Consider the following 288,358-nt stretch of genomic DNA (forward strand, 5'->3'; position numbering starts at 1 on the left):
AAATCAGGAAATAAATCTCTCATGAAAGGTGCTCTCCCTGCATCTGGAGGTAGAAGGACACCCTTATCACCAAAGATAGGGAATTGGGGCCAAGAAACCTATATATACAAACTACCCCAAGCCCAAACTCTGTTTAGAGTTTTCACTAATAAGGTACCCAAACCTAAGTTTCTTGGTCCTGTCAATTCCTCACAATTGTATTCTTTTCTTTTCTAAAAAGTATAAAAGCTGCCTACTTTGGCCACTTCTGAGGTTCCAAATGGGCCCTCCATATGCATGAATTAAAATTTGTTTTGCCTTGCATCAATTTTACTGTTAGTCCAGCCACAAGAACTCAAGAGAGGGAAGGGGGAAATTTCCTCCCTGACAGATCCCAGAGATGGGTTTGACTGTAGTTTGAGGACGAAAAGCCCTTTTCCGGCAGAGCATGGGAAAAAGGGTGATTTGCAAAGCAACATTAAGGATTGAAGCTGAGATTAAGAACCAAACAGACAGTAGACTAGAAACATTAATCCAAAAGGACTGTGGAGAGAGTCATTAACTAGTGAAAGTTGACTAGATAAACACATGGTAGGTCAGGGGAGAACAATCAGGTGCAGAACAGAGTGTGCTAGGCATTCTCTGGAAATATTGCTAGGCAAACTTGCAAATTTACATGGAGTTCACTGGTATTTCCCATATATGGGCCACTGACTCAAAGAGAATCAGTTTGGTTCATATACCACACATTAAAAATACACAGTAGTTTAACTGTATATTTTCCCTTCTAGACTGTGAACTCCATGAGGAAAGAGACAGCTTGTCTTATTTGCTGCTAAACATCCATTAGGAGGCACATGGCTTGACAATTAGAAGAAAACAAAAATGTTTGAAGGACAGAATTAACGTGCCTATGTTTTCTCATTTAATAATGGCTATTTATAAGGGGGAGGTGGCATTATCCCTATGTTATGGTTGAGGATGTAAGACTGAAAGTTGAGATAACTTACACATCCTACAGCTCTTTATCCACTTAATAAGTAGCAGTGCCATCATTTGAACGCAGGTCTGCTTTAAGTAAAAGCCCATTAAGCAACACTGTCTCCTTACCAAGCAAACATTTACAGACTAGGCACAGGGCACTGATTGCAATGTTAGATATTGGAGATACTGCAGAGAAAAGTAAGATGTGGTCCTCAGCTTCCCAAACAGAAAAGCAGAGGGTCATACAAAAGTAAAACACAGAGCTTTTTTAAAGATCTAAAGATACGAAAAAATCACAATAGATGACAGCACAAACATTTAACCCTCATGAGAGAGGATCAGAAGTTTTTGATGAGATGCTTACAAGATAGACATTAGAAGAATTTAAGGAATCTGATAGCTCATGTGGACATGGGAGGTGTGGTAGGCAGAATTTTGGCCCCTGTGGCCTTCTCTCTCTCTTCTTTCTCAGTAATATGTTGAATTGCAGGCCAAAATGGACTTTGCAGATGTAATTAACATTCTTATCAGTGACTTTAAAATAGGGAATTTATCCTGGATCATCTGGCCAGGCCCAGTAATAAGTATATGAGCTCACTTTTTGATCTCCATTTTGTTTACTGCATTTTGTTTTTCTGATTATGTTAGCTATATTGGTGAGTAATGCATAAATATATTTCTTATTTGTCTTTACAAAGAATCAGCTTTCGTTTTGTTAATTCTCTCATATTTTGTTTTCTGTCTCATTTGCTTTGCCCTTAATTGTATTTTAAACCTTTTCAGATTTGTTCTGTGATATTTTTTTCAAGCTGAATTAGTTGAATGGTTTTTTAATTTTTTCCACATAGTCTAATAAAAATATTCAAAACTGTAAATTTCTCTGTAAGTTGTGCTTTAGATATATTCCACAGTTTTGACAGATACTACTTCTATTGTTCTTAAGGTCAAAGGATCTCATCATGTACATTAGAATTTATTAGTTAATGCGTGGTTTATTTGGTGTATTTTTCCTCAAGACACAAGATTTTTATCACGCCTTTATTATTATTCTAAGAATTTTTTTTGTTTTAGTTATGTATTGCTACATAAGACAACCATTTTTATTATGTTGAAGATTGCTGTGGGACATCAATTTAGACAAGTCACAGGAGGAATGGTTTGTCTTTGCTCCACAATATTTGAGGCCTCAGATTGGAAGACTCAATGACTGGGGCTGGGACGGTAGACTGTAGTGACTACACATGGGCTCTCTATTTGGCTTAGGCTTCTCACATCATGATAGCTGGGTTCCAAGAGGAAGTATCCAGAGAGCAAGTATTCTAAGGGACCTAGAGACTCAGAATCTGCTTGACTTTTTTATGACTCAGTCGAAAGGCACACAGAGTGGCATCTGTGAGACTCTTTGCTGAAGCCATCCCAATCTAGCCCAGATTCAAGGAGAGGGGAAATAGCACTCACCTCTCGAATGAAGGAGTCCCTAATAATCTGTGGTCATGTTTAAAACCTGCCTCAGTCGTACCATGTTCAAAGAACTTGTTTCTGTGTACTGTTAAATCTTATGGTTTATATGTGCCTCATTTATTTCCCCATACGTTTATTTACAACAGTTTTCTATTTTTAAGTATATCTTTTAAAAAGCAGGATATCTTTGGTATTTTTTGTTTATTCAATATTAGAGACTCTTTTGATTGCCCCACATTAATATAGCAGGTACAGATCCATGTGTCCAGGTTTGAACACTCTTTGGGTTGTGCTTTTATTTATTTCATTGCTTTTTCCATATGTATTTTGTTTTATGAGGGCTCTGAGTGGTCTCAGACTAGTGCCAGGACAGTAACTAGACATCTAGGTTTGTAAGTGCAATTGAGAGGTGCCTCCCAGCTCCAAGTCTGACTTAGCCCACCTTGATCACATCGATATCTTGGGGCTCTCCAGGACAGTGTGAAGGAAATTAGTGGCTACAAAGAGAATCATCTACCCCAGCTTATCCCCCTGCCTTGGGTTCTTCACCCTCCAATTTCCATTAGTCATTTCCCCTCCATTCTTAGACCCAAACACTTTCTATATGTCTCTAAGGATTTCTCACACTTTTGTTTCAGGTGTGGAGTGTAGGATCGTGTTCTGTCAATATCTTGACTTCTTCGTTGCCTCTGGTTGGGTTTGGAGAGGAAACCCATGTTAGTTTGACATCTTGTCTCAAAGTTTTTGGTTTCGTAAAAGTATATTCATCTGATGTTTTAAAAACATACATAAATGCAATGGTGTATTACACATTTGCTCTTCAGCTTAGAAAATCTAGTCATTATAAATGAGGGGAACTCTCCCTTGTGCATAGCACTTCGTGGATTTTATAGCATCATCATCTTCATTATTTCAATGCTCAGAACAACACTATGACATAGTTGTAGACGAATAAACTGAGAAGTTAAGTGACTTGCCTATAAATGTAGCTAATAAGAAACATTGATGAAGTTCAAATTCAGATCCTCTGACTCCACAAATTTCTTTCTACTATACCCTCTCAATACTAAGTTTAAGATCATTTCTCTGAGTCACAAAAACAGAGGCACAGATAGATTGCATGTTGAGTGAAGACATTTTTTAAAATAATTTTTAAAATATTTAATGTAAGTATAGCTATTATGCGTGACAGAAAAGACCAGCTTAAAATGATGGATTGACTATGTAGGTTTAGAAAACCAATGACAAAATAGGCATCCATCTGGTGTGCACATTTATTTTTTAAATTGAGATTTTTTGTTCAACTTTATTTTTACACAATTTCAAATTTATGGAAAGTTGCAAGTATAGTACTAGGAATTTCCTTTATTCTTCACCAAATTCACCAATATTTCATCACATTTTCTTGCTTTCACTCATTCATTCGTTTTCTTTCTCTCTCTCCCTCTGTGTAAATAATACATATAGTATGTAAATATATAGTATTTATTCCCCCAAAACCATTTAAGGGATAAGTCACACATATTATGAATCATTGACCTAAATCCCTAAATACCTTAGGATGTATTTCCCAGAACAATAAACCACAGTAATACCAAAATTGGGAGATTTAACTTTGATATAATAATATTCTCTAATTTAGGAATCTGCAAACCTTAGGTCTCAGGTCAAACATGGACAACTGCTGCTTGTTGTGAATAAACTTTACCGGAACACAACCACATTTTGTCTATGACTGTTTCTGGGCTACAACAATACAATTGAATAGTTACAACAGGTACCATGTGACCCACAAGTCTACAAATATTTAATATTTGATCCTTTACAGAAAAAATTTTCTGATCCTTCTAGAATCCATAGTCAAATTTGACCTTGTCTAAATAATAACCTTCGTAGTTGCATTTCCTCATTCACGACCCACCTAAGATCATTCATTGTATTTAGTTACGTTTCTTTAATCTGCTTCAGTCTACAACAGTTCCTCGTCCTTTCTTTGTATTTAATGACGTTGAAATTTTTGAAGAATAAAGACCACTTATTTTGTAGAATATCTCTTTATATTGGTTTATCTGATATTTCCTCACGATAGATTTAAGTTGTACATTTGTGACAGGAATAACACTGAAAAGATGCTGTGTTCTTCTTAGTGCACCTTATCAGTAGGTATATTAGATGTCAATTTCTCTTTTGTTAGTGATATTCATCTTAATCACTTAAGTTGGTGTTTGCTAAGTTCTTCCAACATGAAGTTACTATTTTGCCATATTGACATATAATTTTTTGGAGCATCAGCTGAGACTTTATAAATATCTCGTTCTGAACGAATTATCACTATGATGGTTAAAAAGTGATTTTTAAAAGTCCCATATGCATATTTTAATATCTTGGTAGGATGATGAAGCTCAGGCCTGTGCCCACAAAGTGCAGGAGAAATGTTTAAGGCCAATACTCACTAGAAGCCAGGATTCACACAGAATGCTGAGCCTTATCTTCAGTGCCTTTTTGAGTCTGAATAATGGATGTGGTATTGAAAACAGGGAACATTGTTTGGCTGACAGAATATTTATGGAGTAAAGTACTACAGGAGTGCTCAGGATAAGTTCTGAATAATATTCTTTCAGAAAATGCAGTATAGAGATTCAAATGTAAAACTATAAGATGAATAAGAAATTTCCATCAATTCAAAATGGTTCAATATAAGGCATAACTGTCTGCATGCCAGAAAGAAACAGGCCACAACATACAGGTTTGGGTGACAGTGATTTGTGGCAGCTGTCCACAGCCAAATATTTCACTTGTGTGTGGCTGTGAGAAACAAGTCCATTGGGCTGAGCTTAGACACAGTCTCCATGCCCTCGGTTAAGGGCAATCACTTAGACTGCCACTTTCAAAATGACTTTCTCAGGTAGTGGTAGCTGACATACCAAATGTATGAAACTTCTGATTTGACTCGAGATAAAGTCAAAACGAAGGTCATATCATCATCCTCAAAGTCAGACTTTGTTCAGGAAGTAATTAGAAGAAGGATGATTAGGGAAGCAGGAACAGAACATTTTCTTCCAAGTGTTATTGCCTTAGCATTGATTGATGTTTCTGTTCTGTCCACTCTGATTTTAAAAAAAGGATGAGTTGAAGGACTGATTTTGAGTATATTCATTTTCAATTTCCGTTCAGTGTTGGCTTGGAATAGAGCAAATAGTGAAATGATAATGGTAAAGACAAAGAAGGGTAGCAAATGTTTTTCTAGATGGTACCAGAGGGATTTCCCAATACAGCACAAAGGAAGTAGTAGGAAAGAAATCTCACAACATATTTTATGTGATTGAAGTATCAATCTCTAGGTCTCCCCATTTAGACATTTACATAAAACGTTGCAAATAGTCTTGTAAATACTGGTTTTTAGGCAATCCTATGTGTAATTTTAAGAAATTTTATTTTTAGAGTATGTCAGGAAGCTATAATTTTGGGGTAGTAATAATGATAGAATAAGTTGGCTTCAGTTATAGTATCCTAAAAAGGCATCGAATAATCACACTCTCATTATAATGTACAAATACAAGCCCTCTAAGAGAACAAAGATTAAGTGAAAGAAAAGAAAAATTATACCAGTGTTGAACCTTACCATATCTTGTCATACACATATGAAGATAAGAGCTAATGTTTGCTGAGTTGTTACTCACATTCAACTGAATCCCATGTGTGAACTGATTTATAAATCTGTACATTCCATGGTAGGTTCTCTTCTACTGCTATTCACCACAAAAATCTTCGTTTAGCTTCTCTGCAAAGTTGTTGATGTTTTGAAGGATATATTACCTATATACATCTGGATCATTAGCTTCGTAATTCTCCAAGATGGAGATTTGTTAGGAAGTTAATTTTAAGTGGCAAAATGTCTAAATTATTTTAAGATTGGAAATATCTCTCCACTTCCAATCATTGAAAGTTTGCTTTTCACAATGCAATAATATATTCATTCAAAATATGTTTGAGAGCTTACTGTGGAACAGAAATTTTTCTTAAAAGCTGGGGAATATATTGTATGTATTGAGGGTATTCAGGGAAGGTTTTAGGGTCACATAGTCTGAAGTGAGAAGTGGCGAGAAAGGAAGGTTTTAAAACTAATTCAACAACTGCTATTTGGTATTAAGATTTCCATGAAAAAGCTACTTATGATGACACTTTAAAAGAAATAGTCTTCCTGTGGAAAAATAGTTAGGTTTCCAAAATGTAGATATTAATAGTTTATGAAGACTCAAGGGTATTGTATATTGCTATTTATCTTGATTTGTACCAGGATGACATAAATAGGCACCAAGTCCCAGCCAGAATTTTCTGTGGGAAAAGGGAAACACAGGAAGTGCTATAGATTATTTTTTAAATTATGGTGATTTGAAGGACTGTATCTGCAGACAGATTGCCTGAATTCCAATCCTGGCTCTGCCATCCACTACTTGTGTGATCTTGGGTAAATATGAGAAAACGTAAAACCTCTCTGCAGTTTCCTACTCAATAAGGTTACTGGAGGATTAAATAAATGTATGTAAAATATCGGGTTGGCCAAACCCGAACAAACTTTTGGCCAACCCAATATTTATAAAAGTGGCACATAGTAAGTACTTAGGTACTAATATTACTATTAAATAAGCGAAAACTGTACATATGAGAAAATCCAGACTAAAGAATTTTCATCATTAAAGAAGAATGAATGAAAATAAGTGAAGATGCAATTCAAAAAGTTAAAAATACAAACAGAACAAAAGGAACCATGAGAAATGAATTGTTAAATTTAGCAACATAAATTATTGGATTGAAAATATAGATTAAAATCAATCCAAGCCTTGGCACATGGTAAAGATAATCAAAATGGACAATTTGTTTATGAATCAGAGAAAACACAAGATATGCTATCAGAAATTTGGAAGGGAATAAAATTATTCATAATGGTGGTGATAACTGATAACAAAAAATTATCTTGTCAGTTGCTTCTGGAAAAAGTAGTTTCTTTGTTAGGAGACCAAAACCAAGTAAAAAGACCAAGTCATGTAGTTGAATCATGGTTGCCGTGTATTTCTCTGAGGGGATGGTGATGTGAGCAGCCGGCTGACACTTGGTGAAGAAGATGGCAAAGAGGGGCTTCCCTGGTGGCGCAGTGGTTGAGAGTCCGCCTGCCGATGCAGGGGACACGGGTTCGTGCCCCGGTCCAGGAAGATCCCACGTGCCGCGGAGCGGCTGGGCCCGTGAGCCATGGCCGCTGAGCCTGTGCGTCCGGAGCCTGTGCTCTGCAACGGGAGAGGCCACAACAGTGAGAGGCCTGCGTACAGCAAAAAAAAAAAAAAAAAAAAAAAAGATGGCAAAGAGGTGAGGGAATAGGAAGCAAAGTTTAAGTGACAGTACTTGGAATAGAAACTTGAACTTGCCAAGCTTGGCAAGTTTTTGCTTCCTAACATATTCTTATGTATTTTCTCCCTGAATTCTGAAAAAAAAACATATTACTTTTCAAAATGCCAGCCTGGCTCAGCTAGATTAAGGGAAAAAAGGAATAGGGTTGCACCAGAGATTGAGGGGCAGAATCACTCTTCTGGGAAATGGATATGATGGCAGAGCCCTTGTGTACTGTTGGTAGGACTATAAATTAGTGCAGCCAATATGGAAAACAATATGAAGGTTTCTCAAAAAATTAACAATAGAATTACTATATGATCCAGCAATTCTATTTCAGGATATATACACAAAAGGGTCTGTAATCAGAGTCTTGAAGATACATTTGTATACCCATGCTCATAGCAGCAGTATTCACAATAGGCAAATGATGGAACCACCCAAGTATTTGTTGATAGATAAATGGTTAAAAATCTGGCCTATACATGCAATGGGATATTATTTAGCCTTAAAAAAAGGAAGGAAATTCTGACACATTCTTACAGCATGGGTGAACCTTGAGGGCATTATACTAAATGAATAAGTCAGTCACAAAAAGACAAATACTGTATGATTCCATTTATATGAGGTAGCTGGAGTTGCTAAATTCATAGACAGAAAGTTGAATGGAGGCAGGGGGATTGAGGAGTTGTTTAATGGGTATAGAGTTTCAGTTTTACAAGATGAAAACAGTTTTTTGAGATTGCTTGCATAAATGGATTTAATATTACTGAAATGCACACTTAAAATGGTTAAGATGACAAATTTTGTTACGTGTATTTTACCACAATTAAAAATAAAAAGCAGGAATGACTATATTAGTATCTGGTAAAGTAGACATCATAGCAAAGAGAGCTACTAAGGGCAAAGAGGAATATTACATTATTATAAAAGCATCAATCCACCACAAAGATATAACTGTCCTGAATATGTATCAACCAAACAGCAGAGTTTCCAAATACACAAAGCAAAAACTGACAGAACTGAAAGAAGACATTGACTAAGCCACAGTTATACTTGGACTTCAAACACCTAACACTCAGCAACTGATAGAACCACTAGGCAGAAAGTCAGCAAAGATTGAATAACTGAACAAAACAGTGACCAACAGGATCTAATTTATATATAGAAGAGTCAACAACAACAGAGTACACACTTGTTTCAAGAGTCCTCAGAGCATATATTGATACCAAGATAATGTACATCCTGGGCCATAAAATGAGCCTCAACAAATTTAAGAGATTGAAATACTACAGAACATATTTTCTGAGCATAACGGAATCAAACTAGAAATATGTAAATATGAAAGACAACAGGAAAATCTCTAAACAATTGGAAATTAAACACACTTATAAATAATCCATGGGTCAAGGACAAAGTCGCAAGGAAAATTTTTTTAAAAAGACATTGAGCTGAATGAAAATGAAAAGACATATCAAAATATGTGGAATGCAGCTAACGTACCACTAAGAGAGCAATTTATAGCATTAAATGCTTACATTAGAAAGAAGGAAAGGTCTCAAATCAGAGACCTAAGTTCTTACTTAAAGAAGATAGGAAAAAAAGAAAATAAACCCAAAGCAAGGAAGTAAATAAAGAGCAGAAATCAACAAAATTGAAAGGAAGAATAAAATAGTTTTTCCCCATTGATTTTCTCTATTCAAAACAATCAATGAAATTGACAAAACTTTGGAAAGACTGACAGAGAAAATTAGAGAAAACAACGACAAATATCAGGGATGAAACAGGGACTGTCATCACAGATCCTGCAGTCAGTTAAATGGATAATAAGTGGATATTCTTGTTAACTCATAAATGTGAAAAATTACAAGAAATGAATCAATTCTTTGAAATACCACAAATTACCACCCCCCCAAAAGGTTATATAGGCAATGTAATTAGTCCTATAACCAATAAAGAGATTGAATTTGTAGTTTAAGTTCTGAAAAAGAAATACCCATGTCCCCATGATTTCACTGGAAAATTCTACCAAACAGAGATTATACATTGACATTTACTCTTTATCACAAAATCAAAGAGGGTGAGGACATTTCACATCTCATTTTATGAAGCCAGGATTACCCTGATATCAAAACTACAAAGAGAGTACAAGAAGAAAGTGGAAAGAGTCACCATACCTGGTATTAAGGTTTACTATGCAGTCACAATAATGAAGACAGCATGGTGTTTGCTGAGGGATGACACATATATCAATGGAACAGAATAAAGAACCCAGAAATAGACTCAAACCAATATTCCTAACTATTTTAGACAAAAATGAAAAAGCAATTCAAGGAGTAAGAGTACCCTTTTTAACAAATTGTCCTGGAGCAATCGGACATCCATAGTTTAAAAACAAAACAAAACAACAACAAAAAAACCTTGGCCCAAATCTCATACCTTATACAGAAATGAAAAAATATCACACATTGAAATGTAAAACTATATAATCTTAGAGAAGATGTTTGGTACCTAAGACCAGGTGAAAAGTCCTTAGACACCAAAAGCATGATCCATAAAAGGAAAAAATTGATAAACTGGACCTCATGAAAATTATGACTTTTGCTTTGTGAAACATGCTATAATGATGATGAAGCATAAGCTACAGACTGGGAAAAAATATAAATCACATTACCTGACAAAGGACTTGTATCTGAAACATATAAAGAGCTCTTGACATTCAACAGTGAAAAAATTTAAAAATCCAATTAGAAAATGGGCTATAGCAGTGGCCCACGATAAGCAGATGGGTTGGACCTATATGGCTCCTTTATTCCTGGGGTTATCATTTCATTGCTAAAAATGACGTAAACAGAAACCAGACCGAAAAACTCCTAATAAGAGTACAAGAACTGAAGAAGGAGATGCAATGGCTTAAAAAGGAACAGGCCAACAACAACAAGAATTCAAATATTAGAGAAAATTCTTCAGGAACTGGAAGTGCTAAGTGTGCTCTTTTTTTTTTTTTTTTTTTTTTTTTTTTTAAATTTCAGTGCTCATGGCCAAAGACATGCAGCCCTAACATTAGTCTGTCTGGTCTGGACTAGGGATACCAAGGCTTTGCCAGTCAGGAGAACACAATACAACTGAACAGAAACTGAGGCTTAACCAAGACTAGACTAGGAGAAAACAGGCAGACCTCCAACCCTCACTGATGTGGGTGAACAAACAAAGACATTAAATGATTTTGGACAGGTGATTTCTCTTGACCTTTGATTTTACTTTCCAAGGGGCAGGGATTCAGAGGATTTTAATTTGAAAGGGGTCAACGATGCTGCTAAAGAGATTCATTATGCCCACATTTCCAATCAGGTGCTCCCTCCAGACTTCTCTCTACTGGCCTGGGCCCCTGTAGAACCCAGCTTCAGTGCTAGGTTCAGCTATCATGAGCAGACTTACTGCCATTTTCCCTTTGTGCTGATTTAGATATTGTAACCATGAATTATACAGCTCAGAAATATGACGACACATAAGATTTTAGGAACTTGTGTAAAATACATGTAGCCAACAGAGTGATTAATTTTCAGTGGACTACTCTCTCTGCTCAAGTACAGCTAGGAGTCCAGAGCCTGGGTGAGGGGAAAGGACAAGAACCTTTCTAGTTATGTCAATGTGAAGTGAGTGGCCAGGTGTTCCTTTATCGTCAAGTCTGCTGTACGATGGCTGTCTTTTTCTGATTGCCAAAGGAATGGAGAAGCCAGAGATTATTGATAAATCTGCTGAACATAGAGAAATATCCCCAGAAACCTCACTATGGTATGGCTGTAGAATTTTCTCTTGTCTTATATGACTTTAAGTTTGAAAATATCAACTGGATCTAGGATTGGGAGGTTCAGGAGTTCAGTGCTACCCACCACCGACAGCTATAGGCTAAATACACTGTTAAAACTTACATGTTGTATAGTATACTAGAAGGACTGGACTCTGTTGCCATACCCTGTGGGAAAGGACCAAAAATGGATGGAGTGATAGAATAAAGAAAAGTTAATAACTCTGTCATAAGGCAGACCATTGCATTTGTAGTAGGAGTGGAAATGTACATTATAAGCCCCTAATAGATCATCCTAAATGTCAAGTATAGGAATCCTGATCCAGCATCTTGTAAGTAGGGGATGCATCGAGCATCCACGTTTATTTCATGAAGAGTAAACAAAAGCCTAAAGGGACTGTAATGACACACAGAGGAAGAAAATATTATATATAGAAGACAACAAAGAGGCTCTGTGTTTATACAGAAACTAAAACATCATTTAACCACAGAAAAACTCACCAGGGTCTAGGAGGCAACAACCAGCTAGTGGTAGGTGGGTGTAGAAAGGAAATAATATACATGCTATATATATAATTGCAAGAAGTCCTAGAAATTCAGATGATCAGCTATTAACAAAAGCCCATAAGGTCATAGTAAGGAAGGTCTTGCTGCTTAAATAAGCAACAATTTGTTCTTTTATCCCTATCATAAAAGATTGAGATTTTTAATAAGCAGTCGTAAAATGGAGATGTATTTCTGTGCACCTGGAAACCTGTGCCTTGTGTTCAAATTCATGAAAGCCTGATTTTGTCAGTGTTAAAAAAAATAGGCTATATAGACACGAATAGAAATCTTAGTGAAGAGGATATACAGATGGCAAATGAGCACATAAAAAGATGTTCAACATTTACCATCAGGGAATTGCAAATGAAAAGTTCAATGAGATATCACTATACATGAACCAGAATCACTTAAAACAATTTTTTAAATGATAACACCAAATGCTGGTGAGAGTGCAAAAGACCTGGTGGGACTGTAAACTAGTATAGCCACTCTGGAGAGAAGTATGGAACTTTTTTACAAAACTGAATATGCCATTACCATATGACCCAGCAATTGTACTCGTGGGCATTTATCTCAGAGAAATGAAAACTTTAAGTTCATAGAAAAACTTATACAGGAACGATCATATCAGCCTTATTCGTAATAGTCAAAAAATAAAAACAACGAAAATGTCCTTCAATAAATGAATGGTTAAACTGTGGTACATCCATACCATAGAATACTACTCACCAGTAAAGAAAGCAAAAAAAAAAAATTGATACACACAACCACTTGAATATATGTCAAGGGATTTATGCTGAATGTAAAAAGCCAATCACAAAAGGTTATATGTTGAATGATTCTATTTATTTAACATTCTAATGGCAGCATTATAGACATGAAGAACAAACTACTGATTCCAGGGGTCATGGAGAGAGGGAGATAGTTGTGATTATAAATGAGTAGCATGACAGATCCTTGTGATGGAAACTTTCTGTATCTTGACTGTAGTGGTGATAATCACAGGAAATTACACAGGTGATAAAATTGCATAGAACCATACACACACGCACACAGACTTGTGCATGTAAAACTGGAAAAATTGAATATGGTAAACGGATCAAAACAATTTCAGTTTCCTGATTGTGATATTGTCCTATAGATATGCAACATGTTACCACTGAGAGAAACTAGGTTAAGGGTATAAGGTATCTTACTATTTCTTATGACTGCACATGGCTTGACAATGATCTTAATTTTTAAATAAAATTAAAGCAAGTTTGTGGCATCATTTAAATGCTACTAAACTCTCAACAAAATAACAATCATAATATTAAAAAGAAATGTAATATTGATGTACACAAGAACATTGACTCTCTATGCTGAGTAACAGAAGCTGGATAAAAATGAGTACATACTGATTCCATTTATATAAAATGCCAGAACATGTAATCTATGGAGACAGCAAGCAAATCAGTGGTTATCTGAGGATGGGGGTGCAGAGAGGGACAAGAGGAAGCAATTGTCAGGGGGTAAGGGGAGACTTATGGGGGTGATGGGTATTTTCACACTTATAATTGTGGTAATGGTTTAACAAGTATACACATATGACCAAACTCATTCAGTGGTCACTTTAAGCATGTGCAATTTATTATATGTCAATTATACTTCAATAAAACCACTTAAAAGGATCGTCTCTTCAGAGAAAAAACAACAACAACTTTGGAAGGAATAGAGATAAAAGATGTTTGGAGGGGAGATGATGTTGTTTTAGAATTCTTTGTAGACAGTTGCCTGTACTGAGAGCAGACAGCTCTTACTTCCCTGCCCTTGGGAAGCCACTGCTCCACCTTAAGTTTCTTTAGAAAGTGGGCTGATCAGTGTTGAGTTTGTGGCTTCCATTCACCATTATTTTAGTCCTCAGGGTGCTTTCAATAACTTTTAGTAGGGTGAGATTTTTGGCCCTCTGGAGGACCTTTAGTCGCTGGCATCGTAGGGTGAGATGTAGCAAACACTTGTATGACGTAGGTGGCCTGGAAGTGATTTGTCTATTTCTTGGGATGATACTGCCACCTACACACCTCAAACCACATAGGTTCTGGCAATGTACACTTTGTCGTGCCCCTCGTCCAGCCCCCTACCCCAAAGACAGAAACGCCAAGCCCCTTTCCACCTTGCCTGTGGGTTCAAGTGTTAAGTAGGAAATTTATCTTCAGCACTCAGTCCTGACCCATTCCTTATCCCCACTGTCTGGTTAACTGTGATTCTGCCAGTGTCCCCCCCAACCTTGCAGGACTCAATGTCCCTCCCTCCTCACACACCTGCCTCTTCCCTTCCTTCCCTGCTCCCACCATGAGAGAACTGGCAGAAACACACAGAAATTTTCACAAGTTGATTTTTATTTAATTAGCATCCGTGTACCCTGATGCTATAAAATTCCGTGTCTACACAGTTGGCCATTTCTCAGACCTCAGACTTGGCAGATATTTCTGAGGTCTCTGGCCTCCCCCTGAGCTTTACTGGCTCACCATCTCTTCGCTTGGAGGGGTGTTGCTGCACGGCACTTGGTTCTGTGTGGCCTCTTGGTTCTGCTCGGCCTCTTGGTTCTGCTCTGCATTATTTTGATGTTGATTCAGCGTCTCATCCAGCCTGTGAGAACAGCTGGAGAGTGTTTGTCTTGTAGCTTTCTTCTGCTGTTTTGTGGGGTGGACAGCTTTCGTAGAGGCTTTTTTATTCAGACTCCTTTGACGGGGTTTCGTCACGGTCCTGGCTGTCTTCAGCACCTGGAAGGACAACAGAGTGAGGTCAAAAGGACATTGGATTAGGGAGAAGAAGATGGGCTATTGATGGAAAGGGAGACTTCATGAGAAGGGGTCAGGGCTGAGGAGGGGGTTTGTGCCAGGCAGGGAGAGGGTAGGATTCTTGGGGGAGAGGGAATCCATGAAGAAAACAGCTTGGGTAGGGTCATCTTACGTGGCCACCACGTCTAGGTCTGAGGTTATAGGGAGCCTCATCCACCCTCCTCCGTCTGGCTCTCGAGGGTTTTCGATCCATGTCTGTATCAGGCTCTCGTAGTCTTCGGCACACCTCAGCTGTATTGAAGCCTACCAGTGGTCTACTCCGGGCCTACTGACCACGCTATATATACAGCTCCCCAGGACGATGAAGGGTCCGTACCCTTAGCCAATGGTGGCTAAGGAGGGACTTAGCCATCACAAAGCAGCCCTTGTGACACGTCTGTTGATGTAGCTCAGACATTTCAAAGAACCATTCCTGACACCTGGGGCGGGGTGGGGGGGGGGATGATGATGAGGCCAGGATGGCTCGGTTAGAGAGAAGAGTCTTCCCAAGCCGAACTGCCACCCCTCCTCATATCCCTATGTTCAGTTGTGGTGGTGCACATGGTAGAGAACAAACCTTTCCTCCAAGCTATTCTCCAAGGCCACCCCTACTCAGTGGTTTATTCTGAGATCTCCCACCCTTAGTTACCAGCTAGTGTTTTGGATATCTTACTTAAAATCCCTCCAAAAGCTGTATGGCTGAATTTAAATATTGGTGGAGATATGAATCATCTTACAAACTAACAAAAAGACAGCTCCCATGAATAAACATCTCCCTACCTAGAGCATCTGGCATTAAAGCCTGCTGATTTTGATTAAATTATCTTCTGCCCGCTTTGCAACTTAAAGGCAGGGATTAGAATTAACTGCCCACTCATGAAGGTTGCTTTTATTTTTTCTTTTATTCTGTTCTTGGACTCTGGCCATATTGTCATCATTGAGTTTGACAAGGTTCTTTCTCCTACAGTTTTTCTATTTTTCTTTCATCCTAGAGTCCAACACTCATTTCCTTCCCACAATTAGGCACCTACTCGGATGTGTTTGAATCATGCCCTCGTATATGTTTGTACTCTTGCGAAACATATAGCCTTATGAAATATGTGTGTGTGTGAATATGGTGCATTGTGCCATAGACCTCGTTCTGTTTCTTACCTTATGCTTTTAAGTTCAACTTATGTAGCTATATGTATCTCTAGCTAATTGTTTCTAATGCTGCATCATATTCCATTAGAACGAATATCCCAAGTATAACTTGTCCATTCCTTCCTCTTTTGAGGGACATCTATGTTGGCTCTCCACTCCACTGCCAGAAACATTGCTATGAGGAGCATTCTCATTCATGTCTCCCTATGGACTTCTGCATATATTTTTCTGTAATATACGCTCAGGAATAGAATTTCTAGGTCATAGATATCCTTAGTCCGTTTGAGCTGCTAGAACAGAATACCATAGACTGGTGGCTTAAGCAACAAACATTTACTCCTCACAGTTCTGGTGGCTGAAGGGCCAAGATTAGGATGCCAGCATGGTTGGGTTCTGGTGAGGGCCCTCTTCCTGCTTATGTCCTCACATGGCCTAGCTCAGTGTGTACACACAAAGAGAGAGACAGCTATCTCCTGTGTCTTCCTCTTTTTCTAAGGGCATTAATGCCATCATAAGGCCCCCATCCTCATGACCTAATCCAACTTTAATTTTCTCCCAAAAGCCCCACCTCCAAATACCATCACATCTAGAGGGCTAGGGTTTCAGCATATGGATTTTGGAGGGACACAAACATTGTCTATAAGCAATATTTTTTTCTAAATACTTCCAGGTTGCTCTCCAGAGTGACAGTACCAGTCTATTTTCCCGATAGAATTATATTATTACTTGTTTCCCTGCATACTCATCAATACACAGTGTGGAAGCAGCTTCTGATATGACTCCCAATAATCCCAGCCTCCTGATGTTCACATGCTTGTGTAATCCACTCTCCTTGAGTGTGGGCTGTACCTAGTGTCCTGCTTCTAATGAGTTGAATCAATAGAAGCCAGCAAAAGTCATAGGATGTGATCAACATGATTAAGTTTCCTCTTGCTAGAACTTTGTTGCTGACGGTCTCTCTTGCCCCCTTGTTTTCTCATTCTGATGAAAGCATATTGTGTGGTGCTCAGTGAAGAGACTCGCATATCAAGGAACAGCTCCTGAGGACCTGAGGTTTTTAGTGCAACGACCCACAAGGAGCTGCGTGCTACCAACACCCAATTAGGGAAGCAGATCCTTCCCAACTGAGACTTGAGATGAGGTAGCCTTAGAAGATATGCAGAGCCAGAGGACTAGCTAAGCTGCACCCATATTCTTGATCCATAGAAACTCTGAGATAATAGATTCAAGCCACTAAGTTTTGGGGTAAGTTTTTACACAGCAAGTGATAACAAAGACACTTAGTATTACCCGACTTTTTATTTAAAAAAAGTCTGATTGGTAAATAGTGTAATCTCCTTTCACTTCTGTGATTACTAGTGATTCAGCTATTTAGATTTTCTATTCTTTAAATTGTTTCTTGATTAATAATGTTTCTCATTCTATTGGATTTCTTCTCTTTTTCATGTTGGTTTTACCATTCCTTTGTATTTTATGGATACTAATTCTTTGTTAGTGAACTTTGATATGCTTTGGGTAATGTTCAATACTTGTGTTATCCTCCACATAGAGTTCCTGCACCATGTGGTATGTGGTGATATCTTTATCATATACCTTTTATTTTGAAGGGGTATTATTTCATTGATCATGGCCTCTAGTACTAGGTTGAATGTAGAGACAGTATCAGACATGGATATCCTGAAATTTATGTGCCTAATGTGTTATAGTAATTAGGAGAAGGTTTTCTGGGTTTTATTTTGTTTTATTTGCTACAGAGACTACATCATGTTAAAGAAGTTTCCTGCTATTCTTAGGTTTTGGAAAGCACTTTGTAAAAACTCATGTGTCTTTACCAAATGCTTTTGATCTCCCCATTGAGATGATTATTTAAATTAAATGTTTTCCTTATCTTCTTAGGGTGGGGGATCACACAGACGTATTTTCCTATCTTAAATCAGTCTTCTCTTCCTAAGACAAATCTTACTTGATTATGATGCATTATCCTATGATCATATATTATTTTCCAGTTTTGTATCTATGTTCATAAGGGAGATAGCCTTTACATTTCATTGTATGATCCATTCTATCTCAGCTATGAAACCAAGGTTTACACGAGCCTTATAAGACGGGTTGGTAAGGTTTCTCTCATTTTTTATCTTCTGAAACAGCTTGTGTGAGAGGTGGAATTATCTGTTCCTTGAACATTTTGTACAATATATCTCTAAAGCTATATAGATCTAGGGCTTTCCTGTATGTGGAGCAGTGGACAAGGGTGAGTCTGATGACTGTTTTATTTCTGTAATAGTTACAGGCATTTGGATTTGTGAGATGGGCTAATTAATAATACCCATTTCTTCCCTTTCCGAGTTTGGAACCTATTGGTAGATACGTATGCATCAGAGAGACATAGATAAAGCTGACTGCAAGTTGTGACTTTAGATCTCTAGCCAAGCCGACTTGCTAACAATTCACCCCTGAATTTGCTCCACTCCTTACTACGTGGCAGATCAGAATTCATCATTCAGCTGGTAGGTTGATCCTGTGAAAAGTGAGTGGATCCGAAGGGGCTGGGTGAAGCATGCCCCACTGCTGCTTACAATTTTACCAAAGAAATCCCTGTCTCTTCCTGGCGAGAAGTGAGTGAGGCTAAATGTGTTTAAAAGTTAGACCAGAGAGAATTCCCTGGTGGTCCAGTGGTTAGGACTCCATGCTTCCACTGCAGGGGGCACGGGTTCAGTCCCTGGTTGGGGAACTAAGATCCTACATGCCACACAGCGCTGCCAAAAATAAAGTAAAATAAAATAAAAAGTTATACTAGAACAAGTGAGAGTCTCCCAAACAATTGGCCTTTTCAGGTTTTTCTCTGCAAAATTTAGCCATTTATATTATTTCCCCCAGCAGTATGCTCATTCTTCTTGGGCTTCAAGCTTATTGGCATACACTAATTCATAATATTATTTCGTTACTTTTTAAATTGCTATAGTATTTTTACTTTTCTCATTCATATTTTGCTTTAGTCTTGGCTCTTTTTTTTTCCTGATGTCTCCCATGGTTTATCTTGTAAATCTTTTAAAGTAATCATTTCTTGATTTTATAATTATTCTTTATTTCTGGTCTGTATTTCCTCATTTGTTTGTTTATATCTATTTCCTCCTTTATGGTTTCTTTCACATTTAGTCTGTTGCCCTTCATTCTAGCTTGTTAAATTGAACACAAAGCTTATTTGTCTTCAATATACTTTTTTGAATTCTGATAAACGTATTCAGAGCAGCAATTTTCTCACAGAGTTCTGTGTTAGCTACAAGTCACAAATCTTCTCCTGCTAATTCATGTTAGGAGTATCTCATTTTTATTATTTCTCCTTTCATCCAAGGATTATTAGGTAGTATGATTTTAGTTTCTAAGCATGTTAGGTGTTTAAGCTATCCTTTAAAAGACCTAATTTTATTATAGTCAAACAACACAGTCTGTAGGATATTAACTCATGAAAGTTTTCTGAGACTTTCTTTGTAAACTTGTACATGGTAAACTTTTGAGACTATTCCTTGAGTGCTTGAAAATAATGTGTATCCTCTACTTGTGGAGGGTAAGTTTTCTCTATACCAGTTTGTGCTTATTAATTCTATTAGTCAGATCCTCTATCTTTGCTTTTTCTCTCCTTCTCCTTTGGTTTCTTGTTGCCTGGCATAATGATTTCCATCTCTTCCCCTTCACCCACCATAATTCTGATGAGGACCACACTTGGTCAGCAGTCAGTACCTCCTCCGCTGACTAATCTAGTTGGACAGTTGCCTGAGCCTAAAAACTTTTCCAGGTGTCCATCTGATGGCCCTAGGCTGAACCTTCACTGCGAAGTCCCGGAACATCTGCAAGAATTAGAAAAATGTATAGGTCTCTGGACCCCTAGTGAGTGGAGGGGAAATCCCCCTACATTTGTGCTTGTGGGGAGTAGAACTGAAACATTTGAGACTTCCCCCAGCTCGGAAATTTTTAATCACAGTTGATTCTGATCTTTCACACCTTTACTTTTATTATTATAATGTGAGATTTTAGTGAACAGAAAGTGGGAGGCTTTGCTCTCTATTCAGGCAGTGGACATGTAACAACGGCTCAGTAAATGCTTGGATGAGTGAGTGAATGATCACATGAATAAACAACTAGGCACCCGTGAGAATACTGCTACTGGGAAGCACTAAATGTCAACTTTCACATCATCATCTATGATTATTGTGTTGAATAATCCTCATGTTGTTTAAATAAGCATTTCATTAAGACTAATACATATTTATACATGCCAGTAAGCCATTGGTGTTTCTTTCCTCTGATGTCCTTATTCATGTCCCTTTCCTTGGGCCTCTTTGTCCTTAATTTCTCTATCTGTATAAAGTAATTACTCTTTAATTGTGTGAAGGTCATACTGTATTATGTAAAATTACCTTTTGTTTGTCAAATGGATCTGTCTAAAATGGTACCCAGATTCCCATTTGTCTTTTGAGAAATGTGTTCATCATCTTTCTGGCATATAGACATCCTTAATTTTTTTCTAGTAAGCTGTATTTTTTTCTTTATGGCTTATAGTTGATATGGTTTTTTAAACATATTATTGTTTGGCGCAAGTATTAGAGATTGGAAGGCACTGAGGCTTATTGTTCTCTCTTGTAAAATCTTTAGCAAGCTCTTCTGGTATTTCTGATATCTTTAAGTGCCTTTTGTCTTACATACATGTCTTTTATGACATTTTTCACAAGTTTTAATAGTTTATTGTTAGTGTCTGTCTTTCATGCTAAAAATAGGTAGGGAAATGACATTTCTACAACCACCATAATGCATATATGAAAGCATAGCTAATTGATGGTGCCGTAATTTTCTGCTGCGGCCTCAGAATCCACTTAAAAACTGCAAAAACCTTAAAACAAAGGAGGAATATTTTTAAATGTTTAAATGTTGATCTTTACGTAACTCAATGTTTATAATTAGGTCTTTCTGGAACCTGAACTAACTTTTCAAGCCCAGAAGAACTTCTAATAGTAAAATATTAATGAGTAAATTATCCTTTTTGCATGGAGTACCAAGAAATAGTCAATATAGGACTGGACTGTCAGTAATGACCTGATTAATATTTCTTATTACTGGTAAAAAATATATATATATATGCTCTCCCCCTGATAAAGCAATTTCAGGATATGAGAAATCTATCTTTCTAAATATAAATCCAGGGCTGACAAACAATTTTTAAAATATATTTTTAAAAAATCAAATGTTTTCTGTAATATTGTACTTCCACATTTTATCTTATTTGCATCACAGTTAAATCATTTGGGGGTTGTATTGATGAGCCAGATTGTCAGAGCTTTGCCTTTCCGTTATAAACAACCTTTAGAATGAAATCTCCTTTATTATATTTTTAATAAGGACCAAATGAGACTTATAGAATACATTTAATAATTTTATAGTTGGGTCGGTTATTCTGCTTTTCTTTCCTTTTTTTGAAATTTAATATGTGAAAATTGGTATTTTATAATCTTAAGGAAATCGATCGGACTGCATTTTTCAAACCTATTATCTTAGCGTTGCTTATAGTAATCCTTCACTTTAAAATCTCTTTTATGGGTATTTAATATGTTGGGATATTTTACATTCTTGCTTGAGTTCTTTCTCGATGGCAGTTATTGAAAAAAACAAATATATATATATAGTCACTGTGATTTAGGGGCCAGAAAACCAGTGTCCATGTGGGGGTAAATATAGACCACAGCTGCTTATTTTTACAAATAAAACTTTGTTGGAACATAGCTGTACACTTTTACTTACATAGTGTCTGTGGTTGCTTTTGTGCTAACACAACAGAAACCTATATTGCCTACAAAGCCTAAAGTATTTACTACCTGACCCCTTACAGAAAATGTTTACTGACCCAGTATTTTATAGATCAGAACAGTGAATCTCAGAGAAGTCCAGTAACCTGCCCAAATTCACACTAATATGTAACTGACAGAGCTGAGACTTAGATCCAGTCTCCCAGATTCTAGGACCCCTGCTTATAATGTATATATCATAATTCCTCATTATCTTATTGGGCTATTATTATATTATTACTCTCCTATTCTCACCAGTGGTCACAGCTTTTATCTTTTTCCCCCCAAATATGGGATATTTCATTTTATTTTCACTTTTTATAAGTCAAATCTCCAGTCAACACAACTGGTATTTGCAAACCTGTGCAACTTTTAGTTAGTTGCCACATGAAGTCTTAACAAAAATCTTCTAGATTTACCATAAAAAAGGAGCCTGCTGAGAAGATTGGCAATAGCAGAAACCAGAGTATATGAAGGCTCTGTCCTACGTGCATTTTTAAAATATGGCATTACCTAGAGTTTTTTAATATATATTTATAGCTAGAGTTTTAATGACGTGTACAGTAGGAAAATAAATGAACACATAAAATGCTGTTAGAGAAATTTGAATCTCCCATTGAAAAATCGATTCCATTTTACAAAAACTAGCTCTTCCCACAAGACATTGTGGTTTACAGAGGCTAAATTTTAAAATCTGCTGTCTATATCCATAAATCTATGTATCTATCCAGTGATATATATGCATCTTGGCATGGATGTCCATGGAGTGATCTGAAGAGTAAATGAGCTGCATAATGATGTGCATAGTGTGTTCTAATGTTTATAGGAAAATAAAATAAACACCCCATACAGGGCATTATAGTGGAATTTCTCTCCCTCCCCCGCCGACCCCCTCCTTCCTCTCCCTCTCCCTCTTTCTCCTTTCCTCTCTCTTTCTCTCTCTCTTTCTTTGTATATGACAGATATACTTCAGTGAAACCCATGAGGTAGATACTGGGGGTTAAAATGGGATGTAAAGAGAAAATTATGTAGTGGGAGATTATTGTTGCATTATATGCCTTACAAACCACTACTGCATATCAACGCTTAAGCTATGATATATTACTTTATATATAAAAATTTCAATAGAAAAATATATTTTCCAAATCACTTTCTTGGGGGTAATAGCAAGTCTTTCAGGTTCTGCAAATCCTAAATTTCTCCACACATGGAAATGTGATAAATAGAACCTAATCTTATCTCTTTGGTTATTGTAATGATAGAGTGTTTTGAAATTTTCTTTTCCCACTGCAGTCTCTGTTGCTCCAGTATCTTTTTTTTTTCCGCTTGTTTCTGTATTATTCTTCGTTTTTATTGCTTGATGTTTTCCTCAGATGCATGGTAATCCTTGATTGCTTATGATTAAAGATGTGGGAATAAAATGATGTTGGAAGTTCTGAGTGTATGGGTGTAATTGGTTGACTGAATTTTACTGTAGAATTATCTGCATGCAATTTTTAAATCAAGGAATGCCACATATTTGTATCTTTATGTCATTCTTTTGTGTCTGATGAAGTTTAACTGAAAAGAGACTTCTAATCTGCTGTCTAGATGGTAAAAATCTGGCTGCCAGCGATTTGGGAGCAACACTCAATGAGAATGGAGGAAGGAGAGCCTGGAATTCTCAGCATTCAATATGCACATGGTCCATGGTCACTTACCATGCCTGTTTTTTAGGACCCATACCCGCAACTGTGCCAGGTATTTCCAGAGAATAAATCTCCAGGTATCTGCTGGAGTAGGAGAAAGAGTTCCCTAGAGCATAGACTAAATAAGGAGATCTAGAAATGTGACTGTTTTACCCTACCCCTTATTTGAGCCTCTCCCTTTTATGCCGAATTTCTTAAGTACCTGGAGCTAATATTTCCTGAATCTTTGAGGATTCTGTAATATACATCTGGTTGGTTCTCAGCTTTTCCTAAGTGCTGTTTGAAATTCAGTTTTCTTAGTTCTGCTAAGTTAATTATCACTGGTTCATTTGCTTTCCAACTTCCAGAATGCTGTTGCTGTTTTATTCGCTCCTGTTCTCTCTGTCCTTGTGGATCTTAGTGGAGTTTTCAGAGCAAGTGAAATTTGATGTATATATTCAGTCTACCATCTTATTTTCTTATGCCTCTGAAGTAAAGCACTAGGGATTTATACATTTGTGAAACCTGGAGTAGTCTTCATGGCAGAGGTTCAGATATATAAACTACATTTAATTTGGAAATGAGCTACATCTGAATTCTTCAAGGAATTAAATCAAAATATATATGCAATGAAAGAAAATAGTTTTTTATTGTTCCCAGTTTGTCATTTAGCCTTCATTGAAATTGTGAAGGCTAAAAATATTTATTTTAGGGCTTCCCTGGTGGTGCAGTGGTTAAGAATCCACCTGCCAGTGCAGGGGGCATGGGTTCGAGTCCTGGTCTGGGAAGATCCCACATGCTGCAGAGCAACTAAGCCTGTGCACCACAACTACTGAGCCTGCGCTCTAGAGCCCGCAAGCCACAACTACTAAAGCCTGCAAGCCACAACTACTGAAGCCCGCACGCCTAGAGCCCGTGCTCCACAACAAGACAAGCCACCACATTGAGAAGCCCACGCACCACAACGAAGAGTAGCCCCCGCTCGCCGCAACTAATGAAAGCCCACACACAGCAATGAAGACCCAACACAGCCAAAACCCCCCCAAAAATACCACATTTATTTTATATAGGCTCTATTCTTCTGATAGCAAGTAAACAGCCTGGCTTCCTATTTATTAGGTTTGAAAAACAGTTTAAAAACTTTTAGTCCCTTTTCTGGCAATAGGCTTGTCACTTGGAACAGTTCCAAGTGTGGTAGGTATGATGGTTACTTGGTAATAATGTCATGTCTTGCCATAAATTGAGTTTATTAGCATAGTTTGAAACCAAGAGAAGAACGAAGTTAAAGGGGCCTGGCTGTACAGTGTGACTGAACAGGACAAGGGGCACAAGTGTACAATATCAAAAGGAAATTGTGTTCTGTTGGAATGAAATGAGATGGAAAATACATTCTGAACTGCAAGGGAGTAATGACAGAGTTTTTGCCATCATTGTGCTTGTTTTCTCCAGTAACACACTGCTGTTGGACTGATGCTAGTATTTAGGTATCAAAATGATATTTCAACCTGTCACAGGCTTTTAACAAATTACATTTAACACAACATTAGAAATTAATGAAATTACTTTTCAGAATGGGTATTCCATCCCTAAAGTCCACAAAAGATATGTGCCTACTGTATGGAGAGCAGTTCTTTAGAAGAAATAGAAATAAAACTAGAAGCTAAAATTAAAGTTCCTAATCTGAAAGAGCTTAAAATATAGGTCAGGTCCTAGAGACACAGCCTATATCCATATATGTATATCATTTCAATGTGAGAGAAAACCATGAGGAAGCATATAGGAAAATTAAAGTCAGTAGAAGGATAGTGGATCAATTTTTAAATGACGGCTATAAATTGGCCTTATGTTTTGCAATTTTATTCATTCATTTACCAGTGTTGTTCATGCTGGATTCTCTGCTTGGTGGCTGGAATATAGACCTGAAAATATTAATCATTACTACTGTCTACTGAATGCTTACTATGCAACAGGACTTGTGGTAGGCAGACTATTAATATGCCCTTTCTTATTTATTCCTCACAAGAACTTTGAGTGACAGTCATTATTATCCCTGATGACTTTTCTAATATTTATCAGTTAGGGTCTCCATAAGAAACAAAGAACCTATTCAGATTAGGATCATTTGTGGAGGAGGGTAGGTTTTTATAAAGGAACTGATTATAAAGGTGTGGGTAGGATAAAGAGGAAGCTCAAAGAATACTGCAGGAAGCGGTTAGTAGTGGCAAAATTGTTACCACCCCCAGTGTGAAAGGACCTGGGCAGGGTAGGGGACTGTGTAAAGCTGGACTCCTGAAGAGGAACAGTGACAGTCTGTCTAGGGACACAACCAGTCTGGTATTAGCCACCTAGCTGAAAGGTCACCAGGGGAATAAATGCTTTGATTTCACTGCCCTCCCTCCTTCAGTCTCCTCCTTGGGGTTTTTTGTTGATCAAATTCAACCCCAAACTAGGTGAGCCTGTTTATGCATTTCCTATCAGTCAGCCCACTGTGAAGAAAGTTGGATGGAGGAGGGTGGAAAATAGTTATGGAGGGATGCACATATCCAGTACATAAGGCCACACAATAAATAACAGTTACAGAATTTGAACCCAGGTATAAATGGTTCCATTGTCCATGGGTTTTTCATGAAGCATTTCAATCTTACACAGTTCTGCCTTGATAAGATCATAATTTGGTGGGAGAGGCATTCTTGTTAACTACAATACTCCCACAAATGAAATAAGCTAGGTTACGAAGATAAATTAGTGATTTTAAGACACACCTACCTCTAGCTTATAAAATTCCAAAAGTTTACATTTTGCTGTGACTCTAGATTTTGCCAGGATCCTGGAGTCTACTTTAGTCTGAAGCTTCTAGAGCACTGTGACCCAGAGATAAATTAGACATCTCAAAGAGCTCAGTTTAGTATGATATATATATATGTCATATGTCTATATATACATATATACATACATATACACATACACATACATATGATATATGAGTATTATATATATATGCATATATATGTATGTATATATATGTGTGTATAAACACACACACACAAACACCTAACTACAACACAAGTGTCCCTATCTCTAGAAATTGCAAGAACAATGCCCTGTGTATCACGGAGGAGGAAACTATTAGAATATGACTGAAGGCTGGAGAAATAAGGAAAGGTTTTATAGAAGTGACATTAAAATAGGAACAAGAGAATCAGGAAGTACTCAAGGTTAACTAAATCTGAAATTCTAGAACCTTTATCAGGAAAGGTCAACTCCCAGGGCATGACTAACCTATCTTTTACCTTGCAAATCTGGGACTAAAGTCTGATCTCCAAGAATTTGGTCTACTGGGGAGGGGGGCCCAGGTGGAAGAATACGGAGAATTGACTATGCATCAGGCCTATTCTAAGGTAAAGCAAAATTCTAGTGGGGGCTTTTACTGCTTTTGGCAACATTTTCTCATCTTTCATTGAAAGTATTAATATGTTTTTCTTCTGGCAAAGCCTATTTGTCATCAAGATAAAGTTTTTTTCCCCTAAAACATATTTTAGTGAACTTTATGAAACTAAAATGAAAGTAGAGGTGGAAATGCAATCTTCATTCAAGGCAGAGTACAATCTTTATCACCACATTTCATTATTCATACAAAATCTTACTTTAATTTTCCTTCAATATGTTCTTGGAATTCATCCAAAAGGTGAGAGTTTAATACAGATATTAGCAGCATCAATACTTATGAATCAAACGGAAAAGGAATTCTTCTTTGATTCACTTCTAAGTCTTTGGCTAACTTATTAGCATCTCTTAATTATGGCAGAGCAAAACCGAAAGCATATAAGCAAAATACATGCTAAAAATTCTAAGCTCTGTCACTCAATGAATACGTCATTTAATTGTTCTCTGGGAATACGTTTACTTTCTTTTTTTTTAAACATCTTTATTGGAGTATAATTGCTTTACAATGGTGTGTCAGTTTCTGCTTTATAACAAAGTGAATCAGTTATACATATACATATGTTGCCATATCTCTTCCCTCTTGCGTCTCCCTCCCTCCCACCCTCCCTATCCCACCCCTCTAGGTGGTCACAAAGCACCGAGCTGATCTCCCTGTGCTATGCGGCTGCTTCCCACTAGCTGTACATTCTACGTTTGGTCTATGGTGTTAGGGAGTGTTCTAATGTCATTCTTTTACAGGTAGCTGTCCAGTTTTCCCAGCACCACCTATTGAAGAGGCTCTCTTTTCTCCATGGTATATTCTTGCCTCCTCTATCAAAGATAAGGTGACCATATGTGTGTGGGTTTCCCTCTGGGCTTTCTATCCTGTTCCATTGATCTATATTGCTGTTTTTGTGCCAGTACCATACTGTCTCGATTACTGTAGCTTTGTAGTATAGTCTGAAGTCAGGAAACCTGATTCCTCCAGCTCCATTTTTTCTTTCTCAAGATTGCTTTGGCTATTTGGGGTCTTTTGTGTTTCTATACAAATTGTGAAATTTTTTGTTCTAGTTCTGTGAAAAATGCCATTGGTAATTTGATAGGGATTGCCTTGAATCTGTAGATTGCTCTGGGTAGTATAGTCATTTTCACAATGTTGATTCTTCTAATCCAAGAAAATGGTATACCTCTCCATCTGTTTGTATCGTCTTTAATTTCTTTCATCAGTGTCTTATAGTTTTCTGCATAAGGTCTTTTGTCTGCTTAGGTAGGTTTATTCCTAGGTATTTTATTCTTTTTGTTGCAATGGTAAATGGGAGTGTTTCCTTAATTTCTCTGTCACATTTTTCATCGTTAGTGTATAGGAATGCCAGAGATTTCTGTGCATTAATTTTGTGTCCTGCAACCTTACCAAATTCATTGATTAGCTCTAGTAGTTTTCTGGTAGCATCTTTAGGATTCTCTATGTATAGTATCATGTCATCTGCAAACAGTGACAGCTTTACTTCTTCTTTTCTGATTTGGATTCCTTTTATTTCTTTTTCTTCTCTAATTGCTGTGGCTAAAACTTCCAAAACTATGTTGAATAATAGTGGTGAGAGTGGGCAACCTTGTCTTCCTCCCTATCTTAGTGGAAATGGTTTCAGTTTTTCACCACTGAGGATGATGTTGGCTGTGGGTTTGTCATATATGGCCTTTATTATGTTGAGGTAAGTTCCCTCTATGCCTACATTCTGGAGGGTTTTTATCATAAATGGGTATTGAATTTTGTTGAAAGCTGTTCCTGCATCTATTGAGATGATCATATAGTTTTTATCCTTCAATTTGTTAATGTGGTGTATCACATTGATTAATTTGTGTATATTGAAGAACCCTTGCATTCCTGGGATAAACCCCATGTGATCATGGTGTGTGATCCTTTTAATGTGCTGTTGGATTCTGTTTGCTAGTATTTTGTTGAGGATTCTTGCATCTATGTTCATCAGTGATATTGGCCTGTAGTTTTCTTTCTTTGTGACACCTTTGTCAGGTTTTGCTATCAGGGTGATGGTGGTCTCATAGAATGAGTTTGGATGGTTCCTCTTTCTGCTCTATTTTGGAAGAGTTTGAGAAGGATAGGTGTTAGCTCGTCTCTAAATGTTTGATCGAATTCGCCTGTGAAGCCATCTGGTCCTGGGCTTTTGTTTGTTGGAAGAGTTTTAATCACAGTCTCAATTTCAGTGCTTGTGATTGGTCTATTTATGTTTTCTATATCTTCCTGGTTCAGTCTCAGAAGGCTGTGCTTTTCCCAGAGTTTGTCCGTTTCTTCCAGGTTGCCGATATTATTGGCATATAGTTGCTTGTAGTAATCTCTCATAATCCTTTGTATTTCTGTAGTGTCAGTTGTTACTTCTGATTTTTCATTTCTAATTCTATTTGTTGAGTCTTCTCCCTTTTTTTTTTTGATGAGTCTGGTAATGGTTTATCAATTTTCTTTATCTTCTCAAAGAACCAGCTTTTTAGTTTTATTGATCTTTGCTATTGTTTCCTTCATTTCTTTTTCATTTATTTCTGATCTGCTCTTTACGATTTCTTTCCTTCTGCTAACTTTGGGGATTTTTTGTTCTTCTTTCTCTAATTGCTTTAGGTGTAAGTTTAGGTTGTTTATTTGTGATGTTTCTTTGTTTCTTATTTCTTGAGGTAGGATTGTATTGCTGTAAACTTCCCTATTAGAACTGCTTTTGCTGCATCCCATAGTTGTTGTGTCAGCATGTTTTCATTGTCATTTGTGTCTAGGTATTTTTTGATTTCCTCTTTGATTTCTTCAGTAATCTCTTGGTTATTAAGCAGTGTATTGTTTAGCCTCCATGTGTTTGTATTTTTTTACAGATTTTTCCCTGTAATTGATATCTAGTCTCCTAGCGTTGTGGTCGGAAAAGATACTTGATACGATTTCAATTTTCTAAAATTTACCAAGGCTTGTTTTGTGACCCATGATATGTTCTATCATGATGAACGTTCCATGAGCACATGGGAAGAAAGTTTATTCTGTTTTCCTGGGATGGAATGTCATATAAGTATCAATTAAGTCCATCTTCTTTAATGTATCATTTAAAGCTTGTGTTTTCCTATTTATTTTCATTTTGGATGATCTGTCCATTGGTGAAAGTGGGGTGTTAAAGTCCCCTAGTATGATTGTGTTACTGTCGATTTCCTGTTCATGGCTGTTAGCATTTGCCTTATGTATTGTGCCCCTATGTTGACTGCATAAATATTTACAATTGTTATATCTTCTTCTTGGATTGATCCCTTGATTATTATGTAGTGTCCTTCTTTGTCTCTTGTAATAGTCTTTATTTAAAGTCTATTTTATGTGATATGAGAATTGCTACTCCAGCATTCTTTTGATTTCCATTTGCATGGAATATCTTTTTCCATCCCCCCACTTTCAGTCTGTATGTGTCCCCAGGTCTGAAGTGGATCTCTTGTAGACAGCATATATATGGGTCTTGTTTTTGGATCCATTCAGCTAGTGTATGTCTTTTGGTTGGAACGTTTAATTCATTTAATTTAAGGTAATTATTGATATGTATGTTCCTATTACCATTTTCTTAATTGTTTTGGGCTTGGTATTGTAAGTCTTTTCCTTCTCTTGTGTTTCCTGCCTAGAGAAGTTCTTTTAGCATTTGTTGTAAAGCTGGTTTGGTAGTGTTGAATTCTCTTAGCTTTCTCTTGTCTGTAAAGCTTTTAATTTCTCTGTCGAATCTGAATGAGATCATTGCTGGGTAGAGTAACCTTGATTATAGGTTTTCCCCTTTCATCACTTTAAATATGTTCTGCCACTCCCTTCTGGCTTGCAGAGTTTCTGCTGAAAGATCAGCTGTTAACCTTACGGGAATTCCCTCATATTATTTGTTGTCTTTCCCTTGCTGCTTTTAATATTTTTTCTTTGTATTTAATGTTTGATAGTTTGATTAATATGTGTCTTGGCGTGTTTCTCCTTGGATTTATCCTGTATGGGACTCTGTGCACTTCCTGGACTTGATATATATTTCCTTCCCCATATTAGGGAAGTTTTCAACTATAATCTCTTCAAATATTTTCTCAGTCCCTTTCTTTTTCTCTTTTTCTTCTGGGATCCCTGTAATTCGAATGTTGGTGCATTTAATGTTGTTCCAGTGGTCTCTGAGACTTTCCTCAATTCTTTTCATTCTCTTTTCTTTATTCTTCTCTGCAGTAATTGTTTCCACTATTTTATCTTCCAGGTCACTTATCCATTCTTCTGCCTCAGGTATTCTGTTATTGATTCCTTCTAGAGAATTTTTAATTTCCTTTATTTTGTTTTTCATCATTGTTTGCTCTTTAGTTCTTCTAGTTCCTTGTTAAACATTTCTAGTATTTTCTCCATTCTATTTCCAAGATTTTGGATCATCTTTACTATCATTACTCTGAATTGTTTTTCAGGTAGACTGCCTTAGGAATAGGTTTTAAATAATGAGAATATTTCTCTCCCAGTCCTTTCCAATATTACTGTACTTAACAATAGCAGAAACCAACCTGCAGCCTTAGTAGTAGTATCTAAATAAATATGAAAGCTTCTGGAAACTTACTAGGAAAATAGACTCAAATTATTTTCCATGTACCTTTACAGTGGGCACAATTTTTAAGATGACTAGTTCAATACTTAACCACTTACTGTTGGGTAACTGAACCTCTGTGAAGGGAAGTGACTTTACCAAGATCATCTTGTTTGTTTTGTTGCCCTTTATTTCCAGAATTTAATATAGTGATCTGTCTAACCATCCTGGTTCATAGTTATGCAACCAGCTTAAATTCCTCCTTCTAAAACAAATCTACTCTGCCACCTCCATAGCAGGATGTATTGATTCCACATGAGGAATGTGCGTTAAATTCAGTGCCTCATTGCCTTTCCCTCTATTACTGCTCTAGTTCAAGCTACCATCATGTCTTTTTATACAATTTTGATGAATCCCTTTCAGCTACCAGGAAGGGTCAACATTTAAAAATATAAAGCACAAAGATAATATTAATTCAATCTCAACTATCCAAGCTCCTCTTTAACTGCTCACTTAACACCCAATCCAACCAGCCAATCCAACTATACATCCAACTGTCTAGCAAAATGTAGTTCTCTTTCTTCCCCAAACCTGCAAATCTTACACACTTTCAAAACATACTGTTCTCTCTACCTAGGAGGCTTTTACTCTTTCTTGCCTACTGAATATCTGTTCCATCTTTTGAGATGCTGCTCATATGTAATTTCTTCTTCAAAATCCTCTCTGCTACCCAGAGCAATGAAGCCCTGCCTTCTCTGTTTGCTCACAGCATTATGCACAAAGTTGTACCATAAGCCTTTTCTTTTGTTGCAATATCCTTGAAGGCAGGGGATGTGTATTACTCAACTTTATATTTCTCATGTCTACTGCCATGACTGGAACATAATAGAAGCTTTGATATTTGCAGAATGAATCATTTAATGAATTAATTACAGTCAAGGTCTAGTTGTCAAGGTCAACCTATATGAATATATTAATAAGTGGTAGCTCTCTGTTGCCATTTCCATCAGTATTAACGTCTGATACAAATGGATTAATTGGCCCTGGGGGAGTTTGGTCTTTAGGTTGCAGCTTTGGGGGGCATCCCTTCATTTAACAGTCTCTCATAGGGAGTTGCCAATTGATAGTAGCCAATGGAGTAAGAGAATAATAAATGTCTTTCCAGTAAAATGAATTTTGATGTGCAAGGCATACAGGTGTCAACAAATTGCAGACTTACCACATTATTGCATACCTCACCTTTGGATAATGTAAGGAGGATCTGGGGAGTCTCTTCTGGGCTCACCTGAGGCTGCTTATCTTGGTCTTTCAATCCGAGAGATATTAAGGGTAAAAACCTCATTCTCAAGGTGTGCTTTCTGACCTTTTAAGCATTTCCCTGTCATAATGTCCAGGGAGTTAGGGAGGGCAATATTTGAGACTCAGGATTAGCTGTAGGTCTTGCCATCTGTACATAATGATTTTTGGATAAATTTTTTCATGACTCAATTCTGTAATGAATGGAAAAGTTTACTAGATATATTAAACCATATTGTGACACCCACTTACTGCTTTCTTCTTCAAATGTGACTGAATAGAAAGGACTAAATAAATATTGTTTTATTCAAAATTTGTACATTCAGTTATTGCTGGAGCATGGCGAGGTCATTCCTTCACTCACTGCTGATTTATTAATATTTTGAACCCCTACAGTATACCAAATGTTGGACCTGCACTGGATATACAGTGATGTACAGGACTGACTGTTGGTCCCTCCCATCCTAGAACTTACAGTCTATTGAGAAAAGCAATACATGTTTATTAGGCATCCATTATGTGCCCAGAACTCCTCTTAGCAATCGGGGTAATTTTTTAAAAAAATGAAGAGGTACAAAGCATACTATAATGCCTTCAAGGAGCTTGCAGTTTGGAAGGAAAAGTGAGTTAAGACACTGATCTTCATTGGTTAAATAAAGAACCATTTTATATATGCTGTGCTTCCCGAAACAGCCTCAGCCATTGTGTCAACTTTTGTGTGTCTCCCTAGATTCCTGGTACCCGTAAAAATCCATTTCTGTTCACTAAATAGAATGTTTCTTTGTGTTGCTACTCCTCACATGAAGCTGTATCTGGTATCTATTAGGGCTTGTCTTCAGACTGTACTATGAACAACATCATGTCTGAATCATGATGGTAATATAGGGGATGAGAAATATGTCTTAAAATTCTGTTTATAATTAAATAATCTTGATTAGAACAAGAAAGGATACAGCAGGCATCAGCCTCTGAATTCAGGATTTTCTTATTCTGAATATTGTCATTTTCTCTCCCTTTTAAAAAGAAAAATGCAGGCTGTCTAATGTTCAGAACTTGGAGAATGAAAATATTTGATTTAAAATAGATTGGATATCATTTTGCTTGGGTAAGCACTAACTGGCCAAATAAATGCTTGATGTCTGACCTTGCCATATCTTGTTTTCCCAAGTAAACTAAATGAATTAGACAATGAAATATGAGTTTCCCATTTCTGCTGCACTTGAACCTTTGAGGGGAGGTACCAGTGAGAAGATAGCCTTCCCCTGTCTTCTGGATGGGATGGCACGATGAAGAGGGCCATATTTTACTACTTCAGGTGATGCTTCAAGTTTCATTTTCACTCTGTCTCGTATTCTCCTATACAAAGAAGCAAATAAACAAAATTCGGGGGCCCAGCCGTGAAATGTTGGCCTAGGAGAGGTCACCAATGTAATATCCATTCTCTGACACATGAGCTCTGAGGAAGTTTACAGTTTATGAAAATCTTCTATTTTGAGATCAGAGTAGCAATTAGGAGGATGGAGAGTTGGTACCATTTGCCTTTTCTTTTGGTTTATTATTATTATTATTCTTGCACCTTATAAATAAGTTTTCCCAGATTTATTTTTTAGTGAATGAGGTCAAAAGTATTTACGGTTGAACTGTGGATGGACTTAGGGAAATTGAAATAGATAGCTGTAAATTAGGTGATATCTGGAAGCAATCCAAACAGGATAGATACCTGTCAACTCCCTCAATTTTCTTCTGGAAGATATTCACGAGAGTGGCATCTTTGAAATTTGCAGCATTTCTGAATTATAGTGCAGGCACATTTCATTATCATAGCTTTGTCTAGAAAATTTCACTCTAGAGAAAATAGCCAGATTTTTTGTGTGTGAGGAGTGTTCCTCTGTCAATACATTTTTCCAGTCGATAGTGCCAAAAATCAGCAAAGGGAAAATCCTTGGCTTCTGTGTATTTAACTAGAGCTGTTGTGTTCATCCATTTGGTGCAGCTCCCCTATTCAGGAAAACAGCATTTACCTACCTCTCCCCAGTCTCTAAAACCTTTGGCTCTGGTTGGTTTTTGACGCAGAGGAGCTCTGGAAAGCGGGCTAGCCTTTTCCTGTTCCGCAGACCCCACCATGTGCTCGCCTCTCCTACAGATTTCCAGACCCTTCACCATTTGTCTTGTAACTAAGAGTATGATGGGTTCGCTGGGCGGGGGGAAAAAAGAGGATCTCAATATCTCCCAAATTACTTTTGGGTTGACTTTATGATATACCAGTTTGGACTAAATAGAAAGTTGTGATGTCAATTTAACAAGGAAAACTAAATTTTGCTTCAATCCGGATAATATCAGTGAATAACAAATTGCTTTTTTTGCCTTTCAAATGCCTTATACAAAACAAAACAATTTGTTTTTGTAACATTAGAATCTACATAGGAGGGCAGTGTCATCTTTAGTGTGTAAATATCATGACTTTGTTCAGTTGAAGTGCTTTATGAAGGAATACATTTGTTACTTCATTGACCAAAAAGATTTTTATTTTTACTTGTAGTATTAATTTGGGGTTAGGGATCGAGAATTAAAATTCTCTTACGGATTTTGTTAACTTCCTGAGCACACATCAAAATATGGCATTAGGCAGAATTTATAGATACATAGTTTATAAAACATTTCCAGAGAGAAGAAAAGTTTTCCTAAATAAAACAGAGCACTTTAATTATGAGAGATTGGCATCGATTTTAATAACTGAAAGATGTTGATGCTCAATTGAAAATATTAGTAAAGAAATTTTTACTTGGTTCAGCTTGGGTACAAAAAATTGTCATGTAGCAATTAAGAGTGATGGTAACAAAGTCTTTGAAAGGGAAGGGTTTATGTATTTTAATAAATGATACACAATTATACCCATACTTGGAGGCTATAAAATTTCTCTAATAAAAGATTACAGGTATGGTGGTAGAAATTTTGGACTCCTCATTTTGCCAGCTGTGGTCTTTCACTTAATTACTTTTTATTAATTTAAAATAAAATGAACTTATTCATGAGTATGTAACTATCCAGAAACAGTTTTTGTTACCAATTATGTATGAAAGAGCTATCAGAACTTCTTTTTAATCTCATATAACATTTAGTGATGCAAGAAACATTCCATTAGGGAATAATGAAATCGTACCTGGATCCTCTAACTTCCTTACTAACACTATACTTGTAAGAAGATACACACAATTTGTCATGTATGACAAAGGAGCAATTTGGTTTTAAAACACATTGATCAAAACAAAAAAAAATCAAAGAGAATGTATATGAGGCTTAGAGAGTTTTCTGAAGACTTAAAAATCGTGCTCATATCTTTAAAACTAGAAGGTAGAATGACCCTGAAAACTTCAGATTTTTCCATTCTATTCATATCCCTGGAAATGTACCTGAAAAAATTACTAGTATGTTTCTATGGTTAATTAGCAGGCACTGAATGGGGGTCCAAGGAGCACTCAAACATGACCACAATATCCTCAGCCTTCTTGCATGTTCTAGATTAAACAAATAAATGTCAAGGCCTGCCATGCAGTGAAACTATCTAATAAAATGAACATATATAAGTGGCAGGATTTAGAAATGGATAAAGTCTAATCTACCTCGTTTTGAACATGAGGAAACAGCCCAGAGAATTGAAGATGGGGTTTGCTCAAGGTCACCCAGTGAGTCAGTATCAAATCTGAAGCTAATCCAGGTTTACTGACTGCCCAAACTGGGGTCTTGGCAAGAGCACATGTTCTGCTTCAGGTGATGTTTTTGTAGCCAATGTTGCCTGGCTGCTTGCTGCGATGCTGCTTGTTTTCTATTCAGATTTTCATCATTCACCTTGATAAGGTACCTCAGATGTCTCACTGTGCAATTAGCAAACAGTGGTCCACAGCCTGACTATGAATCCATAGTATTGCTTGTGCACAGAGAGTCTCACCTTGGCATCAAGAAATAACTTTCCCTTAATCGTGCATGATGTTAACTTGATTAGTTTGGCTCAACACACAACTATTTTCCCCATGCCATTTTCCATGGCCTTCACTTAACCTGCACTCCAGACATGCTGGCCGACTTGACAGTTCTTGGGCTGCCATTTTCATGCCATTGTGTCATTGCTCCAGCAGTTCTCAAGCCGTAATGTCTTCTCCACAATCACTTTTCTGTATTCCCGAATTCTTTCTCACTGAAAATAAGGGAAAACAACACAAATGACCCAGCAACAATATGCACAAAAAACATGAACAGTTCATTTATAGAAGAGGAAATGCAACTTGTCAATAAACATAAAAATGTTCAACCTCATTAATACCAAAGTGCAAAGGAAAATGAAATGCCATTTCTCATCTTGGAGATCAGCAAAAATATGTTTGCTAATCACTATTAATGAAAAGGGGGGGGAATAAGCACCCCCATGAACTGTTGGTAAGTGTGTATATTTATATATCCTCTCTGGGTGAGCAATTTGGCATTATTTGTCAAAATGAAAAATGCATGAACTATTTAAATCTAGCAAAGACAATTCTAGAACTCAGAAATATTCCCGTGTACATTAGAGCATTGTGCTTATGTGTATATACGTGTGTGTATTCATGCAAAAATGTATACATGCGTGTGGCTTAGGTCAGTTAAGTATTAACTACACACAGGATAATTCAAACTTTATGTGGAAATATCAGTTCCTCGCACTTAGGTGGTACTTTATAGAATCCAAAACACGTTCTTATTTATTTTCTCATTGGAAACTCAGGAAATGGTATCTTCTAGGCATTTTTAAAACAAAGTAAGTTTATATTCTGTTACATTCACGTGAAGTGATTTTTAGGAAAGGGAGCTGGTTAGGAGGACCCAAAGAAATACTGCTTGCGCAACTGGCTGTCTAAACCTTCACGTGGGTGGTGGGGGTGAGGGAGGATGGAAGAGGATGCAAGATGGTGGAACAGGCTAGAAGACAAGGGCTGTGAATGAACAAGACAGGAAATAGACAAAAGCAGTCCCTTAGGATCACCCACTTCTTTGTCAGACATTTCCTCTCATTCATAAAGAAATTTCCCAGCTGCCTGTTTTGTTTTGAAAATGATTACCTCCCAGGTACCCTTCCTCAGACCCAAGGAGCTAGACATCTGCAGAGAACCTTAAAATCAGTACCCATTCCAAAGACAGCATGGCCTGTATTTATTCTGAATGATTCTGTACATTACATGTGAACGTGTGTCATTTAATTTAATTTAATTTCATTTCATTTTTGTCTATCTCCAACTGATTAAAGGAAAGCAACATCCAGGGAATGAGCTAAATTTGAACGTTTATGCTTGATAAAATATTCAATATGCCAGTAGCTGAAGTTTTCTTTTTTCCTGAACTCAGAACAGTGCTGTGAAATCATCCTTCCATCTTTTCTAAATATCTTATTGCAAAGAAACTCTTGCCAAAACACACAACCACCAACTTTCCTCTAATTAGCCCTGACGGAATTGTTTTTAAAGTTTTAATTTCCAGGACACAGATGTAAGCTTAAGTTCTAATAATGAAAGACATGGGTTTCTTTTTTAACTTTTTATTTCCTTTGCTGACAAATGGGAAAACCCACTGTTTTCTTCAAGGATAATTTTCCAAAGGCAGAGGAGGGGTTGGAAAGCAATTGAGTTCTTCTCATGAATGGAGATCGTAAAACACAAAGACAAAACATTTAGGCCTGCCTCAGAAAATAATGCCAGGTTTATGCATGAGCTCAGAGCAGTCAGAATCACCTGCATACATGTACATGTATGTGCACCTATGTGAGCACATACATTTAACACCAGTGGTGAATAGAAGAGAGGATAAAAAAATCTGTGCTAACAAGAGGCAAGTGGCTCAGTACTATAGTGTTGATAACATACCAAACACAAAGTAGGAACTGCAGAATTGGAGGATTCTGGCAGAGCACTTACTTTTTGAGAGACAGAAAGAGGAAGAGAGAAATTAGCAGTCAGGGTTATAAGATCCAGATGCCAGCTTCAGGCTGAACCTTAGATACGGGCAGAGATTCTTAATTGTCTATCCAATAAACTTTCTCTTCTGATTCCGTATTATGCCACAATTTTATTTTGGATAGCAACATGACCAACTAAAAAATATTTTCCATTCTCTTTGCAAGAAGTTGTCATGTGACAGTTCTGGCAAATGAAATAGCAGTCAAAGTCATTGGGTAGCGTTTCTGAACAAAACCGTCAAAGGGATCTGAGTCTGCTGGCACACAGATTTTTGCCCCTCCCCACTCTTTCTTCCCCCTTTCTTTCCAAAGGGAAACAAGATGGTTATAGCTGCAGTAACCATCAATGAGATCGTGAGCTGACCTTGTGGATAGGGGACCAACTATGGGAAGCAGACCAGAAAGAAAGCAGCAGCCTAGGACATTGACTTTACAGAGCTGCTGCACGAGCCCCAGACTGCCTACCTGTAGACTTTGGAAAAAGAAAAATAACATACCATTTGTTTAATCCTCTGTGTTTCAGTTTTCTGTTATTAGCAACTGAATGCAATCCCCAGCTGATTCAGAGAGATGTTTGAACCAGATAAGGTTTGCTAATTGAAGACTCTTCCAATTCTGAGAATGTGGGGCGCTGAAAGTGTCCCTCTACTTCCACTAAAACCCACTAAGTAACACCAATCAAAATTCAGGGAGGCAGGCAAATCACCCATGTACACCAGAAGAAAGTCAACAACAGCCATACCCAACAGTAATACTTCCCAGAAAGAAATGGCCATGTACGCATGCCAGCAACCTTCGGTACTCAGAATTTTCCAGGACAAAATAATTTCTTTGAACCTATATTTACCAGACCAGTTTCCAAATGGATGAAATTGATGTGGAATAAACTGTTCCAGGATTGCTCTGAACAGTAGCACAGAGAAATGATGGCAAAGCAGAAATCAAAATTAACTCAAAGCTAGTTAGTCCTCAAATGAACTTGCCCCTGGCCTTGGTTGGTTCTTGCCCCTACACATCTCTACAGCCTAAATTTCATCATACCCTCTTCCCCCTTCCCTCCCAACACACCTTTGTCTTTAGCCACGTGAAGCTACATGTAATTAATAAAACCTCATGCTATTTATCACCTCTATCTTTTCACACAAGCAGTTTCTCTGCTAGCCTGCCCTTTCCCTCTTTGCCCCCCTCTTCCATATAACTCATATTTGCTTTTCCGGACTCAGCTCTTATTCTGCTTCTTCCTGAAAGCCTTCTGTTTCTATCCTTCACATCCTATCTTCACATATAGTGGATGCTGTGTCTCCTTCATTTGCTACCCAGGCTTACCACTCTCACAGGCCTTAGCACAGTGAGCCATCACTGTCTCCTTATTTCTTCTCAAGTTGCTGGGAGCATGAACTATGGATGACCCATTTCTGATTACTAAGCCTTAACACAATACCTAGTCCTTAGTACTCATTCAATATTTGTTGAATAAATGGATGTCATAAAATATTTTAAAATGCTTTTGATATTTTCCCACATTCACAGTGCTTGTCTAGAATTGATGTTCAGTAAAATATGTCCTTAGGATAATTTGTAAAATATGTCCTTAGGGTAATTTGCTGACATAAAGCCAGGAACTAACCAAGCTTCACCATGATGCTGGATAAACTCTAAGATGATTTAGGGTTGAACACATAGAGGGATAATAATTTAATGTAGACCTTTCTTCTACATTCTAATATTTATGGCAAATTATTCTGGCGGTTTATAAATTCCCCCTATTTATTTTTCACATGTGTTTCTGTATTTCAGGCCAAGCAGGCTTTGTGGTGTGAACAAATTTATCATTAGGGATTGGAAGAAGATGCCAGTTAAAGAGTTGAGCATACACATATTTATTCATTTATAGTGCATTGAGGAGGCTGGTCTTCTTGCAGGAAATTGGCAGATTCAGTGTAACACTCTAGAGGGATGAGAAAAGAGTACCTGACATTAGCCCAACAGCACACATGGTGGACTTAACTAACTTGTCACAGCACTCTTTTACACAGAACCTATGTGTTCCCTCAGAATCTTTCCTAACATAAATCTTCAATCAGTCATTAACAATTAGAGTCAGCCTGTAGAATAAAAGCTCTTTGTTACATTTGGGTTAAATAAGGGATTATGGGGTTTGGGAATCAAGAGAATTATTAACCTGTAGATATGAATGGTATGTCTTTATCATGGCACACTTAAGTGTGTAAAAATTAAGTAGAATGAGACAAGGTAGACCACAGATTGGTCCTGAGAGATATAATTCACAGGTTTCTCTGTGTCAGCTAGAGGCATCTGTTTTCAGAATTAGGTGTGCATCAGAATCACTGGGAGGGCTTATTAAACCACAGATTGCTGTTACATCCCCAGAGTTTTTGATTTAGTAGGTCTGGGGTGGAGACTAAGAATTTGCATTTATAACAAATTTCCAGGGGTTGATGACCCTGCTCCTACAGAGAACAAGCTTTGAGAACCACTACCATTGGTATTTCAGTTAAGGTGATTCCAGTCCGTATTTGGAAAAAGTTTAGGAGATTGCAGAAAGAAGTGAATACCCTGCAAGGCTAAACTCTGTGCTCAGCCTAGGGACAATATAAAGACATAGAAGGCATGTCCCCTCTCCTCAAAGAATGAAGTGTCTTTAGACATCTAAGACAGACTCTCCCTGGGTGATTTCATTCACACCCATAGCCTGACTGCCATTTCTGTACTGAATATTGGCAAATACGTATTTCTACTTTGGTTCACCCTCCTGAAAATCAGACTCATGTATCTAAATGCTCACTGACTTTCCCATCTGGATTGTTCGGTATATATCTTCCAAATCAGAGATGGCAAATAGGTTTATCTCCTGTGCCAACCAAAATTGATAGTAGCTGTGCTGAATTGAGAAGGATCCTGAAACCAGGTGAAGAATAAAAAAAAAACAAAAACAAAAACACTGATTAATTTGTTTGACTGCCAGGGACATAGGAGCATTTGGTGTTGTCATCTGAGTAGGAAACTATAAACATCCCCTGACCCAAATCCTCCCGTCCTCCTTTTCCTCTTTCTCTTCCATCCATGAATTCAGTGAAGAGATTGGAAGGTGCCTTTTGTTCCCTTTAGGGCTAGAACCACAGCAAGTATATTCCTGGGCAAACAGACTCACTCTTACATAGTATTTAATGCAAACCATCTTGCTTTAGAATTCCTCATTCCCATCTCCTTTTACTGCTGTTTTTTTTGTTTGTTTGTTTTTCAAAAGTATCTGCTCTCTCTGGGTTATGTCAAAAGGGTATTTATGAGCTTTTTAATAGTGAATTCTGATATCAACTCTGGATACATCTTTATAGTCTTGCCTTCAAATTAATAACCAGTGATGAATTCTGAAAACCCATGATTTTCATCTCTACTAAATAAGCTCTGCATTGTATGAGCATAATATTCTCTGATAATGGTACCACATCAACCAAGAAACTTACTCCTTCCTTTCTCTTTCTCACCAAATCAGGTTGCAGGCTTCAGTAATGTTTATTACCTATCTTCTCCATTTCTGCCACCATCATATTATATCACTGACTTTCTTGGTCCTTCTTGGCTACAGTCTCTTTCTCAACCAAAAATATGATCATCGATGCTCACTCCCAACCTATTTAAAACTCTTAAATTACTGTCCATTGCCTACAGTACTTCTTAAAAGGCCTATAATTCTGTAGAACATATGACACTTATTCTGGCTCATTAGGGGTGAGTTTCCTAGGCATGGAAGATGAAATATTTTATTCTAGGCCAAGTAAACTTGATGAGGTTGGGTAGGGGAAAATACTCACGTGTCTAATAAAATGGTACTACTGTAAGGGCAATGGTGCCCTTGTCTCCACTTCAACCAGAGTTGATTCTTTGATCTATTTCATATATTGGATCCTGCATAAGTTTCCCCTTGGGAAGAAACACTCTTAAGAAATTCTGTAAATCTTTGGGGTATAAGACAAATCTCCAAATATATTAGGTAGTCAAGACTGTCCATGATCTAGTCCCCACCTACCTTTTCAGCATCTTATCTTACTATATTGTCTCATGTTCCTTTTAAAATAAATATAAATCCTTTCCAACACCCTTTTCCCCATGTCTTCACCTCTGTACATGTCGTTCTTTCTACCTAGAACACCATTTTTCATCTGTTATGGCCCAGAGCAAGTATCAACTTCTAGGTTAAGTCAGACACAACTTAGATCATCTGTGCTCCTATGGTGCTTTGCAAATGCTGCAAACACTCCCTTGACTCAGACACTTAAATCTCCTGGAGGTGGCAGCATCTTTGATTGCCCCAAGTCCCACCACCTTACCTGACATAGGGTAGCTGCTGCTCAGTACATGCATTAAAATGAATGAACATGAAAATAAAATTTTATTAAGCATGTAATAAACAATGCTGATTTACATTCATATCATTTGATGTTTGATACATTATATTTCAGTGCCATGCAGTGGTAGAGGTGGTACCAAACTAACGGGCATTACATCCTGGCTATACACTTCATTGGCTTTATAGCTTTGGGCAAGTTCCATAACCTCTCCATACTGCAGTTTCTTCATTAATAAGCAGATAGTAGCTACCTCAAAGGAATGAACTCTTTGACACATGTAAATCACTTAGCAGAGCACCCAGCTCATCATAAGCACTCAGTATGTTAGCTAATACTATTATCTAATTTGATTGTTACATTGACTTAACATTCATTAAGTATATTTTAGTCTCTCATTTCAACAATTGAGAATCTTCAGGACTTATCCAAGTCTCTCAGCTTTTTATACAATCCTATGTTAATCAAGAAAATAGCCAATGAAATGAATAGATTTTTATGCTATATTTAGAATTTTTGAGTGATGAAGATATTTTCAAAAATAATTCCGGTTACTAAGGCTATGTTTATTGTGTTCTATATTGCAGCTCATGGACATTTGTTTAAAAATCCAGTATAGAAGAAAAAGTCATTATACCTAGTCACTCATTTCAGTTTTTGAATTGCCTCCTAATTGCCTGTTTAAGCTTGATTTTAATTAGGGTATACCTTGCAACCAATAAAAATGGATAAGTGTTCAGTACAATGACTTGACAAGTTTTTGAACCCCTGTAACTACATTGCAAAGGATGGTTTCTAAGACCTTGAGAAAGACAGACTGAGTTGCAGGAGATACATCCACATCTCAGAGGGACAGAGGAAGGGTTCCAGTTGTAAGCTCTTTGTGGTGAATGCTCTAAGAAAGAGGGGCTGGGTTGAGGCCTATTGTCTGGCTTGGGCTGGAGCAGACAGAAAATTCTTTTGACAGCCCTGAGTTTTTTACAAAAAAGGAACCCAGAGAGAGGGGTTTGGGTCACCCAGGGAAGGAGCCTTAGGCTGCTGGAAGCCATGTTAGGGTTGGTCATGTCTCTTAGTGCAGGGGTGCTGAGAGTTCTTTTGTACTTCTGACTTGCCTCTTAGTGTTCCTAATGGTATCTTTTGATGAAAATATACTTTTAATTTTTATGAAGTCCAGTAATACTCTTTTTCTTTTCTGTTTGAGGGGTGTGTGCATGTTCGTGTGTGTTCCTGTCTTAGGTATCTTTGCCTACCCTAAGGTTACAAAATATCCTCAAATATTTTCTTCTGGGAGATTTATACTTCTGGGTTTAACATTCAGGTCTATGATCCATGTCAAATTTATTTTTGTGTACGGATTGAGATTGCTGTTCTGGTGCATATTTTTCCCATGTAAACATACAATTCCCCAGTACCATTATTTTAAAACAGACATACCTTCCCCCCATTGAATTATCTTGACATCTTGGTATAAAGTCACTTGGCTATATGTGTGTGAGTCTATTTCTGAACTATTATGTTCCATTGATCTGTTATTTATCGTTAATCCAATACCACACTGTCTTAATTGCTGCAGCTTTAGAGTAAGCCTTGAAATCTAGTAGGTTGAATCTTCTATATTTTTCAACATCATTTTGGACCTGTTAGCTCTTTTGCATTCTCAGATATTATTTTTTAAAAATTCATCCCAAAATTTTGACAAGGGTTGCATCACAGGCAAATTTTGGAAGAATGATATCCTGTTAATACTGAGACTTTCACTACATGTAAGTTTTCCATATTTATTTCACTATTCTTTAATATCTCTTAACGATGTTTGTAGTTTCCAGTGTACTGTTGTTACACATCTTCTTTAGCCAATTTCTTAAATATTTGATATCTTTTGGTGTTATTAAAAATGGTAATTTCATTTTTATTTTCCAATTGTTTGTTAAAGTACATAGAACTAAAATAGAAATAAAATAGAAATTTTATGTTGACTTCATATCAGCTGCTTTGCTAAATGAGCTCTGTACAGGTGTTTTAATTTTTAAATTTTGATTATTGAAAAATCTTTTAGACTCCATAAAATTTTTATACATAACAAATTTTCTATGAATAACAAGAATTTTACAACCATTTTTCCAATCCTTAATTCTTTTAATTCTTGTTTTGCCTTATTGCACTGGAGAGAAGCCTAGTATAATGTTGCATAAAAATGGTGAGAGCAAACTTCTGTGCTGTGTTCCCGATCTTAGGGGAAAAGGGCTTAATTTTTTACAGTTAAATTTTTAATTACAATTTATAATGCAAAATTTAATGTTCATTGTAGATTTTTCATAGATGACATAAAATTGAGGAATTTTATTCTGTTCATTGTCTGCATGGCCTGTAGTGTTGTTCCCAATTTAATTTCCAAATTGCATAATTTGTGTCTTTTTTTTCTTAATGTGACTAGAGATTTATCAATTTTATTGAGTCTCTCAAAAAATCAGCTTTAATTTCATTGGTTCTCACTCTATTTTTTTATTTTCAATTTGTTGATCTCTGCTCTTCATTACATCCGTTTGCTTTCTTTAAATTTAAGTTTCTTATATTTTCTACTGTTTTAATGTGAAAGCTATGGTCATTGATTTGAGACATTTCTTACTTTCTAATACGAGTATTTACACCTCAAATTCCATTTAAGACGTTCTTTAGCTGCATTCACATAGTTTGATATACATTGTTTTGATTTTATTCAAGTCTAAATATTTTCTGTTTTCTCTTGTAATTTCTTCTTTGACCCTGGGTTATTTATTAATATTACAATATTTTAGTATTTGCCATGTATCATTCTGTAATTTCTTTCTAGGTTAATTCTACTTTGGTCAGAGAAAGTTTATATTATTCAGTTATTTCACATTTGTTAATGTTTCTTTTATGTGAAATGAATGTCTTAAAGATTTCTTTTTCTTTTTTTTCAGCAGTTTGTTGTGTCTTGGTGTGGTTAGTTTTGGTATTTGTCTTGCTTGGTGTTCCCTCAATTTCTTGGATACATGGATTGGTTTCTTTCATTAATTTTGGAAAATTCTCAGACATTTTCCCTTTTATGTAAAATTGACCCTTGAACAATGCAGGGGTTAGGGGCACTGACCCAAGCAGTATGATCTTGAGTCCAAGCTCATACTGCTTGCTGCACAAAAGGGCAATTAATTGCGAGATAAGTTGTTGGGGTGAGGAATAACGACTTTATTCAGAAAGCCAGCAGACCAAGAAGATGGTGGACTAGTGCCCCAAAGAACTACATTGCTGGGGTTTGGATGCTAGTTTCTTTAATAGAACAAAGAGGGGAAAGTGAGGAGGTAAGTGAAAAAGGTAATAAATTGTTGCAGATATTTCCTGGTTTCAGCCAGACTCCTGGAGAGGATGTGTTAATGTCTTTTTTCCTGCAGCCGTTCACAGGCATGGTCAGGATATTTCCTGTGAACTAAACAAAGGTATTTTAGCTTAAAGCTCAGGCATGGGGAGGCAGGGTTCCTGGAGATGGACCATTATGTATACTTTAAATTACAGGCAACATCCCTTTAGCGATTACCTTGTAGCAAAAGCAATAGAAAACAAAGGTTAAAGTAAAAGAAACAGATCCAATATGGAGTCAGATTTGCTCTTCCCTATTACACATGCAGTTGAAAATCCATATGTAACTTTACAGTCAGCTCTCATATCTGCAGTTACTCCATATCCGCAGTTCCGCATTCGAGGATTCAACCGACCATAGATCGAGTAGTACTGGTTTTCAATAGTACTATAGTACTATTGAAAAAATCTGCATATAAGTGGACCTGCACAGTTCAAATCATGTTGTTCAAGGGTCAACTGTAATTATTCTACCCCATACCATTTTTCTTTTCTCCTTCTGTAATTCCAATTACACATATTTCAGAGTATTTAATATTGTCCCACAGCTTTTGGATACTTTTTCCGTCCCCCCACAACACTCTTTTTTTCCCTTTTTTTTTTTTGTTTTACCATCTTTATTGGACTATAATTGTTTTACAGTGTTGTGTTAGTTTCTAATTTATAACAGAGTGAATCAGCTCTATGTATACATATATCCCCATATCCCCTCCCTCTTGTGTCTCCATCCCAACCTCCGTATCCCGCCCCGCTAGGTGGACACAAAGCACTGAGCTGATCTCCCTGTGCTATGCGGCTGCTTCCCACTAGCTATCTATTTTACATTTGGTAGTGTATATATGACCATGCCACTCTCTCACTTTGTCCCAGCTTACCCATGCCCCTACCCAAGTCCTCAACTCCATTCTCTAGTACGTCTGCATTTTATTCCTGTCCTGCCCCTAGGTTCTTCATGACCTTTTTTTTTTTTTGATTCCATATATATGTGTTAGCTTATGGTATTTGTTTTTCTCTTTCGGACTTAACTTCACTCTGTATGACAGATTCTAGGTCCATCCACCTCACTACAAATAACTCAATTACGTTTCCTTTTATGGCTGAGTAATATTCCATTGTATGTATGTGCCACATCTTCTTTATCCATTCAACTGTCGATGGACACTTAGGTTGCTTCCATGTCCTGGCTATTGTAAATAGAGCTGCATTGAACAGTGTGGTACATGACTCTTTTTTTTTTTTTTAAACATCTTTATTGGGGTATAATTGCTTTACAATGGTGTGTTAGTTTCTGCTTTATAACAAAGTGAATCAGTCATACACATGACTCTTTTTGAATTATGGTTTTCTCAGGGTATATGCCCAGTAGTGGGATTGCTGGGTCGTATGGTAGTTCTATTTTTAGTTTTTTAAGGAACCCTCATACTGTTCTCCATAGTGGCGGTATGAATTTACATTCCCACCAACAGTGCAAGAGGGTTCCCTTTTCTCCACACCCTCTCCAGCATTTATTGTTTGTAGATTTTTGATGATGGCCATTCTGACTGGTGTGAGGTGATACCTCATTGTAGTTTTGATTTGCATTTCTCTAATGATTAGTGATGTTGAGCATTCTTTCACGTGTTTGTTGGCGATCTGTATATCTTCTTTGGAAAAATGTCTATTTAGGTCTTCTGCCCATTTTTGGATTGGGTTGTTTGTTTTTTTGATATTGAGCTGCATGAGCTCCTTGTAAATTTTGGAGAATAATCCTTTGTCAGTTGCTTCATTTTCTCCCATTCTGAGTGTTCTCTTTTGGTCTTGTTTATGTTTTCCTTTGCTGTGCAAAAGCTTTTAAGTTTCATTAGGTCCCATTTGTTTATTTTTGTTTTTATTTCCATTTCTCTAGGAGGTGGGTCAGAAAGGATCTTGCTGTGGTTTATGTCAGAGTGCTCTGCCTATGTTTTCCTCTGAGAGTTTTATAGTGTCTGGCCTTACATTTATGTCTTTAATTCATTTTGAGTTTATTTTTGTGTATGGTATTAGGGAGTGTTCTAATTTCATTCTTTTACATGCAGCTGTCCAGTTTACCCAGCACCACTTACTGAAGAGGCTGGCTTTTCTCCACTGTATATTCTTGTCTCCTTTATCAAAGATAAGGTGACCATTTGTGCATGGCTTTATCTCTGGGCTTTCTGTCCTGTTCCATTGATCTACATTTCTGTGTTTTTGCGAGTATCATACTATCTTGATTACTGTAGCTTTGTAGCATAGTCTGAAGACAGGGAGCATGTTTCCTCCAGCTCCATTTTTTGTTCTCAAGATTGCTTTGGCTATTCGGGGTCTTTTGTGTTTCCATATAAATTCTGCAATTTCTTGTTCTAGTTCTGTGAAAAATGCCACTGGTAGTTTGATAGAGATTGCATTGAATCTGTAGACTGCTTTGGATAGTATGGACATTATCACAATATTGATTCTTCCAATCCAAGAACATTGTATATCTCTCCATCTATTTGTATCATCTTTAATTTCTTTCCTCAGTGTCATATAATTTTCTGCACACAGGTTATTTGTCTCATTAGGTAGGTTTATTCCTAGATATTTTATTCTTTTAGATGCAGTGGTAAATGGGAGTGTTTTCTTAATTTCATTTTGAGATTTATCATCATTACTGTATAGGAATGCAAGAGATTTCTGTGCATTAATTTTGTACCCTCCTACTTTACCAAATTCATTGATTAGCTCTAGTAGTTTTCTGCTAGCATCTTTAGGATTCTCTATGTATAGTATCATGTCATCTGCAAACAGTGACAGCTTTACTTCTTCTTTTCTGATTTGGATTCCTTTTATTTCTTTTTCTTCTCTGATTGCTGTGGCTAAAACTTCCAAATCTATGTTGAATAATAGTGATGAGAGTGGGTAACCTTGCCTTGTTCCTGATCTTAGTGGAAATGGTTCCAGTTTTTCACCATTGAGGACGATGTTGGCTGTGGGTTTGTCATATATGGCCTTCATTATGTTGAGGAAAGTTCCTTCTGTTCGTACTTTCTGCAGGGTTTTTATCATAAATGGGTGTTGAATTTTTTCGAAAGCTTTTTCTGCATCTATTGAGATGATTATATGGTTTTTCTCCTTCAGTTTGTTAATATGGTGTATCACATTGATTGATTTGCGTATATTGAAAAATCCTTGCATTCCTGGAATAAACCCCACTTGATCATGGTGTATGATCCTTTTAATGTGCTGTTGGATTCTGTTTGCTAGTATTTTGTTGAGGATTTTTGCATCTATGTTCATCAGTGATATTGGCCTGTAGTTTTCTTTCTTTGTGACATCTTTGTCTGGTTTTGGAATCAGGGTGATGTTGGCCTCGTAGAATGAGTTTGGGAGTGTTCCTCTTTCTGCACTACTTTGGAAGAGTTTGAGTAGGAAAGGTGTTAGCTCGTCTCTAAATGTTTGATAGAATTCACCTGTGAAGCCATCTGGACCTGGGCTTTTGTTTGTTGGAAGATTTTAAATCACAGTTTCAATTTCAGTGCTTGTGATTGGTCTGTTCATATTTTCTATTTCTTCCTGGTTCATTCTCAGAAGGTCATGCATTTCTAAGAATTCTTCCATTTCTTCCAGGTTGTCCATTTTATTGGCATAGAGTTGTGTGTAGTAATCTCTTATGATCCTTTGTATTTCTGCAGTGTCAGTTGTTACTTCACTGTTTTTCACTTCTGTTGATTTGAGTCTTCTCCCTCTTTTTCTTGATGAGTCTGGCTAATGGTTTATCAATTTTGTTTATCTTCTCAAATAACCAGCTTTTAGTTTTGTTGATGTTTGCTGTCATTTCCTTCATTTCTTTTTCCTTTATTTCTAATCTGATCTTTATGATTTCTTTCCTTCTGGTAACTTCGGGGTTTTTTTGTTCTTCTTTCTCTAATTGCTTTAGGTGTAAGGTTAGGTTTTTTATTTGAGATGTTTCTTGTTTCTTAAGGTAGGATTGTATTGCTATAAACTTCCCTCGTAGAATTGCTTTTGCTGCATCCCTTAGGTTTTGGGTTGTTGTGTTTTCATTGTCATTTTTTTCTAGATATATTTTGATTTCATCTCTGATTTCTTCAGCGATCTCTTGGATACTAATTAGTGTGTTGTTTAGCCTCCATGTGTTTGTATTTTTACATATTTTTTCCTGTCATTGATATCTAGTCTCATAGCGTTGTAGTCGGAAAAGTTACTTCATACGATTTCAGTTTTCTTAAAATTACTAAGGCTTGATTTGTGACCCAAGATATGATCTATCCTGGAGAATGTTCCATGAGCACTTGAGAAGAATGTGTATTCTGTTGTTTTTGGATGCAGTGTCCTATAAATATCAATTAAGTCCATCATGTTTAATGTATCATTTAAAGCTTGTGTTTCCTTATTTATTTTCATTTTGGATGATTTGTCCATTGGTGAAAGTGGGGTGTTAAAGTCCCCTACTATGAATGTGTTACTGTCGATTTCCCCTTTTATGGGTGTTACTATTTGCTTTATGTATTGAGGTGCTCCTATGTTGGGTGCGTAAATATTTACAATAGTTATATCTTCTTCTTGGATCGATCCCTTGATCATTATGTAGTGTCCTTCTTTGTCTCTTCTAATAGTTTTTATTTTAAAGTCTATTTTGTCTGATATGATAATTGCTACTCCAGCTTTCTTTTGATTTCCATTTGCATGAAATAGGTTTTTCCATCCCCTCCCTTTCAGTCTGTATGTGTCCCTAGGTCTGAAGTGGGTCTCCTGTAGACAGTATATATATATATGGGTCTTGTTTTTGTCTCCATTCAGCCAGTCTATGTCTTTTGGTTGGAGCATTTTATCCATTTACATTTAAGGTAATTATCGATATGTACATTCCTATTACTTTTTTTTTTTTTTTTTTTTTTTTGCGGTACGTGGGCCTCTCACTGTTGTGGCCTCTCCTGTTGCGGAGCACAGGCTACGGACATGCAGGCTCAGCGGCCATGGCTCATGGGCCTAGCCGCTCCGCGGCACGTGAGGTCTTCCCTGACTGGGGCACGAAGCTGTATCCCCTGCATCGGCAGGCGGACTCTCAACTACTGTGCCACCAGGGAAGCCCCCTATTACCATTTTTTAAATTGTTTTGTGTTTGTTATTGTAGGTCTTTTCCGTCTTTTGTGTTTCCTGCCTAGAGAAGTTCCTTTAGCATTTGTTGGAAAGCTTTTTTGGTTGTGCTGAATTCTCTTAGCTTTTGCTTGTCTGTAAAGGTTTTAATTTCTCCTTCAAATCTGAATGAGATCCTTGCTGAGTAGTGTAATCTTGGTTATAGGATTTTCTCCTTCATCACTTTAAATATGTGCTGCCACTCCCTTCTGGTTTGTAGTTTCTGCTGAAAGATCAGCTGTTAACTGTATGGGGATTCCCTTGTGTGTTATTTATTGTTTTTTCCTTTCTGCTTTTAATATTTTTTCTTGTATTTAATTTTTGATAGTTTGATTAATATGTGTCTTGGTGTGTTTTTCCTTGGATTTATCCAGTATGGGACTCTCTGAGCTTCCTGGACTTACTTCCTTTCCCATATTAGGGTAGTTTTCAACTATAATCTCATCAAATATTTTCTCAGTCCCTTTCTTTTTCTATTCTTCGTCTGGGACCCCTATAATTCGAATGTTGGTGTGTTTAATGTTGTCCCAGAGGTCTCTGAGACTGCCCTCAATTCTTTTCATTCTTTTATCTTTATTCTGCTCTGCAGTAGTTATTTCTACTGTCTTATGTTCCAGGTCACATATCCGTTCTTCTGCCTCAGTTATTCTGCTATTGATCCCATCTAGAGTATTTTTAATTTCATTTATTGTGTTGTTCATCACTGTTTGTTTGCTCTTTAGTTCTTCTACGTCCTTGTTTAACTTTTCTTGTATTTTCTCCATTCTATTTCCAGGATTTTGGATCATCTTTACTATCATTTTTTTGAATTCTTTTTCAGGTAGACTGCCTATTTCCTATTCATTTTTTAGGTGTGGTGGGTTTTTGCCTTGGTCGGTCATCTGCTTTGTGTTTCTCTGTCTTCTCATTTTGCTTAAATTACTGAGTTTGGTGTCTCCTTTTTGCAGGCTGCAGGTTCATAGTTCCTGTTGTTTTTGGTGTCTGTTCCCAGTGGCTACGGTTGGTTCAGTGGGCTGTGTAGGCTTCCTGGTGGAGGGGAGTAGTGACTGTGTTCTGGTGGATGCGGCTGGGTCTTGTCTTTCTGGTGGGCTGGTCTACATCTGGTGGTGTGTTTTGGGGTGTCTGTGGCCTTATTATGATTTTAGGCAGCCTCTCTGCTAATGGATGGGGTTGTGTTTCTGTCTTGCTTGTTGTTTGGCATAGCGTGTCCAGCACTGTATCTTCCTGATCATTGAGTGGAGCTGGGTGTTGGTGTGGAGATGGAGATCTCTGGGAGATTTTCACCGTTTGACATTACATGGATCTGGGAGGTCTCTTGTGGACCCGTGTCCTGAACTTGGCTCTCCCACCTCAGAGGCACAGCCCTGACACCTTGTTGGAGCACCAAGAGCCTGTCTTCCACAAGGCTCAGAATAAAAGGGAGAAGAAAAAGAAAGAAAGAAAGAAGAAGATAAAATAAAATAAAATAAAGTACCATGTAATAAAGTAAAGTTATTAAAATAAAAAATAATTATTAAAAAAATTTTTTAAGTAATAAAAAAAGAAAGAAAGAAGAGAGCAACCAAACCAATAAACAAATCTACCAATTATAACAAGTGCTAAAAACTATACTAAAAAAAATTGGACAGACAGAACTGTAGGACAAATGGTAAAAGCAAAGATATACAGACAACATCACACACAGAAGCATACACATACACACTCACAAAACGAGAAAAAGGGAAAAAAATATATGTATCGTTGCTCCCAAAATCCACCTCCTTACTTTGGGATGATATGTTGTGTATTCAGGTATTCCTCAGATGCAGGGTACGTACATCACGTTGATTATGGAGGTTTAATCCGCTGCTCCTGAGGCTGCTGGGAGTGATTTCCCTTTCTCTTCTTTGTTCGCACAGCTCCTGGGGTTCACCTTTGGATTTGGCCCCGCCTCTGCGTGAAGGTCGCCTGAGGGGGTCTGTTCTTTGCTCAGACAGGACGGGGTTAAAGGAGCCGCTGATTCGGGGGCTCTGGCTCACTCAGGCCGGGAGGAGGGAGGGGCACGGAGTGCAGGGTGGGCCTGCGGCGGCAGAGGCCAGCATGACGTTACACCTGCCTGAGGCGTGCCGTGCGTTCACCCAGGGAAGTTGTCCCTGGATCCCGGGACCCTGGCAGTGGCGGGCTGCACAGGCTCCCGGGAGGGGAGGTGTGGAGAGTGACCTGTGCTCGCACACAGGTTTCTTGTTGACGACAGCAGCAGCCTTACCGTCTCATGCCTGTCTCTGGGGTCCACGCTGTTAGCCGCGGCTCGCCCCCGTTTCTGGAGCTCCTTTAAGCAGCGCTCTTAATCCCCTCTCCTCGCGCACCAGGAAATAAAGAGGTAAGAAAAAGTCTCTTGTCCGTTTGGCAGGTCCAGACTTTTCCCGGACTCCCTCCTGGCTAGCCGGGGGCGGGTGAGCAGACAAGGCTCTCGGGCTGGTGAGTGCTGGTCGGCCCCGATCCTCTGTGCGGGAATCTCTCCGCTTTGCCCCCCGCACCCCTGTTGCTGTGCTCTCCAACGCAGCTCCGAAGCTTCTCCCCTCCGCCACCTGCAGTCTCCACCCGCGAAGGGGCTTCTAGTGTGTGGAAACCTTTCCTCCTTCACAGCTCCCTCCCACTGGTGCAGGCCCTGCCCCTATTCTTTTTTCTCTGTTTTTTTTTTTTTTTCCTTTGCCCTACCCAGTTACGTGGGGAGTGTATTGCCTTTTGGGAGGTCTGAGGTCTTCTGCCAGTGTTCAGTAGGTGTTCTGTAGGAGTTTTTCCACATGTAGATGTATTTCTGATGTATTTGTTGGGAGGAAGGTGATCTCCACGTCTTACTCTTCCACCATCTTGAAGCTCCTCCCCTTTTTTCCCTTTTTGTGTGTACTTTTTTGTAATTTCTGTTGACCTGTCTTCAAGTTCACCAAGTCTTTAATTGGCTGCATTAAGTCTCCTGATGAGACTGACAAAGGAGTTTTTCATCTACCTGTTTGTGTTTTTTATTCTCCATTTCCACTTGATCATTTATTATAGTTTCCATATTCCTATTGAAATTTTCCATATAATCATGCATATAGTTTACCTTTTCAGTTAGGGACTTGCTAATCAAAGTTGTTTTTTGTTTTAATTTTCTAGTTTGGTAGACCGAACAACTGAATCATATCTGGTTCTGGTTCTGTTGATTGCTTAGTTGATAATGTTTTCACTTGCTGCTTTGTTTCATAATTTTTTGTTAAATGTTGTGCATTTTATTTAGGACAGTTGGAAATAACATTTATATTATGTATGCCCAGAAATGAGCATGTCTCTCTTTTGCTTGCTCTTCAGTGTGGAAGACTATCTGTATACTAAGTCATTGACCTGAGTAGGGGTTTATTGTTGCTATGATGACCTTCAGTGCACCATAGTCTTCAAATTCTTCCAGTGTTACTTCATATTTAGAGTACAAGCTGGGTTTCCAGAGGATTTCCTTAATGTCTGCTCCTCCTTCTGCTGAAGGTCTTTCATGTATGCCTCAAAGAAAGTCCCTTTTAACACTCTCTCAGCAGAAGATTGTTGTTGCTCAAAGCTCGCTAACCTGATGATAGAGGGTGGAGGATGTTCTCTGATATTCTGGCTCAATCTCAGTTGCCGGCAGGTTATCTGTCTCCTTTAGTCTCATTGTGAGACCTTCTCATTGATCCTATTCCTTCCTCTGCAGTAGGGTGTCTCTATTGTTCTGAGACAAGGGTGTGTTCCTGTCCTTCCTCTAGGTATAGAGAGATTTTTCTGTTTCTTTCTCCCAGATAAAATTGGTCTTCACTTATACCTGAGAGTGACAGGGCTTATTGTCATTTCCCCAGTGAATTAAGACTTGTATTCCATACGGGCAATAGAGGAGGATGATTCCTACGGAGCTCCATAACTATTATCTCCTTTTTCTTGGTCTGATGACAAAGGAGGATTTCTCATCCTGTGCCCTGCCTCCAGTCTTTCTCATGAGAAATCTGAGACAAGAATCTGCAAATGTCTTTTCTTTGACTTACTTATGAAGGATATGTTTGCTGAAGACAGCCTAGGTTAAGTTTATTTCTGCCTGTACTTTAAACATATTTACCCATTGTCCTCTGTCGTCCGTTATTTATGTTGAAAAGTCAACTGTCATTTGTATCCCTGTTCCCATGTCTGTAATCTCTGGCCACTCTTAAGAGTTGTAGTTTGCAACTCATTTTCAGTAGTTTCTCCTTTGTGGAAAATCTTGCCAGTGTCAGTAAGGTAGGAAAGAAAAGATACAATTGCAGCAATAAATTGTCATTCCCAAAATCTCTGCGATGATAGCAGGGACCTTTCACCTATGTGATGGTAGGGTTTCCTGAGGATGATTCATCTTTCTCCTCACACAACGTCCCCTTTCTCTGAGAGAATGATTCATTTGCTGAGAGCAGTATGCCTTGTCCCACCCTTCCTAGTATATTTCTCTACCCCTAACCCTTACACATTGCCCTCACTCTGGCCACAGAAGAGGCCCCTTCTTGACCTTTTTAATCATGGTCCTAGATTGAAAATGCGAAAAGCTCAAACATAAATCTGCAACATATACCATCATAGTGTTACTTCTATCAGAAAACTGGCCACATATCACACTTAGAAACCAGGACAGGAATACGTTTATGCAGTACATTTTTTTTCACCTCATATGATAATTTCTCTTTTAACGTACAGGATTACTTGCAACTCATAAGGTCTGGTGGTTCCTTAGTCACAATTTAACATGAAACAACTGGGCAGATTTTCCTTAATAGTCCAGGGCAAGAGCAGTAGTGAGTGATTGTATGCTTTCCTTAGGTTGACGTTGATGTGAAATGAATTGCTGTCTCCAGAGAATACGTATATGCCGGTTGAATGGGGCCCAGGTCCTCAACTCTTACAAATACCAGACTGTATTGAAGGGAAGAAGGCCCCAGTAGTTTATTCTCACCCAACCCGTTTGGATCCCAGTCCTCTGTCTATATCAGGGTTCAGGGAGTTCCTCGAGTTTCCTTGCTCCCGCCCAGGCAGGGTGGGGCTTGTGTCCAGTTGAGGGTTCTCCCTCCACTGGGCGGGGGTCTGCGCTTGTATGGCCAGGGCATGGTATGCAGTGCATTTTTTAAAATGATTTTTGGAAATAACAATTTTGGTGTGCCTACTCTTTCCAACCTAACATTTATTTTGGAACAACCTATTCAATGACTTCACTTCCACAGTAAATTCACGCTTACCTGAGTAGCATTAACTCCATGACCTGGCACACCTCTGGAAAGGCTCCAACTAGCATCAAGCCCACAGCTGCATTTCAGCACGGCTGCCTGCTGGTCTAAGGGGGAGCAGCCCACTCCACGATGCCTGGGGCCCCATGCTTGAGGCTACAGAACTAAACTCTCATTTTGCCTTTCATGTTCCTCTATGAAAGTTGCAGAGCACAACTTGTTGACCCCCTGATATTAGGGAAGTGAAAAATAGTGAAAAATTTTCTAAGTGAAAGGCATCTGAGGATAAAAAAAAAAAAGCCCTGTTACAACAGTAGACTAGTATTTTGATTGCAAAGGCCAGAGGCCCTGCCACATTCTAATTGACACACTCTCAAATTAGACGTCTTTGCTGGATTATATAACTGCATTAATTCACCACTTCATCTTAAAATGAGTTCATTTTTGGTGAAAGATTCATGAAGGGATTAAATAGAAGTGACAACACAAAACTAAGCAAACCTTACAGTCCCAATTGCAATGCTCAAAACTAGGCCAAAGGGGAAAATACCATATGTTTAATACCATCAAAAGACTCCCTTAATTGACCAGAGGTTTTGTTTATTTTGTTTCATTTTGGTTTCTTTGGTAAAAGTAACTTTCTGAGTTTGTCTAGATGCTCACCTTTTCTTCTGCTCTTCTAGGAGATTTAGGAGGAAGTAAACAAGGATTAGGGGCCTTAGTACATTTTAAATATCTCAGGAGACATCTTCTACCTATGGTTCAGTCTGGAAAAGTTAGAAACCAGGAAATTAAAAGGGGTTTTTGAGAAATCCTTTTATTGTCCCTCTTAAACATTATCTCCAAATGCATCTTCCTTAAGTCCCTGATAAGGCAAGGTGGTTTTTCTGCACTTACTGGACAAAGTGGGTATGGCTGAAATTAAGAGCAGGGGAAGGAAATACATCAAGCTTAAAACGTACAGGAAGGAAACAGGGCAAGGCTTTTGGTAAATACTTGAAAAGATTGTCCCTCAGTTTGAGCTTTAATTTAAGCAGAAGTTCAAATTCAGTGAGGGTTCCTTGACCCATATTTGTGAAGGAACTGGTAGAGACTCATACAGACCTACAAGAAGAAAAATTCTCATGAAATGTTGGCAACAGTATCCTCTGCTGCCATCAACTTCTGTGTGCACTGCTGGGTTGACAGCAAAAAGGCAGTGAAAAGATAATTTGCTTTTTGCCACTCTTATTTGAGGTACATATGACTTAAGGTACCTGTATTTTTCATCAATATTTGTGGTCCTCATATCTTTTACTGCTATCTGAAACCAATTACAGAGCTGAGAATGGTTTTGTGTTTAGTTGCAGCATTCTAAAAGAGGTAACGCCACTCATACTGTTTTACCATCTCAATTTAAAATACTCTAGTGATAGTGTCAGTAGTAAATATTTCTCCTTGGAAAAATGGCTTGAAAATGAATTTTCAGTAAAACTTTCAGAGTTAGGAGAAAAGCTTAATGTAAATGTGTAAATTTAAAATGGTCAAGCAGCTGGTGATGATCAACCAATTATTCTTTAGATATGCAATTACTAGTCCTTCCACTTAGAGTTAAGCATTAAAAGATTATAGTCCCTGGGCTTCCCTGGTGGTGCAGTGGTTGAGAGTCCGCCTGCCAATGCAGGGGACACGGGCTCGTGCCCCGGTCTGGGAAGATCCCACATGCCGCGGAGTGGCTGGGCCCGTGAGCCATGGCCGCTGAGCCTGCGCGTCCAGAGCCTGTGCTCCGCAGCGGGAGAGGCCACAACAATGAGAGGCCCGCATACCGCAAAAAAAAAAAAAAAAAAAAAAAGATTATAGTCCCACCTTCTACTTAGAAGAGATGGTTTTATGATCCTATGAAAATGGAAAATCCTTAGTAGAGCAAAACTAAATAAAACAAAATTAAAATGGGCTTGGAAAAAATGATTGGAGTTTAGAATTTCGAATATATATATAAGGGACTTCAAAAGTTGAAGAAAAGTGGTCTCAAATGAAATTTGTCTCAAATGTTTTGGCTTTCAGAAAAATAAAACTTTTGAATTGGTCTTTATCTTAATTAAATATCAGTTACTATAAATAGCTAGTTGAACTTTAAAAAATTTCCTTCAAACAAATTTATAAATTAATATTTCATAAGGTTATTTAAAAATTTTAAACATTCAGGTCTGTATTAATCTTCCATGTACATTTGCAAATGTATATAAATTCTCTTAAAGGGTTTATCCCTGAATGCGGAAAAATAGCTTAACTCCAATTTAAATGTTACAGCAGGTTTAAAAAAATCAATAGCTCATAGGAACATTTTCTAAATTAAAAACTGTAAGTCTCTTTGAAAGTATAAAATCTTATATTCTAAATATTACTTGGTCTGATTCTTATTCTGTGCCCTGAATCAAGGCTTTATCCAGGGAACACAATGCAAATAGGAATGAGTTTGCAATTTTGATATGCTTTAAAAATGAATGAAATCTGGATAAGGTTAAAAAAATGAGTGTATTTTAGGTTCTAAAATGTTGAGGTCAAATAGCAGTTTTCTGAATTAAATTCAAATTGCATTCAGTGGCCCTTCTGAGCTGCAGCCCTTCCACCTGCTTCCCACATTCCAGTTACAATCAATTCATTTCTTTCTGTTCTGTGAAGCAGTTCCTCCTAGTGTCTTCCTAGGACAGAACATCCTTTCAGTGTAGGAAGCCCTTGTCAAGAAGCATTCCCAAATTAACGCCATTTCTCCCATTTAGATCCTTCTTCTCCGTTGACTCAATTTGCTTCAAAATGGCTTCCTGTAACAACAATTTACTTGGTGCCAATTATGTGCAATATTTTTATAACTACACTATGAGATCACAAGAAATAATCCTATCTTTCCACTATATCCAAGTGCCACATCCTCCATAAAGCTTTCTCTGTTCATCTATTTAGAATTACATCCTGCATTTTTTTTTCATTCTCATAGTTACTTTGCACCTCTTGTTAATGTATATTTAATTCTGCTGTGTGTTATGGTTGTTTGCATGTGTGACCCAAGTGTTTTGGGGGTTATATTTATGAAGTCAAAGTAACAAGAGTAAGCTATATTTTGCTGGTTTGTCCTTTTTTTAACCTACTGATTTCAATTCCAGACCTCTACAAATATCCTTCCCTCGATTATATCTGAAAGGATCGATGAAGTAGTTTATGGGTGCTTATAAACGAGACCTCTGTTTCTATATGATAGCTACCATATGACTTCCTCTTCCTCTCTGGCTTTTCTGCCGTCAATCACCACTGCTGCTGACATGTTACAGGCTGCTCCATGTTTTCCAGAGTCCTCATTATTCTTGCGTTTTCATGTTCATAGCTTCTTCAGTTTCTTCTTGTAGCCTCCTCTAACCCAGAGCTCAGAAATGAATTTACTGAAATAGGCTAGAGAGTCAGCATGGAGACAAGCACTCTGCTATCATTGTGTATGTAGAGTTCTGGAATTCTGTTCCAACTAGACTGAAATTCAAGCCCAGCCATGTCTAAATTCAGGAAATAGTATGGCTTATACAGAAACTGGGACCGCTAATACACAACCTTATCCCCCATAGCCTTTGAACTTTATGAGAGAGAGGACACTGTCTTCTGCATCTCCACATTCACCAGCAACCAGCACAGTATTTGGCATACTGTGCATGTTCAATAAATCTAGGTTGAATAAATGCATTCTCTCTGATAATACCTAATGTAAAATTATACATACAATAGATTCCTATTACGTATCTTTAATTAACACATAGATATAATAGTCACACCATACAATATGATGCCTTTTAGTTAAGAAATTAATATTTTAAGACAGAAAATTATAGTTTTGTTATAAATGCTGGAGATATTGTCTCCATACTGCAGTTTTGAAACCCACATCATTCTTAAGTTATTATATTTTTTCTTCACTTTCCAAGAGTTTTGACTAGAAAGCAAAGTGATCTACATTTTCTTTCTCTGTCCTCACATCTTATCCACTCTAAAGCCCACTGTAATTTGACTTGTGCCTTAACTATAACATGAAAATTGTGCTTGCCAAGGCCACCAAAATTATTCTAGTTGCTAATCCTAACAAGGCTTCATCCCTTGCCTTATTTGAACCCTTAACGGGAGTTGGCTAAGTTAACAACAATCTGTTCTTAAAAACTTGTTTCTTGGCATGAAGGATTCTACATTCTCCTATTGTTTGTTTCCTATTCTTCTAGTCTCTTTCTATCTCCTTCTTTGCCCATCTTTAAATATTAACACTTTTGTCTCAGGTCCTTTTCATCTTTCCAAATATTCTTCTGGTTTCTATTACCATGCATATACTGAAAAATACAAAATTTCCCACTCAGTTCTCTCTTCTGTATTTCAGACGTGATGGTCCAAATGCTACTGGCACTTCAGGCATACCACATTTCTTTAAGCTGCTCAAATATGCCATACTCTCTCTCCTACTAATTTTGCACATGATGTTTCTTAAGCCTGAGATGTGCTTACCCAGATAACTTTCCACCTCCTTTCTGTCTTAGTTTGCTACCAAATAATCTGTCAGCTTTTAGCTTAGATGACACTATCCCCATAAGATTGTGAATTACTTTCAGTTCACAATATATGCCATGTTCTCCCTTGCTTTGGGGTCTTGTAATATATATGAGGTATGAAATGAATTGTACCAACTTTTTGGAGCAAAAATGCATTTTTTAAGTTTTCTAATTCAAATTAAGTCTGATTTCAAAACCTGTCCTGGCTACTAGGAAATTCATTGTCAGTCATTACTTGAGCCCCTTTCCGTGGGGTTTAAAATAATGCCAGGTTTACTTTGTGCTGAAAAACCATGAGAGGGACCCTGTTTTTAGCTACTGTGGTCATCCTACAAATGCTCATTATCTAAATTCATATGGCCCATTTCATATGGAAAGCACCAATATTTCTATGACAAGAACAGGTAAAGGGATCTTCACCGTAGCTGTCAAGGCCAAGGGGCTAGTGATCATTCCTGACTACGTGCTATGCCACCCGAACTCCATCCATGTATGCGTATACCACTTAATCAGAGGTTCCATCACCTCTCAGGGGTGCTGTATTGGGGAGAGATATCAGTCCCCTAGCATTTATACAAACCCTAATCTCTGGTTCTATCCAATGTTTCTAAGAAAAGTAACCATCTCCCTGGATTAAGGCTGTTTACTATTCCTTCACTCAAAGAACTAGCCTCCATCCTCTCCTGCTCTGAAAACATTCATCATAATCCCTGTTGGAAGGCTTGACTGGAGAAATGTATAGAGATGCAGTGAGCTCACTTGTGTATAAACAGATATGGGCCCTGTTCTTCCAGAGCTGGGGGAAGGAGGAGTTTTATTTTTCACTTGTCCTGATATGTCCACAGGAGCCAAGAAATCAGGATGCCAATCACTCCCTACCCCCATGTACACACCTAATTATTCACACTGCTAGACCGGCTGACTTCTACTGATCCTTCAGGCCCCAGTTTAAATGTCTCTTTTTTCCAATAATCCTTCCAGGATCTACAAAAGTTTGGTTTCCTTCCTATGAGCTTCCATAATCCCCTGTACATCCTACATTATATACTGTATATACGCCTCTGTATTGGAACTGCCTTTTTGGTTGTCTGTCTGTCCCATTAGAGTGTGAGTTCCATGAGGGCAGGAGGTATTTTTGGTTCCCTAATTATCCTCATGCTACCAAAACATATAGCATATTAATCAAATATTTGACAAATTTCTCAGATGATATGTTACTGAATCACCTTCATGTGGAGTCCATAATGAAGCCCTTGTCAGTAACTTTTGACCAAGTGCAATTTTAGATTTATATAAATAGGGGAGATCCACTTTTCATTCACCTACTTTCTCAGTGTATCTATTAATATCTACTTTTCTCTCTGTTGTGGTTTCTCTGGCTTTGATTATCCTCATTCTATCTTTTTTTTCTTTAGACAGAGCCCTAGATTTTATACAAGGTCTCCAGAGGAATTGGGAGAAGTTTTAGGGTTCACAACTCAACTTGACCCCTTTTCAACCAGGGTGCAGTTGAGGAAACACATTTTTCTTCACCAGGTACTTTTAACAGGTCCCAGACCCCATTATCCACCAATGACATGTCCTCACTCCACTTACTTCCTAGAGAAATGCCACTTTCAAAATGCGTTCCACAGTCCTTTCAAGAATCTGCAGAATTGATACAAATAAAATCAAGCCACTAAATATCTTGTGCTTAACCATTTTCCTGAGCTCTAAACTTAGAGTGGACAAGTAGTTGGTTCTCCCCTGATAAGCTATTAACCAGCTGTGACCTTTAGCAAAGTCATCTCAAATCCTTGATGCTCAGTTTTCTCCTCTACGAAATGGGATAATAATAGTCCATACCCCATAGGGTTGCTATGAGGACTTAATGAGATTACAACTAAAATCGAGCACTTAGCGTAGACCTGGTACACAGTAAAAGGCCAGTGCGTTGTAATTATGTAGTAATGATTTGCTCCAACTTTTCATTTCAGAGATAAAGCCTGTAAGTTCCTTTTGAAGATGCCCATGGTGAGAACTCAGTGACTGAGGCATTTAAAAAGTACCATAATTTACCCTTAGAGGAGTGACAGCAAATTCTCCAAAACATTTTCCCAGGAACTGGGATCTGAGAAGGGGAGGCCCATGTCATTCTTTCTGGCCCAATAATAGCTTGAATCAATTATCTGCAATGCTAAGAATGTATTTTTACTCTAAGTGTTTTTACCTTAAATTCATGTCAATGCACAATAACTTGAATATATAATTCAGCACAGTATCCAAGAAATAAGGAAATGTATCCAGTGAGTGATTCCAACTGGACTGGTCTTACAGTGAGACATGGGGGCAGGGGGACAGGAATCATAAGTATCTTTAAGAAGAATCAATATATAGGGCTCTACAGTCAATCATCTCAATTACATGATTCCAGTGTTTGCAAATACACCTTTACTGTAGTTTATCGGCCTTTGATCTTATGTGATATTCTTACAGATTCTCAAACAATTGCCAAATATCAAGGGCCATCCATGGAAGGTGATCAAGAGGCTTAGTCAATAACCAGTATTGATTTTAATAATGTTATTTACAATGACTATCTTTTACGGAGTGACTTTTATGAGCCAAGTTTGGTAATCAGTTTTGTATGGCCATTACATCTAATCTTTATAATAATTTCATGATGTAGCTATAATCATCACCATTTTACAGATGAGGAAAGAGAGGTTCAAAGAGGTTCATAAGTTTCCCACAGTCATATAGCATGTAAGGGTCTAAGCCTTAACTCAAGTCTGTCACTGTAGCCATGCTCTTTCTAGCAGTGCACATTGTTTCTTGTTTTGGGACCAAGCAGGCCTTAGTTGATGGTCGCTGAAACTGCTCTGCCCAATGCAATCAAACTCTGATGTAAAAACAAAACAAAAAACCAACAAGAAAAGTACAAATGAGAATATTCAGAATATCCCAAAATTATATGTTTATGCCAGAATTTTCTTTTGCCTTTTTTTTGCTTTGCAAATACATTATTCAACAGTGCTACCTTTTAAGATTTGTTATGCAGTCTCCTCAGGAGTATTTAAGGATTTTTTGAACAGGAGCTTTATCCACGTTGTCATCATTGTATCTCAGTCCCCTCAAGCAAATGGTCACATTGAAAGGATGGTACAGATGACTAAAGATGCCCTGCAGCAAACTGCTGGAGGAGCCTGACCAAGGGGACTCTGCCAGGCTTCTGATCTCTGCACATCAATGGTAGAAACAGTCTGAAAATCTTGTTAATCAAGAGGCATCCCAATACTTGTTTCATACATTATGAAGGAGACTTAGATGAGAACTTAAAACACAAACATGAATGTTCCCTGGCTTGTGCTCTGATTGCACTTATTCCTTCATTTCAACCAGAACAGCTGATTTTGGGGTTGGGGGAGGGACTAAATACCTTATCTCAGGTATTCCCAGCTTCAGCCCCTCAGAGAGGCTATACATGAAGTACACAGCCTCCTCATTTAAAATAGTCCTCTCCTCCTCTAGTAAGCCATCACATCAACTGGGTTCATTTTCATGAAAGAATAATTGCTAGCAGAAAATTGGGGGGGGGCGTGTTTCTGTTCATTTTAATTTTACTTTATATTGCTTGGCTCTCCCTAATCAAACGCTAGCTGCATCAGAACGATACCTTATTTGTATGTCTCTTCACTGTCTCCCTAGTTCCTAAGGAGTTGCCTGGAACACAGTGGGAGTGTAATAAGGAAGTACTGATGAAAGGGAAGCCTGCAGAAGTTCAAGCGTGTGCTGTAAGGTACAGAGTAGAGGAGCTGGGTATGGGTGGCATTCCCAGGTTGGATAGTTATCAAGGTCTTCATTCCAGAAAGGACTTGATCTAAGCAAAACCATCAGAAGTGTATCCTCTACAGCCACCTGGATTTAATTTTTCAGACACATCTAAAGTCTACCCATGGCCACTAAGTGAAGAAAGTTCTCTGTTCAAAGAAGCCCTAGAACTTGCACTCTCACTTTTAGAACACAAAGGAAGGCTTCCAGAAGGTTTAAGAGATTGTTAGCCAAGGGGGAGAAGATTCTACATTTCTAAAGAGGCACAGTCCATAATTAATTTAATATTTCATCAAAAACAGTGTTTACCATAACTCAGACAATATTTTATGTGCCAAAGTGTCTAGGTTTGCATCAGTGATGACTAAAAACTGACAAAACTGAAAGCTCAAAGCTCTCCAATGGATCTCCAGTACACCTCTTACCCTGGCATTTAAAGCCCTAGATGATCTGGCTCCTTCATGCCTCTCTGACCTGATCTCCTATGATCCCTTCTCACTCACTCCACTCCATATACACTGGCTTCCTTCTTACCACTGAAAACACCAAGGTCTTTCCCAATCTAAGGAAGTTGTGCTTTCTTTTTTCTCTGCCTGGGAAGTACTCCCTTTGTCTCTACCCCACACCACTCATATTTTTGCATGGCCGATTCCTTCTCCATAATTAAGGCCTCCATTCAAACATTACATCACTGTACCTAACTGGCACAGTTTAATAACTCAATGTTAAGTAGCCATCCAATAATTCTCTATTATATTTCCATCCTCTATTTCTCTGCAAAATGTGTTGCTATTTGATATTTTTCTTATTTATGTATTTACTTGTTTATTGTTATCCTTACCTACTAGAATGTGAGCTCTGTGAGGGAAGGGCCCTTATTGGTCTGCCAGGGATCATTTCTGACTTTCCTGCTGTATCCTCAATATCTAAAATACGGCTTGGTACATAGTAGGTTCTCAACATATATTTGTTAAGTGCTGAATGAATAGACATTTATCAAATTATGAAACCAGTGAGTATATAATTACATATGTGCTGAGAAGTGCTATGAAGGAGAAACTTAGGGAGATAAAGAAAAATGCTGGTAATGCAAGATAGAAGGAGGTGACTTTAGGTAGAGGAGTTACTCAAGTGCTCTCTATGGAAGTGATGTAATAAGTTCAAATCTAGCAGATGAGAAGGATGAGACATAAGGCATGTGGTGGGAAGAGTTTTTGATATTTTTCTATTTCTTTTGTTGTATAATTATTTTTTGCTTTTTGGTTTTAAATAATTATAGCTTTGCAGAAAGTTGCCAAGATTCTAAAGAGATTTCCTGTGTATCCTTCATTCAGTTTTCCCCAATGATTGCATGGGGAAACTGGACCTAACTAGGAAAATAACAATGGTACAATGTTGACGTATAGTCCTACACAATTTCATCACATGTATAGATTTGTGTAACCACTACCACAATCAAAATACAGAACGATTTCATCATCACAAATATCTCCCTTTAGTTTTGCTTGTCACTTTGATTTCTTACAGTCGTGTGCTTTGGTGATTTAGGGTAAGGTCACTACAAAATTGTTTCTGTCCCATAAAGGACTGTGAAGAAAATGTATCCATTCATCCCTTGTTCAACTACTTCCAATAAGGCAGGATTTGCCAGGGGATTTTGAAAGCAAGTTATTCCCTTGGGTCAGACAAACTGTGGCTTGAATCATTTAGAAGATGTTCAAAATAGCATGGGTTAGAGTAATAATTCTATGGTTCACCTTCAATTCTTGCTGCCCTAAAATCAGCGGAGTCTTTCTTTACTACAAGGTCAGATGCAAATTGTTTCTCTTTTGTGTGAAACAAATAGATTTCATAAAACCTAACCTGAAAGTGTGCTAAGAGAATTAATTCCATTTAGAATAGCTTCTGCCTTCAGATCACCTGGATTTTTCCATTTGTTTTATTATTTTTTTCTTTTTCTATCATAGTCTCATTTGGGGACTGCATTTTAAAAAGACTTTAGAAAAACCTGACTTTTCTTTCTTGATCTACACTGATCACCTCATTACCATTATTTTTTTTTCCTCAATAACAAGGCTTGTAATTCTACTAAGCATGGGAACTAAAACCAGCAAAGGAACATTTTCCATGAGACAGTTATTTACCTGACAATTCTGACCAACTGTCAGCCCACACTGCCTCCTTGTCCCTAGAGAAAATGTAAGCAAAGTGCCCCATGCACAATGCTTCCCAAGCTATGGGCAGATGCTCTCTTTCAGAGACTCTAAAAAACATCTTGAAATTATGTCACCAAAAGCAGTTCAATTGCCAGTGGACCAGCTGCCGTTTTGTGTAGACAAATTTATCAGAGGGTTGAATGCTGAGAATAACCTCAAGGATGGGGACATTGTAATTATGAATTCGAAATGGAAGAATTCACAACTAAATATATCATCATAACAGAATGCATTTTGAATCTGTGTCCTCTGCTCCCCTAGGATTAAATACCACTATAACCCAAATAGGCAATTTATCTGCAGTGTCAGCCTCTAAAATAATTGTGTTGAGTATCCTTGATTTTTCCTAAGTTAAAACTCAGGGGCACGCACATACACTTCTAGAATTTGAGGACAGATGCAAAGTGGACATAGGCAAAAATTTCTCACCCTAAAGATTCAAAAATCACTTCTCTGACCATTTTCACTTATATATTGCACATTATTAGCAAGTGTTCTAAAATTCTGTGTATTGGTGAGATTTCCAGTTGTCATTCGGAAGGCTGGATTAAATAAGGATTAGCACACAAAACATCAACAATGATAAGTCATTGAAGTTCCAATGGAAAGATCCAATGTTCTACTGCATTTTTGGCAGAATTAGCAACCTTTACATCTGACATTAAAAATTCATCAGCTCGGGCTTCCCTGGTGGCGCAGTGGTTGAGAGTCCGCCTGCCGATGCAGGGGACACGGGTTCATGCCCCGGTCCGGGAAGATCCCACATGCCGCGGAGCGGCTGGGCCCGTGAGCCATGGCCGCTGGACCTGTGCGTCCGGAGCCTGTGCTCCGCAATGGGAGAGGCCACAACAGTGAGAGGCCCGCGTACTGCAAAAAAAAAAAAAATATATATATATATATATATATATATATCAGCTTTCACAGTTAAATAGGAATAATTTGATCATTTAAAGCTGTCTGCACCATATGACACTGTCTTTTATAATCATCTTTCTAAGAATAAGAGACTTTCAATGAAAAACAAGTCATATGTGTCAGCTGAATTATGCTCTTTCTTTGTTGGTATATTCTCACAGTTTTATTTTCTAGTTCCTTTTTACATAAACTTCCACCAATGTTCAGTTATTAGCTATATCCTTTCTTCTCTTCTCATCCCTGAGATATTTCATCCATTGCTGTGTGTTAAGTACCATGTATGTGGTGATGATTCTGAAATATTCACTTCTAGCCCTGCTCATTTCCCTGAATCCCAGACCCAAACACTGAACTACCAGCTGCACTTTTTAATTCATATATCCAGCGATCATCAAAACTTGTCTCCAAACCTTAATTCATCCCCGAACCACCCCTTTCCCAACCACTAAGCTCCTTAGCACCATAAATGTTATTATCAAAACAGATTATAACCTTCTCATCCTTCATTCTACATACACATGCAGTTAGCAAATAAATCCTTTTGGGTTGTCTTGATCTCCACTTCTTTTTTTTTTTTTTTCCCCAAAGCCACTTCTCAAAATCAGACTCTACTCCTTTCCTGGCAGGTTGCAGTAGTCTCGTAACTTTCTAATTTTAGTCTCTAAGCTATCATTCTTTACACAGCTTTTTGATTTATCTTCTTAAAACACAGATCTCATCAGGCTGCAGTTCTGTTCTTTTATTTATGCTCCTTAGTGCACATGTTCTAATGCAAAACCTCATGTAGTCTTATCTGTCTTACAAACCACAATTCAACTGTTTTTTCCTCCATAAAGTCTTCCCATATCCCACAACAATACATAATCTCTCACTCTCTTTCATGTGATACTTTTAAACTTGGTTAAACTTTTTATTAATTCTTGTAAAACATGAAGAAGTTTCCTGACTTAGTGTTATGTGTGAGGCAAGAGGGTTGCCCTGGTGAACAATGCAGATTAGCTTCTTACTCCTTCAAAGTCTGGCATTCTACTGGTGAGATAAATAAACAAAGGAGCCCACTTTGGAAGATCCTACAATGTTGTAAAGTGCTATGACTGGGGTAAGAGCAGGGGGGCAACTTTATTTATTTATTTATTTATAATTGAAGTATAGTTGATTTACAATGTTGTGTTAGTTTCACAGCAAAGTGATTCAGTTATATATATACACACACACACACACACACACACACACACATTCTTTTTCATATTCTTTTCCTTTATCGTTTATCACAGGATATTGAATATAGTTCCCTGTGCTATATAGTAGGTCCTTGTTGGTTATCTATTTTATACATAGTGGTATATATCTGTTAATCCCAAACTCCTAAATTTATCCCTTCCCCACCCCCTTTCCCCTTTCATAACCATAGGTTTGTTTTCTATGTCTGAGAGTCCACTTGTTTCACAAATATGTTCATTTGTGTCATATTTTAGGTTCCACATATAAGTGATATCATGTGGCATTTGTCTTTCTGACTTACTTCATTTAGCACGATCATCTCTAGTTCCAACGTTGTTGCTGCAAATGGTATTATTTCATTCTTTTTCATGGCTAAGTAGTATTCTATTGTATATATGTACCACATCTTCTTTATCCATTCCTCTGTCAATGGACATTTAGGTTGCTTCCATGTCTTGGCTATTGTAAATAGTGCTGCTATGAACATTGTGGTGCATGTATCTTTTCAAATTAGACCTTTCTCTGGATATATGCCCAGAAGTAGGATTGCTAGATCATATGGCAACTCTATTTTTAGTATTTAAAGGAACCTCCATACTGTTCTCCATAGTGGCTGCACCGATTTACATTCCCACCAACAGTGTAGGAGGGTTCCCTTTTCTACACACTGTCTCCGGCATTTATTGTTTGTAGACTTTTTGATGATGGCCATTCTGACTGCTGAGGTGATACCTCATTGTAGTTTTGATTTACATTTCTCTAATAACTAGCGATGTTGAGCATCTTTTCATGTACCTTTTGGCCAACTTTAGATCAGATCATCAGGAAAAGCCTTTGTGAGGAAGTAACATCTGAGCTGAGACCTGAATGATAAGCAGAAGCTGGCCATGTGAAAGTAGGAATAAAAAGCATTTCAGATAGAGACAACAGCAAGTAAAACTCCCTGAAGGTGAGGAAAAATATTTGAGGGCCAGCAAAGGACTACATACCCGAAGTGCAGTGAGTTGATATTTGGATACTTACCCAACATTTACTATGTGCAAAGTGCTGAACAAAACAAATGTTTCTTGCTCTCAAGGGGGTGTCAGTGTAATGGACCAGACTTACACCGGCCCAACAATAACACAAATATATACTAACATTGTGATGACTGCTATAGAGGAGATGTAAAGGGGGGCACTCTAAGGTGCTTGTGAGGTAACAAAATGGAGATTTTTCATTAAATTATCACATCTGTGGAGGTCAGAGGAGAGGCCTGGGCTGAAGATATTAGTCGGTCCTCAACATATAGGCAAGTAATTGAAGTTTTGGTTAAAGAAAGGGCTCAAGGCTAAGGGCTGAGGAAATCCAACATTATCAGTTAGATTATAAATCTAACATTAATATTAAACATTAATAATCAGATAAAACCAACAAAGAACACCCAAAAAGGGGAAGCCAGGGAGCTTGGAGGAGAACCAGAGTAGCAGAAGCTGATAGAAATAAGAGCTCCAACAAAGAGAGAGTTAAGAACTGGCCAGTGCTCTTGAGCAGTCAACTCACAGAAGATCTGAAAAAGTAGCTACGGATTGTGCAACAAGGAAGTCATTGGTAAAGCTTTGAGAAATCAGTATTGGTGTAGTGGTGGGGACAAAAGAGAAACTAGGGTGAGTTAAGGAGTAATGGGAGGCAATGAAGGGGACACATGATTTATAGATACTTCCTCCAGTAGCTTGACTTTAAGTAGCGGTAGAGTTTGGCAATTAAAAAAGCCTTAGGGCTTCCCTGGTGGCGCAGTGGTTGAGAGTCCGCCTGCTGATGCAGGGGACACGGGTTCGTGTGCCGGTCCGGGAAGGTCCCACATGCCGCGGAGCGGCTGGACCCGTGAGCCATGGCCGCTGAGACTGAGCGTCCGGAGCCTGTGCTCCACGACGGGAGAGGCCACAACAGTGAGAGGCCCGCGTACCGCCAAAAAAAAAAAAAAAAAAGAAAAAAGCCTTAATTAAAGTGATCCCAATATCGTTTGGGTAGTTATGGATTTAAACCTCTTTTTCCTTCTCTTAATTATGTGTTGTTAGATTGCCACCATTATTTTTATTTTCAACTACTATAAAACAGGTGGGTTAGACTCAATACATTTTTAAAGGCCTTGAGTTACTATTCAAAGTGTCTGGGTTAGGCTTAGTGGCATGTTGAGTATACTCCGTGCTACCTCTGGTAGAAACCTGCATTCTAAATCTGTTCTGAACGTATAAAGAGGTAGGCGATCTGGAAGGGAATTGTCCACCAACCTCTCAGTGAATGTTAACTTTGGCTTTAGGAGAAATTCCTAGATTTTGCAGTGATTTCAAATGAGACCCAGCAGACTCCTGAAGGCAATCACCTGAAGACACCTGCTCTCAAGCACAGATCTTCACCAATAGCCCCGCACCCAGGGCTTTTATTATCATCAGTTACACAGATGCACATAATGTGTTGGAGATGTAAATAATTATATTTCCCTCAGGAATTTACTTTGTGATACACACATGTTCACATTCAAATATACAGTTTTGAAAAATTATAACAATAAGTTATCCATAATCACATTTGTAATAGTCTCTGGTGCGCTAAGTCCACTATAGCAAAAACATCTGTGCATCCTTACCTCACAGAATGGAAGAGATGGAATAGACCACAGAGATCTCGCTGTCCTTTAAAGATGCTGAATCATTTTGCCTGGATCCATGGTAGAAGACATATTACCGTAAAATACTTAAAATTTTTCTACTTATTAGATGAGGAAACTACTGTGGATTGTTCTTTTCCATAAAGAATGTCTGGAAGTAACCCCTAAGTCTTTTTCCCAGTTCCTGGACATTATATCAGTATCATGGAATCTATATCATTGTCTGTAGCCCTACTATACACACAATTTGGATAAGTTCTCCGAAGTAATTTCATAATACTTATTTGGAAACATATTCCCATTTCTAAGTACTTTTAGGAAATTATGACGAAAAATGCTTTAATCAGAAAGTTATACAAAACCTTAAACAGAAAGCAAGACATCAATCAGGTTAAACTTTGGATAGCCTGTATATAGACACCAAGAAGTAAAATGGTGATATTTGTCTGAGAAACCCATTTAACTTACCATCTTTACCATTTAATTCCTATTTGAGTGTGAGTATGCAGCCACTTCCTGAGACTTTCATATTCTACTGAAGGCCCCTTTTCTGCTGCGTTCATATTCTGAGTATTCCCTGGACTTCACTATGTGCACCAAGCCTTAGACATGGCTAGACACTTTCTCTCTCAGCTCCACTTCAGTCAGTCCATCATCTATCCTCTCTATCGCGACCAGTGTCACTAGCTCAGTCCTTATTTATGGCTAGTCAAACACAAAGGTATACATCAGCTCTCCTGAGTTCTGAAAGCGTGGCTTCTGAATACTAAAGGGAAAATCCACTGGGAAAAGATAACGTTAATTGTAATTGTGTACATTGTGCTGAATAAGTCACAAGGCAAACAGCACAGTAGCTCCTTCTCCACTGGCGTTTATAGTCTAGGATACAGAGTACACATACACACACATATATATAAATATCAATGTGTATGTATATATAAATGTGTATAAATATAAAATCTTATATGGTAACACAAATCAGAACTGGAGAATAACACTAAAACCTGATGCATGTAAAGGCGAAGTGTAATACGATTTGAAGATCAAATGGAAAGAAACAATGAGTAGAGAATTCATTCACAAAAGAGAAGTGAGACTGCTTGAAAAATAACGGGCTTCCCTGGTGGTGCAGTGGTTAATAATCCGCCTGCCAATGCAGGGGACACGGGTTTGATCCCTGGTCCGGGAAGATCCCACATGCCGCGGAGCAAGTAAGCCCGTGCACCACAACTACTGAGCCTGTGCTCTAGAGCCCACGAGCCACAACTACTGAAGCCCGCACACCTAGAGCCCGTGCTCTGCAAGAAGAGAAGCCGCTGTGATGAGAAGCCCGCGCACCGCAACGAAGAGTAGCCCCTGTTCACCGCAACTAGAGAAAGCCGCGTGTAGCAACGAAGACCAAACACAGCCAAAATAAATAAAGAAAGAAAGAAATAGAAAAAAAAAATTTTAAGTAAAAATAAGATGCACACTTTACTCCTTTTTAAAATCAATATATTATGTTTTTAGAAAAGTTTGATATTTACCCCAAAAAATTAAGCAGATAGCACAGGGATTTCCCATATCCCCTCTTTTCCTCTATTATTAACGTGTTGCATTAGTGTGGTACATTTTGAACAATTAATGAAAACATAATACCCGATACACTTTTATTAACAAAAGTCCATGGTTTATATTGGGGTTGTCTTTTCCTGTTTTACATTCTATGTGTTTTGACAAATGCATAATGTCATGCATCCACCATTGTATCAGATATAATAGTTTCACCACCTCAAAAAAATCCCTTTTGTTTCACCTATTCATCTCCATTTCACTCTTAAAACTATCACTAGTATATTAATTATTGTTTCAAGTTCAAATGAGATCAGTGTTTCAAGCCAATTGAATTTGTTGATGCAAAGCAAAATTATAACATCGATGCATTTTCTTCCGTATTTTAATATATTTAAAAGGGTGTAAAATAAGTTTTAAATAAGTAATATTTTTAAGAGTATACAGAAGGCACACAAAAATGAGAGAGAATTTCAGTTAATCACTAGATATATAAGACAAATTTATTTTTCTGAGTTGCTATGACTAACAACCCACAGAAACACGTTTTGCAGGTATTCTATGCAGACACCATCTAAGGTCTCTCTTTGATATTTCTGCCTTATTTTCAAAAATCATTAGCATACTAGAATTCATTAAGTTAGAAGGATTACTGAAGTAATTAACACATATCGTAAATCTAAAATATTAAATTATCACGTTTATCATCCGTTTTTGAGAGGATGGTTTAGACTCAATTGAATTGTGAATTTCTTGAGCAGGTGATCTAGTTGTATTCTCTCTCTTTTTCAGGTTAAACATTTGTAGCAACAAGTCTAACTAGAATTTCAAGACAATTCACTTTGCTATTAAATTCATATGACCAAACTTTGTTGTATTAGGCATAACTCAATTCACAGTAGCGTATTTTGCATCTTTGATATAAGTGAGGATCTTTGATTTATATGAAACATGAAGCAGAAAGAGCAATTTATTAGCAGCTTCTGATGAAAATTTAGAAAATGTATTTCATTCTTTCCAATGGAAACATATTTTTTCAGTCAATATTAGAAATCCTCCAATGGCTGAATGATTGTGAATTCAATAACTGCACTCGTACACATACCGCACAGGACAAATTTGGAGTAAAGAAATAAAATGACCTACAGAATCATCTTTGTAACCCACCTCCAAGTTCTGCCAAATGTATTCTGACAACAGCTTGATAATGTTTTCAATTTGCCCAGATGTACAGGCAGTTCAATTTAAACTATTCAATTTTACCAATTCAACTGACTATTTTGTACTCAATACAGTTTTTTTTATGCCAAGAGGGAAAACAGATGTACAATGACAATGTGCAGTTTAAGATATAGGACTTCCTTTAGGTTTTAAGTTTTTAATTTTATTATTTTTGTATCTCCTCTAGAAAAATTTATTGAAGTCTAGTTGATTTACAGTGTTGTGTTAGTTTCAGGTGTACAGCAAAGTGATTCAGTTATACACATATATATCTATTATTTTTCAGATTCTTTTCCCTTATAGGTTATTACAAGATATTGAATATGGTTCCCTGTGCTATACAGTAGGCCCTTGTTGCTTATCTATTTTATGTATAGTAGTGTGTATCTGTTAATCCCAAACTCCTAATTTATCCCTCCCCCAACTGACCCCTTTGGTAACCGTAAGTTTGTTTTCTATGTCTGTGAGTCTATTTCTGTTTTGTATATAAGTTCATTTATATCATTTGTTTAGGTTTTAAGTTTTTTAAAGTGACGGTAAGAAATGAATACAAAACCATGTCTTAAAAGAGTTGAATTATACCTATCTTTTATAGTTTAAAAATGTTTACCCCCTTATAGTCATAAGTGAAGCATGAGAATGGGAATTATCATTCATGCAAATAATGACACATATCATTTCATCCAAGGGCAAGGAAGTGTTGTTTTCTTAAGAATACAAAAATCCCCTCCTAGCTTTTGAGAGGGGCAGAGTTTCTGTGTCAAGTTTGATTTTGAATTGCTCCCTTTTTTCAGAACATGAATGTTTAAGGAACACCCAACCACTGTATTGGCAAAACTAGGAAATACCTCTTTTCATTTTTGGACCTCCTCCTAGTGCCAGTTTTTTTTTTTTTTTAAATCTCATATAAGTAATGCCACTGATGTCATGAAGAAAAAATATAAGGTTTTCCATCATAAGCCTTTCATGCTTGTTCCTTCTCCCCACTCCCCTCCCTCCCTCCCTCTCTCTCTTTCTCTGACACACCCAAACACACACATATTTATGGCCACCCTGAAGAATCAGATGTTAAGATTAGCCATCAGACATTTTCAAAATTACCCACAGATGTTTGACTTGGGTGCACTGGGGACTTTACTGAAAAATGTAATCTATCCCTCTATGCTTCAGAACAAAAATATGGTCCAAATTTCACTAAGGTGGAAAAGTGATTCAGTGTTTTTTTTGTGCGGGTGCTCTCAAATATCCCATACCAAGTACTGTACTGGCTTCAAGTCTTTCAATGTGAACATCTCTGCTATATTTCTCCTATGTTAGAAATAAATATATATGTCTATAAGTTTTATATTTCAGCAGATTTTCTTGAATTTCTATCCATTAATTATTCATTAATCCAAATAGTTGAGTATCTACTATTTGCCAGGCTCTGTGAATGTGGTAGTGATACACAATTAAATATGACATTGGCCCTCCCCTTATGGAGAAAACAATCAAGTGAAGAAGAAAGACACATAAGCAAATAACTGCCCTACAATGTGACACTCAAAACATCACCACTGTGCAGTTCCCTCAGTACTCGTGGCAGCCTTGGGAATCAAAAAAATACTGTGTTTAGGGCGAAGACTAGTCTGATTTGTAGACAAAGGGAATGTTCTGTTGGATGAATAACAGGCTGAGAATTTACAGTGATAGCCGAAGCCACTCTGATATCTCATATAACCTTTTCCTTCTAAACCAATTTTAACAATAATTATAATGTCAACCTGTATCTCATTACAAGCAGTTGAAACACTGAAAAATGGCTCAGTGCTCCTTTTGTGTGTGCTGAAATATCCATACCATGTCTAAGTATCAGAGGCAGCCCAGGAGTCTTGTCAGGCTTAGAAATATTTTGGCAGTAAACCCCAGTGTCTATGAGAAATGTTTGGGTATTTTGTCAATTTTGTATGAGTACAGAAGGGAGAAAAATTTCACACTGCCTGGAGGAATCTGGTACATTCACAGAGGAAGGGACTGTTCAGTTATCAATTCAACAAATGTTTATTGAATACCTACTATGAACAAAGCAGAGAGAGAGAGTTAGTTATACAAAGATGAATCAGAGAGAAACTGAAAACAAAGGGAAAATCGAAAACAATAACATGATATTCCCAATACAATTGCATCAATGACCATATTAAATTTTAATGGAATAAACTCACAAATTAAAAGGCAGAGATTGTCAAAATCAATACAATAGCAGAACACAACTATGAGCTATCTACAAGAGACACACTTTAAATAGAAAGATACAGGAAGGTTGAAAATAAATGGATATAAAAAGATATGCCACACAAATTGTAACCCCATGAAGGATGCAGTGGCTATATTAGTATCAGATTTCAAGGAAAAAAGTATTTCCAGGATGAAAAGAAGCAACGAAACATAATGGCCTCAAGCTAACCATGCTATGATTTCTTCAATGCCAGAGCTGCCATTTCCCAAAGCATATTCTGAGCAACACTACCCCATTAAGACAATCAGGAAAGAAAGGGTTTCCTGCTCAAGTAATTTTGGGACACACTTGCTTTTTATTTTGCTCCCATCCTCTTTGGACATTTATGATAAATAAGAATGAGATGTCAAGTGAATTAAGGACTCTGAGATATTCTATAGCCAAGAAAATTAATTACCTCTGTTTAACCTGCCTTTTTCCAAACCTATGTAACCACGGAAACTTTTGTTAATTTATTTTCACGTAACACCTATTAACATCCCCTAGAATAAAACTTGGGGGAAAAATAAGTTTCTTGAGAGATCTGCATCCACATCACTCAGCATAGTGCCTGGAATATTCTGAACTATCAATGAATATTTGGTGAACAAATGTACTGATACACACAGAGATAAATAGAGACAGTGTTTTATAGAATTGTAGTTACCATTGCTTCGAGATTTTATTTTATTTTATTTTTTTTTATTTATTTATTTTTGCGGTACGCGGGCCTCTCACTGTTGTGGCCTCTCCCGTTACGGAGCACAGGCTCTGGACACACAGGCTCAGCGGCCATGGCTCACGGGCCCAGCCGCTCCACGGCATGTGGAATCTTCCCAGACCGGGGCACAAACCCGTGTCCCCTGCATTGGCAGGCGGACTCTCAACCACTGTGCCAACAGGGAAGCCCATCTTGAGATTTTAAAAAGCCCAATGAGTGTCCCAAAGGTTCTGTAGTGTATACAGCTCATTGACAAGATAAAAGGAAGACAGCATTGCTATATTTTTTTTGAATTTATTTTATAGAAGTATAATTGATTTACAATGTTGTGTTAATTTCTGCTGTACAGCAAAGTTATTCAGTTATACATATATATACACATTCTTTTTCATATGCTTTTCCATTATGGTTTATCACAGGATATTGAATATAGTTCCCTGTGCTCTACAGTAGGACCCTGTTGTTTATCCATTCTATAGATAATAGTTTGCATCTGCTAATCCCAAACTCCCAATCCATCCCTCCCCCATCCCCCCCTTGGTAACCACAAGTCTGTTCTCTGTGTCTGTGGGTCTGTTTCATAGATAAGTTCATTTGTGTCATATTTCAGATTCCACGTATAAGTGATATCATTTGTCTTTCTGACTTACTTCACTTAGTATGATAATCTCTAGGTCCACCCATGTTGCTGCAAAGGACAGTATTTCATTCTTTTTAATGGCTGAGTAGTATTCCATTGTATATATGTATACTACATCTTCTTTATCCATTCATCTGTCAATGGACATGTAGGTCTCCACATCTTGGCTATTGTGAATAGTGGACAGCATTGCTGTATTGAACCCCCTTCCCTGCTAAGGGAAGCTGACCATCCTATCCTACAAGACCAAGATAAGACTTGTGATTAAGGCATCTTCTCTCTTTGACATATCCCAGAAAGTCAATCAAACAAGGTCATTAACCAAGGAGACTGAAAAAGGTGAAGCCCATTTTACCAACTGCTGTGATAATTTGGGTTTTCTCAGAGACTACTAAATATGAATCTGGGTGCAGGTGTCCAATGCTAAACAAGAGAAATGTATCAAATAGTTCATAAGAGCAAATTTTTAAAAATACAGTCCTTGGAGATTGAAGAGTCAAGAAGAGAGCAAAGGAAAAGAGTGAACCTGAACAGATTCCAGCAACAAAGGGCCAAACCGGTTTATAGCTGAGTGCTTGTGTGTGGGCACAGTTAAAATAAGTCATTTAAATGCACCAAGGTGGGGTGTGGAATAAACATAAGGCTTCTTACACCATAACATATTAGATTATAATAAAATATTTTTGAAGAAAGGTGTTAACCACAGAGACTGTATGGAACCTCACTTCTGGAGAAAACTGGCTGTATGAAATCTAAGTACACTTTAAAAAGTCCCTCTAGGTTATGCCTAATGGGAGAACTTTTAATGGAGAGCATGTGAGCTTTGAAAACTGTCTTTTTAAGATGGAAGGCCAACTACAATAAGAATAAATCTCTGATTAGGAATTATGGGCCAAAAGTAACAGTACTTAACAAGCTTGTCCTTCCTGACCACAGTAGCGATGATTAATAATAGGCAGAGGACATCAACAATTAAATTACTGTCAGTGAGGTAAAGACAGTTTCACCATTACAAAATGCAACAAGGGCAAAGGATAGTAGTGGGTTTCTGGCTTACCAAAAAGGAAAAAAAAAATCTAAATGCAATCAGGTCCAGGCTTTGGGAGGAAGAAAGCAGGGATTGATCCCTTCACGCCACTGTGGGAGTTAAGAAGAGGATTTGTTAGGCAGGTGAGGAAGAAGTTCTTGTTACCTTTTGCTGTATATCAAAGAGAAACACCTTTTGGTGTAGGTTTGTCACTGAGCCTCAGAGCACAAGCAAAGATGAGGGGCTTTCCCTTTTATATTCCCCTTACCATCCTGAAGTCAGTTCTGCACAAGCTACTAGAGATAGAGGTGCATTCAGATGCCTTTCACTTGTTCATCTTTTCTCCTCGAGAACATGCTTTCAATGATAACCAATTAATGTGTTCAAGAGACTCTGTCCTTACTGCATTTCCCACCAGGGGGAAAACTATAAGTATTTATTGAGCACCTACTCTGTGACCAAGACTATTTGGGAATAGACTTAAGGCGTTATTTTATAATGATCTCCCACCTTTCTTAAAGATCTACACATGGTGATTGTTGCCGTTCAAAGGAGTGGGAAGGGAAATCTTGAATGAGACAGCTCACAACAGTGAATGTTTTGGAGCCTTTCTCGATGAACATCCAAGATAAGTAAATCATGGATAGATCTAATTCTCCACATTGTGGCTATTCACCTTTGTCATTATTAAGTTCAGAGCCAGGTGATGCAGATACTACAGGATCTTTAGATTTGGCTAATAGATGTCAACTCTTACAATAACAACAGCAATATTAATAGACAATCATTATGCCCTATTTTACTTATTTGTTGAGGGAGTAAAAATGTGTTTGCTAACAGCTGAAACTTAACTAATGTATTTCAGAAACTTTTTTAGAAAGACAACTAGATTTGGGAGGAAATGAAATTCTGTTAACCTTTAATGAAAGACAGAATTACTGGACACAGATCTCCTTATTCAGAGAAAATTGTAGCTCAGTGAAGTTCCACGACTTCTTAACAATAAAGATAGCATAGCAGGAACTCCAGAAGTGGCATATACAAGACCTACAATGCTGATAGAAACTTTGGTCAGCTCAGGAAAAGAATATGGAAGGTATTTTTGGAAGGCTTTATTTTGGAGCTATAGAGATGAATCACACACACGTCATATGGACCAAAAAAAAGGGCAAATTGCAGAACACATACAATTGGATACTGTTTTTTATGGAGTTTAAAAACATACAAAACAATGTGATGTATTTCTTAGGAATAAATAAATCTGTAGTAAAAGTACAGAGTAAAAAGACAATAATAAACACCAAAATCCATATAGTGGTCATTTTTGTAGGGGGTGGAGGTAACTGGTGCAGGGAATTTAACTGAATTGGCTTTTGTTTCCTAAACGGACTTTGGATTCATGGGTATTTATTGTGTTCATGGCTTTATATCATCAAATGGGCTCATACATGAGTTATTTTCAAATGTATACAAAAGTAGAGGCGCTAGTAAAATGAACTCCTGTATACTTATCTTGTGTATTCAACAGTTATCAAAATTTTGCCATATTTGCTTCATCTTTGTTCTTTTCTAAAATGTATTTTAAAGAAAATCCCAAACAACATGTCACTTTATTTCTATATGTTGCAGTATACATATTGACAAAATATGAGCTTTTAAAAAACGTAACAATGCCATCACTACTTTTACCCAAAATAATTCCTTAGTATCATGTATACCAAAAGACTATAAAGATACTTCCCCTAATTGTCTCAAAAATTCCTTTTTACAGTTAAGTTATTCAAGTCAAGATGCACTTAAGGTCCACATGTGATATTTAGTTGTTAGATCTCTCGTCTCTTTTAATCTAGGACGTTCTTCCCTGCCATTTATCTTTTCATGCTATTGACTTGTTGCTGTAACTGGGTCAGTTCCTCCATGCTGTTTACTCTTCACTGTTTTTTGTATGTCTTGAATATTGTATGCTTTTAAAAATATTTAAGATGCTATTATGTTGAAAAGGTTAAGTATGGCATTCCCACAGTTGTTGGTCTTTTGAGATGATAGAAATGGAGAAAAGTTGATTGTCTGGCACTATGCACTGTGTCTGTTTCAGAAGATGTGCCTGGATCTTCTCTGGCGAGGGAAAACACTGTGCCGTGAGTGGGCATATACTTAGATATTAGTAGATGAAAGATGCCTTTCCCAGAAGCACCAAATAGTCGGAATTTGGAAGAAATAGCACTTTGTGAATAGCAGATCCTCTACCTGTCCTTTTTCTAATGATAACTAATCTTTTGATATTGACAGAAAGAAAAGAATTATTTAAATTCACCAAATATTGCTTAACACCTAATATATGACAGGCAGTATTATATATGGGGGGTGGGATATTAATAGGATGATGATTATTTATTAATAATTAATAATCATAGCTGATATTTATATGAAAAATTAACTATATATCATTATTTAATCTAATCCTCCAAACAACCATATGAGGCACCGCTGCATTTCCTATTATACAAATGAGGCTCAGAGAGGTTAAGCAATCTGCCCAGTGTCTCACAGCTGGGAAGTGGTTGAAAAAGAATTATACCTGAAATCTATTTGGTTTGAACTCAGTCTATCTAATTCCAAAATAGAGACTTTTACACACTATACTATACTGTACTGCCTCAAATACAAGTGCAACTCCCATGTTGACTACAACAACTAGGACCCTCTACTTCATAGCGACCGTCTTAATTTGGCCCAAACTTCAATTTAATGCCTAGTACCACAAAAAAGCTCATTCTCTCCTTCTTGCGATTTTGCTTGACTTATTTCCACATGCTTCCCTGACTGAGATTCTCTGATATTTGCAGTTTTAATCAGCTATATTTGAATAACTGTGTATCTTTCAGCATTTCATCTTTCTGCTTAGGTCTTGTATACAGTTTTGTTCCTATGCCTACTCTGTCCCTCTTAACTTTGGGAATGAATAGCTACAAATACAGATGATATAGATATGGACATAGATATTGATATATATGTAAGCATTTTCCATTGTGTTCCTATCATTGGGTTTCCTTTTTGTCAGAAATAAGTAAGCTTGGCCAGTGTAAGGAGGTAGGGTTTATAGAGGGGAAAACACTTGGAGTCAGAAGCCCGGGCCTTTAGTCCTGGACCTGCCAATGTATATCTGGGAGACCTTGGAAACTTCACCTCTCTGAGTGCTGGGTTCTTTATGAATAAAGTAGGAAAATGAGAATTCCTGCAAAGGCTGTTGTGAGGTCTCTGAGGAGACAGACTTCATAGAATTCTAAGCTGTAAAGTGTTGCATAATTTTGAAGCCAGTGAAAAGAAGGGAGCTTAACCACTCTAATTAGACTTCCAGCAACTCTGCATTCACATGTCTCACTTTGATCCGTGGAGGCTCACCTCTACTTCATACAAACTGGAAACAGTAAATCAATACTATTTCTCACTGCTTTGACTAAGAAGAGTGAAATTTCTGCTTTAAGAGAGCTAGAAGTAGGATTATCATGTAAATACTATTAGCTGACAGCACCTCTTATTAACTTCCATACTAGGAATGGTGTATGTCTCACATTATACATTAATTTCCCCAACTAATTTATTTATACTTCCTTGAAAATATTGGTGCAAGCACGGAATGAGTGTGTGTGTGTGTGTGTGTAAATCTGGTAAATTGAGAAAATGTCAACTTGGAAAATAGACGCACAAGGAAAGCTTTATTAATGGCATTTACAAGGCTTTTTTCCTTATCAGTGTCAGTTTCTCAATCATAGGCAATAGAAGGTACTGTCATTTTAATCTTAAATTGCCTGTAAATAAAGCCATTTCAAATCTTAGGCTTTAAATAAACAGTATTGTACTAATACATTTTTTCTATATCAATTTCCTTGATACGTAATTTATGTAAAATACAGTACACCCATTTTAAGTGTACACTGTGAAGGAATTTGTCAAATACACCTGCATAATCACTACCACAATCAAGATATAGAATACTTCTTTCAGCTAAAAAGTTCCTTCCTGGGCCTTTGTGGTCAATTCCATCTCTTGACCAATGGCCCAGGCAACCAGTGATCTGCTTTCTGTCACTACAGATTAATTTTGCCTTTTCAAATTTTATATAAATAGTCATACTGTATGTCAAATTCTGTGACTGGCTTTATGCATTTAGCGTGACATTTTTGAGATTCATTCATATTGTTACATCAGTAGTTTACTTCTTTACTACTGTATTGTGTTGTTTGCATACATCATGAGTAGTTTTTCTATTCACCTATTGATAGTTCTTGAGTTGTTTCCATTTATTACCTATTATGAGTAAAGCTGACATGACATTGATTTACAGGGCTCTGCATGGATATACATTTCAAGTCTCCTGGATAAATACTTAGGAGTGAGATTGTATGTGTACAAGTATGAAGTATGTGTAGTCTTTTAAGAAAATGCCAGACTTTAAAAAAGTGGTTATACCACTTTATGCCCCCACCAACAAGGTATGAGAATTCTCATCACTCTATATCTTCAGTGATAACTACCATTTTTAGTGTTTTTAATTTTAGCCTAGTTCTAGTGGGTTTGTAATGGTATCCCATCATGGTTTTTAATGAATTTCTCTAATGACAAATGAACGTCTTTTCATATGCTTAGAAGCCATTCATATATATTCTTTTATGAAATATCTGCTTAAATAATTACTATTTTAACTTGGTTCCTTGCCTGCTTATTATTGAATTCTGTTTTTTAATATATTCTGTATATCAGTATACTGTTTAGGTATAAGTGTTTTACTTTTGTTTCATATTAAATAATCATCTACTTCAAGGTAGAATTTTATAGTTTTTGATTTTATGCTTTGGTATATCATCCGTTTCTAGTTGAGTTTTGTGTATATTGTGATGTGTAAGGGTCAAATTACAGTTTTTCATACGGGTCTCAAGTTGTTCCAGCACCATTTATTGAAAAGGCTACCATTTCCCACTGGCAACTTGGTTGAAAATCAGTTGAACATGTACATGTGGGTTTATTTCTAAACTTTCTATTCTGTTCATTTGAACTACTTAGCCATCCTTACACCAATAATATACCATCTTGATGATGGGAGCTTAACAGTAATTCTTGCATTCAGGCAGAATAGTACTCCAATTTGGTCCTCCCTTTGAAATGTTGTTTAGCAATTCTAGGTCCTTCAAATTTTCATATTAATTTTAGAGTCAGCTTGCACATTTCTACAAAAGTATTCTTTTTCTGGACATTGTAACAATTCATGTAGAGTAATCAACAAACCTCCAGTCTCCTTAGGAACACCTTAGGTAATGCGAAGGCCAATGGCTACTGAGTACTTTTCTAGCTTACAAATACTTATGATGACTTTAATCTCTACTAAGTATTTTGCAAGAGTTTTGAAATGATAACTGGGAGATTGGGTATGAAATATTTTTAAAACAGCCAAGTGTTTTGTGTGTATGTATGTGTATATGTGTGTGTATATGTATACACCACATACAAAGACAGGGAGAGAGTCAGACAGAGAGAAAGAGAGAATCAATCTTTTCAAAGAGTACATGTGAATATACTGCTGAAAGACCAGTCCTGTAGAATTTGTACCAGTTAACAAAGGGCCCATAGAAAATACACTGAAATGATGGGCATTCAAGTTTAGTAACACTTGATGGTAAGGGAAACTGTTATGCCTTTGGGCCAAATCTGTATCTCCGTGTGTGACATTGAGTTCAATTTCTCTGTGCTTCATCCTTCAGGAAAAATCACCTTAACTTACTTATGAATTCTTCTTGAAGGAATCCTAAAATTAAAAGAAATCCTATCATATTAATATGAACTGTTTCACATGTTCCGATTTTGTTCAATTTTCTTTATGTATAAATCACTAGTATTTCTTAGAGTTTAGGTTTAAGTACCCACTGTTATATGTCTTTATTCTCTCTCCTATAGGCCCCCTCCACTTACAAATTAGCCAAGAAAATTCCCATTTGTATTTTTTATGGTTCAGGTTCTGTTGGGATATGCCGTAATATCCTATTAGACACAAGTGGTGCAGTGACAAGGAAGATAAAGAGGTTCTGCTCTGTGCTTTGAATGCTGCTCTTTTTATTAAGAATGTGACAGTTCAGGCTTCCCTGGTGGCGCAGTGGTTGAGAGTCCGCCTGCCGATGCAGGGGACACGGGTTCGTGCCCTGGTCTGGGAAGATCCCACATGCCGCGGAGCGGCTAGGCCCGTGAGCCATGGCCGCTGAGCCTGTGCGTCCGGAGCCTGTGCTCCACAACGGGAGAGGCCACAACAGTGAGAGGCCCAGTTCGATGGACCTCTGAAACGTGAAAAGCCACTTCTAAAATCCTTTGCTTGCCCATTCTCTCTGATGTAAGATATATGTGTATGTTTTGGCTCTGAGCCAAAAGACTTAGCGCTGTCACGAAGTAAACTGACATTTCCATAGCCATCACCATATTGAAATGTATCGATGTAAATTTTTAAGCGAAGCTTCTGTAACCCTATCTATCTTGTCATTCTTTAGTAGAAGAGTCTTGTTCCTAAAGGATGATGTTAAGTTCTACACAGCAGATGGAGTTCATGAGCAAACTCGCTCTTGTGAGGACCAAGGCTAAGGCCCTACTTTATTGTGTGAAATTAGCCATTTGACAAAGTAGAGTGCATGCAGAGTGTATCACAATCTCAGAGGTCTGTGCACTGTTTGGTGAGGAACTGTAGAGATAACCGGGAACATTCAGCTTAGAGACGACCTGTAGATAACATGATGATGGTCTTTACAAACTGTATGCGCGTCCATGTGGGAGAATGATTTGGAAATCAAAGGAGTTTATTTTCAGATACGACTAAAAGTTTTTTTGGTAATAATTAGAATAAAGCAAGGAGTTAGAATGCCATTATTAATGGACTGAGTATGGGATTTGTAGTCAGATAAAGAACCCGTATTATATCCAGGTCCCATCACTTACTAACTTTGTGACTTAAGACAAGTTACTTAAAATGTTTGAGCTTCAGATTCCTTGTCTGTAAAATGGCCTAACTGCTAGAGTTGTATTGTGAAAAGCATGTGACATAGTGTATGTGAAGCACCTGGAATGGTGCTCAGCTGATGGGACCTTCTTCCCTCTCTGTCACTGAAGGATTTCCAACTGAGTCAAATGCTCATGTGGGGAACTGAGGCAGGAACTTTCCCAGGCCTCATAAGAAACTGGACCAGATTATCTCTAAGGTTTCTTCCAACTCTGTAATTCAAATCAGTCAGTGTGAAATAATAATATGGTGTATATTTCTGTGCAAAAATATTCACCTCAGAATATTTGATGATCATTAAAATGGGTAACTATAGAATGTCACAAAAATATACTCACAAACTCAGATGATTAACAACACTAAAATCCGATCACGTTTCCTCTGTATATTTATTTTAATAATTTACGCTTGACTTGTGAGTTTAGGGTGAATGCCAGAATCCATTGGTATTCAGCACTTGCAGTCAGTCTCCAGCTTCAGGAAGTCATAAAGTTTAAGGCACACAGTATTAGGTCTGCTCAATTGTCCATCTGACTATTCTGACAGCAGCAAAAAGATTTGGTATGTGAAGAAATGCAAGTTGCCTTCATAAGGTTAGGAACCAAGTTTGACTCTCCTTATTCAGCTATTTTATATCTTACATCAGTGAATTGATCTAAACTTTTGCTGATCCTTTCTACACTTTTAGTCTATAAAACATTTTCATGACCAATGTCTCCAGTGCAAAGTAGTACTTTCCTTTTTTATCTACAAAAATGGCCTGCTTTCAGAATGTCCCTGGTCCTGATATTAGATTAATATGTGGATTTTAGTGGAAAACACCTCTATATTTTTTTTCGATCAAAATCAATCCTTATAGATTTCTGTTTGACATTCCAGACAGAAGATTCCAAACCATTTCCAATCAGGCTGTGTTTCTGCATCTTCATGCAACATATGCTGTGTGGATAGTCATGATTTTTTTCAAGATTAAGTTTCTCTTCTTTTTTTGGCCTCTGGATTTCCTGACACTGTTTAGTATTTTTGTGGCTTCTTTGGCTGCCCCTATTTCCAATCGTTTATCAAACATCTCTGCTGGGATGCCCTGTAGGAACCTCAGTGGTCAAATTCAGCACACCCAAGCTGAGTTCGTCTCTCTGATCTGCCTAAACCTGCTCCTCCCTCTGTATTCCCTTTCCATCGTCCTTATGACAGAATCCTAGGATCATCTGCAACTACTCCACATATTTACCCACATAGTTCTCATTTCTGCTGCTCTTCATTCCTTTCTATAGATTCAAGTTACCATCCAGCATCATTTCACATTTTGTGTAAGACAGATCTGGTAGCAATGAACTTGATTCTTTCTTTGCCATCTCAAATCTGCTATTGAGACCATATAGTGAACTTTTCTTTTCTGTTATTGCTCCTTTTAACTATGTCTCCTTTGGACCAAGTGTTATTTTTTTAAATTAAAATGACTGAATTTTTAATAACTCCATTTTAAATTTATTTATTTTTTTTGTTGGTTCATGATTTCTTACATTTTTAATGGTTGCTGTCCCTTTCCTTTATCTCTTTGGACATTCTAAAAATACTTAGAGATAATTTTGAGATTCTTCTATTATTTGCACCCTATTGACAGTGAATTTATTTGACAATTAAGTCTGTTACCATCTTTCTTAGAGTGTTCTTTGTGTCCTTTGGAATTTTCATTTTCAGACACATTTTCAGTAGCTTTTCTTTTGCCCACCCCATCCCTCTGTTTAACCATCCTTATCTAAGCAGCTTTGTGGTTGCCTCCCCCTGGGCTCTGACTACCCAGGGGTCACGGCTCTTCCATCTCAGAGAGAGAATGGGGAATTGGCAGGTACTGTCACTAAAACAATGAGATATGTGCCCCCTTTCTTAGACCCTGAGGATTTCTTTGTTTCCTCCAACCACATGTGTACAAGCTTTATATAAAATCAAAGAATTAAGCACTGGCTACAGCCTTTTTCAGCCTCCTTTCACAGGAAGTTCACTCTGCCAGGGACCCTGATTTCATTCAGTGAACTTGACTGAGATTTCTAGCAGCATATTCAATGTTCTCCTTCCTGTTCCCCTGTAGGCACTTAACTCCCAGCTTCCTTGATCTGCTTGAAGACCTATAGCTAGCTCAGCAGGGCCAGGGTTTCAAGACTACATAGCATTATATGTGTTTGTAATGTTTCTGGTTCACAGATATTTTTATATTATTTTTCAGCGTGCTATTTTAAATTCTATGTATTTATTTTTTCAAATCTAACTTGAACTTGGACTGAAATCACAAAATGGTCATACCATAGAAGTGTCTTTCAAATCTGACCCCTTCTCTCCATATCCACTGCTACATCACATCTCAACAGTGCTATTGTAGCTGCCTTCCAACTGCTCTCCCTGTACGTAAATATCTTCTATTCCCACCTAACCTCCAAGAGCTACTTGGAGTATTCTTTCTAAAACACAGTGTTTTGCTGCCTTAAACATACTTGTAAGAAAAATCCAAATGTGTTAGCATGGACTACAAGTACCTTCACTTTCTTGCCTTGGTTCTTCACTGTCTTATCTTAGTTTCACTTCCAGTGAAACCTTCCTCTAGCTCCATAAAATATTTGTTGCCCCCACTGAAATTTTTACTGTCCACAGCTCTTACATAATTCCTTTACCCCTGTGACACTGTGTTGATCTGAAATCCTCCAGGATTTTTCCAACTGAAATCCTTCCTCCAGTTGGAAAAATGCCTCATCCTGGCTAAATATAACTCATTTCATAAAATTTTCTCTAAACACCTCAAGCAATGTTAAGTGTTTCTTTTTCTCCATTCATAGTATTTTTCATACCTTTAACATGATACTTGGCACACTGCATTCTAATTATCCTTTTACATATTTGCCTCCTGTAACATCTTTGCAAAGCAAATACGATTTTTCTTAACATGATGGAAAGTTTTAAATGAACAACAAATTTCTTTCCTCATAAATTTGATAAGGAAGTAAGTAGTCAGTTATTTTTACCTCCATGTTTACCTAGAAACCATTATAACTCAAAACACGGTGGAAAAGATTATTCTTTACTTTTGTAATGATGTCATAATTGAGAGTTGCATGCATGATCAAGAACTTGGCACCCAGGGACTTTCCTGTAGGTCCAACCACCAAGTTAGGTGGTTAAGATTTCGCCTTCCAATGCAGGGCAATGATCATTGGGCAACGATCTCTGGTTGGGGAGCTAAGATCCCACATGCCCCACGGCCAAAAGACCAAAACATAAAACAGAAACAATATTGTAACAAATTCAATAAAGACTTTAAAAATAGTCGACATCAAAAAAAGTCTTAAAAAAAAAAACTTGGTACTCAATAGTCAGAGCAATAACTATCATTATGTCCTGAATGTAAAAGTAGAGCTATAAGCTTTCATGTGTGTATCAAATGGTAAAATCACACTCTAAGTTTTATTAGACAGGCATCAGCATACAGCTAAAGTTGACTATACAAGGAGGCCCAGCACACCATAAAGGTTTATTCAATACATAAAATTTACAACTCTACTTTGGTCATTTATTTGAACAATATTTATAGGTAAGCTATGATAAACCTAACCTAAGCATTTAATTAAGAATTATATTATTTTCTGCCTTAGAATTTAAAAGCTATCAAAGGATAACCAACTCATTGATCTTTACAGAATGTCTTCTGTCTCCATAGTTAAATTTACCAGAGACTCAAAAGAATACAGTCAGTCATTCCATCTTTTGGAGCAATACTCCAAGTAGTTGGTAAGATAAGATGTGTTCTCAGTGATGATAATGGTTATTCATTGAGTAATTCATTTATTTATTTAGCAAATACTTATTGAATGTTTAGTGCATGCCATAAAGTGCCCTAGGTTCTGGGGTAGGACAGTAAACAGAAGAGTTACAAACAAATCCCTGCCATCGTGGAGCTGACCCTCTAGTGGAGGAGGGGAGGTGGCAAATGATGAATGAATAAATGGTTATGTTACTACACAACAAAAAAATAATAAGATGGTGATGAGCACTGTAGAGAAAAGTATAGCAAAGAAGTAGGTAAGGCAAGTCACAGAGGATTGGGGGGGATGATTTGGCATTTTAAATAGAAATGCCAGGAAGACCCTTACTGAGAAGGTGACATTATAGCAAAGTTGGAAGTCTTGGAGGGAACCAGTTATATGGATTTCTGGGGTAAGAGTGTCCAACAAAGGGAAGAGCAGTACAAAGACCTGCTTTATTTTAATTTTTCTAGCAATTATTACGACCTAATATACTGTACTTTTCTTATTTATCTTATTATCTCCTTTCTCCACTAGAATAAAAATTCCATAGAGGCAGAAAATTGAATCTGTTGTTTCTTTTTCACTGCTACATCCCTAACATCTAAAACAGTGCCTGGTATATGGCAGGCACATAGTAAACACATGATAACTATTTATTGAATGAATGAACTGTGATATGTGTTATAATATCTGCTATGTTCTCTATTTGATAAAACCTTAAATTTTTCTCATTTTCTCTTGATGCATCTCTTCTCCCTCACACTGCATCCAGAAAGGGTCTTGGGTATTAGTCCTTGAACTCGTTCTTTTCTTCTCGGCACTTACTCCCTAAGTAATCTCATCCAGTCCCATTATCTTAGAAGCATGTATATATTCTTGACTCCCAATATGTATCTTCGGCTCCAGTCTCTCCCCCAGACTCCTAATTCATGTATCTAATCAACTACTTGACATTTTCATTTGGATGGCTAACAAACATCCCCAAGTTAGGATATCTATAATCAAACTCTTGATTCTTCTCACACACGATTCTCTACCAGTAAAAAGGACCTCCTTTTCTCAGGTTTCCCCCAGCCAAATTGGCATCATCCTTGACTCCTCTTTCTTTCCTACCTTGCATCCAACCTAACAGCACATAATGTTGCCTCTAATTCTAATCCAAGAAAACATAATCCCATGTGAGGGCCAGGGAAGGAGTAGTCCATTTGAAAATGGACGAAAGGTCAAAAGTGCTTCTTCTTGAAGACATGTACAAGCTTTCACTAGGATTTAAAAGATTTCCAATGAAATTTCATAGAGAACACAAATACTAAGCAGAGGCTTGTGGAAGATGACAGTGTAAAATATGTCTTAACACCAAGGGCTGGAGCCATGGCTCATGGACTTGTTGCTTGTTTACATTTGCTAGGCGGCCCACACTTGCTTTGAATTTGTACCTGAGACGTATCGAAAGTATTAAGTGATTGGATCAGAATTCTACCCTGGATCACAATTCCACTGTCTCTGTGTTGAATGTCCAAACCAGACTCTGTTTCCTTTATGTTAATCTTTCTGTCCATCTAGTGATCTGTTCTTCCATCCAACCATCCTCTATCTAGCTACTATTTAGTTAATGTTTACTGGTGCAATCAGATACAGAGAAGCTCAGTGTAGTGAGGACACACTATATAGACAGATATTTACCAGATCTTGGGGATACCAAGGTGAACAAGGCATAGAATTGGTGAATAAAATAGACACTATTCTTATACTCAAGGCACTCAGAATCTAAAGAAGAAAGCAGACTAATAAACAAGCACTTAAAGTTCAATGTGGTAAGTGCTGATGATAAACATAGGGTGTTATGGGAGCACAAAGACAGGTCTCCTAACCCAGTCTGGAGATACAGGAAAGACGTTTGAGAAGTAGGATGGCTAGAAATTGGAAGTTAGCCAGGGTGGAGACAGATATTGCAGCAAGTAGAAGAAATCTATAAAGACCTAGAGTTAAGAGAGAATATATTGGGGAAATAAAAGTAGTCCACTGGAAAGAATGCTGACACTTCCTTTGTTAAGGGTTTGGGGTTTGTCAAAAAATCAAAAACATGGGCAAAATAGTGAGAATTAAAACTAAACTAGGCAGGTACTGTAAGTGGAGGTCTACTGCAATGACTTGGAAGGCAGTTGCCATGCTCAATGTTTTAGCTTTGTTTCAATAGTTTCTTATGAGCTATTTTGAAATGAGTTCATATTTAGGGCTTACTAAACATCTGAGGTCATGCTAACATTTTGTCCTTAGCTCAAAGCAAAAGGTACCTAGAGAAGAACTTACCCTTTAGATTTGAAACTGAGAGGCATTATAAAAGGAATTTAATCTGTGTTTCTCATATATTTACTCTTAGTCAAAATGTTGTTTAATAAAAGCTGTTTAATTCTCCAGAAGACTTACTAGCTGCTGGTAGGCTTTTTAGAGAAGACTCACTGATTTTGTAGGATCATGCAAGATTCAGTCAGGGATTTGCAGCTTTTTCCTGATTCTACCACTGACTCACTTCAGGCCTATCTTTAAACCTTCGTCCTGTATGAGGTCAAAATCTTTTTTCTTACAAAGAGAACAAAATTTGGAGCTTCTAGAAGTGACTGCTCCGTTGATACAGGTATCAGTAATTTATTCAGAAAGTTGGACGTTCAGATTGCTCATGAATAGAGGTGACTTACAGAGTACGAGCTAAGTTCTAACCTGGAAAACTGAGCTAGCAGTAAAGGAACTCTCCAAAAATTCAGCCAGCCCTAGGAGACGCATGTTGTAATCTGACAAACAGATAAATTAGATAGTAGTTGGCCCTGGAATTTGTAATTGTTTGGCAGTTTTGACATCCAAGATTTCAAACCATAGTGAAAAGTCCCTGAGTACTGGGCTGGGGGCACAGTCTAAGGCTCAGTCGTGAAATCACAACAGGGGAACAGCAAAGACCAAACAAAATTCCAGCCTTAAGGAATGAGGCAAAACTGGGAATGAGGAAAGTTGGTGAGAGCAGTGATTTGGTAACAACATGGACATATACTAATATCCTCTAAAGAAACCAGATCCAAAGATTATTTATCAGTGAGGAAGATTTGGAGAGCAAAATTAGAAATCAATCGTGGTAAGTGGGCAACCAGTTCCCAGGTCTGCTAATTTCTGATTCTGGGGCAGTATATTAGTCAGGGTTCTCCAGAGAAAGAGAAACAACAGGCTATGTGTGTGGATGTATATGTGTGTGTGTATACACATACATATGTGCATATATATGTATGTGTGTGTGTGTGTGTATAGAGAGACAGAGACACAGGGAAGAGCTGCAAGAGTCTGCTGATGTAAATGTTAATCTCATCTAAAAAACACTTCCCAGAAACATCCAGAATTATGGTTAACCAACTATATGGGCACAATAGCCCAGTCAAATTGACACACAAAATTAATCATCATAGGCAGTGACTTAGATTTTAAGGGCCTTCTAAATAGTTAATGGGGACGAGGATAAAAACTTTAGAATCCATCTAATTGATTTTAAGGAAAGTACCTTACCTTTCTAGTTGATGTAGCTTTATTATCAATAGACATAACAGGAATCATTTTGAAAAACCCCTGTGTATCACTCCCTAGTTCTAATCAACCACTAGTACACTTTCTATCTCTCTCTATATTCCTATTGTGGATTTTCATATGAATTTAATCATATAATATGTGGTCTTTTGTGACTGGCTTCTTTCGCTTAGCATTATGTTTCAGGGTTCATCAGAGTTGTAGCATATATCATTACTGCAGTCCTTTTTATGGCCAAATAATATTCCATTGTATGGATATACCAATTTTTGTTTATCCATTTGTCTGTTGATAGGCATTTGGGTTGTTTCTAAATTTGGTCATTATAAATAATGCTGTCATAAACATTTGTGTATAAGTTTTTGCATGGACATGTTTTCATTCCTCTTGGGTCTATACCTAGGAGTAGAATTCCTGGGTTATACGGTAACTCTACATTTAATCATTTCAGGAGTTGCTAGACCATTTTTCAGTTTTTGCACCATTTTACATTCCCACCTACAGTGTATGAGGGCTCCAGTTGCTCAGCAACATAACATTGCTATACTTATTACTTTACCATCTGTCATCATTTCCTTAGCCCATTACAGCTTTATTCCCATCCACTTCTTTGTAGTGTTTTTGGTAAACATATTACACATATATTGCATTTCTATATGTAATAGGCCCAACAATATGCTATATGCATATTATTTTATACAATTGCTTTAAAATCAATTAAGATAAGAGAGGAGAAAAATATGCATTTACATTGTCTTTTATAATTACGTGGTTATATTTACCAGTGCACTTTGTTTGTTCCTATGGATTTCAATTGTCATCTGGGATCATTTGTTTTCAAACTAAAGAATTTTCTTTATAATTACTTGTAAGGCAAGTCTGCTAGCAACATATTCAACATTTTTTTCCGTTATTTTGTTTTTATTTGTGATTAGTAACTTTGTTGGTTATAGGATTCTTGGTTGGCAGAGTTTTTTCTTTGAGCACTTATCCCACTGCCTGTTGGCCTATGTTGTTTCTGCTTAGAATTCAGCTGTTAATCTTATTGGGGTTCCCTTGTAAGTGACATGTCATTTATCTCCTGATTCTTTCAAGATATTTTCCTTGTCTTTGACTTTCAGCACTTTTACTATGATGTGTCTGTTTGTGGGTCTGTTTGTGTTTATACTACTTAGAAGTTGTTAAGCTTCCTAAATGTGTAGATTACTGTTTTTCAGTAAATCTGGGACAGGTTCAGCCATCAGTTCTTTTCAGTAGTATTTCTTCTTGCTCTCTTTCCTCTTCTTTTGGTAATCCCATTATGTGTGTGCTGGTATGTTTAATGATGTCTGACACTTCTCTTAGTGCCTGTTCATTTTTCTTCCTCCATTTTTCCTCCCTATTTTTTGGCTTCCATAATCTCTATTGATCTATATTCATGTCTAATAATTCTCTCTTCTGCCAGTTCAAATCTACTGGTGAGACCCTCTAGTGGATTTTTATTTCAATTATTGTAATACTTTTCAACTCCAAAATTTCCATTGGTTCTATTTTTAAATTTCTATCCCTTTATTGATAGTCTCTATTTGATTTGCCATCTCATCATACCTTCTTCCTTCACTCCTTTAATCATGTTTATTTTTAGTTCAGTGAGCATATGTATAATGGCTGCATTGACATTTTTCTGTTTAATCTGACATCTAGTAACTCTCACAGACAGTTTTTGTTGCCTCCTTTTCCCCCAGTGTCTGAGTCATACTTTACTATTTCTTTGCATGCCTTGTAAATTTTGTTGGAAACTGGACATTTTAGATAATGTTGTAATTGGTCCCCCACTCTGGGAAATACTATTGTTACTTGTTTGTATAGTCATGGAATGTGTTATTTTAGAGAGATCTATTCTCCTCACTCCCACACACACAGTGTTAAGCCTCTACTATTGCTTCTCTGAGTGTCACAGCTTTGACTATGCCCACAGTAACCCTGTAATGACAGCAGTATGGGTAGGGCCCTCATACCGTCTTTCCTTAAACACACTTAGCTATTAAACTTTACTAATTACAGGCTAAGGTTGCTGCATTGTTTTCAACAACACCCTGGAGCATAACTTAACACACACACACACACACACAAACATTGTGAAACAATAACCACAAAAAAACTAATTCAAAATTTTACAATATTGAATATATCAAAGGACAAGATATAATTCACCTGTGCTTTTGTAATGCTGTTTAAACCCTCCAGACCCTGCATTCATCACAGAGAAATGTGTAGGCAAATAGATTACAGCAAAGATTACTTAGATCCATACCTTCTAATGAAAAAAAAAACCACTGAGAAACCTATGTACTATACAATGAATAACAACTTGCTATTCTCCATCCAGTGCCTAACAATAATTTCTCTCCATTCCTCCTTTTACTGTTGCTGTTCTTCATGACCATTATTGCTACTTCTTGTGACCTATATGCTGCGTCCTACACCCTAACTTTCCTGGTAATTAGAATTGGAAACCGGAGAACATCATATAAGTGATGTTTGACCCAGGAGAACACCAGGGCCATTTCATCACTTAGTGCATTAAGTGTATAGCCTGAAGGAGTCGTCATGGGAATCCATCTTTCACATTCAGAATACTCTCAAACAGAAAAGAAAATTTTACCGGCAAATATTAGTTAATCCCTGAAGTGATCCCATTGCAGGAGGAGACTGCAGATGATGGTGCTGTGTGCAGCTGTTTTACATGTACTCCTTTATCCTGTCTCTACATCCCAGGTATAGAGAATCTTTAGATTCTTCCTTCTCTCTGTCAACTGAATTCAGTCTCTAGTTGCAGCCCCACTGCTTCCTATCTGCTTCTTTTCCTCATTTGTTTGAATTAACTGTCCCTCAACACCTGTTTTGCCCTGGAATGTTGTGCTTCAGGTTTTACTTAGCTTCATGTGAATACTATCAGTCTCTGATAATAGTAGTAATTGCAACTAATATTTATTAAGCTCATATTATCATACTGAATCCTGCTTCTAACACTGTGTCGTAGGAACTATTATTACCTCATTTTCACATAAGGAAATGGAGGCTTATAAAGCTTAAATCACTTCTCCAGTGTCACGGACTGTCAAGTGACAAAGTAGGAATTTGAAGACAGGTCTATATAACCTGAGAGCCTCATTCTCTTAACAAATATTAATGCTTAATCTAGTGATTCCACCTTCTCACCTGTTCCTACTTTCAGGTCTTAAAGCATCAACCCAGGTTGCAATCCTCTGCCTTCCACCATCTTTCTCTCCCCACTTATTTATGATTGACATTCAGAAGAATAGTTTTCAAAAACTTGACTAGGAGTCAAATAAAGGAATATGCAGTGCCTGGAGGAGGAAGTGGAATGTAGAAGGATTTTCTTCAATTCTTCTAATATGTTTCCAAGCTGAGGAAAGAGTACCAGGATAGTGGGGAGAGACTGAAGATATAGGAAGAGTATAATTGATGGAGCAAGTTACCTCTTCCTACAAAAATTATAATTCTGTGGTTCTGGGAATGACTAGAGAGTTCTTGTTTGAGCTGTTCCAATATGAAACCAGCTGCAGGCCCATTAGCATGGCATTTTGATGAAACAAATTTATAAGAAAAAATATATAAAGCAAGCTATTTAAAGATGGCTTATTTGAAATGATGCCAACATTAACTTAATAGCAATTTTAAATGGTAAAAAAGTGAAAGATTTTAAGGAGTTTTAGAACTATTATTGTACTTACTATAATATATCGCTTTGCCAAAAATATTCTTGAAACTGAGCAATTTAAGAAGCTGTTTTGGAAACTAATGGCAAGGATTTTCTATTAAAAGTTTCATTTTCATTTTTTTTCCATTAAAATCTCAAGTAAATACATAGCCAAACATAGAATATTACTTATCAGAAGACACATCTCACAGTATAATAAAACCTTAGATGAGACTTTGGCACACAAAGTGAATTTAATTCCATTATTGAGGATTCTTTCATTTCTTTCTTTAAAGTAAGATCTCAAATCTCATTCATTTAGTGAATAACATTCAACTGACAGCCACAAAGCTGTCCATTCACTAGAATAACAGATCAGATATTTTTCTTTGGTCTTTCAAATCAGTCAGATAGCTAGTTAACCTTTTAACCTCCTTTTTCTTTATTGAACAAAGCAAATCCAACAGCCATTCATGTCACATAGTGTCAGGAGTTATACCGGGAACTATTACCTTCTCCATATCTTTTGTTCCCTCCTCTTCATCTTTAACCAGTCAGCAGTTCACAATTGCATTTTCTTGCAAGCTAATGGTCCTGTCACACTCAAGGACTAGATTTTCTGGGGACAATAAAAATAAAAAGTAGCTTTAGATTATCTTTCAGGAAAAATAGAGAATACATAAATACAGTATTTTGCATATAATTTCAAGGGGATAAAAATCTATCTGCAGTTTATCCATGAATCTTCAATGAGTAATTTAAGAATTCTCTATAGCCCCTTTTATGTTGACAGTCCAGAATGAGAAAACAGAGGAAAAAAAGGAAGGCAATTAACAATGATAAAATAACATATTTCTGATAACTGAAGGATATGAGCTCCTAGAGTGAAAGGGGCAATTAATGTCAAGCAAAAGGAAGGAAAATGCCTGAAACTAGGAGACATCATCAAGAAATTTCAGGGTACTAAGGAAAAAGGGAAAACTGTAAAAGCTTCCTCTAGCAGTCAGTATGCTTTGAACCAGAGGAGAAAAATTCTCACTCAAACCTGCTTAAATAATAAGCAAACTAACTCTCTTACTAAATAAAAGATTGAGGATTGTATAGAAGTAGAGTGGGTTCTAGTAATAGTATCAAAAGTTTGATTGAAGTCGTGAAGGACCCCAGTTCCATCTGCCTCCTCCTTCTTCCTTCGGATCTCCCTAAATTTGGTTTCCTTAATGTTCACAAGATAGTTGACAGTAGCAATGAAGGCTACAAATTTTATAGTTCACATTCAGAAGGAGAGTGAGAACCCTCTCTACCAATATACTCTAAGTCCTTTCCTTCAGTTTGCTGAGGTTATTAATGTCACATGCCCATTTCTGGGCCTATATTGGCAGACAGAGAATACCATTTGCTGATTGTCTTAAACTAACCAGGATACTCTTATGAAACTGGGGATGGGATAAATACCTGAACAAATTTTGGGTGAATGATGTTGGATAGGCAGCAACATCTATTGCAATTTCAGGTGAAAAAAGAGGTAACATTAGAGGGTGAGGAGTCTGAATGGTTTTGGATTTCTCAACAAGAACAGTGAAAGATAAAACAGACTAGAAGAGTACTTTCAAAATGGTTAAAAAATAATTTATCGTGTAAAATTCTATCCTCATTCTATCTTGGTTGAAAAAGCTATGATACAATATATAATTTTTCAATATTTGAAGTCTGAAAAGTTTATCTCCTAGGTATTATTTTCAGAAAAATTTTAAAGAATGAACTCCACCAAAGTAAAAGGTACACCAAGAATGAGGGAGAAATGAGATTCAAGAAACAGTGAATCCATATCAAAATATCAGAGGCATTTTTACAGAACCAGAACAAAGAATTTCAAAATTTGTATGGGAACAAAAAAGTCCCCAAATAGCTAAAACAATCTGGAGAAAGAAAAACAGAGCTGGAGGAATCATGCAGCTCAACTTCAGACTATACTACAAAGCTACAGTAAACAAAACAGTATGGTATTGGCACAAAACCAGAAATATAGATCAATGGAACAGGAGAGAAAGCCCAGAAATAAACCCATGCACCTATGGTCACCTAATCTATGACAAAGGAGGCAAGAATATACAGTGGAGAAAAGACAGTCTCTTCAATGACTGTTGCTGGGAAAACTGAACAGCTACAAGTAAAAGAATGAACTTAGAACATTCTCTAATACCATATACAAAAATAAACAAAATGGATTAAAGACCTAAATGGGAGACCAGATACTGTTAAAACTCCTAGAGGAAAACATAGGCAGAATACTCTTTGACATAAATCGCAGCAATATTTTTTTGGATTCATCTCCTAGATAATGGAAATAAAAGCAAAAATAAACAAATGGGAGATAATTAAACTTAAAAGCTTTTGCACATCAAAGGAAACCATAAACAAAATGAAAAGACAACCTATAGAATGGGAGAAAATATTTGCAAATGATGCAACTGACAAGGGGTTCATATCTAAAATATACAAACAGCGCATGCAACTCAATATCCAAAAACCGTACAACCCAATCAAAAAATGGGCAGAAGACCTAAATAGAAATTTCTGCAAAGAAGACATACAGATGGCCAACAGGCACATGAAAAGATGCTCAGCATCACGAATTAATAGAGAAATGTAAATGAAAACTACAGTGAGGTATCACCTCACAATGGTCAGAATGGCCATCATCAAAAAATCTACAAATAACAAATGCTGAAGAGAGTTTGGAGAAAAGGGAACCCTCTTACACTGTTGGTGGGAATGTACATTGGTGCAGCCACTATGGAAAACAGTACGGAGCTTCCTTAAAAAATTAAAACTACCCTATGACCAGCATATATCCGGAGAAAACCATAATTCAAAAAAAATACATGCACCCCAATGCTCATAGCAGCACTGTTTACAATAGCAAAGACACGGAAGCAACCTAAATGTCCATTGACAGATGAATGGGTAAAGATGTGGTACAGATATACAATGGAATATTAGTCATAAAAAGAATGAAATAATGCCATTTGCAGCAATGTGGATGGATCTAGAGATTATCATACTAAGTGAAGTAAGTCAAAGACAAATATCATGTGATATCACTTATATGTAGAATCTAAAAAAATGATACAAATGAACTTATATACAAAACAGAAATAAACTCATAGACATAAAAAACAAACTTATGGTTACCAAAAGGAAAAGGCAGGGAGGGATAATTTAGGAATTTGGGAGTAACACATACATACTACTATACATAAAATAGATAACCAACAAGGTCCTACTGTATAGCACAGGGAACTATACTCAATATCTTGTAATAACCTGTATGGGAAAAAGAATCTGAAAAAGAATAGATATATGTATATGTATAACTGAATCACTTTGCTATACACCTGAAACTAACACAACATTGTAAATCAACTACACTTCAATAAAAAGTTTGTTTTGGGGAAAAAATAAGAAACAGTGAATTCATATTGGACAGACCCAAAAGAAGCTTCCAGAACGACAAATGTGCAATAGGCCTAAAGAGTAACCAGTCCAAATTAGAAGAGGAGACTCTCAGGCCCCCAAAAGGAAGACTCTAGGAAAATAAGAGGAATAAAAATTTGCTGGATGAAATTTATCTTATGGAAGAGGAATCTAGAGATTTTACGTTGCATAAAGAAAGAGTAAAAAGCATATGCATAAGTAAGAAAAAATGAAGACAGAAATTCTTACCTCCGGGAAAAATGGAAAGTTGTATAAAAGAGGAAATACAGTCACAGTACATTACCTGGTTCTGCAGGGAATACATTTTATGGAATAACAAATAATAAACATATTACTGGTGTCTCTGAGTGAGACCAATAAATAGCTCCTTCTCTTTCCTACCTGGAGTATGAGAAAATTGAGAAAGACCAGCAGATTGGAGGCCAGAATATCACTATTACTACTTGTAGATGCGGAAGATATAGCTTAGTGAAGAGCAAAATGACCCTCCTAACTAAATCACAGGCAAGCTTGCCCACCCACCCATAGCAACTCATAGCAAATGCCATCAAACAAAAACTTGTTTACATAGTAATTTTACACTATGACAGACGAACCCAGTAGATCAATGAAGTACTGATGTTAATTTATTAAAGGAAAATGCCAATATCAGTGATGAAGACATTAATTAGTTATTTATATTTTTATATAACTGCATATAAATATAATACTGGTTTTATTTTGTTTTTGGTTTGCCAATTTTGAATACTCTTGTGTTTGATTTTGAATGCTGGAGAGCTGGAGCAGGACAGTGGTTGGTGAATATTTCCTGACTCTCCTGTGGGAAGGAAAACCTGAGGGTTTACAGGAGGAAGAAACAGCAAGGCCAGGCCTCAAAGAGGAAAGAGAGAGAGGTGAAAATGCAGTATGTCTAGAGCTAGATACCATGTACCTGTTCTAATTGATGAGCTTTCACCTCAGAGATTCTAATTGGAGAGATAAGACATGTTGTTTATTTTGTTCATCTTGATGGCTGACACAGGCTCTGTGATTGATTCAGCTGTTACTAGTGGTATTGCTTGTAAATGCAGCAAAATCTCATTAATTTTGATCTAACTGATTTCTGTATTTACAAAACTAAAACTGTGAGGCTTTGGCCAGGAAAAGAACATTGGCAGTGCTCAAGTGGCAGTGCTTGATTATTAGTAGATATCAGGAGAGACCCATCGGTCAGCACCATTCAATCTTGCTGTGTGTGGCAATGTCTACATGCTATGCAGAATCCCGTCCTGCACTCTCATCCTACACTGTGAGAGAGAGACAGAGAGAAGAGGAAGAGAGAGAGAGAGAAGAGGAAGAAAGAGAGAGAAAATAGATATGATTGAAATAAACCATAAACAGCTTTGGTGATAACTACATACAGTATTGTGACAGAAAAAAAGAAAAGTGAGGTCTTAAAAAAGGTAGAAGTTCTGGGCTTCCCTGGTGGCGCAGTGGTTGAGAGTCCGCCTGCCGATGCAGGGGACACGGGTTCGTGCCCAGGTCTGGGAAGATCCCACATGCCGCAGAGCAGCTGGGCCCGTGAGCCATGGCCGCTGAGCCCGCGCATCTGGAGCCTGTGCTCTGCAACGGGAGAGGCCACAACAGTGAGAGGCCCGCATACCGCAAAAAAAAAAAAAAAAAAAAAAGGTAGAAGTTCTCTTTACAGAATTTCATGGTATATTTACTAAAAAAACAACAAAAAATACAATTACTCCATATATTTTACATTTGAAAATGCCTATAGAGAAGCACCTTTGAAGAAATCTGTCCTTAACTAACTGCAACCCTCTTTTTTCTTTTCTCTCTGATGTGGCCTCTGGAAGCTTTTACAGATTATCTTGGCCCATGAAGGCAGAAGATGGCAAGGCAAAATGGCTTTCCTTTACTCCTTTGGGAGTACTAAGGTATTCCCAAACTCTGAAAACTCATGGGTTCTATGGCAGAGTCTATTTCCATTCAAGTTAATTGAAGAAACTTTTGATGCTATTTGCCTTTTCTAGTTACAGAATATTCACTGAATCCAGTGCTAGACATTAAAGTGTTTTATTTTCAATATCCTAGTTTATTAGTTAATTCAGTAAGTATTTACTACTCTCCTGTTATGTGTCAGGCACAGTTCTAGGCACAGTGAACACAGAAATGAAAAAAGCAAAGTCCTTGCCTTCCTGGAGTTTACATTTCAACCAGAGAACCTGATGAGAAAAGGAGTGTTCAATACCCTCTACCAGTCTTTTGTTTCATAATTTGCTGGTCATTTATTATGACTCAGTCCAGTTCCATGTTTTCTAACAGCATTTTCAGATATAATTTACATACCATACAATTCACCCATTTAAAGTGTACCATTCAATGGATTTTAGTATATGTACAGAGTTGTGTAACAATCATTACAGTCAACTTAAAAACATTTTCATCATCCTGAAATGAAACCTCATACACTTTATCAGTCATCCATCTACCTCCCTCCATAATCCCAGTCCTAGGCAACCACTCATTATTTTCTGTCTCTATGGATTTGTCTATTAGGACCATTTCATATAAATGGAATTATACAATGTGTGCTTCTTTCACTTAGCATGATGTTTTCTAGGTTCATCCATATTGTAGCATGTATCAGTACTTCATTCCTTTTTAAAGCTGAATTATATTCCATTATATAGATAGAACACAGTTTATTGGTCCATTCACCAACTGCTGGACAGTTAAGCTCTTTCCACTTTTTGGCTATTAACGAATAATGCTGCTACGAACACTCATGTTTACATATTGTATAGACATACATTTTTATTTCTCTTGGGTATACAGAGTAGAATGCTGGGTCATACAGCAACTCTATGTTTAACTTTTTGGGGAACTGCCAGAATCCAGTCCCACTTGAAATTCCAATCATATATCCTTTTCAAATATCCTCCTTTCTCCCAGGACCGACTAAACTATGGCTCTGTTAACTTGGAGTCAAGGAGAGAAATATCTCCAGGCTTGTTCTGGTTCAGTCTAATGTCAGAGGCCCTGATAAGGGCCAAGGATTCCTGTGCCCCAGGTTTCCCACCCTCCATGTTGCCTGAAGCCACAGTAACCATTGGGGTCTTTGGAGGTCACTGAGGGCTCAAGGGCCTGGAATGAGGGGTGCCCCCATTTTCTTCATCCCTGAAAACAGCTCTACTATAGCTCTTCACAGTCCCCCCAAGGCATGGGATACTCCAGTGAACCTCCCCCTTCAGAAGTTTCAGGAAAGAAGCAAGTACTAATCTCTACATATGGGCACTCTCAAACTTCAAGGATGTGTATCCAGCAACCTCTTCTTCTCCCCAAGAACAAGAGAAGAAGAGGGCTGTATACAAAACAATCTCAAGAAGGAAGAACAGAGCTGGAGGAATTACACTCCCTGACTTCAGACTATACTACAAAGCTACAGTAATCATGGTTTTGGCACAAACAGACACATAGAAAAATGGGACAGAATCGGGATTTCCGTGGTGGTGCAGTGGTTAAGAATCCACCTGCCAATGCAGGGGACATGGGTTCGAGCCCTGGTCCAGGAAGATCTCACATGCTGCAGAGCAACTAAACCCGTGAGCCACAACTGCTGACCCTGCGCTCTGGAGCCAGCAAGCCACAGCTACTGAGCCTGCGTGCCACAGCTACTGAAGCTCACATGCGTAGTGAAGCTCACATGCGTAGAGTCCATGGTATGCAACAAGAGAAACCACTGCAACGAGGAGCCCGTGCACCGCAATGAAGAGCAGCCCCCACTCGCTGCAACTAGAGAAAGCCCACATGCAGCAATGAAGACCCAATCCAGCCATAAATAAATAAATAAATAGATAGATAGAAAGAAAGAAAGAAAGAAAATAAAAGAAAAATGGGACAGAATAGATCATCCAGAAATGAACCCATGCACTCATGGTCAATTAATCTACCACAAAGCAGGCAAGAATATACAATGGAGAGAAGACAGTCTCTTCAGTAAGTAGTTCTGGGAAAACTGGACAGCTGTATGTAAAAGAATGAAATTAGAACATTATCTAACACAATACACAAAAATAAATTGAAAATGGGATAAAGACCTAAATGGAAGACCAGATACTATAAAACCCCTAGAGGAAAACATAGGCAGAACACTCTTTGACACAAATCGCAGCAATATTTTTTTGGATCTGTTTCCTAAAGTAAAGGAAATAAAGCAAAAATAAACAAATGATACCTAATTAAACTTAAAAGCTTTTGCACAGCAAAGGAAACCATCAACAAAACAAAAAGGCAACCTACTGAATGGGAGAAAATATTTGCAAATGATATTACTGATATGGGATTAATATCCAACATATATGAACAACTCATACAACTCAACAGCAAACAAACAACCTGATTAAAAGTTGGGCAGGAGAACTGAACAGACATTTTTCTAAAGAGGAAATGCAGATGGCCAACAGGCACATGAAAAGATGCTTAACATCACTAATCATCGGGGAAATGCAAATCAAAACTACAGTGAGATGTCCCCTCACACCTGTCAGAATGGATATCATCAAAAAGACCACAAATAAAACTGGACAGCTACATGTAAAAGAATGAAATTAGAACACTCCCTAACACCATACACAAAAATAAACTCAAAATGGATTAAAGACCTAAATGTAAGGCCATACACTATAAAACTCTTAGAGGAAAACATAGACAGAACACTCTATGGCATAAATAACAGCAATATCCTTTTTTGACCCACCTCCTAGAGAAATGGAAATAAGAACAAAAATAAACAAATGGGACCTAATGAAACTTCAAAGCTTTTGCACAGCAAAGGAAACCATAAACACGGTGAAAAGACAACCCACAGAATGGGAGAAAATATTTGCAAACAAAGATACTGACAAAGGATTAATCTCCAAAATATACAAGCAGCTCATGCAGCTCAATATCAAAAAAAAAAACAACCCACTCCAAAGATGGGCAGAATACCTAAATAGATATTTCTCCAAAGAAGATACACAGATTGCCAACAAACACATGAAAGAATGCTCAACATCACTAATCATTAGAGAAATGCAAATCAAAACTACAATGAGGTATCACCACACAGCAGTCAGAATGGCCATCATCAAAAAATCTAGAAACAATAAATGCTGGAGAGGGTGTGGAGAAAAGGGAACCCTCTTGCACTGTTGGTGGGAATGTAAATTGATAGAGCCACTATGGAGAACAGTATGGAGGTTCCTTAAAAAACTAAAAATAGAACTAAGTATCATACGACCCAGCAATCCCACTACTGGGCATATACCCTGAGAAAACCATAAATCGAAAAGAATCATGTAACACAATGTTCATTGCAGCTCTATTTACAATAGCCAGGACATGGAAGCAACCTAAGTGTCCATCGACAGATGAATGGGTAAAGAAGATGTGGCACATATATACAATGGAATATTACTCAGCCATAAAAAGAAACAAAATTGAGTTATTATTTGTAGTGAGGTGGATGGACCTAGAGTCTGTCATACAGAGTGAAGTAAGTCAGAAAGAGAAAAATACTGTAAGCTAACACATATATATGGAATCTAAAAAAAAAAAAAAACTGAAGAAGAAACTACGGGCAGGACAGGAATAAAGACGTAGAGAATGGACTTGAGGACAAGGGGAGGGGGAAGGGTAAGCTGGGATGAACTGAGAGAGTGGCATGGACATATATACACTACCAAATGTAAAATAGATGGCTAATGGGAAGCAGCCACATAGAACAGGGAGATCAGCTCGGTGCTTTGTGTTCACCTAGAGGGGTGGGATAGGGAGGGAGGGAGGGAGGGAGGGAGGGAGACACAAGAGGGAGGAGATATGGGGATATATGTATACATATAGCTGATTAACTTTGTTATACAGCAGAAACTAACACACCATTGTAAAGCAATTATACTCCAATAAAGATGTTAAAAAAAAAAGCATGAAATTTTGCCATTTGCAGCAACATGGATGGACTTGGAGGGTATTATGCTAGGTCAAATAAGTTAGAGAAAGACAAATACTGTATGATATCTCTTATATGTGGAATCTAAAAAATACAACAAACTAGTGAATATAACAAAAAGCACCAGATATAGAGAAGCAGACAGATATAGAGAAGAAACTAGTGGTTACCAGTCCGGGGAGGGGAGGAGCAAGCTAGGGGTAGGGGATTAACAGCTACAAACTATTGGGTGTAAGACAGGCTACAGGGATGTATTGTACAACATGGAAAATACAGCCAATAGTTTGTAATTAACTGTAAATGGAGTGTAACCTTTAAAAGTTTTATAAAATAGTAGAAGGAAAAAAAGTCTCACACTTTTACCAATCTTTTCAGAGAGATAAAGTTAGTTTTATCCTCACTTTACTAATAAAACCTATCTGAGGAGCAGAGAGGACAAATGTTTTTGTCCAAGGGCAAATTCCAAGGAGGCAGAATCTGACTCACTGTAATGTGATGGGCAGTTCCTGTAACGGTAATAACCACACTGTACAGTCAAGTATTCGGCCTACTCTTCTCTGGTGTTTCTCTAGCGTTGTGAAGTTTCTCTCTGTGCAGCTCATTCCTCTCCAATACTCTACTTACAAATTCTAGCCACTTTGGATTCCTCAATCCCTGATGGCTGTCTCAACTCAGCAAAGCCCCAGGACTCTGCTTGGTTTCCCTCTTCTGCACTGCGACCTTGAACATGCCTTTAGGAGACAGGGTGTGCGAACTATAGGGCTCATCTTGTTTGATTTCCCTTTCTCAGAAATCACAGTCCTGCACTACCAGTTGTGCAATGTCTTAAAATCACTTATTCATATATTTTTCTCTGGTTTTCCAGTTTTTATGACAGAAGGGCAATGCCTATATCAATTAGCACTTCATGGATGGAAGTGTAAATTCTGGCATCCTATACTTTTTAAAAAATCCTACTTTAGATTTTATAGATTTTTTTCTTACATGACATTGCTAATTTGCGGATATGTTTTTTTTCCTGTAATTCATGTTACTAGTGAATACTAGCATTTATTACAATAAATGTATGGACATAGTGAGAATTATGTAAAATTTAACTTTTGGTATATTTACTCAACATTATTTGAATTTTCACACAATATAAATGTTTTCATAAAGATTATGTTATGTATACACTGATGTGTATAAAATTGATGGCTAATAAGAACCTGCAGTATAAAAAAAAACAACAACAAGAAAACAACTAATGCTAAACTTTCTTTGGGTTATTTGTATGGAAATATGTTAAGATAAATGTTTCAGACATTACATGAAATTTCTAAAAATCTTATATGTTCTGGTATAATGTTATAAGTCATAATTCTAGTTATTACTTTAAAATGTATATCCCAGAAATAACTAAATTTCCTTGTCAATTGCATTATTATGAACTTTCATCAAATCTTTAACCGTGGTCATTTTTAAGTCTTTTGTCATTTACAGACAGTTCTGGGTGTACTCTGATGCTTTTGCAAAAATGTTCCTATAAAAGGGTTTCATCTTCAAGGAATTCATGGAAAAGACTCTAACAAGTACAGGTTTCTGGTAACTGAATATACTGCTGAACTGAATGAATAAGCATTTTCAGAACTCTGAGGGAAAACTGATGAATTCATAAAAGTGCCAACAAAAGATCAAGATGAAAAAAATTAATTACATGGGACTGAGTGAACTGATGAGGATGATTATAATTTTTGTGACTTTCTGTTTGAATAAAAAAAAATCCCACAAGGACTCAGGGGCAAAAAATATACAAATCAATTTTCACTGCAAAGTAAAGGAGCTGTTACAGTGGAGGATTGCTGGACTGAATGTCAGTATTACGACATAGTATGAGTGTGTTTCGTGTTTGCTAATTGCAACATTGTTGCTTTTGTTGTGGTCATCCATTTACAATGCTTGGTGTCAGTTGATTTATCTCTGGTAAAAATAAAATACAGTGTGTGTGTGTGTGTGTGAGTTGTGGAAAAAAAAAAAGCTGCAAAGTGCTCCATGTGCCTGTCTCTGACAGTGCCCCATGCCTTCTTCTCTGGGCTGTAAAGGTGGATGAATCAGCTCTTAGCATCAATCATTAAGAAACAATTAATGAAAGTGCTCATATATGATTAATGCTTTCTAAATAACATTCAACCAACACAGACTACCTCCATAACCTCTTGTTACGAATATCTGGTTCAAATATTATAGTGGTAGAATGTTATTCTTCACCACTAATATAAGCACATTCCCTCCTAGGGAATATAAAGCAATGAAATAAAAACTGCATTAGTGCCTGGCACTAGTAGGCATTCAAATATCTATTCAAAGAATAAAAAAGAAACACTGGTACCAGTCCAGCCCTATGAAAAGCTGACCATTGAAATTTATCGCACTTTCCATATGCATCCATTTTTCTCATCTTAAGATGGAGAAAATAAAGTCTGCCATCATCTTCATCTCTCAGAGGTGTCATGAAATTGAGATCATATATGAAGTATTTTATCTCAATATATAGATTTAAGCTATTGCTTTTTTCTTTTCTATTATGGTTTATTACAAGATATTGAATATAGTTTCCTGTGCTATACAGTAGGTCCTTGTTTATCTATTGTGTATATAGTAGTTTGTATCTGTTAATCCCAAACCCCTAATTTATCCCCCCTCCTTTCCCCTTTGGTAACTATAAGTTTGTTTTCAATGTCTGTGAGTCTGTTTCTGTTTTGTAAATAAGTTCATTTGTATCATATTTTAGATTCCACATATAAGTGATATCAAATGATATTTGTCTTTCTTTGAATTCATTCACTTAGTATAGTAATCTCGAGGTCCATCCATGTTGCTGCAAATGGTATTATTTCATTCTTTTTTATGGCTGAGTAATATTCCATTGTATATATGTACCACATCTTCTTTGTCCATTCCTCTGTTGATGGACATTTAGATTGCTTCCATGTCTTGACAACTGTAAACAGTGTTGCTGTGAACTTTGGGGTGCATGTATCTTTTCAAATTAGAGTTTTCTCTGAATATATGCCCAGGAGTGAGATTGCTAGATTATATGGTAACTCTATTTTTAATTTTTTGAGGAACCTCATACTGTTTTCCATAGTGGCTGCACCAATTTACATTCCCACCAACAGCGTAGGAGGGTTCCTTTTCCTAAGATATTATTTATATATGTATTTTCCATTAAGGCCCACATAGGTAAGGTGAGTTATCATCAGTGTGTTACACAGGGCATCAATGGAAATGGGAGCTGGCAGCGCTCAGGTCTTGGAGTTAAGCAGGGGGACCAAGGCCAGGTAGGCAGTAGGTAAGGTAGGGACGTGTGTGGGGGAAGCCTGAGAAGGAACAACTAGAGGGAAGCAGCATTCAGAGCTCAGGAGGTCTCACCAAGTGAATGGGAACTAGTCAGCGCTGGGAAGAGGGTAGAAGGCAAAGGACGCATCAAAGGTCGGCCACAGCAGGCAGGAGACTGGCAATCAGTGAGCACGAGCTAGTCCTGTTACAGGAGTTAGTTGCACTTGCCCTGATTTACCATGTCTGTGCCAGAATTCCATTGAGCTTTGCCCTGTAAGGTTTTGCTGACACGTGGAGCTGAAGGTTGAAGTCAAGAGAGAAGTGGTCACCATCCAATCAGCCCATGTTGCTTGTAGCTGTTGCCATGTTATAGGTGTGTGTTCATGACCCCATCTGCTGCTAACAGTGAGTCATTCTTGCAAATAAAATAAATATCAATACATTTACATGCATCATATACCTTATACAAATCCTGTGAGTGGTGTTACAAAAAATAACAGATTTGGGAAGCAAAACAAATGCTTAAGTTAGCAATTTCTTTATGTGATTCTGGTAGTGCTGTTAACCTTGCTGGGAGATATGACTGTTACCTTATTCAAATACTATCTACTAATGTTCACCCACGTTTATTCAGTGTTTGGGTATCCGCCATAGACTGTAGTTCTCTGTAATACCACTAAACGTAATATTTATTAATTATTAAATAAATTTGTTTCCTATATCCATAATTGTGAATAAAGAGTAGGAAGAATGTTGGCAGTATTTAAAGGAAAAAAAAAGATTATGTTAAAGGTTGAATAACAGCCAATCATATGTCTGTATACAAGTTTCTGAAATATGTGACTATTGAAGGCCATATTTGATGCTATTTATATTCTAGGTTCTCTGCTTACTAGTAGAGCCAATTTAAGCATCTTTGCTAGTCTGTTTCCTAATCTCAAAAATAAAGACAATATTATCCTTTATAGGATCACTGTGTAGATCAAATAAGATAATGCATGTAAAGCAAGGATTACCATAGAACTAGCTATCAACAAAACTTAATTTTATTATTAATGTTCCCGATATATGTACAAAGCACTACATAGCTTTGGATAAATTAATTTCATTATTTTTTAATGAACATCTTTGTGCCTGAGGGAAGGGAGGTGAATTAAGTGAGATAGGGCCAAATCCATAAGAACTTTGTTTACCATATTGAAGAATTACTGACCTGCTCATGAGGCTGAGTTATTTTTCATATATCCATATACATCAATCTGATACTGTTTAGAAGTACATTTAGCCTTTAAATTAATTTGCAGACAAACCAAATGTACATCAACTTATTAACGGACATCTTTTCAGGCTAACAAATTCTCATCTAGTAACATAAAATGTTTTTTTAACATCTTTATTGGAGTGTAATTGCTTTACAATGTTGTGTTACTTTCTGCTGTATAACAAAATTAATCAGCTATATGTATACCTATATCCCCATATCCCCTCCCTCTTGTGTCTCCCTCCCTCCCACCCTCCCTATCCCACACCTCTAGGTGGTTACAAAGCACTGAGCTGATCTCCCTGTTCTATGCGGCTGCTTCCCACTAGCTATCTAGTTTATGTTTGGTAGTGTATATATGTCCATGCCACTCAGTTCGTGCCACCTTACCCTTCCCCCTCCCTGTGTCCTCAAGTCCATTCTCTACATCTGCATCTTTATTCCTGTCCTGGCCCTAGATTCTTCAGGACTATATATATATATATATATATATATATATATATATATACACATATTTTTAGATTCCGTATATATGTGTTAGCATACGGTATTTGTTTTTCTCTTTCGAACTTACTTCACTGTGTATGACAGTCTCTAAGTCCATCCACATCACTACAAATAACTCAATTTCGTTTGTATTTATGGCTGAGTAATATTCCATTATATATTTGCCACATCATCTTTACCCATTCATCTGTTGATGGACACTTAGGTTGCTTCCATGTCCTGGCTATTGAAAATAGAGCTGCAATGAACATTGTGTTACATGACTCTTTTTGACTTATGGCCTTCTCAGGGTATATGCCCTTTAGTGGGATTGTTGGGTCATATGACAGTTCTACTTTTAGGTTTTTAAGGAACCTCCATACTGTTCTCCATAGTGGCTATATCAATTTACATTCCCACCAGCAGTGCAAGAGGGTTCCCTTTTCTCTACACCCTCTCCAGCATTTATTGTTTGTAGATTTTTGGATGAGGGCCATTCTGGAATGAGGTGATACCTCATTGTAGTTTTGACTTGCATTTCTCTAATGATTAGGGATGTTGAGCATCCTTTCATGTGTTTGTTGGCAGTCTGTATATCTTCTTTGGAGAAATGTCGATTTAGGTCTTCTGCCCATCTTTGGAGTGGGTTGTTTGATTTCTTGCTATTGAGCTGCATGAGCTGCTTGTAAATTTTGGAGATTAGTCCTTTGTCAGTTGCTTCATTTCCAAGTATTTTCTCCAATTCTGAGGGTTGGCTTTTCATCTTGTTTATGGTTTCCTTTGCTATGCAAAAGCTTTTAAATTTCATTAGGTCCCATTTGTTTATTTTTGTCCTTATTTCCATTCTCTAGGAGGTGGGTCAAAAAGGATCTTGCTGTGATTTATATCATAGAGAGTGCTGCCTATGTTTTCCTCTAAGAGTTTTATAGTGGCTAGCCTTACATTTAGGTCTTTATCCATTTGAGTTTATTTTTGTGTATGGTGGTAGGGAGTGTTCTAATTTCATACTTTTACATGTAGCTGTCCAGTTTTCCCAGCACCACTTTTTGAAGGGGCTGTCTTTTCTCCATTTTATATTCTTGCCTCCTTTATAAAAAATAAGGTGACAATATATGTGTGGGTTTATCTCTGGGCTTTCTCTCCTGTTCCATTGATCTGTATTTCTGTTTTTGTGCCAGTACCATACTGTCTTGATTACTGTAGCTTTGTAGTATAGTCTGAAGTCAGGGAGTCTGATTTCTCCAGCTCCGTTTTTTTCCCTCAAGACTGCTTTGGCTATTTGGGGTCTTTTGTGTTTCCACAGAAATTGTGAAATTTTTTGTTCTCCTTCTGTGAAAAACGCCATGGGTACTTTGATAGGGATTGCATTGAACCTGTACATTGCTCTGGGTAGTATAGTCATTTTCACAATGTTGATTCTTCCAATCCAAGAACATGGTATTTCTCTCCATCTGTTTGCATCATCTTTAATTGCTTTCATCAGTGTCTTATAGTTTTCTGCATACAGGTCTTTTGTCTGCGTAGGTAGGTTTATCCCTATATATTTTCTCCTTTTTGTTGTAATGGTAAATGGGAGTGTTTCCTTAATTTCTCAGATTTTTCAACATTAGTGTATAGGAATGCAAGAGATTTGTGTGCATTAATTTTGTATGCTACTACTTTACCAAATTCATTGATTAGCTCTAGAAGTTTTCTGGTAGCATCCTTAGGATTCTCTAAGGTATAGTATCATGTCACCTGCAAACAGTGACAGCTTTACTTCTTTTCTGATTTGGATTACTTAAATTTCTTTTTTTTTCTCTGAATGCTGTGTGCTTCCAAAACTATATTGAATAATAATGAGGAGAGTGGACAACCTTGTCTTGTTCCTTATGTTAGAGGAAATTCTTTCAGTTTTTCACCATTGAGAATGATGTTGGCTGTGGGTTTGTCATATATGGCCTTTATTAAGTTGAGGTAAGTTCCCTCTATGCCTACTTTCTGGAGTGTTTTTTTATCATAATTGGGCATTGAATTTTGTCGAAAGCTTTTTCTGCATCTATTGAGATGATCATATGGTTTTTCTCCTTCAATTTGTTAATATAGTGTATCACATTGATTGATTTGCATATATTGAAGAATCCTTGCATCCCTGGGATAAAACCCACTTGACCATGGTGTATGATCCTTTTAATGTGCTGTTGGATTCTGTTTGCTAGTATTTTGTTGAGGATTTTTGCATCTGTGTTCATCAGTGATATTGGCCTGTAGTTTTCTTTCTTTGTGACATCTTTGTCTGGTTTTGGTATCAGGGTGATGTTGGCCTCGTAGAATGAGTTTGGGAGTGTTCCTCCCTCTGCTATATTTTGGAAGAGTTTGAGGAGGATAGGTGTTAGCTCTTCTCTAAATGTTTGCTAGAATTCGCCTGTGAAGCCATCTGGTCCTGGGCTTTTGTTTGTTGGAAGAGTTTTAATCACAGTCTCAATTTCTGTGCTTGTGATTGGTCTCTTTATATTTTCTGTTTCTTCTGGGTTCAGTCTTGGAAGGTTGTGCTTTTCTAAGTATTTGTCTGTTTCCTCCAGGTTGTCCATGTTATTGGCATAGAGTTGCTTGTAGTAATCTCTCATGATCCTTTATATTTCTGTAGTATCAGTGGTTACTTCTCCTTTTTCATTTCTAATTTTATTGATTTGAGTCTTCTCCTTTTTTTTCTTTATGAGACTGGCTAATGGTTGATAAATTTTGTTTATCTTCTCAAAGAACCACCTTTTAGTTTTTTTGATCTTTGCTATTGTTTCCTTCATTTATTTTTCATTTATTTCTGATCTGATCTTTATGATTTCTTTCCTTCTGCTAACTTTGGGGATGTTGGCACTTCTTTCTCTAACTGATGTAGGTGTAAGGTTAGTTTGTTTATCTGAGTTGTTTCTTGTTTCTTGTTTCTTGAGGTAGGATTGTATTGCTATAAACTTCCCTCTTAGAACTGCTTTTGCTGCATCCCACAGGTTTTGGGTCATCGTGTTTTCGTTGTCATTTGTTTCTAGGTAGTTTTTGGTTTCCTCTTTGATTTCTTCTGTGATCTCTTGGTTATTTAGTAGTGTATTGTTTAGCCTTCATGTGTGTGTATTTTTTACAGATTATTTTCCTGTAATTGATATCTATTCTCATAGCGTTGTGGTCAGAAAAGGTACTTGATACAATTTCAATTTTCTTAAATTTACCAAGGCTTGCTTTGTGACCCAAGATATGATCTATCCTGGAGAATGTTCCATGAGCACTTGAGTAGAAAGTGTATTCTGTTGTTTTTGGATGGAATGCCGTATGAATATCAATTAATTCCATCTTGTTTAATGTAACATTTAAGGCTTGTGTTTCCTTATTTATTTTCTGTTTGGATGATCTGTCTATTGGTGAAAGTGGGTTGTTAAAGTCCCCTAGCATGATTGTGTTACTGTCAATTTCCCCTTTTATGGCTGTTAGCATTTGCCTTATGTATTGAGGTGCTCCTATGTTGGGTGCATATATATTTACAATTGTTATATCTTCTTCTTGGATTGATCCCTTGATTATTATGTAGTGTCCTTCCTTGTCTCTTGTAATAGTCTTTATTTTAAAGTTTATTTTGTCTGATATGAGAATTGCTACTCCAGCTTTCTCTTGATTTCCATTTGCACGGCATATCTTTTTCCATCCCCTCCCTTTCAGTCTGTTTGTGTCCCTAGGTCTGAAGTGGGTCTCTTGTAGACAGCATATATAATGGTATTGTTTTTGGATCCATTTAGCCAGTCTATGTCTTTTGGTTGGAGCATTTAATCCAGTTACATTTAAGGTAGTTATCGATATGTATGTTCCTATTACCATTTTCTTAATTGTTTTGGGTTTGTTATTGTAGGTTTTTTCCTTCTCTTGTGTTTCCTGCCTAGAGAAGTTCCTTTAGCATTTGTTGTAAAGCTGAGGTGGTGGTGCTGAATTCTCTTAGCTTTTACTTGTCTGTAATGGCTTTAATTTCTCCGTCGACTCTGAATGAGATCCTTGCTGGGTACAGTCATCTTGGGTGTAGGTTTTTCCCTTTCATCACTTTAAATATGTCTTGCCACTCCCTCCTGGCTTGCAGAGTTTCTGCTGAAAGATCAGCTGTTAACCTTATGGGGATTCCCTTCTATGTTTTTTGCTGTTTTTCCCTTGCTGCTTTTAATATTTTTTCTTTGTATTTAATTTTTGATAGTTTGATTAAAATGTGTCTTGGCATGATTATCCTTGAATTTATCCTGTATGGGACTCTGTGCTTCCTGGACTTGATTGCCTATTTCCTTTCCCATATTAGGGAAGTTTTCAACTATAATCTCTTCAAAAAGTTTCTCAGTCCCTTTATTTTCCCTTTTTCTTCTGGGACCCCTATAATTCGAATGTTGGTGTGTTTAATGTTGTCCCAGAGGTCTCTGAGACTGTGCTCAATCCTTTTCATTCTTTTTCTTTATTCTGCTCTGTGGTAGTTATTTCCACTATTTTATCTTCCAGGTCACTTATCTGTTCTTCTGCCTCAATTATTTTGCTATTGATTCCTTCTAGAGAATTTTTAATTTCATTTATTGTGTTGTTCATCATTGTTTGTTTGCTCTTTAGTTCTTCCACGTCCTTGTTAAATGTTTCTTGCCTTTATTCTATTTCCAAGATTTTGGATCATCTTTACTCTCATTACTCTGACTTCTTTTTCCGGTAGACTGCCTATTTCCTCTTCATTTGTTTGGTCTGATGGATTTCTGCCTTGCTCCTTCATCTGCTGTGTGCTTTTCTGTCTTCTTGTTTTGCTTAACTTACTGTGTTTGGGGTCTCCTTTTTGCAGGCTGCAGGTTCGTAGTTCCCGTTGTTTTTGGTGTCTGCCCCCAGTGGCTAAGGTTGGTTCAGTGGGTTGTGGAGGCTTCCTGCTGGAGGGGACTGGTGCCTGTGTTCTGGTGGATGTTGCTGGATCTTGTCTTTCTGGTGGGAAGGACCACGTCTGGTGTTGTGTTTTGGGGTGTCTGTGACCTTATTATGATTTTAGGCAGGCTCTCTGCTAATGGGTGGGATTGTGTTCCTGTCTTGCTAGTTGTTTGGCATAGGGTGTCCAGCACTGTGGCTTGCTGGTCTTTGAGTGGAGCTGCGTCTTAGTATTGAGATCAAGATCTCTGGGAGAGCTTTCACCATTTGATATTACATGGAGCCAGGACATCTCTGGTGGACAAATGTCCTGAACTTGTCTCTCCCACCTCAGAGGCACAGGCCTGACACCCAGCCAGAGCACCAAGATCCTGTCAGCCACACACCATGTGTTCTTTTAAGAGCACTCTTAAGTAACGTCCTGATTGTGTGGGGTACAATGGTGAGGGTAAACAGCCGTGGCAGGGCAGCAGGGTGAGCAGCCATAGAATATTTTATAGTTTTATCTTCCTATATTCATATTTTTCTTCAAAATATTTTCGTTTTCTAAAACTTTCACATTTTCTCTTAATTCTTCTCTTCAGTAGTTTGTATACGCTGTTGATATTGAGTGGCTTATCTGTTTTGAAATTGCATGTTGCTCTTTTACAGGGTAGCCATTGATTTTTATATTTTTGTTTTACAACTAACCACTTTACTGATCTTTTTAGTTTCAATAGCTTGTTAATCCTATTTATTATTACAGGCAAACATATCATTTATAAACACTGATAATTTCTTTTCTACCCTTCTAATAATTCTACCTTTGAACTCTGTTCCATTTCTTATTATTTTGTCTAATTCATTCTGAAATATATAACGTAGTAATGACATGACTACCATTTTCTTCCTGGATTTAATAAGAATGCCACTAGCATTTCCTCAGTAAAGTCATACTGACTATTGGTTTGAGATATACTCTGATACCCATTTTATATAAGAAGAAGTATTTTTGAATTAAACCCAAAAATGCAAATAGTATAAGAATATATAACAGGGAAACTGAAAAACTCTGGTAATACCACCCCCAGAGAAAAATATTTCGGTGCAGACTATGCATATTTTGTGAAAATTGATTTTTAAGTTAATACTCTTGGAGATTTTTACCTATAACTACATATATATCTACTTCATTCTTTCAAATTTTTCTATATTATTACATTCTATGGATATAACATAATACTTAGTGACCAGTTCATGGCTATTTTGGTTATTCTAATATTTAGTTATCACAAACAATGCTGCAATGAACATCCTTGTATATTTAGTTTTTACACGTGTATATAGTGCTTTTTTTGGGTACACTGAGGCAAAGAAGGTGAATAGATTTTTAAGTTTGAGTAATGCAAATTTGTTAATAATTTTAAAAAGTAATACTTCTCAAATTCTGCATTTTCTAAGTCTTGTAGTGTTGAGGTTCCTTACCTACTCACTTAATTGAATTCATTGCTTCTGGTGGATATGAGACACTACCTTGAAAAAAAAAAACTATAGCTCAGCTAGTGGTTTAATGCAAATGGAGATAATATTCTTTTAACCATGATGTTTGTTTTTGAGAGAGAGAGAGATTTTCAAAATCTGAAAACTTTCCTCTATATATGAAGAATAAACCTTGGATCTAAGCATAGAGGTTTACTATAAACTGTAGTGTAAAGAAGACAGAATATGACATAAGTTCCTATCGTACAAAAATGGGAAAAAAAAACTTGCTGTGAGGAACGTGGAAAGAGCCAAAAAGGGAGGGACTCTGTTGAATATAGTGTATGTATCATTGAAATAGTGTTTAATGCCCCCATCCCCTAAACCCTGGCCTTGTGTTTAAGTGGAAGTGGTAGGTGCATAGAGGGGGACAAAGTAGTATAATAATAATTTTTAAGAGACAGGGAAGAGCTGAAAGTATAAGTGTATGATTTTTTAAAAAAATCTTTTCCCCTCGGGAACTATGGAAGAAATAGCTTCACACCTTCCCAATACAAAGCTGGAGTGGCTGTAATAGAGGAGGAATGGTGATTTCATGTACTTAGTAAAATGAGGGTCTGGAAAGGTCCCCTCCTCAATTTTCCCACAGTTTTCACCAGACGTAAAAGAGGTCCAGAGGATCCCATGACACAGACCCTGCATAGCAAGTAGAAGGTATGTAATAATTGAGTGTGTATGACTCTCTCTGGGATCAAGAGTCATGATCATGAGTGTACATTACAGAGGTTCCAGGGTGGATATCCCAAAGCTGAAGTCTAGATGGAGGATACCAGTGAGTATCAGGATCAGCCACATCAACAAGAACCAAGATGGGAAGCCTAGTAAGCAAGAATTGGCTGATTTTCCTAGAAATCCTTGTACGTTTCTCTATCAAGAGAAAACCCCGTGTTATATTAATTGCAGACACTGCAGCAGCAGATGAAGAAAAAAACAGAAAAAACCATATGCCCCAAACCAGAAGCAGTGAGCTCTATCTTAACCAGAGGTTAGTAGAGGAAGGTAACTCTTGATCCAGAAGTTCTCCTCTGGTGCTTCCATAATGCTATATAAATTTTCCCTTGTCCAGATACCACTCACAGAAACAGGAAGAGGAAGTGGAATAAACCTGGAAAGTTTGACCATTTAACTACAAAGGACCTAAGCTCACCTGAAACAGTAGTTTTTAAACCTTGGGGGATGTTCAGTTACTTAGAATGTGTAAATTTAATGTATGTTCCCAGAGGCTGCCACTCCTGAGACGGCTTAAGAGTTCAGAGCAAGTAGCACATGAGTGGTCATGTGTAAATTTTTACCATGTTCAAAACGTATTTCCAGGGACTTCCCTGGTGGTCCAGTGGTTAAGACTCTGCACTTCCACTGCAGGGGGCATGGGTTCCATCCTGGTCAGGGAACTAAGATTCCTCATGCCATGGCCAAAATAAATAAATAAATAAAAGTATTTCCAAATTGACCTCCAAAGGGTTGTGTCAATTTCATTCCTCTAGGAAAATGTGCAAGTGCTTCCTTCCACACTGAAACTGGAAGGGAAGGGAAAATGGTGGGGGGGGGGGGAGTCTACTAACTCCAAAATAGATGCAAAAAGAGAAAAGTGCAGCTAATTAGCTTGTGACACAGTGAGGTTGTACTCAACAATTCAAAGTTCCACAAACTGATTTACAAGGTAATGAATTTCAAGTTCTATGGCTCACTTAAAATCTATGAATTCACTAAAAACGATTGAAATTAATAACAACCTGGTTTGTTACTTTCCCTACATGACAAATAACTGCAGTCAATGATGTCAGATTTCTGAAAATGTTTAATTTTGGTAAAAAAAGGATAACTCTGCCTTTGTTATTTGTTTCCCCTTTCAAAACATTAATTAACAATACTCTCTTTTGCATTGACTGCACTTAAATAGGTGAGTATTAAAAATACACTCAGTATTCTCCAGGATAGGTCATACCTTGGGTCACAATCAAGCTTTTGTAAATTTAAGAAAATTGAAATTGTATCACTTATCTTTTCTGACCACAATGCTGTGAGACTAGGTATCAATTACAGGAAAAAATCTGTAAAAAATACAAACACATGGAGGCTAAACAATACACTACTAAATAACCAAGAGATCACTGAAGAAATCAAAGAGAAAATTAAAAATTACCTAGAAACAAATGACAATGAAAACAAAACCCAAAACCTATGGGATGCAGCAAAAGCAGTTCTAAGAGGGAGGTTTATAGCAAAACAATCTTACCTCAAGAAGCAAGAAACATATCAAATGAACAACCTAACCTCACACCTAAATCAATAAGAGAAAGAAGAACAAAAAAACCCCAAAGTTAGCAGAAGGAAAGAAATCATAAAGATTAGATCAGAAATAAATGAAAAAGAAATGAAGGAAACAATAGCAAAGATCAAGAAAACTAAAAGCTGGCTCTTTGAGAACATAAACAAAATGGATAAACCAGTATCAGACTCATCAAGAAAAACAGGGAGAAGACTGAGATCAATAGAATTAGGAATGAAAAGGAGAAGTAACAACAGACACTGCAGACATACAAAGGACCATGAGAGATTACTACAAGCAACTCTATGCCAATAAAATGGACAACCTGGAAGAAATGGACAAATTCTTAGAAAAGCACAACCTTCCAAGACCAAACCAGGAAGAAATAGAAAACATAAAGACTAATCACAAGCACAGATATTGAGACTGTGATTAAAACTCTTCCAACAAATAAAAGCGCAGGACCAGATGGCTTCACGGGCAAATTATATTAAACACTTAGAGAAGAGCTATCACCTATCCTTCTCAAACTCTTCCAAAGTATAGCAGAGGGAGGAACACTCCCAAACTCATTCTACGAGGCCACCATCACCCTGATACCAAAACCAGACAAAGATGTCACAAAGAAAGAAAATTACAGGTCAATATCACTGATGAACATAGATGCCAAAATCCTCAACAAAATACTAGCAAACAGAATCCAACAGCACATTAAAAGGATCATACACCATGATCAAGTGGGGTTTATCCCAGGAATGCAAGGATTCTTCAATATACGCAAATCAATCAATGTGATACACCATATTAACAAATTGAAGGAGAAAAACCATATGATCATCTCAGTAGATGCAGAAAAACATTTTGACAAAATTCAACACCCATTTATGATAAAAACGCTCCAGAAAGTAGGCATAGAGGGAAATTACCTCAACTTAATAAAGGCCATATATGAAAAACCCACCGCCAACATCGTTCTCAGTGGTGAAAAACTGAAAGCATTTCCTCTAAGATCAGGAACAAGACAGGCTTGTCCACTCTCACCACTGTTATTCACCATAGTTCTAGAAGTTTTAGCCTTAGCAATCAGAGAAGAAAAAGAAAGAAAAGGATCCAAATTGGAAAAGAAGAAGTAAAGCTTTCACTGTTTGCAGATGACATGATACTACACATAGAGAATCCTAAAGATGCTATCAGAATACTACTAGAGCTAATCAATGAATTTGGTAAACTAGTAGGATACAAAATTAATGCACAGAAATCTCTTGCATTCCTATACACCAATGATGAAAAATCTGAAAGAGAAATTAAGGAAACACTCCCATTTACCACTGCAACAAAAAGAAAAAAAAAAACCTGGGAATAAAGCTACCTAAGCAGACAAAAGACCTGTATGCAGAAAACTGTAAGACCCTGATGAAAGAAATTAAAGATGATGCAAACATTTGGAGAGATATACCATGTTCTTGGGTTGGAAGGACCATCATTGTGAACATGACTATACTACCCAAAGCAATCTACAGCTTCAATGCAATCCCTATCAAACTACTAATGGCATTTTTCACAGAATGAGAACAAAAAATTTCACAATTTGTATCGAAACACAAAAGACCCCGAATAGCCAAAGCAATCTTGAGAAAGAAAAACAGAGCTGGGGGAATCAGACTCCCAGACTTCATACTATATTACAAAGCTACAGTAATCAAGACAGTATGGTCCTGGCACAAAAACAGAAATATAGATCAATGGAACAGAATAGACAGCCCAGAGATAAACCCACACACATATGGTCACCTTATTTTTTTTTTTTTTTTTTTTTTAACATCTTTATTGGGGTATAATTGCTTTACAATGGTGTGTTAGTTTCTGCTTTATAACAAAGTGAATCAGTCATATATAAACATATGTTCCCATATGTCTTCCCTGTTGCGTCTCCCTCCCTCCCACCCTCCCCATCCCACCCCTCCAGGCTGTCACAAAGCACCGAGCCAATATCCCTGTGCCATGCGGCTGCTTCCCACTAGCTATCTACCTTACTGCGTTTGTTAGTGTGTATATGCCCATGACTCTCTCTCGCCCTGTCACAGCTCACCCTTCCCCCTCCCCATAACCTCAAGTCCGTTCTCTAAGAGGTCTGCGTCTTTATTCCTGCTTTACCACTAGGTTCTTCATGACATTTTTTTCTTAAATTCCATATATATGTGTTAGCATACGGTATTTGTCTTTTTCTTTCTGACTTACTTCACTCTGTATGACAGACTCTAGGTCTATCCACCTCATTACAAATAGCTCAATTTCGTTTCTTTTTATGGCTGAGTATGGTCACCTTATTTTTGATAAAGGAGGCAAGAATGTACAATGGAGAAAAGACAGCCTTTTCAGTAAGTGGTGCTGGGAAAACTGGACAGCTACATGTAAAAGAATGAAATTAGAACACTCCCTACCACCATACAGAAAAATAAACCCAAAATGGATTAAAGAGCTAAATATAAGGCCAGAAACTATCAAATTCTTAGAGGGAAACATAGGCAGACCACTCTATGACATAAATCACAGCAAGATCCTTTTTGACCCACCTCCTAGAGAATGGAAATAAGAACAAAAATAAACAAATGAGACCTAATGAAACTTAAAAGCTTTTGCACAGCAAAGGAAAACATAAACAGGACCAAAAGACAACCCTCAGAATGATGAGAAAATATTTGGAAATGAAGCAACTGACAAAGGACTAATCTCCAAAATTTACAAGCAGCTCATGCAGCTCAATATCAAAAAAACAAACAACCCAATCCAAAAATGGGCAGAAGACGTAAATCGACATTTCTCCAAAGAAGATATATAGATTGCCAACAAACACATGAAAGGATGCTCAACATCCCTATACATTAGAGAAATGCAAATCCAGAGTACAGTGAGGTGTCACCTCACAGCAGTCACAATGGCCATCATCAAAAAATCTAGAAACAATAAATGCTGGAGAGGGTGTGGAGAAAACGGAATACTCTTGCACTGTTGGTTGGAATGTAAGTTGATACAGCCACTATGGAGAACAGTATGGAGGTTCCTTAAAAACCTAAAAATAGAACTGCCATACGACCCAACAATCCCACTGCTGGGCATATACCCTGAGAAGGCCATAAGTCAAAAAGAGTCATGTTACACAATGTTCATTGCAGCTCTATTTACAATAGCCAGGACATGGAAGCAACCTTAGTGTCCATTGACAGATGAATGGATAAAGAAGATGTGGCACATATGTACAATGGAATATTACTCAGCCATAAAAGGAAACGAAATTGAGTTATTTTTAGTGAGGTGGATGGACTTAGAGTCTGTCATACAGAGTGAAGTAAGTCAGAAAGAGAAAAACAAATACCATATGCTAACGCATATATATGGAATCTAAAAAAAAAAAAAAAAGGTTCTGAAGAATCTAGGGGCAGGAAAGGAATAAAGATGCAGACGTAAAGAATGGACTTGAGGACACGGGGAGGGGGAAGGGTAAAGCTGGGACGAAGTGAGAGAGTGGCATGAATATACACACATTACCAAATGTAAAATTGATAGCTAGTGATAGTAGCCGCATAGAACAGGGAGATCAGCTCAGTGCTTTGTGACCTCCTAGAGGAGTGGGATAGGGAGGATTGGAGGGAGATGCAAGAGAGCGGGGATATTGGGTTGTATGTATATATATAGCTGATTCACTTTGTTATAAAACAGAAACTAACACACCATTGTAAAGCAGTTATACTCCAATAAAGATGTTTGAAAAAAAATTCAATATGTTCAAAGCATTTTCTTTTTCTATTTATTTCCATTTTATTTTCCTCAGAGAATCTTTGTCTGTATCATGCTGCATATATTTTATATGTAACAGTGCATTCTTCATGATATGACATACCCTTCTTTAAAATGCAAGTAATAGAAGTAAATGACATTAAAGAATGTGTAGCTGCTAAAAATCCAAATTTTGGGGGCTTTTTTCCTTTAGGATTTTCATGCACCAAACTAAAATAGGCCTAAGATCAATAATGGTAATTAAAAAGCAATAGGATGACTTCCCTGGTGGTGCAGTGGTTAAGAATACACCTGCCAATGCAGGGGACACGGGTTCGAGCTCTGGTCCGGGGAGATCCCACATGCCATGGAACAACTAAGCCTGTGCACCACAAGTACTGAGCCTGAGCTCTACAGCCTGTGAGCCACAACTACTGAGCCCTCATGCCACAACTACTGAAGCCCACACACCTAGAGGTCGTGCTCCATAAGAAGAGAGGCCACTGTGATGAGAAGCCCGCCCACAGCGACGAAGAGTAGCCCCTGCTCGCCGCAAGAGAAAGCCTGCCCGGCAGCAACACAGACACAATGCAGCCAAAATCAATCAATAAATAAATATTTTAAAAGTAATAGGAAAGAAGTTCTGGTAAGACGTTACTTCTGTAAATGTTTGAAAATCTAGAGCATTTTCTTGTTCTTTATTCTTTTCAGCCTTTTCTCCTCAAGAAAGTATTTGCTTTTCCTTCCATCTTATTCAATTGTGACAATGTATTTTTTAAAAGTTGATAACTTTCAAATTTTAGGCAAAACTTTTATGGCAATTTCCAATTAAACTTGTCATAGCTGTTGACATTGCTACATGCATTATTTCAATCAATGAGTTAGTCAAGGAAAAATGGCAAGTATATTATAAAACTTGCTGGACCCTCTTTACAAACTCCTGTTACTATCTTTGAAAAGCCTAGTATTTTGCTACTCAAATGCCGCTAGATACAAAAGAAGACAGAGCTGTTATATTTTTACGAAGGCTGATTTGTTTTGGTAAATGATTTTAACTTAAATTCTTAATATCCTGGATGTTGCTTTATTGCCATTTTCTTTCTGATAACTGAAGTTCTCTCACATAATTCTGCCTGTTTCAAGTCAGAAGGGGTATATTTTAAATGCCCTTGTAGTATTAGAAATATGTGCTACTATTCATGAAAGGCAAGAAAAATGGCAGTGAATAAATGTGAACCTATTTGAGAAACTAGAAGGACTCAGAGCCCAAGTCCTGCGGTGTCTAATTGAAGGAGAGATTATCCAATCTGCTGCACATAAACAATCCTGGACAAAGTTCCATTTGCATATGCTAAGTGAATTTTTGGAAAGAAGGAAGTATATGATCAGAAGGAGCTGGTGTCATGTGTGGAAAGTTCAGTGGACTTGGGATCAGAAAACTTATAACTGTCGGCATACCTCTTTCTACATCACCTTAGACAACTTAATGTCTCTCAGCCTCATTTTTGTCATATACAAAACAGTAGTGCCTCTACCTCCTAAATTGGACAGCTTATGGTACACGGCCTCACAGATATTTGATATATTGTTATATGTGAAAATGATTCAAGAAGGAATTATGAAAACATTAAAAATTGTTCTAATAGAAATTCATCACTTCAATCTCATTAAAAAATAGTTGGCATTGTTCAGTCAAATCTCTTAAAGATTTTTCTTCCTTATAACTGCAGAATGAGGTGCCATAAAGTTTGGCTAGTGTTACACTGGGTTTAGTGATGCCAAGGCGTTGTCCCTGCCTTAGGTGGTTCTGAAATACTTAAAACTATGAATTTCTCAGAGGCCAGTGTTTATTTTCAGTTTTCCCCAAACTTGAATGATATCTGAATCTCACTGCAAGGAAAATATCTCCTCAGACCCAAGGTGATGACTTATTTTTAATGGCTAGTTAAATAAGCACAATCATAAAAGCTAAGAATAAACTTCTCATCTTCATATTTACATCTACATATTTACAAATTAAATAAAACCATATTCACATAGCCAATAAAATTCAAATTCACAATATTAATTTCATATTCAACATGGCTATACTACTTTGTGTCTTGTGGCAACTCAATTTCTTACAACTTTTCTCCATTCGAACTTCTGTGAAATTTTAAAGTAGACTGTGTGACACAATTTGGTTTATGCTTGGCTCAAATGCATTATTTTAATACTCGGTATACCTCCCTTTTTCCATGAATCCACAACTAAAATATCATACAATTAATAAAATTGCGTGACATGGCTTAGTTCCAGAGTATTTCATCTAGTTGATCCAGAATGTGATTATAATTTTGTAGATCATGAAAATGGAAAAACACAAAATAAAAATTTCTTAGAGAAAATTTGCAGACCCACAATAATATATCTCTGGCCTGCCAAGAGTTCACAGATTGTCATTTGAAATACTATGACAGATAGTAATGGTTTAATTGTGTAAACTTAAGAAACATGTATTACGTGTTTTGGAAACTGCTTCAAAACATCAGGGCATTATTTAGCTTTCTATGGTTTCATAATGTCATCTATCAAAATAACAGAGAACAAGTGATTTCTGTTCCCTTCTCTGTCTCATGTTTGGTAGCCACCCTGCAGATAAAACCTTTTCTCTCCACCTTGACTCACAATATCCCACAGCAGTTACACCTTGTACTGTAACACATTACAAAGATTTAAATTACACAAATTTTCTGCTTTTAATTGCAGCCCTCCTCTCTCACTACGAAGTTGACCATATAAAACCTGTGTAAATCTGAGTAATGAGAATGAGAAACAGCAACTAAACTATGCTCAGAAGCATCCCTCTCTTTGATGACTAAGGACTAAAGAAGTAAAATCTTGTGGGTCTGACCTGACATCCTCTTCAAAGTGAGTTTTCTTTCCCAGAAGGTGATTCAGTCTATCCTGCAAATCGACCCTGCGGGCTGGTCTCACCAGTCTTCCAGATATGGCCAGGCATATTTGAATCCTAGAAAGAATACAATGTTGATCAACTGGGTCCCCATCTTTCACAACAAGAGAAAGAAGAGGTACTTAACTGTTGCTGCATTTTGGAAAACCAACTATTGTGTTACGTACTAACACAGGTGACTGACTCCCTGGGATGATTCATGGTCTCTCCTAGAAAATTGTTTGAATAGAAAAATGCAATGGGGATACCTCTAAGAATTCCTAACTACACTGATATTCCAGAAACATCCATAAGCTAGGTTCCTGCCCCCCAGTCTTTGACTTTGTGTCTGCCATGCAGCATGTTAGGTCGTATGTAATCAGTGTTCTCTCTCATCCATTCTTGTATGTTTCTGGGTAACTCCTTTAGACCACCTGCTCTGTCTCCGTGTTTTAAAAAATGTTTATTTTATATTGGAGTATAGTTGACTTACAATGTTGTGTTAGTTTCAGGTGTACAGCAAACTGATTCAGTTATACATATATCTTTTTCAAATTCTTTTCCCATTTAGGTTACTACAGAATACTGAGTAGAGTTCCCTCTGCTATACAGTATGTACTGATCGGTTATCTATTTTAAATATAGTAGTGTGTATAATGTCAATCCAAATCTCCCAATTTATCCTTCCCTCTGCCCTTCCCCTTTGGTAACCATAAGTTTGTTTTCTATGTCTGTGAGTCTGTTTCTGTTTTGTAAATAAGTTCATTTGTATCATTATTTTAGATTCCTCATATAAGAGGTATCATATGATATTTGTCTTTCTCTGTCTGACTTACTTCACTTAGTATGATAGTCTCCAGGTCCATCCATCTTGTTGCAAATGGCATTGTTTCATTCTTTTTAATGGCTGAGTAATATTCCATTCTATATATGTACCATATCTTCTTACCCACTCATCTGTCGATGGACATTTATGTTGCTTCCACGTCCTGGCTCTTGTAAATAGTGCTGCAATGAACATGGGGGTGCATGTATCCTTTCAAACCATGACTTTCTCTGGATATATGCCCAGGAGTGGGATTGCTGGATTACATGATAGCTTGATTTTTAGTTTTTTAAGGAACCTGTACCAATTTACATTCTCACCAACAGGGTAGGAGGGTTCCCTTTTCTCCACACCCTCTCCAGCATTTATTGTTTGTAGATTTTTTTGATATGGCCATTCAGATTGGTGTGAGGTGGTACTTCATTATAGTTTTGATTTGCATTTCTTGAATAATTAGCAATGTTAAGCATCTTTTCATGTGCCTCTTGGCCATCTGTATGTCTTCTTTGGAGAAATGTCTATTTAGGTCTTCTGCCCATTTTTTGATTAGGTTGTTTGTCTTTTGATATTGAGCTTTATGAGCTGTTTGTAAATTTTAGAAATTAATCCATTGTCAGTTGCATCATTTGCTAAAATTTTCTCCCATTGTGTGGGTTGCCTTTTTGTTTTGTTTATGGTTTGCTTTGCTGTGCAAAAGCTTCTGAGTTTGATTAGGTCCCATTTGTTTATTTTTGTTTTTATTTCCATTACTCTAGGAGTCAGATCAAAAAAAGATATTGTTGTGATTTATAGTCAGAGTGTTCTTCCTATGTTTTCCTCTAAGAGTTTCATACTATTAGGTCTTGTATTTAGGTCTTTTAGCCATTTTGAGTTTACTTTTGGTTACGATGTTAAGGAATGTTCGAATTTCATTCTTTTACATGTAGCTGTCCAGTTTTCCTAGCACCATTTATTGAAGAGACTGTCTTTCCTCCATTGTATAGTCTTACCACCTTTGTTGTAGATTAATTGACCATAGGTGCATGGGTTTATCTCTGAGCTTTCTATCCTGTTCCATTAATCTATATTTCTGTTTTTGTGCCAGGACCATAATGTTTTGATGACTGTAGCTTTATAGTATAGTCTGAAGTCAGGGAGCCTGATTCCTCCAGCTCCATTTTTCTTTCTCAAGATTGCTTTGGCTATTCGGGGTCTTTTGTGTCTCCATACAAATTTTAAGATTTTTTTGTTCTAGTTCTGTGAAAAATACCATTGGTAATTTGATAGGGATTGCATTGAATCTGTAGATCACATTGGGTAATACAGTCATTTTTACAATATTGATTCTTCCAATCCAAGAATATGGTATATCTTTCCATCCATCTGTTTGTGTCATCTTTGATTTCTTTCATCAGCATCTTACAGTTTTCGGAGTACAGGTTTTTTGCCTCCTTAGGTAGGTTTATTCCTGTGTATTTTATTCTTTTTGATGTAATGGTAAATGTGATTGTTTCCTTAATTTCTTTCTAATCTTTCGTTGTTAGTGTATAGAAATGCAACAGATTTCTGTGTATTAATTTTGTATCCTGCAACTTTACTGAATTCATTGATGAGCTGTAGTAGTTTTCTGGTAGCATCTTTAGGACTTTCTATGTATAGTATGTCATCTGCAAACAGTGACAGTTTTACTTCTTCTTTTCCAACTTGGATTCCCTTTATTTCTTTTTCTTCACCTATTCCTGTGGCTAGGACTTCTAAAACTATGTTGAATAAAAGTGGCGAGAGTGGATCATCCTTGTCTTGTTCCTGATCTTAGAGGAAATGCTTTCAGCTTTTCACTGTTGAGTATGATGTTAGCTGTAGGTTTGTCACATATGGCCTTTATTATGTTGAGGTATGTTCCCTCTAGGCCCACTTTCTGGAGAGTTTATAATCATAAATGGGTGCTAAATTTGTCAAAAGCTTTTTCTGCATCTATTGAGATGATCATACGCTTTTTATTCTTCAATTTGTTGATGTGGTGCATCACACTGATTGATTTGCGGATACTGAAAAATTCTTGCATCCCTGGGATAAATCACACTTGATCGTGGTGTATGATCCTTTTAATGTGCTGTTGGATTCTGTTTGCTAGTATTTTGTTCAGGATTTTTGCATCTATGTTCACCAGTGATATTGGCCTGTAATTTTCCTTTTTTTGTGGTATCTTTATGTGGTTTTGGTATCAGGGTGATGGTGGCCTCATAGAATGAGTTTGGGAGTGTTCCTTCCTCTGCAGTTTTTGGAATATTTTCAGAAGGATAGGTGTTAACTCTCTTCTAAATGTTTGATAGAATTCGTCTCTAAAGGCCCTGTGGTACTGGACTCCCAGCACTGGAGCCTACAGGCTGTTGGGTGGGGCTGGGTCTTGGTGAGAAAATGGCAGGCTCCAGGAGGGCTCATGCCAATGAGTATCCCACAGAACTACTGCCACCAGTGTCTTTGTCCCCATAGTGAGCCACAGCTGCCCTCACCTCCACAGGAGATCCTCCAATACCAGCAGGTAGGTCTGACCCAGGCTCAGGAGGTCACTGCTTTTTCCCCGGGTCCTGGTGCACACAAGACTCTGTGTGTACCCTCCAAGAGTGGAGTTTCTGTTTCCCCCAGTCCTTAGGAATTCCTGTGATCAAACCCTGTTGGCCTTCAAAGCCAGATACTCTGGGGGCTCCTCCTGCAGATGCCAGATCCCCAGGCTGGGGAGCCTGATGTGGGGCTCAGAAGTTTCACTCATGTAGGAGAACCTCTGCAATATAATTCTTTTCCAGTTTGTCGGTCGCCCACCTGGCATGATATTATCATGATTGTGCCCCTCCTACCATCTCTTTGTGGCTTCTTCTTTGTCTTTGGTTGTAGGATATCATTTTTGGTAGGTCCCAGTGTTTTTTTGTCAGTGGTTGTTCAGCAGTTAGTTTTGATTTTGGTGTTTTCATGAGAAGAGGTGACCTCATGTCCTTCTACTCCATCATCTTGCCTCTGCCCTCGTCACTCTGTCTCCTTTTAATGCCCTAACTAAAAACTAGATAGACTGACTTACTATTCTGCAGTATACCACATGCTATGTTCTGAATTTTTGTGTCCCCCGCCAAAATTTATTTGTTGAAATCCTAACCCCCCAAAGGTGATGGTATTAGTAGGTCGGTACTTTTGGAGATGGTTACATCATGAGGGTGGATTTACCTGTAGCCCACCCCTTGGAAAGATTGAAGGAAAAGGTTTCAAACAAAAATAAATTGTTGGGTTGGAAAGAAATCTAATAGGTACCGAATACAGTATGCAATTTTGGTGCAAAGATGGCTTGCTGAGAGTGGTGAAATGAGTACTGAGCTAGGGCACAGGATGGCTGTACCATCCAGGAGGAAGCAATGGAGCAGGCCATAGTACAGTGTCCATAGAATGAGGTGGTGACCTTAGAAATTGTCATTCATTTAGCTCCTAATAGCTACAACATTGCTATGAAGTAGGCATTATTACACCAATTTTATAAGTAAAGAAAATACTCAAAATTTTAAGTTCTTTACCACTACCAGTAAATGAAAGGAAAAGAGTGTCAATGTCTGCCTGTGCCAATGCCTGTTCCTTATACTCTACTGCTTAGAAGGCATCATCAAGGCCAGATGAGATTCAGTGAAGTGCTGGTAACAGAATGTCCATTGAGAAAATCCCAGTGGTGAGAGAATCTACAACTAATGGTTGAGGAGGCTTATAGAACTGAACTTTAGTTCTGTTTCCAGATCTGTATATTCTCATAGACCATTTAGCTTATGCTTATGAATGAAGGATGCAGACTCCAGACTCAAGGGCTAAATAGGATATAAAGTATAATCATAATGCTAATTAAAGGCAGTATCTGTCATTTGATATACTCCCCAAAGCTTTGTTTTACACATCATGCTATTTCAACATTGGTATTTTGAAAATCTGTATGTTCTACCATAGTTCCTCATAATTCAGCCTTCTGATTCACACATAATCACAGGCACTTTGCCTTGTTCTGAAAAACATACATCTAAAAAACATGGATTGGGCTTCCCTGGTGGCGCAGTGGTTGAGAGTCCGCCTGCCGATGCAGGGGACACGGGTTCGTGCCCCGGTCTGGGAAGATCCTACATGCCGCGGAGCGGCTGGGCCCGTGAGCCATGGCCACTGAGCCTGCGCGTCCGGAGCCTGTGCTCCGCAATGGGAGAGGCCACAACAGTAAGAGGCCTGCGGGGCTGTGTTACGTGCTGGGTATACACAAATTCACTCTAATGGAAAAACTACTATCCTCATAAAACTGCTAACAAAAGATCAAGATCAACAAGAATTAATTACATAGGACTGAATGAACTGATATGATTATAATATTTATGACTTTTTATCTGAAATAATACTTGTATTTTAATCTTTGTTTTCAAGATATAAGGAAAACTTTCCTCTTATGCTATCTTACAGCAATTTGGCAAATTACACCTTTGTAAGATAAAATTGAAACATTTATCTTTTTCTCCCTACATGATCCTTCCAGAATTCAGAAACTTGAGAATTCTTACTTTCATGGCAATATAGTTATTTACGTAAGTTCATTAAGAATCTGTTCTCTTTGTAACGGGACACAATTGGAAACACTGGTTATATTACCAAGACTTTGATTGGAATGTCATATTTGAGACAGATATGAATTGACTCAAATATGACCAGACAGCTTCAAGGAGCTAAGATTGACTTTATGAAGCCAATAAAGCCCCTTGGCAAAAACATCCTGGTACCTTGCTTACAGTGTTCCCAACAACCTTACCGGTTAAGAAGGTCGTCCTGGCAGGTGTAAGAACCTCAGGATATTTTAGGGATCTTGAGAGGAAAGTCACCCATATCTATAGGCATTACAGGTGAGTCTGATGGAAAATTCTTGACTTGGTTTCCTGGCCTCAAGAGGCATTTAAAAGTTCAATCTGGAAATTCCATATTAAAAATTCCAATGAAGCAGATTTAAAGGAACCTATGTGGTCAATCACTATTCTTGCTGGACTTATGTAAAAAATGGGCCAAGTTTTTTTAACCTATACTTATTTTGCAAACAAATTAGCTTTTCTAAGCTATCTTTGGTAATTAACGGTGATTTTAGAGAAAAAAATTGTTTTAATATAAATTATAATACACACTTGTGGATATTAGATTCTAGATCTGTTAATTGTGTTTGAGGTTTTGGTTTTTTAACCTGTAAACTGGACTGGATCCTGAAATCTTCTAGTTTCCTCAAATATTTGGCTACAACTCTCCAAACATTTTTTATTTTTCTCCCTCTTTTAACAGCATCATTGCGAACTAAAGCTGCCCTTTTCCTGAAGCCCTGTAAACTGAAGCTGAACAACTTGATATAAACTTAAGAGAAATCACCACAGTAGCCCATGTTTAGACAATCTTCACGTCGGTTGATATGTAAGCCACTCAGAAGGTTTACCTGAACACCCAATGACATCACCGAAGACATTTCAAACTGCAGAAGATGCTTTGATCCTGACATCTAGAAATCTTGATTGGCTCCCCACCAAGCTCAGAAACTGGTTTATAATTTGCTCCATATATTAACCTTTGTTTTCTCTTGTTTCCATAGAAATGCCTCTTATTAAATACCTGACTGCTTGCTTACACAATATAGGCCTAACTTTGAGAGCCCACCTGCATCACCACATCCTAAAATGAATTTAAGTGGACAGATCTATTTTCAGGACTTAGAGTCTAGTTCAATGAGCTGAACAATCTACAAACTCAGCCTCTGGACTATGAAACTTCTTGGAGAAGTTTCAAAGATGTGACTGCAGGGGAGAAATATTTGTAACCTGAAAATGTGTCTTTTTGGCATGAGGATTAATTTAGGCTAAGTATTTTTAAGAAAAAGAAGGTTCAGGAAGTTTTTCTTTTCACCTACCCCTTAGCTGCCTAAATAATTTAAAGGGTCTGTTCCAGAATAGAGCTATCACCAGAAATATCTGCAAAGAATATGGGCTAAATGTGGTGGGGGAAATTTGGCAGGGTCTAGACATGAGAGTCCAGTCTGTGCTCCATTGTCTCTTCATGGCTCAGCAAATATTTGTTTACCAAACAAACATTTGCTTTTCCACCTCTATGTGACTTGCCTTCCTCCCCTTTGAAGTCCCAAACCACTATCCCATACATCCTCTTTTATCTTTAGCTGAAGATAGTATTTGAGGTGAGGGTTTTGGCCATTTTGTTGAGTTACTCAGTTTTCCTGGGTCTCACCCACGTATATATGTTATTAAACTTTTGTTTGATTTTCTCCTGTTAATCTGTCTCATGTCAGTTTAGTTCTTAGACCAGCCAGAAGAACTAGAAAGGTTAGAGGAAAATTTATTCCTCCTTGACAAACCTTCCTAAATAAATGAATAAATAATTGACTAACCAGAGAGCAAATAATTCACACTATATAAATAAAAATGAATGGTAAAAATATACTTAATTATAAATATTTGGAAAATTTAAGACCAAATATATCAGTTATATCAATAAATATGAATAGGATTAACTAATATCTAAAAATAAACATATTTTTTCCAATTTGCCCACAAATTAAGACCCAATTATATACTTTAAGCAAGAGAAATGTCTAGAAAAAGCTAACATGAACAAACTACAACCTACCATTATCAAGCAAGAAGGGAGAAATAGCACAAATAAAAAAATAATAAATGGCAAAGGAGAAACAACATTGATAAGGGAGAAATATTGTAAGAAAATCACAAGACACAATTTCACAGAATTCTAAACAAATGCATTCACTTACACCTAGATATAAAAACAACTTAAAACCCACAGCCAACACAATATTCAACAGTGAAAAGCCAAAAGCCTTCCCACTAAATTCAGGAACAAGACAAAGATGCCCACTCTTGCCACTTCCATTTAACATAGTGTTGGAAGTCCTAGCCACAGCAATCAGAAAAGAAAAAGAAATAAAAGATATCAAAATTAGAAGGGACGAGGTAAAACTGTCACTATTTGCAGATGACATGATACCCTGTACAGAGAACCCTAAAGTCACTACCCCAAAACTATTAGAACTAATAAATGAATTCAGCAATGTTGCAAGATACAAGATTAACATACAGAAATCTGTTGCATTTCTATACACTAAGAATGAAATACCAAAAAGACACAGTAAAAAAAAATCCCATTTAAAATCATATCAAAAAAATAAAATGCCTAGGAATAAACTCAACCAGGAGGGGAAAGACCTATACTCTGAAAACTATAAAACACTGAAGGAAATTGAAGATGATTAAAAGCAATGGGAAGATATGCTATGTTCTTGGATTGGAAGAATTAGTATTGTTAAAAAGGGCCATAGCACTCAAATCAATCTACAGTTTTAATGCAATCCCTATCAAAATACCCATGACATTTTTCACAGAACCAGAAGAAATAATCCTACAATTTAAATGGAACTACAAAAGACCTGAATTGTCAAAGCAATCTTGAGAAAAGAGAGCAAAACTGGAGGTATCACCCTCCCAGACTTCAGACTATACTACAAAGCTACAGTAATCAAGACAGTGTGGTACTGGCACCAAAACAGACACATAGATCAATGGAACAGAATAGAGAGCCCTGAACTAAACCCAGACACCTATGGTCAATTAATCTATGACAAAGGGGGTGAGAATATACAATGGAGGACAGTCTCTTCAACAGTGGTGCTGGGAAAACTGGACAGCTACATGTAAATCAGTGAAGTTAGAACACTCCCTCACACTATATACAAAAATAAACTCAAAATTGTTTAAAGACCTAAATGTAAGACCTGAAACCATAAAACTCCTAGAAGAGAACATAGGCAAAATACTCTTTGACATAAATCATAGTGATGTGTTCTTGGATCAGTCTCCTAAGGTAAAAGAAATAAAAGCAAAAATAAACAAATGGGGCTTAATTAAACTTAAAATCTTTTGCATATCAAAGGAGACCATTGGAAAAATGAAAAAGCCTATGGAATGGGAGAAAATATTTGCAAATGATGCAACCAACAAGGGGTTCATATCCAAAATATACAAATAACTCTACAACTCAATATCAAAAAAACAACCCAATCAAAAAATAGGCAGAAGACCTGAATAGACATTTTTTCACAAAGACATACAGATGGCCAATAGGCACATGAAAAGATGCTCAACATCACTAATTAGTAGAGAAATGCAAATCTAAACCACAATGAGGTATCACCTCACACCTGTCAGAATGGCTATCACCAAAAAGTCTACAATTTTGAAATTTTGGAGAGGATGTAGAGGAAAGGGAACGCTTGTACACTGTTGGTGGGAATGTAATTTGGTGTAGCCATTATGGAGAACAGCATGGCGGTTCCTTAAATAACTAAAAGTAGAAGTATCATGATCCAGCAATTCCATTCCTGGGTATGTATCTGCAAAAAACCCCAAAACACTCATTCGAAAAGATACATGTGCCCCAATGTTCATAGCAGCGCTATTTACAATAGCCAAGACATGGAAGCAACCCAAGTGCCCATCAACAGAAGATTGGATCAAGAATATGTGGTGTATATACACAATGGAATATTAGCCATAAAAAAGAATGAATTGCTGCCATGTGCATCAACACAGATGGACCTAGAGAATATTATGCTTAGTGAAATAAATCACACAAAGAGAAATACTGTATGATATCACTTAAATGTGGAATCTGAAAAATAATACAAATGAATATATATGTAAGACAGAAATGGACCAACAGATATAGAAAATAAATTTGTGGTTACCAAAGGGGAGAGCGAAGGCAGGGGTGTGGGATTAGGGTATGGGATTAAGAAATACAAACTTCTGGGCTTCCCTGGTGGCGCAGTGGTTGGGAGTCCGCCTGCCGATGCAGGGGACACGGGTTCGTGCCCCGGTCCGGGAGGATCCCACATGCCGCGGAGCGGCTGGGCCCGTGAGCCGTGGCCGCTGGGCCTGTGCGTCTGGAGCCTGTGCTCCGCAGCAGGAGAGGCCGCAGCGGTGAGAGGCCCGCATACCGCAAAAAAAAAAAAAAAAAAGATACAAACTTCTATATATAAAATAGATAACCATCAAGGATATACTGTATAGCATGAAGAATTATACACATTACCTTGTAATAATCTATTATGGAATATAATCTGCCAAAATAACTAATCACTATGTTGTAAACCCAAAACTAACATAATATTATAAATCAACTATACTTCAATTAAAAAAACACACATCACATAGAATGATGAAACTGAACTAACCCCAAGTTTTCTCTTTCTTTCAAATCACTGCTATTATTGTTTATTCAGCATCTACTGTTTAAATTCAGGGATAAAAAAATAAATAAATAAATTCAGGGATATATGTATTATATATATTTCCACAGGGATTTCAGACTGGATGTGTAATAGAAGCAAGCTTTAACAATTCCAAACCATTAAGAATTCAGCTTTATAAAGGAACAGGGATAGCTAAATCAGCCTGTGTCTCAGGCCAATTACATAACAGGGAACGCTCCGAATTAACTTCCTTGTAGAATACATGTTTATTAAAGTATAAGTATTAAAATGTGGTCATATGAACCTTACATATACATTATCAAAACATATCACAACAATATTTAGAACCTAAGATCACCCTAACATTTCCCACCATGGTATCTGTGGAGAAAGAGTAGGGAATCTGGACCTTGACCCTCAGTCACTGGAAGCAGTCAGCCCAGAGAAACACTTTTATCCATTGCCAGTGTTAACAGCAAAAACTGAGTAAGGAGGTCTGCATTTTGTCACTCCCCACCTCAATATGAGGCAATGGAAGGCAAGTATCTCTCACCTTTTCAACTAGAAGGGGGAGATCTCAGAGAAGAGCTGGAAAAAAGAATTCTTTAAAACTCTAAGAATATACTAGGCAGACCCCTGACCAACTCACACATAAAGCTTTAGAATAAGCATGTCAAAAAGTTTCAGAACTGAAAGTCTGGAATACCACCCCAAGTTTCCAGAGGGCCATCCATGTAGCATAAAAATGAAGCACACCAGAATAGCACTGCAAGGCTCTAAAAACTAAATGTCATTTGAACCACAGCCCACAAAAGTAGGCCAGGACCCATGTGCTAAACCTAAACTTGGTGACTGCCTGCTGAAATAGAAGATTTAAATTGGATCCAGAGTTTCCTAACATCATACCCAAAATGTCCAGGACACAAACAAAAATCTCTCATCATACCATAAACTAGGAAAATCACAACTTGAATGAAAAAACGCAATCAACAGATGTCAACACCAAGATGAATCAGATACTGTAATTATCTGAAAAGAATTTTGACTCCACAGTGATAAAAATGTTTAAGAAATCAATTATGAATCCTTTTGCAACAAATGAAAACAAAATTTTATCAAAGTTACAAAACAGAACCAAGTGAAAAATTAGAAACATGAAATATACAATAACCAAAATTAAAAAAAAAAAAAACTTACTGGGAGGGCTCAACAGTAGAGATGACAGAGGAAATAATCAGTGAATCTAAAGATAGATAAATAAAATTTCCAAACGTGAAAATAGGAGAAAATGGACTGAAAGAAATAATGAACAGAGCCTCAAATACCTGTGGGACAGTAACAAGAGAGCTAGCACCTATGTCATTGATGTCACAGGAGAGGAGAAACAGTGTATAAATGGCTAAAGGAAGTTCTTCACACAAAAAAAGGAAATGAAATAGAAGGAATCCCGGATTATCAGGATGAAAGAAAGAACAATGGAAATATCAATAATATGAGTATATACAATATACTTTCCTCCTCTTGAGCTTACTGAATTATGTTAGCGATTGAATAAAATATTATAACACTGTGTAGTGCAGTTCTCAGTGTATGTGGAGAAGTATATTTAAGAAAAGAATGTTCTAAATAGAGAATTAAGGGAATTAAATGGAGGTAAGTTGTCTACACTTTACCTAGACTTCTTAAATGCTCATATCAGCAGACTATAAGTTACATATTTATAAAGTAATATTTGCAGAAACCACTAAATATTCTATACAAAGAAATAAACTAAAAAACTCAACAGATAAGTCAAAATTAAATTCTAAAATATGTTCAAGTGACCCATAAGAAAGTGTGAGAGGTGAAACAGGAATACAAAACTGAGGTACCAAACACAAAACAAATAAAAATGGCAGTCTTAAGCCCTAAATATACGAATGATAAAAATAAATAGTCTAAATATATGAATTAAAAGACAAAGATTGGCAGAATAGATGTTTTTAATGACCCAACTACATTTTATTTAAAAGAAGTAAACTCTAAATATAATGATATTTGTTGTTTGAAAGTCAAAGGATAGAAAGAGATACATGAGTTCAATTGAAATACCTAGCATCTTCCGAAGGTGATCAATGATGGACTTTTTGAATGTCATTTTAAACTCATAGATTTAAGCATATTTATATGTTTCTATAAAACATAGTTATTGCTTATTATTGATTAAATTGTACTATATCTGAGCAGCGGGGGCTTATTTAAGTTTATTCCTAAATTCTTTTAAGGGGACCCCAATATTCATTGAAATTTTCCTGGATTTCCTGTATCTTGGGATTTCCGTGGAGCCTTTCTTGAGAAATATACTAGAGAAATTCAGACAAATTCTCCAAAATTATTGAAGAGATATCAGCTTATGGATTGTTGGTGATCATTAAATTTTACCTGTAAAACTTAACATTACATGATGTTTATAAGGGGTACAGAATACTATACAATTACTATAATATCTGACAATGTACATACAGAACAATCATTAAAATTTGGAATGAACAGGGAGTGTATATGAAAACTATAATAAAGTCCCCAACATGAAGCAACTATAGCACATGATTTTAAAAGGTAAAACATGCTTAAAAGTATAAAAATGCTAATATATCAAGGATAAAGCAGGAAAATTTCCCAGTTTTAGCATGCAAAATATATTTTTAAAAGCGGTCCTTGACATATATTCATAAGTTAAATATGAGATTTATCTAAAAGTATTAAGGAATCATAAAATATATAAATTTTAAAGAGGACACACACCTTCTCAAACATTTCATGCCCTATATAAAATCAAACCTATACATAGAGCTTGACTATATATTGAGGAAACATTCCTAAAGGACTCATTTATAGTTTCTAACTTATCAAAACTGACACACTTTGGTATTATTAAAATGAGTAGATCTTCATTTTCTTCTAATGAGTCATCTGCCAAGTTTAGCAAATATTTTGGATGATTATCTATTAGCCTTTACTAAGCAAACACCAAGTACTTGAGGCAAGACAAGATGTTGTTATTATTTGATGGATAAAATAGGAAGCATGTAAATCTGGGAAACTATTTCCTAAGTCTGATTCTTTACCAAATTATATGTATTTATATGGAAGTAATAATATGCAAGAACATGTGAGTTTGGGATTTCTTATTTATTGCTAATGAGGGTTTTTAGACTTGAAGATTATTGTTAGTATCTTTGTAGCCAAATTCAAATATCCTGGCAATGTGCAAGTCCTTCTATTAAAATACACTTCACAATTAATTTAATGGAAAGATTACTCAGTACTTAATTTTGAAACCAATGCCAGATTTTAAGAAAGCCTTCCTTTCTGAAGTTTGGCGCAAGTGCCATCTTTTGGCAGTTTTTTGGTGGCTTCTGGTCAATAAGTTGGTTCTCCTAGGTTCTAGTTGTATCCGAATTACTGAAAATTGTATTTTATTGTAGAATATAAACTTGGACCATCAGCCCTGTGTTCTAACATAAAAATTTATTGTAAATGTATTATTCTAAGAAATAAATCACAGTATTCTATAACAATAAGATTAATTAAATACTCAGTATGTGCTCATCACTATGTTTCACATGCATTATATATTTATTTTTTATAACCACCCATGAGTTTGATAATATAATACATTTTAAAGATCACCACTAGTATATGGAGTCACAGAGGCAAATTGACCAAAGTCACAAAGCTAATAAGTGACAGAGACTAGTCTTAAAATTAGATCTGTTGTTCATAAAAAAATATGCCCTTAAATACCATGATACTTTGTCTTTTAACAAGTAAATATGCTTTTTTAAAATGAAGACTTTTTTAGACCAGTTTTAGGTTCACAGCAAAATTGAGAGGAAGGTACAGAGAGAGTCTCCCTTATTCTCAATATCCCCCACCAGACTGGTACACTTGTTACAACTGTTGCACCTACGTTAACAAATCATAATCACGCAAAGTCGTTAGTTTACATTAAGGGTTAACTCTTAATGTTGTATATTCTATGGATTTAGACAAATGTATAATGACATTCATCCATCATTATGGTATCATACTGCATATTTTCATGCCCAAATAGTCCTCTGTGTTCCACCTATTCAACTCACACCCTCTCCCAACTCTTGGAAACCACTGATCTTCTTACTTTCTCTACAGTTCTGTGTTTTCCAGAATGTCATATAGTTGGAATCATACAGTATGTAGCATTTTAAGATTGGCTTCTTTCACTTAGTAATATGCATCTAAGCTTCCTCCATGTCATATCATGGCTTGATAGCTCATTTCTTTTTAGCACTGAATAATAATCCACTCTCTGGATGGATAACTGTTTATTTATCTGGAAGACATATTGATTGCTTCCAAGTTTTGGTAACTGTTAATAAAGCTGCTGTAAACATCTGTCTGCAGGTTTTGTGTAGACATAATTTTCAACTCTTTCAATACCAAGGAGCATGAATGCTGGATTGTATGTTAAGAGTATTTTTAGTTTTGCAAGAAACCACCAAACTGTCTTCCAAAGTGGCTGTACCATCTTGCATTCCCACCAGCAATGAATAAAAATTCCTGTTGCTCCACATCCTCACCAGCATTTGTTGTCAGTGTTATGGATTTTAGCCATTCTAATAGGTGTATAGTGGTATTTATTGTTTTAATTTGTATTTCCCTGATGGAAAATGATGTGGCAAATCTTTTCACATGCTTATTTGCCATCTGAATATCTTCTTCGGTGAGGTGTCTCTTAAGGTCCTTGGCCCATTTTTAAAGCAGATTGTTTCTTATTGTTGGATTTTAAGACTTCTTTGAATATTCCGGATAACAATCCTTTATCAGATGTGTCTTTTGCAACTCTGCTCACCCAGTCCATGGCTTGTCTTTTCATTCTCTTGACACTGTCTTTCAGAGAGCAGAAGTTTTTAGTTTTAATAAAGTCTAGCTTATTGATTCTTTCTTTCTGGATCATACATTTGGTGTTGTACGTGAAGTCATTACCATACCCAAGGTCATCTAGATTTTCTCCTGTGTTATCTTCCATGAGTTTTATAGGTTTGCATCTTATATTTAGGTCTGTGATCCATTTTGAGTTAATTTTTTGTGAAGGGCATAAGGCCTGTGCCTACATTCACTTTTTCCATGTGCATGTCCAATTGTTCCTGCACCATTTGTAGAAAATATTCTCCAAATATTTGGAAATTAAAGAACACATTTCTAAATAACACACAGGTCAAAGAAGTCTCAAGAGAAATTTAAAAGTACCTTAAAATAAATGAAAATACAACTTATCAAACTGCGTAGGATGCAGTGAAAGCAGTGGTTAGAGGGAAATTAATAGCATTAGTTTCATGTATTCAAATGGATGAAGGATCTAAAATCAATAATCTAATATTCCACCTTAAGAAATTACAGAAAGAAGAACAATTTAAGCCTAAAGCAAGCTGAAGAAAATAAATAATGATAATTATAGCAGAAATCAATGAAATTGAAAACAGTAAAACAATAGTGAATACCATGGAAATCCAAAGCAAATTCTTTGACAAGATCAATAAAGGTGATAAAGTTCAAGCCAAGCAACCAAGGAAAAAAGACAGAAGACATAATTACCAATATCAGAAACAGAGTTGGGTTAGCACTATTGATTGCATGGTCATTAAAAGGGTAATACTTCAATACAAAAATGACTCTATGCTCACAAATTTGTTAACATTGGTGAAACTGACCAACACCCTGAAAGACACAAACTACCAAAACTCACACAAGGAGCCATAAATAATATGAATATGCTTATATTTATTAAAATAATTCATAATTAATAAACATCCAAGAAAGAAAGCACCAGTCCTGTATGGTTTCACTGTTAAATTCTACCAAATATATAAAGAAGTCTTACAATTTCTCTATAATCTCTTCCATAAAATAGAACCAGAAGGAATAATTCCTAAATTATTATATAAGTCCAGGACTACCCTAAAGCTAAGGCCAGATAAATACACTACAAACTGATTCTAAAGTGTGTATCAAGAAGCAAAAGACCTACAATGCCAACACGTTACTTAAGAACAATTTAAGAGGAATAAAGTTGGATGACTCTCATCAGCAGATTACAAGTCTTGTTATAAAGCTACAATAATCAGAGCACTGAGATATTAGTGAAAGTGTAGACACAAAGGCCAAAGGAACAGAATAGAGAGCCCAGAAGGAGACCCATACAAATATAGTCAACTGGTCTCTGACAAAAGACCTAAGACAATTCAGTGGGAAAAGGATAGTCTTTTCAACAAATTGTGATGGACCAACTGGGCATTCACATGCAAAAAAATAAATCTAGATACAGAACTTACAACTTTCACAAAAATTACCTCAAAATAGATCATAGATCTAAATATAAAATTCAAAAAGATGAAGCTTCTACTAGAAAACAAAGATAAAATCTAAGTGGCTTTGGGTTTGGTTAAGTGTTTTCAAATACAACAGAAACGGTACAAAGAAAGGAAAATTGATAAGCTGGAATTTATTAAAATTAAAAACTTGTACTCTGTGAAAGACTGTTAAAAGTACAGAAAGACAAATCACAGACTGGGAGAAAAGATTTGCAAAACACATACCTGTGAAAGGATTTGTATCCAAAACAAATAACTTGATTAAAAAATGGAGAAAACCTGAATAGAATTGTTTTCCAAAGAATACATATGACTGGCCAATAGGTACATGAAAAGTTGCTCAACATTCCTAATCACCAGAGGAATGCAAATCAAAACCACAAAAAGATATCACCTCACACCTGTTGGAATGGCTATTATCAAAAAGACAAGAGGTAACAAGTTTTGTTGATGATTTGGAGAAATTGAAATAGTTGTAAACTATTGGTGGAAATATAAATTGGTACAGCCACTATTAAAAACAGTATGGAACTGGCACACCATTGTAAAGCAATTATACTCCAATAAAGATATAAAAAAAAAAACAGTATGGAAGCTCCTCAAAAACATTAGAAGTAGAAATACCATATGATCTAGCAATCTCACATCTGGGTATATATTCAAATGAAAAGAAATCAGTATATTTCAGAGATATCTGCACCCCCATGTCCATAGACGTATTATTCACTATAGCCAAGATATGGAAACAACCTAAGTGTCTACTAACCAATGAATAAAGAAATTGTGTGACTGAGCTGTATATATAAGAGAAAACTGAAAACAGCCATAAAGAAGAAAATTCTGTCATTTGTGACAACATGGATGAACCTAGAAGACATTATGTGCTAAGTGAAATAAGCCAGACACATAAAAAATACTTTATGATCTCACTTGTATGTGGACTCTAAGAGTATAACTCAGAAGCAGAGAATAGAATGGTGGTTGCCAGTAGCTGGGGGTAAGTGGAGATGGGGCAATGGGGAGATGTTGGTCAAAGGAAAAAAACCATTGATAATAAAAAATGAATAGATTCTGTAGATCTAAAGTACAGCAATGTGACTAGAGTTAACAATACTGAATTGTATAATTGAAATTTGCTAAGAGGTTAATCTTAAGTGTTCTCACCACACACAAAACGGTAACTATGTGAGGTCATTGGTAAGTTCATTAGCTTGAGTGTGGTGATTATTTCACAGTGTATATGTATATCAAAACACTGAGTTGTACATATTAAACATATACAATTTTATTTGTCAATTATATATCACTAAAGCTGGAACAAAAAGAATGGCTAAAATTTAAAAAAAAAAACTGAAAATACCAAATGTTGGTGAAGCAGCAGAGTAATAAGACCTCACATTCCTTGTTGGTGGAAATGGTAAATGGTACAACCACTCTGGAAAACAGTTTGGTATTTCCTTACAAAGTCAAATAGTCTTACAAGCAATCATACTTCTAAGTATATATACTCAACTAATTTAAATTAGACCAGTACCAAACCTGAACATGGATACATATCATATTAGTTTTATTCATAATTGTCAAAACTTGGTAACAACCAAAATATCCCTCAGTAGGTAAGCAGATAAATAAATTGTGGTACATCCAAAGAATCAAATATTATTCAATGCAAAAACGAATGAGCTCCTCAATTCCACTTCTGGGTTTATATTCAAAGTAGATGAAATCATTATCTCGAAGAGATACCTGCACCTCTGTTTTCATTGTAGCATTACTCACAATAGCTAAGAGATGGAAACAACCTAAGTATCCATTGACGAATGGATTAAGAAAATGTGGGTATACATGTGCACGCAGGCGCACACACACACACACACACACACACATACAAAATGGAATATTACTCAGCCATGAAAAGAAGGCAATCTTGTCATTTGTGACAACATGGATGGACCTCAAGGACATTTTGCTAAGTGAAATAAGTCAGACTGATAAAGACAAATACTGTGTGATCTCACTTATAAGTGAAATCTTAAAAAACTGAACTCATAGAAACAGAACAGATTCGTGGTTGTCAGAGGTGGGGATGGGTGTGGGGAAACTAGGTGAAGGTGGTCAAAAGGTACACATTTATGGTTATAAATAAGTTCTGGGGATTTAGGGTACATCATGGTAACTTTAGTTAATATTGTATTGTATATTTGAAAGTTGCTAAGAGAGTAAATCTTTAAAGTCCTTATAAGGAAAAAAAGTGGTAACTAAAAGTGGTGATGGATGTTAACTAAATTTAATGTGGTAGTCATTGCACAATATATACATATATCAAATCATTATGTTGTACATCTAAACTAATAAAAAGTTATATGTCAACTATATCTCAATAAAACTGGAAAAAATTAATGATATATTTATGCAATAGATGTAAAAATATTTATAGATACATATATATATATATATATAAAATTACTATGCACATATGTATTTCCTTCTGTCAGCTAAGGGTACCTAGAAGCAATGACACTTCTGTATCAAAGAGCAAATCTAACAACCACAGCTTGGTTTCTAATACTATTCTCCATTAAAAGGAACTAGGACTCCTTGGAAAAATGGCTGATTCTAGTAATGGATCAGGAAATATATAATATAATCCTGGAACATCTTGTAATACCAGATGTAATGCCATCTTGTTCCCTTGCTATATGTGATGAAAATGGTACTTTACCTCTGTGGTCCTCCTCCCAAAAGAATACTATTCCATTCAAAATCTAAGAAAAATATCACTCAAATCCCAATTGAAGGGCATGCTACAAAATATCTAACCTGAACGCTTCAAAATTTTCAAAGTCATTCAAAAATAAGGAAAGTCAGAGAAAACTTCACAGCCATAATAAAACTAATTTAATATGTAGTATCCCGGATGAGATCCTGGAATAGAAAAAGGACATTAGGTAAAAACTATGGAAATTTGAACACAGAATGGACTTTAGTTAATAACAATGTATCAGTGTTGGTTCACTTACAGTAATAAGAGTACTACAAAAATATTAGTTATTAAAAGTAGAGGAGAGGGCTTCCCTGGTGGCACAGTGGTTGGGGGTCCGCCTGCCGATGCAGGGGGCACGAGTTCGTGCCCCGGTCCGGGAGGATCCCGCGTGCCGCGGAGCGGCTGGGCCCGTGAGCCGTGGCCGCTGGGCCTGCGCGTCCGGAGCCTGTGCTCCGCGGCGGGAGAGGCCGCGGCGGTGAGAGGCCCGCGTACCGCAAAAACAAACAAAAAAACAAAAAATAGAGGAGAGAGACCTTCAAGATGGTGGAGGAGAAAGACGTGGAGATCACCTTCCTCCCCACAAATACTTCAGAAATACATCTACATATGGAACAACTCCTACAGAACACCTACTGAACGCTGACAGACCTCAGACTTCCCAAAAGGCAAGAAACTCCCCATGTACTTGGGTAGGGCAAAAGAAAAAAGAAAAAAAAGAGACAAAAGAATAGGGACACGACCTGCACCTCTGGGAGGGAGCCATGAAGGAGGAAAAGTTTCCACACACTAGGAAGCTGCTTCACTGGTGGACACGGGGGAGGCAGGGGGGAAACTCTGGAGCCATGGAGGAGAGCACAGCCACAGGGGTGCAGAGAGCAAAGTGGAGAGATTCCCTCATAGGGGATCAGTGCCGACCAGCACTCACCAGCTGGAGAGGCTTGTCGGCTCACCCGCCGGGGCGGGTGGGGGCTGGGAGCTGAGGCTCCAGCTTCGGAGGTCAGATCCCAGGGAGAGGACTGGGGTTGGCTGAGTAAACACAGCCTGAAAGGGGCTAGTGCACCACAGCTAGCTGGGAGGGAGTCTGGGAAAAAGTCTGGATCTGCTGAAGAGGCAAGAGACCATTGTTTCAGGGTGCATGAGGAGAGGAGATTCAGAGCACCACCTAAAGGAGCTCCAGAGATGGGCGCAAGGCACGGCTATCAGCCCGGACCCCAGAGATAACGTATGAGATGCAAAGGCTGCTGCTGCTGCCACCAAGAAGCCTGTGTGCAAGGACAGGTCACCATCCACACCTCCCCTCCTGGGAGCTTGTGCAGCCCACCACTGCTAGGGTCCCAGGATCCACAGACAACTTCCCTGGGACAACACACGGTGTACCTCAGGCTGCTGCAATGTCACACCAGCCTCTGCCGCTGCAGGCTTGCCCCGCACTCCGTACCCCTCCCTCCCCCTGGCCTGAGTGAGCCAGAGCCTCCTAATCAGCTGCTACTTTAACACCACCCTGTCTGAGTGAAGAACAGATGCCCTCAGGTGACCTAAATGCAGAGGCGGGGCCAAATCCAAAGCTGAGCCCCCAGGAGCTGTGCGAACAAAGAAGAGAAAGGGAAATTTCTCCCTGCAGCCTCAGGAGCAGTAGATTAAATCTCCACAATCAACTGGATGTACCCTGAATCTCTGGAATACCTGAATAGACAACAAATCATCCCAAAATTGAGGCAGTGGACTTAGGGAGCAACTGTAGACTTGGGGTTTGCTTTCTGCATCTAATTTGTTTCTGGTTTTATATTTATCATAGTTTAGTATTTAGAGCTTATTATCACTGGTAGATTTGTTTATTGATTTGGTTGCTCTCCTTTTTTCTTTTAATATATATATATATAATTTTTTCCTTTTTCTCTTTTTGTGAGTTTGTATGTGTATGGTTCTTTGTGTGATTTTGTCTGTATAGCTTTGCTTTTACCATTTGTCCTAGAGTTCTGTCTGTCCTTTTTTTTCTGTTTTTTTAAATAATTTTCAGCACTTGTTATCATTGGTGGATTTGTTTTTTGCTTTGGTTGCTCTCTTCTTTCTTTCTTTATTACTTATTAATTTATTTTATTTTAAATAATATTTTTAATTTAATAACTTTATTTTATTTTTTTGTTCCTTCTTTCTTTTTCTCTCCCTTTTCTTCTGGCATGTGGCTGACAGGGTCTTGGTGCTCCAGCTGTATGTCAGGCCTATGCCTCTGAGGTGGGAGAGCTGAGTTCAGGATATTGGTCCACCACAGACCTCCCTGCTCCATGCAATATCTAACGGGGAAAGCTCTCTGAGAGATCTCCATCTCAATGCTAAGACCCAGCTGCACTCAATGACCAGCAAGCTACAGTGCTGGAAACTCTATCAAACAACTAGCAAGACAGAAGCACAACCCCACCCATTAGCAGAGAGCCTGCCTAAAATCATAATAAGGTTACAGACAGCTGAAAACACACAACCGGACACGGTCTTTCCCACCAGAAAGACAAGGTCTAGTGTCATCCACCAGAACACAGCACCAGTCTCCTCCACCAGGAAGCCTCCACAACCCACTGAAACAACCTTAGCCACTGGGAGCAGACACCAAAAACAACAAGAACTACGAACCTGCAGCCTGCGAAAAGGAGACCCCCAAACGCAGTCCGTTAAGTGAAATAAAGACAGAGAAACACACAGCAGATGAAGTAGCAAGGCAAAAACCCACCAGACCAAACAAATGCAGAGGAAATAGGCAGTCTGCCTGAAAAAGACTTCAGAGTAATGACAGTAAAGATGAGCCAAAATCATGGAAATAGAATGGAGAAAATACAAGAAGGACCCAGAAGAACTAAAGAGCAAACAAACAATGATGAACAATACAATAAATGAAATTAAAAATTCTCTAGAAGGAATCAATAACAGAATACCTGAGGCAGAAGAACGGATGAGTGACCTGGAAGACAGAATAGTGGAAATACCTACTGCAGAGCAGGATAAAGAAAAAAAAATGAAAATAATTGAGGACAGTCTCAGAGACGTCTGGGACAACATTAAACACACCAACATTTGAATTATAGGGGTCCCAGGAGAAGAAGAGAAAAATAAAGGGACTGAGAAAATATTTGAAGAGATTATAGTTGACAACTTCACTAATATGGGAAAGGAAATAGGCAATCAAGTTCAGGAAGCACAGAGAGTCCCATGCAGGGTAAATCCAAGATGAAACACAACAAGACACGTATTAATCAAACTATCAAAAATTAAATAAAAAGAAAAAATATTAAAACAGTAATGGAAAAACAACAAAAAACATACAAGGGAATCCCCATAAAGTTAACAGCTGATCTTTCAGCAAAAACTCTGCAAGCCAGAAGAGAGTGGCAGGACATATTTAAAGTGATGAAAGGGAAAAACCTACACCCAAGATTACTGTACCCAGCAAGGATCTCATTCAGATTTGACAGAGAAATTAAAACCTTTGCAGACAAACAAAAGCTAAGAGAATTCAGCACCACAAAATCAGCTTTACAACAACTGCTAAAGGAACTTCTCTAGGCAGGAAACACAAGAGAAGGAAAAGACATACAATAACACACCCAAAACAATTAAGAAAATGGTAATAGGAACATACATATCGATAAGTACTTAAATGTAAATGGAGTAAATGCTCCCACCAAAAGACACAGACTGGCTGAATGGATACAAAAACAAGACCCATACATATGCTGTCTACAGGGGACCCACTTCAGACCTAGAGACACATACAGACTGAAAGTGAGGGGATGGAAAAAGATATTCCATGCAAATAGAAATCAAAAGAGCTGGAGTACCAATTCTCATATAAGAAAAATAGACTTTAGAATAAGGACTATTACAAGAGACAAAGAAGGACACTACATAATGATCAATCCAAGAAGAAGATATAACAATTGTAAATATTTATGTACCCAACATAGGAGCACCTCAATACATAAGGCAAATACTAACAGCCATAAAAGGGGAAATCGACAGTAACACAATCATAGTAGGGGACTTTAACAACCCACTTTCACCAATGGACAGATCATCCAAAATGAAAATAAATATGGAAACACAAGCTTTAAATGATACATTAAACAAGATGGACTTAATTGATATTTATAGGACATTCCATCCAAAAACAACAGAATACACATTTTTCTCAAGTGCTCATGGAACATTCTCCAGGATAGATCATATCTTGGGTCACAAATCAAGCCTTGGTATATTTAAGAAAATTGAAATTGTATCAAGTATCTTTTCTGAGTACAATGCTATAAGACTAGATATCATTTACAGGAAAAAATCTGCAAAAAATACAAACATATGGAGGGTAAACAATACAGTGCTAAATAACCAAGAGATCACTGAAGAAATCAAAGAGGGAAATCAAAAAATACCTAGAAACAAATGACAATGAATACTCGATGACTCAAAACCTATGGGATGCAGCAAAAGCAGGTTTAAGAGAGAAGTTTATAGCAATACAATCCTACCTCAAAAAACAAGAAACATCTCAAAGAAACAGCCTAACCTTACACCTAAAGCAATCAGAGAAAGAAGAACAAAGAAAATCCTAAGTTAGCAGAAGGAAATAAACCATAAAGACCAGATCAGAAATAAATGAAAAAGAAATGAAGGAAATGATAGCAAAGATCAATAAAACTAAAAGCTGGTTCTTTGAGAAGATAAACAAAATAGATAAGCCATTAGCCAGACTCATCAAGAAAAAGAGGGAGAAGACTCAAACCAACATAATTAGAAATGAAAAGGGAGAAATAAGAAATGACACTGCAGAAATACAAAGGACCATGAGAGATTACTATAAGCAACTACATGCCAATAAAATGGACAACCTGGAAGAAATGGACAAATTCTTAGAAAAGCACAACCTTCCAAGACTGAACCAGGAAGAAATAGAAAATATAAACAGACCAATAACAAGCACTGAAATTGAGACTGTGATTAAAAATCTTCCAACAAACAAAAGCCCAGGACCAAATGGCTTCACACGCGAATTCTATCAAACACTTAGAGAAGAGTTAACACCTATCCTTCTCAAACTCTTCCAAAATATAGCAGAGGGAGGAACACTCCCAAACTCATTCTATGAGGCCACCATTACCCTGATCCAAAACGAAACAAAGATGTCACAAAGAAAGAAAACTATAGGCCAATATCATTGATGAACATAGATGCAAAAATCCTCAACAAAATACGAGCAAACAGAATCCAACAGCACATCAAAAGGATCATACACCATGATCAAGTGGGGTTTATCCCAGGAATGCAAGGATTCTTCAATATACGCAAACCAATCAATGTGATCCACCATATTGAGAAATTGAAGGAGAAAAACTATATGATCATCTCAATAGATGCAGGAACACCTTTCAACAAAATTCAACACCCATTTATGATAAAAACCCTCCAGAAAGTAGGCATGGAAGGAACTTACCTCAATATAATAAAGGCCATATACGACAAACCCACAGGCAACATCATTCTCAATGGTGAAAACCCAAAACCCTTTCCACTAAGATCACGAACAGGACAAGGGTGCCCACTCTCACCATTAGTATTCAACATAGTTTTGGAAGTTTTAGCCACAGCAATCAGAGAAGAAAAGGAAATAAAAGGAATCCAAATTGGAAAAGAGGGAGTAAAGCTGTTACTGTTTGTAGATGACATGATACTATACATAGAGAATCCTAAAGATGCTATCAGAGAACTACTATAGCTAATCAACGAATTTGGTAAAGTAGCAGGATACAAAATTAATGCACAGAAATCTCTGGCATTCCTATACACTAATGATGAAAAATCTGAAAGAGAAATTAAGGAAACACTCCCACTTACCACTGCAACGAACAGGAAAAAAATACCTAGGAATAAACCTACCTAAGGAGACAAAAACCTGTATGCAGAAAACTATAAGACACTGATGAAAGAAATTAAAGATGGTACAAACAGATGGAGAGGTATACCATTTTCTTGTATTGGAAGAATCAACATTGTGAAAATGACTATTCTACCCAAAGCAATCTACAGATTCAGTGCAATCCCTCTCAAACTAGCAATGGCATTTTTCACAGAACTAGAACAAAAAGTTTCACAATTTGTATGGTAACACAAAAGGCTCCGAAGCAATCTTGAGAAAGAAAAACTTAGCCAAAGCAATCTTGAGCAAGAAAAATGGAGCTGGAGGAATCAGGCTCCCGGATTTCAGGCTATACTACAAAGCTACAGTCATCAACAAAGTATGGTACTGGCACAAAAACAGAAATATAGATCAATGGAACAGGATAGAAAACCCTTAGATAAACCCACACACATATGGTTACCTTTCTTGGATAAAGGAAGCAAGAATATACAATGGAGAAAAGACAGCCTCTGCAATAAGTGGTGGTAGGGGAAATGGACAGCTACATGTAAAAGAATGAAATTAGAACACTCCCGAATACAATACACAAAAATAAACTCAAAATGGGTTAAAGACCTAAATGTACGGCCAGAAAGTATAAAAGACTTAGAGGAAAACATAGACAGAACACTCTATGACATAAATCATAGCAAGATCTTTTTTGACTCTCCTCCAAGGGAAATGGAAATAAAAACAAAAATAAACAAATGGGACCTAATGAAACTTAAAGGCTTTTACACAGCAAAGGAAACCATAAACAAGACGAAAAAACAACCCTCAGAATGGGAGAAAATATTTGCAAACCAATCAATGGACAAAGGATTAATCTCCAAAATTTACAAGGAGTTCATGCAGCTCAATATCAAAAAAAACAAACAACCCAATCCAAAAATGGGCAGAAGACCTAAATAGACATTTCTCCAAAGAAGATATACAGATTGCCCTCAAACACGTGAATGGATGCTCAACCTCACTAGTCATTAGAGAAATGTAAAGCAAAATCACAATGAGGTATCACCTCATACTGGTCAGAATGGCTATCATCAAAAATCTACAAACGATAAATGCTGGAGAGGTTGTGTAGAAAAGGGAACCCTCTTGCACTGTTGGGAATGTAAATTGATAGAGCCACTATGGAGAACAGTATCGAGGCTCCTTAAAAAACTAAAAATGGAACTACCATATGACCCAGCAATCCCACTGCTGGGCATATACTCTGAGAAACCCATAATTCAAAGAGTCATGTACCACAATGTTCATTGCAGCTCTATTTACAATAGCCAGGACATGGAAACAACTTAAGTGTCCATCAACAGATGAATGGATAAAGAAGATATGGCACATATATACAATGGAATATTACTTAGCCATAAAAACAAATGAAATTGAAATTATTTGTATTGAATTCGATGGACCTAGAGTCTGTCATACAGTGTGAAGTAAGTCAGAAAGAGAAAAACAAATACCGTATGCTAACACATATATATGGAATCTAAAAAATAAACAAACAAAAAATGGTCCTGAAGAACCTAGGGGCAGGACAGGAATAAAGACGCAGACATAGAGAATGGACTTGAGGACACGGGGAGGGGGAAGGGTAAGCTGGGACGAAGTAAGAGAGTGATATGGACATATATATACTACCAAATGTAAAATAGATAGCTGAGGGAAGCAGCCGCATAGCACAGGGAGATCATCTCTGTGCTTTGTGACCACCTAGAGGGGTGGGATAGGGAGGGTTGGAGGGAGACACAAGAGGGAGGCAATGTGGGGATATATGTATACATATAGCTGATTCACTTTGTTATACAGTAGAAACACAACAATGTAAAGCAATTATACTCCAATAAAAATGTTAAAAAAATAGTGGAAACTGAGCATACGATCTCTTTGCACTATGTAAAGGAACTCTGTACTAAGTTGTTAATTTTCTGTAAATCTAAAACTGATCCAAATTTTTTTTAAATGTTGGTAAAAAAAAAAAAAAAACCTCAATATTTTCTTCCTTTCAGTTGAACTCTTTTCTGTGTCTTATCTTTTATACTGATTTTTCAAACTTTTGATGAAAACCCATTTTTTCCAGGATTTATATATGTATTTTCATATCTACCTCTTCCTGTTTCAATTAGTGCCTCTTTTTACCCCAAAGTGTCTTCTTTTCATGCATGAAATTTCTTCATTTATCTCCTTGAACAGTCTACTCACATTTAAGTTAAAAATCATATTTATTTATAAGTTCCATTTCTTCTGGAGTGAATGTTTCTCCTAATTTTTTTTTACTTTATTGGTATTTCTAATGTTGATTTTTCCCATGTGTTTGTAAGATGGTTTGCCAACTTATTGAGTGGAACTTTTTTTTCACTTTTTATGTACTCAAATCTCCTTGACAAATGGACTTGATATTGCCTCCAATTTATTCCTGAGACACAAGCACAAAATAAAACACTATTATACATTGATTTCTTAGCTCAGATGCAGTCTCTAAGCCAGTGGGCAGCTTAGCCAAGATCCTAGCTGTAAGGCTATGCTTCCTATTTCAGCATCCCCAGATAAACCCTAGCCCTGGTCTGAATTTGCAGCTTTTTCTTGGTATCCTTTCACGGGTGGCTAACTCCTGCCTACATTTTTGGTTTGAAACTTTATTCCTAGCACCTGTTCTCTGCACTATTAATCTTTGCTGTCTCTTGGGATTTGAATTCCTAGCTGCCTTGGTTTGTTGTCTCTCTCAGATCTCACAAGTTTCTTAGCCTCATCTCCTTACCACTTTGTATTTACATTTGATTTCTACCTTATAGAGATTTTAATTTGCTTTTTGAGTATGACTATATCTTTTATCAATTTTGTTTTGAGATTTGCTAGGTGGTGTTTTGATCAGTTAGAAGCATTTCAAACTTGGACAATTCCAAGTAGGCCAGATTTTTATTAAAATATTTATCAAAAGACTTAAAAACATATTCAGTTGACCTTAAAAATTACTTGTACTTATTTAAATTCATGGGATAATGAAAGTTTTATTTAACAAAAAATGTAGGTATGGGAGGTGCAGCACAACATTATTTTATTCTAAAATAATTTTGAGATGACAAAAGTGTCCCCAATATGGGTTTGATTAGGTACATTATCTCATTCATTTGAAGAGGCACTATTCATTCATTCTTTCATAGACTACTGAGAATTATTTAATGAAACAGGAGCTAGCTTAAAATGATATAAACACATGCTTCCAATTTTTTAAAAACTGTATCTGTATGTAGAGTTAGATATAAAAAACATTGTATGTAGAGAGTTAGATACATAGGTAAATATATAGAATCAACAATTATATTTCTGCTATTCTTTATCTACCAATGATTCTAAATTGGGACTTCCATAGTGGTCCAGTGGTTGGGACTCCACACTCCCACTGCAGGGGACGCGGGTTCATCCCTGGTGGGGAACTGAGATCCCACATGCTACACAGCGTGGCCGGCCAAAAACAAAACAAAACAAAAAATATGATTTTAAATGAACATTCCAATCATTTTAGTAAATACTACATGAACCACCACTGATTGATTTTCCTATATTAATACACACATGCATCCCTGGGGTAAACCGTACTTGGTGATTCAATTTTATCTCTTGCTGGATTAGATTTGGTATTATTTTATTATATAATGAGTTTTTCCTCTATATTAATGAAAACATTTGTTTCTGATATATACTTCTTATAATATTTTTGGTTTGGGTTTCACAGTAATAATAACTTCATAAAATGAGTGGGGTCGTGATTTATTTTCTATTTTTGAAAGATTTTGCAAAACATTGATCCTATTTCTTTTTTTATAAGTTTATGTATTTATTTTATTTATTATTTTATTTTTGGCTGTGTTTTGTCTTCGTTGCTGTGCACCAGCTTTCTCTAGTTGCAGAGAGTAGGGGCTACTCTTCCTTCCAGTGCGCAGGCTTCTCATTGTGGTGGCTTCTCTTGATGCGGAGCACGGGCTCTAGGCGCACGGGCTTCAGTAGTTGTGGAACATGGGCTTCTGTAGTTGTGGCTCACGGGCTCTAGAGCACAGGCTCAGTAATTGTAGTGCACGGGCTTCGTTGCTCTGCGGCATGTGGGATCTTCCGGGACCAGGGCTTAAACCCGTGTCCCCTGCATTGGCAGGTGGATTCTTAACCACTGTGCCACAAGGGAAGACCCCTATTTCTTTCTTAAATGTTAGACAGAATTCAACAGTGAAGTAGCTGCTAAATGGCTATATGGCTATTCCAAATTTCTATTTCTTGTATCAGTTTTGATAATTTGTATGTTTCAATATATATTTTTTCCATTTAAAACTGTCATGAAGTCTACACTTGGCCTAAAAAATTTATCAATGTTTTCTTCCTACCCGTGTCAATGGCAACCTTCTATTCCTTCCACCACTGCTACACCAATTATTAAAGCATTTATAGGTTTTTCACTCCTAGGAGGGGCACATCATTTTCTGGATTTTAGATTATTGTATGTCCTTGAAACTTCAGCTTCCTAATTGGTTAAAAAACCTTCATTTTGGGCTTCCCTGGTGGCGCAGTGGTTGAGAGTCCGCCTGCCGATGCAGGGGACACGGGTTCGTGCCCTGGTCCGGGAAGATCCCACGTGCCGCAGAGCGTCTGGGCCCGTGAGCCATGGCCGCTGGGCCTGCGCGTCCGGAGCCTGTGCTCCGCAACGGGAGAGGCCACAACAGTGAGAGGCCCGCGTACTGCAAAAACAAAACAAAACAAAACAAAACAAAAAAACCCTTCATTTTGCAGTTCATCCTACTTGCTCTCATTGTTATAATGGTGGTGTTGTTTCCTTGCAAATGTTTATATTCTTCAAAAAAGGAAGTCTTAATTCCATCTGTTTTTATTCCTGCTAACTCTTTCATATCTGATGACACATTTTCTTTATGCTATTGCTTATCATCAACTTCTTCACTTTCTAGGAAGCCTCAATCATCATGCACAACTATCTGGCTGCTCCTAAGAGTCACTCTCATATTTCTCTTTTAAAAATGTAGTATGCTTTAGGGCTTCCCTGGTGGCACAGTGGTCAAGAATCCACCTGCCAATGCAGGGGACACGGGTTCAAGCCCTGGTCCGGGAAGATCCTACATGCTACAGAGCAACTCAGCCCGCACACCATAGCTACTGAGCCTGTGTTCTAGAGCCTGTGCTCTGCAACAAGAGAAGCCAATGCAATGAGAAGCCCCCACACTGCAACAAAGAGTAGTCCGCACTCACTGCAACTAGAGAAAGCCCACACACAGCAACAAAGACCCAACACAGCCAAAAAACAATTAAATAAATAAATTTTAAAAATATAGTATGCTTTAAAATGAATATGCATATTTCAAAAGCATCTTGAATAGAACAATAATACGTCTACAGAGAAGACCTTCATTAACTGAATATCACCTGTAACTTGTACATTCATGGAGCATTTATGTGTGTGAAAGAGAGGACTTGATGACTTTTATTAACCCCATTTATCAATATCCTTTTGTTTCTGTTTTGAAGCATAATAAATTGAAATGTTCATTGCAGATATGATTTGAGTAGTTCCTGAGAATACTGTATGGATTACTACCTTCCAAAATTAAAGTTCCTTATTTGATTAATATGGTAAAATCAATCAATGAGTTATACAAACAACAATCATCTCAGCTTCCTGAGGTCCTACATACATATCCTGCCCTTATTCAGGAAAGATGAGGCCTATATTTTTGTCCACAAAGTAAAATTGTAACCTATGGCTATCTTTAAGTAATATTTTAAAAGATATCTCAATAAACAAGTTATTTATAAAACTAGATTATAACTAATAAGAACCTGCTGTATAATAAAATTCAAAAAAATTTAAAACTTAAAAACTAGATTAACATAAATTTTGTACAGAAATCAAAAAGAGTGGTGTTAAAAGAAATTAACAAACTGACTTCTTTTAGGATTACTGTTTTTCTTTCTTTTCTTTTCTTTTCTTTTTTTTTTGGTACATTCAAAGTTTGGAGACATGAGTGAGCTACTAGGAAAAGGAAATGAGGAAAATATCCAGAAACCCCAGATGGGAACAGAGTCCTCTGTCAATTGTACTACTTTCTACAATTAAACTTTTAAAAAAATTAACTAATCTATTTTTGGCTGCGTTGGGTCTTTGTTGCTGCACATGGGCTATCTCTAGTTGTGGCAAGCGGGGGCTACTCTTCATTGTGGTGCGTGGGCTTCTCATTGAGGTGGCATCTCTTGTTGTGGAGCACGGGGTCTAGGCGCGTGGGCCTCAGTAGTTGTGGCACGTGGGCTCAGTAGTTGTGCCTTGTGGGTTATAGAGCACAGGCTCAGTAGTTGTGGCACACGTGCTTAGTTGCTCCGCAGCATGTGGGATCTTCCTGGACCAGGGCTTGAACCCATGTCCCCTGCATTGGCAGGCGGATTCTTAACCACTGCACCACCAGGGAAGCCCTCTACAATTAAACTTGATTAAAATTAAATCAGTATAAAAACACCAATTGGAATTTTGAGAAATTTTTATGGCGGTGTGTAATTTTGATGCAGGGCTGCATCCAATTTATTTTTCTATTAACTATAAGATGATTTCTCACACATTTAAAGTTTATAGCTAACACTTGGCTTTGGGAGATCTTTCAGCAGATTTTACTTGAAATGAAGACAGCCAAATATGCAAAAAAACTTGTCAGCATTTTCTTGTGCTGCTTCTAATTCTTAGTAACAGTAGAATGAGGCAAATTTAGAGTGTCAACGAAGCACTTTTAATGGTCTATTTTGGGTTTTAGAGAGTTTCAACGCATGTAAAATCAATGTCGGCAACAAATATTACTTTGAATCAGATTCATACATTTAGGATTTGGTTATATTTTGATGCACCAGTATTTTGGGGGAAATCAAATTTTCAGAGACTTAATAGGTCCCCAAAATTTTTTTATGCAGCTGCAGAGGTCTGGGAGGTTATTGAGTGAAACAAGTTTGAAAAATGTCTTTATACATTGATCAACAGCATATTTTCTTAAATGAATATGTATTTAACATCTTTGAGACAAAAGTGGAAGAAAATATGTTTTAGGAATATATTTTAATGTGGAAACTATTTTACGATTTTTTTCTGTTTCAAACCCTCAGGATATTTGACAAAACATGGCCAGTACTTTACCTCTAAAATGATATATATACGTCAACAGATTTTTTTATGAGTTGCACAAAAATGTCAGCTTCGTATGGATTCAGTTGACTTGCACAGGACAAGACTCTTATATTTATTCTGTTCAACAATGCACTGTAAATCCTTTCCAAGCAATCCAAAAAAAGGATTACTATAAATGAGAAAACTTTGTAGAAAGGCTCAGTGGAAATCTAAAAGGACATTCTTTATCTCCAAAACATTCCAGAGTACCAAAAGATACAATAAATGCAATTTTAGTATAAGTTCAGGACAATAAAATAAAAATGAAGTTCTTGACTATCATAAAAGGACTCTGGTACCTGAAAGGAGCAGCAACATTAATTTAAATTGTGCAAAATGGGCTAAATATCAGAAACCAAGGAGCCTAATAAGCATCTCATAAAAGATAAAAATCAGAAAATGATGAGTGACTTGATATAGAATATCCAGTGTTAAACACAAGGAGAAAATCAGTATACTGCATAGTATACATTAAGTGTACACAGATCTGGAAAAAGTATAAGATTTGTTAATATTGCTTTTCTTTTACTTCACATGAGGACAGAGAAGAGACTATCATTTATTGAGTACCTTCTAGTAATTTAAATGACTGAGTGCTGAGTAATTTAAATACATGATTTCACTTATCTCATAAAGTTATTACTTTCAAATTAATTTGCTGATAACATTAAATCGCAATATCTTATTCCTACTTTGATTTGGAAAACTAGACATAAAATATAATCAGTAAATATTTTCATAGGGGTTTATTCATGGAGTACATGTCTGACCTTGTATTTCTACCTATTTTTCTAAGATACTTTCCAAAATTATCCCCATCAGTATACGATACTGTGGGAAAAAGAACCTTCATAAATTGCCTACACCATTTATTATGCCTGTGCATCAAAAACAAGTATGACTGAGGCAATCAGTGTTTCTTTTTTTAAATTAATTTTTATTGGAGTATAGTTGCTTTACAATGTTGTGTCAGTTTCTACTGTACAGCAAAGTGAATCAGCTATATGTATACGTATATCCCCTCTTTTTTGGATTTCCTTCCCATTTAGGTCACCACAGAGCACTGAGTAGAGTTCCCTGAGCAATACAGTAGGTTCTCATTAGTTATCTATTTTATACATAGTATATTAACTCATATATGTGGAATCTAGAAAAACAGTACAGATGATCTTATTTGCAAAACAGAAATAGAGACACAGACGTAGAGAACAAATGTATGGACACCAAGGGGGGAAAGGGGGTGGGTGGGATGAATTGGGAGATTGGGATTGACATATATATACCATTGATACTATGTATAAAATAGTCAGTGTTTCTTGAACTTTACTATTATTTAATGCCACGCTAGTCCTCAGGTAAATGCAAAAGACATATGAAGTAAAAGCTTTGATCTTTATACTGAGTGTAGATAAGACTGACATGGGCTAACTGAAAAATGATCAATATTGGATAGCATTTAGATATGTACTAAGTTGGATACAGTGAAATATCAAAAGGGTTTTAAAGAAAGTTTATGGGTTGTTCGGGAAGGGGGAAAAACTCCATGGAAATGTGTAGAACTTGAGATGATAATTGCAAAGATGGAAAGACTATTTCCAATTACGGAGATAGTGGGTGACAAGAGGCAAAAGGAAGAATAAATGTGACAGGTATCAGGGAATTAGCAGAGGGTGTTTCTAAGATTAAGGAGTTTAGGTTGGGGAATAGCAGAGTGGGCCAGGGAAAACCAGCCTAGCAAAGTGGAATCACTCTTACATGCTAAAATGAAGAAGTTTAATTTTATTTGCAGCTATTATAGATTTCTTAAAGCAGAGCTGAAGAATAATGAATGATATTCCAGAAAAATGATCTTTAAATATCTGTGTTGGGCGGTAGGGGGATAAATAGATAAGAAATTGTTGACAAAGTAATCAGTGAAGGAACTATTGCATTTCTTCAGATATAAGAAAATAGGGAACGTAAGTTAGGATGATGGTAGTAATAATTGAGAGAAAAAAAGATGATTAAAAAGTTATTCCATTATTGATTATTCCATTAATAATCAATAAGACTTTATAATAGTTTAGATCCATGAGGATGAATGGAAGGTTGAAGTCAAGGATGAATAGAAATGCCTTAGACATAAGAATGGTAGAGTGAGAAAAACACCACTTGGCTCTTATCTGATTCCCTCACTAATTAGATGCGTACACCTAAACAAGTCACAGTAATTCTGAGCTTTGTTTCTCAATCTGTAAAATGAAGGGATTGTACTGTTTTACTTAATTATTCTCTAAATAGTGGAATAGGAAAGAAAGGTTAACTAAGAAAGAATGATAAGAGTTTTACAATTCATATGCTGTTTCAGGCAAAGACTGGATACCCATGTTTGATATATGCAAGAAGGGAAGACAATACTTACAGGTAAGGTCAAAATCAACGGTGTGCACTTATAAGTCATAAGAATAACAGCACTCTAAATGACAGATGTCCAGAGTTAACCACAAACATCACATGTGAATAAAGAAGTAAATAAAATCATCATTCTTTATGTTTATATCACCAAGATATAGTCTCCTCTTGGACAAATGATTATTTTAAAACCCTATTAAATATCGTTCCCAAAGAAATCTTAAGAGATTGCCTATAAGTTAAAGGTTAACAAATGGTACTTAAATTTTATTCCTTAAAAGTAAAGTTGCTGAAATATGGATTAGATCCTATTCTAATCAGACATCAACATAATGTTATGGAAGCACAGAGGAGGGAATGTCTAGCTGTACTTTGGAAAGGAGGACTGTTGAAAGCTTTAATGAAAAACTGTTAAAAAATAACTTTTCTAAGAATATTATAAACATAGCTTTCAGAAAACTAAGAATGGGAAAACTTTAAAGATCAAAATCGAATCTCTACTTTATCTCATTTCGAATCTCTACTTTATCTCATTCAGCTCTCAAAAAATATTGTTATTTTTATATTCTTTGTCACCATAACCCAGAAACCAATAAACTTCACCCCACAGCACACTTCTGGTTCTTCCTATATTTCTCCTATATAAGTAGGTATATGAGGCATTGCAAAGTGGTGGGAAAGCACTGCTTTTTTTTTTTCTGGGTCTATGCTTCCTTTTAAAACATTATAGAAATAGTTGGGTGCCTCTGTGGCAAACACACCTTTCAAAACCTGGTTATTTTGAAGTTCCCTCTACAATTTGGGTAGATGGCAAATGATGGCAATTCGACCTTGTTAGTGATTTGGTCAATCTCTCTTAGACATCAGATCTCTCCACTGCTGACAACACACATTCCCCTACTTAGAAGGGGGTTGAGTTCTAAATATTCAATTGTATATTACTTGTTTGGAGATCAGGATATTTTCCAATAGAAACAATTTTCTAAATGATAAGTATGTTAGACAGTTACCCTTGAAAATGTATTTAAGCTATATGCTAACTGAAATATCAGGTATTTATTTTAAATAAAATTTAAAAAGAAACATTTGCAATTGTGGTAATTTTAACACAAATTGCTAAATGAAAAATAAACCAGTAATACAGTTAGCTTGGTGTAGGAAGAAAATGAGGTTAAATTACGAGGATGATAAGGCTATACATACAGATTTTTAGAGAGTGAAAAGGAGCTGATGGGGAGCAGAATATGCCACCTTGGTATATTGATTATTCTGAATTAAAGTTACTTAAGAAACAGCCAATACAAAAAGGACACTCTGGGCTTCCCTGGTGGCGCAGTGGTTGAGAGTCCGCCTGTCGATGCAGGGGGCACGGGTTCGTGCCCCGGTCTGGGAAGATCCCACATGCCGCGGAGCGGCTGCGCGGGTGAGCCATGGCCGCTGAGCCTGCGCATCCAGAGCCTGTTGCTCCGCAATGGGAGAGGCCACAGCAGTGAGAGGCCCGCATACCGGGCGGGGGGGGGGGGGGGGGGGGCGGGGGGGAAGGACACTCTGACCCTCCTTTGTCTCATTAAAAGTAGGTAAAAGGTAAAAGGTATCCTCCCTGTAGCCGCAGGGTAGAAGGCATCCTTATCACCAAAAATAGGGAATTGAGGGCCAAGAAGTCTATATAAATATACCTTGCTACTTCCTTACTAATTTACTACCCCAAGACTAAACTTTGTCTTGTTAATTCTTCACAAGTTTCTTATCTGTCTACAAGGTATAAGAACTGCCTGCTTTGGTTACTTCTTTGAGTCTCATTTTTTATGAGTTCCTGTACATACAAAATTAATTTTTTTATTATTAGACCAGCCAAAGAACCTAGAAGGGAAGAAGGGAAAAGTTTTCCTGCCCTACTGGGATTCCTGGGAAAACTGGCAATTTCAGGGGTTTTAGAGATTAGGCTCTTTAAAATATCTACTGCTTAATTTAATCATATAGGTTTTCTTTACATTCTTAGCTTAAAGGCCAAACAGCTGTATTTTGTATTAAAAAAGGAATCAAGAGAAAGAACATGGAATGGACTGAAATGCACTGCTGTCATCCAACCTCAAAGGAGATGAAGACATTAGAAGCAATCCCATTAAACTAAGACATAGGACAAAGAAGCTCATTATTATTATTCTATTTCCTAATGTAATGGACACCCTAGCTGATGCATTAAGCCAATAAAATAAATAGAAAATGCATGAATAAGAGAATGAAAACACAGCCTTTATTTGTAGATGATATATTTGTATATATATGTGTGTGTGTGTGTGTGTGTGTGTGTATATATATATATATATATATATATATATATATATATATATATATAGCAAATCCATGGGAATATAATTCCTAACACTAGCAAAGTTAACAAGTCCAAAAAAAAAAAGAACAGTGTAAAAAGTATGATCTTTTTTTGTAAGCAAAAATTGTTCTATTTCTGACTGTGTTTGAATGTCTAAAAGAAACATTCCAAACTGTTACCAGTGGTCACTTCCAGGAACTACGCTGGGAGGACTGAAGGATAGGAGAGGGTGGTATGACAAAGGACTTTTTTTATTTGATAAACCTGTACATAATTTGAAATGTTTAAAGTGATCCTAAAATTTAATTTTAAACATTTTAAACCTAAGAAATAATTAAAGATTACAATGAACTCCTGCAATAACCTTCATCTAGACTCCCCAATATACAGACAATTGTATGATATAATTAGACCGACATTAAGTATCTTGTGTGTGATGATGGTACTGTGATTATTTCAGAGAATGTCCTTATTCTTAGGAGATATGTGTTGAAATCACTATCTTGAAGACATATCTGCACTCCCATGTTCAATGCAGAATTATTCACATAGTTAAGACATGGAAACAACCTAACTGTCCATACACAGTGTATACACTCATTTTATCTTGTATCCTTACAATGGAATTAAATCCTTCCATCTTTCATAAAAGAAAGATGTCTGGAAAAATCACCAAATATTGGAAAATAAAGGACATACTTCTAAATAAACTGTGGGTCAAAGAGGAAATCAAAACTGAAAATAGAATGTAATTAGAAATGAAGTAAACTGTACCCCCAAAACTATAAGACACTGATGAAAGAAACTGAAGATGACCCAAACAGATGGAAAGATATATCATGTTCTTGGATTGTAAGAATTAATACTGTTAAAATGACCATACTACCCAAGGAAATCTACAGATTCAATGCAATCCCTATCAAAACATCAATGACATTTTTCACAGAACTAGAACAAATAATCCTAAAATTTTAATGGAAACACAAAAGACCCCAAAAAGCCAAAACAATCTTGAGAAAGAAGAAAAGAGCTGGTAGAATCAGGCTCCCAGACTTCAGGCTATACTACAAAGCTACAGTAATCAAAACAGTATGGTACTAGCACAAAAACAGACATATAGATCAACGGAAAATGATAGGAATCCCAGAAATAAACCCGCACACTTATGGTCAATTAATCTATGACAAAGGAGGAAGAATATACAATGAAGAAGAGAAAGTCTCTTCAATAAGTGGAGCTGGGAAAACTGGACAGCTACATGTAAAAGAATGAAATTAGAACACTCCCTAACACCATACACAAAAATAAACTCAAGATGGTTTAAAGACCTAAATGTAAGACTGAATACTACAAAACTCTTAGAGGAAAACATAGGCAGAACACTCTTTGACATAAATTGCAGCAATATTGTTTTGGATCCGTCTGCTAGAGTAATGGAAATAAAAACAAAAATAAACAAATGGGACCAAATTAAACTTAAAAGCTTTTGCAAAGCAAAGGAAACCATCAACAAAATGAAAAGACAACTTACAACTGGGAAAATATATTTGTAAATGATGCTACCAACAAGGGATTAATTTCCAAAATATACAAAGAACTCATACAGCTTAATTTAAAAAAAATCAAACAACCCAATCAAAAAATGGGCAGAAGACATAAATAGACATTTCTCCAAAAAAGACATACATTTGGCTGACAGGCACATGAAAAGATGCTCAACATCTCTAATTAGTAGAGAAATGCAAATCAAAACCTCAGTGAGGTATCACCTCACACTGGTCAGAATGGCTTTCATCAGAAAGGCTACAAACAGGGCTTCCCTGGTGGCGCAGTGGTTGAGAGTCTGCCTGCTGATGCAGGGGACACGGGTTCGTGCTCCGGTCCGGGAAGATCCCACATGCCGTGGAGCGGCTGGGCCCGTGAGCCATGGCCGCTGAGCCTGCACGTCCGGAGCCTGTGCTCCGCAACGGGAGAGGCCACAACAGTGAGAGGCCCGCGTACCGCAAAAAAAATAAAATAATATTAAAAGGCTACAAACAATGCTGGAGAGGGTGTGGAGAAAAGGGTACCCTCCTACACTGTATGGTGGGAATGTAAAGTGGTGCAGCCACTATGGAAAACAGTCTGGAAGTTACTTCAAAAACTAAAAATAGGGCTACCATAACATCCAGCAATCCCACTCCTGGGCATATATCTTGAAAAGATGAAAACTCTAATTCAGAAAGATACATGCACCCCAATGTTCAGAGCAGCACTATTTACAATAGCCAAGACATGGAAACAACTCAAGTGCCCATCAACAGATGAATGGATAAAGAAGATGTTATGTGTGTGTGTGTGTGTATACATATATATATAATGAAATATTACTCAGCCATAAAAAAGAATGAAATAATGCCATTTGAAGCAAAATGGATGGACCTAGAGATTATCATATTAAGTGAAGTTAGTCAAACAGAGAAAGACAAATATCATATAATATCATTTACATGTGGAATCTAAAAAAATGATACAAATTATTTACAAAACAGTCTATTGTGAAATAGACTCACAGACATAGAAAACAAACTTATGGGTACCAGAGGGGATAGTGGGGGCGGAGAGGGAGGAGATAAATTAGGGGTTCGCGATTAACATATATACCCTACTATGTATAAAAGAGATAAACAACAAGGACCTACTGTATAGCACAAGGAACCATATTCAGTCTCTTGTAATAACCTATAATAGAAAAGAATCTGAAAAAGAACAAATATATTACATATATATAACTGAATATTATACATATATATAACTGAATCACTTTGCTGCACACCTGAAGCTAACATAATATTGTAATTAACTATATTTTAATTTTTTTAAAAGTTTAAAAATGAAATGAAAGAAAATGAAAACACAACTTATTTGATAAGTTGTGTTATCACTAAACAATAAAGCACTAAACAATACCACTAAAGCAATAGTTAGGGAGCAATTTCTAGCACTAAACTCTGATATTACAAAATAAGAAAGGCCTCAAATCAAGGGCCAGAACTCTTATCTTAAAAAATAAAAAAGAAGAGCAAATTGAACCCAAAATAAGCAGATGAAAGGAAACGATAATGATCTAAACTAAAATCAATAAAATTTAAAATAGAAGAGCAGTAGAGAAAATCAATGAAACCAAAAGCTGATTTTTAGAGACCAATAAAACTGATAAACCTTTAGGCAGAGTGAGAATGATTGGGAGAGATATGTAGATAGATTGAAAGACTGACAGAGAGATATCCTCATTTAACTTTACACACATACACACACACACACACACACCACAAACTGGGGTGCATTTTCTATTACTAGCTTTGGGGAAAATGTATTGCTCACCCACTGGTTTAACAACCATCTAAGCCATCAAACCAGTGAAGGAAGGTTTCTCAACATTAGATGTAATGCCACTTGGGAAAAATGTAAAATCACAAGCAACATTTTATCCGCTGCCAGAAGTTAACTTGTCTAAATATGACTACTACAGGGAGAAACTGTAATAAAATGACAGACTTGTCTGCTCAGGAGATGACAGGAAATCTATCAGAGAAAAGGTTACCTATAAGGTCTTCTCAGGACATCATGAATCATGATTTTAGAATGGATATTGGGAAATCAACAGGCTTTAGGGAACAGTACTGAAAGTAATTCTCTTGACATTTTTATAAGATTTCACCAAAACCTATGGAGAAAAGATAGGAATCATGACCTGAGCCTGGATTAATTTAAAGCTGACAAAAGGCACATTATTTATTTCTCTTTCCTAACAGAATAAAGTCGAAAGGGAACAGTTACATCAAAACCAGGTGTGGGATGTATTACCAGTTCCCAATGAGCCAGGATCTTCTCTTTTTTGTCAACACTGCTCCACGTGTGAAGCAGGTAGTTTGGAGGTGAAGAAATATGTATTGTCACAAGTACATCACAGTGCAAGGGACCATATTTGGACATATACTCCTAATCAGGGAGTTTTGTTAAGTAATGTCAAGGTCTAAAATTTCATACACTGGCAAAATTAGTGCCAAAAATTTGTAGCTATCCGGTTGTCTATCTATTTTATGAGTATAAAGGTAATTACATTTTTTCTAACTTTAATGATTCTAATCTATATGTTCCCTCAAAGTTTCTCATTTGAGTTGCCTTACAATTAACTCTTCTACATCAGTTTGTTCTTTCTTTTCATGCTTTTGTACCACAAAATTTCAAATATTCATTTTTCCCTACCCAGACTGAGATATAATTAACATATAACATCATGTAAGTTTAAGGTGTACAATGTGATGATTTGATACACTTATATATTGTGAAATGATTACCACAATGGGATTAGTTAATACTTCCATCACCTCATTTAGTTACCATTTTGTGTGTGTGTGGTGAGGACATTTAAGATCTACTCCCATAACAACTTAAAAGTATATAATACAGTTATGTTGACTACAGTCACCATGATGTACATGAGATCCCCAGAACTTATTCATTTTATAACTGAAACTTTATACCCTTTGACCCATATATCTCCAATTCCCCCTTAACCCCAGCCACTAGCGACCACCATTCTACTCTGTTTCTATGAGTTTGACTAGTTTAGATTCCACATATAAGTGATACCATACAGTATTTTTCTTTCTCTAACTTTCTTTACTTAGCTCTCAAGTTTCATTTATATTGTCACAAACGGCAGGATTTCCTTCTTTCTCTTTCCATTATATATGGACATTCTGATTGCTTCCATATCTTGGCTATTGTGAATGATGCTGCAATGAACATAGGAGTATACATGTCTATTTGAGATCCTGTCTTCATTTCCTTAGGATGTACCCAGATGTGGGGACTGCTGGATCACATGGTAATTCTATTTTTAATTTTTGGATGAACCTCCATACTGTTTTTCATACCATATAATGGATGACTCGATATTGTTAAGATGGCAATTCTGCCCAGGTGAAAGCACAGTCAAAAGAGTAGCAGAATGTCTTGAAGAAATTGTCAAATTAATTTTAAAATTTATATGTAAAAGTAAAGGGCCAAGAACAGCCAAACAATCCTGAAAAGGAAGAATGAAGTTGGAGAACTTACATTCCTGGTTTGTAGATTTACTGTAAAGATACAATAATTAAGATAGCATGGTATTGGACTGAGGATATAAACATGCATCAATGGGAGTGTAAAGAGAACCCAGAAAGAAAGCCACACATATGTAGTCAATCAATATTCAACAAAGGTTTGAAGGCATTTGAATGGGGGAAAAAAGCTGTTACATTTTGCAGGAATTGTATTTATGTATTTTTTCCACATGTGACCAGATTATTGCAGTTAAATAGTTCGCTTTACATACATGTATTTTTGTATATTTCTCCATAAAGAAAATTAAAACACACACAGACACAGAGAGAAAGACAGAAACAGACACACACACAAAGGGTAGCAAGGATCCAGAGCGAAGAGACTGATCCAGCATAATCTCTGGCACATGACACATGTATGAGATTAATTTCAGCATTGTTTATAATTCAAAAAATAGAAGGCACTTAAATATTAATCAAAATGAGAATGGATTAACTAATTGTGGTATGACCTTACATCAAAATTCTACAAAGTGCTAAAAATTAATGAAGTACTTTAATATATATTAAACTGAGTAAACCCCTAAAGCATAATGTTAATAAAAATTAAGAGATATGAATATGTATAATAGAATTTAAATAAAATTTTAAAACATAAAAAAGGTATTACATATTAATATATAAGTAGCTATGTAGAAAAAATATATTGAAAATGTAGAGAATAATGATCACCAAGGTAAAGACTGTGGTTCTTTCTGGAGGGGAAGGAGGATTAATGAGCCACAGAGAATTACACAAGAAGGCTCCAACTGAACAAGTAACACTTTATTTCCAAATAATAAAATAAAACACAAAAAACAAAATAAAGAATTTAGGCAATTATAGCCAAATGCAAATATTTATCAAAGCTGGGTGGGAGGAACATGCGTGTTCATGTCACTATTATCTATGTCCTTCTACAAGTTTCAAAGAGTTCAGGGTATATGCCCAGTAGTGGGATTGCTGGGTCATATGGTAGTTCTATTTGTAGTTTTTTAAGGAACCTCCACACTGTTCTCCATAGTGGCTGTATGAATTTACATTCCCACCAACAGTGCAAGAGGGTTCCCTTTTCTCCACACCCTCTCCAGCATTTATTGTTTCTAGATTTTTTGATGATGGCCATTCTGACCGGTGTGAGATGATATCTCATTGTAGTTTTGATTTACATTTCTCTAATGATTAATGATGTTGATCATTCTTTCATGTGTTTGTTGGCAATCTGTATATCTTCTTTGGAGAAATGTCTATTTAGGTCTTCTGCCCATTTTTGGATTGGATTTTACCCTGAGAAAATCATAATTCAAAAAGAGTCATGTACCAAAATGTTCACTGCAGCTCTATTTACAATAGCCAGGACATGGAAGCAACCTAAGTGTCCATCAACAGATGAATGGATAAAGAAGATGTGGCACATGTATACAATGGAATGTTACTCAGCCATAAAAAGAAACGAAATCGAGTTATTTGTAGTGAGGTGGATGGACCTAGAGTCTGTCATACAGAGTGAAGTAAGTCAGAAAGAGAAAAACAAATACCGTATGCTAACACATATATATGGAATCTAAGATAAAAATTTAAAAAAAGGTCATGAAGAGCCTGCATAGCACAGGGAGATCAGCTAGGTGGTTTGTGACAACCTAGAGGGGTGGGATAGGGAGGGTGGGAGGGAGGGAGGGAGACGCAAGAGGGAAGAAATATGGGAACATATGTATAACTGATTCACTTTGTTATAAAGCAGAAACTAACACACCATTGTAAGGCAATTATACTCCAATAAAGATGTTTAAAAAAGTTCATTATTGTAGAAAAGAGATAGCTCAAATATAAAACAGAAAAATATTAAAATGTTCATATTATAATGTTAGTAGCAAAAACAGAATTAAATTTTATTAATTGTGCTGTGGACTGAATTGTGCCCCCCATTCATATGTTGAAACTGTAAGCCCCCATGTGACTACATTGGAGATAGGGCCTCTAAGGTTGTGACTGAGGTTAAATGTGGTAATAAGGGTAGAATCCTCATCCAATAAAACTGGTCCCTTTATAAGAAGAGGAAGAGAGACCAGAGTTTTCTCTCTCTGCCACGTGATGTCACTGTGAAAAGGCAGCCTTCTGCAAGCCAATAAGATAGCCTCAAAAGAAACTGAACCCTGCCAGAACCTTGAGTTTGAACTTTCCAGCCTTTACAACTGTGATCTTGAATTTTCTAGCCTTCAGACTGTTTAAGCCACACAGTCTATAGTATATTGTTACCAGTAGACTAAGACAGACTGTATGGTCATTATTTTTGTTACATACGAATGCATGACACAGGTATACACATATATCTATATCTACCTGGGTTGATGTGTGTGAACATGTAAAGGAGCTCCAGTATGTTTTTCTGCACATGTATCTCTGAAGGTCTATGTGTATGTGCAAAAACAGCAAAATGTTCAGAGATGTTACCTTCATGTAAAAAGGATTACTATGCAGGTGTCTGTCTATCGACACATGGCAAGTGTGTGTGTGTATACATGTCCATATACACCCTACTAAAGGATATATATCTCTTACTATAGTTCTATATATAGAATATAAATGATAAATACATTGGTTATATCTGATATGAGAAACTTTTGATAGTAAAATATATTTCTTTATAGTACTATCATGACTATTCCACGTTCTCTCCAATGACTTGGATATTTTGCTTACACTAACTAAACATTCAGATGGCAATGGCAAGCAAGAAATTGAACTCACCTAGTTGCTCAAGTGTCAAAAAATATTACTAGATATTGTGCAACTCTGTACTCATTTTATGGATAGTTATTCTGCTTTATGGACATTAGTAAGAAGTGAGAATGAGATATTTTTTCTCCCTGTGAAAGGGTAGAATATTATTTGTGTGGAAAAATCCTCTGAAAGTTTTTGAATTAAAGGATCAAAGCATTATTTTGAGGATCTAAAAGCAAATTAGAATATGTATTACTTAAATGCCTTTTTCTGATAAGGCAAATACATAATAATCTTTGCTTTATGAGCCTGGCTCATCTTGAGTTTGACTTTCAAAATCACATAAGGAAGAAATTCCCACAGCTAGACTTTTTATTCCTTAAGTTGACTTTCCTACCTACTCATGGGTACTCTAGAATCTTTGCTAAATTAATAGACTTGAATTCCAAGCAATATAGCAGACTGAGCTGATGCAGAAAATGACCCCTATCATAACCCTGAAAAGACAGAGAAATGCAGAATTCATTATTATACAAATAATCATCAGTAGGACAGGAAAGAAAAAAATATCTGAGCACTGGGAAAAAAAAAAATCGAAGCCAGGTGGCTAATTCCAAAGTATTGATACCCAGCTAAAAGTGGGAAAGACTGCATCAGATTACAATGATTCCTTTAAGTACAGGGTTGAGATTTTGACTTCCCTGCCACCACCAAAACACAGACTGCTGTAGAGACTGTTGGCCCTGGGTGTGGGGTCCTGGCATTGAGCTCTCTGAATAAAGCCTTGAGCTAAGTAGGGCTGCCCTGTGAAGTGCAGACTAAAGAAGTTCAGCCAGCTGGCCCTTGGTTGAAGAAGGAAAGCTGCCGATTGTCCTGAGCCATGATTGGGAAAGGGTAATCTATTAGAAGTCAGAATCATAGACCTTTCCTATACATAGACAATGGGATCCAGATACTCATTACCCAGGAGGTATGAGTACTCCAAGACTATAAACTAAACATTAAAACTAGTCCATAACAAGTGAAATCCATGGAGGCCCCAAGAGGCAAATATGAAACTGCCTCATAATTTGCCTTCATAACTAGGGCAGGCAAGACTCCAACAGAAAACAACTCCTACTGAAGAATTCAGAATTTTTAAAATGCAATGCATACAAAGGTGGAAAGTGCCATAAGATTCTGGGGAGACAAACCAGGAGAATTCTCATGCCAGGAAACAAACACTGAGTAGTATGTGAAAGAGACTGAAACAAGTATCTTTGTAATGCTCAAAGAGATAAAAGAAGAAATAGAGTCATTTCAATTAAAGTGATTTTTAAACTGAAGTGATATTTGTTTGTATCGACATCAGATATCATGAAAGTTTTTAGTCTTTAAAAAAAAAATTTTATCCAAGGACGTAGTCCCTGACAGTAAGATACTTAAAATTTAGTTGAGGGGAAAGAATTCATATATGTGAAAGGCATTAAAGGCCTTTTCACATTATCTTATCTAACTATTCACAATATACAGTTGACCCTTGAACAACATGGGTTTGAACAGTGCAGGTCCACTTATACTCAAATTGTTTTCAATAAGCATACTGGAAAGTGTTTTGGAGATTTGCAACAATTTGAAAAAACTCACAGATAAACCACATAGCCTAGAAACAGCAAAACAATTTTTTTAAAGTTAGGTATGTCATGAGTGCATAAACTGTATGTAGATATGTCTTTATTATTTACTACCATAAAATATATACAAGTGTATTGTTAAAAGTTCAAATTTATCAAAACTTACACAGATCATATACAGCACAATTCACAGTCAAGAGAAATGTAAACAAACATAAAGATGCAGTATTAAATCATAACTGCATACAATTCACTGTGGTACACACTGTACAACTGTAATAATTTTGTAGATACTCCTGTTGCTATTGCAGTGAGCGCAAGTGTTGCAAGTATCCATTTAAAATGCTGTGTGATGCTCATTATCTCCACCTGCGCAGTTCCTCTCTGCAGTAAATTGCGAATCACAGTAAAAAGAGATGGCTTATGGTTCTCCCGTATTTTTCATTGTATTTAGTGCAACACTGTAAACCTTGAATAACACCACGGGAACCACAAAGTGCCACTAGTGATGCTGGAAGTGCTCCCAAGAAGCAGAGAAAAGTCATGATGTTACAAGAAAAAGCTGAATGGCTTGATAGGTACCACAGATTGAGGTCTGCATTGTGGTTGCCCACCACTTCAAGATAAATGCATGTAGCATAAGGACCATTGTAAAGAAAGGAAAAGGAAATTCGTGAAACCATTGCTGCAGCTATGCCAGTAGGCATGAAAACCTTCCACTTTTTTGTGAAATATCTTTTCATCTTGCCTTGAAAATGCAGCTTTTATGTGGGTACAGGATTGTTAAGAGAAAGGAACACCTATGATTTCAGAAAAAGCAAAGTCATTACATGACATCTTAAAGCAAAAGGAAGATGAAGGACGTAAAGCTACAGAATTTAATGCCAGCAAAGGATGGTTTGATAATTTTAGAAAGAGGTTCGCTTAATAAATGTCAAAATAACAGGAGAAGCAGCTTCTGCCAATGGAGAGGCAGCAGACGAGTTCCAAGACACCATAAAGAGAATCACTGAGGAGAAAGGATATCTGCCTGAACAGTTTTTAATGCAGATGAAAGTGCCCTATTCTGGGGATAAAATGCTATGAAGGACATTTATTAGTAAGGAAGAGAGGTGAGCACCAGAATTAAGGCAGGGAGGGATAGGTTAACTCTACTGTACTGTGCATATGCAGTCAAGTTTATGATCAGGACTTCCCTTATACATAAAGCTGCTAACCCCTGTGCCTTGAAGGGAAAAGATAAACACCAGCTGCCAGTTTTTTGGCTGTACAACAAGAAGGTCTGGGTGAGAATCCCTTTTCTGAACTGATTCCATCGATGTTTTGTCCCTGAAGTCAGGAAGTACCTTTCCAGTAAGGGACACTATTTTAAAGTTCTTTTGATATTGGACAATGCCTCTGGTCACCCAGAACCCCATGAGTTCAACAACGAAGGTGTCGAAGTGGTCTACTTGCCCCCAAACATAATATCATTAATTCAGCTTATAAATCAGGGGGTCATAAGGACCTTTAAGGGTCATTATACATAGTACTCTACGGAAAGATTGTGAACACTATGGAAGAGAATCCCAATAAAGAGAACGTCATGAAAGTCTGGAAGGACTGCACCACTGAAGATGCCATTGATGTTATAGAAAAAGCCATGAAAGCCATCAGACTGGAAACAATAAATTCTTGCTGGAGAAAACTGTGTCCAGATGTTGTGCATGACTTCACAGGATTTACAACAGAGCCAATCAAGGACATCATAAAAGATCTTGTGGCTATGGCAAAAAAGGTGGAGGGGCAGGGGTAAAGGGTTTCAAGATATGAATCTTGGAGAAATTCAAGAGCTAATAGACACCACACCACAGGAATTAACAGCAGATGACTTGATGGAGCTGAATACTTCCAAACCAGGGCCAGACGATGAGGAAGGAGATGTAGAAAAGGCAGTGCCAGAAAACAAATTAACATTAGACAATCTGGCAGAAGGATTCCGATTATTCTAGACTGTTTTTGACTTTTTTATGACATGGACCTTTCTATGACATGGGCCCTGAAATTAAACAGTGGAAGAAGCATTGGTACCATATAGAAATATTTTTTGAGAAATGAAACAGCAAAAAGTCAGGCAGAAATTACGATGTATTTCCATAAAGTTACACCAAGTATGCCTGCCTCTCCTGCCTCCCCTTCCACCTCCTCCACCTCTGCCACCCTTGAGACAGCCTACTCAACATGAAGATGACAGGATGAAGACCTTTATGATGATCCACTTCCACTTAATGAATCGTAAATAATCATCATGCTGTACAGTTAATAAACTTATCTGTTGTGTGTGTATGCAAGTGTCTTTGTATGAAAATCTAATAACTGTACGGCAAGAACTGTATGAAACATTTTTGTGTCATCATCATCGCTTAAGTATTCATCATGTAGGACATTATGTGCAAGACTTGTAATGAAATGAATACTCTATCCTTACATTAGGTATAAGGTGACTGATATTTAATATAATTAATAATGTGTTAGTTTTCTTACCATTTTATAACTTTGCTTTCAAAGAACTATATTACCGTACAGTATGCCTCTCATAATTAGCGAAACTGTGTGTCAGCCTGTCAACACGGGTAAGTGGTTTTTAAAAAATGTAACAATGTTGACAATACTGTATTATGAATATGACTAATAGGGTATGCCATAAAAATTTTATAAGGATTCATTCATTAGTGTATAGGTTACCATGTTGATCACACTAGGCTACCATAAAGCAATCATATTGCTGCTTCTTCATTACCAATGCATGGGTAACTATACCTGTAAATACATATGAATTTATCTTTCATTTTTGATGTCTACTGTTAGAAATCTGTATAACACTTACAGTATTTTGTATCACATAAGACAATACTGAGGTATGTACTAACAGATGGATTCATCTTGTGAACAGACAACGTAAACTTACGGTATCGATAAATGCAGTACAGAACTGTAAATGTATTTTCTCTTCCTTATGATTTTCTTAATAACATTTTCTTTTCTCTAGCTTACTTTATTGTAAGAATATAGCATGTAATACATACAACATGCAAGCTATGTGTTAATTGACCGTTTATGTTACCAGTGAGGCTTCCAGTCAACAGTAGGCTATTAGTTGTTAAGTTTTAGGAGAGTCAAAAGTTATACACAGATTTTTGACTGCACAGGGGGTTGGTGCCCCTAACCCCCGAATTGTTCAAGGGTCAACTGTATGTACAAATCTATGTATGTATAAGTAAATATGTGTATAGTGTGTAATTATATATTTTTATCAATATCTGCCTATCTATCTATCTATCTGAGGGATACAGCAGCACTGGAGGAGAAAGAGTGTGAGACATGGAGAAAGAGAAAGACAGAAAGGAGATGTGGATGAGATGAGAAAGAGAGGAGGAAAAACAGAAAGGAAGAGAATAGGAAAGAGAGGGGAGGGAAAGAAAGTAGAATATTTAATTTTGTCTCATAAAAAAAGTACAAAATGGATTGTAATTGTTAATTATGAAACTGTGCAAGAATATTCAGCTATTCCATTCATATGGAAAATAAGGAACAATTACCCTTAAATCAGATAATAGACTGTATTTGGTATAAATTAATAGAACTTTGTAAATGAGAGATGTGTGGCTTCACTAGCAGTTGTCATTCAATAGATCATCTTTCTTCTTTCTCCCATCAATAATTATGGACTTACTATGAACTTATCAGATGGAGCTCTGCCAGTAACATAACAATACTTTCCTCATCCTTTTTATATTTCTTGCTCAGTTTCTTGAACCTCAGTTGACATAATAGGTCTATAAGCAATATAGAAAAATTACAATGGGGTAAAAATCAAAATATGTGCTGATAAGGTATTCGTGTTAGTTTTTTTTTAAGATTCAAAAGCATCTTTGAAAAGGTCTTTGAGTTGATCACTCTTTTTCCCCTAAACACAAAAGTTAATTTTACTTAGTCAAACAAGCAAAATTTTGACATTTTGAACTTGGATGGTAGTGTCTTTATTGATATAAGGGAATATATTTTAGAGAAGACGACATTATCGTAAAAGTTTGTCATTTAAAAGCAATTGCAAAATGAGAATGAGAGTGATAATATTTTGATAGATTTCAAGATTAAAAGATAAACACTCTACTGTTAAGATACTATGCCACCAGTGTTGGCATCCAAAGAAGATGACACTTTGTATAATTTACTTCCTAAATGTGTCATGTTTATGAAGTAGTAGATTGATAAAGATATCTAGTAATTTTAAAAATAAAATCTAGAATTAGAAATAAAGTTTCAGTAAGCAATCTGATTAAGAAAATATTTTGCTATCTTTACTACAATTTTGAATATCCCCTATCTTTTGCTTGGGAATAGGGGTTACACAACTTCTAGGATAGCGCCACCTATAAAACTAAGTACCAAAACTCCTACTTTTCCAAATATCGTTATTCTTAACTCAAGAATGAAGAGAAATTTTATAAGTAACATATTCCACCATCCCCTCTCAAGCATATATCTTAAACTGTGAGCTTTTCATTATCATTTACTGAAGAACAAGGATGTGTTCACAGGAATACAGTAATCAATGACAACTTCAATTGAAATCTAAATGCCCATCTTCCATTTCAAAGCAATATCTTATTGTTTAAAGTGAAAGAATGTTTCACACAAGGGAACAACTAGATGAGAGGCAAATAATGGAGTACATACGAGGAAGAGTGGGGAACCATGTGGAGAACTTCTCTGTACCCCAGTCCAGGACATGGTGGGGAGAGAAGCTACTATCTGAGTGGAGAAAACCCAGCCTGCCAAAGAGTATCAAATGACTCTTCCCGACCCCATCTTAATCAGGGGCAATGTAGTATTTAATATAATCTTTCTATACTGTTCCTATACAGTTAAACTTTCTAAGCAAACAAAAGAAGAATGGATAGGGAATTTCCTGGTGGTCCAGTCATTAGGACTCCACGCTCTCACTGCCAAAGGCACGGGTTTGAACTAGGATCCCACAAGCTGCCCAGCGTGGCCAAAAACAAAAAGAACAACAATGGATAGAAGGCAGTGGATCTGCCAAAAAAATCGTTACCTTGAACTTCTTTCTCAAAACGGAAGGCTGTACAAGAAATATACACACATACACAAACATACATAATATGCTTGTACACCTGTTACATTAAGTAGAGAGTAATACTGTTGATACTTGTCCACCAGTTTCTGCAGAAGACCTTTGCCTACTATATGTCAGACAGTATGATATATATCACAACTCCATATCCTAGGAGAAAGAGAAATGGTGAAAGTTTGTCAAAAAAAGATAATAACAGAATTCAAGCTAGAATCTTCCATGGTGACAATGCCATTTTACAAGTACCGAAACTGGGACCTAAAAGTGAATTGACCTGCCCAAGGAAAGTAGAAAAGGCTACATCAGATTACAAGTTTTTGTCCAGCTCAACTGTGTGTTCAACCAGGTTATTATTTTAGAGTTTAACATTCAGAAAAGTGGCAGTAAATGGAAGTTGCTTTCCAAATTTAAAAAAATTAACTAAGGGCAAGGTAACCCCTTCCAAACTTTACAGCCCACAAAGCTCACATAGTAACATACTTTCATCTCCTCTATATTCCTGACACAGTTACTCATCAATGGTTTCTGTTTGGAAACACTGAGGTAAATATCTTTTCTTAATGTTGTACATATTGTACAACACCTTACTAAAAAGTCTAATATATTTAAAAAAAGATATATGACATTATTTGGGATAACCCCAATAAAGTGTGAGAAGGACAAGATAATATAGAAATATTAGCAGTAGGATAAACTATAGAAAAATAAAAACCAGTGGGGAGAGGTAAAGGAGAAGGGCAAGATAGCGGTAGGGGATTAACAGGTACAAACTATTACGTATAAAATAAATAAGCTACAAGGATATATTGTACAGCATAGAGACTATAGCCAATATTTTATAATAACTATAAATGGAGTATAACCTTTAAATATTCTGAATCACTATGTTGTACACCTGTAACTTATATAACATTGCACATCAACTATATCTTAATTTTTTTTAAGTAAAAAAAAAAAAGGAGAAAGAAAGACAATCCTTTGCGATAAAGAAAAGTAACTCTTGTTACAGTATTCCAAAGTTTCTCTGCTCTTTCCTCCAATATTTTAGTATCTATTACAGAGTACTTCAACGAATATATTGAACATTTATTATATGTCAGCCCTGCAGATTCATTGGTTTGTTCTGTTTTACTAATAACATGCAAAAAAGACAAGCAAACAACAAGAACTCAGGTTAATCACTCTGCTTATCCACTCAGACACTGTTGAGCATTTTTATTGACATTTGCAAAACATGGTGCTAGGCATGGTAAAGATCGCTGTTTGTGGCTGTAAATGGAAAGCACTGATAATTTAAGCAGGAGCATGACATGTCAGAACTATGTTTAGGATCATTCTGTCTGCTATGTGGTGGATGGGTTGATGGATGCCTATGTGAGTGGAAGAGGGAGAATGGATAGAGGAGAACTGGTTAGGAGGCAGTCATAGTAGTACAAATAAGAGAGAATCCTGACTTGCATTAGAACAGGGTTTCTAACCTAAGCACTATTGATATTTTGCCCAGATCATTTCTTTTTCCCCTGTGGGAGGTTGTACTGTCCATTGCAGGGTGTTTAGCAGCAACCCTGGCCTCTACTAGAGACCACTAGGTGACAATAAATCCTCCCCCAGTTGTGACAATGAAAAATGTCCCCTGGAGGGGGGCAAAATTTCTCAAAGTGACAACCACTGAATGAGAATGATGGCAGTGGGATGGGAGAAGTGAAAGGTTCCTGCATGAGGTTTTTGGTGACAGAATTGATAGGATTTGGTAATGAATTATATATGGGGGTAAGGAAAATAGAGGAATTAAATTTAGGATGACTCAGGTTTTTATCCTGGGCAACTGGGTGAATGGATATTCCATTTAATAAGAGGAAAAAGAATGGGGGACCATTATAGAAAGTGCTAGACTATGGATAGCACTTACTGGGTTATACTGAAATTATATATCTGTACCCCTCAACAGACTTTGAGGTTCCTGAGAGCAGGGCTCCATCTTTATACATCTTTCTATGCCTAAAACAGTACCTAATATCAGCATTACTGACTGGCAGATGTAAAGATGTTGGAGAATTTAAGGAAGATTTGTAGATTTCTGGCTTGGGACATTGGGTAGGTCTTGGTTACATTTCCAGAGATGGAGAGAACTGGAAGAAACCATATTTGGGATTAGGAGGTGATGAGTTCAGTATTACACATATTGATGTGGCGGTTTCTGTTTTTCACATATTGGAGATATTCAATAAGCAAATAGATACATGTATCTGGAGCTTAGAAGAAGTATTTGTACTAGGAATTTAGATTTGAGAGTCATCAGTAATTAAATAACAATTAAAGCCATTTGAGTAAATGAGATAACCCTAAGAAAGAGTACAGAGTGAGAAGAAGGTAAAGAAAATAATCATAGGGAATACATGCCATTCATGCATAGATCATGTCCTGAGAAGGAGACCAAGAAGAAATAGAGAAGAATAAATGCATGTGTACATGCCCATGCACATACACAATATTAAGATACTGTAGAGTGATAACTATTATCATGGCAAATATTTATTGAGTGCATATTACTTTGCCAAGAAGGCTCCTTATACGCATTAGCACATTAAATCTTTCTTGACAACCTTAAGAGGTAGATAGATACTATTATTATCTCCATTTAACAGATAAAGAAAATGAAGTACAAAGAGGTTAATTAACTCACCCAAGGTTACATACTAGCAAGTGGCAGAGCCTGGATTCAAACCTTGTGACTAAAGAGCTTATTCTCCTAACCATTATGCTCTAGAGAAGTTAAAGGAGAGAAGTGTCTCAAGGAGGAAGAAGTGACAACTTTCAAATTCCAGGTCTTATGCATCTTTCATAAAATTTATTCTGAAATATTTTATTTTTCTTTATGCTATTATAAATGGAGTTGTATTTTTTTATTTCATTTGGTAGTTGTTCATTGCCAATATGTTGAAATACAATTGGTTTCTAGATATTGACCTTTTATGTTACACCATTTTATGTTACACCAGTAATAAGAAGAATTTTATTACTTCTAGTGTCATTCTTGTAGTTATCTTAAGGTTTTCTATACTGATAATCAAGTTTTCATCAAATAAAACAAGTATTCTTTTATTCAAATATTTATGCCTTCTATTTATTTTTATTGCCTTAATGCAGAGGTGAGCAAACGACAGCCCATTGGCCAAATCCAGGCCACTTCTTGTCTGTGTAAATTAAGTTTTATTGAAACATAGTCCTGCCTATTCATATAAATATTGTCTATGTCTGCTATCATGCTATAATGGTAGAGCTGAGCAGTTTCACAGAGATGATATGATCCACAAAACCTAGGATATTTAATATATTGCCCTTTACTTGAAATGTTTTCCACTCACTTGTCTTATTGTGCTGGTTTGAATTCCTATATGATGATGAGTAGAGTTGGTTAGGTAGGGCTGACACCCTTGTCTTTTCCTATTAGTAGGGAGTTGAGGTGGAGGAACTTCCCTTCTATTTCTAGTTTGATGAATAGCTGTTGAATTTTGTCAAATCGTTTTTCTTTTGAGATTGTTTTCATCTTTTCTTCCATTAAAAATATATTAAAATTTATTTTTGCATATTAAACCAATCTTAAATTCATGGGCTAAATCCCAATGGGTCTTGAGTTGTGATCTCTTCTTAATGTGTTTCTGGCTTTAATTTGCTAATACTTTAGCAAGGATTTTTGCATTTATGTTCATGAGGGGGTTGAAAATTTTATTTTACTTGTCATTTCTTCTGGCTTTGGTGTAAGGATAATCTTGGCCTGATACATTTACTTGGGGAATGTTTTTTCCTTCTCTAGTTTCTGAAAGATTTGGTATAGGATAAGTATTATTTAATTTTTAAATGTTCAATAGAATTAATGAATGAAGCCATATGGACCTGGAATTTTCTTTGTGGACATGTTTGAAATAATGACTTCAATGTGTTTTAGTGATATGTGGCTATTCAAGTTTTCTCTTTTTTAATTCGTTCAATTTTGGTATTTGTGTCTGTCAAGAAATTTGTCAGTTTCATCTAGGATGTCAAACTCATCGGCATAAAGTTACTAATAATATTACTTGGTTATTTTTTAATGCTGTATAATAAATATGACGTCCCCACTTTCATTCCTGATATTGGCTATTCGTGTCCTTTCTCTCTCCCTTTCTTTGCCTCTCCTCCTCTACTTCCTTTTTCACTCGTCTCTCTCCATCCTCTTTTTCCTCCTTGCTGCCATTCCTCCTTCTTTGTCTCCTCTCTGCTCCCCTTTCCTCTCCTCTTCCTTTCTCTCTTTTTCTCTCTCTCTCATTCTTCTTCTTATACAACCTTATAGCTACAGTTGTATAAATTTAGATCATCTTTTTAAAAAAGCAACTTTGGATATCATGGATTTTTTTTCAAATATTTCTCTTTTTCTATAACAATGATTACTATTTTTACCTTTATTATTTCTTTATTTTACTTACTTTTCTTTTAGGATGCTCTTCTTTTCCTAATTTCCTGTGGCCAGAACTCAGGCTATTTCTTACATCTTTTATCATTCCTAACGTTAGCAATTGATGCTTTATATTTTCCTCTAAGAAATACTTTAGTTCTATCCTACACTTTTTTTTTTATTGAAGTATAATTGTTTTACCACACTTTTTTTCTGTTTTAGTTTCAGGTGTACAGCAAAGTGATTCAATTATATATACATAAAAACATTATTTTTTCAGATTATTTTCCATTATAGGTTATTACCAGATACTGAATATAGTTCCTTGTGATATACAGTAAATCCTTGTTGCTTATCTATTTTATCTCCAGTAGTTTGTATCAATTAATCCCATACTCCTAATTTATCCCTCCCCCACCTTTCCCCTTTGGTAACCATAAGTTTGTTTTCTATGTCTGTGAGTCTGTTTCTATTTTGTATATAAATCCTTTGTATTATTTTTTAGATTCCACATATAAGTGATATATAATATTTGTCTATCTCTGACTTACCTCACTTAGTATGATCATTTCTAGGTCCATCCATGTTGCTGCAAATGGCAATATTTTATTCTTTTCTATGGTTGAGTAAAATTGTGTGTGTGTGTGTGTGTGTGTGTGTGTGTGTGTGTGAGACATCTTCTTTATGCATTTATCTGATTTATCTGTTGATGGGCACTTGAGTTGTTCCCGTGTCTTGGCTGTTGTAAATAGTGCTGCTATTAACATTGGGGTGCATGTATCTTTCTGAATTAGTTTTCATCTTTTCCAGATATATGCTCAGGAGTGGGATTGTTGGATCATATGGTAGCTCTATCTTTAGTTTTTTAAGGATCCTCCATATTATTTTCCACAGTGGCTGCACCAATTTACATTCCCACCAACAGTATACAAGGGTTCCTTTTTCTCCACACCCTCTCCTGCATTTATTATTTGTAGACTTTTTGATGATAGCCATTCTGACTGGTGTGAGGTCATACCTCATTGTAGTTTTGATTTGCATTTCTCTACTAATTAGTGACGCTGAGCATCTTTTCATGTGCCTGTTGGCCATCTGTATGTCTTCTCTGGAGATATGTCTATTTAGGTCTTCTGCCCATTTTTTTTATTAGGTTGTTTGTTTTTTGTTATTGAGTCCACCAAGAACCCCGGCAGACACTTTTATAAAGTTTGACAGTCACCTCCATTCCTGTATTGAGCCTATATGGTGGATTTCTATTTCAAGTATTATATTTTGCAGTTCTAATCTAACACTGAAATTTTACTCATTCTAAAATTTCTTTTTTTCCTCTGTCTCTCCAGAGAATGTCTCTTTCCATTCATTTCAGGTATATTCTCCTTGACCTCATATTGCATAATTATAATAGCTGCTGCACAGTCTTTTTTTTCAAGGTTTTATTTTCTTATCTTTATTTTTCTAGCTTTATAGAGATATAATTGACATATAAAGTTGTGTAAGCTTAATCTGTACAACGTGTTCATTTGATACACTTAGATATTGCAAAGTGATTATTACCACAGCATTAACTAACACCTCTATCACATCACATAATTATATATATTTTTGTCTTATAATTCCAACATCTAAGTTTCTTAGGTATGGTCCTATTGATTGATTTTTCCTTTGAGAATCAGTCACATTATTGTGGATATTTGTATGTAAGCAGTTTTGAGTTTCATCTTGAATGCTATATTCTGTTGTGGAGAATCAGTTTCCCATCATGATCTTCTGTAATATGATGCTTTAATTTTAGCTGACAATAAACCCTGTTAGCTTCAAACTATGAGCTCTGTCTCATTTCTTTTAAGTTGTTGTTCATATCTCAGGGTCTTTCTCAAAACTTCTGCTGTACTAGTTTAAGTCTGTCCCATACATTTGTCTCTCAGAGATTAGCCTGAGAATTGTGTGGTATTTTATAGTTTATTAGATTCTCTAAGCCTTTACTATACTGGTTTAAATCTCTCTTCTCAGACATTCAAAGTTCAGGGATTATCTTGAGATTTGTGCAGATTCATACACAGAATTAGATGATATCTACTCTGCTCAGGGATGCTCCTGTCATTTTCCAGTCCCAAAGGATTCCTTTCTCTTTTCTCCTTGGCCAGAAAGTTGAGGTTTCTAAAGGTGTTTTAGCACCTGACCCATCACTGGCATTGTTTTGCTTCACAAATGGGTTCTGCCCCCAGGGCAAAGCCATAAGGCAATAAAACAAATGAGAAACTAAGTCTTATAGTCACATTTCCAACTTTTGACTCTCCTCCAAAATCTGCTTGCTTTTGTTTACTTTTCAAAGTTCTCAGTAAGATTTTTTTGTTGCCTTTTGTCCAGAGTACTCATGCATGAGAGAGCAGATATATTGGGCTCATGCTGACATCCTGGATATATAACTGCCCTCTATGCTATTTTTAAAATAAACTTTAATTTTTAGAACAGTTTTACATATAAAGAAAAATTGAGAAGATAATCCTTAGAGGTATCATAAACACCACACTGAGTTTCACCTCTTAAGATCTTATATTGGTATATTTGTTACAATTAATGAACTGATATTGCTACCATGTTATTGATTGAAGTTGATGTTTAATACATATTTTTTTAGCTTTTGTTCAATGTGGTTTTTCCTATTCAGAATCTCATCTAGGATACTACATTGCATTTAGTCAGTTTAGTTATTTTCTCCCTTTTCATAGTGTATTCTATAGAAGGAAGGCAAGATGTTCAGCCCACGCTTAAGGAGTGGGTAGTTATATTCTTCCTCCTTAAGGGAAGAGTATCTACATAAATTATTTGGAACTCTTCCAGGTGGGAGATTTGTCTCTTCTGTTATTAGTTTACTTAATCATTTATTTATCTCAGTATGGACTCATGGATATTCTTATTATACCTTGGTTTAAAATTCCCTATAACCTTATTTTCTTGCTCAAATTATTCCAGCTTTGGCCACTGACAGCTCTTTCAGTTGGTTGCTGTTCCACTTTGACATATTCCCATCATGTGGGGATTTTTTTTTGGCATCAGAGAGGGTGTTATCTTATTTTCCAACACTACATGATGCTCTAGGTTCATCTTGTTTATTCCCTGACCCTGTCCAAGAATCAGTCATTTCTACAAGGATACTTGGGTCATTTTATTGGAAAATGGTATTATAAACGAAGACCTGGGTGCTAAATATGCTAACTCGTATGGGAATGTGTGTGTGTCATTTCTTCTAGGCCCTCTCAGGTGAAAGAGCAAAGAAATATATGTGTGTATACTAATTCCCATGTAGACACATATCCATAAATATATCTGCATGTCATTAACTATATCTACATAAAGTAAGAACAAGTTCTTACTGATGTCTGCAACTCTAATCCATTATCACACAGATCATTCTAGATTCCTCTCCTTCCATAACTCTTGTGAGAAACCTGGCACCAACCATTCACCAAGCAAATTAAACCATGTCTAAAAACTAAAAGAAAGTATAAGCATAATATCTCATCAAATAAAGAATACCTATAAATAGATATAAATTACTAAGTGAACCAAATATAAATTCTGAAGTTAAATAATATAATAACTGGAATGATAAATTCACTAGAGGCATTCAACATCAGGTTTGAGGTGAAAAAGAATTAGTGAACAATAATATAATAACTGGAATGATAAATTCACTAGAGGCATTCAACATCAGGTTTGAGGTGAAAAAGAATTAGTGAACATGAGGATGAACCAACTGAGATTTTCCTGCCTGAGAAATAAAATAAAAAAGATGAAGAAACATCATCAGAACCTCAGAAACTTGTGTAACAGCATCTAGCGACCAATATATGCATAAAAACGATTCTAACAGTAGAAAAGAATGAGAAAAGGACATAAAGAATATTTGAAGAAATAACAGATATCACTTCCCAAATTTGATTTTAAAAACATAAATCTACACATCCAAAATCACAACAAAATCCATGCAGAATCAGCTGAAAGAGATCCACATCAAGATATACATTGAAAGCCAAAGAAAAAGAGTGAATCTCTAAAGTAGCAAGAAAGAATCAGCTCATCGCATGAAAGACAGTCTCCGTAAGGTAAACAACTGATTTCTCATCAGAAACCATGAGAGGCAGAGGGAAGTAGGATGGTATATTCAATGTGCTGAAAGAAATAGTATCAATATAACCCAAGAATCTATATCCAGCAAACTATCCTTCATAAAATGTAGGAGCAATTAAGACATCTCCATACAAACAAAAATTGAAAGAACATGTCACTAGCAGACATGCTATAGAAGAAATACTAAAGAGAGTTTTTCAAGATGAAATAAAAGGATACTAGATAAAAATGTGAATACATATGAAGAAATAAAGAGCATTAATAAAATAACTACATAGGTAAATATAAGACAGTATAAATATATTTATTTAACTCCTTAATTTTCCAACCTGATTATAAGACCAATTTCATAAGTCAATAATTGTAATACAATATTGATGTTCATAGAGAATAATATGTAACTTGTGTAATAATAATAGCACAAAAGAGGAAAAGAGAATGGAGCTACAGTGTAGAAAAGTTTTTGTATACTATTGAAGTTAATTGCATATTAAACTAAACTACACCTTTGTAAATTAAGATATTAATAGTAATACCATTGGCTGACACTAAGAAAATAACTAAAAATACAGCAGTCCCCTCTTATCTCCAAGGGATATATTCCATGACCCCCAGTGGATGACTGAAACCATGATGGATAGCACCAACCCCTATATATACTGCGTTTTTTCCTATACATGTGTACATACGATAAAGTTTAATTTATAAATTAGGCACAGTAAGATGAATAATAATAAAATAGAATAATTATAATATACTGTAATAAGTTATGTGAATATGGTTTCTCTCTCTCTCTCCCTTAAAATATCATATTGTACAAATATAATTCCTTTTCCACTGTAACTAAGCACTTATTACACACTGTGGTTATATCATTTGCAGTTTGAGGTGCAGCAGAAAAACTAGTAGGAATTTCTTTTTCCTAATTTCATGGATAGAAGATTTATTCTTACTGTAGATCGTTAGCAAACTCAGCATACAATTTTTTTCTTTCCCAATTAAGTTGATAACTTTAACCTTTTCACTTAAAGGAAGTACTTTATGGCTTCTTTTTGGCATATCCAAATTGCCAGCATCACTACTCTTGCACCTTGTGGCCATTATTAAGTAAAATAAGGGTTACTTGGATAGAAGCATCACAGTACTGTGACAGTTGATTTGATAAGTGAGATAGCTACTAAGTCACTAATGGGTGAGATACGATGGACAAAGGGATGATTCATATCCCAGGTGGGTCAGAGTGGTATGGCATGAGATTTTATCACAATACTTAGAATAACACACAATTTAAAATTTATGAATTGTTTATTTCTGGAATTTTCCATTTAATATATTTGGGAGGCAGTTGACTACAGGTAACTGAAACCATGGAAAGTAAAACTATGGATAAAGGGAGACTAGTGTATATATAGTAAAAAAAAAAATAACATGGCAATTAAAACTATCTACTAGAAACTTATCAGCACAAAAGGAGCAAGTAATGGAGGAATAATAGAAAAGTAAAAATAAGACATAGAAAATATAGCGCAAATTTGCTAACATAAATCATACATCATCAGCAGTTACATTAAATGTCAATGGATTAAACATTCCAATCAGAAGACGGATGTTGAAAGATGGGTAAGAAAAAATAACTTTATCCAACTATAAGCTTTCTATAAGAAACGCACTCTAGACTCAAAGACAAAAATTAATTGAAAGATGAACATGTTATACCATGCAAACAATATCTAAAAGATACCTGGAATAGCTACAGTAATATAAAACAATATACAATTAAAATAAAAATTGTTATTATAGAAAAGAAGTACATGTCATAATAATAGAAGTATAAATCCACCAGGAAAACTAAACATTTTTAAATGTCGATACACCTAATGATGGAGCCCCAAAATATATGAGGCAAAAGTTGACAGAAACAAAGGGAGGAATTTAAAACTTAAAAATAATAATTGGAGACTTCAATACCCCATTTCAATAACAGATAATAAAGAGGCAGAAGATCAGCAAGAAAACAGGAGACTTGGACAGTTCAAGATGGCAGCATAGGAAGAGCCTGAACTTACCTCCTTCCATGGACACAACAACTCTACAGCTACATATGGATCAATTTCCTCAGAAAAGAACCTGAGAACTAGATGAACACCTGTTCCACAACATAGGATAAAAAGGATCACATCAAAATGGGTGGGAGAGGCAGAGAAACACTCTCACCAAAAACCCCACCCCTGGTATGGTGGCACACAATAGGGAGGGATCTCATCAGATGGACACTTTTCCCAGAGGAGCAAGGTGTTGGCACCCCATATCAGGCTTCCCAGCCTCTGGGACCTACACCAGAAAAACAAGTCCCCAAAACCTCTGGCTTAGAAAACCAATTGGGCTGATGTCCAAGGGTCCCAAAGTACTATAGGAAACTGACTCCCCTCTTAAATGGCTCATATGTAGTTTCACTCACCTTGAGACCCAGTGAAATAATAGCAGTTTGAAAAGTGCAAATACTATATGTGAAGGAGAGTCATTTGTGAATCTAAAAGTATCAACTGGGAGCGCGAGGAATGGTGGAAGTGCTCCCCAGAGATGAAGACACTGGTGGACACCACCTAAACTGTGGGTGAGCTTGGCACAGAGGCAAGTCATCACAGCACTGTCATGCTGCCTTGCTGAAGCAGGAGATCTCTGGTGGTTGAAATGCCTGCCCACTTCCTGGCTGGGGCGGGCAGGCATTCTCCTGCTCCCTAGCTAAGTTCTGCAAGTGCAGGAGGCTGCAACACTCTCCCAGTCCCTGGCTGGGACTGGTGAGTGTGAGCCATCACTGCATTATCCCTCTCCTAGTCTAAAGCTGACTTGACACTCCCCTACGCTTTGGCTAGGGTTGGCAAGTGCAAGCAGTAATGGCATTCTCCTCCTCTGGGCCTAAAGCTGATGCACACATACAGACAAGGTATTCTCCTGCTGCATGATTGAAGCTTGCAGGTGTGCACAGTCAAGTCATTTTCCAGTTGCCTTTCTGAAGCAAGAACACAAGCTCTGCACCCTACACTTACCAGCTGCTTAGCTAAAGCCAGTGGGCACAAGCAATCCACACAGTAGTATACCCCTTGAACTCCTGGCCCTGGTTGCCAATGTGGGTAGTGTTCCTGAGCTCCATAGAACGGTAAAAATTGGAAAGATGGTTCTTGTCAGATCACTACCCCCAGGACACTGCACAGACAGCAGACTGAAACACAATCTCAGTCTTCCTGTGAAAAAGGCCTATTAGTTTGGAGCTTCACCCTGAGGGATAAGCTTCAGGTTTCCCACACATGTAGAGGCTAAGGAGGCACCCCCATGGAACATAAACAGGAAGACACCATCCTTGTGCACCCCACTGGCCTTGCTCCAGCTCAACAAGACTCCCCAGAATGGAGCTTATACATTCATCAGGAGCCTCAATTTTTGCAACTGTCACCCAGGGTACACTTCCACATCTCCTTGTCTGGAGGCCATCAGAAATTACGATTATGCCCCCAAAGGACTGTATATATCTGCATCCTTTGATAATTACTGCCTAAGGGTCCGGCTTCCAATCAGCCTGAAACTAGGTGTTATATGAGATCCTCCCCTTGGAATACTGAAAGCTCTCAGCATACTCTCAAAAACAGGAGCATATCAAGAATAAGTTAGGCAGCATAGATAACCACAAAGATTCAAATGGTAAACAAGAGCTCTGGCAGGGTTGAACAAGAAGGATCATCACCTACACAAAGCCACTCCACCAAGGCTGAGAGGTAGCAGTTTTGCCTAATACATAGATGTAAACACAGAGAGCCAAGAAAAATGACGAAACAGAGAAATATGTTCCAAACGAAAGAACAACATAAAACCTCATTAAAAGACCTTAAATGATATGCAAATAAGTAATCAACCTGAAAAAAAGAATTTGAATTGTCATAAAAATGTTTACCTGACTTGGGAAAAGAATAGATGAATACAGTGAGAACTACAAACAAGACTTAGAAAATATAAGAAAGAATCAATCAGAATTGAAGAATACAATAACTGAAATGAAAAATACACTAGAGTGGATCAACAGAAGATTAGATGATACAGAAGAATGGATTAGAAACCAGGAAGACAGGGTAAAAGAAATCACCCAACCAGAACAGCAAAAAGAAGAAAGAAAATTTTTAAAAGAGGATAATTTAAGGTATCTCTGGGCAACATTGAGCATACTGCCATTTACATTATAAGGATCCTAGAAGGAGAACAAAGAAAGAAAGGGGCAGAAATTTTATTTAAAGAAACCATGGCTGAAAACTTCTCTAACCTGTGGAAAGAAACAGATATCCAGATCCAGGAAGCACAGAGAATCCCCAACAAGATGAAACTAAAGAGATCCACATTGTAATTAAAATGTCAAAAGTTAAAGAGATGATTTTATAAGTGAGAGAAAAACAATTAGTTACATATAAGGGAACCTCCACAAGACTATCAGGAGATTTTTCAGCAGAAACTTTACAGGCCAGAAGGGAGTGGCATAATATATGCAAAATGCTGAAAGGAGGAAAACTCACAAGCAAGAATACTCTTATCTGGGAGGGATAGACCATCCAGATGGAACATCAGTTAAGGAAATATTGGCCTTAAACAACATGAGAACAGATGAATTTAATAGATTTATACAGAACATGTCTCAAAAAACTGCAGAATACAAATTTTTTTCAAGTGCACATATAACATTCTCCAGGATAGATCACATGTTAAGCCACAAAATGGTCTTACTACATTTAGGAAGACTGAAATCATATCAAGCATCTTTACCAAACACAATGGTATGAAACTAGGAATCAATTATGGGAGGAAAACTGGAAAAAAATAAACACATGGAAACTAAAGGACACACTACTAAACAACCAATGGATTAACTAAGAAATCAAAGGGAAATCAAAAAATACCTGGAGACAGATGAAGTTGGAAATGCGATGTTCCAAAACCTATGGCACACAGCAAAAGCAGTTCTAAGAGTGAAATTCATAGCAATACAGACCTAACTCAAGGAAAAAGAAAAATCTCATATAAACAATCTAACTTTACACCTAAAGGAACTACAAAATGAAAAACAAACAAAACAACAAGTTAGTTGAAGGAAGGAAATAATAAAGATCAGAGTACCGACAAATGAAATAGAGACTGAAAAACAACAGAAGAGATCAATGAAACTAAGATCTGGTTCTTTGAAAAGATAAACAAAAGATAAATCTCTATGGTAAAAACTCTCAACAAAGTGGGTATAGAGGAAACATACCTCAACATAATAAAAGCCATATATGACAAACACACAACTAATATCATACTCAATGACAGAAAGCCAAAACCTTTTCCTCTAAGATGAAGAACAAGACAAGGTTGCCCACTCTTGACACTTTTATTTAACATATTATTGGAAGCCCTAGCCACAACTTGAGCAAGAGAAAAAGGCATCCAAATTGGAAAGGAAGATGTAAAATAGTCAATATTTTCAGGTGACATGATACTATATATAGAAAATCCTGAAGACTCCACCAAAAAAACATTAGAACTAATAAATGAATTCAATAAAGTTGCAGGATACAAAATTAATATATAGAAATCACTTGTGTTTCTATACACTAATAACAAGCTATCAGAAAGAAAATTTAAGAAAACAATCCCATTTAGAATTGCATCAAAAGGAATACAATACCTGGGAATAAATTTAACCAAGGACGTGATAAACCTGTACTCTGAAAACTATAAGAGATGGATGAAAGAAATTGAAGATGACACAAATAAACAGAAATCATACTCATGGACTGGAAGAATCAATATAATTAAAACATCCATACTTCCCAATGCAATCTACAGATTAAATGCAATCCCTATCAAAATACCAATGGCATTTTTCATGGAACTCAAAGAAAGAATCCTAAAAGTTATATGGAACCACAAAAAAAGACTCCATAGTGAAAACAATCTTGAGAAAGAAGAACAAGGCTGTAGGTATCACACTCCCTGATTTTAAACTATATTACAAAGATATAGCAATCAAAATGGTATGATAATGGCATGAAAAGAGAAACATAGATCAGTGGAACAGAATAGAGAGCCCCAAAATAAACCCACACATATATGGTCCATTAATCTATGACAAAGGAGGCAAGAATATACAATGGAGAAAAGATAGTCTCTTCAACAAATGGTGTTGGGAAAACTGGACAGATACATGCAAAAGAATGAAACTGGACCACTATCTTACACAATATACAAAAATAAATTCAAAATGAATTAACTAAGGGTGAACCCTAATGTAATGTATGGATTTGGGGTGATAATGTTGTGTCAAGATAGGTTCATGAATTGTAACCTACATTGTATAGCACTCTGTTGGGGATGTTTATAATGGGGGAGTCTATACATGAGTCTTGGCAGAACATATATGGGAAATCTCTGTACTTTTCCCTCAATTTTTCTGTGAACCTAAAAGTACTCTAAAAAATAAAGTCTGCTTTAAAAAATAAGCAATTACTTCCAGGGTGTAGGATACAAGGTCAATGTACAAAAGTCAGTTGCTTTTCTATATACAAGTAATGAGTAATTGGAATTTATAATTAAAAACACAACACCATGTACATTGGAACAAAAAATGAAACACTTAGCTATAAACCTATGTTCAAATCTATATGAGGAAAACTATAAAACTCTAATGAAAGATATCAAAGATCTATTAAAAGTAGTGATATTGGTTCGTTTGTACTTTAGTACTTTAGAGTAAACTGAAGTCCACAGGTGGGTAGGCTTACTCCTAATGTGTTGCAACCTACAAAGCAATACCATGATTTCACATAATGAAGGGGTACTATTCTTCATGCTTTGTAATTGACTTCAGATTTACCATGGATCCTTTTCAACTTATGATGGGGTTATGTCCCAATAAATCCATCATAAGTTGAAAATATTTTAAGTCAAAAACGCTTTTAATACATCTAACCTACCGAACATCATAGTTCAGCCTAGCCCACCTTAAACATGCTCAAAACACTTATATTAGCCTCCAGTTTGGCAAAATCATCTAACACGAAGCCTATTTTATAAGAAATTGTTGAATATCTCATGTAATTGAATACTGTACTGAAACTGAAAAAGAGAATGGTTGTCTGGGTACAGAACAGTAGTAAGTGTATGGGTTGTTTACCCTTGTGATCATGAGGCTAAGCAGGAGCTGTGGCTCACTGCTGCTGCCTAGCATCACAAGAAAGTATTGTCTCACATATCACTACCACAGGAAAAGATCAAAATCTGAACTATGGCTTTTACTGAATGCACATTGCTTTCGTACCATCATAAAGTCAAAAAATCGTTTTAAGTCGAACCATCGTAAGTCGGGGACCATCTCCAGTTTTCCGATTACTTCTCAAAATGACTTTTATGTTTGAGTATTCTTCATTTATTCTTTTGCTCATTTATTCATTAATTCATTTAAAACATAGTCTTTAAGTTCCTATCATATTCTAGACACAAAATCTCAGACGCTTATTTCCTTGTCTTGATACTAACTGTGCTAGTAAATTCCTTGGGTATCACCCATATATCAGGCACACTTAAAATGCCAAATGTCCCCAATATTGATTTGTGCTTTGTTTTAAATGGACCATCACCAATTCACCTGGGACTTTAAATTTAGTTGTTCTATGACTACACATATTCTTCCCTCTTACTTAAGCTGGTGTCTTTTATCTGCTTGCAGGCAGCCTTATATGACCATATTATTAACAGTAATAATAAGAACAATAAGAACAACAATAGCAGTAGTAGCAGCCTGCTTACTAAGTGCCAATCACTGATCACTTTTCATTTGTTATCTCATTTAATCCCCACAATACTGAGGATCTAGGATCGATATATACATTTTTAAGATGAAAAAACTGAGATACAGAGGTAAGTAACTCACCCACAGTCACACAGGTAGCCATTATTAGAACTAGGATTTAAACATAGCCATTCTGGCTACAGGAGCCCTCTCCTAATCACTATATTACCTTCACTATAATTTTCAATAGTTCTAGTAATAGCAATGATTAATAAATATAGTATTATGACTCCTAATTTTAGCATTCCAATTGTATTCATGAGTTTGATAACTTTTAGAAACATTGCAGGCCCATTTTATCCTGAACCTTAATTCTGTTACATACTTCCGATGTGTTACTATCTATCATAGTCAGTTGCATAAAGAACTTAGGCATTTAGGTTGTTTCCATCAACTATACTTCAATTAAAAAATAAATAAAATTAGGGCTTCCCTGGTGGTGCGGTGGTTGAGAGTCCGCCTGCTGATGCAGGGGACACGGGTTCGTGCCCCCCCCAGTCTGGGAAGATCCCACGTGCCGTGGAGTGGCTGGGCCCGTGAGCCATGGCCACTGGGCCTGCGTGTCTGGAGCCTGTGCTCCACAATGGGAGAGGCCACAACAGTGAGAGGCCCGCGTAGCGCAAAATAAAATAAAATAAAATAAAAAATAAAGAAAGAAATAAATAAAATTAAATTTAAAATGAAAAAAAAAAAGAACTAAAGCAGAAACAGTGTCTGGCCAAATGTCATACCCACCTTTGGCACCATAACTGGCCAAGGATATAACCATATGATACTAACACAGCAGCCTCCATCATGACTCTATGGATAGTGTATGAGGCAGTTCTCGTAAGAGTGCAGTTTCCAGGGACTTCCCAGGTGGTGCAGTGGTTAAGAATCCACCTGCCAATGCAGGGGACATGGGTTTGATCCCTGGTCCGGGAAGATCCCACACGCCATGGAGCAACTATGCCCATGCACCTCAACTACTGAGCCCATGTGCCGCAACTACTGAAGCCCGTGTGCTCTAGGGCCCATGTGCCACAACTACTGAGCCTGCATGCTGCAACTACTGGAGCCCATGCACCTAGCCTGTGCTCCACAACAAGAGAAACCACCGCAATGAGAAGCCCGTGCACTGCAACAAAGAGTAGCCCCTGCTCACCACAACTAGAGAAAGCCCTTGTGCAGCAATGAAGACCCAACGCAGCCAAATAAATAAATAAATAAAATAAATTTTAAAAATATGAAAAAAAGAGTGCAGTTTCCATAACTTGAAAGGGATCTGCACAGATCAGATGGAAAATCCAAATATGCAAAATAAAACAGAAAAACTTCTCATCCTTTCCTATATCCCTTCTCCATGGTGGCTGCTGAGATCTCTAAAGCTCCACAAAACATAGCCTAAAACTTATATAGGGGAAGACAATTGGATTGAGAATCAAAGGTGAATTTGAATTCAAAATACTGTGACTTTGAACAACTCATTTGAACATTCTGACCCTCAAAACACAGGGGTAAAATGATTACCCTTAGCTTGTGTGTTAATCCAATGAAATAAAAATGGGTTTATGGATATTAACTATTTTGGAAGTTGGATATGATTATTGTACTCTTCAGACATACATTCAACGCAATTCCTATCAAAATTCCAATGGCATTTTTTTTTTGAGGTACGCGGGCCTCTCACTGCTGCGGCCTCTCCTGCTGCAGAGCACAGGCTCCTGACGCATAGGCCAAGTGGCCATGGCCCACGGGCCCAGCTGCTCCGCGGCACGCGGTATCCTCCCGGACCAGGGCACGAATCCGCACCCCCTGCATCGGCAGGTGGACTCCCAACCACTGCACCACCAGGGAAGCCCCCAATGGCATTTTTTATAGAAATAAAAAAATCAAACCTAAAATTTATATGGAACCACAAAAGACCCTGAATAACCAAAGCAATCCTGATAAACAAGAACAAAGACAGAGGCATCAAACGTCCTGATTTCAAACTATACTACAAAGCTATAGTAATCAAAAAAGTATGGCTCTGGAATAGAAACAGACACATAAGTCAATAGAATATAATTCAGAGCACAGAAATAAACCCATACATATGTGGCCAACTATTCTTTTACAAGTATGCCAAGTATATTAAATGGAGGAAAATATAATCTCCTTATTAAATGGTGATGGGAAAACTGGATATCCATATGCAAAAGAATGAAACTTGACCTCTACCTTACACCACTGACAAAAATTAACTCAAGATGGATTAGACTCAAATGTGAGACTTGAACAAATAAAACATCTAGAAAAATAATCATGGGGAATATGCTCCTTGACATTAGTCTTGGCAACAATTTTTTTGGATGTGATACCAAAAGCATCAGTAACAAAAGGAAAAATCAACAAGTGGGACTACATCAAACTAAAAATCTTCTGAAAAGAAAACAATCAACAAAATGAAAAGGCAACCTACAGAATGGAAGAAAATATTTGCAAACCATCTATCTGATAAGGGGTTAATATCCAAAATATAAAAGGAACTCATACAACTCAATAACAAAAATTTTAAAAAAATGATAATAATCCGATTTTTAAATGGGGAAAGGATCTGAATAGACATTTTTCCAGAGAAGATATAGAAATGGTCAACAGGTAAATGAAAAAATGCTCAACATCACAAATCATCAGGGAAATGCAAATCAAAACCACATTGAGATATCAGTTCACACTTGTTAGAATGACTATTCTCAAAAAGACAAGTGCCAGTCAGGATGTACAGAAAAGGGAACACTTGTGTACTGTTGATGGAAATGTTAATTGGTACAGCCTTTATGGAAAACATATGGAAGTTCCTTAAAAAATTAAAACAGAACTACCATATGATCTAGAAGTCCCACTTCCAGGTATATATATCTGAAGGAAATGAAATCACTATCTCAAAGACATCTACACTCCCATATTTATTGCAGCATTATTCACAATAGCCAAAACTGGAAACAACTGTTTGACAATGGATGAATGGATAAAGAAGATGCTGTATGTACATGTATACGTGTGTATATATTTACACATATAATGGAATATTATTCAGCCATAAAAATGAAGAAAATCCTGCCATTTGTGACAATATGGATGAAGCTTAAGGGCATTATGCTAAGTGAAATAAGTCAGACAGAGAAAGACAAATACTGTAAGATATCAAGTATGTTAAACATAAAAAAAAGAAAAACAACATTTACAGAAACAGAGAGTAGATTGGTTGTTGCCAGGGGCGGCAGATTTGGAAAATGGGTGAAGGTGGTCAAAGGGTACAAAATTCCAGTTATACGATGAGTAAGTCCTGGGGATCTAATATACAACATGGTGACGATAGTTAACAATACAATACTGTCTACTTGAAAGTTGCTAGAAGAGTAACTCTTAAAAGTTCTCACCACACATACACCTGTGTGAGGTAATAGATGCATTAACTAACTCTATTGTGGTAATCATTTCACAATACAGACAGTCCCTAACATATGATAATTTGACTTAATGATATTTTGACTTTATGATGGTGGAAGAGCTATATGCATATAGTAGAAACTGTACTTCAGATTTTGAATTTTGGCCTTTTCTCAGATAGTGATACACAGACCTATTCTCTCTCCTGTTGCTGGGCAGCAGCAGTGGGCCACAGCTCCCAGTCAGCCATGCAGTTATGAGGATAAACAACCCATACACTTACCACCATTCCGTACCCAGAAAACTATTCTGTTTTTCACTTTAATTACACTATTCAATAAATTACATGAGAAAAACAAATATCGTATATTAACGCATATATGTGGAATCTAGAAAAATGGTGCAGATGAACCTATCTGCAAAGCAGAAATAGAGATGCAGGCATAGAGAACAAACATATGGATTCAAAGGGGGGAAAGGGCAGGATGGGATGAATTGGGATATTGGGATTGACATATATATGCTACTATGTATAAAATAGATAACTAATGAGAACCTACTGTATAGCACAAGGAACTCTACTCAGTGCTCTGTGGTGACCTAAATGGGAAGGAAATCCAAAAAGGAGCAGATATATGTATACATATAGCTGATTCACTTTGCTGTACACCAGAAACTAACACAACATTGTAAAGCAACTATACTCCAATAAAAATAAATAAATAATAAATTAAAAAATAACATGAGATACTCAACATTTTCTGAAATAGGCTTTATGTTAGATGATTTTGCCAAACTGTTGACTACAGGAAGTGTTCTGAGCACATTTAAGGTAGACTAGGCTATGCTATGATGTTCGGTAGGTTAGGTGTATTAAATGCCTTTTTGACTTAATGATAATTTTCAACTTAAGATGGGCTTATTGGGACCTAAGTTGAGGACGATTTGTATATATGTATATCAGATCATCATGTTGCACCTTAAACCTATGCAATGTTATATGTCAATTATATCTCAATAAAGCTAAAAATAAAAAAAGATAAACGTAACTAAATGATAAGGTACACATGATTAGCCAGAGCACTCTCCAGAAACCTTAATGAGATTTTTTAACTGCTCAATCTGTGGGCTGAAATGTCAATTGCCACAACTCTCATGATATAATAGATAACAAGAACAGTGGGATTGAAGATTGCCCAAATAATTAAGGGTTACAAAGGCAGTATATTTAAAAGGAATGATTTTGCAGGTGCTATGATGATCTTTTTAATGAGTCAGCTTGACTAAGCTACAGTCCCCAGCTATTCAATCAAACACTAATCTAGGTGATGCTGGGAAGGGCTTTAAGGAAGATTATTCTGGGTGACTTGCATGGGACTGACTACATATATAATTTGTAAGACCTCAGAAGCATGGCTGAGGCTTCCCTGAGAGAGAAGAAATTCTACCTGGGTCTAGGCCATTGCCCACAATCACATAATTCAATTTCTTGATTGTGTGTGTATGTGTATGTTCTATCTACCTACATATCCTACAAGTTCTGTTTCTGCTGTTGAATGCTGACTGACGTAAGTGTGTGCCCGTGCCCACATGCACACACCTACCCCTCAGGCCCCAATTCCTCTAAGAGTTGTTGGCATCCCATCTCTCTTTACCTTTAAAGGACTTTGCTCCTGCAGGTATCTACTCTTTCTCCTGTATCTTCAATACTCTATACCTCTCTGCTGGATTGTCTTCCTTAGCATTCAAACATTTCCTGGGATCTCACAGTTTCCTAGATCTCCAATTATAGTACTAATTTTTAGTACTGTTGTCAATGATTGGGTAGACAACTCTGCTGACCTGTGGAATTCAGTATTAAGAAGTATGATTTTTTTCAGATATAAGCTGAATTATCTAATAATAGCTTTATTAACAATAAAGGTGATATTTTGTTCGCTAACCGTGGATTCTTTGTCTTGTCTCTTAATTGGCTCAGAACTTGGTCAGGGCAGAGGGTATTATTTATTTATCACATTGCAAAACCCCCAAAAGTTTAGGACTTGGAACAGTACATTCAAAATAATTTTTTGTATTATTATAATGATCAGTCATATTTTGAAATCATGAGTACAAAGGATGCCTATTTGGTGTTCTCTTCTGGGAATTGCCTACTTGACTAATAAGGCTGAACTTCTAGAAACCATATATTTGATTTTGTCACCATGCTTCTGGCTATAATAGATTGTTGTGGAGGTGGGCAGCTGACACAAGTTGAGGTATTCAGTGTCTCCTTGGGCTTAGAAAAGGTGGAAGGGGGAAGAGAGTGAGAGAGAAGGTGTGGACAGTGCATCATGGGAATTAAAATTAATATGTACAAAGTTATAGGGTATAAAACTTACGATACTTTCATGGAATGATAAACAGTGTTCCACTAATGGAATTTGGAATACATGAGAAGCATGGAAAGAGATTTGAGTGTAGAAAGATAGTTTGAAGTCAGATCATGAAAAGTCTTAGTCCATGAATAGTATGGAAGTTTTCCTGAATCGTATAGGTTTCTTCTGAGGAATTTTTATCATGAGAATGGTACTATTACATGATGCATGCAAAAATGTTTGGAAGACCATGAGATTGGAGGCAGAGACAGTATTTCAGAGACCACTGCAATTGTTCAAGTCTGACTTCAGGAACAGCAATAGAAAAAAAAAGAGAAGGTAGATTAATGAGATCTTTAGAACATAAAAAATTGGGGTAGTTGGTGATAAACTAAAGTCGCATATTTATTTATTCAACAAATATGACTATTGTGTGTTAGGTACTCACAAAATACTAGAACTCAAAGGTACCTTCGATAATTTAGTTCAGTGCCTTCATTACCAAGCTGAGCAAACTGAGGCCAAGAAAAGAGAAGCAATTCCTAAGATAACAATAAATTAGTGAAGTGAAGAACTGAGATTAGAACAGTCTTCTATTTATTAGTGAAAGGGTACGGTTTTTTCCTTCCAAAACACATTAATATTTATAGCAAAAATATTTTCTATTTTAAAATGAGGGAAATTGCATCTCCTACCAGTTAACTCTAAAGAATTCTGATAAAATATTTTGCCTGACCATATGTGCGTGGGTTTATCTCTGGGCTTTCTATCCTGTTCCATTGATCTATATTTCTGTTTTTGTACCAGCAATCCCACTACTGGGCATATACCCTGAGAAAACCATAATTCAAAAAGAGTCATGTACCAAAATATTCATTGCAGCTCTATTTACAATAGCCAGGACATGGAAGCAACCTAAGTGTCCATCAACAGATGAATGGATAAAGAAGATGTGGCACATATATACAATGGAATATTACTCAGCCATAAAAAGAAACGAAATTGAGTTATTTGTAGTGAGATGGATGGACCTAGAGTCTGTCATACAGAGTGAAGTAAGTCAGAAAGAGAAAAACAAATACCGTATGTTAACACATATATATGGAATCTAAGGAAAAAAAATGTCATGAAGAACCTAGTGGTAAGACAGGAATAAACACACAGACCTACTAGAGAATGGACTTGAGGATATGGGGAGGGGGAAGGGTAAGCTGGGACAAAGTGAGAGAGTGGCATGGACATATATACACTACCAAACGTAAAATTGATAGCTAGTGGGAAGCAGCCGCATAGCACAGGGAGATCAGCTCGGTGGTTTGTGACCACCTAGACGGGTGGGATAGGGAGGGTGGAAGGGAGGGAGACGCAAGAGGGAAGAGATATGGGAACATATGTATATGTATAACTGATTCACTTTGTTATAAAGCAGAAACTAACACACCATTGTAAAGCAATTATACTCCAATAAAGATGTTTAAAAAAAGTAACTGAGATTAAACTTCAAAAAAAAATTTTGCCTGTCTAAAACATGTAAATATAAACAATTTTCCCAGTTTAATTTCTACTAATTAAAGGGAAAAATCTACCTACCTCCTTAAAGCTGTAGAGGACAGCAACTATAGAAGATTTATGAAGGCATTTGGAAGGACATATGCTTAGAGAGTCTATCCAAAGCATAATATGAATAGAAAAGAGAAAAAAGCAAATGAAAGTCATATTAGCAAGTATAAAATGCATGCTGCTTAAATCTCACATTTAGACATCCTTGGTTCCAAACCAAAAAGATTAAAATGTTGGCATTTCTCGTAATTGTTGTGTGAATGAAATGAGAACGTGCATAAAGCATATATTCCACACCTGGCCCACTTTAGCAACACAATAAAAGGAGGCTACTGTTACTGTTGATGGTTTCATTGTTATTATTTGCACATAATCAGGCAGACATTATTCACAATGAAAAATGATTTCTATGATTTCTGGATTTGTTAGCATCTGTGTATCCTTCACATTGATTTAAATAAGTTCAGTTCAGTTTAGTAGCTACTGATAACAAACTATGTGCTAACCACTTTTCTAGCCACTGGAATTAAAAGAAAAATTAGTCCTTTTTCCAAAGTCATAGTCAATTGAGAAAGTTATTCATATGTAATGGATTATATTAAGAAAAGATATATGTGCAAGGATAAGTATGATATGGGAGCAGAGATGGTTATCATTACACCTGCCTAAAGGTGTATAAGGATGCTTCTTAAATGTGGGATGCTTATACTACATTGTCAGAGATAAAGAGACATTATCCAGGCCAATGAGATTCCAGGTGGATGGAAGAGCAAGAGCAAAAGTACAGAGGCACAATGTAGTATGGTACATTTTAGAAATTATAAAGGAAAACACTGGAGTAAGTGTATGTATACATATACTGATACTTACATACATACATATATATGTGTGTGTGTGTGTGTGTGTATATATATACATATATACACACATATACATATACACATATATCCATACATATACACACATATATACATATATATCCATACATATATCCACCCTGTGTGGGTATATATAAATACACACACACACACACACACACACACACATATATATCTCCACCCTATCCCACACTTATTCCAGTGTTTTCCTTTACAATTCAGAAAATATATATTTTATGTAATAAGTGAATACTAAGAACATTTTTGTACCAAAAATGAGAATATAAATGAAATGGACAAATTCCTATAAAGATGCAAACTACCAAAACTGACTAAGTAAGAAATGGAAGATTTGAATAGATTTTTAATAATATATATGTGTATACAACCTGGCTCTATCGCTGCTCTGTGAGTGTCCGTACCTTGACACTGGAGCCACTGCCACAGCAGTATCACCTGTATCCCAACCTCAGAGCCACTGTTGCTCCGTGAATGCCTGCACTCTGGACTCTGGCTCTGTAACCAGTCCACAAGGGACTGTGCCTTGCAAACCTATAGCAATGCTGCAGTGAGAGGACCTGAGCACCAGGCACTGGAACCACCAGCAGCCTGAACTCTGGAGCCATAGTCCCTCCAAGTATGTTCATGCATATACACACATATACATACACAAACCCATGCTACTCGATAGCAAAACAAACAGTCTGATTGAAAAATGGGTAGAGGAACTAAATAGACATTTTCCCCAAAAAAGACATACAAATGGCCAAGAAGTACTTGAAAATGTGCTCAACTTCACTAATAATCATTAGGGAAATGTAAATCAAAACTACAATGGGGTATCACCTCACATCTGTTAGGATGGCTATTAAATGAAAGACATAACAAGTATTAGCAAGGATGGAGAAAAGGGAACCCTTATATACCTTTGTTGGAAATATAAACTGTTCCAGCCATTATGAAAAGCAGTATAGGTATCCCTCCAAAAATTAAAAGTAGAACTACCATATGAACTAGCAATCCCACTTCTGGGTATATATGCAAAGCAAATGAAATCAGGATCTCAAAGAGATATCTGTACTCCCATGTTCACAGCCAGGATATGGAACATATGGCTATATGTGGTATATACATACACACACACAATGGAATATTATTCAACCTTTAAAAAGAAGGAAATCCTGGGACTTCCCTGGTGGTCCAGTGGTTAAGACTCCACGCTCCTAATGCAGGCGGCCTGGGTTCGATTTCTGCTCAGGGAACTAGATCACACACGCTGCAACTAAAAGATCCGACATGCCACAGCTAAAAGGTCCGACATGCCACAACTAGGACCCGGTACAGCCAAATAAATAAATAAATAAATAAATATTTAAAAATAAAAATACAATAAAATGAAAAGACAGAAATCCTGCCATTTGTGGCAACATGGATGAACCTAGAAGATATCATGCTATGTGGAATAAGACAGCCACAGAAAGACAAATACTGTATTACCTCACATGTGGAATATAAAAAAGTTGAACTCATAGAAGCAGAGTAGAATGGTGGCTTCTAGGAGCTAGGAGGGAGGTCTTGGGCAAAAGAGGAGATGTTGGTCAAAAGTGTACAAACTTTCAGTTATAAGATGAATAAGTTTTGGAGATCTAATGTATAGCATGCTGACTCTAGTTAATAATAATATACTGTATACTTGAAATTTGCCAGGAGGGTAGATATCAAGTGTTCTCACCACAAATAAACAGGTAACTATGAGATGGTAGATTTGTTACTTCTCTTGGTTTTGGCAATTATTTCACAATGTATTTATATAATAAAACATCACACTATATACTGTAAATATATATAATTTTCATTTGTTAATAGTTCCTCAATAAAGCCGGAGGGAAAATGCTAATTATTGGTAAGAACAGTAAAGTTTGTGGCATTTTAACTTACTCCAGTTTCATCTTCTCTTCCCTATATCTGCAGTAGCCATGAAAATAACAGAGTGCTTCCTAGGTATTGGTGTCCAGTACTGGAGGGAACAGAACAGACCTCATTCATAATAATTATAATTACAGTTGCCCCTTTAACAACACACAGGTATGAACTGTGCAGGTCCACTTATATGTGGATTTTTTTCAATAGTAAATACAACAGTACTACATGATCCGCACTTGGTAGAATCTGTGGCTGCAGAACTGTAGATATGGAAGGACCATGGATATGGAATGCCAACTGTAAGTTATACCCGAATTTGCAACTGCATTGAAGGTTGGCACCCCTAACCCCCACATTGTTCACGGGTCAACTGAAATTATTTGCTCTGACCTGTATGGTGACTTCTTGGAATATCTGCTCCAAAGACTTGTTTTTATTTCACTTAACTGGGAACTGGCCTAGTGTTAAGGCTGCAATAGGCTCAGGGGGTATTTGTTGTATACATTTACAGGCTAATGTCTTAGGTTGCTTCTGCCTGAGGTGATAGATAAAGTTTCCGCCAATCAATACAATAACCAAATACCTTGGGAGGAAAGGGTGGGGAATGAGGACCTTGGAAACATTAAATATATTCCTGGCAATCTAGAAAGCCACACATGTGCTCAGTGCTGTGTACATGTTCAGGGAAGACCTGAGAAGGCCCTATGATTTCATCTCCTGCTTACTTGAAGCACTATGGAATCAGTAAGTAAAGGCTAAACTATGTGTCCACTGCCTAGCTATGTGATAAAGGCATGCTTCAACACACACAGATAGTCCCTGGGCAAAGAATGGAAGATTTTTTTTTGGCTATAGGTGTTTAAAGAAACCTCTGTACAATTATTAGTTGACCACTGAGCTAACAGAGCAGAGTCTTCAGTGACCACACTTGAAAAATAATACAGACATTACAGCATTTAGTACAGGTAAGTCACTAAACAAACAAATAACAAAAAATAGAATAAGCAGTAGCAACAACAAATCCTGGGAAGGGAAAAGAATATGCTATTTAGAGTATGCACATCATAATCAAAAAGGCCATCTAAAAAATTAGGCAGAGAAATAAAAAAATGTACAACCTATACACAGGGAAAAAATATCAATAGAAACTGCCTGAGGAAGCCCATTGGACTTTCTAAAGAAAGACTTTACATCAGATGTTTAAATATATCAAATAAACTGAAGGAAACTATGTCTAAAGAACTAAAAAATGTAGGGAAATGATGTTTCACTAAATTGAGAATATTAATAAAGTGAAAAAATTATCAAAAAGAGAAAAACAGAAATTTTGGAGTTGAAGAGTAAAATAACTGAAATGAAAAATTAACTAGAGGTTCTCAAAATCAGATTGTGGAAGGCAGAAGATAGTTTCAGTGAGCATGCAGATTGGACAGCTGAGCTTATCCTGTCAACAACAGTAAGAAAAGAGAATGAAGCAAAATGAATAGGGCCTCAGAACCTTAGGCACATCATTAATGGTACCAACACAAGCATAGTGGTAGTCCCAGAAAGAGAGGAGAGAAAGGTATGGGGGAAAAATCTATTTAGAGAAGTAAATGCTGAAAACTTCCCAAATTTGATGAAAAGTATTAATCTACACATCCAAGAAGCTCAATAATCTCAAAGTAGGATAAACTGAAAGAGATCTATACCTAGACATGTCATAATCAATTTGTGAAAAACTAATGATAAAGACAATCATGAAAGCAGCAGGAGTGATTCATCATATACAAGAAAATCACAATAAGATTAATAGTTGATTTCTCATCAGAAGCCATGGAGGCCAGAAAGAAGTGGGATTACAATTTAATGTACTTAAAGAAAACATAGTATGTTACAAATTCTATAACTGGCAAAACTATCCTTTAAAAATGAAGGAGAGGGACTTCCCTGGTGGTGCAGTGGTTGGGAGTTTGCCTGCCAATGCAGGGGACGCGGGTTCGGGCCCTGGGCCGGGAGGATCCCACATTCCGTGGAGCAGCTGGGCCCGGGTGCCGCAGCTACCGAGCCTGTGCTGCAACTAGAGAAAGCGCAGCAGCAAGGACCCAACTCAGCCAAAAATAAATTAATTAATTATTTTTTAAAAATGAAGGAGAAATTAAGACATTGCTAGGTAAAAACCAAACAAACAAACAATGAGAGTTTGTCTTTATCAGATCTGCCTACAACAAATATTAAAGGCAGTCCTTCAGCCTAAAATAAAAGGATCCTAGACAGTAACTCATAAAGAAATAAAGAACACTAAAAAGGTAACTACATAGGCAAATATATTTTTATATAAAGTAAAAAGTATTTTTCTTTATAAATTCTTTTTTACTATTTGATTTAAAACAATTTCATAAATCATAAGTCTAGGTTGATGGGTATACAATGTATAAAAATATGTAATCTGTGACAATAACAGGATAAAGGTGGAGTGGCGAATGGAGATATACAGGAGCAGACATCTGTGTACTATTGAAGGTAAGTTGGTATTAGCACGTTCTAGGCTGTTATATATTTAAGATGTTATTTGTAATTTCCTGGGCAACCACTAAGAAAATAACTCAAAAATACAGTAAAAATATAGAAAAAAGTAAGATTAAAACAGTACACAAGAAAATATCAAAAACAAACAGCAAAATGGCAGAAGTCCCTCCTTATCAGCAATTACTTGAAATAAATATGGATTAAACTCTCCAATTAAAAGAGAGAGATTACCCCCACACCTATAGTCAATCTTTAACAAAGGAGGCAAGAATATATTCAATACAAGGAGAAAAGACAGTCTCTTCAGCAAGTGGTGTTGGGAAAGCTGGACAGCCACATATAAATCAATGAATTTAGAACACACCCTCACACCATACACAAAAATAAACTCAAAATGACTTAAGGACTTAAATATAAAACATGACACCAGGGCTTCCCTGGTGGCGCAGTGGTTGAGAATCTGCCTGCCAATGCAGGGGACACGGGTTCGAGCCCTGGTCTGGGAAGATCCCACATGCCGCGGAGCAACTAGGCCCGTGAGCCACAACTACTGAGCCTGTGTGTCTGGAGCTTGTGCTCCACAACAAGAGAGGCCGCAATAGTGAGAGGCCCGCGCACCACGATGAAGAGTGGCCCCCACTCGCTGCAACTAGAGAAAGTTCTGGCACAGAAATGAAGACCCAACACAGCCATAAATGAATAAATGAATAAATGAATGAATGAATGAATAAATAAATAAATAAATAAAATGACATCATAAAGCTCCCAGAAGAGAGTTTTAGGCAAAACATTCCCTGACATAAATTGTAGCAGTTTTCTTAGGTCAGTCTCCCAAGGCAAAAGAAAAAAAAGCAAAAATAAACAAATCAAACCTAATCAAACTTATAAGCTTTCACATAGCAAAGGAAACCATAAATAAAACAAAAAGATAACCTACAGAATGGGAGAAAGTATTTTCAAATGATGCTACTGACAAGGGATTAATTTCCAAAAGTACAAACAGCTCATACAGCTCAATATCAAAAAAACAAACAACCCAATCAAAAACTGGGCAGAAGACCTAGATAGACACTTCTTCAAAGAAGACATACAGATGGCCAAAAGGCACATGAAAAGATGCTCAACATTGCTAATTATTAGAGAAATGAACATCAAAACTACAATGAGGTATCACCTCACGCCAGTCAGAATGGCCATCATCAAAAAGTCTACAAATAATAAATACTGGAGAGGATGTGGAGGAAAGGAAACCCTCCTACACTGCTGATGGGAATGTAAATTGGTGCAGTCACGATGAAGAACAGTATGCAGGTTCCTTAAAAAACTAAAAATAGAGCTACCATATACTCTAGCAATCCCACTCTTGGGCATATATCTGGAGAAAACTCTAATTCAAAAAGATGCATGCACCCCAGTGTTCATTGCAGCACTATTTACAATAGCGCAGACATGGAAGCAACCTAAGTGTCCATTGACAGATGAATGGATAAAGAAGACGTGGTTTATGTATACAATGGGATATTACTCAGCCATAAAAAAGAATGAAATAATGTCATTTGCAGCAACATGGATGGACCTAGAGATTATCATACTAAATGAAGTAAGTCAGACAAAGAAAGACAAATATCATATGATATCACTTATATGTGGAATCTAAAACAAACGATACAAATGAACTTATCTATGAAACAGAAATAGACTCCCAGACATAGAAAACAAACTTATGGTTACCAAAGGGGAAAGAGGGGGAGGGATAAATTAGCAGTTTGGGATTAACAGACACATACTACTATATATAAAATTGATAACCAACAAGGTCGTACTGTATAGCACAGGGAACTATATTCAATATCTTGTAATAACCTATAATGGAAAAGAATCTGAAATATATATATAAATATCAATATCAATATCTATATCTATATATATATAGCTCAATCACTTTGATGTACACCAGAAACTAATACAACATTGTAACTCAACTATATCTCACTTAAAAAATAATAAAATAAAAGAGAGATTGGCACAACAGATTAGAAAACATGATCCAACTATATGCTGTCTATGGGAGATTAATTTTAGATCCAAGGACACAAATATGTTGAAAATTAAAGAATGAAAAAAGACATTCCATGAGAATAACAGCCTACAGAAAGCTGGAGTGGCTACACTAATATCAGACTAAATAAAATTTAAGTCAAAAACTGTTATGAGTTAAGGAAGCATGGATGGATCTAGAGACTGTCATACAGAGTGAAGTAAGTCAGAAAGAGAAAAACAAATATTCTATATTAACGCCTATATGTGGAACCTAGAAAAATGGTACAGATGAACCGGTTTGCAGGGCAGAAATAGAGACACAGATGTAGAGAACAAACGTATGGACACCAAGGGGGGAAAGTGGCGGGGGTGGGGGTGGGGGTGGTGGGATGAATTGGGAGATTGACATATGTACACTAATATACATATTAGTGTATAAAATAGATAACTAATAAGAACCTGCTGTATAAATAAATAAATTAAAAAAAATTTTTTAAGTTAAGGAAGAACATTATATATTTATAAACATGTCAATCCACCAAGAAGATATAATAATTACAAACACATACACACTTAATAACAGAGTCCCCAAAACGTTTGCAGCAAAAACTGGCAGAATTGAATGTGGAAATAGATATTCTATAATAAGAAGAATTCTTTCAATAATAAATAGAAAATCTAGACATTATCAGTGAGGAAATACTCGATTGAACAATACCATATACCAAACAGCCCTAACAGACATCTATAGAAGACTTCATCCAACAAAAGCAGAATATACACTTTTTCAAGTTCACATAGTACATTTCCAGGATAGACTACATGTTAGGCCACTAATTAAGTCTATACAAATTTCAAAAGATTAAAATCATACAAAGTATCTTCTCCAGGCAAATGGAATGAAAATAGGGAAACTGAAAAGTTCACAAATATGTGGGAATTAAACAACACAGTCTTAAACATCCAATGGGTCAACGAAGTGATCACAAGGGAAAGTAGAAAATACTTTGAAGAGAACAAAAACACTCTAGCATAGCAAAATGTGTGGGATATAGTGAAAGCACAGCTCGGAGGGAAATTTCTAGCTGTGAAAGCCTCCATTAAAATTAAGCAAGATATCAAATCAGTAACCTACATTACAACTTAAGGAACTAGTAAAAGAGCAAACTAAACCCAAAACTAGAAGAAGAGAGGAAATAATAAAGATTATAGCAGAGATAAATGAAAAACAATACAGAGAATTAATAAAAATAAAAGTTGGTTCTTCAAAAAAACTAAAATTGACAAATCTGTAGCTAGAATGACTCAATAAAAGAAGACTCAAATTGAAAGTGGGGTTATTACTACTGACCTTTCTAAAACAAAATGAATTATAATACTATAAACAATTGTACACCAACAAATTATTTAACCTAGATAATATAGATGAATTACTAAAAACACAAAAACTACCAAAAGTGACTTAAAAAGGCAGAAAATCTGAAGAGAATAATAACACGTAAAGATTTTGAGTCAGTAATCATAAACCTCCCAACAAATCAATCCCAGGGCTTCACTGGGTAAATACCAATATAAGATGATGGTACTCTTCCTAATTAATTCTACGAGGCCATCAATACGCTGATACCAAACCCAGGAAAAGATACCACAAGAAAAAGTAAACTACAGACCAATAACGCTTATGAATATAGATGAAAAATCCTAAACAAAACACTAGCAAACCAAATCCAGCAGCATTTTCAAATGCAGCATGACCAGCTGGGATTTATACCAGGAATGCAATGGTGGTTCAACATATAAAATCAAAGTTATACAGCACATTAACAGAATCAAGGAAAAAAACCCACAAATGATCATTTCACTTGGTACAGAAAGAAAAAAAAACACTTGACAAAATCCAATAACATTTATGATAAAAAAAGAAACACCACCCAACATACTAGGAATAGAAGTGAACTTCCTCAAACATGATAAACAGAATATATGAAAATCTCATAGGTAACATCACACTCTATGACTACAATCCGGTGCTGAAATAAACAACAGTGTTCCCAATTATGGAGCCAAACCAAGTTCTATGGTAAAATAAAATGAGAAAACTTTTCCGTTTTACCTTACTTGGCGTTGCATCTTTGTGCTCAGCTGAGGTCTCCTAAGGCTTCCAGCCAATGATGTGAGTATGTCTGGTTATAAATTCTGGCACATTCCTGTGGAAGGTGAGACTCCTGTAGTAAGTAACTTTGGCTTGAGGATTCCTCCCCATCAACCTGGCCAAACCTCTCCCAGAAATGCAGTGCAGTATGAAACTCCACCCAGTTTTCACTTCTCCCCCTTCCCATTCTTCATATAGGTCACACCTGCTTTATCATCTGAAGCTCTCCTATCTACACCTGATTATTTTCCCCAATAGACCTCCGGCATATCTAAACATGCCTCAGTGTCTGCTTCTCCGTGGACCTGAGCTAATATACTCTGCATGCTCCAATTACACGTATCTCTTTTACGTATCACTGTATTATGGCACTTACCATACTGTACTCTAATGATAATTTCTTTATCTTCACTCTCAGCAGGCTTCAACCTTGGTGAAAGTAGGTGCTGCACTGTATTCATCTTTGTAATCCTCAGAACCCAGCCTATTGCCTAGAACTACAGTCCAGTATTTATCTTTTCCCATCTTCATACAACTGAAGGTTATGTTATTTAGATAACAGTGGCCTACTGGCTGTGAGTGATGGTGGCTTACAAGGCAGAGCCGCATGTTACAAATGGTTTACAGATGTATGAAGATATCATCAGGTTAACTAATTGGGACCTGAGGCAGCTGCATCTACTAGGCTGATTAAGTACCCTGAGCTGCCTTGTCTATTTATCCCAGGGGCTGTACAAATATCATCTTTCTATTGGTGCTATGACATGAAATAATTTAGAAAATGTTATTATAGAATATACCAGAATCTGCGTCAGAGGACATTTCTGCAATTTGCAAAAAAAAATTAGTTGTGGTGGATTTTGATGTGTCCATCCCCTCCCACAATGGAAGTCCCTGACTGCACATTGTAGTAGTTCGTTAACTGTTTAATGAATGAAATATGTTTCACTCTGCACAAAAATTTTTAAATTGCAATAAATAGGTATAATCACATAGTGGGCTTAATAAACATTTGCTAAACTGAAAATTGAAACTGAAAGTAGAAAATACTAGGATGAGAATGAGCTTCACGCTTTCAGGTGAACTTCATAACTTCCTGTTATCAAATTGAGATATTTGTAGTGAGGTGGATGGACCTAGAGTCTGTCATACAGAGTGAAGTAAGTCAGAAAGAAAAAAACAAATACCGTATGCTAACACATATATATGGAATCTAAGGAAAAAAAAAAAAGGTCATGAAGAACCTAGGGGTAAGACGGGAATAAAGACACAGACCTACTAGAGAATGGACTTGAGGATATGGGGAGGGGGAAGGGTAAGCTGGGACAAAGTGAGAGAGTGGCATGGACCTATATACACTACCAAACGTAAAATAGATAGCTATTGGGAAGCAGCCGCATAGCACAGGGAGATCAGCTCGGTGGTTTGTGACCACCTAGAGGGGTGGGATAGGGAGGGTGGGATAGGGAGGGTGGAAGGGAGGGAGACGCAAGAGGGAAGAGATATGGGAACATATGTATATGTATAACTGATTCACTTTGTTATAAAGCAGAAACTAACACACCACTGTAAAGCAATTATACTCCAATAAAGATGTTAAAAAATTATCATAATTAATTGGCTCTGCCTTTGGATGGATTTTCTGCTAAAGGGGGTTATTTTGACAAAGATCAAAGTTCTGAATAAAGTCTTAATGCAAACTGGAAAAAATATGCCTGAAGGAATTTATATGCATGAATAATCCATAATAATGAATTGGCAAATAGGATCCTGGGTGAAAACATGACTTTAGAAATTATGAGGCTCCTCATTTAATTTTCAATATGTTAAACCTGATTGCTAGATAGAATCATGAAGCACTGAAGCTTGAAGGGGCCTCAGAGATCTAGTCCTGCTGCCTCATTTTATAGAGAGAGAAATGGGGACTCTGAGAAAAGTGACTGGGCAAAAAGGTTGCAGAATGAATTGGTGACATAGTCAAAAATAGAACTAAGGGGCTTCCCTGGTGGCACAGTGGTTGAGAGGTTCGTGCCCCAGTCCGGGAAGATCCCACATGCCGCGGAGCGGCTGGGCCCGTGAGCCATGGCCGCTGAGCCTGCGTGTCCGGAGCCTGTGCTCCGCAATGGGAGAGGCCACAGCAGTGAGACGCCCGCGTACCGCAAAAAAAAAAAAAAAAAATAGAACTAAAATTTTTTGGATCTTAGTCCAGTGTTTTGGTCTGTCTTCTCAGAATTATTGTTCTAGGAAATATTAATATTTAAGGTCACTGATAAAATGTCTCCCACAGGAGGTATATAACTGGCAAGAAACCAAATTGGTGGGAAAAGGCAAGGATTAAACAGAGGAGTAGCTGAGGAGGAACCAGATTCTGAAGAAAGAGGAAAAAGGAGGTTTTTGCTGCATCCCTCACAATTGGACCCAAGCAAGATATACATGATAGTATGTTTTTTTCAGAACCCAGACTTATGTGTGGTTATAAATTATGTCATTTTTTATTAATGTATACTTCACATACAATAAAAATCATACTTTTGGTGTACGTTGCTGTGAAATTTCACAAATGTACATAGTCATATAACTATGGCAACATTCAAGGTATAAAAGAGTTCCATTACCTCAAAAAATGTCCCCATTCCCATTGATAACAAATATCTTCTCCCACCTCCATGTGCTGAAAGCTACTGATCTCTTCTGTCCCTAAGTTTTGTCTCCTCGAAAGTGTCTAATTTTGGGTCTGATTACTTTGAATTAGCTAATGCCATTCAGATCCATGCGTGTACCTTCAAGGAACATGGATGAATGAGTTAACTACCAGTAGTTAGCTCATTTTTATGGCTTAGTAGATTCCAATGTATGAATGTATCAAAATCTGTAAATGTATCAAAATCTGTTTAACTATTCCCCAGGTTAGGAATATGTGGGTTATTTCCAGTTTTTTATTATTACAACCAAAGCTATGAACATCCATGTGCAAGTTTCTGGTTTATATATGTTTTAATTTTTCTTTGGAAAATACTTAGGAGTAGAACACCTGGGACATATAGAAAGAGTATGTTTAACTATACAAGAAACTGTCAAGCAATGCCCTTCTGAGATTGCTCTATTTTCCTACCAGATGCAGAAGATAATCATGAAGGTAAAAATAGCCCTTCTGTAACAACTACCACTTCTTCAAGAAAGCCACCATTTCAAGGGGGCCAACACTATTCGGCCATTGCCACAAGCTGAAAGAGAAAGTGAATCAAAATCAGCCAATTTAGGACCAAGAGACTCAGGAAACTGAACCACATCAAGTGGAGCCAGTAACTATCGTGTGCGGGCCAGAGACCTCAGAACTATCTACTGTATTTCCAGAGGTCTAAAATTGTCAACCATGTAAAGGCCAAATATTACAACAACAGAATATATAAATGGTGATGATTAAAATAAAATTAACAAGTTAGGAAAAGTCCTTCTTTCCAGGGGATGTGTGTATATCTTCATGATTTCTCTGACGATGGGAAGAAGGGAAGGAAAGGGGACAGGCAGGTGTGTGAGAAGGGAGAAAAATGGAGTCCTGCAGGGTTGAGGACCACAGCAGCAGGCCCACAATTAGCCAGACATTGGGGATAAGGACTGAGTGAGGGCTGAGCACTGAAGACAGATTCCTCCTAAACACTAACACACAAACAAGGTTGTGGTGTTTCCACCTGTGTTTGGGGGTGAGGATGACATTAGGGCCCAGCTTACCAGAACCCAGATGGAAAGAGGTTTTTGAGGTGTGAAAGGTGACAATGACACTCCTGAAAGACAGGCAGACAAAGAAATTGCCAACAGGTGACCTACCTCCTACTGATGTTTGTTGCACCTCACAGTATGTTGTAAGCATCTAAAGACCTTCAGAGGGAACAAAAAATTCACTGTATCAAAAGTCACCCGCAGCACCCCCAAAGACTAAAATAATGGAATAATGAAATAATGGGAAAAAATGTCAGAGGACACAACGTCAACATTGATTACTCTACTTTCTTGCTAAGACACTTGCTAAGACACTTACATATACCCATATGTACACTCAAACACAACCAGCCCAGGCAGAGCTGATATTTACCCTGGACAATTGTTTGGAGCACAGAGGGGTTGCTCTGCTTTCCATCTAGGCTGGTGTTGCCTGTGGTGATTACAAGGTAGCAGAAAACTAGGCGGGGATTAGAGTCCACTGATTGAGAAACTCAGGCTAATTTCTTGTGGAACAATCTAAGGTGGATTTTATTATGAGTCAAATCAGTTGCTTAGAATAGGTTTTTGATAAAGGCATCAATAATAATGGTACAGTGAAATCAGAGAACACTTCCAAGGATTGAATTTTAAAATTTTGTATGCCCATGAAATATTATATTGAGAAAATAAAGCCTTTATGGGCCTTTAGGGACTTTTAAACAAGAACATACATGCAAGAAAAAATGAAACTTTCCAGTATCACTAAATGAATGAGGCTGAAGTAGTGGTGAAAATGTGGCTGTTTACACATAACTACAATACTTTATTAGCACTGATGGAGAAAAGAAAGCATATAAAAGTACATTTCATGCATAGAAAGTACCTTATTTTTATGACTAGTACTGATGCATCCACTTCTATTAGCTCTTCAGTTTCCTTTAAGTAGAATCAGAGAGGAAAGCTTGTTAGTGGAATTCTGCCACTTAAGTATATAAAATAAAAATGTCTTTGGAAACGAGCCAGATCTTTGAAGTTTCACTCTTTAGTCCAGACCGGTAATACCAAGGCGAAGAATTGACCTTGACCTCAAAATGCCACCATTTTAAAAAGGCATGCCTGGTATTTTAGTATGAAATAATCCTCACCCGCAGAGCAAAAGGCAAGGAGACTGAAAACTATTTTCTGATATTTTCTTTTCCCCACATCATAGCTGCAAAGTCATAATAAATCTGGCTTTCTAGATGGTTGGAGAACTGAATTGGATTTGATGAAGTGTTACCCTTGGGGCCAAAGGCTTCCTTTTTGAAGTCTCTTAAAATATAATTATCTTAGCTTATCACTCACTATGTCATAAGCATTATGCTAAGCATTTTATATACACTAGCTCCCTTAATCATAACAATCTCCTCATGAGAGAGAAACTCATTAATTTTATCCCCATTTAACAGATGAACATAGTTGTGTCAAATAAGGTAAGTCACACCACAAATCCAAACTAACAGCAAATCCTGTTGCCTCTACTTTGAAAATTAATCCAGGCTCCCACCATTTCTCAACATCACTACTGCTACCATCATCATACAACACTTGGTAATTATAATCGTCTTTTATCTAGTCTTACAATAATTTTACCATTTTCCAGTCTGGTTACTGAAACCAGAAGGGCTGAATGACATCCACAAGAGAATATAGCTGCTTATTACTTGAACCAGAACAACAACACATGTATTGCTACTCATTTCCAACACTCTGAAAGTTTTCTTTAACAACACGATGCTTGTTTCTAAACTCAGTGTTAATGTTTGAATGAAAAAAAATGATCTCATGTGCAAGGCTGCTGCTAAAGAGATGATTTTTGCTTGAGTGTTTCCTTTGTTTTTTTGGGTGGGGACATTTTTATGGACCGGCAATCGTACTTTTTAAAAAGAATTGTTATTGATATACAGATACCCTATCAAAGATTCAGAATGAGTTGGTAGGAGGTATGTGCCTGAATGTTATTATCATGAAAACAGGGATAATTGAAAACAGGCTATTGTGAGGTCAAACAGATCTTGGAAGCAATTATTTTCTGTATATACCCCAAAGTGCCCCAGTTTTTAATACTCAGTTATTAATAGATGCCTATAGAAAAATTAAATGAATGTACATTACAGTTAAAAGTTGGAAGAATATTAAAATCCATAGTATAAATGTATTTTATAGAAGTGCTAATTATAATATGGATACATTTTAAAGCTTGGCATGCATTTATTTATTTTTCTAAATTTCTCAGGCCTCTCTCGTCTTGCTGCAGGGCCAAAAGCCTCCACAGGCCCACAGTGGTTCCCCTGGGTCCTGGTACCGCCTGCTACACCCTCACCACTCTCCAAGGGGTCCTAGTGCCACAGGTCACAACACGGCTCACAGGGCCTGAGTGCCCTCCCCTTGGAGGTCTCCTAGGCCGCGTGAGGAATACGGGAAATGAGCCACATATGTAAAATATATAATTAAGCATTCAACCACAGCAAACAGAAATTTTTAATCCAGAAACCCATTTTCAAGATAGTCATACTACTGGAGTATAAAGCGAACTCTTCTGTTTTGCTTTTGTGCTTCATAATTCGTTTGTGTTTCCTTGACTCTGCTACAGTTTATAATACTTTGTTGTCAGAGTTTTCTAAATGTCTGACCCTGGTTATGCTAAATTGAATGACTACTCTTGTCCACCAGAAAATGTTTTGTCATCAAATCCTGTGTGGGCATCACATTATATTTTAATCACTTTTTAGGGTATTATCTAAATACAATAAAAATTGGTAAACCATGAGTTTTCTAAAACAAGTGGGTGAAAACATAAATACCAAACAACTTCCACAGCTGATATCCACTTAGGAAACATGATTTTAGAGAGAAAGGAGTAATTTAGAGAATTATGATTTGGTTATATATGCTAATTAAACTGTGGTTTCATTTAAATCCTTTGTTAGTAGACCGAGGTTAATCATCATGTAAGAGTGTGAAATATCAGAATATAATTTCATATAATTTCCCAACTACCCAAAGAATTATCTCCAAGGACAACTGGCATCTGCTGAGTCATTCTATTCTTCCCTTCAAACTGCTCGAGAGAACTGTTTGAGAAAAAAATTAAATAGTGATATACAAAGGAAAAAGTCACTAAACTAGAAGTGAGAACACCTGGATTCTAATCTCAGCTTTGCCTTTTAATATCCAGGTTAACTTAGTTGAATTATTTACCTTTTCTAAGGCATAACTTTCACGCCTTTAAAATGGGTATACCAATCTGCCTTATTATAAACAGTATTAAGATAAAGAGTATTTCCAAAAGCTTCCATATTAATGGGTTAATGGGATGTGTGAGAAGGAGTGAATATGATACCTAAAGAAAAAACAAACAACTCAAAGTCCACCTTCAGCACATATTGTTACACACTGTAAGAGAAAGAATTGGAAGTGAGAGTGGGTAAGGAACATAAAGGGACCTAACTACTAAGAATTGTTTCAATGGCTACAAATTGACTTTTGAAAGCACCTCGTTCATCATTACAAAACAAGCAGGGCACAGTAGTTTTCTCTGACACTGGTGATAGGACTCCAACCCAGTTACCTGCTCTATATGAAGTACAGCAGGGCAAAACATACAGCTGAACGTGAAAAACATTTTATTAATATAATCAATCTTATAAGAACTTTGCACTCTATGATAAGAGAAAAGAGTAATAGCAACAGCCAGGAGAAAAGTTAAGGGGTCAAAGAAAATACTCTATTCGTGTTAATTTGGGTCAATCACAGACCTAGACATCTCTCTTATTTTCCTAAGATAAGCAAACATAAAACATAACAAAACCAAAATGATGTCTTGTTATCATAGGTCTTGTAACATATCATAGGTCCCATAGCATAAAATTGAGTTGACCATAACAAAGTAGATAAAAAGTATATTAGTTAGTGCATGAAAAAGAATATGTATTTTTACCTATATCTCCTCTTCAAGCTCAGTATCATTCAAGAGAGCAAGGGCACTATTAAACTAAATGACAATGAAGGAATAAGCAACAAGATAAAATTTAAAATTAAAGAATAAATGAGAGGTAAAAATTAAAACTGAAATGGAATAAATAATACACGAATTTCTAGAAATTAAAAATTGTATATAAGAATTCCCACATAGAGGAGCCAGTGTGTCAAAAGACTAAAGCAGTGTTTTGGAAAACAAATGCAAGGAGCTTCCTGAGCATGCAGACAAAGAGTACAAATAGGTGCTAATTGTTTTTGTTTTTGTTTTTTTCAATCTATTGCTATGTTACGAATTAACTCAAAATGCAGCAAATTTAAAAATGCACACATTCATCATCTGACAGAATCTGTGGGTCCAAAAACTGGGAACAGTTTAGCTGGATCCTCTGGGTCTATGTTTCTCACAAGCTGCAGTTAGGCTCTGCTCTCATCTAAAACCTCAACTCAGGAAAGTTTCACTTCCCAGCTCATTTCCTCACAGGCTGTTGAACTGAGGCCTCAATCGCTCACGAGCTACTATCCAGAAATCTCCTTTGATTCCTTGCCAGGTGGGCTTCTCCACTGAGGATCTGACAATGGGGCAGTTGACCTCATCAGAATGAGAATTGCTAGCAAGATGGAAGTCACAGTCTTTTGTAACGTAATCATAGAAGTGACATCCCATTACTTTTGCTGTAATCTCTTTATTAGAAAAAAGCCACTATGTAGAGCCCACATTCAAGGTGAGGAGATTATACAAGAGATCAGTATCAGGAGGTAGGGTCTTCAAGAGCCATGCCAAAAGATGGCTTTCACAGTAATAATTCTAGTAAAGATGATAACAATAACTACAAACACATAAATAAATAAATAAAAGCAACACACTATCAGAAATAAATGGAACAATATTTTCAGAAATTTGTAATTCAACAGCTGGGTATATGACTATAGTTTTCATATATTTAGGCATCAGAAAAGCAAATGCTCATAATTTTAACCAAAGTATAATCAAATGTTGACAAATTATGACCAATCACTTAAAATCCTAAGTTAAAAAAAAAGAGATGTAATCTAACCAACATAGAAGCAAATTAAAACTAAAAGCTTATAAATGGGAAGGGAGTGGTAAAACTATCTTGGCAATCAACATAGAAACCATTTATACCTGCAATAAAGTTAGAATCTGAATATATTAGTATGGTTGAAATACAAAATGTAAAATTATTCTTCAAAGAGAAGGTAAATAATGTAAAACAAATAATTTTAGATAATCTAATAGTTCCAAAACTCCAAATTATATAAGAAAATAATTAAGAAATACAAGAAGCATCAGAAAAAATTTAAAATGCTAAGTTACTTATTTCTGTAGGAAGTAGATAATGCATACCTGTATTTTGACTTTGTAGTAAAAAATATGTAAGTTCAAGGCTGTTTTGAAAAAAGTGAGTATGATTAAAATGTGGTAAGAATATATTATCCAATTTATCCAATATTTTTTTGGATCCAGCTCTTAAGGAAAAGGAAATACAAGCAAAAATAAATAAATGGGACCTAATGAAATTCAAAACTTTTGCACAGCAAAGGAAACCACTGACAAAATGAAAAGACAACATACTGAATAGGAGAAAATATTTTCAAATGATATGACCAATAAGGAATTAATATCCAACATACATAAACAGCTCATATAACTCAACACCCAAAAAGCAAACAACCCGATTAAAAAATGGGCAGAAGACCTGAATAGATATTTTTCCAAAGAGGAAATGCAGATAGCCAACAGGCACAAGAAAACATGCTAAACATTGCTAATCATCAGGGAAATGCAAATCAAAACCACAATGAGATATCACCTCACACCTGTCAGAATGGCTATCATCAAAAAGAATACAAATAACAAATGTTGGCGAGGATGTAGAGAAAAGGGAGCCCTTGTACGCTGTTGGTGGGAAAGTAAATTGATACAGCCACTGTGGAAAACAGTATGAAGTTTTCTCAAAAAACTAAAAATAGAACTACCATATGATCCAGGAATTCCACTCCTGGGTATATATGTGAAGAAACACTAAAACACAAATTTGAAAAGATACATGCACCCCAATGTTAATAGCAGCATTATTTAAAATTGCCAAGATATGGAAACAACCTAAGTGTGTGTCTGTGTGTGTGTGTTTGTGTGTGTACACACAATGGAATACCACTCAGCTACATAAAAAATGAAATTTTGTCATTTGCAGCAACATTGATGGAGGGCATCATGCTAAGTGAAATAAGTCAGACAGAGAAAGGCAAATACTGCATGATCTCACTTATATGGGGAACCTAAAACATACAAGCTAATGAATATAACCAAAAAAAAGAATCAGACTCACAGATATAAAGAACAGACTAGTGCTTACCAGTGGGGAAAGGGAAGGGGGGTCACAACACAGGGGTAGGGGATTAAGAGGTACAAACTATTATGTATAAAATAAATAAGCCACAAGTATATATTGTACAACACAGGGAATACAGCCAATATTTTATAATAACTATAAATGGAGTATAATCTTTAAAAACTGAATTACTATATTGTACATCTGTAACATATAATATTCTATAGTGACTATACTTCAATTAAATTTCAAAGCATTTGATAATACTAAAAATAATAAGAGCATAGAGGCAGCATAGAAAGGAAGAATGAAACAGTCGATGACTTTAAAAGAAGTTAGTGATAAGGAGGCATAAAAATAAAATTCATAAAATTGAATTACAGAATTTTTATCAAAAATAGTAATACTGAATACAAATGGATTAAATTATGCTACTAAACAATAAAGTCTCTCATACTAGAAAAGGACTAAATATCACATGTATATGGTGTAATCCAATTTAAAGTCAAAGGTTGGGTGCCATGCAGGTTGTTCTCTACACTAAAACTTTTTATCAATAAAAATGAAAAATGTACTAGAGAATGGACTTGAGGATATGGGGAGGGGGAAGGGTAAGCTGTGACAAAGTGAGAGAGTGGCATGGACATATATACACTACCAAACGTAAAATAGATAGCTAGTGGGAAGTAGCTGCATAGCACAGGGAGACCAGCTCGGTGGTTTGTGACCACCTAGAGGGGTGGGATAGGGAGGGTGGGAGGGAGGGAGATGCAAGAGGGAAGAGGTATGGGAACATATGTATACATATAGCTGATTCACTTTGTTATAAAGCAGAAACTAACACACCATTGTAAAGCAATTATACTCCAATAAAGATGTTAAAAAAAAAAAGAATGGCACTCTCTGATGCAGCTAAGGAGAATAAAAAATTATAAAACTTTTCTGGAAAAAAAATGTAAATGAATGAATACCTGACCCATAAAATGAGATAAAGAACAAAAAAGTAAGTCAATAGTAAGTACAAAAAAAAAATTACTAAAGATAAAAGAAAAAGCCTGTGAGGTAAAGACTATATCTAAATAATACATCAAAATCTTGTGCTTCTTTTTTGAAAAAAACCCCATAAATCACTAGATAAGATGATCAATAAAACATGAAGAAAGCACAAAATTGCAAAATGATATGACAGGAAAGAAATAACAATTGAAATAGAGAAAAAAATTCAAACTCAAAAGAGACTAAGTTGCAAACATCTTTGAAAATATGTTTAAAAACCTAGAGGAAATGGGTAATTTCTTTGGGAAATACAGATTACCAGAAGTTATCTTATTTGTTTAAAAAGCTCAAGCAGACCAATTTCCATTGAATAAATAGAGGAATTTATTAAGTAAGTGCCCCTCCCCCCAAAAAAGCACGAGGGCAAGGGAGGTTCAGAGAAGAATTATAGCAAATCTTTAAAGACCAGATAATCAAATGCTCTAGAAATTATTCAAGAGCATTGAAAAAAAAATCTTCTGTAAGTCTCTTTAGAACTAAGTATAACATGGTCTAAAGCAGAAAGAGTAAAAAAGAAAGACTACAGACAACATCACTCATGAATACCAAAGCAAAAATATTAACAAACAGAATCCAATACCACATTAAGAAAACAATACACCATAATCAACCGGGATTTGTTCCAATAATGCAAAGTTGGTTCAACATTAGGCAAACCATTAAAAGCATTACTACATTAATAATGAAAAGACATATTACTATTTCCATTGATCCTGAAAAGGCGTTTTACAAGCCGCCAACATAAAATCAGATACTGGCTTTAGGATATATAGGATATATAGATAAATATATTCTAAAACCAGTATCTTATTTAATAGGAAACATTAGCATTATTTCCATTAAGATAAGAAACAAGGCACAGATTTCCGCTATATCACCTACTGTTTCAATTTGTACTAGAATTACTAGTAAATTTAATTAGACAGGAAAAAATCAATTATATATAGTATATAATAGTACATGATGAAGAATAAAACTACTTCTATGTGTACTTAGAAATTTTAAGAGAATCCATGATTAAACTAACTCAAACAGTAAACAAATTCAGTAAAATAGTAAGATATAATATTAACATAAAAATCAATAGTCTTCAAAAACAGGAACACTAAATAGGATATAATGACAGAAGAAACCCGATTCACAGGAATAAATGGACGATTAATATCCTTGGGGATAAATTTAACAAATAATATGCAAACTTACATGAGGAAAAATTTTAAACTCTCCAGAAAGACTCAAATGGAACAAATAAAAAGGCACCTATTATTCCTGGATAAGGTAATTCTATGTTACAAGATGAGTATGCTCATAAATTCATTTATAAACTCAATATAATCCCAATAAAAAATATCCACAAACTACTCTACAGTGTTAGCCAAATTGATACTAAATTTCATATGGGGAAACAAGCATGCAAGATTAGCAAGGAAACACTGAGAAAGAAAAAGTATAAAGAGGGGATGAGCCCTACCAGACATTAAAGCAAAATATAGTGTCTAATTAAAGCAGCTTGGTGTATGAATAGAAAAACAGACTAATGGAATAGAATGGAAAGTTCAGAATTATATCCAAGTATATATGAAAATTTAGTATATGAAAAAGATAAAATTACTTTTAAATCTCCCACCATAAACAAGAATAAACTCTAGATGAATAAAGTATCTAAAGTAAAAATGATAATAGTAACAATAATAACACCACAATAAGAATACTAGAAAAAAGGCATGGGTGCATTCTTCTTTAATCTGAGTGTTAGAAAAAAAACTTCTGTGACTCAAAACCAAAGATTTAAAAATTTGACCATATACATACATATATACACATATATTACATGCAATAAACACCATTTGAAAAGTTAAAAGACAGCAAAGGAATAAAGCCCAATAGAAATCTGGAGAAAAGACAAGAACAGATAATTTACAGCCACACATATACATGGAATATAGATACTGCCCACATAATCCCCAAAGTAGAAAAATGCAAATTAAAACAATACTGCTATCTCATTTCTCACTTATCAAACTGGTAAAAATTTTCAAATGTATCAACAAATCTTGATGAGGCTGTGGGAAAACACTGTTGGTAGGAAAGCAGACTGGCAAGACCTTTCCAGAAAGAAATCTGGAAATACTTAAGAAAACTAAACATGCAATTTATCTTCTGACCCAGAAATGTGACTTGTTGGAAACTACCCTGAAGATACACTTCCAAAAATACAGAAGACATATTTACAAGTTTATTGATTGCAGCACTGTTTGTAATTGTAATGTTTAGGAAATATAGGAAATCATCGAAATGCCTTTCCCTAGTAGAGAATTTGAATAAACTATGATACCTCTATGTAATCCTAATGCAGCTGTAAAAGTAAAGAATGATACCCAGGAAGTTCTCTGGTGGTGCAGTGGTTAAGAATCCACCTGCCAACACAGGGGACATGGGTTCGAGCTCTGGTCCGGGAAGATCCCACATGCTGCGGAGCAACTAAGGCCGTGCGCGACAACTACTGAGCCTGAGCTCTAGAGCCCGCGAGCCACAACTACTGAGCCTGCGTGCCACAACTACTTAAGTCTGCATGCCTAGAGCCTGTGCTCTGCCACATAAGAAGTCACTGCAACGAGAAGCTCGCACACCGCAACGAAGAGCATCCCCTGCTTGCCGCAACTAGAGAAAGCCCATGGGCAGCAACGAAGACCCAATGCAGCCAAAAATAAATAAACTAATTAATTAATTAATTTTAAGAAAAGAATGATTTCCTTCATATATTAATTTTAAAAAGCAAAGTGCAAATAGAGTGTCTTCAGTAGGCTGCTCTCCATGTAAGAAAGAAGGCAACATAAATATGCATTCATCTGCTTATCTGTGCAAAATAAATACAAAAAAGTTACATCAGAAACTAAAGAAATTAAGTATTGGGAGAAGGTGCAAAGAAGGAGAGAATGGGAATGAGTTAGCAGAGATGAGGAACAAATAACATTTATGTGAACATTTCTCTAAGCATACATTTTTGTATAGTTGTATCTCTTAAAGCCATAGTAATGTTTCACAGTTTTCTGAAGTAAATGAACAATTAAAACTAATATGAATGTGTGGGGAAATAAAATGGAATACAAACCAGAGCAAAGAAATATTAGAAAGAACCACACAGAAGGGAGTGGGGAAGAAAAGAACTAACCTAAATTACTTTGGAAAATGTCATTTTGACTGGATACTGTAAGGCTAAAGACAAAAAAAAGAACCAAGCTGCTGTAGATATTGTACTCTATTACTAAATTTGTTTTCACAGAAGTATCGTTGAACGAATATGTGACTACATTGTAGATAATGAGAGCCAGTTGTGTAAGGGCGGATTGGGGAGGTATTCTGAAGGAAAAGAGTGTCATCATCAATTTCTGTCCTTCAGTCATTCCATGAAATATAGTGCTTGCCAATGATCAATGATCTAAGTCAAATGCGGAGAATAGACTCAACCAAATGAACATCATCCTATTGCTCATTGCCGTAGGGGGCTGAAAGACTTCCAATGTCATTGCTCATGGGAGTATTTTGTCACTGTCTATCAGTGCACGCTTGGCTCCAGAATTTCAAAATTAACTTCCCTCCTCTTTCTCTGCCTCCTCCTCCTCCTTCAAGATATTTCATAACACTAGTGACATCTTGCAGAACATTAGAATTTTGCACAACCCTGGATGAGAAATTCTGCTCTAGGGTCACCACTAATATAGTGAGATAATACATCTAACAATCTAATGGGTCTTCTGATAGCAGGGGCTGAGATGAAGTTTGGAGAAAGCCTTGCGATATGCAGCACAGCTGTGGGGTGAGCATTTCCAATATTTGGAGACCTTACTAAGAGCTAGAGCCTGCCTGGGAGACAGGCTCTCAAATAGCTCTGAGGTAAGGGAGGAGCCAGGATTATAGAAGAGATTTTGCTGGGGGAAAAAAAAGGTAGTCGAACATTAAAAGATTACCGCTAATCACAAAAAACAGACATCTCAAGTTAATGATTTTAGCACTTTTCTATGTATGGGAAGATGCAAGACTCTGGGCTCAATGAAATGATTCCTTTGATATGCACTTTAACTATCTGGGGCCATTATCCTGTTTTTCTCCATCCTGCCTTCCCCTCAGGGCACACCATCAGGCAGGCTGCAGAGGCTGAAGGTTTGATGGCTGGCAACATTGTTTACTGAAATGGCAGGCAACATTCTTTTGTCTACATACCAATGCTGGCCTCAGTGGCTTACCTGGCACCCAACCCAGACCCCCATTCCTGAGGGACCTGAGGTAACCATCTCCTACTCAGGCCTGGGATGCTTTACCTGCCCTTTTACAATCATATTTGGGTAAATAAATACCAAGAAGAATCCAAGTGGATCACCAAAGTGTCATACTTAGCTCTCTGAATATATTCTCCCCTATTTTCTACTAATGAAATATAAATCAGGATCTTAGTAATATGAGGCATTCCTGCTCTGTTTCTTAAGCGGGATGAGAAAACGTGGAGCCACCTAGAGTGTGTGTCCTTGTTGTAGTTTCATGAATTTGACCCAATATGTTTTACAACTGAGCCATGGACCAAGTGTATTGAATGTCTGAATATTATAGCTGCTAGTTGTGTACTTTTCTAGGACAAGCATTTCATCAGTAAAAGGCTACACAATAGTGGTTTCTGCAACTTCTAGAAGAAAACTTTATATTATTACTGGGACTCATGAATTTACCTTTATTTACCTTCCTTTATTTTTACAGTTATATGAATATGTGTATATGTGTAATATATGTGTAATATATATATGAATATGTGTAAGCCATGTCAGAAATAAGATATATGACTATCATATATCTAAGTTTTAATATCATCAGAAATAACTGAATAACAGAATCTGAATGTCTCATGCTTAGACATATCATTAATTAAAACTTTACATGCCTCCTAGCAAAGTATATATGGCCATTTCTTATTTGTTAATCATGTAAACCATCAACATGTCATCAGAATAATTTCCTAATCTTTTTCCTGCCCAAAGACCAGCACGACATCTGTGTGAGCCAGCTGATCCAACCCAATTTTATTGTTCTGTCTCTGCCATACATTACAATATCTGTATTTGCTTTCTTAGTTTCCACAAAATGGCCTCTTGGTATTGGTATGTGTTTCATGAGAAAGAAAATATGAATGGGAATAATGATTTTCAGAATGGTAATATTTCAAATTGGATATTTAAATTGGGTTACTATTTTATATCATAGGGATACTTCAAACTTCAAGTTTACTGAGATATGATAAAATCTATGACAAATAAAATATGGATCAGATATATTAAATGTAATTATTGGCTATGGCAATTTTCCACAGTACCTCAAAACCCAACTTTAATCATCATTATATGTACATGTTTTAGAGGTTTTATACAAAAATTATATTGATAAACAGACACAGAAAGAGCTTTGTAACAAGAACACATGTTTTTGTCTGCTTAATATTTAGTTTGAAATATTTTCTCTATCAAATATATCCTTAAAGTCTATTTTTACATTCATGAATTCATAAGAATTCTAAGGAAGGCCAGGATAAATTTTTCAACAAGTTTGATAGATTTTTTTTTCAGAACAGACATTTCATTTACATGGACCATCTTAAACCAATAGCTAACATAGTATATCTGGATATTGGGGTCACATCACAGCTGAATTCATGCCTAATTAATACTAAATATATAGTGACTGCTTACTAAATGCCTAAAACTCTTCTAAGCACGTTATGTATTGTATTAACACAGTTCACACTCACAGTAGCCTATTAAGTAAATACTATTCTTCTTCTTCTCCTTCTCCTTCTTCTTCAAGTTTTACAGATAAGAAACCTGAGGCAAAGACAGTTTATTGATTTGTCCGCAACTAACAGGATAAAAGTAAAAATCAGTTGCTGGTTACGTATATTTACAAGCCAACAGTGCCCTAAAAGACTTTCCAAATAAATTATTTTCTCCTAAGTGCTTATACTATGACCCTGTAATTTTTTTTTATCCCTTCATTAGCCACTCTCTCTTTTGAAGCCCTGGGTAAATTCTAGTAAATTCTAAATAAGTTTATGAATGAGATAATTAAATTTCTTTATAGTTCATTTTATGAACACAGGACCTCTGCAAATATTGGTGAATTAGACTAGGGATGGGGAACTTACTTGATTTGGTATAATCATTATGATGGCTAATTTTATGTGCTAACTTGACTGGGGTAAGGGATACCCAGATAGCTGGTAAAACATTATTTCTTAGTGTGTCTGTGAGGGTGTTCCCAGAAGGAATTACCATATGAATTGGTAGATCACCCTCACTAATGTGGATGGGCATGATCCAACTCATTGATGGCCTAGACAGAATAAAACGGTGGAAGAAGACTGAATTTGCTCTCTGCTTGAACTTGGACAGCCATCACCTCTTGCCCTTGGACATCAGTGGCTCCTGTTCCTCAGGCCTTCAGGTTTGGACTCGGAAATACACCACTAGCTTTCCTGGGCTTCCAGCTTGCAGATGGCAGAAGATAATGGGCATGAGACAATCTCTCATACTAAATTACCTATCTACCTATTTATCTACCTTGCTATCCATCTATCTACTATTGGTTCTGTTTCTCTGGAGAAACCTGATTAATACTGTCATATACCACTTATAGTCTACATATTTTATAGTAGAAAAAACTGGACTTGTATTAAGACAGAGGAATGATTTCCAGCTCTGTACTTAAAAATTTTATGACCATGTGAGAGTAACTTAAAATGTCTGAGCTTTACTTCTATCATCAATAAAGTGAAAAAACATCTGCCTCACAGATAGCATTTATAATGCATACATCATGGTGCTTGACCTATTATTTATGCTCAATGAATCTAAATAATATAAAGCCTATTTAATCTCAAGACTTGACTTCTGTATATCCTCTTAAGGATTTATCTCAAGTCTTCCATCCCATTTCCCCCACCAATATATAATCAACAAGTAGTTAATTTTCACTACAACCCATTTAATTACTATGAAAAAACTGGATATTAATGCAAGATTTTTGATCAGTTATTTCTGTTTTGCCTGTTTTTGTTTGTAGTTGACCAGCAGACTTGCTGAATTGTTCTCATTACTTGATCATGTTCTAGGAGATATGGTGTAACTCTAACAGGACTTCCTTTTGACTACACTGTTTTTACCTCTGTTCTGATTCAGTTATTTCATTAAAAGACAGGCTTCAACATTTTTCCTCAGGTAGAGGTTTATGGGTGGTATACCCTCTGAATCCATACATATGTAAAAATATATATTTTTAAATTTTACTCTCCAGATGACTGCTGTTTGGGATGGGTACAGGATTTTGGAATCACAGTCTTTATCTTCTACTGGCTTGTAAAGTCCTAGTCACTTCCTGCTTCTTGTATTACAGTTGAGAAAACCAGTAAGACTCTGAATCCTTTGTAAACTACATTGGAAGTTTTAAAGATATTGTTACATTATTGGAATTCATAAATTTCCCTAGGATATCTCTATGTGTATACCTTTTCTCCCTAGGAGCCCTTTCAATTTGCTGGTTCAACTAAGCCTTTTCACTCACGAGTCCCTTCAGTTTGCTGACTCCAGTCTTTCGGTGAAGCTAAATTTCTTCTATCATTTGTTTAATTCATATATTTCTTCCAATTGATCCATTTTCTTCTCCCGAAACTTTTCATTTTCCTGGATCTATCTATAAGGTTTCTTATTTTCCTCTTCATGGTTTTTGTTTTTATCTGTTTTAGATTTTCTTCAACTTGATTTTTTGGTCTACTAATTCAGTTCAGTCTTCAGCATTGATCATATTCTTTTCCATTTTGTCAACTGCAATTTTAAATTCAAAATCATATTCAAAAGAAATTTTTGATATATTCTAATTGTACCTCTTTAAGAGCTAACTTCTGTCTTTTTCATTAATTCTATTTAAATGGTGATCTTCTGTATTGAAAGTTATATTGACTTTCTTCCCTCCTGTTACTGAGACCCTATAAGGGAGTTATCCTTCTCATTTCTAAATCACAGTTTTCTATTCTCCTAGAACCCATAAAAATCGGCTAGAGGGTCTTTTTTTAAAAAAAAATCTTTATTGGAGTATAATTGCTTTACAGTGGTGTGCTAGTTTCTGCTGTATAACAAAGTGAATCAGCTATACGTATACATATATCCCCATATCCCCTCCCTCTTGTGTCTCCCTCCCACCCTCCCTATCCCACCCCCTTAGGTGAACACAAAGCACCAGAGTTGATCTCCCTGTTCTATGAGGCTGCTTCCCACTAGCCATCTATTTTACGTTTGGTAGTGTATATATGCCCATGCCACTCTCTCACTTTGTCCCAGCTTACCCTTTCCCCTCCCCATGTCCTCAAGTCCATTCTCTACACCTGCATCTTTATTCCTGTCCTGCCCCTAGGTTCTTCAGAACCATTTTTTCTTTTTAGATTCCATATATATGTGTTAGCATACAGTATTTGTTTTTGCTAGAGAGTCTTTTTGAGAAGTGGCAAATAATCCAGTGGCAGGAGGCAGTGGTTTTGTGGGTCACCATTGAATGAACAGGAAACCATTAGGCAACCTGCTGAGATGTGGGGATGAAAAATTTATGCTTCCGGGTTTCTTGGAGATACAAACCAAATTTTAGGAGTTGAAAAGAAAGAGCAATTTCTTCAACTGACCATATTACTTAAAAGAATTGCCTTTTCAATATGTATAATGGACAATAAGTTGATATAATGTTTATCACAATTCTCAGGAAAGAAAGATTAAACACTGTAAAGGCAGGAGAGGAGAATTCAAAGAGAAGATAAAGAGGCTTTTTATGTGCTTTCTTCCACAGTAATCAACCACAGACACAGGCAATGTCCTTGAACCACCCTTCAGTTCATGCTTCCTGGATTTCCTCTGTCTGATGTTGAAACCTGGCTACCTTTTTGTTTAGCTGAAATTCCCCTCATGTACCAGGAGCAATTCTTCTAGGGCAGAAACATCCCACCCCAATCAGTTTCACTGGGTTCATCAGGGATTGGGAAGGACACTCAAATACTATATGCAGCAAATTAGTAAACATACAAGTTTAGTTCTTTGAAGGGATTCATAGACTGAGGTCCCTTAGAAAACCCTCAAACACTGGTCTTTATCTTCAAGCTCTGAGGAGAGGCAAATCTTCTCTTCTGCTGCTATTCCCTCTACTCTCATCTGGCAGTCTCCAGGACTGTCTCTGTCACAAAGATCTCAGAGAACCTTCTACCTTAGTTGGACTCTCCAGGCTCTACAAACATGGTGATTCTACTTGCTGTTTCATTCCAGAGACAAAGTCAGAAGGAAAAAGGAGTCAGTACGTGAGGATCCACCTTCCCATGCCATCCAAAAGGGTAGGGGATACAGAAAGAAAGGCAACAGAGAATATTCCTTTGTCAGTGAAATGCTCAAATTCAGATCCTTACTCAACTCAGTGAGAATCTATCATATTTATTTTTAAATATGAAAATGGTATCAGGGGAAAATGCTATTGCTTCAGACTGAATGCAGGTATGTAAGTAGTCAGTATCACTGAAACCAAATTAACCATGAGATTCAAAATACATTTTAAATATGTTTATGATAAACAGTCGGCCGTGACTGAACCTATTCATTTATACTGAAATGACATATTGCTGCACTAACCAATTACACATAAGAGCATTAATGGTGCTAAGGAATTTCAGCTGTAAGCTTTACACTGAATAGAAAACAGAAGAAATGAACATAGAAGAGGTAGAAATAGGATATGTCCTTTTCATTTATCCAGCTAAAATTTAGTTTAGCTTTCCAGGGTATACCAGGTCAAAAAATATTTAACACTTGATTCTGCTGATTGACTTAAACTTCCCATTCCTTTCTATGGCCAGAAAATCACTTGCTTGGCAACCATAAAAAAAAAAAAAAGGAAAATAATCTGCTCAATGTTAATTGTAATTCACTGACCTCATTTTCTTTTGTTAGAAAAGTTCCAGCAAAACATGGATCACAGCCATGAATCAGGCCTGTACATTCCAATCAAGTTCCCTGGTTTTGACCTCCTTAGGGATAGGGTAGAAGAGGATGATGCTAAGACCCTAGAGAAGTCATACTGGGTCACTGACAAAACGCTTTTTTTTAAATCATTAAAATCCTATTGAAAAAGTACCAAAGGTAACTCAGTGGGGGAAATGACCGTCTTTTAAACAAATAGTTCTACATACTACATAGTTTTTGAAGGCATAGTTTTGAAGTTTTCAACGCCTACATGTTTTCTCACGAATAAAACCAAAGTGAGGCCTCACTGTCAGATTACCTGTATGTTCCCTTCTGAATCCACTGGATTCTGTGATTTAAGTGTGTTTAAACAAGGCTGTCATCAACAATCATCTTGACTTTTAAAAGTGTATTCTACTTCAGAATTATGTGTGGAATAAACACCTTAAAAGTGAAAAAATAAACAAATGGTTCTAGAAATTCCATGACCATATATACAAAAAAAAGAGAACCTATACACACACTTTACAATTTCACAAATATTTACTAAAACTAGATCACAGACCCAAAGATGAAATGCAAAACTACAATACTGCTAGTAGAAAACAGAGGAGTTTTTAAGATACAATACCAAAAGCACAACCAATGAAAGAAAATTGATAGTTGGGCTTCATTAAAAGAAAAAAGACCCAAAACTTCTGCTCTAAGAAAATTAAAAATTAAGCCACAGACCAGAAGAAAATATTTATAAAACACATATTTAGTAAAGGACTTGTATCCAAAATAGACATATTTAAAATCGAAAACAAGAAAACAACCCAATTAAGAAAAGAAAAATGACATAAACAGACACCTTACCAATGAAAATATACAGACTGCAAATAAGCACATGAAAAGATGCTCAAGATCATATGTCTTTATGAAGTTGCAAAGTAATCAACAATTATAGTCCACTAAACATTTATTAGAATGGCTAAATTAAAAAAAAAACCCTGACAATAAAAATTTCTGGTAAGGAGGTAGAACAACAGAATCTCTCATCCATTGCAGGTGGGAATCCAAAACAGTACAACCATTTGGGAAACAATTTTGCAGGTTCTCAAAAGCTAATCATAGTTTACCATATGCAATCTAGCAATTTTGCTCCTAGGTATTTACTAAACTGATTTGAAAACTTATACCTACATGAATAGCTATCTGCATGTGAATATTTATAGCACTTTTATTCATGATTGCACATATTGGAAGCAAAAAAGACATCCTTTAATAAGTGAATGGATGTACAAACTGTGGTGTACCCATACAATGAAATATTATTCAATGATAAAAAGAAATGACCTGTCGGGCAAGGAAGACAGGGATGGATTTCAAAGCCATATTGCTAACTGAAAGATGACTGTCTGAAAAGGCTACCTATTTTATTATTCCAATTATATGCCATTTCAGAAAAGGCAAAAATATAGAGACAGAAAAAGATCAGTGATTGCCAGGAGTTCAGAGAGAGTGGCTATGTTGAGTAGGTGAAGCACAGGAGATATTACCATCATGGAAAATCAGGTAACGAGTACATAGGCTCTCTGCATTATTTCTTACTGCTGCATGTAAATCTACAATTATCTCAAAATAAAAAGTTTGGGGCTTCCCTGGTGGCGCAGTGGTTGAGAGTCCGCCTGCCGATGCAGGGGACGCGGGTTCATGCCCCGGTCTGGGAAGATCCCATGTGCCGCGGAGCAGCTGGGTCCGTGAGCCGTGGCCGCTGGGCCTGCGCGTCTGGAGCCTGTGCTCCACAATGGGAGAGGCCACAGCAGTGAGAGGCCCGCGTACAGCCAAAAAAAAAAAAAATTAATTAAGAAAACCAACCAGGTGAAACCAAGTTAATAATACATTTCATTTACCCCAATATATCTAAAATATCATCATTTCAACATGTAATCAATATAAAACAGTAATAAGATGTTTTCCATTATTTTGGTATAAGCCTTCAAAGTCTGGTGTATATTTTATATGGATAGCATATCTCAAATCAGATGCTCAGTTTCCTCGGGAATGCTTGATCTATGCTTGATCTATATTTACATTTCATAAAATTTAATGTTGAAAAATTAGATTCATATGTTCAAGTTATCCCAAACATACTTAAATACTTCCAATAATTGAAAGTTACCAAAAAGGCATTTTCCTTTAATATCTCTATCCACATGGCCAAAACTGGCTCATCTCTTTTAGAAAAATTGATTTCACTTTGAAGCAAAAACTCATCGATTTCAAATTACATATGTCCAAGTGAATTAAATTCACTAATTCTTGTATCAACTCAGTATTATTAATACGGAATTCAAAGGGAGTATTTCATAAGTTGAAAGTACTTTCAGTGTACCAATATATACAAAATGTTCTTCACATTTGTCTTGTAGTTTTTGCAGTCAATGTATATATCGCTGTCTATTACAATTAATACCTTCGTGTTGATTCAGGATAGGAAAATGTGTAATGTCATTATTATTTATATAAATTCTGAAAAGTTTCTATTTGCATATAAAATTGTGTACCTCTCTAGCTGCGTCACGAGCTTTTCCTTTCCTTGGAGCTTCAGTTCCATCTCATTGAGATGCAATGTAGTACTGGTGAGAAAATGTAAACCATAGCATCAATTTTGGCTTTGATTACTGAATATTTGGCAAGTATTCCCCCCTCCTTTTTTTAAACATCTTTTTTGGAGTATAATTGCTTTACAATGGTGTGTTAGTTTCTGCTGTATAACAAAGTGAATCAGCTATGCGTATACATATATCCCCATGTCTAATCCCTCTTGCGTCTCCCTCCCACCCTCACTATCCCACCCCTCTAGTTGGAGACAAAGCACCGATCTGATCTCCCTGTGCTATGTGGCTGCTTCCCACTAGCTATCTATTTTACATAAAAATATGGAACGCTTCATGAATTTGCGCATCATCCTTGCGCAGGGGCCATGCTAATCTTCTCTGTGTCGTTCCAATTTTAGCATATGTGCTGCGGAAGCGAGCACCCCTCCCCCTTTTTTAAAGGAAATCTCGAATTGAAGATAATGGTGGAGTAAATATTTGTAAAGCTCTTTCATGACTCAACCAATGAACGTTGACAAAGACCACAGATCATTACATTTGCTGTCTTTCATTACTTTTAAGAGTTCCATCAACTGGTGCTGATTCATAACATTGCAGTAATATACTAAACAACTTCACCACTGTACTTTTGATATAGAGTCTGCTTCAGAACATTGAGCAAAATAGTTTTAATATGTATCATGCTGGGAATGAAGTAATAAGAAAAACATCATCCCATAAATCCAGATTTTTTTTTTTTTTTTTTTTTTTTTTTTTTTTGCTGTACGCAGGCCTCTCACTGTTGTGGCCTCTCCCGTTGCGGAGCACAGGCTCCGGACGCGCAGGCTCAGTGGCCACGGCTCACGGGCCCAGCCGCTCCGCGGCATGTGGGATCTTCCCGGACCGGGGCACGAACCCGTGTCCCCTTCATCGGCAGGCAGACTGTCAACCACTGTGCCACCAGGGAAGCCCCAAATCCAGATGTTTTACCTGACTTAGCTGGAATACCATCTTTTTTTCTTATTGAGCTTAAATTCTTTTTTGACAAACGTAAAAGATTCAGATCTATCCCATGAGTTTTATTTCGTAGGCTTCAAATTGATATTTCTTCATAAATTTGGATGCACTTTGACACAAAATATATCCAAAGTGTTACCTGGGCAATGTCTCTTATATTACATGCAGTAGTGACCTCTGAGTTGAGACTGGTCCCAGGGGGTCTTTCACAGCACTATATGGGCTCCAAACCCAGAAGCATAGAGTAAAAAACAAGGGAGTCCAAGGTCATGATGCAGTATACCCTATATGACTGTAAATTTAATCCAAGAGCTCTCTAGTGATTATAGCTATCTGAAAATGGAGTGCATTGAATGGATAGATTGTGAAGTTTTCCGTATTTGAAGTGTTCAATTAAAGTCAGAGTTTGGTAGGGATCCCACTTGTTCTTTTTGATTGTTACAGAATTTTCAGCAGTAGGCATAAAACTAGTAGTAGAATAAAAAATGGGTCTCTTCACCCCTGTCCACTTTATCTGAATACTAGTTAGAGACTGGGGATCTAGAGCACCAGGAAAAATTTCTCAAAGCATCCTTTTCCTTGTGGTATCACAGAGTACTTAATTCTAAACATCAACCATAATGATAGGGTCTAGACAGAGTATTGTTTCTTATGATTTTGAAAATAAATTGTCTCTAATTCTTTACCTATATTCGTAACAATTGGAAATACATTTGCATGCATATTTGATCACGCTGCAAGTCTTCAGACTTCTTCATCCTTAGGAAAATACTTGAGGAGAAAAAGAAAAAGATATGTTTCACACCACATCCTATCAGCTCACAGTACCTAAATTCAATATACCAAATAAAGGCCACTCAAGGCAGTGAACACAGTTCATCTCCAGAGACAGGACTATCAATCAAATGATTTTGCTTCCTCTCCCATCCTTGAGCATCCTGGGACCTGGCTATTGGTCTTTAACAACAGCAACAACAACAAATCTGCTTTGCTACAAAACCAGTGAAATAGTCAGATCCTACCTGTATGTGTTCTTGCCTGTGCAGTAACCTCTGACTCTTAGCTAGTCTACCAAACTGTTATCTGTGAGAGACAAGTATGTATATATACAAGGATGTAGGATACTGCCTGGAATTAAGACACTAACATAATAGAAAATATTATCAGTAAATTCTACTTGACTATGGGTAGCTCACATTTCAGAACAGGAAATAGCTGTCATGGGCACTGAGGTGGAATATGTTTCCATGTTACTAATATTTTATCAGCTGAAAAGTCAGTCCCTTCCAGGTATACCCACAACCTAGTAAATGTCAAAGATGAATGTAAGAGACTTGGGGATTCTCTTCATTGCCTTTATTAGTATGCATTAGTGTTGTTTTTGTAGATAGGTTCACATTTTCAGTGACTCATCAAATATTTGATCGGGATACTGTTCAATACCTTCAAGTGAGACAAAGGAATAAAAGGCCACCTATGGCCTTGGTGTCTTGAGGGAATAAAGATAGAGAATCTGGCAAATTCTCTGTGTCCCTTAAGTTCATTATAAAACAAGTACTATTCACAAGCTGTTACACCATGAGCAATTTAGTAGAGTCGATATCCAAGTCTACACCAATTCTCCTGGTCCAATTATTGCTGTGTATCTATAGGTCATTCTTTTAATTTTTGAGTTTGTATATTTGCTGAGTGCTGAATCTCACAGGCATAGAGAGAGTCTTCTCCCTGGAATCCTCTCCTAACTTCCTTCCGCTTACCTAAATGTTTCCTCAGTTTAATTTTCACCTCCCTGGAGAGGCTTCCTTGACGGCTTAGGCTTTAAAGCTCAGAAAGACTACAGCAACTTTTGTGTATGCCACATGGGTGCCATTTATCTTGTGTGGGCGCCCAAGCCATCTATCCTTTGGTAGACCTGGGACCGAGCACAGGGGACTGCAAGTAGGAAGTGCACAACACAGGTGTGCTGTGCACTCAGCCTCTCACTGTTCTGGGGGAAGCATTCCGTTTATTGGGTAAAATAATTAGGGGGTGGAATATTATAATGAAAGAGAAAACTCTCAGATTTTATAATTGTGAATATATGAAATGCTGCCTTATCCACAGCCTACACCAGACCTATATGGTGATGTACTACTGTCATCCGTATTGCCAAAACAAAAGTAAAAAAATAAACAAAACCCCTGCACAACATGATACTGGTACTGTATTTTAGAAACTGACAGCAGGCTATTTTTATCTTTAGCCCAAGCTGAACGCTGACTTCGCCTTGATTTCCCTCCCTTGGCAAGGGCAGAGACTACAGCTTAGAAGCCTCTCTAACATCCCACAACCCAGTGTTTAACTTACAGATTTATATACAGTAATGCTCAGCGAATGCCTGCTAAATCAGTGGGCTTTAATGTAAGGTACATGTCCTTGGAGTACACAGATAATTTCCAAGAGGCCCACAGGCATGGCTACACCTAAGGACCCCAGTTTTCAGACCTTCCACCGCCTATGTACCCTTTCTAAAACTAACCTGCCTGAACACACCTCTGGTCCAGGCTCATGCTGGTTCTGCTTTCACATGTCCAACTTCAAAATTGTCCTCCCGCTTTACAAAAGAAAGGCATCCAACTCAAAAATCTGGAATCTTACTATAGTGCCTTACATTATACTGATAGCCTCCCACATGCCAAGCAAAAGGGAAATTTGCAATACAGTGAAACTTCCTTTAACAAAGAATGGTATTGAAATGTGGTATTTGGAGTTATCTTGGAAAGTTCTGAATCCAGATACATTGTAGAATGGGGTGGTGAAGAAAAAAAATTGCTTAACGAACTCTCTTCCTCCATATCCCAAGCATTTTCAAAGAATTGATTATCAGTAGAGTTTTGTGAGAGCAAAACAAAGAGAGCATTGTTAAGAAATATGGATGGTGATGGTACTTTCAGATAGGTGACAAACTCAAGGTAACGCTTTGTGCCTTACCCATCTTAGATTTAGAATTCAGAAGTCAGATGCAGTCATGAAGAGTATATTAATACACTTATTTAAATTGGAAAAAAATGAAGTCAGACTTTTTCTGACAGTCTGATTGGTTTCATAATGAAGACTGCCGTTGATAATTAGTTTATTTGACAAGTTGATTGCCAAATTTTTAATAAGCTAAATCTGCATCCCCACAATTTTGAAAAAAATATATTTAAAACTCGTGATAAGATGAATCATTTTATATAAAACATCTTTTATTTTCAAAAGTGGGTTGAAATTAACAATATTTTAATTCCTCAAAGCTTTCCAAGTATATAAAGGTTCCTATAAGTAAGGGAGGAATACATGTAACTAGGACCCATTTAAAAATTTTCAGAATAGTTATGAGCACACATATTCCATAAAGGCAGGGGTCTTTATTTTCTTTGGTTCACTGTTTTATTTTAGCCTACAACAATACCTGACACATAGTAGACACTCAATAAATATTTGATGATAAATGAATAAAGTTTTCTGTATTCCCCTGGTACTGGTTCTCAGCATGTTGAAGAAAGAGCAGTATATCAACTTTTAGAATCTTTTTTTTACTCTTTCACAATTTTCCACTTGCAAAGTTGAACCTTTCACATAATTTAGTGCCATTTAGTTTTGTCTTTTTCTCCTGGATTTCACACACACTTTTTCTTCTTCTTTTTTTCTTTTTTGCGTTTAAGGGAAGGAAAGTTTGGTGATATGCCTCAATTCAATTAAGTTTTCTTAGAAATCCAAACTTTGGAAAGACTTTTATAGCTCCCATACTTATTAGAAAAATGAAGACAAAGGGAAATTCAATGACTTAAACTCACTGCTATTTCTAGTCAGAGTATACTGCTCTTGGCTGTGATCATAATGTGCTCTATAGTGAACGAATTTGCCTAACAACAATAGCATCAAAAAGAATTTAAAAAAACAGGAATAAATTTAACCAAGGCTGTGAAAGAACTGTATGTTGAAAACAATAAGACAGTGATGAAAGAAACTGAAGACAACACAAACAGATGGAAAGATATACTACGTTCATACACTGGAAGAATCAATACTGTTAAAATGACTATACTACCCAAGGCAATCTACAGATTCAAAACAACTCCTATCAAAATTCCGACGGCATTTTTCACAGAAATAGAACAAGCAATCCTAAAATTTGTATGGAACCACAAAAGACCCTAAATAGTTAAAGCTGTCTTGAGAAAGAACAAAGCTGAAGTCATCATTCTTCCTGATTTCAAACTATACCACAAAGCCACAGTAATTAAAACAGTATGGTATTGGCATGAAAACAGACACATAGATCAATGGAACAGAATAGAGATCAGAAATAAACTCATGCACATATGGTCAACTAATTTATGACAAAGGAGTCAAGAATATACAATGAGGAAAGATAGTCTCTTCAATAAATGGTGGTGGGAAAACTGGATAGCCACATGCAAAAAAAAAAAAAGAAAAAGAAAAAAATGAAACTAGATTTCTATCTTACTCCATACACAAAAATCAAATCAAAATGGATTAAAGACTTGAACATAGGACCTGAAACCATAAAAGTCCTAGAAGAAAACATAGGGGATAAGCTCCCATTGATCTTGGTGATGATATTTAGATTTGACACCAAAAGCAAAAGCAACAAAAGTAAAAATAAATAAGTGGGACTACATCAAATTAAAAGGTTCTGCACAGCAAAGGAAACTATCAACAAAATGAAAAGGCATCCTACAGAATGGGAGAAAATATTTGCAAGTCATGTATCTGATAAGGGGTTAATATCTAAAAAATATGTTTTTAAAAACTCACACCACCGAATAGCAAAACAAGCCAACCATCTGATTGAAAAATGGGCAGAGGAACTGAATAGACATTTTTCTAAAAAAGGTATACAAATGGCCAACAGGTACATGAAAAGGTGCTCAACATCATTACTCATCAGGGAAATGCAAAACAAAACAATGAGATATCACCTCACACCTGTTAAAATGGCTATCATCAAAAACACAAGAAATAACAAGTGTTGGTGGGGATGTGGAGAAAAGGGAGCCCTTGTGCATTGTGGATGGGAATGTAAATTGGTGCAGCCACTGAAAAACAATATGGAAGTTCCTAAAAATTATTAAATAGAGCTACGATATAATCCAGCAATTGCACTTCTGGGTATATATCCAAAGGCATTAAAAATAGGATCTCAAAAAGATATCTCACTACCATGTTCATTGCAGCATTATGCACAAGAGCCAAGCTATGGAAACAACATAAGTGTCCACAGACAAATCAATGGATAAAGAAGGTGCGGGTGTGTGTGTGTGTGTGTGTGTGTGTGTGTGTATACAGTGTATGTATGTACATACAACAAAATATTATTCAACCTTGAGAAAAAAAGGAAATCTTGCTATTTGTGACAGCATGGATGGAACTTGAGGACATTATGCTAAGTGAAATAAGACAGAGAAAGACAAAACCACATAGTATTACTTATACGTGGAATTAAAAAAAGAAGTTAAACTCTTAGGAACAAAGAGTAGAAAAGTGGTTGCCAGGGGCCAGGGCAGGGGGTGGGAGAAATAGGGGGGTTGATAAAACGGTACAAACTTTCAGCTGAAAGATGAATAAGGTCTGAGGATCTAATATAAAACATGGTGACTACAGTTTGATATAACACTATATTGTATAACTGAAATTTACTAAGAGAGTAGAACTTAAAGGTTCTCACTAAAAAAAAAGCATAAATACGTGAGGTGATGGATGTGTTAATTACTAGATGGTGGAATTTGGCCTAACAGAAACAAATTCAAGCTCACTATTCTGATTGGGCTTGCTTCATATAGATTATTCAAGGGTCAAAAAGAATTATATTACATTTAACTTTTTTGGTTTAAAAACCAACAGCAAATCTTAAAACATCTTTTCTGATAACTAGGGTGAGATCTATAGAATTTTATAAGTAATGAAGGTTATATGCTTTGTTCATTTTGAAACTAAAAGTTTGTGCTCAGATATGAACCTGTTGTTTATTTTTCTTGTTTTGTGAAATTTGTTTTGATTGACTGCTTCTAGAATGAGAGCTGCAATAGATGTGCTCCATCAAGTTCAAGTCCATGTCTATATCATGGTCTTTTCCCAAGTTCCAAGCATAGGTTCTGACACAGGGATGAATCTCAAAAACGTGTGTGTGTATATATATATATACACACACACACACACACACATATACATATATATGTATATATATGCATATCCTCTACATGGTCCAAACCAGGAGAGTAAAGATATTAAAATCATACAAGATGAAGAATAGTTGAAACTTAGTAATTATTATCCTGAAAAATAGAAAATTTATAGTTGATTGACAGCTTTTATCTTGTTATGTGAAAGATATTTGTTTGTATATGTCAACAGGATTCAAACAAATAATTAAAAATTATAAGAATTGTAAACCAAAAGGAAGACATTCCTAAGAACTCAGGCATATAACTAGAAACATTCAATTGTCTGTAACTAGAAAAATTCAAACATCCTTTTAAAGGATGCTGTAGGTTGTACTTATTTTTAAGAACAAAATTAGATATATTTAATGCCCATTATTGAACTAAAATCCCATAATCCTATAAATCCTATGATGCTACAGCTAAGTTGTGTTGAACATTTATTATACGTGTTCATCACTGACAGATAGTTTTACCTAGTTTTTTTCTTTAGACCTATGTGATAAACCTTATTTTCATCACTGTTTTACATAGTAACAAACTGAGGTATTTAAAGTAACTTACTCATGCTACCACAGGCATCAGGTGGGTGAACTAGGTCTTGAAACACTTGAAGGCTACCCGCAATTTTAGACTGAGTAAAATAACTCTCACCTCTATTTTCTTCTTTTATTGTGACAATCAGGTACTTGGTGGTTGGGTACAGTAAGTTACCCTTACCCCTTTAGAACAGTGAACGTTCAAATATGTAAAGTCTATGGGCAACTTGTCTAATATTACAGTTAATTACTGGCATCAAAAGTGGATCTTCAACTCAAAATCCCCAACAGCCAGCAGGGATTTTTACAGTAAAAAAAGTATAAGAAGTATGTGGAATCTAAAATATGACACAAATGAACTTATTTATGAAACAGAAACAGACTCACAGACATTGAAAACAGACTTGTGGTTGCCGAGGGGGAGGGAGAGTGGGGGAGGGATGGATTGGGAGTTGGGGATTAGCAGATGGAAACTATTATACTGTATATAGAATGGATAACAAGGTCCTACTGTATAGCACATGGAACTATATTCAGTATCCTGTGATAGACCATAATGGAAAAGAATATGAAAAAGAATACATATATGTATAACTGAATCAGTTTGCTATAGAGCAGAAATTGACAAAACATTGTAAATGAACTATACTTCAATAAAATAAATTTTCCAAAAAGTATAAGAAAGAAACAAGCCAAACTCTCTAAATGGTTTTTTTTTGTAAATACAATGAATTCAATAACCCAATGACAGCTGATGTAGGAGAATTCTTTAGTTTTAGCAATTACAATATCCTCGCAGGGTTTAAGCCTTAAAAATCCCTGCCTCTAGCCATGATACATGAACTGAGACAGGAAGAAGGAATAATTGAAGGGTTTTGGGGAGATTTACATGACCAGCACCTGTGGTAAACTGTCCCATGGATTCTCAGGCTCAGTGAATTTTACATTATGTGAAATTTTAAATCCCACTGCTGAAGTTTACAGACATTTTTGTCTTCTGTTTTTGAAGGAATTGGGAATAAGTCATCTAAAACTTATATGATAATCCTTACCCTGAAAATCTTACACAACTTTAGTAAAGCAAATAAGCAAAGCAAAGTGCTTTGTAACTTTCTGTATCTACAGACGGAACAGTCTGTCATCATATTCCAAGAAAACAGTAAATGATCTGATACCATTTCTTAGGAAGCCAAAAACTTATTTTATCAACTACCTCTTTTAAAACAATTCTGTCTTGATTGAATAGTACCCTCATTTTGTTTGCTCAAAAATAAAGAGATGGATTGCTTGGACTGATTCCTGGCAAGTTTGAAGTCATCTCAGTATAAAGAGAGGCTGACTGAGTCAAACCTTTGTCCTCCTAACTCTTGGCCATGTGGCTAAGACAAGACACGCCCTGCCCTGCTTTTCAGGTAGTTGTGCATCACATCAGCCATCTCTGAGCTCTCTGGTCACATTCCCAAGATTAAGCCCTGAAATTGAGAGTCTTTTAAAGGTTTACACTCAGCAGCAAGATAATCCTCATGGAAGAGTGCACATGAATTAATCTTCACAAAAAATGAGAGGTCACATTTTTCAACACATTTTGAAGCCATTTCCCTCAGCTGTTGATTGGATTTTTGAATTGTGGCTTTGGCATCAAAATAAAAATTTATAAGTTCCATAAATTAAATTGCTTTAGAATACCTGTCATACTGGAAATAGTAAGAAAGTAAGGCTGTCAGTTGAGAGAGACTTACTTTTTAACCCTTAATATAGCGAAGGTTAGTTGCATTGTGAGCTCTGAAGCCATATGGATAACATTTTCATTCGTGATTACACTAAAATCCATTGATCTATCCTGAATGTTGAGTGGGTCTTTTTTGCATATGTGATTTCTAACATCCTGCATGGGTCATCTGGAAAATGTTCATAGAGTTATGTAGATCCTCCAAATATTGACATATTTCATTATACGGTATCAAAAATCACATTCCTTAATATTACCACCAGTCTGATCAGAAAATACTTCATGTATTGGGAAGCTTACAGCGACAGACACACATTTTCCAAAATTATATACTTTAAGACTTTGAAAGCTTGAATTTTACTATTGGGAACAAATGCTGTCAGTTAATTTCCTTGATGTTATAAGCTCATTTATATCATTTTTGACAAAATGCTTGTCAAATACTGGAGTCTGAATAGCCATGGTTTGTCTGTCAGTTGTTCTTTCTAGAAACAATAAAATTCCATAAAAGAAAGCAGACAGTTTGACTCTCAACTCAGTCACACAAGTCCTTTCTGTTAAAAGACAACCATGAGCCGGTGGAGTCAAGATGGCAGACTAGGAGGATATGGAACTCGCACTTCCACACAACTAGGGCACCTACCAGGCACCGGTGGGGGACCATGGACACCTGAGGGGACGGGAGGAACCCCCAGAGACTGGGTAGGACGTGGGGTGTGAGGGGAGTGAAGGGGGAGGAGAAGTGGAGGCAGGATGGGACTGGTGCCCATGCTGGGGGAGGGGAAGGGATCCCACGCCCAAAGGGGGAAATTGGGGGACCACTGGGAGGGCAGAGGATCAAAAGGGAGTGTGGCCAGGTTTCCCCTGCCCACTTGGGCCCACGGGAGCCTGCTGAGATACGAGGCCTGATCCTCTGCCCACCAAGGCCCCCTCCACCCGTGTGGGTCCTGAGGGAATGGGAGGGATGGAAGGGGGAGCAGAAGTAAAGGCCGGACCTCCAGGACCAGTACCCCTGAGGGGTGGCTTGGGGAAGGGAGGACTTCCTACACCCAGCAGGACCCACCCACGGTTAGGGGTCCAGTGGGGACAGGGGAGACCCCGGGGGAGATGGTGGGAGAGGGGTACGAAGGAACAGAAGGGAACACGGCCAGCACTTTCCCTGTCCACTTAGGCACCAGGGAGCCTGTTGGGCTCCTGGGACTGATCCTCTGCCCTCGGAGCCTCCCTCCTGCCATGCAGAGCCTAAACCCTGCCCCTACACCCCCACCCAGGGCCCTAACTCTACACTTGGAGACCCCCTCTGAGACCCCCTCCAACATGCTGGGCCTAAACCCCACCCACACACCCTCACTCAGGGCCTAACCTCCAAACTCTGGAAATCCACACTCTGGAGGCCCCCCATTGGATGTGCTGAGTCTCCAATTCCACACAGGTCCTAAGCAGAGACACCGCCCCATGCTTGAAGGTGGCCCTGCCCACAAGGCCTTTTCCAGCTGCGTGGATCCAGACCCTAGGCCCTGCCCCATGCTCAAAACCCCCCACCTAGGCCCCACCTCACCCTAAATCCCGCCCTGCATAAGTTCCACCCCCGCCTAAACTCCACCCCCAATAGCCATGGCCTTTTTTTTTTTCTTTTTTGTTCTTTATGGTTGGGGTTCTGTTTTACCTTGCTGTTGTGATTCGTTTATATTTTTAGTTTTTCTAATAAATCTTTTATTTTTCTAATTTTATTTTATTCTTTATACTTTGTTATTTTTCTGCTCTTTTTGGCTTGTTCCCACCCCCCTTTTTTTCTGTTGTGGTTTTGTTTTACCTTGTCATGTTGTTTCAATTATATTTTTATCTTTCCTAATATATTTTTTATCTTTTCAATTTTATTTTATTTTTTATTCCTTGTTATTATACTGCTCCTTTTTTTCTTTCTTTTTTTTTTCTTGTTTTTCACCCCACCACATGGCTTGCGAGATCTTGGTTCCCAGGCCGGAGGTAGGATCCAAGCTCCTGTGGTGGGACTGCTGACTGCAACAACTGGACTAACAGAGAACCTCAGACCCCAGGGAATATTAACTGGAGTGAAGCCTCCTGGAGGTCCTCCTCTCGGCACCAAGACCTGGCTCTACCCAACTGCCTGCAAACTGCAGTGCTGTAGGCCTCAGGCCAAACAACCAGTAAGATAGGAATACAGCCCTACCCATCAAAAAAAAAAAAACTGAAACGACAAAAATATATGTTACAGACGAAGGAGCAAGGTAATAAACCTACAAGACCAAGTAAATGAAGACAAAATGGGCAACATACCTGAAAAAGAACTCAGAGTAATGATAGTAAAGATGATCCAAAATCTCGGAAACAGAATGGAGAAAATAAAAGAAACATTTAACAAGGACCTAGAAGAACTAAAGTGCTAACAAACAGTGACGAACAACAAAACAACTGAAATTAGAAATACTCTAGAAGGAATCAATAGCAGAATAACTGAGTCAGAAGAACAGATAAGTGAGCTGGAAGATAAAATGGTGGAAATAATTGCCGGGGAGCAGAATAAAGAAAAAAGAATGAAAAGAATTGAGGAAGGTCTCAGAGACGTCTGGGACAATATTAAACGTAACAACATTTGAATTATAGGAGTCCCAGAAGAAGAAGAGATAAAGAAAGGGTCTGAGAAAATATTTGAAGAGATTATAGTTGAAAACTTCCCTAACATGGGAAAGGAAATAGTCAATCAAGTCCAGGAAGCACAGAGAGTCCCATACAGGATAAACCAAAAGAGAAACATGCTGAGACACATATTAATCAAAATATAAAAATTAAATACAAAGATAAAATATTAAAAGCAGCAAGGGAAAAGCATCAAAGAACATACAAGGGAATCCCCATAAGGTTAACAGCTGATCTTTCAGCAGAAACTCTGCAAGCCAGAAGGAAGTGGAAGGGCATATTTAAAGAGATGAAAGGGAAAAACCTACAACCAAGATTACTCTACCTGGCAAGGATCTCATTCAGAATCAACAGAGAAATCAAAAGCTTTACACACAATCAAAAGCTAAGAGAATTCAGCATCACCAAACCAGCTTTACAACAAATGCTTAAGGAACTTCTCTAAGCGGGAAACACAAGAGAAGAAAAAGACCCACAAAAACAAACCCAAACCAATTAAGAAAATGGTAACAGGAACATATATATTGAAAATCACCTTGAATGTAAATGGATTAAATGCTCCAGCCAAAAGACACAGACTGGCTGACTGGATACAAAAACAACACCCTGATATATGCTATCTACAAGAAACCCACTTCAGACCTAGGGACACATACAGACTGAAAGTGAGGGGATGGAAAAAGATATTCCATGCAAATGGAAATCACAAGAAAGCTGGAGTAGCAATACTCATATCAGATAAAATAGACTTTAAAATAAAGACTGTTACAAGAGATAAGGAAGGACATTACATAATGATCAAGGGATCAATCCAAGAAGAAAACATAACAATTGTAAATATTTATGCACCCAACATAGGAGCACCTCAATACATAAGGCAAATGCTAACAAGCATAAAAGGAGAAATAGACAGTAACACAATAATAGTGGGGGACTTTAACACCCCATTTACACCAATAGACAGAAAATAAATAAGAAACACAAACTTTAAATGACACAATAGATCAGACAGACTTAACTGATATTTTTAGGATATTCCACCTGAAAGCGAAAGAATACACCTTCTTCTCAAGTGCACGTGGAATGTTCTCCAGAAAAGATCACATCTTGGGTCACAAATAAAGCGCTGGAAAATTTAAGAAAATTGAAATTGTATCAAGCACCTTTTCTGACCACAACTCTATGAGATTAGAAATCAATTACAGGAAAAAACAGTGAAAAACACAAATACATGGAAGCTAAAGAGCGTGCTGCTAAATAACCAAGAGATCACTGAAGAGATCAAAGAAGAAATTTAAAAATAGCTAGAAACAAATGACAATGAAAACACAACAATCTAAAACGTATGGGACACAGGAAAAGCAGTTCTAAGAGAGAAGTTCATAGCAATTCAAGCTCACCTCAAGAAACAAGAAAAATCTCAAATAAACCAACTAACCTTACACCTAAAGCAACTAGAAAAAGAACAAAGAAAACCCAAAGTTAGCAGAAGGAAAGGAATCATAAAGACCACATGAGAAATAAATGAAAAAGAAATGAAGGAAACAATAGCAAAGATCAATAAAACTAAAAGCTGGTTCTTTGAGAATATAAACAAAATTGATAAACCATTAGCCAGTCTCATCAAGAAAAAAAGGGAGAAGACTCAAATCAATAGAATTAGAAACGAAAAAGGAGAAGTAACAACTGACCCTGCAGAAATACAAAGGATCATGAGAGATTACTACAAGCAACTATATGCCAATAAAATGAACAACCTGGAAGAAATGGACAAATTCTTAGAAAAGCAAAACCTTCCAAGACTGAACCAGGAAGAAACAGAAAATATAAACAGACCAATCACAAGCACTGAAATTGAGACTGTGACTAAAAATCTTCCAATAAACAAAGGCCCAGGGCCAGATGGCCTCACAGGCAAATTCTACCAAACATTTAAAGAAGAGCTAACACCTATTCTCCTCAAACTCTTCCAAATATAGCAGAGGGAGGAACACTCCCAAACTCATTCCATGAGGCCACCATCACCCTGATACCAAAACCAGACAAAGATGTCACAAAGAAAGAAAACTACAAGCCAACATCACTGATGAACATTGATGCAAAAATCCTCAACAAAATACTAGCAAACAGAATCCAACAGCACATTGAAAGGATCATACACCATGATCAAGTGGGGTTTATCCCAGGAAAGCAAGGATTCTTCAATATACGCAAATCTATCAATGTGATACACCACATTAACAAATTGATGGATAAAAACCATATGATCATCTCAAAAGATGCAGAAAAAGCTTTTGACAAAATTCAACAGCCACTTATGATAAAAACTCTCCAGAAACTGGGCATAGAGGGACACTACCTTAACATAATAAAGGTCATATATGACAAACCCAGAGCAAACATCATTCTCAATGGTGAAAAACTGAAAGCATTTCCTCTAAAATCAGACAAGACAAGGATGTCCACTCTCACTACTCTTATTCAACATACTATTGGAAGGGCTAGGCAGAGCAATCAGAGAAGAAAAAGAAATAAAAGGAATGCAAAAAGGAAGAAATAAAACTGTCACTGTTTGAGGATGACATGATACTATACATAGAGAATCCTAAAGATGCCACCAGAAAACTACTAGAACTAATCAATGAATTTGGTAAAGTTGCAGGATACAAAATTAATGCACAGAAATCTCTTGCATTCCTATACACTAACAACAAAAGATCAGAAAGAGAAATTAAGGAAACAATCCCATTTACCATTGCAACAAAAAGAATAAAATACCTAGGAATAAACCTACCTAAGGAGGCAAAACACCTGTATTCAGAAAACTATAAAACACTGAAGAAAGAAATCAAAGATAACATAAACAGATGGAGAGATATGCCATGCTCTTGGATAGGAAGAATCAAAATTATGAAAATGACTACATTACCCAAAGCAATCTACAGGTTCAATGCAATCCCTATCAAATTACCAATGGCATTTTTTACAGAACTAGAACAAGAAATTTTACAATTTGTATGGAAACAAAAAAGATCCCAAATAACCAAAGCAATCTTGAGAAAGAAAAACAGAGCTGGAGGAATTAGGTTCCCTGACTTCAGACTATACTAAAAGCTACGGTAATGAAGACAGTATGGTACTGGCACCAAAACACAAATATAGATCAATGGAACAGGATAGAAAGCCCAGAGAAAAACCCATGCACATATGATCACATTATTTTTGATAAAGGAGACAAGAATATACAATGGAGAAAAGACAGCCTCTTCAATAAGTGGTGCTGGGAAAACTGGACAACTACATGTAAAAGAATGAAATTAGAACACTCTCTAACACCATACACAAAAATAAACTCAAAATGGATTAAAGACCTAAATGTAAGGCCAGACACTATCAAACTCTTAGACGGAAACATAGGCAGAACACTCTATGACATAAATCACAGCAAGATCCTTTTTGACCCACCTCCTAGAGTAAGGGAAATAAAAACAAAAATAAACAAATGGGACGTAAAGAAACTTAAAAGCTTTTACACAGCAAAGGAAAACATAAACAAGACGTAAAGACAACCCTCAGAATGGGAGAAAATATTTGCAAACGAATCAATGGACAAAGGATTAATCTCCAAAATTTAGAAGCAGCTCATGCAGCTCAATATAAAAAAAAACAGCCCAATCCAAAAATGGGCAGAAGACCTAAAGAGACATTTCTCCAAAGAAGATATACAGATGTCCAACAAATACTTGAAAAGATGCTCAACATCACTAGTCATTAGAGAAATGCAAATCAAAACTACAATGAGGTATCACCTCATACCAGTCAGAATGGCCATCATCAAAAATCTACAAACAATAAATGCTGGAGAGGGTGTGGAGAAAAGGGAACCCTCCTGCACTGCTGGTGGGAATGTAAATTGATATAGCTACTCTGGAAAACAGCATGGAGGTTCCTTAAAAAACTAAAAATAGAACTACCATACGACCCAGCAACCCCACTACTGGGCATATACCCTGAGAAAACCATTACTCAAAAAGAGACATGTACCACAATGTTCACTGCAGCACTATTTACAATAGCCAGGTCACGGAAGCAACCTAAATGTCCATCAACAGATGAATGGATAAAGAAGATGTGGCACATATATACAATGGAATATTACTCAGCCATAAAAAGAAACGAAATTGAGTTATTTGTAGTGCGGTGGATGGACCTAGAATCAGAATACAGAGTTAAGTAAGTCAGAAAGAGAAAAACAAATACCATATGCTAATGCATATATAATTTTAAAAAGCAGTACTTATGAGCCTAGTGGCAGGGCAGGAATAAAGACACTGATGTAGAGAATGCACTTGAGGGAACGGGAGTGGAGTGGAAGCTGGGATGAAGTGAGAGAGGAGCATTGGCATATATACACTACCAGATGTCAAATGGATGGCAGTGGGAAGCTGCTGCATAGCACAAGGATATCAACTTGATGCTTTGTGACGACCTAGAGGGATGGGATAGGGAGGGTGGGAAGGAGGTTCAAGAGGGAGGGGATATCTTTATACGTATAGCTGATTCCCTTTGTTGTACAGCAGAAAGTAACACAACATTGTAAAGCAATTATACTCCAATAAAGATGTTTTAAAAAAATAGAAAAAAAGAGAACCATAGGGCTTCCCTGGTGGCGCAGTGGTTGAGAGTCCGCCTGCCGATGCAGGGGACACGGGTTCGTGCCCCGGTCCGGGAGGATCCCACATGCCGCAGAGCGGCTGGGCCCGTGAGCCATGGCCGCTGAGCCTGAGCATCCGGAGCCTGTGCTCCGCAACAGGAGAGGCCACAACAGTGAGAGGCCCGCGTACAGCAAAAAAAAAAAAAAAGAGAGAGAGAGAGAACCATTATACTTCAGCATGTGGCTGAAGCAGTTTACCCAAAAGGTAGGACTTTCAGTCCTCACCCTAAGCGACAAACTAGTGGGGGGAAGTTGCTTCTAGTGAGATCCCTTGAGGTCAGAAGGCCTCAAAATGTTTGCCTACGTGGGCACAAATGAAAACGGAATGAGCCACATGATAGAGCTCTATTTAGCGCCATCTAATCTCCAGTCTCTGACCAGTGCCAGAGACTTGACCTTTCAGAAACACCAGAAGCTGGAACCTGCAGAGAGGTAGACGTGAATAACTTTTTCAACTTCCTGTTTCCAACTATGAGGTTCTACCTTCTTTGTCAATATTACTGACAGGAGAGCTTGAGACCCTCTGGAAGCTTTTTAATTGGGGGTTGGGGGGGAGAGGTATTAATCATAATGTATATCCTATACTTCAACCCACAGTCAAGCAATCTGTTTCGTCTAAAGATTACAATGCCATGTGCCTCCCTCCAAAAATTCAATTGGAGACATATGTTATAGCATTTGAATGCTAGAATATTGTATTCTCTTTAGTAAACCTTTGTTACTTCAGACTGCTGCAATCATTATATTGCACACTTTCTATACTCTAATATTTGCCACTGTGAGGGCATGCTGCAGAGTCCTACTGCCTGTATTGTTCTAAATGCAGCTCTGAACACATCCCTTCCTTGTACAAAAAGTTCTCTTAGCTCAACTTGCTAGAAGATCCCTCACTCATCTTCTCTGTCCCATGAAATGAAAGCTCATTCTTCAAGGCCAAATATTTGCATTGCCTGGAACACAGCAGTGCTTAATCAGTGGTAACGATCTGGAAATACCCAAGTTAAAATACATTTTCTTCCTGAAATCCTCCATGATGACCCAGTCTGTAAGTCATACACTTTAAAAAATATATTGAAAAGCTTATCTATGAAACACATTGTTCTAGCAACTCATAGAACAATGAACAATATATGTAATGATCTTGCTCTCAGAAAACTTGTATTCTGCTTCAGATACAGTTAACCAAAACATAAATACGTAATATTGGGTTGGCCAAAAAGTTCGTTCGGATTTTCCCATAACAGCATACAAAAACCCAAAGGAACTTTTTGGCCAATCTAATATAAGGTTGGTAGCGACGAGACCTACAAAGAAAAATAAGCAAGTGACTGAGGGTTAGAGGGGTGAGCTCGTTTTGAGGGAGGTGATGAGAAGGGCTTGTCTGAGGAGATAATACATGAGCAGAGAACCAAATAACTAAGAAGTGGCTGGCCATGTAGAAATTCAGACTTGCAATTATGGTGGCTTAGACTAAGACTAGAGATAAGAGTACATAGATTTAAGATAATTTATCATTTTCATCAGAACGTCTATAGCACTTTGGTTTTACACCTATTGCCACATAATGCGTGATATATTACATACAAATGTGGATTGCAAGTTACTTGAAAGCAAAGATTGTATCTTTGTATTCCCAGTGCCAAGAATGGTGCCTGGTACAGAGGAGGCACTTGGTACATGTTTATTGACTGAATCTAACTTCCTAAACTTTCTTGCCTGCCTGTAGGGATCTGTGACAGCTGCATGATACCTCCTGTATAGGCTGAATCTATTCTGAGCCTCTTGCATTCTCCCCTCAGTGTCCTAGGCAGGCTTACAAGACACCTTTATAATAAATGAGCTTACACAGCCATTCTATTAATCACATACAATCGTCAGTTCCAAATTAAGTGCATGTGGAAAAATTAGATCCTCAAATAATTGTTATGTGCAATCGGCTGCTTGAACTCCCTAAATAAGGTTTAAGTGGTCAATTGCTCCAGAAACTAGCCCCAAAAGCCAACAGTTGGCTAATTTCATGTGTAATGAACTGTGTCTATTATTTCACCACCTGCAGCTAATTGTCTATAGATAATTATACCTTAAGAATGGAAAACTGCCCTTGGAAGTTGAGCCTAACTTGGTGTCCAACATACTATATCTAATATATCTCTTATTATAACCAAGAAAAAAAAGAATCAGGTCAGGAGCAATTATAGAAAAATGAAGTTTGTCTTCTCAAGTGCTAGGGTCTTTTTAATGACATTGGTGTTCCACCAAGTTCATTTGCATAAATGCATATTTGTGTTTATCTAAAGTCTCCATCTAAAAAGCAGAAGCCACTGGTCATCCTTCAGCATTTCTACCACCATCACTCACTCACATGACCTGAAGATGTATCCATATGATCAGGTAGAGGACTTCATACTTCATATTCACAAAATATAGCCAACTTACACACTGGGCTAGTTCTCATTAAATCACTATTCAAACAAACCAGCTGGGATTAAACATTCTCATGTCAAAAGAGTCTGTGTTTCAAAAAATTTCACAATTTGTATGGAAACACACAAGACCCTGAATAGCCAAAGCAATCTTGAGAAAGACAAACAGAGCAGGAGGAATCAGGCTCCCTGACTTCAGACTATACTACAAAGCTACAGTAATCAAGGCAGTATGGTATTGGCACAAAAACAGAAATATAGATCAATGGTACAGGATAAAAAGCGCAGAGAAAAACCCACACACATATGGTCACCTTATTTTTGATAAAGGAGGCAAGAATATACAATGGAGAAAAGGCAGCCTCTTCAATAAGTGGTGCTGGGAAAACTGGACAGCTACATGTAAAAGAATGAAATTAGAACACTCTCTAACACCATACACAAAAATAAACTCAAAATGGATTAAAGACCTAAATGGAAGGCCAGACACTATAAAACTCTTAGAGGAAATAGTAGGCAGAGCACACTATGACATAAATCACAGCAAGACCCTTTTTGACCCACCTCCGAGAGAAATGGAAATAAAACCAAAAATAAACAAATGGGACCTAATGAAACTTAAAAGCTTTTGCACAGCAAAGGAAACCATAAACAAGACAATGGACAACCCGCTGAATGGGAGAAAATATTTGCAAACGAAGCAACTGAGAAAGGATTCATCTCCAAAATATACAAGCAGCTCATGCAGCTCAGTATGAAAAAAACAAACAACCCAATCCAAAAATGGGCAGAAGACCTAAATAGACATTTCTCCAAAGAAGATATACAGATTGCCAACAAACACATGAAAGAATGCTCAACATCACTAATCATCAGAGAAATGCAAATCAAAACTACAATGAGGTATCACCTCACACCAGTCAGAATGGCCATCATCCAAAAATCTAGAAACAATAAATGCTGGAGAGGGTGTGGAGAAAAGGGAACCCTCTTGCACTGTTAGTGGGAATGTAAACTGATACAGCCACTATGGAGAGCGTATGGAGGTTCCATAAAAATCTAAAAATAGAACTACCATACGATCCAGCAGTCCCACTACTGGGCATATACCCTGAGAAAACCATAATTCAAAAAGAGTCATGTACCACAATGTTCATTGCAGCTCTATTTACAATAGCCAGGACATGGAAGCAACCTAAGTGTCCATCGACAGGTAAATGGATAAAGAAGATGTGGCACATATATACAATGGAATATTACTCAGCCATTAAAATAAATGAAACTGAGTTATTTGTAGTGAGGTGTATGGACCTAGAGTCTGTCATACAGAGTGAAGTAAGTCAGAAAGAGAAAAACAAATAGCGTATGCTAACACATATATATGGAATCTAAAAAAAGAAAATCGTTATGAAGAACTTAGGGACAGGACAGGAATAATGATGCAGTTGTAGAGAATGGACTTGTGGACACGGGGAGGGGGAATGGTAAGCTGGGATGAAGTGAGAGAGTGGCATGGACATATATACACTACCAAATGTAAAATAGACAGCTAGTGGGAAGCAGCCAAATAGCACAGGGAAATCAGCTCAGGGTTTTGTGACCACCTAGAGGGGTGAGAAGGAGAGGGGGAGGGAGATGCAAGAGGGAGGAGATATGGGGATATATGTATATGTATAGCTGATTCACTTTGTTATAAAGCAGAAACTAACACACCACTGTGAAGCAATTATACTTCAATAAAGATGTTTTAAAAAAAAGTCTTTTTAGCAGATATATGAGGAGCAAAGTAAAGAGGTATGTGTGACTCAAACCTTTGACTTTGTATATTATTTGATGAAGTATTTCTAACAAATTTCAGGGGACACACATACACACATCCGCACACACTAACTCTAAAATGTTGGTCAAACAACAAACTAACTGATAAATATTCCTAAAGAAGTCTATGTTAATTACATACTCCACCACTGAGGTCTGTGACTTTTGCATGATATAGCACTGCCAACGTGAAATTCAATACCAAAAGAAGGTCATTTGAAAATGAATAGTTTTCAACACGTTCATCTTTCAAAAGAGATGCCTCTTCTCACTGCTTATATAATGGGAGAGAAAAAAAATGCACAACTCTAAAATTGTTCATATCAACATCTTAGAAGATCTTTGTAAATAAGCAGTGCCTACTTAAAGTTATTGATATTCATTTTTAAACCAATAAAAAGAGCTAATCAATTAATTCACCCTGTGGTTAAGTGGGGGAAAAACTCAACAGGTGGTGTGAGAAATCTGATCGAGATCGAGCTCTATCAGTAATGCTACTCATTAACTTCGTTATTTGGGGCAAAGTATTTAACCTCTCTGAACCACATCTGTGAAATGAGAACAATATTGACAATTTACCAGAGCATTTGTGATAATTAAGTGAGATAATATTGTGTATTTAAGTGCTTTATGAAATGTGACACCCTATAGCATTGTAAGATACCGTGTAATGTGTAATAGAAATAACACTAAATATAGAATGAGAAGATGTGTTTGAGTCCTAACACCGCCACTAACTGGACAAGTTCTCTTGATGAATGTGTAGACAAATGAGTGCATAAATGAATGAATGGACTGTATCAGCCTTATTCATTGAGTCACGTGGCACTAGGCATTTTAACAGGCACTGTTGATATAGAGGTGAATCCCACAGAGAGCTGATACTTTACGAAGGAAGACTCACAAAAAAACAGATGGCTTGCTATGCAGCAGTAGATAACTGGAACATTATGGAACCCATTCATGGGCATCAAACATTGAATCTAGCTTCACTTGACATTTTGATGTTAAGCATATCACTTGATACTAAGTGTATACTAATCATCTATGCACCAGGCAATTTAAAAATTACATAATTCCCACACACAAGTAATGGATTCTAAAAGAAAAGGATCTACAGGTTATTATCAGGTTTCCCTGAGTTAAATTAATAAATATATATGGGATCTTGTAGAGTTGTAAAAAATTATTAACACTGCAGAACAAAAGGAAAAATAATTAACCAAATCATATCTCACTACAGATTCATGAGCCAGTTCAACACAGCTCCTCCAATTACATGTGAAGTCCTTTTCAACATAAGCCTCAAACAAAACTTGTCTTTATAACCATTGTATTTCTTTCTTTTTGGATTCATTAATATTAATTAATGTTAACTCATTTAGGCTATTAATCAAGTAATATATTACTACTTTACCCACCCATTGATAATTTCCTCTTTTTTAACACTTACTCCTGTTTCTCCAGAATAAGAAAGGAATAACTTTGTGTAAAGTAACTTACAGTCTTTGAAAATTATAATTAATTTCAAAAGAACAGAAGCCTGCTTTGTTCTAAATCCCAGATGACTTTTTTCAGGTAATTAAAAGCCAAGAGAACAGAATTTGAATACACTCAAAAGGTGAGGAAAAAAACCATGGTTGTTATACCTATGAATGGCAAGCTTGGATATATCATTTCCTCTGATTCTCAAAGCATTATTAACAAAATGGAGAGATCAGAAATTCATCTGTTACTTTAACTAAAGGTAATGCCTATATGATAAGGGAATTGATAAAAAAAAAAGCAGTGAGGATTACTCTGAAAAAAGATCAACACTCCGATGAGGTATTCAGTATTAACTGGGATCTGACAAATTTTAACTGAGAACACATGAATGGGGCTGGGAAGCGCCAAAGCATTCAAGAAGGAAGGTTTTCTAATTGCAGTGGGCAAGTTTTGCAACCTCATAAGTGAGTTTCTCTCAATTTGATACCCAAAGTTTAAGTGAAGCAGTGCAATGCAGGCTTTGTTAAGAAACATAATGGTCAGTCAACTATGAGATATTTTTCCAACTCCTATATGACCTGAAAGCAAGAAAATGAGTCCATCTTTGAATATCATACGCCTCAGGTTTATCATCTCTAATCATTTCTGCGCACCAGTCAGGAGTAAAGATGCTCTCATTCATCCTAGTCCCTACTCATAGCAATTGCCCTATATTGAAGGCCGCTAAGAAGATTTTAGGAAATGTATCTACTTCAAAGATATGCTTTGGGTACTTCCCTGGTGGTCCAGTGGTTGAGACTTCACCTTCCAATGCAGGGGGTGCAGGTTCGATCCCTTTTCAGGGAGCTAAGATCCCACATGCCTCAGGGCCAAAAAAACCAAAACATAAAACAGAAGCAATATTGTAACAAATTCAATAAAGACTTTAAAAATGGTCCACATCAAAAAAAACTCTTTAAAAAAACAACTATGCTTTGCACATAGTCTGCAAATTTGTCCCGATTCTTGCTCTCTTTTGTTTAAAATTTATTCTACTGAAGTACAGTTGATTTACAAGGTCGTGTTAATTTCTACTGTACAGCAAAGAGATTCAGTTATACATGTATTAAGGGGTGCTACTTCGATGGATGACAGAGCACAGACCAGGTTAGGTTTGACTCCAAGTCCCAGGGGCACCCAGAGTCACTGCCTTTTCTCTGCTTCACTATCTGTCAACTGGTTTGTGCTTCTATCTTTGAATTTTCAATGTGGTGTGAAAATAGAGCAGTGTTCTCTAACTCTCCAGAAGATTTAAACAGTAGTCTATATTATTCATAAAGTGAGCAATGTGCTTCCCCAAACATACTTGACTCTTGTTCACCCCTTTCTTTCCTTGTTTTTAAAATTGTCTCTGTTTCATATATCAAACATTTATATATGCCTGTCATGGGCCAGGCACTATCATGTGTTTTATTAGTATTAACTTGTTTAAACCCAATAGCGATTCTGAGGAACTACTGTTACTAGCCCTACCCTACAACAAGGAAACTGATGCACGAATAGGTCAAACACCCTGCCCAAGTTCAACAGTAAGCAGGGCTCAAATTCAATCAGCCTGGCTCCAGAAACTGTATTTTAATCAACATGCATCCTATCAGAGAGCCAAATAGGAAGCTAGAAACACAAAAGAGGGATGCAAGGGTTGTTTATTGTGCTGGTCTCATGTGGAAGGGATTATGAAGTGATTTAGATTAAGCATGACTTTCTGAGATGAATGATAAATATTTTCCTCATCTCTGGAATTATAAATGATTAGTTTAAGAAAATGTGGGGTGTGTGGGGAGTACAAGCTGATTCAAAACTTCTAGCAATCTTTCTCTGCATATCAACTGCTCATCAGAATTAGTTAATATAGAGTTTCTTTCTGCAGTTCTCCAAATATGTGGTAAGAAGTTATTGATGCTGACAACAATCCTATTCAGAAGGATATTGCACATCCCATAAGAAAAGCAATTAGAATTTTATAAATCCAATTAAATAGAAATATCTTGCTTTTGCATAGTACTCTGTAAGACAAACTTGATCTCGGTTTTAGAAAAGGCCCCAAATACTGTCTTCCATCCTCCTCTTAATATTCTTTATGACAAGGAGCTGTCCCTCAAAATCCAGTTGGCTGATTTTTCCCAGGCTAAATACCATTTAAAATTAATTTTATCTTTTGTTTATTCCGTCAGAGTATATAGTGCATTCTCCAGAATGTGAATGAAGCTATGATTTTGAAGAGTATTAATACGTAAGTATGATTGACTTTTCCTCCTCTATTTTGTTCCTCTCTTCATAACAAATGAAAAGCCTAAAATCTTGCTTTGGAACTGAGACTAGCAGAATTTGAAAGGACAGAGTTCATTCCTGGACAACAGCTGGAGAGAAACAATATCGAGGAGTGTCAGCTGAAGTATGTACTGTAATATGCTGATGAATTTTCTGTAAAAGCAAAACAAAACTTTTCTATGCCCCCAAATTTTGGTAAAAATATACATTCTATGTCCTTTATGGATATTTACTCTGCATACTGGCATAGAAAAAGTTATGAGAAATCCTATAATGAAGGCAAATCTAATTGTATTCATCCATTATTCCCTAAGAAGCATTCATCTGAAATTTCTAAAGCTATAATGTGTACTGGGCACTCTACTAGGTGTTAGAAATATAGTTGCATAAAGAAAGAGACAAGGGGCTTCCCTGGTGGCGCAGTGGTTGAGAGTCTGCCTGCCGATGCAGGGGACACGGGTTCGTGCCCCGGTCTGGGAAGATCCCACATGCCGCGGAGAAGCTGGGCACGTGAGCCATGGCCGCTGAGCCTGCGCGTCCGGAGTCTGTGCTCCGCAACGGGAGAGGCCACAACAGTGAGAGGCCTGCGTACCACAAAAAAAAAGAAAAGAAAAAAAAAAAGAGACAGGTTTCCTGGAGATGAGAACTTGGTATACAGGGGAATGAATATGAAGTCTCACAGGAACAATACGTGGACTCCACTACTCAGAAGTAGTGTTCTACACAACCATTGCTTCCTGAGGACATCTGATGAATCTCGGCATTAGAAAGCCATAGCAGTAGTCGTAGTAAAATGTCATCTGGACTTTAACAAGAATACTGTTAGTAAAGTTGGAAAGGAAGGGCAAATGCAAGTGGCATCAAGTATTGATAGATTCTATAGAAATAACAGATAATCACCGTGAGAACGGACAGAAGATTTCATCCAGGTTAGAATCTTCCAAACTATGTTCCTAGAAATGTGTTTCTCAGGAAATATTTATCTGGACAAATAATTTGGGGAAGTTTCAAAGTCTATTTTTCTCTTGGAGATTGACAGTATACATTAGCATTTGCATGAAAGTTCTCCTGTAAAAAAGCCTGCTTATATTTATTTAAACTTTATTTCCTAAATATGTGTCCACATAACACTCCCTATTATTTCAGTAAATGCAACTGAATAGCATTTGCATGGAAAGCTCTCCAATAAAATGCATGCTTATATTTATTTAAACTTTATTTGCCAACCATATGTGTCCACATCCCTTTCTACTATTTCAGCAAACACAGTTGAATGGGGGATAATCCTCAATTGATTTTGCTGTTGAAATAGCCTAGAATTATAGCAGCTTAAAACTAGAAGAGACATAATTATCACCAAGGAAACGATACCTCTTAACTTCCAGGCATCATTTTTTTTGGTGGTGGGGGATCAGCACAGTACCACTTTTCTGCCATAAAGATAGGGCTTGATGAAATTCCTCAAATAAACATTATACAGTGGAATAAGGAAAATAATAAATGAAAAACATGCATTTGATGCAACAGTTTATTCTTAACTTAATGAATTGTGGCGTGCATCTTACACAGTGCTATCAGGTTTTGAGCCCAAACTCTCTCAGCAAGAGTGTTTTCCAACACAATATAATGGGCAGCAGAGCAGAGGAATTAGAATGCAGAGTGTGAGTAACCAACAGAACTACAAAATAAATGGATCTAATTTTCCCTAGATAATGGCAGCACTGCAGGTGTCTGCATAGTAATCGCTACTCTATTGTTATATTTCATCTCTGCAAAAGCTTTAAATATGCCTAAATGTGTATCAACACTGAATTGAACAGTGAAAAAACACACAGACTGCATATATTTTTTTTCACAATTTGCATGATATTTCTGACAGAATGGATTAGATATTAGGTATTGAGCAGGTGCAACTCAGAAAAATTATCTTTTGCACAGTAAGTGATATATCCGATATAAAATTTCCAGGAAGTTACACCACTTATAATTAGAGGTTTATGGCTTAAAATTTACACTGTATGATAAACACCATTCTATGGAATAATATATCAGGATCTTTATCCAATTTGTGCATATATTACAGCTGTCTCAAAAGTATTTTGTATATGCCATCATGGTCCTGCCAATAAACATTCTTTAGCTACCTCCATACAAAAGTGGCATCAATTAGAAGTGTCGTAGAAGCTCATTTTAAGAGAATGTAGAGCCTAACTTACTCCCATATTTTCTTTATATATCAAGTTTTTGTTTTTTCCTTTTCATATGAATATAATATACATACATAAAAGTACTCACAAGTGTTCAGCTCAAATTATTTTCAAAACTGAACAAACTCATGAAATTATCACCCAGATCAAGAAATAGAACATCACCAACATCCCAGAAGAATTTATTGTGCTCATTCCCACATAGTGTTTTCCCCAAGAATAACCACTCTTCTGATTTCCAATACTGCAGAGAACTTTTAACCAGTTTTCAGTCTTGATATAAATGGAATCATAAAGTATATGTTATTTTGTGTCTGGTATTTCACCCAACTTTATGTCTGTAAGACTTATCCATGTTTTTGCACGTCATTATAGATTGTTCATTCTCATTGTTATATAATATTATAGAATTCCATTGTGTGACTACACCACAACTGAATTATCCATTCTACTATTGATTGACATTTATGAATAGGGATTTTACGAAAATATTTCATGGGCATATTGGGCATATAGCTAGGAATGAGATTCAAAGTCAAGAGGTGTACATAGGTTCAACTCTCCTCATTGCAATTCAGTGTGCCTTGAGTCACAAATCAAGTGAACATATATGGGTAGGTCTGCTTCTGAAGTCTTTATTCTCTTGCATTTGTCAGTTTGTCTATCCTTTTACCAATATCATACAATTTTAACTATTATGACTTAATAATGGTCTTTATATCTACAATACTAAATCCTCCAACTTGGTTCTTCTGCTTCAAAATTGCACTGCTTATATTTGGCCCTTTGAATTTCCATTAAATTTTTAAAGTCAGCTCATCAATTTTCACAAAAATAAACATGTTTGGCTTTTGATTGGGATCTCGTTGAATCTATAGATTATCAATTAAATGATATTTTACAATATTGAGTCTTCCCTTCTATAAATATAGAATGCTGTTCATTTTATTTAAGTGATCTATATAATTTTTCTCAACAATGTTTAATTATAGAGGTCCTTTAACATCTTTTGTTAGAGCTACTCCTAGTTGCTGTAAGTCTTCCAAATTTTTTTGTTCCTTCTCAAGACTGTTTAGGCTATTCTAGGTCCCTCACAATTCAATTAAAATTTTGGAATCAATTTTCCAATGTCTCTAAAAACCTGCTTGGAATTTTGATTGAAACTGCTATAAATCTATAGGCTAGTACGAAAAGAATTGTGATATTTGAAATAATGAGCCTTGCCACCAATGAGAATGATATACCTCTCCATTTTTTAACATTTTCTTTAAATTTTATCTAACTTCTCACAATTTCAGGCACACAGATATAAAATCCTCAACAATTTATTAGAAAATCCATTCAACAATGGATAAAAAGAATTATACAACATTATCAAGTGGTATTTATTTAAGGTATGCAAGGCTGGCTCAACACTAGGAAATCAAGCAATGAAATCTACCACATCAACAGACTAAATTATAAATATTATAATATCATACAGTCATATAGGTGTTTTTCAAAGTCCTTAATTCACCTAATCAACACCCTCTCTACAGCTTTTCATCCAGGCTTTTAGTATGTCTATGGCTTCGCCCAACTATAATATTTTGCCCAAGGTGGAAGCTTGATTTATTCTGAGGATTGAATAGACAGTCTTGAAATTAAAGAACAAAACTGATGGAACTCAAAACTCCCAATTCCAAAACTTGCTACAAAGCTTCAGTAATCAAAACAGTGTATTAGACATTCCATCCAAAAACAACAGAATACACTTTCTTCTCAAGTGCTCATGGAACATTCTCTAGGACAGATGATATCCTGGGTCACAAATCAAGCCTTAGTAAATTTAAGAAAATTGAAATCGTATCAAGTATCTTTTCCAACAACAATGCTATGAGACTAGATATCAATTACAGAAAAAATCTGTAAAAAATACAAACAAATGGAGGCTAAACAATACACACCTTAATAACCAAAGGATCGCTGAAGAAATCAAAGAGGAAATCAAAAATTACCTAGAAACAAATGACAATGAAAACACGACACCCCAAAACCTATGGGATGCAGCAAAAGCACTTCTAAGAGGGAAGTTTATAGGAACACAATCCTACCTCAAGAAACAAGAAACAACTCAAATAAACAATCTAACCTTATACCTAAAGCAATTAGTAAAAGAAGAACAAAAAAACCCAAAGTTAGCAGAAGGAAAGAAATCATAAAGATCAGATCAGAAATAAATGAAAAAGAAATGAAGAAAACAACAGAAAACATCAGTAAAACTAAAAGTTGGTTCTTTGAGAAGATAAACAAAATTGATAAACCATTAGCCAGACTCATCAAGATAAAAAGGGAGAAGATGCAAATCAACAGAATTAGAAATGAAAAAGGAGAAGTCACAACTGACACTGCAGAAATACAAAGAATCATGAGATATTACTACAAGCAACTGTATGCCAATAAAATGGACAACCACTTTAAATGGTGGTTGGACAAATTCTTAGAAAAGCACAACCTTCCAAGACAGAACCAGGAAGAAACAGAAAATATAAACAGACCAATCACAAGCACTGAAATTGATACTGTGATTAAAAATCTTCCAAAAACAAAAGCCCAGGATCAGATGGCTTCACAGGCGAATTCTATCAAACATTTACAGACGAGCTAACACCTATCCTTCTCAAACTCTTCCAAAATACAGCAGAGGGTGGAACACCCACAAACTCATTCTACGAGACCACCATCACCCTGATACCAAAACAAGACAAACATGTCTCAAGGGAAGAAAACTACAGGCCAATATCACTGATGAACATAGATGCAAAAATCCTCAACAAAATGCTAACAAACAGAATCCAACGGCACATTAAAAGGATCATACACCATGATCAAGTGGGATTTATCCCAGGAATGCAAAGATTCCACAATATACACAGATCAGTCAATGTGATACACCATATTAACAAATTGATGGAGAAAAACCATATGATAATCTTAACAGATGCAGAAAAAGCTTTTGACAAAATTCAACATCCATTTACGATAAAAACCCTCCAGAAAGTAGGAATAGAGGGAACTTAGCTCAACATAATAAAGGCCATATATGACAAACACACAGCCAACGTCGTCCTCAGTGGTGAAAAATTGAAACCATTTCTACTAAGATCAGGAACAAGAAAAGGGTTGCCCACTCTCACCACTATTATTCAACATTCTTTTGGAAGTTTTAGCCACAGCAACCGGAGAGGAAAAATAAATAAAAGGAATCCAAATTGGAAAAGAAGTAAAGCTGTCACTGTTTGCAGATGACATGATACTATACATAGAGAATCCTAAAGACTCTACCAGAAAACTACTAGAGCTAATCAATGAATCTGGTAAAGTTGCAGGATACAAAATTAATGCACAGAAATCTCTTGCATTCCTATACACTAATGATGAAAAATCTGAAAGAGAAATTAAGGAAACACTCCCATTTACCATTGCAACAAAAAGAATAAAATACCTAGGAATAAACCTACCAAAGGAGACAAAAGACCTGTATGCAGAAAACTATAAGACACTGATGAAAGAAATTAAAGATGATACAAATAGATGGAGAGATATACTATGTTCTTGGATTGGAAGAGTTAACATTGTGAAAAACACTATACTACCCAAAGCAAACTACAGATTCAGTGCAATGCCTATCAAACTACCAATGGCAGTTTTCACAGAACTAGAACAAAAAACGTCACAATTTGTATGGAAACACAAAAGACACTGAATAGCCAAAGCAATCTTGAGAAATAAAAACAGAGCTGGAGGAATCAGACTCCCTAACATCAGACTATACTACAAAGCTACAGTAATCACGACAGTATGGTACTGGCACAAAAACATAAATACAGATCAATGGTACAGGATAGAAATCCCAGAGATAAACCCACACACATATGGTCACCTTATTTTTGATAAAGGAGGCAAGAATATACAATGGAGAAAGGACAGCCTCTTCAATAAGTGGTGCTGGGAAAACTGGACAGCTACATGTAAAAGAATGAAATTAGAACACTCCCTAACACCATACAGAAAAATAAACTCAAAATGGATTAAAGACCTAAATGGAAGGCCAGACACTATAAAACTCTTAGAGGAAAAAGTAGGCAGAGCACTCTATGACATAAATCACAGCAAGACCCTTTTTGACCCACCTCCGAGAGAAATGGAAATAAAACCAAAAATAAACAAATGGGACCTAATGAAACTTAAAAGCTTTTGCACAGCAAAGGAAACCATAAACAAGACAAAAGGACAACCCTCCAAATGGGAGAAAATATTTGCAAACGAAGCAACTGACAAAGGATTAATCTCCAAAATTTACAAGCAGCTCATGCAGCTCAATATCAAAAAAACAAACAACCCAATCCAAAAATGGGCAGAAGACCTAAACAGACATTTCTCCAAAGAAGATATACAGATTGCCAACAAACACATGGAAGAATGCTCAACATCATTAATCATCAGAGAAATGCAAATCAAAACTACAATGAGGTATCACCTCACACCAGTCGGAATGGCCATCATCCAATTATCTACAAACAATAAATGCTGGAGAGGGTGTGGAGAAAAGAGAACCCTCTTGCACTGTTCATGGGAATGTAAACTGATACAGCCACTATGGAGAGCAGTATGGAGGTTCCTTAAAAAACTAAGAATAGAACTACCATACGACCCAGTAATCCCACTACTGGGCATATACCCTGAGAAAACCATAATTCAAAAAGAGTCATGTACCACAATGTTCATTGCAGCTCTATTTACAACAGCCAGGACATGGAAGCAACCTAAGTGTCCACTGACAGATGAATGTATAAAGAAGATGTGGCATATATATACAATGGAATATTACTCAGCCATTAAAAGAAATGAAATTGAGTTATTTGTAGTGAGGTGTATGGACCTAGAGTCTGTCATACAGAGTGAAGTAAGTCAGAAAGATAAAAACAAATATCGAATGCTAACACATATATATGAAATCTAAAAAAACAAAAAAAAAGTTATGAAGAACCTACAGGCAGGATAGAAATAACGACGCAGTTGTACAGAATGGACTTGAGGACACGGGATGGGGGGAAGGGTAAGCTGGGACGAAGTGAGAGACTGGTATGGACTTATATATGCTACCAAATATAAAATAGATAGCTAGTGGGAAGCAGCTGCATCTCACAGGGAGATCAGCTCAGTGCTTTGTGACCACCTAGAGGGGTGGGATAGGGAGGAGATATGGGGATATATGTATATTTATAGCTGATTCACTCTGTTATAAAGCAGAAACTAACACACCATTGTAAAGCAATTATACTCCAATAAGGATGTTCAAAAATTAAAAAAGAAAAAAAGAAAAGAAAGGAAAACAGTGTATTAATGGCACAAAAATAGACACGTAAACAAATGGATTAGAATTCAGATTTCAGAAATACACCCATATATCTACAGTCAAATGATTTTTGACCAGGGTTCCAAGATCTTTCAATGGGGAAAGAATAGTCTTTTCAATAAATGGTTTTGCGATAAGTGGATATTCACGCGGAAAGCAATGAAATTGGACTTTACTGCACACTAACTACAGAATTTAACTTAAAATGAATCAAAGATGTAGATATAAGAACTAAAATCACAAAACTTATAGAAGTAAACATATGGTGAGTAATGGGCTGGACAGAATGCTATAAGCCTGGAGAAGCACCAGAAACACCTAAGAAGATCTTGGTTTTGGTAGTGCTTTCTTAACTATGACAACAAATGCACAGGCAACTTAAGAAAAATTTAGATAAATTGAACTTCATCAAAATTTTAAAATTTGTGCATCAAAGGACACTAGGAAAAGAGTCAAAAAGACAACACATATATCTGATCAGGATTTAGTATCCAGAATATATAAAAATCTCCTACAACTCAACAACAACCCAATAAAAATGGGCAAAGGGCTTGAATAAACAGGTATCCAAAGAAAACATACAAGTGGCCAACAAGCACATGAAAAGATGCTCAACATCAGTAATTAGTAGAAAAATGCAAATCAAAACCACACTGAAATATCACTTCATAGCCCGTAGGAGGGGTACAATTTAAAAAATGAAAATAACATTTAATGGAAAGGATATAGAGAAATTGGAACCCTCATATACTGCTGATGGGAATATAATACAGTGTAGCTGCTATGGTATACAATTTTGGCGGTTCCTCAGAAGTTAAACGGAGTATGACCCAGCAATTCTATCCTAGTTGTATATCTCAAATAATTGAAAACAGTTGTTCACATAATGTTCATACTAGCACGATTCACAACAGCCCCAAAGTAGAAGCAATCCAAATGTTTTTCAGCCTTCCATATCCACAGTTCCACAACCACAGATTAGACCAACTGTGGATCGTGCACTACTGTAGTATGTACGTACTGAAAAAAATCCACATAAAAGTGGACCTGCACAGTTCAAACCTGTTTGTTCAAGGGTCAATTGTACTGATATATGCTACAACATAAATCAACCCTTGAAAATACCATGCTAAGTGAAAGTCACACACAAAATGTCACGTGCTGCATGATTCCATTTACATGAAATATCCATAATAGGTAAGTCCACAGAGACAGAGAGCAGATTAGTGGTTGTTGGGGGCTGGTGGGAGGAATGAATGTCCTTTGGTTTTAGAGGTAAGAGCCATTTAGTGGATAACTGCTTTCAGAAAGAAAATAATTTTAAAATTCAGCATATTCTTCACTTAACTAGAGACACAGACCTAGGCAGAGGTGTGTATATGGGAGAGAAGAGCAGTAGCTTGGTTGCCCACCTGGAAGCTCACAATTCAAACACAGATTTGCAAGAAGAGCCTAAACCAGTAGAGAGTGCTAATACTTTCAAAAGTATCCAAGAGGAACTTGATTCACTCACTCTGTAGAAAAAAGTGGATGGGGGTAGGCTTGAATTAATATTAGAGAATATTGATAGCATAATTAAAATATATGCATTTCCTTACAGGTGTAATAAAGATTGGCTAACTTGAATATTTGGTAGGGAAAAGTGCATTAACATGAGTGTTCGCTCTCTCCCCAAACACATATTGCATTTGCTAGCTCAGCTCTTTCCCTTCCCAACCACCCTAAGTATGGGTTGGTATTTGCCAAACTGACACATGAAACTTTAGTGAAGCAGTATCAATGAGGAAAAAAACTAGAAAAGAACGCAGATGACCTAATTTAATCGATTTCATTAAGACCTGAAAAGAAGAAGCAAGCATGAACAGAAGTGCTGAATGTTTATCAGAGAGACAGTCTGTGGTTTGGTGAATGAGAAACTATGAAGTAGTTTCTAACAATGAGAGAGTTGTTATGGAAAGGAAAGATAATTCTGAGAACTGTTGTTATGGTGTATGGAGTGAATACTTTATAATGGTTTTCAAGGTGATGAAAATCAATGTGGAGCTCTTTAAAATTTTCTTTTAGCAACTACACTGATTCTGTAATGCAACTCCCTGCAGAGACTTGGCCACATAGACTGTAGATTATACTAAGAATTCTACATTGATTTTCTCTAGGTGATGGGATTTCAGGTGATTGTTTCTCTTTCCACATTTCTCACTTATTTAAAAAAAAACACTTTATAGTGATAATGCATTATTTTTATATTCGTAGCTTTAATTTTTTTAAAGACCAACATTAGTTTTCACTAGTTGAAACAGTCAACAAAATATATTAAAATGTGAGGCCGGGGGTAAGAAAACTGAAAGTTAGTAAAGTGCAAGAAACTTTGAAAGTATAATATTTATTTAATATGTTGTAAAAATTTTCACACTCACTGACTTCCTAAAAGTGTCTGTTATTGCATAGTAACCCAATGCACACATTATATTTTAAAGTAAATCTATAATACATAGTTATTATATTTTAAATTACTTATATGTATTTTATGTATATACTTCTAATAACAAAAGTTATTTGTGTTACTTTTAGAAAACACTGATTTTTTTTTTGATTTTTTTAAATAAAGCATATAGGGAATTTTTAAAAAAATCACAATTTCCCTTCGATCCATTTCAGTCTGGTTTATGATTCTACACTAAAAATGCTATTGTCAGAGTTACCAATGACGTCCATGTTGCTAAACCTATGAAAACGTTTCTATTTTCCTTCTAAAAAGTCCTTAATAACATTCTACAAAGTTAAGCACTCCTTCCTGGAGTTATTTTCCTCTTATAGAATTCTTTTTTTAAAAAATTAATCCACAAAAAGAATCTTTAAATCACAAATGACTTACACATGTCCTCATATAGGTTAACAATACATGGATAGATCTTGTTTGCATTTCTATGAATGGGGTCAATTTTTCTGACTGGCTTTTCTTATTCCTCCTTTTCTATTGTGGTAAAATACATGTAAGATAAAATTTATTCTTTTTACATCTAAAGTGTTACAATTCAGTGGTATTTATAACAGTCTGCAGTTGATCATTGGGTTTATTCTACACAGCTGGCTTCAGATAAATACAAGGGAATGAGTAGGCAAACAATTGCCCTGGTGCTCTGGTTCTACTTGTGACTCTATCACATCGGAAAGAAAGTAACAGCTACAGGTCCAGACTTGAGCACCAGATTGCTCTCTGGAGAATCTACTTAATAAGAAATACAAAATATGCTTATTCATGCCTAACAAGCTTCTTTTTGCGGGGAAACGTAACCTCAAGATGTAGAACTATACCTGCATCTCATCAGGAAAATCTGTGAAAGACTCCGAAATGGACCAAAAGAAGCTTATTCAGGAAAACTAGTCATTATCTAATTCTGATTTTCTGAGGTTTGTCTCTCTCATTATCTTTTGTAGTACTTACAACTCTGTATATTGTAGGTAACTGATAGAAATGCAAACACGGTCCAACCGAAATTCCATTTGCATTAGGTAAGCCCGTGGATAAGGAGGGCCAACTGTACTCCCCCATTTTATATAAGGGACTTGAGCATCTGCTGATTTTGGTATCCACTTGGGTCCTAGAACCAATCCCCAGTGGATACGGAAGGACAACTTTAACTCCTGTCTGAAGACTTCTTTCCTTCTGGTGGAGAAACAAATCACTTCTCTCCCTGTCCGGTGGATAAAACCAGTTTTGCATCTACTATATTTGTAAATTCCATAAGTGTGGTACTTAGATTTCTCCTTTGAATCAGCTGTAACATCTTACTAGATCCTTTGCTAATTAATTAAAGAATTAAATTTGAAAACTTTGAAAATTTTTATATTTGTGTGAGAGTCATGATTTTACCTTTTACTTTTCAATATCCTTTAACAGTTTCAAAGGTCATCCTTCAATACTCCCAGTGGATGGTGTTTCTGGAGAAATAAGTATACCTTTTTCATGTTCTTTTCCATTACGGTTTATCACAGGATATTGAATATAGTTCCCTGTGCTATACAGTAGGACCTTGTTGTTTATCCATCCTATATATACCAGTTTGCATCTGCTAATCCCAAACTCCCCATCATTCCCTCCCCCACCCCCTCCCCCTTGGCAACCACGAGTCTGTTCTCTATGTCTGTGAGAGTCTCTATTTCGTAGATAGGTTCATTTGTGTCATATTTTAGATTCCACATATAAGTGATATCATATGGTATTTGTCTTCTCTCTTTACTCTTTTTTCCCACCTCTCTGATGATTTAACATTTTGTTTTTGCTTCTTTTATGGATAATTAGTTATTCCCCATTGATGGCAGCAATGGCTGGGAATTTGGTTTTATGGTCTGACCACTTGGTGATCTCTGTAAATGGATTAATAGATTATAAAGTTGTTGTCTCTGGTGGGTGAAAGACATCAAAGAATTTGGCTTGTTAACTTTTGTGTGTTTTCTATTATTCTGAGGTCAAATAAATTAAGAATTTTGTACCCACTAGGAAGGAATTGGACTCTTTGGTATCTGGACTGTGAGTTTATTGTGTTTCTAAGTCTCTTGTGTTTCTTGATGTTGAGATAAAATTAGAGAATTTTAGTAGCAAGTTCTTTCTGTCTCTGTATGATAATTCAGAAAGGCTACTATGTCTCGTGTTGACTGTGCAATGTTTTCTTATCTCCAGAGAGAACTAAAAAATTAGATTATAAGGTCTCTTAAATTAAAAGAGATCTGGGCTTCCCTGGTGGCGCAGTGGTTGAGAATCTGCCTGCCGATGCAGGGGACGCGGGTTCGTGCCCCGGTCCGGGAAGATCCCACATGCCGCGGAGCAGCTGGGCCCGTGAGACATGGCCGCTGAGCCTGCACGTCCGGAGCCTGTGCTCCGCAACGGAAGAGGCCACAACAGTGAGAGGCCCGCGTACCGGAAAAAAAAAAAAAAAAAAAGAGATCTGTTCTTATTTGTTTATACAGATAAATAAGCACATATGAAATCAAATATACCTTAAATTCCCAGAAAACAGAGAAATTGAACTTCTAATGCATTAAAATATGCTATCCTTAAAAAATAATTATTCTTATGGAAACTAACTCAGAAACCTTTTAGGAAATCCAATTTCATATAATGAAAGTAAATCTTTGGTAAACAAGAGTAGTTTAATAACTTTAAATAAAACATCTATGTCTTTTCTGACTTACCAGCATTAAGTATATTGTAGGCATATATTTTATCCTACTCTACTTAGATTTGTCTTTTGATCAAGTAAGGTAACATCACTCCTCAATAATTAACATTATTAAAACTGCAACCTGTGCTCAACTATATTGAATAATTATTCTGACAGACTTTATGTCAACAGTAATTATATTTTGTAGTGTGTCAATATGTCAGCTTGAGGATAATTGCCAAGGTGACGGTTAGGTAACTTAAAACCTTGGACTGTTATTAAATTGAGGAAAAATATGAATACAGTTGAATATCTACATAATTTCTAAGTAACAAGAATATTGAAACATTGATTATTAAGCATAATTTAAGCCTACATGCTTTTGCCTCTTATTTTCATATGTAACAGAGGGTTTAAAACATGAACCATGTTAATGTGTTGATTTCTGTAACTTAAGAATCTGTGTAAAAGATATGTGTGGCTATAAAAAACCAGTGCTGTGTGTGCTCATGAACTTTGGTAATTGGCTAACATGCTTCTATAATACAGTTCTCAAGTATTACCCCCCAATTTTCCCTGTGAAATAGTATTTTGGTACATTAGTGAAAGAGTACAATTAATATGAATAGTTGACACTATATTTTGGAGTAAAGGTCATAGAAAAATACAATTGTGTATGTATTTGTGTGTGTAGGAAAGAATTTGGACTTGCCCAAAGAGAAGGTCTTGGCCTTTGTTCTTGGCATCTGGGAAGTAATCTCTCAGGTCTTGGAAAATCCTAGGAACATCTGTTTTTGTTTGCCTGGGGGCCTTGCATTGTACTGGATAGTCTAACAATGTAACTTTGGGAGCTAGCCATATCCATATAGTCTTAAGGTGGAGGCTGGCCACACCAAAAAGATCAACACTGTGACTTAGAGTGGGGGGCTCTGGGTCACATGGTATCAGTCTACCTGGATGCTGAGATTAACTACATAGGCAATCAGTCAATCAGTCATGCCTACATTATGATGCCCCAATAAAATCTCTGGACACCAAAGCTCATGTGAGTTCCCCTAGTTGGCAATATTCCATGCATATTATCACAAATCAATTCCAAGAGAGTAATGTGTCCTGACTTCATAGGGAAAGGAAAATGGAAGCTCTGCCCTTGGTACTTCTCCTGGACTCTGCTCTATGCACTTTTTCCCTTGCCTAATTTTAATCTGTATCCTTTCCCTGCAATAAACCATAATGATAAGTATAATAGTTGTGGTGAGTTCTGCGATTTCCTTTCAGTGAACTATAAAACTTCAGGCTGATTCTGGAAAAGCCTCAAATTTGCAGATGATGTCCAAAGTGAGGACTGTTTTCTCTAATTTTACAGTTGTGCCTAGACTTCATTGTGCTTTTCAAAAAGAAGACATTCTGTCCTGAAGCAGAAATTCTCAGCCTTTTTGGGTCTCTTGATCCACTATACTCCTGGGACTTATTGTATATTACAAAGAGCCTCTGTTCCCATAGATTATAAAAGTAAATACTTACTGCATTAGACATTTAAAACTGAGAATTTAAAAAAAATATTTATTGATTCAAGTCAAAATAGCAATGATGAATGTTTCAAACGTTAACATAAGTAACATCTTAGAATTATTGCAAAATTAATTTTGACATCATGGACCCCAGAGATACGTCCTAAAGTAAGGTATCACTTTGTTCCAGGTTATGAAAGAGCATAATGAATGTCAAATCCTGGAAAGAATATTTACCATTGTTTATATTGATATTAACTGTCACTGAAAAGAAGCTATTAAAATCTTAGCAAAGTTCACTCGATTTGGATGGGTTTGTTTCTTTGGTTTACTAACTAGTGTCTTACCTACTGGTTCTATATTCATTTTTAAATGTTTTGTCACTTTGGTTAAATATGCAACCAGGTATCATAACAGGCCCACAATGGAATCACTTATGAACCTAAGAGCAGTTACAACCACCCCTGAGGACTGTAACTTTTAACCAGTCAACCTGGAATTATCTGGTCAGCACTAATGAGATATTCTACCCTATAGGTCCTTTAGGAGTGTGACCTTGCCTGAAACAATGCATTTTTTTGCTAATAATTTACCTTTTCCACCCCCTTCTGCACCTTTAAAGCCTTTACTTTCCTACAGCTCTGTGGAGCTACTTTCTATTGCATGATGGGATGCTGCCTGATTCATGAACCATTTAATAAACCCATTTAGGTCTTCAAATTTACTCAGTTGAATTTTTGTTCCTTAACACAGGCAATTTCTGAGGCATTCATGGTCCTGTCTTAATCTAGTGTCCAAATCTCCTCTTAACAACTTAAATTTTTTTAATTTCCATTACTTTGATCCTAGATGGAAAAACAAATAATATAAGCTTTCAGGATATCTTTATACATAAAACTATATTTGAAATTTCACAGAGGGAAAGATTTGTTCCTTTGCTTTATAATCAGATACTTAGAAATAATTAGTCTGCTTAATATGTCACTCTTTCAAGTGTTACTTGAGAAGAGCTGTCAAGTCAGAAGATAAATTCAGTCTTCCCTATGTTAAATTTGTATAAGTAAAACAGTACTTTTATAAATATTTTAGAAATTTTATGCTTTATAGGAAGTCCCTGAAGATTTGTCAATGCCTTTGCCTTCTACAATATGTTGCACTCTCAGGAGAAACAGTGATTAAAATTCTTAGGCAATAGTTCAGTCAAGTTTTGCTGTACTGTATATCAGAGTCCTGGTGGTATTTTGTCTCGTGATATCCTATAGCAACAGTATTAGATTATCCCTCATAATTTTAGTTATTATCTAAAATGTTGATTGGTTACAATTTTACTTCTTTAATTTGAATCTAGCATTTTCAAGGGCAGTAGTTTCCAGCTGTAGATATACATCAGACTTAACCGTGGAGTTTTATAAAAATGCAGATGCATAGGCCTTACTCCAGAATTACTGAATCTCTTCATATTGAAATTGGTATAAAATTATTCGATGTTACAACTTAAGATTTCTTCCCTCTAAATAGTACATCCATTCATTTTTATAAAGTACTTGTAACAGTCACTGTCCTCTTTGAAATTAGGCTTAATCATTTTTCTTGGATACAACTTATCTAATTTCTTGAATGACTTTATTACCTTTGTCTTATATGCCACCAAAATGGGCAAATTTCCCTGTCAGTCGCATTATTCTTATTATGAACTTCATAAGAACTTTCACACTTGAAAAACTGTCAGTAACACATTAACCACAGCAATTTTAAGTGTCTGCTTTCTACAGATAATTTTTGCTTTACTTTGATGCTTGTATGAAGGCTCTTCTATAAATTAGAGGCCAGAGTTTGTATCTTCAACAAAGGACAGTCTCAAAGTCTTATAAAGAAAAAAGGACTGTACCAAATACTTCAAACTATTGACACTTGAAAAACTCTCAACTTTCAAACTGACATCAGTTAGACAACTTTCGTATTGTACCAGGAGACTGAGTCAGGACATCCAGTACACTTTTTAGTAAAGAAGCAAACAGCTTCATGGTAATCCAAGATCCAGAAGAATAAGAATTGATTATGTTGACTGAAGAGAGTTTTATTGCAGTTATTTGCTTGAAATATTGTTGATACTGTTTTAATGCTTTATATTCTAAATATATAATGTAGCTCTTTCTCTTTCTTCTTAAGCTATCTCTAATCCACAATAATTTCCTAAACTTTGCTTTTGTACTGTGAAAGGAAATATTTTAAAATGAATCTGATTTTCACTCACTTTCAGAATTCAAAAGCTTACCAAGCCTCCTTACTTTTCATTGCAATATTGCTACTTATATTGGTTCAATAAGAATCTGCCTTCCTTTTTACCAGGATATTATTAACAAATTGATTATACAACCAAGGCACTACCTGAAGTGTCACGTAAGAGAACAGTGCTCTTTAATTCACATAGGACAAACCACTTTTAATGAAATAGGTTGGCTTTACCTCTGAAGTCAATGCTTATAAAACCTTCCTAGGAAAACTGGCCTGCTACCTGACTTTAAGGGTGCCAGACTTACAGGTTTTAAAGAAAATCTTTCTGTTAGACCAGGAATCTTAAGACATGCTGAGGACCCTGGAAAAAACAGAAATTCACTCAAATCCATAGGAAGTATAGGTACAATCTGGTGAAGGGGGTTTTTGAGACTTGTTCCCTACACTTGAAACAACAAAATATAGAGACCCAGAAATCCCAGAGCCTTTTAAAAGTCCAATCTGAGATTAATTATATAAATATCAAGACAGAAGTTAATTTTGTGGCCTTAGTAATTTTTTCAATATGGTATGGCTCTAGATTTGCAAAGCAAACTCAAGGAAGACTATATGGTAAATTAACACTAATGCTGCACCTACATAAATAATCAGGAAAAATCTACTGAAACCAGTCTTATTTTGTGACTAAGAATAATCTTCCTATGAGATTATGAATATCAAATGGGTGGCAATGTTAAGAAAGATTGTGAAAAACTTTGAAATGGACCAAAAAAAAATTCTGTATCTAGGAAATCTAGATGTTGCCTAAATCTGGATTTTCTGATTCTATGAGCTTTGCCTTTAAGCTTTTTACAATTCTATACTTTGGAGATAATTGATAGCCATGTAAATGGCTCTTGTCCATAGACATGCAAATGAATTCTGTCCAGTGGAGGAACAATTGATTTCCCTTTGTGGGGACAAAAATATATTTAGGCCTATTTACCAAAAGTATGTAGCCACTGGACCCTTCCCTGTAGACCATGGAAAACATTTTGTAACTGTTTGGCTTAGTTTGAAAAGGGCGAGCCTCTACCAGACTCTTAATTATTACTCCAACAGCCCTCTCAATGGTTCCTCTGGGTGCCTCTTTCATAGCTAATTTCAAGGTAAGTTCTGAGATGTATGAAGCAGGAAATCCAAAATGCTCCCAGATTTTCGGGGTAGTTTAGGCTCAGTTGTGATTTTGATTGAATTGACCTCTTGGAGAGTCATGATTTTTGTCAAAGTGTGTTCCAGGACCACCTACATGTGGATACCCAGGGAGCTTGTTAAAAATAAAAATTTTCTGTGGTCACTGGAAGGTCATGGAATCTACATTTACCAAACTCTTCAAGGCATTCCTAGGTACATGAAATAGGGATAGAATCACTATCTTGTGCTTCACAAAGGGGGAGAGCTATGAAATTACTATGGCTTCTGTTACATTTCAGAAAGCTTCAGAGAACTTAGGTGATTTTGGTCAAAAATTTCTGTTATCCATGATACTGCCAATATCACATCATCTGAGGAAAATCTTCTATTTGCAGCTATATTTTGTCTTTAAAAAGATACAGTATAATTAACCATCTAAGTCTTAATTGCAGCTATATCTATTTTCATTATTTTCACACTGACCACTCTGCCCACTTTGCAGATGCAGGCATAATTTCTTTAGGGGCAAGACAGCATTGGACTAGAATGTCCAAAAGCACCTGCATCACCACCTGCCAATCTTTTTTTTTTTTTTTTTTTTTTTGCGTTACGCGGGCCTCTCACTGTTGTGGCCTCTCCCATTGCGGAGCACAGGCTCCGGACGCGCAGGCTCAGCGGCCATGGCTCACTGGCCCAGCCGCTCCGTGGCATGTGGGATCTTCCCGGACCGGGGCACGAACCCGTGTCCCCTGCATCGGCAGGCGGACTCTCAACCACTGCGCCACCAGGGAAGCCCCTGGCAATCTTTTAAGTGAAGATATTATTCTTTTGGTAAGGCTTCTGGATGCAACAACACATTCAAATATTATACTTGGAATGGGAATTGTAATTGAGAATGGTTTTCAGAATGTTAGTATCTTTTTCTGAGGTACAGTTGTTTATTAAAGATAGTTTATGATTTTGTGGTCACCTGGTGACATATCAGAAATAATGAGAGAGGGTCAAATTTAAGTAGGCATGAAAACTAGGTGGGGAGGTGGGATTGTTCCACGTAGGTCCTCTAGAATATATCAGTCATGATGGAAGAAATTCTATGTTATTCATATTAATGTCAGCCTTTCTGTTTTAAAAGATTATCTAGTATCTTATGTGGACTGTTATGGTGTTATATTGGGGTATTCATATTTTAACAAATAGATTATTATCCTCTGGGCCAAGTGATATGGTACAATTTATCTGTTAGCATTCATTCATGCTCAGGATAACTTTTACAAGTGTTGAATTACTTCTTTAACTCCTTAACAAGTAAAAATTTAGTGATTTTTTGAACCTCTGGTTAAGGCAGGATATGTTCTTGAGAACATGGTCCATTTTTCCACATTAGCAGCTTGTAGAGAAACCTACATATAGTTATGTAAACCGTACTGAGCCTAGAACTAGAAATTCTGGATCATTACAGAAAACCGATGCAAATTTCTCTTGAAAAGAAGCATATTACATTTTGCAGAAAACTGTGTTTTGAAAGGTAGGCACATGGAAGATCTTATTTCACAATTACATGCAAATGTAAAGATACTGTCCTTCAACCACACATCTGCACAGTGGGGAACACATTTCAGTGACCCGGAAGTAAAGGGTCACTTGTCTCCCGTGATCTTGTAAGAAAAATGCTATAATCCCACGAAAAAGACAATTCAAACAATTTCATTGGTTAAGCTGTAAACTATTCTTGCTTGTCACATTATATGATGTGACAAGATTTTATAAAGCTTAATGGGATGTAAACACTGTTATGTCACCCATTTGCAGAAGAGAGACAACTCCATTTATGTTACATCTATTTTCTAACAACGAAGTGTAATTGAAATAGAGCAAACACAATTATCTCTTTCCAGCCAGCCAGTGAAATGTTTCTCTCACATACAGAACATGGAGAAAGATACTACAAAGGGCAAAGAAGAGATAAGAAATAGGCTTCTCTTCCTGATCCTGACAGCATATACAGATTCTTTCAACAAATACACTAAGTACCTACTATGTGTCAAGACAGTGAGAGAGAGCGAAATAGTGAAGGTACAAATCAGGCAAACATCCTGCTTTCGATGAGCTCATTATCTGGTATGGGAGACAGAAAAATAGAGAAAAGGAATATAGAAAAGAATAGGGGAGCAGAGGATAATAATTAGGCCAACTAAGGCAACCCAAGGAAGGCTCTGTGGAAAAAAGGATCTTTCACCTGGGTATCTAAATGAGTAAGAATCCATTACGAAAAATGTACATAATGAAATTTTCTATACTTTACATTCAAACTGTGTTTTTATTTATAATGTGTTTCTTGTCAAGTAGTCTGTCTTATCTAGTCTGAAAATCTCTTCCTGTTACATAGCTTAGTTGTTTTTACATTTACTGTAATTATTGCTCTTGTCTGTTATGTTTCATCCTATTCATTGCATATTGCTTTTTTCTTATTTATATTCCTTATTCATTTGGAATTTATTCTTGTGTTCAATGGGAGGAATACAAGGAACTGTATTCTTTTTCCGAATGACTATTCATGTTCCCAACATCATTTATTTAAAATCTATTTTTGATGAAGTGATTTAAGATACTATGTTCATTATATACTAAATTTCTGTGTGTACTTGGGTCTATTTCTGGACTTGCCATTCTATTCCTTTGATCTGTTTGTCCACTCATATGCTGGTAACACACCGTTTTAACTATACAGGCTTCATATTATGTTTTTATGTCTAGTCGTGCTATACCCCATCATGTCCCTTCATTCAGTGTTTTATAGCTATGTATGAACATTTATTTTTTCACATACACTGTAATATCAACTTGGCTAGCGCCCTAAAGAAATTTAATAGTATTTTCATTAGGATTACATTATATTTTAAAAGTAATTTAGGTAGAACTGACATTGTGATGACACCGAGACATCCTAACTAAGAATGTGATGTGTTTACATTTGTTCAACCCTATTTTTTTTCTTTAAAGAATGTTTTATAGCTTTCATTATATATGGTTTCAAAATTTCTTATTAAATTTATTCTTAGATATTTTACCTTATTGTTGCCATCATAAATAGAATTTTTCTCTTCCATTATATCTTCTAGTTAGTTATAATTTGGGAACACAATGGTTTTGATTTTTGCATGGTAATTTTGTACATTCCCATCATGCAAAACTATTTTATAACTGAGTTATCTTGTTATTGATTTTCTAGGATTTTCCAGGTGTACTCTTTGTCATTTCATAATAAATATAGTTATATTTCTTCTTTTTTCCAAGTCTTATGCTTCTATTTTTTGCTTATCTAATTGCATTGACTAACACTTCCAGAACAATGTTAAAATTACACTGGATATGATGGGCATCATTGCCTTATGGGAATGTCTGTCTCTAATTGTTCCCTATTAAATGTGTGTGTGTACACAGTTGACACTTGAATAACATAGGTTTGATCTGCACAGGTCCACTTATTTGTATACTGTTTTTCAATAATAAATACTACAGTACTACACAATGTGCAGTTAGTTTAATCCACAGATGCTGAACCACAGATAGAGGGGAACCATGGATACAGAGGGCCTACTATAAATTATACCCAGATTTTTGACTGTGCAGAAGGTTGCCACCTCTAGTCCCCATGTTGTTCAAGGGTCAACTGTGTATACATACTTACATTTTTAAGGAATAGGAAATATACATCCATTTCTAATTTCTCAAGAGGTTTTAAAGAATGGAGATTGATTTTTGTCAAAGACATTTCAGTATTATTAGCATGAATATAGACAAATAGATCAATGGAGTAGAATAGGGACTCCATATATGGAACCAAACTGAGGTATATCTTTGATTGTTGAGATAAGTTCTAATGAAATTAAATGTGGGATGGAAAGCCTTTTCAACAGACGGTACTGGAATAACTGGATATCTGAATGGTAAAATGAACCACAGCCCTGAATTCAAAGAATTGTCCCCGATTCTTTTTATATGAATCATGGACATAAACATAAAATCTAGAAACCATACAGCTTTTGAAGAAAACGAAATATAATTTTGTAATCTGAAGGAAGCAAAATTTTCCTTATAAAAGATACAAAAAGGGACTAGCTGTAAAAGAAAACTGATGAATTGGGTTTCATCAAAATTTTAAAATTCTTCTCATCAAAAAATGCAGTTAAAGTAATAAACAGTCTAGCCATAGACTGAGAGAAAATATTTATCATATAGTCAATTTTTGTTATGTGTAGTAAGTATGTTCTATAAACTCACCATGAACACTGAATTAGCAAATATTGAGCTATTGATCCTAGGGAAAATACAGGGTTTCATGTGATCCTCTGATCAAAACATTTTTATCAACAGATCAATAAATAACATTGTTTTATATGTGTTTCTATACAAAGACATTTCATTTAATATATAGTGTTGATTAATTAACATTGAACTCACAGCCAACAGCACTATAACTCATGCCTGAACGGAGGTTATTTAACACACATATTTTCTCCTTAAGGTACATCGCAGACTTATTTCACTCAAGAACACAAGACAGCACTTTAGCACTACACTCGGAGGCCATTATAAACACAAAAAGGTGAAAAATGTGGCACTAGACTACAAATAAAACTTGTTTACAGTATTAGAGCTGAAATAAGAAAGCAGAGAATCCCCTTCTTTGCCCTCAACTCGGAACGTGGGTGTCAGGTGACTCAGATTTTTCAACACTTTGTGCATGTCTGCGAATGACTGAGAAAGCGCAACAAGTATTGATTATGGAGTTACAAATAAATTTTAGTGAGTGGGGGAATTCACAAATATGAATCTGTCAATAATAAGGATTGACTGTATGTATCTCTGAATATGTAATAGATGGTTAGACTTTTTAGTAAAATCAACAAAAGGCAAAAGTAATCCCTGACTAGAGAAATCAGAGCATTGTTTTCCTTTTTGAGGGATACAGACAAAGCAACTTTCTGGGATGATGTAAGTGTTTTATATCTTCATTTGGGTGGTGAATTAGTTGAGTTTATGCATTTTTCAAAACTTATCAAACTGTACATTAATACCTCAGTAAAAATAAAATATTGAAGATAGAGCTGTTTTCTATCATATTTCTTTCAATCTACGTGTATCATTGTATGTAAAGTGCCTTGTATTTAGTATACAGTTGACTTCTCTTATTTTAATTAGTCTAAAATTTTTTTTCTTTCAATTGGAGCTTTTATTCTAATTTCCTTAATATGATTCTAGGATAATTAGGTTTAAGCCTATCAAGTTGTTATGGTTTCTGTTTGTCCCACCTGATATTTGTCAATTGATTCCTCCTATCTTGTCTGTTTTTGGACTAATCAACTATTTTTTTCATTATTCCATTTTCTCTCTATTTGCTTTAAATTTTCATGATCTTGTGTGGTTCATCATAAAAACCACTCTTTTATGGTTTCCCTAGTGGTTAAAATACGTAACAGTGACTTATTACAGTCTAACTTAAGTTAATACTTTTACCATAACAGGAAAGTGCCTAAAAAGAGCTTATCTTCATTTATTCCTTCTTCTTTTTTCTTCCATTTTTATCCTATACTTTACTTCCATATATACCATAAATCTTTTAAAACATTATTAAGAAGAAATACAGATGACCAATAGGCACATGAAAAGATGCTCAACGTGGCTAATTATTAGAGAAATGCAAATCAAAACTACAATGAGGTACCACCTCACGCCGGTCAGAATGGCCATCATCAAAAAGTCTACAAATAACAAATGCTGGAGAGGGTGTGGAGAAAAGGGGATCCTCCTACAGTGTTGGTGGGAATGTAAGTTAGTACAGCCACTGTGGGTTCCTCAGTAAAATAAAAATTGAATTACCATATGATCCAGCAATCCCATTCCTGGGCATATATCCAGACAAAAGTATAATTAAAAAAGATACATGCACCCCTATGTTCATAGCAGCACTATTCACAATAGCCAAGACATGGAAACAACCTAAATGCCCATCAACAGATGAATGGATAAAGATATGGTACATATATACAGTGGAATACTACACAGCCATAAAAAAGAATGAAATAATGTCATTTGCAGCAACATGGGTGCAACCAGAGATTATCATACTAAGTGAAGTAAGTCAGAAAGACAAATACCATACAATATCACTTATGTGTGGAATCTATTATATGACACAATTGAACCTATCCATGAAACAGAAACAGAATCAGGGACACAGAGAATTGACTAGTGGTTGCCAAGGGGGTGGGGGGTGGGAGAGGGTTGGACTGGGAGTTTGGGATTAGCAGATGCAAACTGGTATATATAGGATGGATAAACAACAAGGTCCTACTGTATAGCACAGGGAACTATATTCAATATCCTGTGATAAACCACAATGGAAAAGAATATGAAAAAGAATATATATATGTGCATAACTGAGTCACTTTGCTGTACAGCAATTGACACATTGTAACTCAACTATACTTCAATAAAAAATAAATTTAAAAAACACAAAAAAACAAACAAAAAAGACATTATTGTTTTAGTTTTTTGAACAGCCAATTTTAGCTTATAATTACCCACATATCTTCCTTTTGCATTCTTCTTAAAAGAAGGTCTTTCGGGATCCACCCATTCCCAGCCAGTCCCTCATTTCATCTTAACTAGTTTTATTTTTGCATAGTATTGATGATCCTAACAACTAATCTTGCTCTTCCCTTCCTGGCTTATTTTCTGACTACCCCTAAGGGCAGCGAAGGGTCCCTGAGAGTGAATTTGTGTGTACTCCCAGAACGTAGCACAGCCCCTGTCCTGGAGAAATGGGCACTCATTCCACATGTGTTAAATGACCCCAGCATCCCGGCTTTGCCTTTTGAAGGCTTTCAACTTCCCATCACCACCCACAAAGTTCCATCAGTGCTCTGGCTTCGTGATGCCCAATCCGAGGAAGAATGAGGAGCCTGAGGTTGGAGAAGGAGGGCCGAGAGGGAGGATGTGCCCAGAGGGGAGCCGTCCTCTCCACAATGAAGGACAAGGAGCTGGGGAAGAAGGAAACGAGTGCACTGCACGGGGGGCAAATGGGGAGCCTGGACGTGCCCCGTCAGGGGTGGAGGTGACAATGGCAACTGCTGCTTCGCAGCTTGCAGGATCTTAGTTCCCTGACCAGGGACTGAACCCGGGCCCCGGCAGTGAAAGCACAGAGTCCTAACCACTGGACCTCTAGGGAATTCCCAAAAGCCCCTCTTAATGAATGGACCTCTGAGGACCGTCTGGAAAATCCAGCATCAGAGGGACAAGAGAGGCTCCTTGGCTGCAGGACACCCTCAGACCCATGCCACCTAAGCGAACATGAAGTTCCTTCTGGATACTAAGAGGTTTGGTGTGCACGCCTTGGGGAAGCTACAGTGTAGACTCGTACCTCTCCTGAGCCTCTGATGGTTACTTCCTCGGGCCGTTTTCTCTGTGAGTGTCCTTGAGAGGATCCGACACCTCCAGAATGGTTCTGCACATACTCCTGGTTCCTGCACATACTCACAGATTAGTCCCTGGGCCTGGAGTGAGGCAGGTACTTCTAGGAGAGGGGTTGGGAGTTGTGGGGCATAGAGGGCTGTGGTGGGTGACTGAGGGTCCCTGCTCCCTATCAGGCCTGAAAACCCCTGTGTTATCCTGCCGCAGTGGAAGGGGCACTCACTCAGGCAGGGATGGAGGAGGGAGGATAGAGGGGAGAGTGAAGCCAGGTCCTTACAGGAAGGTTTGTGGCCACTCCAGGCTGATCACTGCAGGGGTGGGGTAAACTTGTGTGGGGCGGGGTGGGCAGTGCTCTTTTCTGTTCAGGGGCTGAGTAGGAACAGGATTCCCCACCACTCCATCCCAGAAAACCCTGCATCCTCTCTGTTCCCTGCCTCCTGGTTCCTAAGAGGCGCTGGCATTGCTATTCTGTGGTGTGGAGTTCAGGTAAGTGATTCTGGAACAGGACGCTGCTTGGAGTGTCTTTCTCTTTCAAGCAGACTTAATTCCAATTGAATTAGGACATAGGCAAACCCCACTTAAGTGGGCATCTCACCCTCCTGTGAAAGTCATCAAGCAAGGATACTCCTGCCCTGGGGACCTTTTATCATGAATGGAAATTGCATCTTGTCAAATGCTTTTTCTGCATCTATCGAAATGATCATGTGATTTTTATTCTTCCTTTTGTTAATATGGTATATCACATTGATTGATTTACAAATGTTAAATCATTCTCATGTCCCTGGAATAAATTCAAAGGATCATGATATATGATCCTTTTTATATATTGCTGCATTCGGTTTGCTAATATTTTGTTGAGCATTTTTGCATCTATGTTCACCAAAGTTATTGGCATTTGAGTTTCTTTTTTTTTTTGCAATGTCTGTCTGGTTTTGGCATCAGGTAAATTGTGGCCTCATAGAATGAATTTAGGAGTGTTTCATCCTCTTCAATTTTTTGGAATACTTTAGGAAGGATAGGTATGAGTTCCTTGTCCATGTCCATTCCTAGATTTTTGTTTGCTGGGAGTTTTAAAATTATAAATCCAATTTCACTACTACTGATTGGTCTGTTCTAATTGTCTGTTTCTTCTTGAGTCAGTCTTGTCAGGTTGTATGTTTCTACAAATATGTCCACTTCTTCATTGTTGGCCATTTTGTTGGAATACTGCTCTTCACAGTATCCTCTTATAATTTTTTTTGTACCCCTGTGGTATCAGTGGTTATTTCTCCTCTCATTTTTTATTGTTTCGTATTTTGGTTTTTGGGGGTCCTCTCTCTTTTCTTCTTGGTGGGCCAGGCTAAAGGTTTATCAATTTTGTTTATCTCCCTCAAACGGCACAAACAAAATTATGAGGAAAAACTCCCAATGAGTCTCATCACAATGTAGTATGTATTATGGGTAGTTAAGATTCAGTGCCTTAGAAAACCCTCAGAGTTCAGAAAGGACGAAAGTGGACACTGTGAGGAAGAGAGGTTGTCCACCAGCAAGCATGTTAGGAAGGAAAAATGAATTATTTCTACCGTCATCATCAAAAACCTAAATTCTTCCAAGTATTGGGGTACAGTGTGGCATGTGACTGTTTTGAGATCAGTCACAAAACTGCACAAATATGCCGGTTTTTACTCATGAAAAACCCTGATGTGATTAAAGGAAGATCACCTATGAGTGGGTAAAAGATCTTCCCCTATTTCCCAACACGGGGATGCAACACTGATAACCTACTTCCCAGATGCACATATTGCTCGGATGCCGT

At 36.7% G+C, this 288,358-nt stretch overlaps 1 long non-coding RNA gene, 1 other non-coding gene and 1 pseudogene across 2 annotated transcripts; 1 reads left to right on the forward strand and 2 right to left on the reverse strand.

The window, feature by feature from the left end:
- Positions 1-5,351: 5,351 nt before the first annotated feature.
- On the forward strand, positions 5,352-12,803 carry LOC101280284 (tRNA pseudouridine(38/39) synthase-like; annotated as a pseudogene).
- An 85,539-nt stretch (positions 12,804-98,342) lies between these two features.
- Positions 98,343-215,992, reverse strand: LOC125962881 (uncharacterized). Its single transcript, XR_007474697.1, has 3 exons — positions 215,879-215,992; positions 212,728-212,821; positions 98,343-98,464 (listed from the first exon to the last, which is right to left on the reverse strand). It is a non-coding gene; the product is annotated as an uncharacterized LOC125962881 (long non-coding RNA).
- Positions 215,993-236,838: 20,846 nt separating this feature from the next.
- LOC117198707 (U6 spliceosomal RNA) lies at positions 236,839-236,945 on the reverse strand. The gene has a single exon (XR_004479928.1). It is a non-coding gene; the product is annotated as a U6 spliceosomal RNA (small nuclear RNA).
- Positions 236,946-288,358: the final 51,413 nt, after the last annotated feature.

Source organism: Orcinus orca, chromosome X (assembly GCF_937001465.1).
Source record: "Orcinus orca chromosome X, mOrcOrc1.1, whole genome shotgun sequence".
Taxonomy (NCBI): domain Eukaryota; kingdom Metazoa; phylum Chordata; class Mammalia; order Artiodactyla; family Delphinidae; genus Orcinus; species Orcinus orca.